The sequence below is a fragment of the Felis catus genome, chromosome A1, assembly GCF_018350175.1.
Source record: "Felis catus isolate Fca126 chromosome A1, F.catus_Fca126_mat1.0, whole genome shotgun sequence".
Classification (NCBI taxonomy): domain Eukaryota; kingdom Metazoa; phylum Chordata; class Mammalia; order Carnivora; family Felidae; genus Felis; species Felis catus.
The window spans coordinates 225,757,647-225,990,342 of record NC_058368.1 but is presented as its reverse complement, the minus strand read 5'-3'; the positions used below and the strand labels follow the sequence as shown (position 1 = coordinate 225,990,342).

The 232,696-nt window shown below is 44.2% G+C and overlaps 2 protein-coding genes and 1 long non-coding RNA gene across 6 annotated transcripts; all 3 read right to left on the bottom strand.

Annotated features, from left to right (window-relative positions):
- Nucleotides 1-82,620: 82,620 nt before the first annotated feature.
- Nucleotides 82,621-95,924, bottom strand: ZNF622 (zinc finger protein 622). The gene is made up of 6 exons (XM_006928099.5): nt 95,155-95,924; nt 94,167-94,427; nt 93,775-93,937; nt 90,900-91,012; nt 84,345-84,488; nt 82,621-82,903 (listed from the first exon to the last, which is right to left on the bottom strand). Exons 1-6 carry the CDS (start codon nt 95,777-95,779, stop codon nt 82,770-82,772), a joined length of 1,440 nt encoding a protein of 479 aa, XP_006928161.2. The 5' UTR covers nt 95,780-95,924; the 3' UTR covers nt 82,621-82,769.
- A 4,878-nt stretch (nt 95,925-100,802) lies between these two features.
- Nucleotides 100,803-232,490, bottom strand: RETREG1 (reticulophagy regulator 1). Of its 3 annotated transcripts, XM_023239424.2 has the most exons (9): nt 232,056-232,490; nt 198,879-198,985; nt 191,567-191,597; nt 113,112-113,238; nt 110,388-110,472; nt 108,563-108,700; nt 107,698-107,762; nt 107,324-107,450; nt 100,803-104,587 (listed from the first exon to the last, which is right to left on the bottom strand). In XM_023239424.2, the coding sequence occupies exons 1-9, from the start codon at nt 232,346-232,348 to the stop codon at nt 104,088-104,090; spliced, it is 1,473 nt and encodes a 490-aa protein (XP_023095192.2). In that variant the 5' UTR covers nt 232,349-232,490; the 3' UTR covers nt 100,803-104,087. The 3 variants fall into 3 exon arrangements, with proteins under 3 accessions (XP_023095192.2, XP_044894576.1, XP_006928160.2); XM_045038641.1 differs by lacking the exons at nt 191,567-191,597; nt 198,879-198,985; nt 232,056-232,490 and adding an exon at nt 161,647-161,696; XM_006928098.5 differs by lacking the exons at nt 191,567-191,597; nt 198,879-198,985; nt 232,056-232,490 and adding an exon at nt 139,722-140,485.
- Nucleotides 144,101-150,812, bottom strand: LOC109492196. 2 transcript variants are annotated; one of them, XR_006586253.1, is made up of 3 exons: nt 149,533-150,812; nt 144,808-144,931; nt 144,101-144,487 (listed from the first exon to the last, which is right to left on the bottom strand). It is a non-coding gene; the product is annotated as an uncharacterized LOC109492196 (long non-coding RNA). The 2 variants fall into 2 exon arrangements; XR_002146000.2 differs by lacking the exon at nt 149,533-150,812 and having other exon boundaries at nt 144,808-146,942.
- Nucleotides 232,491-232,696: the final 206 nt, after the last annotated feature.

Below are 232,696 nucleotides of genomic sequence, written 5' to 3'. Positions count from 1 at the left end.
TCTCTCTCTCTCTCTCTCTCTCTCTCTCTCTCTCTCTCTAAAATAAATAAACCTTAAATTTTTTTTAAAAGCAACAATACGTCAAAATATGTATGTACAGATTTCTGTTCCAGCTTTGATTATACATAGAAAAACTGGAAACAGTCTTTAACAAGAGAAAAACTGGAACAGTCTTTAACAAGAGAAGCATTCTTATTGTGCCTCTCAGCTTATTAGACAGTTCTACAAAAAGCGTACATCTGCAATTACTGTAGTGGAAAGATGCTGTGACCCATCGCCCAGTGACAAATCAGAATAATGATAATATTTTTTAAGAGTCATGAGCGACTACTATCTGTTAGCTGCTGTGCTTACATTAAAACTCAGCCTCTGGGATGGTACGTGTTATTGCTACTTAATTTCATGAGGAAACTGAGCTTAAAAGTGGTTATGTAGTTTGTTTAAGTACTTTCTTACTTAAATGCTTGGGTTAAATTACTTGCTAAAGTTTAATTTTTTTTTTAATGTTTATTTATTTTGAGAGACAGAGACAGAGACAGAGACAGAGCATGAGCAGGGGAGGGGCAAAGAGAGAAGGAGACACAGTATCCAAAGCTGGGTCCAGGCTCCAAGCTGTCAGTGCAGAGCCCTAGGGGGTAGCTCGAACCCACAAACGGTGAGATCATGACCTGAGCCAAAGTCAGACGTTTAACCAACTGGGCCACCAAGGTGCCCCTACTTGTGAAGTTTAGTACTTGGGTTAAGAACTTACAGAGCCAGTAAGTAGAAAAGCTGTGGTTTGAGCACAGGGTTGTCTGACTCTAAAATTCATGCCCTAGGGTTGCCTGGGTGGCTATGTCGGTTGAACGTCAGACTCTTGATTTCAGCTCAGGTCATGATTTCACAGTTCATGGGATTGAGTTCCGCACTGGGCTCCAGAGCCTGCTTGGGATTCTCTCTCTCTCTCTGCCTTTCCCTACTCACGCTCTCTCTCTCTCAAAATAAATAAATAAACTTTTAAAAAAAATCATGCCCTGAACCACTGTATAAAAAAAAAACATATAGGGGCGCCTGGGTGGCGCAGTCGGTTAAGCGTCCGACTTCAACCAGGTCACGATCTCGCGGTCCGTGAGTTCGAGCCCCGCGTCGGGCTCTGGGCTGATGGCTCGGAGCCTGGAGCCTGTTTCCGATTCTGTGTCTCCCTCTCTCTCTGCCCCTCCCCCGTTCATGCTCTGTCTCTCTCTGTCCCAAAAAAATAAATAAACGTTGAAAAAAAAAGTAAAAAAAAAAATTTAAAAAAAAAAAAAAAAAACATATAGAATATGATCTCATTTTAAAGAAAAAAATCACAAATATATATTGGAAATAAACCATTTTATCTATTCTGTGATGCACTCTTCTTTTAAGCCTGGTTGCACCTGAAAATCAATTGTGTCCTACAATTGCTGACAGAATTCTTCCAGAGAGAATTTGGAATTGCTTCTGCCAGTTTTTAAATTAAATTAAATTCTCTTCTTTAGGAGTTTTAAACCACATGGGAGTTTTGACTTCAAACCACAAGCCTGCATATATGTAACAACTCGTCATTCAAATGATCAAGGAAGAATTTTTTTCTTTCCTCCCCCAGCACTAAGTTAAGAATTAAAGTGTTTTTCTGTTCCTTTCTGTACAGTGTTCTGTGACTTTTGTGTCCCAGATTTATTTGGGAGCTGAGGGGTGGGGTCCCTATTATCTTATTAAGTTCCTCATCTTGTTTTTTTAATCTTTCTTAATCTCATAATCAATGACTTTTTAAATTATATGAAATGTATACATCCAAATGTCAACAATGATTTTATAATTTTTTTTCTTATTTTGTTTTCAAAGTTTTCTGCAAAAAAAAAAAACATAAATCCAGAGGCGCCTGGGTGGCTCAGTCGGTTGAGTGTCTGACTTCAGCTCAAGTCATGATCTCACGGATTGTGAGTTCAAGCCCCACATCAGGCTCTGTGCTGACAGCTTGGAGCCTGGAGCCTGCTTTGGATTCTGTGTCTCCTCCTCTCTTTGCCCCTCCCATGCTCATGCTCTGTCTCTCAATAATAAATAAATGTTAAAATTTTTTTTAAAAAAACCATGAATCTGTATTTTTAAAAAGGAACATTAAAAACTTCACCAGTTACTGTAATTTGTAAACAACCTGCTGATGTAGCCAGATCACAGACATACCAATACCTACAGTGTCTGTCATATATATATATATATATATATATATATATATATATATACACACACACATACACACACTCATAAAAAGAGAAGTTATATATTATGTACATAAATATTATGAATCATATAAATATGCTGTATCTTACATATAGATATAACTTGCATATTAGAAACATATAAATATATACATATTATAAACTTTACAAAATCTTTTAATGATTATTTATTTCTGAGAGAGAAAGACAGAGAGATATCACACACAAGTGGGGAGGAGCAGAGAGAGAGGGAGACACAGAATCCCAAGCAGGCTCCAGGCTCTGAGCTGTCAGCACAGAGCCCGATGCGGGGCTTGAACTTATGAACCTTGAGATCATGACCTGAGCCAAAGTTAGACCCCAACCGAATGAGCCACCCAGGTGCCCCCATATGATAAACTTTTTAATGCTTATTTATTTTTGAGAGAGAAAGAGAGTGTGAGCAGGGTGGGGAGCAGAGAGAGTGGGTGACAGAGGACCCAAAACGAGCTCTGTGCTGACAGCAGAGAGCCTGATGCAGGGCTCTAACTCACGAACCGTGAGATTGTGATCTGAGCTAAAGTCGGCCGCTCAACTGACTAAGCCCCCCAGGCACCCCTCAACAGATGATAAATTTTGTGATATATAAATATAACACACATGTATGTAATGCAGTGTTTCATGTCTATGTGTATATACACACACACGTACACACATACAAATGTACAAACATACACATATATATCCTGGCAGTTTTGCTAGTTTGGAGGTGGCTAAAAAGGTGATGGATGTGAAGACGGAGAGAAAGCCACAGTCTCGGAGAGGTGCTGGCACACAGAGGGAAGAAGAGAGCATCGCCTGAGTTCGTGAGTCTTTGCAAGCTCCTGAGTATCAAGGCTGACTGATTTGAGAATCTCAACAACATTCCAAAGTGGCCGAGCCGGGCAGCTCCAGAACCCTACGCCATCGCTTGTTTACAGCTAATCACAAAAAGACAGGCTTTTGGTAAATTATCATTATTAAGTTTACTTCTTAAGTATGTTCCAGTAAGTCCTGGATCCCAGAAGATGTCACAATGTGCTTCTGAGGGACTCTTGATGTTTGGCAGACGGTGAGCAGAGAGATACCAACCGGAACAGGACAGATCATCATCACAGCAGGTGCACGAGTACGGAAAACAGAGCAGCTCATAAGCTCACGTCCACGAGTTCAGGTAGGTGACAATATCTGGATGGGTAAGCTCCCGCCAGTGGTTGCAGTATGGAAATTTTTGCCCAGTTTTATCAGAGTCTCCCAGTCTTTAAGAGAATTTGTAAGAAAAATTTCCTGGCTATAAGATATTAAGGGGACATGGGGACACAAGCAATAACCTTGGCAAAGGGTTTCGGGAGGAGGAGGTTAGAGCGTGCCCCGGAACCTTCTGTGGAATGGATGGGAATGTAGAAAGTGGTTTGCAAGCGGAACATTTTTTCATGAAGGCTGGCCTCAAAAGAAAGCAAAGAGGCAGGATAGTAACTTGAAATCAAAAAACACATTTTTTCAAAGGACAGCAGTTTTGCATTTTATAAGCAGCAGAGAAGAGAGTATTGCAGATGGAGGGGACATGGTCTGGCATATGTGTCACGGTGTGAATCAAGCACCCCAGGAGAGAGGTTGGCATTTCACACAACCCTGGATCTCTGTTCCTCTGAGACAGGAATCACTTCTTTAAGAAAAAAAAAAAGTTTATTTATTTTGAGGGAGACAGAGATAGCACGAGCAGGGGAGGGGCAGAGAGAGGGACAGAGGATCCAAATTAGGCTCTACACTGTCAGCACAGAGCCCAGCGTGGGCCTTGAACTCACCAACCGAACCACAAGATCGTGACCTGAGCCGAAACCAACAATCAGATGCCTAACCCAGAGTCCCCAAACACCCCGACAGGAGTCACTTCTAATGCTAAGCAGAAGGGAAAGGAGGTGAAAGCTATTTGTCAAATACCCGATCTTCTTTTCGATAGGAGGTCACATCATCGGCGGAGGGGTCCATAGTGGTGGAGTAGGAGTTTGAAGATGGTGAGAGTTGGGGGAGGGAATTAGCTAGAGACAAAAAAAAAAAGAAAAAGGATATAGAGTGATATTGATAGCCTCATATGTTACATTTAATCCAGTACACCACGAACCTGGCGGAACAGTTCATTGCTTGACTTTCATACTTCTCCTTCATTCTGCAGAATATTTCACCCTGCCCCTGCCCATCTTCTAACTGTCTTTGTTCTGTTCCACACACGCGAAACTCTCAAAATGGCTAACGTGTATTCATGGGGCTCTAAGCGGGGAATCCCGTTATAACTACCACATGCTGTGTGTCTCTTACATTTAGGCTTAATGATCAACTCTCTTCCTCAAAGACACTGTGCCCACAAAATCAATTTTGTTGAAGTTGTTTTATTTTTGAATGCTATACATAGCTTTCCTCTTGCTCCAGAAGAATTAAACTATCCCTGTGCCATTAGATTAGAAACTGGAATTGTGGTATCTTACAAGATAAGAGAATGGACCAAAGTTTGCAATAAACAAAAAGTTTAATGCAGCTATGTTCAAACGCTTCACATTTGTTTGTTTGAGACCGGCGGCTGGAAGAGTGACTATCTTTTCCAATTACGGCAAAAATGTGAGCACTTAATGATATGGGAAAAGTTTATTACATGAGACACGAGAGTTTAAGACCTATTTCTAAATACACCTGGGTTGTAGATTTTTCTACAGCTACAAAGTGTGTCCAAAAAAATTGGAAGTGGTAAATGATTTTCAGAAATAGATTCTCCAGCCTTTCCACAAACATAGTGTGTGAGAGAGGTATGAATAAGCCCCTTTATATCTCTGGTTCAAGGTCCCTCCTTTGGCCTGGGATCTGTGGCCTCCGTAAAGAAAACGCCTCCTCCCATAGCTGGACCAGAGCTGCCCTTGACTGGTGACCCCATCTGCAGAGAATGGGAGGGACTTCAGGTCTGACGAAGGAGGACGATATGATCACAAGGTGGCAGTAGCACACATGAGCTTCATTCGGGGGCCGCTTTGAGCAGTTTCCGGGTCAGGGACGCCCCTCACAGCAGGAGATTGTCCATAGGCTCTAACGTTGTGGCCACCATCCAGAAGAGGAGAAGAAGGGCAAGGGAACTGCCAGGGGAGAGGGGGATGAGAAGAGCCTCACATGTCTAAGGGACACCACTGGGCAGGCCAGCAAGTGTCAGGGAGCTCCCCACGTGCCCCAGCGGTAACTTGGGGTCTTTATAAGCCCAAGTCTCATCTGATACATGGCTGGGAGATGTCGGTTATTTTCACGAGGTGTGCAAACAAGCCAGGTCCTAAATGGCAAAAGATTCTGCTTACTTGGAGAATGTTTAAAACAATGGGACATGGGAGGACTTGAGTCTGGGGCTGACGAGCCATTGAGCTAACAGGCGTCAGCCTGCTGTGAAGAAGTGAGCGATCTGGGCCACGTAAGGAGTGATCTGTAAGATGCCCTCTCTCGCTTGCACATCCTCTCTCTCTGCTGGGGCCGCTGTTCCTGTGTGACCACACCGCATCTCGGCTGACTCCCAGCTTCCGGCCACCTCCATGCAGCTGTGACTGCCCGTCGCCCTCAAGTCCTGTCACTCCTTGGCTCCCCAGGGGCCTCCAGACAGGGGTGTGATGCTCAGACTTTGATATCATCTCTGCTGGCATGTTCTCCCTTAGCTCTGCCCCTGTCCCTGTCTTTTCTTTGGTACCTGGATGGCTTCCTGATCCCTGGCTTCCTTCCACTTCATTTCTTTGTTGTTGCCTTAACAGTGTGCATCTGAATCTGCAACTAATTCACCTTTAATCTGCTCACTTTTTATTTTTTTAATTTATTAATTTATTTTTGAGAGAGAGAGAGTGAAAGACAGCAAGGGGCAGAGAGAGAGAGGGAGACAGAGAAAATCCCACAAGGTGCAAAGAGATTGGGAGAGAAAGAGGGGGAGACAGAGTGCAGAGCCAAAGCAGGGCTCAAGTTCACCGACTCGAGTCTTGAACTCACGAACTGAGAGATCATGACCTAAGTCGAAGTTGGACGCTCAACCAACTGAGCCACTCGGGAGCCCTAAGTTTGTTTACTTTTGAAATTATATGTTGCCTCCTCTTTCCCCCACTAGATTGTGAGCCACCGGAGAACAAAGACTTCTCGGCTCTTTTCACTCCTGGATTACCGATATTTGAAATAATGCCTGGCACAGAATAGGTGCAAAGTTGCTGAATGAATGAATGATATACTTCACGGCCATGTAATCCAAACCTTCTCTGAGAAATGAAATATACACTTTTTCAAAGCCATTTATTTAAAGTGATAATACTCACATACAAGTTCCAGAAACTTTGTTTTAAAACACAAATTGATTACTAAGGTCTTTTTCCCCCCACTTTTAAATACTGAGTCCTCTTTCAGGGATCAGCTTATAATGATTAGCTTAGATAGGGGACAAAAGGAGTTGCCTATATCAGTGAGTACTGTCCATGATGAGTCATTAGATCATAAATAGTTGTGAATCATGTATTTCTTGATACATGTCTTTAAAGATTGGAAAACATGTTCTTATATTTTGTTCCTTTGACAAATATTTATTACACACCTATCATGTGTCACATACCAAGGTAAGCCTCAAACATAAAATGGTAAAGCGAAACAGACAGAATGTAAATTGTGGTATTCTCTATCCCAGAAAGTGTTCTGAGCAGCATAATGCAAAGATAGTTTGTTTGAGAAAGTTAAAGTCTTCTGTATTATATAGGTTTGGGAAACACTGATGAAAAGACTTTATGAAGGTCATCATCTACATAATGAGAATAGAAGAGACTTTGAGAAGTCCTGCCATTTAAAGTGATCTTAATCCAGAACTTTTGAAATTTATATTTGATTATGGAAGTCCTGGTAACATACCACAAAAAAAATGCTCTTTGGCAAAATATTTCTTGGAAAATGCTTTTCTGGCTAGCTCAGTTGTGAACAAACTTATACTGGATGGAGCCCAGAGCAAGGGGTCACGTGAAAAGCTTGAGTTCCTCTGGTTGTAATCCAGGGAACAGTAAGTAGTAAGGACTGTGAGGATCTTCAAAGTCAGTAGAACAATCTTTTACAGCATTCATGTTTATCCACATTTGCATTTGGGCTTTTCAGTAATGTTGGCAATTCACTTTTAATATTTAATCATCTCCACTAGCTTCTTATCGGAAGCAGTCCTCACTGCATTAATCCCAATAAGGGAATTGTGTTGCAATTGTTTTATTATTATAGAACACAAGAGTAGGCAAGGTATATGGTTTACTAGGTCTTACTTGAAACTCCAACAGTTTAAGAGATTGAAAAACCTGCCATTTCAGCCGTATTTATAATACATCATGTTTGAGTTTTTATTTCGTGCTAACCTCTTTGCCTACATTACTGCTTTTAATCCTAAAAGCATCCCCATGAAGCAGGTACTAACATTACTTCCAGCTGACTTGGAATGAGAAAACAGCTAATAGGTATACATGTGTGTATGTGGACGGGGGAGTGACAGAAGTCCAGATCCAAGCAATCTGACCCAGAGCTTACTTAATCATGACACTAATCAGAGAATGTTCCCTCTCGACTTGTGCTGCCCCACGCAGGAGCCACTAACCCCATTAGCTATCGAACTCTTACACAAATTGAGATGAGCCTGAAGGAAGTTCAATATTTGAAGATGGGACATGAAAAAACTTAAAAAGGAGCCTAAAAAGTAGGAAACCAGGCAAATGGAGTGTCCCGAAAGCCAAGTGAAAAGTGTTTCAGGAGGAGAGATAAAGTAACTGTATCAAATGCTGACAAGTCAAGGAAAGATCTGGCAATGTTGAGGTCGGGGATAAGCTTGGTAGGAGTAATTCTGATGCCTGCATAAGGATGCAAACCTGGCTGAAGTCCATTCAACTGGAGGAGAAAAACGAGATGGAGCATATGGACCACACATCCAAGAAGATGTTCTGTAAAGGACAGGAGAGAAATAGAACACTAGCTGGAAGATGAAATAGGTTCAAGAGATTATTTTTTTCATTTTTATGGCAATGGAGAAATTGGGAGCAGGCCTGTGTGTTGATGGTGATGACCCAGTAGACTGGGGGAAGTTGCTGATGTATTCGAGAGGGTTTTACATATCTGGAGCAATGTCCACAAGTAGCCACCGATGGATGAGATATTCACAGAGAGATGGGTCCTCCATAAGAGGAGAGGAGAAATGAGGTCACGTGGGCACACACACGGGGGGATGGGAGGGTGTGGTGATGAGAAGTATGGTGGTTCCCCTTCGATTACTTCAGTCTTTTCAGGGAAATCTAGGAAGGCCATCGGCTGAGATGTGGAGGTCTGAAAAGAGAGGAGAAAGGTGGAGATTGTCATCTCGAGAGCAGGAGCGTGGATGATATGGGGAAACAGCCTGATTGCCAGCGAGCATACACGGACTGCTACATGTCAGCAAATGAGACTTTAGAGTGCCACCAACTCCCAGCACTCCACCCATGTTCAGGGAGGCAAGGAAGTGCTGTTATTCTAGAGAGGGAGACAAGGGAGCTGAAGATTTAGGCAAGGGATGATTTCAACGATTGATCTTGGAAGTGAAGGAGTAAAGTTAGGACATGAGGAAAGTAAGGAATTGGGACAAGATGATAGGAGCTTGGGGTTAGCAGAGTTGTTGGGTCGTGGGGTTCGGGGTACTAGAGGGAGAGAGTTACAAAGGTAGGATGTGGGAAAGATGCAGCATTTAAAACTGAAACACAAGGACATGGGGGGGGGGATAAGATAGAGCAGGATGACGTCATTAGCATGTGAAAGTCAACAAATGGGAGATTCCACAGGCTCTGAAATCCCCAAGGACAGAGACTGGAGTTGTCACATGGAGAGAGTGAGTCAGGAGCTAAGTTATTTAGGGAAGGGCAAGAAGTGACAGTCGTGATGGGGAAAGGGACAGAGGTAACTGACCCAAAAGAACTATGGTTGGATTGGTTCAAGGGTTGTACCTGTAGCCAGAGTAGGTAGGATCTGACAAACCCAACTGCTTGATTTGATCACATCACTTCCAGCTGCTGCCCTATCGTATGGACTTGGTCTCAAGGATAGAAACAATCTGAATCTATCAAGCGTTTTTCCCTGTGGCATATGTCCATAGAGAGCCACTAAAATTCTGTAAAATTCTGACTGCCTTCTGTTTAGTTCACAAACACACAGAAATCCATGGAGTACAATGAACAAGTAGCTCACTTATTATTGGAGAGGCCAGCAGAGGGGAGGGCAGGGAGAGAACCGTCTTTCCCCAAACCCAGTGAAGTCAGATCTTTAAATGCTCAAGAGTGATTGGAAGAAAGTGTTATTTAATTATTTTCATAGGAAACATTTTCAAAAATCTTCTGCAGTCATTGTCACAGATCCTTTAATTATTCATCTCTTTGTTTCAGTCACCAGCCCTGCCAGGGCAAGTCCATGCCAATGTTCTTTCTCTAAATCCAGAATATCTGTTTCTCACATCATACAACAGCCTTGTTTCCTGAAATTAATGGCCAGCGGAACAGGCATTCTATTCAAAATCAAGGAGCAACTAAATTCCACAAGGCCAAGAATTCATAGAGCTCTTTTTCTTTTCTTTTCTTTTTTTAATTTGAGAGCAAGTGTATACATGCATGAGCAGGGGAGGGGCAGAAGGAGAGAAAGAGAGAATCTCAAGCAACACAGAGCCCGAAATGGGACTTGATCTCACAACCCTGGGATCATGACCTGAGCTGAAATCAAGAGTCGGACATTCAACTGATTGAGCCTCCCAGGTGCCCCCCCCCCACCATAGAGTTATTCTTAAAAGAAGATGCTCTCAAGAAGTAAAGAGGAAATCATGTACATTTTATGTAAAAATGCCCATTATGCTCTCTCTTCGAGATCTCTGCACCTGTTGTCTGCCTCGAGCCTTCTCCCCTCAGACATCTGCTTGGCTCATTTCGTACTTCATTCTGGTCTCTGTTCAAATGTTACACCCCCAGGGAAGCGTGCCCTGACAGCTCTAAAATGGCACTTACCCAATGCCTTGCTTACCTGTTGAATTACTCTTTTTTATTTTTCTTTGTCATTACCTAGGACCATGGTTGTTTGGCTTACTAGTGAACACCTAGTGTCTGGGACACGGGGTCTGGCACAAGGCAGACACTCAAATATTTATTGAAGGAATGAACAGATGAACTTATGAATAAACCAGTTAATGCAAGAAATGCCATACGGGGAGAGAAAAGTTTTACAAATATTTTAGGTTCAAAATAAGAAAGCGATGGTTGGAAATATGCTTTCTGCAAGTTTAAACCATTAAAATATAGTCATGTTGCAGAAGGGAATATAATAAAACTTTCTGTTGAAGAAAGAATTCCACTTAACCAAGAAAAAGCAAAGAAGACATATCAATCTAGAGGATAATTTTACTTGAAAGGTATGTGCTTGAAAAAAAAAGTCTTAACAATGGAAGTGTTTCATCAAGCCCATTGCATACTTGACAAAGCACTTTCATTAGTGTAATTTATGCCGTGGCTGGTTTGAGCAAGTCAAGATACACACATATTAAACGTAGCAACTACACAAAAACATACACGGAACGGTTTCTTGTCTAGTTTTGAGAAATAGGTAAGTCATACTTCGGTTGATAATCACATTGGTATTTATGGGAATTGCTGTGTTAAGTTACATGAGCTACTCCTTGCCAAAGGATCAATTTAATGTTCTGCCCTAAAGAGCATCAATCGTCTGAATAATTTCCTCCTTATAGATTCAGGCAATGTGAGACGGCATTTTCAGATATTCCTGGCCGAATTCCAACTCAGTATTCGCAAATTCATTGATTTGGTTGGAGGAGGAGGCTGGGGGACGATGGGGGGATGGGTAGACACAGAGGCCAAAGCAAACTCACTGCCTTACTACTTTCATTTGTTGTGCCTACCTACAAATAAGATATAATTACAGTCTAGTTTCAGAAATTGCACTACCGCCCTTCTGCTTAGTTTCCATTTTAACAAAAGAAACTCTGCTAGCTTAATGATATTATTATATATAGACATTTGTCTGTCTATTCATTTCTAAATATATATTAGGTATATGTAATTCACTCAACCCCAAGATTTTGTTCCATTCTTTTATTCCAGAACCTTGGGCATCTACTTAAGCAGAAATCTACAAACACCATCCTGTAATTCTTTTCATTAGTTTGGCCAAACTGAAAAGTAAATCTCATAAAAGCCAGAACCAAAAAAAAAAAAAAAAAAAGACACATCATGATTTTAGATATCATGCCTGCCTGACCAGCTACCCATGTTTAATTGATTTTCATTCTTTTATAAAAACTTCTGTTGCTTAAAAGACTTAGACCTTGTTTTTGAGATCATAAGCCACGTTTCTAACACATAGCCCTGTGGTCAATTCCCAACCTCAGCCACGTAGTAGAGGAGTCACATACACAAGTTTAATCAGACAGAACTCGAGATAACAGGTCTTAGTCTCGAATATAGTCCACAACCTTTGATGCCTAAGGACCTTAGAACGAAAAGATGAAACATATGGCTGGCACTTCAGGTGATTTTACTTTATGTGCTGGGAAATTTATCTTCTGTTCCCTGGAAGTGGTCACCAGCTTCTACTCATTAACATTCGCTCCTTCGCTCACTCTTTGTTCATCAATCCTTTTTGTTAAGTATCTACTAATGAGAGGGGAGTGTATGAGGTGCTGAATCAGTACAGGTCACCAGTCATGATTTTCTATCTTGTTTTCACTAATGTCCCTGTCACCCTGGGAGGCACACAGCCTCTTGCTTTTGCAACATGCAGACACCCAGTGTGTCATGTTCACCTGGCAGACCCCCCAGAGAGACCGTCAACTAATTTCAAGAAGCAGACATTTCTTCAGGCTTGCTATGCAAAAGGATGTATAACTGTCCCTCGAGGCAGATGTTGTCTTTATTTTCCAGGGTGGTTCAGGATGTCTGTGGAAGAGGCTCACTGAACATATCCAAAGACCCTTGATGGGCTAATTTCATTGCACTACGGCTGGACCAAGGGAATGGTTCTTCCCCAAAGGGTCAGATCAGATGTACTATGGCATCCGATGTTTTCTCTACCTTCTTCAGCCATGAATAATTGATCAAAAAGCATTCTCAAATTCGAACAACACAAATACAGAATAAATTATTAACACGAGCTTCCCCAACCCAATCATCTTCTCTTCCTCTTTGACTTTATACTCTTCACCGCTCTTATCATGACTCAGTAAAACAGTCTCTATTCCGAGCTCTTCTGTCAAACAGCTGTGTACTCAAAATGTCTGTGTCTCATTTCTTTCTCTGCAAAGGGAAGGATTGAATTAAATGATTTTATGGCCTGTCAGCTCTAATAGTTTGTCGTTTTTATATCAAGAGTTAGGAGTAGGAGTGATTCTTTTTCCCCCGATGCAATCCAGCTGCTTCTTTAAATGAAGGTCTGAGAAATCTCCTTCTAGTGTTAGGTGAAAATCAGTGCTTACAGTAGAAGGATAAGGTTGCACTGGTTACTAGCATAATAATGTACTCAAGTCATTGGTCCACTTGTTCAAGATTGGAGGAAGATGAGAAGAAATTCAAGCGGAATATAAAAGCGATGGTTTAACTGCTCATCACAGAATTCCCCCCAAAAAACATTCTTCCAGGTGCTCCCTTGTTCTTTTGCTGCAGATCCTGGCAGACTTCAGGCCTTTCCCGTGGTGTCAAAAAGTTTTAACCTAGTGGATAGGCTTTGCCTTTATTTCTTTCTTTCCACTTTTCCTCTGCACCCCACTCTCTCCCCACACCCCCATCCCACACATCTCTCCTTTTTCTCTAGTGCTACACACGAATTGCTATTTTCCCCCTGATCTGAAATGGAGCTGGAAGACAGTGGAGAAAGAGGGAGGGAGGGAGAGGGAGAGGGAGAGGGAGAGAGGGAGAGAGAGAGAGAGATAAAACAGAGGTGAGCGCTGTCTGGTGGAAACAGAGAAATGCAATTAAGAGCAGGGAGTGATCGTCATGCATTTACTTCCTCTGCTTCCCCTTATTCCCGGTCTAAGAACTTTTCATTGAGATGATGTGCACCATGGGTCTCGTGGGCATAAGATAAAACTTGGTGTTGACGGTGGATGTCTAGACTCAGCACATCCTGTAATGAGTGTGCAGTCTAGCAGGATGTGGTGCCCTCAGGGAGCCAGGAGTCTGGGACTCCATGGTGGCAGCTGTGAAGTCAGCAATCTATCAAAGCAAGTCAGGGAGGAGGGGCAGGAGAATATATCTGGTGGAGAATATAAGGGAGGAAAGTTGAGAGGAAGAAGGAAGGAGGTGTGCCTTTGGCTCCTAATTATTTGCATCTGGCTCCGTACAACTCACCCAAGAACACTTGGCTTGGTCAGCGGGTAGATGACATCAAAGATTTTTTTTTCTTCAACACCTTCAAAAAGATAAAAGACTGCATCCACAAAAATTATGTTGACAGTCTAATGGCATATTGTGAAATGAAAGATGTATTATAGACCATTGGAAAACAGTGCATCTAATATATTTAAGCAAGTTCTCACAGATGGTTTCTGAGAGGGTTATAAAGTTTATAATGAACCTTGTTCATTGTTCAAATGTTCAGCATTTATTGTGAATGTATCATGCACCAGACCCTGGCACAACAAAGGATGAAGACACGGTCCATACCCTTGAGAAGTAGATAATCCTAGTAGGGTAAAATATTGATTAGTCCTCTTGGTTGCCAGTGACAGAAACCATTCTGGCTATTTTTAATAAAAAATATATTTGTAAAGTTACTGAGTGGCTGAAAGAATCACCAGGATAGCTGGACACTCACAATGGAACCAAGAGAGGCTACCATTGCCAAAAGCATGTTGAAAAACACGCTGGTTGAGTCACTAGTTGTGACAGCCTGCCCTGGAACACTGCTGAGGGGGTCACTACCATTGCCACCACACCTGGATGGTGAAAAAACTGAAATCTCACTGACTTCTTGATAGTCTCCCAAGATTAAAATTTTCAAGTCCAACCTAGTAAGTATCTGCTCCTGGGGCTTCATCAGACTTACACGATGGGGGATTCTCCCTAATTGGAGAAGGCGTATAGATGCTTCCAGGCAAAAAAAAAAAAAAAAAAAAAGGGTATTTTTAAGGAATAATTATGCACTATCTGGATGTAGACACAGATATAGACCCATTCGGTACAAACTAGACAATGCTACAATAGCAAAGGAGAGACCTGGCCAAGGAAATCAGGGAAGGCTTCCAAGGGGAAGATGCATTGAAATGAAGTCGGAAGTAACATAAGCAAAGACATGGAACAAGACGGTAAATTTGAGAATCTACAAGTCTTTAATGTTGCTAGACCAGAGGTTTTTGATCTTGGCTTCTCATTGGACGTTGCTCAGGGAATGTTGCTGAGGGGTTGCTCAGTGAAGTCCCCAGACCAGTTACACCAGAATCTCTGGTGGTGGGGCTCATGTACCAGGTGCTTCGGATGTGCAGCCATGTTTGAGATGCACACAGATGAGACCAAAAGTTCCTCTCTTTCGCAATTAGGGATGAATGTCCCTCACTTCCTACTTAAGTATTTTTGCTCCTGGCACCACCACCATCCAGGATATTGTTTTTTCCTTTGATTTTTCCAACAGGAAAGTCAAGTCAGAAACTGCTGAAAGTCTAATTCGACAAGTGAGCAAAAGGAAGAGAAGAAATAATTGACTGTAAATACATTCAGGTTTGGAATTGAAAAGGATTCCTAGATGCAAAGAGCAATTATTAGGAGAACTTTCTAATTGACATACTTTAGGACCCAGTAAAAAAAAGTGAAAGCAATCTCATCTAGTGAAAAGAATTCTACGTAATAGTAGTTTCAAAGTTGGATTGTCCATCAATGAGTTTTAACAATGAACAGAGAATATTTTATTAAATCTCACAGGGAAGGGCACCTGGGTGGCTCAGTCAGCATCCGACTCTTGATTTCAGCTCAGGTCATGATCTCAAGGTCATGCGATCAAGCTCCATTAAGCATGGAGCCTGCTTAAGATTCTCCACTCTGCTCCTTCTGCCCCTCCCCCGCTCATGCTCCAGCTCTCTCAAAATAAATAAATAAAACCTTTTTTTATTTTTTTAAAAAACTCACATGGAAACACAGGAAACAAATGACATACTTAAACTGATGTGATGGAAGCATTTAGCAAGGAGATTTGCAAAGATGTGGGTGGAGTTTATGGAAATCAACAAGGAACAGGGTTGTTTCATTCTAAGACTTAATTGGGCCAGGGAAGAAGCAGTTACAAGATTCCTGACAGGAAGTGACAAGGACCACCTGCTAGGCTGATAGCCTTCAGTAGAGGGACACAGCAAACCTGTAGTGATTTCGCAGGGAGAGATCTGAAGGGGTAAATGCCTGGACTTCCCACCCTCCAGTCCCCTAGCAATGCCCCCACTCCCATTGGTCAAAGTCACCTAGAAGCCAAAGTACGAGGGACTCATTGATGCAGTCCACTCAGATCACTTATCAGGGCCCAGAGCAAGGTGGAGGAGGGTAAACTGAATCCAGAAGAAAACATCCATGTAGTTACTTTTATCCCCATAGATAATAGGTGTCTCCATAGATTATCACTACTTGTGGGCATGCTGGAGGTTTGCACTTCCCCTACTCCTGACATACAAGAAGAAATCTGGGAGTTAATCTAGGCCAATCTCTTTAATTAAAATATAAGCGCAAGGAGGGCAGGGATTTCCAGTTTTGTTCACTGCTCTATATTCCTTCTCCCCATGTTAATGCCTGGCACATAACAGGTGCTCAGTAATTGTTCTTCAAATGAATGAATGGTTAAGATCCCACCACCAGAGAGTATCAACTGTGAGATCCAGATTTCCCAAATCTCAATCCTGCATTTCTTCCTTTATTCCCTTTGTGAACGTAGCAGAGGTTTTGAGCAGCTTCCTCACACCGGTGAAGGATTTGTGGAGACCCATTCATACTGTTTGTCCTAATTTCCTTTGAGACAATGATAGGCTTTTTTTTTTTTTAGTTCTTATTTACTCTCCCTAAATGTTCTCGTCCAATCTCATGACTTCAATTCTCACCCCTGTGCAACTGGCTCCCAGATATTTCTCTCTAGACTTTAAATTTCTTGGGAGCATCGGTGCCTAGGACTTTTTCCAAGAAGAGGTTTCCAGCCCTGACAGCACATTGGACTCACCTGCAAATTTTTACAAAATACTGGTAAGCTGTCTCCACCCTGGAGAGTCTCATTTAGTGGTCTGGCTGGAACCCACGAACTCAATTTTTTTAACAACTCAGGGGATTGCAATGTGCCCCCAGAGGTAAGAAACACTGCCTAGTCCCTTAAACTCTACATGTCCAATATCTTTCCCCCAAAATCCTTTTTTTTGTGCATGATTTCCTTATTTCTATTATAGATTCACTATTTCCCAACTGTCCACAACCCAAACCTTGGCATTCTCCTGGATTTCTCCCATCCTTTTTTGGGCAGGTGTTTGCCAAATCATGAAGCTTCAACCTCACGCATTTTCTCCAATCCTTTCCCTGCTTGCCATCTCTTCTGTTGCCCCTGAATTCGGGCCATTGTTTCTTCTACCAATAGCAACACAGAGCAGGTGTTCTCTAAGCTTCTAGAAGTAAGGCTGCCACCACCTATAATCCCAGCAATGCCCTTGGTCAGCTCTGTGACCTCCAGTGAATTACTTAACCTATCCTCAAGGACAAGGTCACATGCCCCTGGCAAAGGAATCTGGCACAGAGTAGATGCCCCACAAAGTGTTAGTTTTCACACTCATGAGTGGATTCTAAACAGCTATTCCTGGTTCTTGTGTCTCCCTACACTAGTCCATGCCAGACATTCATTTCTGCTCCATGGTTTTTTTCCTGGAGTCATCTGCATTAGGCTAAGTCGCTCCTCTCAAAAAACAACCATGCGGCCACTAAATTAGGTTCAAACCCCACCTTTCTCTCCAGCAGGACCCCCAGGATTTCCTCCCTTCGTCTCATCCACTGCCCAGTCTCCCAGACCCCCGCAGTCTCCTGAGAGGTTCCACACCTTCCCTTTGGGACTGCCAGTCCCTTCACCAGGAACGGGCTTCCATCTCCTTCTTCCATCTGTAGAAATCCTATTCTTATCTTTAGAACCCATCCTGCTCCCTGAAGCCTACCTTGACCATGTGATCACATCATCATGTGAGGCTTATCCTCATCATGTGATCATCGGATCACACGATCGCATACTCTTGGTTCCCCCACAGCCCTCTGTCTGCACTTGCCTTTTGTCGCTTAACTCACCTACTCTTGAGGGAACACTTAATCGTCCTGACAAATTAGGCATCAATCTAATTAAATGCCCATCCCTGCCCTATAAGGGAGCTCAGCTAGTCCGCAATAAATATTTGTTGCTGTGAATTGTCCCTCATGGTCAATGAGTACCTTGCAGTGGCATTGGCTTCTGTTTAATTTAAAACATAAGAGGCAGAACATGGATAGAAGAATACTGGCTTCCATTTTACTGGGCGTATTTTGTGGACCAGGCACATATTGTGGGGGTCACCTCTCCCCCTGAATCGGACTCCCCAGGTCTCAAGCAAATAAGCTTCACAGGCACACCATTGCCTTGCAAAGTCAGCTCCCCACACCCCAGGATTCCAGCGAGTTTCCAGGGGAGTGGATCCATTCAAGGCAGACCTCCCTCAGGTCTGCAGAGATGGCCTCCAAGTCACATGTGGAGCTCCAAGTCATATGGACACCACACCTCAGAGTCTGACTCTGCTTCTCAGGTCTCTGTTCTGAGCAGCTCCCGCTGGTGTCCAGCAATCCCTCTCTCAGTGTTATCTGGTGGATGTGACCTCACACAAGCGAGTAAGGAGCTAGTGGTCGGGTTATACTCACAACCCCGGTTTCCTCCTCCATAAAACGGAGATTCCCGATTTTCTTTTATTTTATGATGACTTTTTTCCCCTTTGGTGGCTTGTTCTCCCTCCCAGCAACCTGGCTGCTGGAGTGGGACCTTCCTCATCTGCCAAACACACCTATTTATTCCTGAATCCCACTGTGGACCTTGCTCGTCTTTCCACACGAGGGTCACCAGCCTCTGTCGATGTAGATTCTGAGAAGGGCATTGGTGCCAGGACCACCCCCACCCCCCTGTGCCTTCATAGTCAAACGATATTTGTCCCATTACCAGCAACCTTGCCAGGAGATATTATGACCCCATTTTATTTAAAAGTTTCCAGTATAAAATGTGGTAAAATCAAGACTGCTATTTTGCTCAGGTGACAGAATCATGGGTCATTTTCCTTTTCTTTTTTCCCTTATTGATGTTAAATTATTGTGCACACACACATGCGCGTGCGCACACACACACACACACACACACACACAAAGAACAGGCACAGTGGGAAACTCAGGAACTTATCACAGAATAATAAACCAAATATTAAATGTAGAGAGGAGCAATTTTTAATTACATTCCCAAGGCTCTAAACACAAAACCCCACAACTGTTGTCGAAAATCACCTTGAGGCAGTCATCTTTGCCAAGCAAGTGATCAGCTTATTGAGGTCAGGAGGTCTTTCCCCATAGTTGTCTTTACAGTGACTTCCAGGGCCCTATGGGACCCATCTCCGCCACCCCCTGTGCCGTCACATGCCCGTTGGCTCACCGCAGCCACATTGGCCTCTGGCTGGTTTTCTTTTTAATAATCCTGATTCCTGAGGAATAAGGACCTTTTGTCCTGGCAGCTTCCTCCACCTGGCAAACTCCTCCCGGGGTGGCCTCCCACTTCCTTCCCTCACCTCCTTAGGTCTTTGCTCTAATATCCCCTGTCACTGAGACCTTCCCTGAGGGCCCAGTGTGAAATTTAACCCACCCTCCCCTCCCTGTCCCTTCCAGATCCATTCTGTCTTGAATACTCACCGTCATCCAACGTAGACACTGTAATAGCAAACCCTTTTAAAGGGCTCACTGTATGTGACCTTGTTCTAAGAGTTTTACAAACACCATCTTATTTAACCCTCCCAGCAACAATGCAAGGTGGGTCCCCCAGTGATTCCAATTCACCAATGAGAGAACAGAGATGTCAAGAAATTAAGTGGCTTGCCCAACATCACACAATTAAGTGCTGGAGCTGGGGTGTGAGCTCCCTGAAGTTGGCTGGAGAGTCCGGTCTCACCCCACCCCCCCACGCTCCTGTTACTTGACCTATTTCTTTTGTTTATTTCAAGACTCCTCCCACTATGGTATAAGCTCCATGAGAACAAGAATTTTGACCTTTTTTTAAATTGCTGTATGCTCAGTACTCAGCACAGTGCCTGGCCCACAGTAGGTGTTTAATAGATACTTGTCTAATTAATTATTCAGTGAATTAATATACGTCTCTAATATCTATTTCAGCCACCAATCTACTCTTGCATGTGTGTTAAGCGCCCAGTAAATATTTTTTAATGTGAAGTGAATCCCTAAGGCACATTTCCCTGACCATATTCCCCCATTGCCCTGCGCAGGGAGGAAACACATAACCCAATGTTAGAACGAAACTCTATCTGACTTTTGGCGGAGGCCCCGGAGACCAAGAACACAACGAGGGCCCCCACATTCCAAAGCAGTGATTCAGGGCAAGCGAAGGAGGTTTGAGACTCTTTTTCCAAAGCCAGCTGAGCAAGGGAAGGTCACGGAGAGAGGCTGGGTTCTACTCTGAGTCTGGTACAACTCTCCTCGGCGACAGAAACCAAACCTGACAGCAACGGCTGGATCTGAGAAAGGCACATCAGTTTTCATCTCCTCTGCACCTGGACTGCGATACACAAAAGAGCCCCCCCCCCCCGTCCCCACAGCACTCAGCCCCGAAAACTTGCACCTCCCGTCCGCCTGCGCTCCCCAATTCTCTCCCCGTCAGCACCTGCACAGGGTGATGCGGCTGTTCAATCTCCGTTATCCACCAGGACACGGGACCTGTGCTGAAATATGCTTTAATTCACATTCACCCTATTCATTCATGCCCAGCACCCCTCCCCCACCCACCACCCGTCCCAGATCAGGCCCCCCCATCCCCGAGGACAAAGAGAATCATGATGAAGAGCAGAATCATTTCATTGCAGCCTACCACTTCTTGGAATCAAGCAAGGTCGAAGCGCTGAATCGGAATGCCTCCAACCTCTTTATTCACACGTTTAGTTAGTGACAAGGTACTTTAGCTGAGCCTCCTCCAACCTCCGCAGAGGGGCTCAGATCGAATTACGGTTTAGTTCACTGAAGCCGGGCAGCCTGCCCTTTCCCAGTGCAACTCTCCAGAAACAAGTCTCCATCTCTGGGCAGCTGCTGGCCCGCCTCGCCATCTGTCAGGCTGGCCCTCTGCCCACAGGGGAAAATGAGCCAGTGGTGCTGCGTCTGGCGAAGGCACCCGGGAAGATGAGGATTTGCAGGATCAGCCGCACTGCACGTTCACGTTCCACGCTTCCCGCTGGAAGCCCTTCCTGATTGCACCTGTTGACAACCGTGCTAGTGGAAGGATCTGTGCATCCCGTAGCACAAGGAGCTCCCACCACCGAGCAGAGCAGGCCCGGCAGTCAGTCCTGACAGCAGCCCCTACAGTTCTCCCTCTGCCCGATGCCTTGTGAAAGGAAGGTCTCCTCAAGCTAGGCTCCGTTTAGGGGGACGGGGGGTGTCTGACCCTTCCATTACCTTACCCCAAGTCACCTGGGAAGAACTCGCCAATAGGGGAAGAATTGGATCAAACGGACTTGGCTGTCTCCTTAGGAACTCTGGTTGCATGTCTGCATAACAGAAATAACTAGAACACGATGTCATCTACAGGATTGTGTGGTTACTTTAATTGCCAATTGGCCTCACAGTCTAATTTCTCAAGTGAATGAAAATCAGTATATAGAAATGATGCTGTCCCAGACACCCAATTAGCCAAATTCCTATCAACTTGTTTTCTGTCCTAGGGCAGAATGTTTGTCATGTGACAGAGGTAGATGGGGAAATAGGGATAAAGAGAGATTAATTAAGTAAACAGACCAATTTGTAATCGAATCAGGGTTACGATGAACATGTTTTTAACGCGCCCTTTAATAAAAGAGAAAGTTGTGCATTTTCTAGTATCCTTTGAACTTCAATAGGACACCCATGGAGGTTGCTACAACCCCATGAAGCTAATTAGGTCACGTTTAGAACAGCAAACAGAAACTTACTGTCCCCCACAGTGTGAGAGAAAGGGTCTTAAGCAGCTTCAGGGCCATCCTCACAGAAACACACAGGGCCAATTTGGAGGTGCCGGGAATGGAGCTGAGTGATGGAATCACTCCCAGGCCCAGGCTCCTTTGGGGGAACAAAATGCAATGAATCTGGTTCAGCTGACTTATGAGCCCACCCAAGAATCTATTGGGAGTAGACTCTTGAGAAGGTCAGTGAGGCCAATAGCACAAGACGAGTCGTCAAGCGAGCCCTTGGCCTTGCTCTGCTCTGAGGCTGAAGGAGGAAATCTACACCCCAAACAATTCTCTGTAATTTGCCTTTTCATGGCAAAAGGGAATTCTAGAAAAGAGTGGCAGAAATAGCTCCCAATTCTCTGCTTCTCAAATGCCAGCGGGTCTGCGGAATTCATGTCTGTGTGTGGAGCTCATATTATTTTTAGGGGCTCACCTGGGCAGGGGAAGCTCTGATTCAACATTTGCATTATCCGAACCACTGCACTTTAGAGCACTCTTTTGACCCTATAGCTATTCTCTATTTCCTTTTCGTGTTATGTACTTTCAAGATGCTAATTTATTTATTCATGCTTCGGTGAGACTTAAGTTTACGATGGTCCATAAACTGACATGGCTGTTAAATGGTGCAGGCTCTCTGCTCAGGAGCCTGCCACACTGGGGAGGGAGAGGCTCCTCCCGCTGTGCTGGGGTTCTCTCTTCATGCCAAGGACGCCTCTCCAGCCCCTGGCTCCTCCGCTCGCGGAGCTGAGACCGTGCCATTTACTTTCCTTCAGACAAGAAACCTGACTAAAGCCAAGATGTTGGAGGCCATTAACTATATTTCCACCCATTAAGTAGGCCAGGAAATTACTCCTTCCTTCCACTGAACTTCTCTACATGAACGGAAACACTCACAAAGTAGACATAATTGTAGATTACAAAATAAAACTCATTTTCCAACTTCAGCGTACCTACTTGAAAACATGTTCGTGCTCAAACATAAATGATGTATCATTGGAACATCATGTCACGGTCTCTTTCTAACCATAAGAGAAATGGGTTCTGCATCCTCGGCAGACTTTCTAAACGGACTTAACATTTGCAGTTAAACTATGATCTTATATCTTGGATATAAAAAGGAATATCCTGACAGGAAGGACATGGCCACCCAGCTCTAGGGAATGGCTTGTTCCTAAACCCCACGCTTCCTTTTACCCTCTGATGCCCCTGTGGATTCTTCAACGCAACTCGTGTATTTCCCTAGGGGCAAATCTCTCGGAAAGTGTCTGCTCCAATAAGCCTTCTTTATTCTGATCACACTAACTGCTTTACTTTCTTGTGCTGAGATCTTAAATAACCTTGTTTCCAAACATTGCTCCCATTCTCCTGGCTCTCATTTTTATCAATCACCCTTCAAGCTTCTAGGAAAGCATCTCAGATGAGTGCTCCCAGATTTGTCCCTCCTGCGTCCTCTGCCCAAACCAAGTCCGTATGCTGCACACCGTGTATGGCAGGCGCATACTTTGGGTTTCTCTTGTGTCTGTACTGTGTGCACATGCACGTGTATGTGATGTTTCTCCGTCCGGGTGCACAGATTCAGCAATCCCATTGTTCGCATTGATGTCTATGCTCTCCCAGGGCCTTTAAGGCCCTGTGCTTGCTCATCAAATGAGCTGAATGACGGAGACTCTCATGAAATCCTAAAACTCAACTCCAGAGCCATCCTGAAATTCTCCACTCACCAAGCTCCTGTTAGAATTCAATTTCATTTCATTTGGGTCCTCAGAGCACTTGATTTCTCCTTTATTGTAGCACTTATCACACACTCGGCTTGTAATATATCTAGTTGTGCATATTTCTCTGCCCTCTGCACCAAATGCCTGTACTGGCTTTACACATATTATCTCTAATTCATGTAACGATCATCCCATATAGATATTACTGTCTTCATTTTTAAAACCAGAAAACTGGGGTACTTGGGTTGGCCCAGTCAGTTAAGCATCTAAATCTTGATGTCGGCCCAGGTCATGATCTCGAGGTTCGTGGGTTCGAGCCCCACGTTGGTCTCTGCACTGACAGCGTGGAGTCTGCTTGGGATTCTCTCTCTCCCGCTCTCTCTTTCTGCTCCTCTCTTGTGTACACGTGTGTGCACTCTCTCCCTCTCAAAATAAATAAATCAGCCTAAAAAAAGAAAACTGTAGCTTATAGAAATTAAAGTAATAACAACAGTCAGTAAGAAGTAGAGCCAAGATGTTTGCAAGGTAATACTTTCAACCCTTTGCTGGTGTTTTCTATCAACAGAAGGGAACCCCATTAGTGAAACACTCCAGGCTTCTCTGTCCCTGACTTCCCCTCTCAGGGGAAATGGAGCATCTCAACATGATGGTTTAGTGTGGAAGGAGAATCTGGACATGATCTTCTCTTCTCTCCCCATCCTTTCCCTTCCATTCTTCCTGTGCTGAACACGCTGATCTCCTCTGCTCCTACACCCCATAAATCTTTTGGAAGCAATCCCTGCTCCTGTGGCCAAAGGCATGAGGGCTTGTAGCTGGGGAGCTATAACCTCAAATGTAACAATATCTGACACAATAAGTCAATTGTCTTAGGAAAAAGATAAAAAGTGGGATTTGGGAGGAGTAAAATGTAAAATGATGGAGCCCAAGAAATGTCTTTGAACCTCAGATTGTAGCTCACAAGCAGGTGTTTTGACCTCAGAAGTTTGTAGAGGCTTCTACACAATGATTAACACAATTGTGCATTTGGGTTTTTAAGTACTGCAGGCTGAGCAATCTTTATGCCTCTGGCTACATAATATTTGACCTTGGTACATGACCACAGTTTATGCCAACTTTGTCCATAGGCTGTTGACGGGGGGGGGGGGGGGGGGGGGGGGTGCTTGCACAGGGCCGGAAGTTGATAAGGCCCACAGGCCTTGGCAAGGGAAATCACAGGGGACCACAGCCACCAAGAAAGCACGAGACCTCCAATGGTGATGGCAAGGGTCCCTCAGCCAAACCTGATTCACACAGATGCCTGCATGGGAACTCTGCAAGCCAATGGTGGCCCTGCAGGCCTCAGCAAAGGTGTGGGCCATTAGCAGGTGAGGGGGCCTCCAAGCACACACAGCTTGTCCTTGACCCATACAGGTACAGGCTCACCTAAGCAGGCATGGCCAAGGCAATGATCCCACCATAGTGAAAAGAGCGTCCTACAATTAGAATGCAGAACCTATTTGCTGTTTTTAAATCACAGTGCTAGAGAATTCCATCTGCGCGGCAGAGCACTGAGTGAAGTTCTAGATTTAAATTGTTAGTGCCAGGCACCCGCAGGCAAGGCAAACGGGAAATGCAGATCGGGAGGTTAGGGATCGAGGGGACGGTGAGAGCAGGAGAGTCAGCTCCTGGTGCTGGGGTGTAGTCATTGCAAATCTCTAAACTTTGCAAGGAAGCAGCAGTGGCTCAGATACCACTCTTACGAGAGTGCGGATGCACCTGTGTGGATTTTGTTTCTAGACGTGGTAAACGCCCTTGCTGGCAGGATTTTTCCCCCATCAAATTTAAGTTCAACTCTCATGGATTTTAAACAACTAGCATGGTCCAAGGGAGACGGAAGCCAGATAACCTTCTCCCAAATTCATCTGGCTCTGCTATTTCCTGTGGCAAACTACTTTTCTGGGTTCTAGAAACATGGTTTTGCCAGGAAGCGCTGCCCTCGGAGTCAAGGATCGGCCTCTTTTCTCAGTTCGGTGGGTGTGGGGTCAGGGCTGTGATACCTGTGCATGTCCTATGAACCCTTTAAACATTTTCAGAAGAAAGGCACTGGGGGATTTTCACAGAACTAATGCCATGTCTGAAGCTTAAAAACAACGATGCCCATTTCAGACAGGTGGAGCCCAAGCATCTCCCCAGAGCACAAGGGATGGTCCACAGCCCATCTAGGGCATCTGCCAGGTCAACATGATCCTCATTTCTATTTTTTTCTCGAAACTATTTTCTTATTGGTGCAAAAGTAAGTGTGCCCCTTAGCAGGCATGGCACCCGGCTTTACTAGTAGTCTGCAACTCTTCACTACCCCACACTCACTAAAGCTTTACATCCACTTTCCCTTAACAATGCCGATGGCAAGGGGCGCGTGGGTGGCTCAGTCAGTTAAGTATCCGACTTTGGCTCAGATCATCATCTCACGGTTCACGAGTTCGAGTCCCACATCGGGCTCTTGCTGACAGCTCAGAGCCTGGAGCCTGCTTCAGATTCTGTCTCTCTCTCTCTGCCCCTCGCCAGCTCACTCCCTCTCTCTCTATGTCTCTCAAAAATAAGTGAACATTAAAGATTTTTTTTTTAAATGTTCTTGTTAAGGGACGCCTGTGTGGTTTAGTCAGTTAAGCATCCAACACTTGGTTTCAGCTCAGGTCACAATCTCATGGTTCGTGAGTTCGAACCCTGCGTCAGGCTCTGCATTGACAGTGCAGAGCCTGCTTGGGATTCTCTCTCTCCTCTCTCTCTCTACCCCTCCCCTGCTTGTGTGCTTGTGTGCTATGTGTCTCAAAATAAATAAATAAACTTAAAAAAAAAGTCCTTGGCAAAACTGTAAAAATTTATTAAATCCCATCCCTCGAGTACACATCCTTTTAATATTCTATGTGACAAATGGAAAAGCCACATAGAATTCTTTTGCTGTGTACCAAAATACGAGGGTTGTCTTGAGGACAGGAATGTATGTGATTGTTTGGATTCAAAAGTGAACTAGCCTTTTTTTTTTTTTTTTTTTTTTTTTTTTGACGAACATCTTTTGTGTTGAAAGGAACTACCCTGGTTATTCAGTCTTGGATATTTGGCAACTATTGGCTCAAAACTGAGCAAAAATGAGCAAAGAGGCAATTCAATGGAAACAGCTGATAATAATTGTCACCAATGATAAAAATTAAGCTACCCACAAAAATAAGAATTTTTAAAAATGTGGATCCACCACCATGAGCTTGACAGCTTCCTAAAACTTAGTGATCTCTCTGATGAGATGGTGGTAATATTAACAAATGTGGATTTTTAAAAGTCTATTTATTTATTTATTTTAAGTCACCTCTGCACCCAACATGGGGCTTCAACTCTCAACCTGGCGATCAAGAGTCTCATGCTCCTTTGACTGAGCCAGCCAGGCACCCCACAAATATAATTTTTCGATACTGAATAATGAAACATGTCAACATTCAGGAGATCTGGCGAATTCAATGAACCAATATTTTCCAAATGACCAAAATATGATTTTAACAAAATGACACAAGGGTAAAAAGATCCTTTCAAAATTCAGGATACTCCAGTGGATTTTAATGTAACAAAGTCTGAAAAGTGCAATGACAGAGTTTCAGATTCCACACTGAAACTAACCTTTAAGAAATTAGCACTTACCAAGTATTAGGGTAATACCAAAGAAGGAAGTCCACAATTATCTGAAACAGGTGTGAAAAATACACCTCTCTTTTCCAACTGTGTTATCTGTATCAGTCTGGAGCTTCCCCAGATTTTTCAACCAAAAGAACATATTGCAACAGATTGAATGCAGAAGTGGATGTAAGAATCCAGATGTCTCCTATTAAACCAAACATTAAAAAAATCGGCAAACATGTAAAAAAAAAAATGCCACTCTTTTTTACTATACGTTTTGTTTTGGAAAATAGAGTTCTTTTTAATAAATATATGTTAGCTATGTCAAATTGGAATGGGCTTAATTTGTTACATTTAAATAAATTCATAGGTATTTTAAAATGGCTCAGTTTTGCTTTCTAATATAATAAACTTTGATGAGCACTTTGGTGTTCTCAACAATTGTTAAAGGGACATGGAGATGAAAACTTTGAAAACCACTGATGGAGGCAGTAAGAACCCTCTGGCTTAAACAGCCAGAATAAGAAATTGACAGATGAGGGGACTGTAATATCTTCCATTTTTAACTCACACAGAAAACAGAAGTGACTTTCAGATGTTAATTCCTGTGTGTTTGAACTTCGGCCTGCAGGGGAATTTAATCTTTGGGCTCAAATTTCCTGCAAGGAAGTTTATAACAGGAGAAGGTTTGGAGTCAGAATCGGGGTTTCTGTGTAGTTGTACTGTATTATCGTACTGTGTTAGTAATATTGCCCTTGAACGTCACTTCAGAATGTCTGAGGTGGGAGACACCAGAATGAGCTGAATGGGACAACATGGCTGATGATACTTTGGGATGGAAATGCAAGGATTGCATTTTCAGCCTGGGGTTCAGAGTAGCCTTGCCTTTGAGTTTATTAATGCATCTTTCTAACTGCTTCCAGAGGGTTCTGGGAGCAAAATCTGCACTGCAGAGGAAATCCCAGAGGGCGCCCAAAAGGCAGTGGTTGGTATTGGGAGAGTAGTAGCAGGAGAGTGGGAGGACGTCTCTCTAATCTCCTTCCAAATGGGGAATGACGACACCTTGAATGGACTCAAGGCCGAATCCTTCTCGTTCACTCCTAAAGTTTCCTTTCATGTAGATGGAATACGTTTAGCACGTGGTCTGCCTTTCATCACCCTGGCATTCACTGTGCCTCAGGGCAGGTGGTGCGACATATCTTGGTGGCTTTGGAGGAAGGCATTTTTTTCTGCTCCTTCCTCTACTCCTCTCGGGAGTGCTCCAAGAGTATGGGTTCTCTTCTCTCCTAGCCCCATTGAGTGGTGTTAAAATCTGCCTTGTTTTGAAGTTCTGAATTAAGAGGTCAACTTGCTCACAGACTAAAGCCACATTCTCCAAAACCATCTCATCAGTAAAGTGGTGACAGAATGGCTCCCATGTGTCTTCTTACTTTGTCTTTTCTCTCAGGTAGTTCCAAAGCCAAACTGGGAGGCGGGAGTGAAATAACGCGTCGCCTCAACCACCACAAGAGACTGAACCTTTCCTTTGGTATCAAATTCCCTGATTGTCCTTTTTCACCATTGTCTCAGGTAGAGAGGAGCCCTCAATACCTCCTCTGAGGGTAGTGTCCCTGCCTTCCAGTTATTGTATTTTTCTTATCAGGAAGTTCTATTTGTTTTTTTTTTTTCAAATCCCCCTGGTAAATTTTGATCTTTTGTTTCTTCATTATATTCTCAGTACTTTCTTGTATTAAAACATCAAATATACTGGCTTCACGTTCTGTCTCTGATCATTTTCATATCTACTGGCTTTGCAAATCTAGTTCTGTGCTTTGTTTTTTACTGCTGACTTTTGATTATAATGGATGGGTCTTGCTTAGTTGTTTTTTTTTTAATTATGAATTCATGTTCTTGGAAGTCTATCTCTGGGAATTTTTTGAGGCTGTAGCTGAAATGGTTTCTCTAGAGAGTATTTGCATTTGTATCTGCCAGCTTCCTGGGGGCACCATCAACCAAGACTCTATATTCTCTAACACCAACCAGGCAGCAGGAATTTGCTCCCTTGTGATAGCAGGCTTGTGGTTAGAAATTATATGTGGAGGGGCACCTGGGTGGCTCAATCGGTTGAGCGTCTGACTTCAGCTCAGGTCATGATCTCACGGCTCATGAGCTCGAGTCCTGAGTCGGGCTCTGTGCTGACAGCTCGGAGCCTGGAGCCTGCTTCGGATTCTGTGTCTCCCTCGCTCTCTGCCCCTCCCCAACTCATGCTCTGTTTCTGTCTCAAAAATAAACATTAAAAAAAAGAAATTATAAGTGGAAATTTTCTCCAATTCATTGACACCAAGCTGGAGACAAGATGTATCTCCAGTATTGTCTGTAGCATCTTCATCAGCCGGGAAAATTTCTTCTACTTTAGATTTATGCAAGAACTCTGACTTGACGTCCTTTCCCTGTTTAGGGCTTAGGCTTTGTCTCCTGTCCCTATACATGGGTCCCATTAAAACTCAGGAAATAGGCACAAAGTTTTATCACATACCCCCAGGGCAAACACTGGCTCCAACCCTACCTTTCTCTTTTGGATTTGTACTTTCACGAGGTTTCTAGAAAGACCCTGAGAAATTCTTTTACTTCTCCTGGCTTAACCATATTATAAAAGATGTGAGAGTTTGAGTTCTGATACAGCATTTTTAAGTGTGCTGGGCTGGGAGAGGCCTCTCTGAACCTCTAAACTGCCACTGTGTGGAAATTGGAAGTTAGTGCTCTGGTCCTGTGTAATGCCCCAAGGAAGATAAATCACTGACTTGTGCCTTATGCTTGAGACGATCAATCGAGAAAGAAGACCATTGGGGCGCCTGGGTGGCTCAATCGGTTAAGCGTCTGACTTTGGCTCAGGTCACGACTCACCATTCGTGAGTTCAAGCCCCATGTCAGGCTCTGTGCCAACAGCTCAGAGCCTAGAGCCTGCTTCAGATTCTGTGTCTCCCTCTCTCTCTCTCTCTCTGCCCCTTCCCCGCTCATGCTCTGTCTCTCTGTTTCTCAAAAATAAAATAAAAACATAAAAAAAAATGCTAAGAAAGAAGACCATTGGAATAAAGGAGTTAAGAAGTTCAAGTTGTCATTTGTTCCACATGGTCTACTACAACGGGACATAAAGGAGAACCTGATGGCCTTGAGACAAGTCAATAATTTAGTGTTACTATAACGGAAGCAATAAAGTGTCAAATTTTAAATAAACAAACAACACCACCAAACCACAGAACTGAATTTATTACTTCCTTAAATAAGGGAGAGTAGGCACGGTGTCTGAGAAACATAGGTAAGTGATCTGATGTAGAATGTTCGAGAAGCACGGACTTTAGGGATTAGGGGGCTGTCAGAGGCAAGAGCTGTGTGAGAGACATAGTTGCAGAGGGGAGACTTGGTGATGGGTTCACTTTCAGAGGCCTGGTCACTGGAGCAACCCCAATAGATCCAAAGTGAAGGGCTGTGGCTGATGAGCTGGCTTTCAGAAGCACATCCACTGGGTCAGTTGTTGGTTGATTAAATAGATTTAGAATGCTCTCTCTCATTCATGAAGCAGCTTAAATTTTGGTGGCCCCTTGTCACTATTGCTACAGGCTGGGCATTCCCGGAGAATATGCGAATTTTTTGTTGGCAAAAGAAAATGTCATCGAGAGAAATAAGCAACATGACGTAAAACCAAATGTCAACAAATCTCTGTATTTTTAGATAGTACAAAAGTCCTCAAATTGCAGTTAACCTACCATCAGTTTCAAGTAACCACATATGTGTATATATGTACACATTCATTTTATGAGAAAGAGGCAATGAGAAGGAAGTGTTATGTCCTGGGTTGACTCCGTCTCTCACATCTTCTGCATCAACAGTGCTGCACGATTCAAAGTAATATTCAGAAAACCCATCTTGTTCACAAATCATAAAACAAAGTCCTCCATCACAAAATAAGCTTTCAGTCATTGGCACAAAGTCTGTGTAGCACAGGAAGAGAGAAGATGTGCATCCCAGAAGATTTTGAAATAAAGTGTGAAGTAAAAAACATTATGCTTAATACTTAGTAAACTCAAAAACTAATGTATCTGACTTACAAACACAAAGAACAAATTAGTGGTTGCAAAAGGAATGGGGAGTGAGGGTGCCAGAGGGGGAGACGCAAATAGGGGAAGGGGATTAAGAGGCACAAACTTCCAGTTATAAAAAAAATAAGCCACAGGCATAAAAAGTTCAACATAGGGAATACAGTCAATAATAATAACTTTGTACGGTGACAGACGGTGACCACGCTCATTATGGTGAGTATTTTGTAACGTATATAAATGGCAAATCACTATGTGGTGGTATTAATTAATATAATATTGTATGTCAATTATATTTCAATTTAAAAATAATTAAAACAATTTTATAACATTAAAATTAATATTAGCAAAAAATTAAAATAATTTAAATTACTTTAAATGTAAAATAATTTTTAAACTTCTACAAAACTAAAATATCTGATAAATGGGATGATATTGAATCCTTATCATAGCATAGTTTGAAGATAAAATTAATCAATAAATGCAAAATAATTATAGTGACTGACATTTCCTGACCACTTACTACATTCTCTGGCACTAAGATCAAAGTATGGTTGCTACTGAGTCAATGAATATATTGTGTATTTCTATTATTGAAAAATTAAGCTTTGGAGCACCTGGGCTCAGTCTGTTGAGCGTCAGACTTTGGCTCAGGTCACGATCTCACGGTTGTGAGTTCGAGCCCCACATGGGGCTCTGCGCTGACAGTCCGGAGCCTGCAAGGGATTCTTTCTCTTTTCGCGTCTTTCTTCCCTCCTCTGCTCTCTCTCTCTCAGTCTCTCTCAAAATAAATAAATAAACTTAAAAACAAACATGCGTCTGTATAAAAAAAATTAAGTTTTATTCAGTGAGAACACAATGTTATTCTGACCATAATTTTGGATTTGATTCTAGATATTAACTATGGATAGTTCGCTTTGCCTCCAAACTGGGTGAAAAGTGCCATCCTCTGTTTGAATGACAGCGATGTGGTTTCTGGTCAACACATGGATAAAGTGTAGTTTGAAGAATTAAAAGAATGCATTTTGCCTCATCCAGTCCACCAGACCAGGTAAGAGCGGAGGAATTCATACTATTTTATGTGTCGGGCAATAATTCACTGAATTAATTGGGATGATCAGTTCTGACCCAGACTTCCTCTCTTTAGATGCCCTAACCTCTTTACTTGGAGTGGTAGGGTTGGATATAAATTTTTAAGGGCTGTCAGAAAAGACTATTTCAATAGGAGGTAGAGAGCTAGAGTAGGAGTTAGAATAGAAGTTCAAAAAGAGGCAGAGCAGAGTCAAGGAGAGTGGCTAATAAATTTGCCTAGATGGAGCAGGCAGTAAAGACAAGATAGATGCCCTGAGTGCCTGGCGATGACTTGAGAAATTTAATGCAGGTTATGAAACAATGATAAATAAGCATGTTGGGTGGAGTGCCTTCAGCATTAATATGTGGGAATGACTGAGAAGCAGATGGTCTAAGGTAATCCTGGAAAACCAAGAAATTTCTTACAATGACAGTGAAGGGGTCACTGGGCAACTGATCTTGAAATAATCCCTCCTCTGGTCCTGAAGCCAGACGAAGTGCCCTGGAGCCCAAACTCCATGGAAGTCAACCTAAAACACCTGTTCTGAGCTCCGTTCCACTCCAATCCTGGACTAAATTAGAATTAATAATACACATGGATGGGGAGAAAGGCAAGTTTGGATTTCGAAGACTTCAGACATCCTATTTCTGTGTTTCAGGGACAGTGGAAGTCCAGGTGACTTTGCTTTAATGACTATTTAAGAATCACATATAATTAGGACATATGAAGTATTTATTTATAATGAATGATTTAAAATGGGGTGCCTGGGTGGCTCAGTCGGTTAAGCGTCCAACTCTTGATTTCACTTCAGGTCATGATCTCACAGTTGTGAGATGTAGCCCCATGTGGAGCTCTGAGTGGAGTACGGAGCCTGCTTAAGATTCTCTCTCTTGGGGCACCTGGATGGCTCAGTCGGTTAAGCGTCTGACTTCAGCTCAGGTCACAATCTCATGGTTTGTGGGTTCAAGCCCCCACATCAGGCTCTGTGCTGACAGCTCAGAGCCTGGATCCTGCTTCGGATTCTGTGTGTGTCTCTCTCTCCCCCTCCCCCATTCTCTCTCTCTCTCTCAAAAATAAACATTAACAAATTAAAAAAATTTTTTTTCTCTCTCTTTCCCTCTGCCCCTCCCCTGCTCACAGGCACACATGCTCTCTCTCTCTCTCAAAAGTAAAATAAAATGTTTAATTTTAACAACTTAAACAGTGTTGTGTTGTTTCCTGTCTTAGTCAAACACTTTGTGGTTAATATATGAAGATAAACCTCAGCCCTGCTTCTTAACCAAATGATCACAAATTCTATATTGATTTTATCAGGTAATTGAATTCTTGGACATTTTTGGTCTCATTGTCTGTCCTTGCTCATACCCACCATCATCCCCAAGAGGACTGCCCCCAGAAATTTACAATAAATCATCTTCCAGGAACTGAACCAACTCCTTGGTCTGTGAATTATTTTCTGTATGTTCTTAAAGTATAACTTAGTTCGACTCAATATGTTAATTCATTAGGTATGTGCCAGACTTTGTTGACTTTTTCCCACAAAGGCCCAAACTCCACAAAATTCAGAGACAAAAATAAAGACAAAAACCTTCTCTCCCCACCCCCCACAAGTTAGCTAATGTGATATTAAATTGCCCCAAATAACATTTCCTGCTATGAGGTTTTTCAAGTATGTTTAGAGTCTAAAAATATTTTTTCAATAGCCTTGCCTTCATCCTGTATCATGGAGTCATGGCGGGAGGGAGGTGGGGCTGAGGGCTGCAGTTTAACCTTTAACTAGGAATATTCTGGATAGTACAGTTTAGTTTTATATATATGCAATTACTGCCTGAGTGCTGACTGCAGATTTATGAATAGAACAACTGAGAAGACAGGATTTCATTTGCCAAGTTGTTAATTGAGTTTACAATTGTCAAAGTAAGTGTCGTTTTGATTTGTACACAACACCAAAATGATAAAGACATCACTGAAAAAAAATTCTTGAGTTCGTGGTTACATAAAGAATAAGCTTGGTGATTTGCAGACTCAGTTGATTAGATCCGCTGATGCCAATTTTAAAATTCATCAAACCAGTTGTTTTACTGAATTGACTGCTAATTCATTTTAGAAAGTGAACAGGGTAGGGGCGCCTGGATGGCTCAGCCAGTTGAGCGTCCGACTCTTGGTTTCCGCTAAGGTCATGATCTCATGGTTCGTGAGTTCGAGCCCCATGTTGGCATTCACTCTCATTCCCTCTCTCTCTCTCTCTCTGTCCCTCCCCACCCCCCCCCCAAATGACTAAATAAACTTAAAAAAAGAAAGAAAGAAAATGAATACTTTAACCCTGTCTGTAGGACTTAAATTGCTACTCTGTACCCTATCTATGCCTTCCAAGATGGGTAGCTATAGGCGTACCATTTGTTACAATTACAATTTCTATTTGTCTCCTGATCCACCTCTGACGACGCCAGGTAAACCACATTTAATCCACAGGGAATCATTATGCTGTAATCAGTAGTAATGTCACAAACTGCTCTGAGACACTGCCACCAACCATCTCAGGATCAGAACCGAAATGGAAATCAGGGAAATAAAAGTGTCAGTTTCCAGATGGGTGAGAGACGCTCCCCTATTGTTTCCGCCCAATGATGCAAACTGGTATTACTCAGATGAATATGAAAAGCAGTAGGAGAGGGGACTTACATCACTACAAATTAATGCATGCAGTCACTGGGAATGTTAATGTGTTATCAATGGAACGGCATGAAAGTTATCAACATAATTTCCTCTGACAAGTGATTCATCCTGGAGGGAAACAAAACAACACTATGAAGCCTTGTGGTTACTTATCAGGCATCTGCAAACTGTTTTTTCCTTCTCCCACCCAATCTGCAGGTATTCTAGGGCTGGCTTGATAACGCTAATGGTATGCAGGGGGGAAGGCTGTGATTTACTAAGACATATCCCCCTGTATAAACACTGCAAGGTTCATTATCACTTATAGAAAGTGTCTCCAATGGGGTGACAACTTATGTTATAAATAGTGTTTCCCGCGATCCAGAAACGAAATGAGCTGGGCTTGGCATTTGAAAACACACTGCAGACAAGCCCGGGTGAATCAGTATGCGCCATGGAGTTATCTCAGCCTCTTAATGGTGCTAACATTTATTTTTTATTTAATTGAATGACATCTGGGAGAGAGGAAGACAATAAGTATAAAAGAATGAAATTTGCCCGATAGAGAGAATTCAACATCCTGACCAATTTCAGCCTCTCCTGGGAGACCTTTGTGTTAGCACTTAAGGAGGGAAAGGGGAGGGTACCATCTTCCTTCTGTTCTTTTGTTGATGTCTTGACTCGCTGTTTGGGCCCAAGACTAAACCATGAGTCATTCTGCGTAAAGGGAGGTTTTGGTGGGGAGAGAAGCGGAAATGGAAGCTGTCCTCCCTTATCTATTTGCAAGAGCTTTATTTGAAAAAAGGCTAAATATAATTGAAGCTAATATTATTAGTGTGCATCAACTCTCAGATTATTTTAAAGATCCATTTGTTTGATACATTCATTTTCATAAAAGCTTTTGCAAGAGTTTGATGCTTTTAACTTCACTGAAAGTGGTCAGGAAGAAAATGAATATTCTAGAACAGCCACGGGTTCTTGTTTGAAGATCACTACCGGATCTGTGATGTATATCCCCAGAGTCACATTGTGTTTTAGGGCTGTGCTTTGATACTGGCTAGACAGGACTGAACTTCATTCTTGGAATGGCGCCCCTCCCTGCAATGTCTTACGTTCAGAAATGCAGAGGAAATGGCTTGACAATTTTAAAAGTTTTTGTTCCCAATATACCAACAGTTATAAGTTTGTCTTAATGCTTCTGGAAACTTCTTTTATTATTATTTTTCTTCCCCCCCATTCCTCCTGCATGTGTGCCACTGAATTATGAAAATATACAGAAATGCATAGCATAGTGCCCGGTACATAGAAAGGCTCAAATATTGCTAGCTCTTCTTCTTAAATGATCATAGTCTATGTCTCCCTAACTTGGCCGAATTGCATGACTGAGGACTGACTTGCTTGGAGATCAGACCCGGAACTAGGCCAGATGAATGAGGAAACAGTTGATTTAGCACCAGCATGAGGAAGAATGAACAGAGTCTGTGGATTCAGAGACTAAACTCGAATACCAGTTTGGGCGCTTAATAGCAACATGACTTTGGGCAAGTTATTGCAACTCTCTGCTCTCTGAGCTTCTGTTTCATTCTCTGTCAAACAAGGTAAATAATACATTGCGGGATATTTTTGAAGGTTATATATATATGTGTGGTGTGTGTGTGTGTGTGTATGTATGTGTATATATATGTATATACATATATATACATACATATGTATATACATATATATACATGTATATGTATGTATATATGTATACATATACATATGTATATGTATATATGTATATACATACATATATATGTATATGTATATGTATATATGTATATATATGTATATATATGTATATATGTATATACATACATATGTATGTATACATACATATATATGTATATATGTATATATATATGTATGTATATATATGTATATACATATATATATGTACATATATATATACACATACATACACACACACACACCACACATATATCAAGGGACATCCGGGGTGGCGGTTGAGCTTCTGACTTCGGCTCAGGTTATGATCTCACGGTTCGTGGGTTCAATCAAGCCCCATATTGGGCTCTCTGCTGTCAGTGCGGGGCCGCTCCAGATCTTCTGTACTGGCCCACTCTACCCCTCCCCTCCTTGTGCTCTCTCTGTCTCTTTCTTTCTCTCTCAAAAATAAATAAGAATTTTAAATATATATATATTTTTATATTATATATTTATATGTATATATATCTCAAAACTGAAATTAAAATATATAAAACCCCTACTATAGCATCTGGCACATAGTAAGAACTCAATAAATATTTTAATCGTTTCTTTAAGAAAACACATGCTATGGTAATAAAATCACTAAAAAAGAACAACAGTGATGTTTCAGCGCACATGCCATAGAAACTTCTTTTCCTGAAGGCAGCAGGTGGTATGGCCCATCAGAAGAGCACCTGGATTTCACCAAAAATCAATGTGTCCTGCCAATTTCGCTATTTGAAAAGAGAGGAAAATGGCCGTTCATTCAAGAAAGGAGGAAAGGAAAGGATCTGTAAGTGTTGAAATGTGTTCTCAAGTAAGCCAAGTGCTTACAACAGGTCAAATAAACTTAGCCTTGGATATTGTGATTGATAAGAGATATATATTTGGTCTTCTCTACAGTTCTTGACTCATGGCTCCCAAAACCTTTGGAATTTCCTAAGTGTTCAGAGTAATAAAAGTGCCTTATGTTACCAAGGGGACTTTTGGGCCCCACCTAAGCATAGAGGCTGGTTAACAGGGGGACCAACCATGTGATTAGAGGATTGGAACTCTCCAGGGAGGGGAGAGGGTCTGGGGGTGGAATCAATCACCAATGGTCAATGCCTTAGTCAGTCATGACTCTACAATGAAGCCTCCATAAAAACCCAAAAGGATGGGTTTGGAGAGCTTTCAGGTTGGTGAACACATGGAGATCTGGGGACAGTGGTGCCCTGCAGAGAGCAAGGAAGTTCCTGTCCTTTCCCCATCTCTCTCCCTATGCATCCCTTCATCTGGCTTTGACTCACATCCTTTACTATATCCTTTAATAAACTGGTCAATGTAGATAAGTGTTTCCTTGAGTCCTGTGAGTCACTCTAACAAATTAATTAAACATAGGGAGGAGGTCATTGGAACCTCCAGTCTGTAACAGATTGGTCAGAAGCACAAGTTACAGTTGGGTTTGTGACGGCATCTGAAGGAGGGGTAAATGGGGGGAATATTTTTTTAATGTTTATTTATTTATTTTTGAGAGCAAGACAGAGACAAAGTGCTAACAGAGGAGGGGCAGAGAGAGAGGGAATCACAGAATCTGAAGCAGGCTCCAGGCTCCAGCTGTCAGCACAGAGTCCGATGTGGGGCTCCAACCCATAAACCATCAGATCATGACCTGAGCTGAAGTCAGATGCTCAACCAACTGAGCCACTCAGGCACCCCAAATGGGGGGAATCTTTGAAGGACTGAGCCCTTAACCTGCAGAATCCAATGCTATCTGTAGGTAGGTATTATCAGAATTGAGATGAATTCTTGGCCAAGAATTGCTTGGTGTTGTGCATAGGGAGACCCTCACCTCACATTGGAAATTGGGTCCAGGATCCTAAAATGAAGCTATTTACAACTATCCCTTTCTGAGGCACAGTGTAGATCTTTAGGAATAAAATCATGCTCTCTACACTTCTTAAGTTATTCCTTACTTGACTACAGATATAAGTAAAAACAAGTTAACGGGAACTTGAAGTCCAAAAGCCTCCTGGATCATAAACATATTTTCCAAATATCTGGAAAATCTTCAATATTTCTAACGCTGTTTCACATCAGAATTACATCACCGCCAGACTGATTCAAGGACATGTGACCTATCCTGCAATCTAATGTGTGTAATGTAATACCAATTTAGTCGCTGGGCCCCTTTACAAAGGAAACAGATGTCCCTTTCCTAATTCAGCAACAGAACTCAAAAACATTTTGAGTATCTGACTTAAATGAATAAAAACAATGAACCTAGAAGTCCAAGTTCATATTTGGGATCAGGGAACTGTTAAAATGAAACCCATACCTGGTATTTGTCAAACATTTGCACTCTGGCTGATTTCTAAGTTTGTCTATTAGCTACAAAAGCCTAAGAAAGGAAGGAGGGGTCTGTGCGCACTGAGAAACTTACGGGCACAGGAGTATGGAGAACAGCAGAGGATTTCGAGAAGAAAACATTGCGTGAATACAGAGAGGAGAAGAGAAAAAGGCTCCATGCTTCTGGGTCTTTCAGAAGAAGGTCACTGTCCTTTCCGCAGGCATGACTGGCCCCAGAGAGCTGTGAGGGAAGGAAGTGGCTCTTGCTGGTGTCAACAGTAGGGAAACAAGAAAGCAAGGAGAGGGTGCACAGGACGGAGGGGACACCATGTCCCCAGGGAACATGGGCCTATGGGGACATCTTACCAATGCCTAGGCACTTCCGTAATTTCCAACAGGTGCATCGCGCATCCTCTTGCCCCTTCGTCCCTCCCTTCAATAAGTACCATTAAGCACCAGCTGTGTGCCAGGCAATGCTAGGCGCTCCCAGCGATCACAGTGAATAAAGAAACGCTTTGGTCTGTGCTAAAATTTAATTCTAGAAACCACACCCCGCATACATTCGGATGCTATTACATCCTAAGAAAACCCCACTTTACCAAGCAGAGCCCAGACGCTTAGTGACAAGAATTCTGTCACTAGGTGTTGAGCTCCTCAAAGACAATGACTATTTTCCAAATAAGCAGCCCTGTGCCTCTTACACAACAGGTGCTCACAATATATTGTGCATAAAAAAATTAATTAATGTGTGAGTGGGTATTTCAGTGTAAGATCTTAAAATATTTTAGAAATACAAAATATATCACAAATGTACATATAATAAATACTATCATTTGTATTTATTATATTTATTATTTAACTAATAATACTATCATAAACAGTCAAAATGCAGCCAAATAGAATATTTCTAAGTATTTGAAGACTTCTACCTGCATTTCCTAAATTGTCTCCCAATCTCTCACTCCCACACCATAATAACTGATATCATTGTTTAAAATGTTGGTTTTATAACAGACTCCTACTCCATTTGTTCCCAAGTCCTATTGGCAACCCAACCTTGCCTTGGTGGTGGAAATGTATCACCTTCCTCTGACAGATATTTCCCTGGCTTGACTTCCCTTCCCGATTATCTCTTCCAGATTATTGTTATTCTCCCTCTTCACCAGCTAAGTTTTTCTTCTTTACATTTTGTTAATTAAATGACTCCTTACTGTGGTTTTATTTGGTAAAAGAACAGCCTGAACAGCAAGATAACTTTTACGTTCTTTGAATTGCATTTCCGGGGTGTTGACACACACAATGAAACCGTGACAATAGACCTCACATTTCTTTTCGTTATTTTGTACAACTTAAAGCTGCTGGTGGTACGTCAACCGTTATTATTGATCGTCTTCTTGTACAGGGCACTGGGTGAGGAGCTGAGGGGCATATAAAGATCTGTAAACAAGAACCCTGTAGTCTAGGGTCTACACAATCAATTCATTCCATTGGTTGCAATCATGCCTATTTGAAATCTTTCTTACATTTATGGAGACCAACAGCCAGTACTGTGAATCCTCTCTTGTCTCTCTAGCCTTTAGCCCTTTAATTAGCCGTACCCACTAAAGTACTACACATACTCACTTCATAAATCTTAGCCACAAATATAGTCATTTTTGCATCCTAGTTCAAAAATTATTTTGTTTCATCCCATCCCTTACCTTAAGGATAACAGAGTGAGAGCAACTGCCATTGTCCTTGACGACTACCCTAAATGCTTCCCCAACCTCCTTAAGTCTATCACACATTTTCAGGGACCCTGATTTTACCAACAATTGAAGGAAAACTTTGACATGTTGCCCTCAAAAGGTGTTGTGACACCATACACAAACAAAACGGGAAGCACCTCAGTTTTCCGTACCGGAAAATATATCGTGTTTTCCGTGAGGCTGGAATAAAACACTGTGGGATGCTGAAAGGGGGTTGCTAATTTGGTTCTGTTGCATTACCAGGCAACTGGGTGAGATTATTAATGTTTTGGGAAACATCCTGGGGAGGGAATGAATTATGCAAATGTGCCTGGAACACAGCACTGGAGCTGGCCACCTGGAAGGAGGACCTGGCTTGTCTGATTTCTCAGAGTGTGCGAGAACTCACGGTTATGTCACTTGAGAAAAACATAGTCCTTTCTACTTCTTATTATATAGCCACAGAAAAAAGCAAGTCTCATTAATGCTTTGTCAACTAGAAAAAAAAAAAGTAAGGGAAAATGAGAGCCCAGGACTAATTTGAGCAGTAAAAATGTTGGCGCGCCATCATGCGTCCCGAAGGCCAGCAGCTACTGTGTCTTTCACGAAGACCTCTTTAAGGGACTGCCTGCCTCGTCAGTTTCTTTCCACATTCAGTGGGGCGACCGCGAAAGAACAAATATTGTTGACTTGGAGACTCATTATTTCAGACTGATTTGTAATGAAAAGGAAGGGGTTTTGAAAGCATGGTGTACTACAGAGGGTTGTAAACTTATGAAGTCTCAGTTTGCATGAGACTCTCCAGTTGCCAGCACTCCAAGTGCCATATTCCAGAAAACCCCAGTCTCAGGGAAACCCAGACAGTTGTCACAATAGGAGGTATAAATCAGATTTTAGGAACTCGGGGGTGAACTGGTAGTTTTTCTTCTTGAAGTGAAAACAAAGGGCATTTTTACAAAAGGTTGAAAACTGGATTCATTAAATTAACCTCAGTGTTTGTTCACTGGCTTTCTTAGTAGATCATCTAGAACAACTTCTCTCAAACATGTAATCCAAGGCAAAGCTGTGATGAAGATGTGCTATGAAAGTTTGACAAGTTCATCATGATGGAGGTGATAAGACTTTTGTGACTTAGTTCACATACATAAATTGAACATTCCAGCATTGGTGAGGAATAGCATTGTCGGTCATTTTTCCTCTCTGAAAAAAATTCTTTGATGACTATTCTCTTGATGGCCAATCAGTCAGTTACCCTTTCAGCCCACCACATGACCTGTATGAGTCAGGGTTCTCCAGAGAAATAAAACCCATAGAATGTGTGTATGTGTGTGTATTGGTAGGCGGAGGGAGGGAGGGAGGGAGGGAGAGAGAGAGAGAGAGAGAGAGATTCATTTTTAAGGAATTCGCTGGCTCAGTTGTGGAGGTTGGCATGTCCCAACTCTGTGGGGTAGGCAGGAGGCTGGAGACCCAGGGGAGAGTTGCAGTTTGCATCTGAAGGTAGTAGAATTCTCTCTTCCACCATCATGGAGTTGCATCATGGAGTCTATGCATTTAAACATTAATCTCTTTAAAAAAAAAAAAAAAGACTTCCCAGAAACATCTAGAATAATGTTTGAAGAAATATCTGGGAGGGGCACCTGGGTGGCTCAGTTGGTGAGCATCTGACTCCTAATTTGGGCTCAGGTCACGATCCCAGGTTTGTGGGATTGAGCCCCACAATAGACCCCATGCTGAATGTGGAACCTCTTAAGATTCTCTCTCTCTCCCCCTCTCTCCCTCTCCCCCACTCGAACACATTCTCTCTCTCCCTAAAATAAAAATTAAAAAAATCTGGGTACCACAGTCTAAGTAAGTTAACATTAAAAAATTAACCATAATATGACACAAATGACTTAACCTCTCTGTAAGGGACACTCACCAAGGTTGGATAAACTATGGCGGACAGTGTGGCATCATGCCAGCTGTGGGGCTGCATTCTGGGCATCTGTCGTTGGTCATTACCCAGATGTAGCTTGGCAAGCAGAAGATGCAGTCGTCATTTTTATGTGAGTCTATGTTTTCAAACTAACTGTGAACCAAGTCAGAGCAGAACATTAAGTGGGTTCTGAATCTGATATTCAACGTCAGCTCTTTTCAACTCAGACTACTTTTCCAGAAATTATACTCAATTCAATATTAACCAAATATGCTCAGGAAGTTTCTGCTTTGCTTACTCTGTTTTATTTTATTATAGCAAATGGGTCCATTATGGTTTACAATGCAAACTTGCATGCATTTTTAAGATAAAACAAGAGAACTCAAGGAAATGTTTTTTCTTTCCGTAAGTCCCACTAGGCTATGTGTCCCAGAGACAATTCTTCCTGAACTTATGTTTCTTTGCCATGAGATGTAAAAATTTAAGAATTGTTGTGGGAGCATCAGCTTGGTCATTTTAGAGCTCTTGGCCACTCTGACATTTTCTACGAGCCGTCTCGATGAAGCTGAAACATAGGTCAACTATTTGGTATTGCTAGGAACAGTGTCAAACTCCTTCAGCAAGGACAACAGGGATACATTTGGGCTCAGTCATTCTTCTTTTTTTTTTTTAATGTTTATTTATTTTTTAGAGAGAGAGAGAGAGAGAGAGAGAGAACATGCGAGTGGGGTGAAGGGGATCGGGGGCGGGGCAGAGACAGAGATGGGGACAGAGGATCCAAAGGGGGTTCCATGCTGACAGCAGAGAGCCCGATGTGGGGCTAGAACCCATGGACCATGAGACCACGACCCAAACCAAAGTCGGACACTCAACCAACTGAGCCCCCCAAGTGCCCCTGGGCTCATTCATTCTTAACCCAAGTAGGCAAGGGAGTCGGCCATGTGTGCCGAGCACAGAGACCTGAGTCCAAGTTCACCTCGGCACTTTGCCCTCTTCCTGGCCACTGGAAGAGAGACACATGAAGTAGGAATCCTGCGGGGTAATCCATCACTGATCAACAAGCTCACGACAAGTGTACTTAGCAGGGCAAATCTTTGACTTTAGTGTTTCCAATAAAACGACAGCATATGACATTCATTCATCCAGCAAACATTTATGGAGCACTTCCTATATACTACTTCCGCTCTACTCGGCACCTTGGTTAGGGTATGGGTCTTGCTCTCAAGACGTTTGTTGGAATTCAGACATAAAAGCATGAGGGAGAAGCATCAGCAGTGGGCTCCATCCTAAGTGTGTTTGTTACATAATTGAATTTGATCGTCCATTTTAAGGCTTATTGAAAAACCAACTGTAGAAAGCCTTTAATTTAAAATGGAAAAACTCAGTGATTTCCTCCTACTGGAAACTTAGAGGGGAAAAACCCTATTATCTAATAAATTATCTGCATTAAAAATGCATTAGTAATCAATCTTCATAACATCTGGTGACAGCTACATTGCTTATTAAAAAGCAACATAGCCTCCTCTCTGTGAGCTCGCCTCTTAACAGTTCTTCTGAAAGACGCTCGTTAAACTCAACATAGAAGAACGTAAACTACTTTACAATAAGTTAGTATGTTATAAGTAAAGGAATGCTTTGCATAATATTTTAATTGCTATTTTAACTTAAGGCCTAACACACTGCTACCCCAAATATCTACTGCAGAAACCAAGGGAATATAGTTCTTGCCGTTGACTGGTAAACTCTGGAAAGAACACCAGCCACAGCGTTTATGTTTCCTCCTCTTCTAACCAAACAACCGAGGCTTCTCAAGGGCCCTCTGAACTATCCACAGCAAGTGGTCTGTTCCTCCTTCCTTGAAGCCACCCTGCCACGGTTAGTGGCAGACAAGAGAAACCTGGGCCCTCTTCCCAGTCCCACCTCCTCCTGGAGTTGGGACCTCGGGCAGATCCCCCTGTACCTTACGTCTTCTCAGGTGCAAAGACACCAGCACACACACCTCATACCACCGGTCCGGGTGCTCTCTCCAGGCTGGCTGCTGGCCCGCCCCCTGTTGTGTCATTCTGTAATCTCCCGAGGAGAGAGTTTCTATCCTTGACCCGACCCCTGAGGCCAGACTGCCTGCTCACCCTCCGTACCTCCACCCCCTGCTCCAAACCCCCCAGGGTCCACGGTGTTACTGCTAATTTCTGAAGTTCTGAGACCTGTCTGATCATTAGAATCACCTGAAAATCTCTCAAAATATAAATTCTAGGGACCCATTCATCGGAATCTCTGAAATACCTGAATCCAAATGCTGGGTGGAAATGTGTGGGATTCAGGATGCATTTTTAAAATTTTTTAAATGTTTACTTATATTTGAGAGAGAGTGTGAGCAGGGGAGGGGCAGAGAGAGAGGGAGACACAGAATCCGAAGCAGGTTCCAGGCTCTGAGCTGTCAGCACAGAGCCGGACACAGGGCTCGAACTCACAAACGCGAGATCATGACCTGAGCTGAAGTCAGACGCTTACCCAACTGAGCCACGCAGGCGCCCCTGATTTTTATTTTGATAAAAGCCATCTCTCTGGTAATTCCCATTTGTCTCCAGCCTTGGGTCCCATTCAAGTGCTCCTTCCCTGTGAGGAGCCCAGACCAAAGACTGCTCTCTGTGACTATGCTTTTCCGTAATGAGTAATGTTCCAGAAACCCTCCTGTGTGGCTCTCCTCCCCCTGCAATGGACTGAGTCCTTCTCCTCCCCACTGCCTGGCTTCACGCCTACCCCCGGCCCTGCCCTTCTCAGACCATCCCATCCTCTACACTAACTCTTCCAAGCTCCACTTTTCCAGAAGCCAAGACAACCTTAGCCTCTCACGGGTTCTTTCCCCCGGACCTTGCAGATCTGCCTTCCTAATGCCGGGGTTCATAGCTGACAATGTCTAGCGGTCCCAGGCTTGGCTCTCGCTCGGATCGCATGGCTCCTGTCTCCCAAGGCACCATCCTTCGCAGCTTCGCCCTGCATGAAACAATCTATCTAGTTGGCCACGTAAATCCAGGGCAGCGCTTCCCCTTTCCTGACCCCCTCTAAATGCCTCCCGTCCCTTGCTCGGAGCCCATTATTGGGGCATCAGTAGCCCTGAAGAGCAAATCCAGCCTGCTGGATTGTCCTGCTAGTGCTGAGTCAATGGAATACAAACGTCTCCTTGACGGGAGCGTCAGGAAAGGCAGGAGCGATCCCTGAATAGAGGTGACCCGCCACCGCCCACATAGCTGAGGACCATCTCATTCATTACCCAGACCAGCTATGACTCAGAGCCAGTCGTCACTGTCACTATACATCTGTATACTTCCTTCCTTTCAGCAGTAGTCCCTGGGCACTTAAAATACATCACACACACACACACACACACACACACTCTGGACTGACAGGGTGTGAATCAAGGCCTCATAAGTGTGTGTGTGTGTGTGTGTGTGTGTGTGTGTGTGTGTGTGTACACATGCAGCTTTTAAACCTGGTGCTAAAAGAAATGAGCCTGAAAATGAGGTCATGTTTGTGAAGAAGGAGCTGCCTTAGTCACAGCTCCGGGGAGAATGAATGTGTAAGGGAAGTAAGGGGCAAGAGTGTGGTGGGATGTTTTCAGCTGCAGGTCCTAAGTATTCAATTAAAAGTAGCTCAAACAATAAGAACACTTATCCTGTAAAGCAAGGAGACCAGAGAAAGGACGATTCCCAGTTTGGCGTGACACTTCAAAGATGGCATCCGAGGCTCTCCCATTCTTTCACTCAGCACCTCACAATGTTGCAATATTTACCCTCAGGGTCCCAAGATGGCTGCCAAAGATCCAGGCATCGTATACTATCATAACAGCATCCAGTAAAAACATGGGTGCTTCTTTCGGTGAATCTCTTATCACGGGATAGCAACCCTTTCTTTCATATAGTACCCTTTTCTCTTAGGTCTCTTTAGCCAGGACTAGCTTCGAGAGAATCTTCAGGAGAATCTAGTCACATATCTGGCATGTGTATACCACAGTGGGAAGCTGGATCTCCCAGGAAATGAAAAGCCTTGGTGCAGAGGTAGGGGTAGAATGCTTTTGTATAAACAGTCCATGTTCTCCGTTCCAGGGGCTCAGGACTGGATGAGGAGGATGGAAGGATTTTTCCTGCCTGAACTTTGGAGGATCCCTCCTGGTACTACTTTGGAAATGACTGTCTTCACCTATTTAGACATACCTCTGAGGCAAAGGTCCAGATACTCAAATACCACCATGTTGGGTCACTATTTAAGGACATCGAAAGGCATTTTGCATCTTTCAAGGTACCAGGAGAAACCCGAAAAGGCATTACATTCTTAAGTGCATCTACCACACAGAACCACAAATTCCACAAAGTTATGCCTCATTCAGCTAGGGCTGCTGTTCCAAAAATACCATAGACTGCTGGCTTAAGCAACATAAATTTATTTCTCACACTTGTGGAGGCTGGGAAGCCTGAGATCAGGGTGCCCATATGGTCCGGTTCTGGTGAGAAGTCTCTTCCACCTTTACAGATAGCCATCTTCTTGCTGTGTCTTCACGGGGCAGAGGAGAGAGAGAGAGAGAGAGGAAGCAAGCTCTCTTGTGTCTCTTCCTATAAGAGCATTAGTCCTGGGGCACCCTGGTGGCTCAGCCAGTTGAGTGTCCGACTCTTGATTTTTGCTCAGGTCATGATCTCACAGGTTCATGAGTTCAAGCCCCAGATCAGGCTGACAGTGTGAAGCCTGCTTAGGATTCTCTCTCTCTCTCTCTCTCTCTCTCTCTCTCTCTCTCTCTCTCTCTCTCTCAAAATAAATAAACTTAAAAAAAAAGCACTATCCTATTCAGGAAGACTACCCCCTCATGACCTAATCACCTCCCAAAGGCCCTATCTAGTACCATCACATTAGGGCTTCGGATTTCAACAGACGAATTTGGGAGGGACACAAACATTCAGTCCATAGCAAGACCAGTGTGAAAACAGGAGAAATGGGCATGTGCCGAGACTCACAGCTCAGCTTCTGATTCACTGCACGGAGACTACAGAGCACACCAAGTGATCTCTGAGGATCACCTGGCTTTCCACAGTGGGCAGTTGAACCAAAAAAAAAAAAAAAAAAAAAAGAGAGAGAGAGAGAGAGAGAGAGAGAGAAGGCATCACTACTACAGAAATTAATTTCACTGTGGAGCTTGTGAAGCCTGCAAATTTGTGGATAAAGAGAATTAACAAGGAACGTCAGCTAGTAATGGCTGAAGCAGAGGCTTAGAAGTCAGAATCTGGGCTTGAGTCCAAATCCCGGCTGTGGATCATGGCGCGACCTTGGACAAGGCCCTCTGGACTGCGTGGGCAGGGCCCAAATGTCGTTTAACAACATGGGGCATGTTCTGTGTCAGCCATGAGAGGAAACGGGGATTATTCACAAACAGGGCACTGCAAATTCAGACGCCACAGAAATTAGAAACCATAACACTCATGGACACCACTGAACATTAAGCAAGATGCTGCAGCGTTTGGGGATTCTACCAACTTCCATTTTGATGCTACTTCCTTGGAGAGAAGGAAGGGGCCCTGTGCACCCGTCGCACGCTCCTCACATGCTCCACTTAGTCCTGCCCCATCCTTGCTCAGCTCTCCTGCACCTGTTTCATGGGGTTGGGGTATGCCCGTGCTTGCCCCCTGCACCCCTTATGTTCTTCCCCTTCTTGGGACTGTACACTGTTACCCCGATTCTTCTCTAACCTTTGAACTTCATCAAAACGTACCCCTACAGGGGCGCCTGGGTGGCGCAGTCGGTTAAGCGTCCGACTTCAGCCAGGTCACAATCTCGCGGTCCGTGAGTTCGAGCCCCGCGTCGGGCTCTGGGCTGATGGCTCGGAGCCTGGAGCCTGTTTCCGATTCTATGTCTCCCTCTCTCTCTGCCACTCCCCCGTTCATGCTCTGTCTCTCTCTGTCCCAAAAAAATAAATAAACGTTGAAAAAAGAATTAAAAAAAAAAACAAAACAAAAAACGTACCCCTACATACCAGGATTTCTGGGTCTGAAAGCTCACCTAACTACTGTCAAGCTAAGGTGCAACTAATTGATTCAAGGTCAAGAAGTGCCCCCACCCCATCCTTTATTCCTGCCTCTCAGTGGGTGCTTTCACTTTACAGCTGTCGGTATACTGTCTCTGAAATTATTACTCTATTCTGTCCGTAGCCCAGGCAAGATTTCTCTTGAGAAAATATCCTTTCTCTTCACAGGCAATATAACAAGAGTGGATAAAAGTGCAGGCTCTGGGGTTAGGGCACTGGGTTCAAATCCTGATTGCATAAATAACTGTGTGAACTGGGACAGGTTATTTAACATCTCTGTGCCCACATTTTCACATAAGAAACAGAAAAAGAGACAGAGAAAGGGGGAAAAGGGTTACAGTAAATACCTTATATCTCCTAACACAAATTCATGTGTTGAAGCCCCAACCCCCAGTGTGATGGTTTTCAGAAGGTGGGGGTCTTTATTTAGGTGGTGATCAGGTTTAGATGAGGTCATGAGGGTGAGACCCCAACGATGGAGTTAGTGTCCTTGTAAGAAGAGGAAGAAAGACCAGAGTTCCTGATCTCTCTCCCCTCTTTCTCCTCCACCCCTTCTCTCTCTCTCTCTCTCTCTCTCTCTCTCTCTCTCTCTCTCTCTGCCTTGTGAAAACACACCAAGATGGCAGCCACCTGCAAGCCAAGAAGAGAGCCCTCCCAACCATACGGGCACCTTGATCTTGGACTTCTAGCCTCCAGACCTGTGAGAAATAAATGTCCGCCATTCAAGGTTACCTAGTCTATAGTACTTTGTTATGGCAGCCCAGGCTGACTAAGATGACGAGTTAAAGAATGGTAACAGACTCGAATGAAGGCATTGATTATTCAGAGCACTTACAGGCATCAGTTAGATGCTAAAGCTTCATTGGCAACAATAGGAAGGATAGAGTCTGCTGATTGATTTTTTTTAAATATTACATACGAACATTACTGACCTTGATTACCGAGCTTGTTGATGCCCCTCAAGTTTTGTGAACCAGGTGAGTGCTTTACTCATCTCACCTAGTCCAGCTCTGAGTACTAGTCCTTGATACTTAGTAAACGCTCAGTGACAGTTGTTATTTATGGAGCTTAAAGGTGACAACACAGTCATTAACGATATTTTTACAACACACTTTGTTGGGGGTTATTTCCTAATTGGTCGAGTGAGAAAATCTATTTACAGATCCCTTTCCTGGTGTTTCTGGGTCATTTGCTTCTCACTGCAAATGACAAACAGGTCAGAACGTGATGAAAATAGCATAAGTTGCGCCACAACCTGACCTGAAAAGATGTATGACTTGTCGTAATGAGACCAGACTAAATTCAGATGGAACGTTTGGCCAGATCATCAATCTCCATCCAAATCCTCCTGGTAAATACAGAACAAGTTCATTATGGTCCTTTATTCCCTCGGAGTCACCTGCCTCATTAGGGCTGACTTCTTGCCCTGTCTTCTGACCTGGGACCTACAGAAAAGATTCTCACGTCATTCTACTCCCAGCTTCCCACAATAGACATCACGGCGGAAGATGACAGGCATGGTGACATCACCAAAACTATTTCTCCATATGATCCCCCTGAATTTATGCGGCCTTTTCTTCCAGTGTGTTAAATCACTTTCCAGAACCCACCTATATTTACAACATCCCCACGCATTGGCCAAGAAGAGACATTTCTTCTACTTCATAAGTGGAAACGCTGCATAAAGCAAGCTTATACCTCAACTAATCGATGCATAATGGGGCAGTCCAAGCTATTCATGAAGGCCATGATTCTTGCCTTCTCTAATCTCCCAAGTCCACCTTCGTATCCTCACTGGTGCTCTCGCCTCCAGGATTTGTGTTATGTCTCCTTATAGTTCAAGCCAATTATAATAATACCTCTCAATAGAATGATACTCAGCCTTCAATTATCTCTAGGAATAGTTTTAAAATTCTTTCTAATGTTTATTTATTTTTTTGAGAGAGAGAGAGAGTGCGAGCAGGGGAGGGACAGAGAGAGAGGGAGACACAGAATCTGAAGCAGGTCCCAGGCTCTGAGCTGTCAGCACAGAGCCCGAAGCAGGGCTCGAACTCACGAACCGTGAGATCGTGACCTGAGCTGAAGTCGGACACTTAACTGACTGGGCCACCCAGGCTCCCCGGAATAGTTTTTAAAGATGTGGGAAGATGCTTACATAATATTAACTAAAATACATATCAAAATTATAATATTATCTCAAGTAAGTGAAATATATATCCCATAAAAGATTGGATTCATTACTAGATAAGGCTCATGGTTACGATTAAAGGGCATACAACATCGTGGTTAAGAGGGCAGTTTCTGGGGGAGAAGGCAAGATGGCAGAACAGCATGGCAGTTTGCTGTGTGTCTCGCGTCCATGAAAGACAACCAGACCAACACTCGACCATCCTGCACACCTAGAAAACTGATCTGAGGATTAACACAACAATCTGCACAACCTGAACCACAGGACTCAGCAGGTGCGCGGCGCCGAGAGGTGAACTGGGGGAGAGGGAAGCCGCGGAGGGCAGGAAGCTGCTTTTGCGTGCGGTGTGGAGAGAGGACAGAGATGGGGAGGGGAGAGAATACGGGAAAAGCACCCCCCCCCCAAAAGCAGCTGGAGAGAAAGTGGGAAAGTGGAAACAGCCGCAGGGACCGAACTAAAAAGGGAGAAGGGAGAAAGGACAGGGTTTACATTCCATTAAGACCATCAACGGGGAGCGCAGAGTCTGAAACCGCGCAGCTCCATACCTGGCGGTGTTCTGGTGAGAAGGACGAATCCCCAGGAGCAGAGTGGAGTCCAGGGGTCTTCAGGCCACACGGGGAGAGGCGGTGCCCCTTCTGGGAAGACACCAGGTAGAGGCTGTGTGGGTCCCCAAAGGCAAGGCCCCCGTGGACCCGGGAGAACAACCACATTCGCTGGCGCTGGATCAAGGTCGTTAAGGGGGAAGCCTGGCGCCAGGTGTGCGTTGTGATTTTCCAGAATCCCGGAGGCGCCGCTGCTACCCTGTCTCGCGAACTTCGTCCTGGGGCGGGCTGGCACCCGGCCGCAGTCTCTGGGCCTCGGCAGCAGCACGGACCCGCAAACGTTCCTGGGTGCAGCCGGCACCGGCCATCGCTCGGTGAGACCCTCCTGCAGAAGGTCTGGGCGGGACAAAACCGCAGTCTCTCAAAAGTAAGGGATCGGGAAACACAGCCGCATGTGAGACAAAACTCAGGAGGGAGGTGCTGCCTGGGGCTGGTTCACAGACTGTGTAAAAGCGGCGAGTGGATGGAAGTCAAGGACATAGGACAGGTGCGCAATTACTGACCAGGGAGAACAGAATTCCGGTACTAGAGGCTGGCTGGGTGGCTGACGCCATTTTCACCGCTGCCGCGCATGCGCGTACGCGCACCAACAAGCGCCTCAAAATGCACCCCAGTAAGCTAAGCAGCGCCATCTAGTGGAGAACGGAGCCATTACACTAAGCCCCGCCCAACAGGGCCAACCTCGCTCTTCAGGAACACAAGTCTCTCTGCCTGCTTAGTTTATGGACCATTAAGTGCTTCATAGTTGGACTTCTAGGGGAAACAAAGTAATTTCAGTGGTATTTCAGTCTGTTCGCCAGTCCATCTCTTCAATTTTCTTTCTTTCTTCTTTTTGTCTTTTTTCTTTTTTTTTCGTTTCTTTTCTTTCTCTTGAATACAGAAAGAAAAAATTCATTTTTGTTTTTAATTTTTATTAAAATATTTTCTTTAAATTTTTTCTACTATATTTTTTACTTCTGTGTAATTTTTTTCAAAGTCTATTTTACTTCCATCATTTCATTTTAGTCTACTTCAGTGTATTCATTTTTTCAAATTTTCAAACGATTTCCTTTTTCTTTTTTCTTTCCCCTTTTTTCTCTAATCTATCAAGCCTCTTTCAACACCCAGACCAAAACACACCTAGGATCTAGCATCATTTACTCGATTTTGTTTGTGTGTGTTTGTTTTTAATTTTAATATTTTAAAATTTTAATTTTTTAAATTTTAATTTTTTTTACCTCATTAATTCTTTTTCTCCCTTCAAAATGATGAAATGAAGGAATTCATCCCCAAAGAAAGAGCAGGAAGAAACGACAGCCAGGGACTTAACCAACCCAGATACAAACAAGATGTCTGAACCAGAGTTTAGAATCACGATAATACAAATACTAGCTGAAGTCGAAAATAGATTAGAATCCCTTTCTGCAGAGATAAAAGAAAGAAAAGCTAGTCAGGATGAAATAAAAAATGCTATAATTGAGCTGCAGTCTTGAATGGAAGCCAGGGCAGCAAGGATGGATGAGGCAGAACAGAAAATCAGTGATATAGAGGACAAACTTATGGAGAATAATGAAGCAGAAAAAAAGAGGGAGATTAAGGCAAAAGAGCACAATTTAAGAATTAGAGAAATCAGTGAATCATTAAAAAGGAACAACATTAGAATCATAGGAGTCCCAGAAGAGCAGTAGAGAGAAAAGGGGTAGAAGTGTTATGTGAGCAAGTCATAGAGGAAAACTTTCCTAACCTAGGGAAAGACACAGACATCAAAATTCAGGAAGCACAGAGAACTCCCACTAGATTCAACAAAAACCAACCATCAACAAGGCATATCACAGTCAAATTCACAAAATACTCAGGCAAGGAGAGAATCATGAAAGCAGCAAGGGAAAAAAAAGTCCTTAACCTACAAGGGAAGACAGATCAGGTTTGCAACAGACCTATCCACAAAAAATTGACAGGCCAGAAAGGAGTAGCAGGATATATTCAATGTACTGAATCAGAATAATATGCAGCCAAAAATTCTTTATCCAGCAAGGCTATCATTCAAAATAGAAGGAGAGAAAAAAAATTTCCAGACAAACAAAAACTAAAGGAGTTTGTGACCACTAAACCAGCCCTGCAAGAAATTTTAAGCGGGACTCTCTGAGGGGAGAAAAGGTAAAAAGGAAGGAAGGAAGGAAGGAAGGAAGGAAGGAAGGAAGGAAGGCAGGCTAAAAACAACAAAGACTAGAAAGGACCAGAGAACACTACCAGAAACTCCAACTCTACAAGCAACATTATGGCAAAAAATTCATATCCTTCAGTACTCACTCTAAATGTCAATGGACTCATTGCTCCAATCAAAAGACATAGGGTAACAGAATGGATAAGAAAACAAGATCCACCTATATGCTGTTTACAAGAGACCCACTTTAGACCTAAAGACAAGTTCAGATTGAAAATAAGGGGATGGAGAACCATCTATCATGCTAATGGTCAACAAAAGAAAGCCAGAGTAGCCATACTTATATCAGACAATCTAGACTTTAAAATAAAGACTGTATCAAGAGATGAAGCAGGGCAATATATCATAATTAAGGGGTCTATCCACCAAAAAGACCTAACAACTGTAAATATTTATGTGCCAAATGTGAAAGCACCCAAATATATAAATCAATTCATCACAAACGTAAAGAAACTCATTGATAGTAATACACAACAGTAGGAGACTTCAACACACCACTCACAACAATGGACAGATCATCTAATCAAAAAATCAACAAGGAAACAATGGCTTTGAATGACATACTGGACCACATGGACTTAACAGATATAGTCAGAACATTTCATCCTAAAGCAGCAGAATATACATTCTTCTCCAGTGCACATGGAACGTTCTCTAGAATAGACCACATACTGGGACACAAATCATCCTTCACCAAGCACAAAAAGATCGAGTCATACCGTGCATCTTTTCAGACTACAACCCTATGAAACTTGAAATCAGCCACAAGAAAAAATTTGGAAAGTTAACAAATACTTGGAGACTAAAGAACATCCTACTAAAGAATGAATGGGCCAACCAAGCAGTTAAAGAGGAGATTAAAAAGTATATGGAAGTCAATGACAATGATAACACCACAACCCAAAACCTCTGGGACGCAGCAAAGATGATCATAAAAGGAAAGTACATAGCAATCTGGGCCTTCCTAAAGAAGGAAGAAAGATCTCAGATACACAACCTAACCTTATGCCTTAAAGTGCTGGATAAAGAACAAAACAGGAAACCCCAAAACAGCACAAAACAGGAAATAATAAAGATTAGAGCAGAAATTAATGCTATCGACCCAAACAAAACAAATAAACAAACAAACAAAAACAGTAGAACAGATCGATGAAACCAGAAGATGGTTCTTTGAAAGTATTAACAAAATTGATAAACCACTAGCCAGTTTGATCAAAAAGAAGAAGGAAAGGACCCAAATAAATAAAATCAAGAATGAGAGAGGAGAGATCACAACCATCTCAGCAGAAATAAAAACAATAATAAGAATATTATGAGCAATTATATGCTAATAAAATGGGCAACCTGGAAGAAATGGACAAATTCCTAGAAACATATACACTACAAAAACTGAAACAGGAAGAAATAGAAAATTTGAACAGACCCATAACCAGTAAAGAAATCGATTAGTAATCAAAACTCTCCCAAAAAAACAAGAGTCCAGGGCCAGATGGCTTTCCAGGGGAATTCTACCAAACATTTAAGGAAGAGTTAACACCTATTCTCTTGAAGATTTTCCAAAAAAATAGAAATGGAAGGAAAACTTCCAAATTCTTTCTATGAAGCCAGCATTACTTTGATTCCAAAACCAGACAGAGACCCCACTAAAAAGGAGAACTATACACCAATTTCCCTGATGAACATGGATGCAAAAATTCTCAACAAGATATTAGCCAACCAGATCCAACAATACATTAAAAAAATTATTCACCACAACCAAGTGGGATTTACACCTGGGATGCAGGGCTAGTTCAATATCCGCAAAACAATCAATGTGATTCATCACATCAATAAAAGAAAGGACAAGAACCATATGATCCTCTCAATAGATGCAAAGAAAGCATTTGACAAAATACAACATTCTTTCTTGATAAAAGCCCTCAAGAAAGTAGGGATAGAGGGATCATACCTCAAGATCATAAAAACCATATACGAAAGACCCAACGCTAATATCATCCTCAATGGGAAAAAAATGAGAGCTTTCCCCCTAAGGTCAGGAACAAGACAGGGATATCCACTCTCACCACTATTATTCAACATAGTATTGGAAGTCTTAGCCTCTGCAATCAAACAACACAAAGAAATAAAAGGCATCTAAATCAGCCAGGAGGAGATCAAACTTTCACTCTTCACAGATATCCATGATACTCTACATGGAAAACCCAAAAGATTCCACCAAAAAACTGCTAGAACTGATTCATGAATTCAGCAAAGTTGCAGGATATAAAATCAATGCACAGAAATTGATTGCATTCCTATACACCAAAAATGAAGCAACAGAAAGAGAAATCAAGTAATCGATCCCATTTACAATTGCACCAAAAACCATAAAATACCTAGGAAGAACTCTAACCAAAGAGGTGAAAAATCTCTACACTGAAAACTATAGAAATCTTATGAAAGAAATTGAAGAAGACACAAAAAAATGGAAAAATATTCCATGCTCCTGGATAGAAAGAACAAATATTGTTAAAATGTTAATACTACCTAAAGCATTCTACATATTCAATGCAATCCCTATCAAAATAACACCAGCATTCTTCACTGAACTAGAACAAAAGATCCTAAAATTTGTATGGAACCAGAAAAGACCCGAATAGCCAAAGCGATCTTGAAAAAGAAAACCAAAGCAGGTGGCATCACAATCCCGGACTTTAAGCTATACTACAAAGCTGTAATCATCAAGACAGTATGGTACTGGCACAAAAACAGACACTCAGATCAATGGAACAGAATAGAGAACCCAGAAGTGGACCCACAAACGTATGGCCAACTAATCTTTGACAAAGCAGGGAAGAATATCCAATGGAATAAAGACAGTCTCTTCAGCAAGTGATGCTGGGAAAACTGGACAGAGACATGCACAAGAATGAATGTGGACCACTTTCTTACACCATACACAAAAATAAACTCAAAATGGATGAAAGACCTCAATGTAGGACAGGAAGCCATCAAAATCCTCGAGGAGAAAGTGGGCAAAAACCTCTTTGATCTTGCCCACAGCAACTTCTTACTCAACACATCTCTGGAGGCAAGGAATACAAAAACAAAAATGAACTACTGGGACCTTATGAAAATAAAAGCTTCTGCACAGCAAAGGAAACAATCAGCAAAACTAAAAGGCAACCAACAGAATGGGAGAAGATATTTGCAAACTACATATCAGATAAAGGGTTAGTATCCAAAATCTATAAAGAACTTCTCAAACTCAATATCTAAAAAACAATCCAGTGAAGAAATGGGCAGAAGACATGAATAGACACTTCTCCAAAGAAGACATCCAGATGGCCAACCGACACATGAAAAAATGCTCCACGTCATTCATCATCAGGAAAATACAAATCAAAACCACAATGAGATATCACCTCACACCTGTCAGAGTGGCTAACATTAACAACTCAGGCAACAATAGATGTTGGAGAGGATGCAGAAAAAGGATCTCTTTTGCATTCCTGGTGGGAATGAAAGCTGGTGCAGCCACTCTGGAAAACAGTATGGAGGTTTCTCAAATAGTTAAAAAAAGAACTACCTTGTGACCCAGGAACTGCACTACTAGGCATTCATCCAAGGGATACAGGTGTGCTGTTTCAAAGGGACACCTGCACCCCAATGTTTATAGCAACTCTACAACAATAGCCAAAGTATGGAAAGAGCCCAAATATCCATCAACTGATGAATGGGTAAAGAAGACGTGGTACATATATACAATGGAGTATTACTCAGCAATCAAAAAGAATGAAATCTTGCCATTTGCGACTACGTGTATGGAACTGGAGGGTGTTATGCTAAGCGAAATCAGTCAGTCAGAGAAAGACAAATATCATATGACTTCACTCATATGAGGACTTTAAGACACAGATGAACATAAGGGAAGGGAAGCAAAAATAATATAAAAACAGGGAGGGGGACGAAACATAAGAGACTCTTAAATATGGAAAACAAACAGTGGGTTACTGGAGGGGTTGTGGGAGGGGGGATGGGCTAAATGGGTGAGGGGCACTAAGGAATCTACTCCTGAAATCGTTGTTGCACTAGATGCTAATTTGGATATAAATTCAAAAAATAAAATTAAAATTAAAAAAAAAAAGGACAGTTTCTAGATGGAGTTGGAGCCTCAGCTTGGCCACATACTAGCTGTGACCTTGGGCAAATTACCTTCATTTTCTAATCTCTTAGATGGCAATGATGATGGTTCCTATCTTATAGGTTGTAAGAAGTAACTAAGTTGATGGATTCAAAACTCCTACAACCATAGATTGATTTATTTAAACCACCTATAATAATGCTGCCACATACTGAGTGCTTAATAAATGTTGGCTACCACCATTCACAGTATCGAACATACAATAAATACCAAATACTGGATGCCTGACAATTGACGGTTTATGTGGAATATACTTATAATGTTCCAATGGGCTGTTGCCACTCTGTTGTATTTTATTCTTGTAACAACACAATGAGATAAGAAGGCATCAAATAATAATGTTCACTAGGTGACCTTGATAATCTGCTGGCGGCCCCGAGTCACCTGCCTCGGTCTCCTGACTTTGACTCTGCCAAGACCCTTTTCTACGAGCAATAAACGTCACTGTGTGGCTGGCTGGCTGCTAGCCACTGCCCATCATGCCCAAACATTATTTTTAATCCCTCTGCACTGGTAGATAATGATTCCAAATTCCAGGACTGGAGCGATAAAGCCTCCCCGTGCTGAGAGCTCGGGAGCCAGACGCCATCCAGTGCGCCTGGGGCTGCCGATAACACAGAGCCCTCTACCGCGCCTGCTAAATTTCATTTGTCCAGCCTGGGTTTGCCTGTCTGGACACCTCCAGAAGGATGGGGCCCTGATAGCCCATCTTGATTCTGATGTGCGTTGTCTGCACCTCATGATTTGCATTCTATTTGTATGCAGATGAGCACTTGCCTCTATTGGATTAATCATCACTATAAATTGGAGCTCTTGGGAATCTGAGGGTGGGGGGAGTGGGTAGGGTTGTGGGATAGAAGGAAGTGACCTTAGAGAAGAAGTCGAATTTTTTCATTTTAAAGATGAGGAAACTAGGGTTCAGGGTGACCAAGTGGACTCTGCAGGGACCCTTCCAAATGCTTTTATCTCTACTCTATAACCCCAGTTCAGGAGGAATAAAAACAGTTCCAGATTAACATCAATTCATCAATGTGTGTGTGTGTGTGAGAGAGAGAGAGAGAGAGAGAGGAGAGAGAGAGAGGGAGAGAGGGAGAGAGAGACAAAGAGAGATAGAGACTGACACACAAGTAGGGAGGGGGTGAGGGGTTTCATCCCCAAATCATGGTTCCCAAGCTCTGGGACTTAGCCCCTTTAACTGCAGATTGTGCTCAGTTAATAGTAAGTGTCGCCCATCAATGAACTTCTTTAAAAAGGAGTCTTTTCGCTTTTTACAGAAATGTAGATGGTTAAATTATTGACCATTTGTATTTGGTGAACAGCCTCATTCAGTTGATACCGTTAAATTAATTAAACAAGGAGGCTGTTCCACTGATGTAGCTCTAACGCTGCGCTGGTTGCTGGAAGCAAACCAAAGAAGTCAGCCCGGAAGGGCCTCAGGGTTAAGAAATCCAAACCCAAGAACAACCAATCACAGCCAGCGACCCTTAATCTATGGCCAATCAGTAATGTCCTGACTCCGCTTCCCCCTTTTCTCCATAAAAGTCTCTCCCCAGCTCCTGTGGGTGAAGCGCTTCTGACTTCCATTTGGGGGGCTGCCTGATTCAAATAGATTTTTGCTCAAAAAATCTCACCATTTTTTAATACAGCTCGCTTTGTTGTTTCTAACAGTACTCCAAGGACGAATATTAGCAAATGAATGCTCAATAAATACTTCCATGTAAAAGGAGAGGGAACCTCATAATAAAAAAAGTAAGTTTTCCTACAGTATACAAGAGGTGTGTGTTGGGGGAGGGGGCATACAGAAAATTCTGGGAGGTGTTGGCTGCGTCTACCATCCTGATTGTGCTGATGGTACCGAGGGTGTTTGTATGTGTCCAAACTCATCAAATTATCTTCATTAAATGTGTGTGGTTCTTTATCAGTTATACCTCAATAAAGCTGTTTTACAAAAGGCTAAGAGAGGGGCACCTGGCCAGCTCAGTTTGTAGAGCGTGGGATTCTTGATCTCAGGATCATGAGTTCTAGCCCCACACTCAGTGTGGAATCTACTTTAAAAAAGTGAAACTGGGGGACCTTGGGGGCTCAGTCAGTTAAGCACCCAACTCTTGGTCTCAGCTCAGGTCATGATCTCACAGTTTCGTGAGTTCAAACCCCGTGTTGGAGTTTGCGCTGACAACAGGGAGCCTGCTTGGGATCCTTTTTCTCTCCCTTCTCTCTGCCTCTCCCCCACTCGGGCTGTCTCTGTGTCTCTCAAAATACATAAATAAAGTTAAAAAGAAAAATTTTTAAAGGCTAAGGGAAGTAATTATAAATCAGAAGGGAAAGATGAAAGAGGGGTCAAGAGAGTCATTTGGAGATGAAATGGAAGGGAATAGGAATCACAATTGCTGAATAAAAAGGTAAATCATAGGGGCGCCTGGGTGGCGCAGTCGGTTAAGCGTCCGACTTCAGCCAGGTCACGATCTCGCGGTCCGTGAGTTCGAGCCCCGCGTCAGGCTCTGGGCTGATGGCTCAGAGCCTGGAGCCTGTTTCCGATTCTGTGTCTCCCTCTCTCTCTGCCCCTCCCCCGTTCATGCTCTGTCTCTCTCTGTCCCAAAAAAAAATAAATAAAAACGTTGAAAAAAAAAAAAAAAGGTAAATCATTATAATTGACATCACGCAAAAATAATTATAATGGCAAACAAATCACGCCCATCGTCCCCACGGACTCCAGCAGGACTGGGACATGCCCGGGGAGGGGGCAAAGGCCAAGCGGTGAGGCCCAGCCAAGAGCTCAGAGAGAACACACTTTCCCACAGTGCTCTCCGACAGGAGGGAGATTGGGAAGGACGTCCTGTCCTTGAAAGGGTGGCTCCACCACTCAACCCGGAGGAGAATGCCTCGCCTCTGGTGCGCAGTCCTTCTGGAAGGGAAAGCCTTGGGGAGGCATAGCCAATAAATGTCAGGCTCGCTGGACAATGTCTGGCATAAAACTACTTTGGGGATAGGAATGTCCGTAAAGGCCCGTCTTTACCCAAAGCTCGAGCCATGGTATCTCATGGCAAATGACAGGCACTAAGTGGGCTTTAGCTGAGAAGATAGGTGAGCAAGCCCAGAAGGGCCCTCAGAGTGCGTGCAACAGGCCTACGGAGGCCACCCCAAAGAGTCCACAGGGGCCTCGCAAAGGCCAGACTGGATTTACACATGCAATTTGCAGACAGTGACCCCTGTGGCCCCCCAGGTCTGATGTTGACATACTTGGGAGCTTTCACATTTCTTTTTTTTTTTTTAATTTTTTTTAACGTTTTTTTTTTTATTTTTATTTTTGAGACAGAGAGAGACAGAGCATGAACGGGGGAGGGGCAGAGAGCGAGGGAGACACAGAATCAGAAACAGGCTCCAGGCTCCGAGCCATCAGCCCAGAGCCCGACGCGGGGCTCGAACTCACGGACCGCGAGATCGTGACCTGAGCTGAAGTCGGACGCTCAACCGACTGCGCCACCCAGGCGCCCCTGGGAGCCTTCACATTTCTTAGTACCAGCATGAGGAGAGAAAAACTGGCTGTGCAAAAACAAGAGATAAAGGGCAGCATGGCGGTGCCCTCCCACATCCCGCCTACCCCGCTGCCATCCCAGCCAGACTAGGTTTGAGCCCCAAGAGAGGGGTCAAAGCAAAGAGTAGCTCTGCTCAGGGACTGGAGTGCTCCTTTTACAGAAGACGCCATTCGGATGAACTTACACGATCTCATCTAACTTTCACAACGATACTACTCCTATCCATATATTACAGATATGGAAGCCAGGTCACAGAGACGGTAAGTAGTTTGCCCAAAGACACACAGTAAGAGGTGGAACCAAGATGCTAACAGAGGGGCACCCGGGGGGCTCAGTCGGTTAAGCGTCCGCCTTCAGCTCAGGTCATGATCTCACGGTCTGTGAGTTTGAGCCCCACCTTGAGCTCCATGCTGACAGCCTGGAGCCTGCTTCGGATTCTGGGGCTTCCTCTCTGCCCCTCCCCCACTCGCACTCGCCGTCTCTCTGTCTCTCGCACTCTCAAAAATAAACATTAAAAAAAAAATTCTAATAGAGACAATCAAACTCTCAACCACAGACAAACGGCGCTCCAGCTACACGGGCAAGGATGCTTTTGAGGCCTAGAGGTGACATAAGACAAAGGGCCCCGTCCTGCCAGAAACCCAGAGAACTGAAGCAGAACAGGACCCCTCAGACGCCTTAGAACGGGGACGGCAATGGCCCCTTGGCCAGAATTACAGAGCAGACAGGGTGAGTCAAGAAGGTGTCCCATGCCCAGGCACACCTGCTCCACACACCCAGAGTCAAGCAGGTGCCTGGGTTTGCTCTGGAGACACGGGTGTTGGGTCAGTGCTACTCGCTCAGGCTCCCAGCTCTTGCAGGAAGTGGTCAAAAAGAGGACAGAGAAGCCCCCTTATACCTTTTTTAAAAATTTTTTTACATGTTTATTTATTTTTGAGACAGAGAGAGACAGAGCATGAGTGGAGGAGGGGAGAGAGAGAGAGGAGACTCAGAATCCGAAGCAGGCTCCGGGCTCTGAGCTGTCAGCACACAGAGCCCGACGCGAGGCTCGCACTCACGAGCTGTGAGATCATGACCTGAGCCAAAGTCGGAGGCTTAACCGACTGAGTCACCCAGGCGCCCCTCCTTTACTCTTTCTCCATGCCACCAAAGGACAAAACTAAAACAACTTAGTAATGAGTCTGAGTCATTTCCCTTTAGTCAAGGGAAAACACATTGCAGATGGAGAGTAGGTGCCTTATGAGCAGGGGAGCACTGTTCCTGGGGATTTGGGGCAAGAGCGAGTGTATAGAGCTTTAGAAGAGGCACTCGGAAACTGAGTGTGATTGGCTAGGAGGTCAGGGATTTTCTTACAAGGCCGGCAGGTCCTGTTTCCCAGGGGAAGGTGAGTCAGCTCAAGCAGGGTTGGAGGACGGACTGGTGTGTGTTAGGTTCCTTGTCCCGTAAGCGCAGGCTCACTCAGGTTTGAACTTGTGATATGGGCTGGGCCACTGGGGCAGCCTCCGCTTTGTGGGCCCCTACATACAAATTCACTTCATCAGTGCCTAGACCTTACCTAGTCTTGCCCTTCATAGACTAATGCCAGTGTCTTCAATGCCTCAAATCTCGGACACAAAATGAAGGGGCTTATGCTGTTGTTATAAGCCAACGCTGTTATAACTACAGCGTCTCAGAAACACATGCACTAAAACCTTGGCTTGGAAGCCCAACTTGTTCTGGAAACATGCTTGTAATCCAAAGCACTCGTATATCAAAGCAAATTTCCAGAACCACTGGCCCTGTTGCGATCATGTCATGTTCGGCATCACGTACCCCTCGTATGGCAAAACATCGCTCGTTTATCAAGTTAAAATTTATTAGCAATGTCTGCTTGTCTTGCAGAACACTCGCAGGACAAGTTACTCGCAATCCAAGGTTTTACTGTATTCAGAATAACCGCCAGCTTCACTGAGCCCCAGTGACTTAGAAATACTCTCTGGGCTCCCAAACTGGAGTAGGGAAACCAGGCCTTTGGTGGAATGGGAGATGTAAAATGTGAAATAGGAGGTTGCGTTTACTTTAAAGAGAAGCCAGATCCCTGTTGCTTCCCCTGGAGTCTGGATGTCCCACCGAGTGTGGCAAATGTGCCTAAACGCAGCCATCAACAGGTGACACGGAGCTCCGATCCCCACCCCAGAGCTCCCCCGCTGCTGCCTCTTTTGTGCCCGCAAAGAAAACCAGCACATTATCATTCCCCAGTCATCCTACAAGTTGCTGAGCCTTGAAACCTCCAATGGGGGCAGCTGCTGGGACATCGCTGCAGGGGCAGCGCCACACTTAATTGCTTCACCCGCGGATGCCAGTTTATGGGGCCTTCGCTCTGTATTTAACACTGAGCCAGCGATGGACGTTCACTGTTGGAAAGCGTGCGGTCCTCTGCACACTGTTTTGTAACTGATGGGGGAAGATGCCCTCTCATTTGGCAAATTGTATCTGGCCTTTCCAGCCCAGCGGTAATTAGTGTTTGTTCTCATTCAATGGGCAGATTCAAAGAAATACAGCTCTCATTAGCTCTTTCTCAATTAAGAAAAATGCTCATCTGCCCCCATGACTCCAATGTGGCTACCAAGCTGGAACTTGCTTGAATTACTTGGCTGGAGGGACCGGGGAGGTCATGCATGCCAGCCAGCTGTCTCTGGTACTTCACCTCCAGTCCCAGTGACTTCCGTGTCCTCATAGTCCCTCCGGCTCCCCCCACCCACCCGTGCCACACCCCCGAGAGAGAACAGGAATGCCCATAACAAGTACTTGTTTGTTGAGTGCTTACTAGGTACCAGGCGCTGCCCTAAACAATGCACAAGAGCCAGCTCGTCAACGATGTAGCCAAATTAGCTCATTTAGACATGGTCACAAATCTCTGGCCCTAAGGGTCACAAGAAGTCAAGAGTTGAACAAGAACTTGAATGAGACTTTTAAGTGGTACTTCTGACACCTACGAACCGTGTGACCTTGGGCAAGTCACCAAGAGGAGACCGACCCTGTCGTACTTGATCAGAGCCCAGTGCCAATAGGCGAAGCTCTGGGGTGGCTGTATCCATGGGTGGGTTCTCTCCACTTTGCCCCCGTTCTTCAGACTACACCCAGGCAACTGACTTCCAAATGCTGGTGATGATGGGCCACGGGGATCTGAGGGAAAAGGAGAGAATGGGCCAGCCAATGGAATACCTCGGGATCATGTGTGAGATATGAAAATACCTCCTGCAAAATCGTGTTTGTACATTTGTAAGTGTTAACTGGCACATCCTTTATGGAGGATAATTTGCCAACATGTCAAAGTTTCAAGTACACATACGCTTTGGCCCAGCAATTCTATCTCTAGGAACTTATCTTAAAGAAAGGCAGGGTAAATGTGTGTACAAGGATATCTGTGACCAGATTGTCTTTACTACATAAGACTGGAAACAATCTAGATCAGGGACTAAGTAAGTTATGATCTATTTGCACACCAGACTATTCTGTGACCATACAAAAATAAGGCAGCTTTAACTTCATTCAACTTCATTCAAATCTCCAAGATATTTTGTTAACCGAAAAGAAGCAATGTGTTATTACTGGTATACTTTAAAAAGTGTCTACACTCATTTGCTCATAGATGCATGAACCATCTCTACAAGGAAATCCACAATCTGGTGATAGTTCCTGCTTCTGGGGAAGAACTCAAGGTGGCTTGAGGTCCAGAATGAGAGGGATACTTACTTTCACTGTCTACCCTTTAGAATCTTGAGTTTTTTGCCATGGGAATGAATCAAGTGGCCCTCATTCCATCAGTTGGAGGCCTTACGAGAAAAAGATTGAGATCCCCCAAGGAAGAGGGAATTCTGCCTCAGAACTACCTTCAGACTTTAGAGACTGCAACATCAATCCTTCCATAGGTCTCCAGCCCATTCTATAGATTTCAGACTTCTCAGCTTCCCACAACTGCGTAAGCCAATTCCTTAAAATAATGAGAGAGAGATGCTATTAGTTCTGTTTCCCTGGAAACAGAGAATCCTATGAGAATCCTAATCCTAATCGGTAGGGATGGCACACATTGGCATGTCCTCTGCTCATGTCTTATTTGCTAGCGTATGTATATACAGCCCGGCTAGCTAGGCTTTGAAGGCCCTCGTGAGCATACTGTCTTCATCACCAATGTATGTCTAACATTCAACAGCGAATCTGCTCCAGGAACAAGTGCTCACTAAAGATGTGCTGGGAATGAAGCGGCACTTTTGCAGACAATAGTCCTGATGCTAAATGCTTGGGTTTGGCTCATCTGTACATCAGCATCCACATCAGCTCATCGATGAGGAGAAAGAAGAAAAGAGAAAAAAGCCAACTCCTCCCAGTTGTTTGCAACTACCAGGACGCTTTCTTCCATGTATTTCTTTTTACACAGCCACCTGAAGATTTATCAGAGGCAACTCGTTGTTTCGCATCGATTAGGCAGGCGGTGGCTGTCAAGCTTTCACAATGCAGGCCTTAGCCTACCCTGCTTCAAAATTAAAATAAAGAACTCTCTTTTGAAATAAGAGATGTTTAAATGGGGGGGCAGAATATGAAGAAAAATGTCATCTGTGATTACCACCTTCCCTTTGACCCCACATGTCTATAGAATTTCACTGCACCGTTTAAAAGAGGAAATTACGACCCCTGCCTCCAACATCAAAATACCGTTCCTGAAAATCGGATGGAATCCTATATTAGAAACCTCTGCGGATGTCTTCCACAGAAGTTTTTATTATTTGCCATAGTTTTGAAGGATTACAGATGGATTCATGTTTTACAAGTCAGCCTGAATCAATCTGAATCCTTAGGTGAGTAAAAAACCAATTGGTTTAGGTTTCTGGTCAGTAAGATTCTCTTCAATGAGCACCGACAGCAACAATTCCGTTCCTTATAAATCAATAAGATTGATTTATAAGCATGTCAAATGGAGACCTTATTATACTTCCTATTTTTACTGCTCTGCCTTCAGCTGTCAATCCAGAAATTAGAGGCTCCCCGCTGGGAGCAAGGAAGCAACAGGGTATGAGGCCTTCAGAGGTCATCCTTGAAAGCAGGAAACACTCAGCTTTGACCCGGTCTGCTGAAATCAGTGCGACATGGCACAGGGAAAGGAAGCAGATGGCAGAGTATAGTTATAGCAATATTTTTCTTTATTATACGATTTGCATTAAATTCTGTTAAAGGAAAAGTAGATGAAATCGACCATGAGGGATACAGAAAGAGGATGCAATGAATCGCATTCCAGATGAATTTTAACCAACACTATAGGGTTTGTGGTAGAGGCTTATTGTTCTTTTAATAAAATTATCTTATTTCCTTCCATTCTAGGTTATATGGAAGAGTTTAGTATGAGACATGAAGAAGAGACCCCTGACCTGTAGTCCCACCATCAAAACATACCACTATTAACATATTAAGCATATTTGAACACAGTAGTTGCCCTATGCATTTTTTTTTTTGAGAAGGAGGGAGGGAGGGAGGTAAGGGGGAGAGAGAGGCAGAGAAAGAGAGAGAAAGAGAGAGAGAGAGAGAATGCATGAATGGGGAAGAGGGGCAGAGAGAGACAGACAGAGAATCTTAAGGAGGCTCCCCACTCAGTGCAGAACCCATTGAGGGGCTCGATCACATGACCCTGGAGTCATGACCTGAGCTGAAATCAAGGGTGGGATGTTCCACTGACCGAACCATGGAGGCGCCACTCTGTGCATTCTATATAAAAGGGTGAATCCTGCTTTTTCCACTTAACATTATGATAAAAGAATGTTCTATGTTATTGTAACTTCCTCTTCCTTGTAGAGGCTCTTCTTATCCTCATTCGGAGAGGTAAATCCTTTTTAAGAGTCCAGAACTAGTAAGCAATGGAGCTAGGAGTCTAACCCTGATTTACCCACCTCCGAAACCCATACTCTTTCCAATATGCCAAAACACCTTAAAAATAGTTAACTCCTTTCGACCCAGTAAATCACCTTTTGGAATCCATATGGAATCTGAAATGTACAAGATAAGCCTGGAACATCTTGAAATGCAGAGAAGCAAGAAACTATCAAAGACCAAGTAGATCGTTTCAAAAGAAAGCTAACTTGAAAGGCATCCCATTAGCCAAAATGGCACAGTATGACTATTGATTAATATATTAAATATATAGAAATTCATTCAATTAAAATATTAAATACATAGAAATTCTTGAGTTCAAAATGACACTTTCTAAAAAAACCTACTAGTTGCCATTGGAGGTTATAAGGACATAAGTCATTACTCTGAAAATTGATAAACAGAGAGAATCAAGAATTTGTCTGGCCTTTCCCATACGCACTGTATTTCAAGGTGGCAAAATTATTGATGAGGATAAATTCTTCCGTATCGAAGAATTGTGGCTCACTAATGCAGAAGGAATGATGGGAAGAAAATTGCCCTTTCAGGCCTTAAAGAAACACTGGCCATGGCGTCCAGTAAACGCTAAGCCATCAGTGAAATGTTTTCCAAGCTTGTGGAGGACGGGGCAAGCTGACGTCACTGGGACTGATCACTGGCATCACTGAATGTGAGGCAACTGGGCATCCATGAGTTCACGCTATGATTCCACAGGACGTTTACAGCATAAGGAATAGTGCAGCCTAAAAAAAATTAAACTTAAGTCAAGTCTCAGGTCCAACTACTGGTTTATAGAAAGTACAGAGACAGAGGAACGAGTTAACATCACAGAGAAATCATCCTCCAACTGTAGAATATGGAACATAGAGGATAAATAACTTGATTTCTCTAACAAACGCAAGGGCACAAGAGGGGAGAGGGATTATGTAGACAAACTCCTTAAGACAGATAGTGACTGGGCAGTTTATGGACTTTATTGTGTCTTAGTATTTGAATAGGCCAGCTGTTTGAGACAGTTGGGGAAGTTTGAATATGGATTGTGTATTAGAATATTCAGGATATTGTTATATTGGAGTCTGATAATACCCAGATGGTTATTTTTTTTTCAAGTCTTACTATTAAATGCACATAAAGTACTTTATAAGGAAAATGACACAATGTCTGGTATGTCTTCAAATATTCCAGGAAGACATTGTGTGTGTGTGTGTGTGTGTGCGCGCGCGCGCGCGCGCGCGCACGCTTTTGTGTTGTTGGAAGGGGTAGAAGGTAGAGATAGGTAAATGAAACAAGCTTTGTGACATGTTGATAATTTGAACCTGAGCATTGGATAAATGACGGTCATTAAACTATTCTCTGTTCCTTTGTGTGTTTGGAAATGTTTATATGAAAAACTTTTAACACTAAAAAGTAATGTTTAGGGGGTGCCTGGGTGACTCAGTATGTTAAGTGTCTGACTCTTGATTTTGGCAGCTCAGGTCATGATCTCACAGTTTGTAGGATTGAGCCCTGAGTCGGGCTCTGCACTGACAGTACAGAGCCTGCTTGGGTCTCTCTCTCTCTCTCTCTCTCTCTCTGCCCCTCCTGTGCTCACATTCACTCTCTCTCTCTCTCAAAATAAATAAACTTTAAAAAAAAAGTGATGTTTCAGAGGACACTGAAACACGTAGAAATGAAAAGATTAATCACATTCTATGTTGTTCTGGCATCTAACACTACCACTAAAATAAATAAAAAGAACATCAAAACTATCAGCTTGAGAAAGAAATTGAGTGAGGGGTGCCTGGGTGGCTTGGTCGGTTGGGCAACCCACTCTTGATTTCGGCTCAGGTAATGATCTCACAGTTCTGGGTTCAAGGCCCATGTCAGGCTCTGTGATGACGGCAAGGAACCTGCTTGGGATCCTCTCTCTCCCTCTCTCTGCCCCTACTGTGCTCATGCCCCCTCTCTCAAAATAAATATGTAAACATTTAAAAAAAAAAGACAAAAATTCAGTGAATTAAGAATTCTCTGATATACTCAGAGAACGTGTCTTTTTTTTTTAATTTTTTTTTTAACATTTATTTATTTTTGAGACAGAGAAAGACACAGCATGAACGGGGGAGGGGCAGAGAGAGAGGGAAACACAGAATCGGAAGCAGGCTCCAGGCTCTGAGCCATCAGCCCAGAGCCCGACGCGGGGCTCGAACTCGCAGACCGCGAGATCGTGACCTGAGCCGAAGTCGGACGCTTAACCGACTGAGCCACCCAGGCGCCCCACAAACGTGTCTTTCTTGATGCTAAGAAGTAATTTGGAGATGGGAAGAGAACTTACGTTCTGCAGATTGCTTGTCTGTGATCCTCTTTAAAGAGGATAAAGTGATGATTTGTTTGTTACAAAATCTGAAGCAGTGGATCACAAAGTGGAGCAAATGAATTGTGAGGAGGGGGAGGAGGAGGAGAAGAACACTCATAATGGCCCCTCTTTCCCTGGGATACTGTTAAGCAAGCCAGTAGCATTCAGGGGTTAAAAATAAGTCCATTCACCATCTGCCTACACACATTCCGTATAATGACAGATGGAGATCTAATTTTAAAACATAATACATTTAAAAAATACTTCAGAAACATCTATCCAAACAATGGATTAGAACTTGATTAAAAAATAAATAATTGAAACCCCAAACGCTCATTGAAAAAAAGGTGCTAGGTAGAGACGCCTTCTCCCGGAAACAAAGCCCTTTGCGTTCAGTGTTTGCCACTGAATGAAACGGCGAAATATTTTAATTTTCAATTTGTAAGGGAAAAGTTATTTACTCTTAATCACTAGTTTGGTTTGATTTTTTTAAATATATTTTATTAATGGCGTATTTTGGCAAATTGTTATGTGTGACCATTCCACTTCAGTGTACCTTGATTAGAAGGAAAACTGGCTAGCAGTTTTTTGGTTTTTAAATTTTTTTTAACTTTTATTTATTATTTTTTTATTTTTTTAAAGTATTTTTTTTTCGTTTTATTATTTATTTTTGGGACAGAGAAAGACAGAGCATGAACGGGGGAGGGGCAGAGAGAGAGGGAGACACAGAATCGGAAACAGGCTCCAGGCTCTGAGCCATCAGCCCAGAGCCCGACGCGGGGCTCGAACTCACGGACCGCGAGATCGTGACCTGGCTGAAGTCGGACGCTTAACCGACTGCGCCACCCAGGCGCCCCTAACTTTTATTTATTATTGAGAGACAGAGTGACACAGAGCATGAGCAGGGGAGGGGCCGAGAGATGGAGAGACACAGAATCCAAAGCAGGCTCCAGGCTCTGAGCTGCCAGCACAGAGCCCATTGCGGGGCTCAAATCCATGGACTGTGAGATCACCCAGGCTGAGCCACCCCGGCGCCCCATGGTTAGCAGTTTTTTAAAATTGAAGATAATTAACATACAGTGTTACATTAGTTTCAGGTGTACAACATAATAATTCAACAACTCCATTACTCTATGCTCACCACAATATGGGTAGTCATCATCTGTCACCAAACAATGTTATTTCAATCTTATTGACTCTATTCCTATGGTACCCTTTTCAACTCTGTGACTAATTTATCTTGTAACTGGAATTTTACAGTTTTACAAGAGTTTACTTGTAACTCTTAATCCCCTTTGTCTGTTTCACCTTTTCCCTTTGCCCAGACTCTGGCTACCACCAGTTTATTCTCTGTATTTAAGTCTGGTTTTTTGTTGTTGTCTGTCTCTTTCTTCCTTTGTTTCTTTATCCCTTTTGTTTTTTTAGATTCCATATATGAGTGAAATCATATGGTATTTGTCTTTTTATGTCTGACTTATTTCACCAACTTTATACCCACTGGGTCCATCCATGTTGTTGCAAATGACAAGATCTCATTCTTTTCATGGCTGAGTAATATTCCATTGTATATATCTTCTTTGCCCGTTCATCTACTGATGAACACTTGGATTGCTTCCATAGCTCGGCTGTTGTAATTAATGCTGCAATAAACATAGGGGTGCATATATATTTTTGAGTTAGTGTCTTTGTTTTCTTTGGGTAAATACTCAGTAGTGGAATTAATGGATTATAAGGTATTTCTATTTTTAATTTTTTGAGAAACCTCCATACTGTTTTCCACAGTGGCTGCACCAACTTGCATTTCCACTAACAGTGCACGAGGGTTCCTTTTTCACCAATAATTTTTATTTCTTGCCTTTTTGATTCTAGCCATTGTGACAGGGGTACAGAGATATTTTATTGTGTTTTTGGTTTGCATTTCCCTTATGATGAGTGATGTTGAGCATCTTTCCATGTCTCTGTTGGCCATCTGTAGGTCTTCTTTGGAAAATATCTATTCAGGTCATCTGCCCATTTTTTAATTAAACAAAACAGTATGGTACTGGCACAAAATAGACACATATATCAGCAGAACAGGATAGATTGCCCAGAAATAAACCCATGCTTGTATGGTCATTTAATCTATGACAAAGGGGGCAAGAATATACAATAGGAAAAACACCATCTCCTTCACAAATGGTGCTGAACAGCTACATGGAAAAGAATGAAACTTGACCACGTTCTTATACCATAGGCAAAAATAAACTCAAAATTGATTACAGACCTAAATGTAAGACTTGAGGCCATAAAACTCCAAGAAGAAAACAGGCAGTAATTTCTTTGACATCAGCCATATAAACATTTCTTTGACATCAGCCATATAAACATTTTTCTAGCTACATCTTCTCAGGCAAGCAAAACAAAAGCAAAAATAAACTATTGGTACTACACTACAATAAAAAGCTTTTGCACAGTAAACCATCAACAGAAGGACAAGGAAGCCTACTGAATGGGAGCAGATATTTGCAAATGATATATCCAGCAAGGGATATTTAATATATAAAGAACTTCTACAACTCAACAACAACAACAAACAAATAAACTGATTAATCACTAGTTTGTTTTAAACCCCAGAATTACAACAACTGGGTGGTTTGTATGTGATAACACCAGTGGATCCATGATCATGGGTGCATTGTAGCTCTTCTTTTGCTATAAAATGGGATCCTTGGTCCAGGGTCATATTATGCGGGATTTCGTGTCAGTTTATCAAGTAATATATAAGTTCATATAGATGGTGATCCTGGTGAAGCCCCTATGAGCAAGAAAGGAAAAGCCATTTCTTGAATGTGTGCCAATTCCAGTCAGGGTATATCATTGTCACTTCCAGATTGAAAAGGATCCCATGAATCAAGCTGCTAACAAGGAACTAGTTGGTGTCCTCAGAAGAAGGTGTTGTATTGGAGCCTCCATGTTGGTTTCTACTGCTACAAGGTTGGATGTTCAGTAGTGGCAATAGGTGATTAGGTAATCAGTGGATTTTATGGTGGTCCACTCACAATAACCAAGATCCCTGGTTTTTAACAGGGAAGAATGATGAGTTGAATGAGGGCGCGATGGGACCACTACTCTTGCAGTCTTGAAGATGGCAGATATCTCTGCCATTCTCCCTGGATGTGACATTGTTTTTCATCTACTCTGTTGTTCATAGTGGGAAAGTTTCCAAGGCTTCCATGTGGCTTCTTCTTTATAGTATCTTGCTATGTAAACCAAGGAGCTAATAAGGAGATTATGCCAACTAATAAGAACAGTCATTCCAATTATACATTCAGATATTGAACAAATGATCACCGAGAGGATCTGAAGCCAAAGAAGCCACTGTGAACTAGACGGGACTTAGATTTCTTATTACCTACCTCCCAGAAGTCCCCACTTTAGCAAAGGGTCATGATGAAACAAAAAATCCTTGAATATCCATGGAGATTGCCATGCCCAAGAATCCTTGAACTATCTGGGCTTGCCTTTTGTCCCCCTATTAGTTACCCAAGGAAATGGCCACAGATCCCTCTGAGTACGAGTTAGGGAAAGTATTGCCATATGCAATTGCCATGGTATAGCAGAGTCCTTCCTCAGACAAGGCTTTCCTTCAGGCAACAGGCTGTGGGTCAAAGGACAAGCTCAGGTCTGAAGATTGGCCTTTACTTTTCAGTGAGGTGTTTGTTAACATTACCCTTGTTAGCTACCCCTCTGTCTTGCCCCTAAGAGCACCACATTCTATCAATCATCTTCAAAGCTCTCCATGGGCAGGAGCCCCTTGCTACTCATTACAATGCTTCCTCCTTGCTTCTGATGTTCAAGTTCTGCCACCTGGGCTCTGTCAATCTGAGATCTTATCAACCCATTGCTTTCAGGGAGGCTAGTTGTTCAATGTCATCTTCTATAATGTCAGCCCTGCCCCACGGAGGACAGTCCCCATTGAGTTTCTCTGTGTTGCTTACCCCTCTCATCAGCTCATTCCCTACAGCTTTGGTAAGTGGTGTGCCCTCTGGATGACTCTATGAAACACAGTGAACTGATATAGTTTCCAGTTTTACAGAGTAGATCCGCTCTGACATGCCCATTCCTTCGAGCCTTTTGATCTTTTTCTCCACTGGCTGCCAAAGCATTGCTTGCTTATCTCCTCCACTTTAGTGTGGCACTGCCTCCCTAAGTTTCTAAGAGCCAACCAAGAGAGTGTTAAGTCCTGGATCTCAGAGGAGAATGCTCTCACATGGGTAAACTGCCCATTATCTAACTATACATTCCATCCCCCTTAATCCTTAAATCCTTCAGAATTCAATCACATAAATACTCTTCCATTCTTGTTAGTACTTGTTGGCTAGGTCTTACATCTTCTTTGGTGCATATTCCTTTTCTTCCCTTATCAGGACCAGCACTTTCCATGCTAGATTTTATCATGATTTGACTCCAGTTCAGAGCTCAGCAGCCTTTTCGTGTAAAGAGTAATGGTAAATATTTTAGGTTTTGTGAGCCATATAGACTCTGTTGCGACTATCCAACTCTCCCACTGAAGCATGAAAGCAGTCATAGATGATATGTAATTGAATGGGTGTGTTGTGTTTCAATAAAACTTTACTTAAAAAGCAGACTGTGGGCTAGATTTGGCCTGTAGGTTGTAGTTGCTGTTCCTTATGCTCGTTACTGGTCTAATGTCCAGGGTTGGTACATCCCGAGTTGGGAGCATGCTGTCCTGCAAGGCATAGGCTTCTGCGTCATCTTCAAGCAAGGGGGTAGCACTGGACTTCATAGGGGGGGTGTGGGCTCAGAGGGTTCAGGGGCATTTGGCGATTCAGGATTTTGAGTGCATGGGCACAAATGTCTGCATGCATCCCAAGTCTCTGCGTCTCACTCCCGCCCAATGAAGGCCTTGACCTTGACAACGCAGATGTGCTGGGGTTTGAGAATGCCACCTTCTCCGGAGCTGCGCTGGCCTTGTAGTTAAGTCCTAGGCTTGATCCTGGCTTTTTTTCTGCCTCTGGCCGCAGGAGATGAGAGAGTCTTTACAAAATACAAAAGGCCCTTTGGCTTTCACACGTAGCCTTATATTGGTGATTAATCATGCCAGCCTCTCTTTGCCTTTCTCTAATTCACTTCAAAGTGTGAGCAGCAACCACCCCATTCCATTGGACTTACGATTGCCACCTCCCTTAAACATCTCAAATGCCCAGATCCTGTACCCGCCAATGCACGGCCTCTTGGCAGTCTGGGAAAAATTTTAATTGTCACAGTGAAAGTTGTAATTTCAGGGCTACCGCATGTCTGGAGCCATCAGCACTCCCTCCCTTCCCCCCGCGTCTAGAGATGGTATTCTCACTGATAGCAGGCCAGCTGGTGACCCATTTAAGAATCTTCTTCCTTGGACCATTCCTGGCACCAATCAATAGTTTTAGCTATGCTTCTCCAAAAGACGAACTCTGAGATAGAGCCTTACGTGGGACTTTTACTGGGGCTGTTCTCGTGATCTCTACCTATAAGGAAGGAAGAGAAAAAGGAGTCCGTCGAGGGAGCAGCTGACCTATGATGCAGTTGGGATAAAGGCCTCAGGCAATCCCATGGAGAGTTCTGGAGCTGGGGAACATCAGCATCGTCCTCATCAAGGCCACAGGGTGAGCCCCTGGATGCAGAGGGGGTTTGGCTGTGGTCAGGGGGGCTTCCTTCCCCATGGGCCATTCTCAGAGAGGGACTCCTGGCAAGACACCAAAGGTCAGCAGTCCGAGCAGCGGGGGTAATGAGTGCCTCAGTCCTGAAGCAAGAATCCTGGCTGCACGGCTCCACACCCACTACCAGTGTGTGTTGAGTTCCTGTGTCCCTAGTAGGCACCCATGAGCTCGGCTTTTACCATCACACCCTAGTTACTAGGGATCTTGGGAAAGTCCTGGGTTCAGTTAATTGTCGCGATTGTGATTGTTTTTCCTAAAGGAGTTCTAGATAATGAAAGCGAAAAAGGAGCAGTGATTTACTGTCTACAGAAACATTAAAACCCACTTTTGACAGGTAAAATAACATGAAGGGAAGGAAAGGGAAGGGGAGGGGAGGGGAGGGGAAAATAACATTTGTTGGTGCTGTTCTGTTCATTTTCAAACACACACACAGTCACACACACATATAATTCACTCATATATAATTGTGAATTATAATTATAACCCCCTCTTACCACCCAAACATAACAAACTTTGCATTTTAAGTTGCAGGCAACAGCCATAGACAGTGAGAGGCCACTGCTCTGATCCTGGGATCCTCTAAAGCTGGTTGAATGGCAACAAGTAGCAAAGATGTTTCTGGATCCTAGGATGTCTGCTTCTTGCTCATGGAATTGGGAGAATGAAATGACATCGCACGGGCACGGTCACCGACGCATTCGGTAAGGCCCACAGTCCCTTCCCTGCAATCCAAACATCCCAGAGCTAGGAACACTGCAAAGTGTTTTTGTAAATCGTTTGGCATTAAGACTTGGCCTGCACAGACTGAGGCTATTTCCAGACCTTGGTGTGAGTAGATGATGTTTCTCTCTTAAAACAGTGATGTGTTCAGTCATCACATGGTCCTTCTAGGTTCCCTGGAGGTCTGACATTATATACAATATATGCACTGTATTAGCATTCTAGAACCCCAAATTTGTGAATCCCTAAACACATCCAGCTTTCAATATGTATCTGGGTCTCAGATAAGAATTTGTGCATCTGCCCTCGTTGGCTCTCTTTTCCTTCCCCTTTTGCTGTGTGTGACCCCTCTTCTTCCTTCCCTGGACATCACGGGCCAACTTGGAATACAGGCTACCCTTGATCAGGCATCCTCTGTGTTTCAGCACCTGCTGTGCACCTTGTCACATATTGTTTGGAATGCCTACGATGTCCCTGCAAGGGATTTGTAACTAGCCCTATTGTAGTTGAGGAATCTGAGACGGAGAGTAAGGAAGTCCCTTAGCCAAGGTCAAGAACTACCGAGGCAGAACGAGAATTGCACTTTAGTCTCCCCACAGCCGCTGCTCTGCTGCACCCCAGCCTGGGATTTAATTAAGGAAACACTATCTCTTAAGGGGTACTTAGTACTCGTCCACACACTCCCCCTATGTCCTGAGAGGCAGTGAAATGGAGCGCAGTGGTTCTCAAAGTACGATCCATAGACCCCTGGGTAGCCCTGAGAATTTTTCAGGGGGGTTGCAAAGCCAAAGTTATTTTTATAATAATATTAAGATAGTACCTGTCTTTTCTACTCTTGTGCTTTCATTGGGTTTCAGGAGAGTTTCCAATGTCCACATGGTGTGTGTTCTACAACAGACAAAATGCAGAAGCAGGTGTAACAATCCAGTTGTCGACTGTTAAGCTGGATGTAGAAGATATTTGCCAAAGTGGAAAATAAATCCACTCTTTTCACTATGGTTCTTTTAAGGAAGTACAGTTACTGTTCATAAAAACACAGTAATGTTACCATGTAATAGCTTTATTATTTTGAAATTAATTAACATTTCAAAGTTTCTTGATCTTAATTTCCAGCACAGTATGTATCCATAGATGTAACCACCGAAAACCAAAACTCCACAGGGTCCTTGATACTTTTAAAAAGGGTAAATGGGTTCGGAGACCAAAAGATTTAAGAATGGCTAGTGTAGTGGTTACAGGCACAGACTCTGGAACCTTACCAGCTAGATGAAATACCCCAGCTCTGCCACGTAGTAGCTAGGGGAGCCTTCTTTGTACCTCAGTTTCCCACCTAGAAAATGGGGATATTTCCTATCTCAGAGACTCGATTGTGAGGACTGAGCTGACACATTTTAAAGTGCATACAACAATATTTGGCATTTAGTAAGCTCTTTGTTTTAGCTTTTATTCCTACTTAATTTTTACATATTTTTGTGTTTATTTCCAGGAAAAATTCCCCCAAGTTTTAAGGCGAATAAAAAGACTACATTACCAAATTATCCAGGTAAGCTTCATGCACTTGAATTAGAAATAGGAAAAATATTCTGCAAGGAGAGTCATGTTTCGAGCATAAGTGTTTCAATAGTTTCTATTTACCGTCAATTTAATATTCTCATTCCTCGGGCACTAAGCATTATAAAAATCTCTTCAGAAAAACTCAAATCCCTTACTCTATTTAGAGTCTATTTTCTGCATTTGCAGATGCTAGGTTTAGAAAATGAGTAATCTCGGGCAGGGCAGCATGTCTGAGATGCATTACCCCAGGTGAAAATGGTAGTTGGAGATAGAATACCAAATGTGGTGATTAATAATAAAACATGAGGAGGCAATATAAAATACCTTGAATCTAGGACTTAGAGGTCTTATTCAGTGAAACAAAAATGGTAGCTTTCTTTAAGAAACAGATTTGATGTTTTGGGTAGTTTTAATGCTTTTATTTTTATTTTTTTATTTTTTTTTTAACATTTATTTATTTTTGAGACAGAAAAAGACAGAGCATGAACGGAGGGAGGGCCAGAGAGAGAGGGAGACACAGAATCCGAAGCAGGCTCCAGGCTCTGAGCTGTCAGCACAGAGCTGGACGCAGGGCTCGAACTCATGGACCGTGAGATCATGACCCGGGCCGAAGTCGGACGCTCAACCGACTGAGCCACCCAGGCGCCCCTTAATGCTTTTAATACAGTTTTAGGCATACACTAAACACGCATTCTCTTCCTCTAAAAAATGAATCATGTTGGGGCGCCTGGGTGGTTCAGTCGGTTATGCGTCCAGCTTCGGCTCAGGTCATGATCTTACAGTTTGTGAGTTCGAGCCCCGTGTCGGGCTCTGTGCTGACATCTCGGAGCCTGGAGTTTGCTTCCGATTCTGTGTCTCCCTCTCTCTCTGCCCCTCCCCAGCTCACACTCTGTGTCTCTCTCAAAAATAAATAAACATTAAAAAAAATGCATCATGTTTACTCTGCAAATAGTTTACATTAGAAGTTCTTATATTTTTTAGATTTTTTTGAAGGAGCTGTAAAAGTTTGACTTTGCCGAGCATAGGGACCAGCACGCACGAGGTGGAGGGTTTCCCTTGCTCTGTCCATTACGATGTGCACCACAGCTGAGTCCCAATATAACACCCTGGGCATCCAGCTTCCTGCACGTAAGAGCGAGGGGAGAGGTGGGATGGTGGGGATCGATTTAAGTCAGTTCAATGTGTCACCAAAGTGTAAAATTCTGTGACTCAAGCAGGCTTGCGTTTTTCAGCATAGACAATAGAAAGTGATCACGAGCAGCGTGACCTTGGGCTCTTCTGCCTGAGATTGCTCAGCTGGAGAATGGCAATAATTATATTTACTTCTTACGGGTGTTGTAAAGATTAAATAAGGTAAAACAATGTACATGACGTCCTTGCCCTTAAAGACATATTGACAGGAAAACTCCACCATGAGGTGGTTAAGTGGAAATCAAAAGAGTCAACCAAGCAAAACGTGTGCCAGTGTCACAGGGAGGCGTTCCGGTTACCACTGCTGCGTCAACTGAGTGGTGTCAAACAATCATTTTCTTACGTTCATGGCTTCTGTGGGGGAGGAATTTTGGAAGGTCTCACCTGGGCAGGTGCCGCTGGGGATCTGCCGTACGGTTCCGACCAGACGTCAGTGGGTAGCACCGTCTCCTGAGACTCGATCGGGCTGCACATACAAGATGGGGACCTCAGATGCCGGCAGGTGGTGCTGGCAGCTGACTGGGACCGTCAACCAGAGCACCTACAGTGACTTCTCCACGTGGCGTGGGTTTTTCTATAGCGTGACGTCCTGGGGAAGTCAGAGTTCTTCGATGGTCAAGTGTCCAAGGAAGCAAAGTGGGGGCTGCACTGCATTTTACTCTCCTGCGAAGTCAGCCGTGTCACTCTTGCTGCAATTTATGGGTTATGAGCGAGTCATTGAGGCCAACCAGGCTTCAAGGGAAGGGAAGAGACGCTCCCTCTGCATGGCAGGACCGTCAAATGATTAGGAGACATGGCGTCAAGTTGCCAACTAAAGCGTTACTTTTCGGTCTGTACTGTCTCCAAAAGAATATGAAAGAGACAATATTGAAAGTATCAACTTAACAAAATTCCAAATGATCACGAGGCACCCTTTCCCTGTCTCCGTACCCAACCCCGCAGGAGAGAATTTAGCTCACCTCACTTTGAGAACAGGGACAAGAGGGAAGAAAAGAAACAGCAATTGCTAATCACATCTTAAACAAATTTGCCTTATGCCATGTCACACTAGCATGGTCATGGGGTCCTACACTATTATAAACAAGGCTCCTGTAAGAGAAACTCACATTCCAGGATAGAAAAGGTAGATTTTCTTTCATGGGGGTAACATTTATGCATGTATATACTATGTGTAACATTAAATTCTATGTATTTCTAGGTTTAGAACAAGATTCTTTTCACGGCTGGCTGGAAATTTAATGGGCTTGTGTAAACATTTATAGCCCGACAGAGGCTGCTCCTTAAGACACGACGTTGTGAAGATTCTGTTCGAGTGTTGCAACATTAAGAATGCTGTACCAGAAATCACCATCTCTGGTTTCCTTTGGTGTCTCCCTAAACAAGTGACTGAACTTCCCTGAATCTATTTTCTCATCTGTAAAATAGCGACACTACCTACACCTCACAGCCAAGAAACAAAATGGCGCACGAAAGCATTTTATACTCCATAAAACACACACTCACACTCTGCAAAACAGAAAGAATATACTGAGCCTGTGGCTAGTCTGTAGATAGGCAGTGCGATGAGCAAAGCCGCCAGGGGCTTTGGTTACACAAATGAGGAAAGAACAAGGTTATGCTCTCTCCCTTTTGATCCCAGCCTTGATGTCTGAAGCTAAAGACAGACGAATCAACTTGCCAAGGCCATCTGGCCATGGGGTAACTCCCAGGAGGAGAGCCCACACAAGTCATGGTCAGCCAACCACCACAGCCAGCGCTACCTTGGTACAGATGAGGAGCCTTTAATGTGATTTTCCTGGTATCCACTTTACCTTTAGACAACAGACTTAAGGATAAGGGGCACTGAGGAGAAGTATCTATCCAAATTTGGATTTCATAAAGATTTGGGGCACTTGGGCAGCTCAGTTGGTTATGCAGCTGATTTCAGCTTAGGCCATGATCTCACAGTTTGTGGAATCGAGCCCTGCGTTGGGCTCTGTGCTGACAGCTCAGAACCTGGAGCCTGCTTCGGATTCTGTCTCCTTCTCTCTCTGCTCCTCCCCCACTCACACGCTGTCTCTCTCTCTCTCTCTCTCTCTCTCTCTCTCTCAAAAGTAAATAAACATTAAAAAAACAATTTAATAAAGATTTACTTTTTGGTTAATTTGGATGAATTCTGAAGTTAGTCAAAGGAAATGCATGGGTGAAGGGGGTCAAAGGTGTAAACTTCCAGTTATAACTCACGGGATGTGATATGCAGCATGGTGAATATAGCTAATAATACTATACTGCATATTTTTTTTTTTTTAATTTTTTTTCAACATTTATTTATTTTTGGGACAGAGAGAGACAGAGCATGAACGGGGGAGGGGCAGAGAGAGAGGGAGACACAGAATCGGAAACAGGCTCCAGGCTCTGAGCCATCAGCCCAGAGCCCGACACGGGGCTCGAACTCACGGACCGTGAGATTGTGACCTGGCTGAAGTCGGATGCTTAACTGACTGCGCCACCCAGGCGCCCCATATACTGCATATTTTAAAGTTGCTAAGAAAGTAATCTCAAAAGTTCTCATCGCAAGAAAAAAGGTTTTATGACTATGTATGGGTGATGTTTAAATTTTTTCTTTGCCCTCCCTCCCAAAGGCAAATAAACTGTCTTATAAAATTATGATGTGGACAGAAGTGGGAGTTTTATAAAATTCTGATGTAGATAGAAGTGGGAGAGAGCTGCTCCACAAACCCCAAATCAGAGCTAAGAAGGGATCTCTTGAAGCCTGGAAGCAGATAAGTAAATGGGGGCAGTATTTTATGGGTCAGCAAACATACTGTCCTGTTTGCTCCCCACAGGGAAAACACCCCGATGTTCAAGGGCAGGGATGCAAAGAAGGTACACGGACCGTGCCAGGCTGGTGTGGCAACGGGGCTGCAGACAGCGAGCGCCGGCAGCAATGATCTCAGCTTATGCTGAGTGACAAAGTGTGGACTGAGGAACAAAACTGACACAAGTTACAGCCCAGGAGCATGTGCATTCGCTCAAGCAGAAATTAAAAACATACCACCCGTGAAGCACGACTTCTCTTGCCTAGGATATCGATTTCAAGATGTGTCAAACACAAGAGAGTGGGTACCGGGGCGAGAATGTTAGAAAACAGGATGAGGGAGCAAAATTAAAGACCAGGGAGTCCTCCACTGTCAGTGAACCTGTGTACTGAGGAAGTAGAACGAATGCAGCTCTGCGTCCAGAGTTTACAGAAAAAGGCCTGCATCTGGCAAACGAGGCCCAGCGAGTACATGGTGGGCAAGCTCATTCTCCTGGCGTCCTGAACTCACCACAGGAAGACTACGGCTCCAGCAGATCGCCGGCCTGCCTCAGTGCAGCAGGCCTGCTAAGGGAGAACTTGAACACGGACTCGGCAGATTTATTCACCGCCCCCCCCCCCCAACCTGTGACGTACAAACAGCTCATTTTACAGGTTTACCCAAGTCGCTTTTCCCAAGTTACGAGGTAGCTCGATGGGTTTGAATTTCGTGTTTCACTTCATTTCAGATACACGACTGCCTTCCCCTGAGCCGCCTGAACGGAGACTCTCTTCGTATTAAACCCCGAGGTCAGTTTTTGTCTCTAAAACAAGATCTAAACATTTTACATTTCCTTTCTTCCTCATCTAACTACTCAAATAAAGGCAGCCCTGGATACGGAGTCTGAGTGCACAGCACCGTCATTCTCTGTCTTCTCACTTAGAAAGAAAGAACCTTTACAGCCAGCCAATGACATGTCTAACTTCGTCTGGACACAATGAAAGCGACCTCCTCCACACCACGAGCCACGACACTTTCAAACCAGTGACATTCAACTTAGCTGCTCCAGGGTCTTCCAAGCCCTTACGGAAGTCCCAGTGCCAGGACGTGGTAAGCTACCCCGCAGCCAATTAAGCCAAGTGTGGAGCGGACGAGTCACCCACGAGTTTCCCATGTGAATCCGACAGGCAGAGTCAGGTAAAAGCGGAGGCAGTGAGACCATTACTAGCCAGTAGTTTGGGTCCCAGAGCCCAGCAGAGACACCACTCACTTTGTGAAAACATAACCTGTGAACCCTGTCCAAAAATGACATTTAAACGCCAATGAGATTCTGACTTTTATTACCAGGTCAGAATGGATCAAGTACAGGGAGAAGTAGCAGCAAACAGGGGCTGTCACACAATCCGGTTCCCCTGGCCCTCGGGCAAGGACACCTGTGCAAGGGACAGACCACCCAGTCCTTGGGCAGACACTCAGAACCTCACTTGGGGCCTGAAGTGCATCTGCTTGGTGGCATTGTTCTTCATTCCTGTCTTCAGCATCCACTTTGACTTCATCCTTTGGACATACTGCATGTCTCGCTCACGCATCAGAGCAGCTTCTGTGGCTGGAAAGAGGACACGTGGCAAAGGCTGGTTATTTGTGATCAGAAAAAAAGACAATCTTGGGGTGCCTGGGTGGCTCAGTCAGTTAAGTATCTGACCGCGGCTCAGGTCAAGATCTCATGGTTCCTGAGTTCGAGCCCTGTGTCGGGCTCTGTGCTGACAGCTCCGAGCCTGGAGCGTGCTTCGGATTCTGTGTCTCCCTCTCTCTCTGCCCCTCCTCTGCTAGGGCTCACTCTTCCTCCCTCTCTCTCTCTCAAAAATAAATAAACATTAAAAAAAAAAAAAAAAAACAGCCTTTACAGAGAAGCTCAAAGCTAGTTTGGGTGAAACTTGGTTCTTATATTTAAAGAAGAGCTGCTAACCTGAGGTCTCCATGCAACAGGCGTGAGGGGTTATGCGCACCCAGAACTGCACAGAACCTGCACATGTACCCATTTCTCTGGAATAAGCCTCTCTAGTTTTCGTCACCTGGAAGGATCTATAAGCCCCAGGTAAATCCCGCTGACCAAAGGTGATAGAGAAAGACAGAGACTCTAAAGTGAGGCAGACAATAGTTCCTGACAAAAATAAGATACAGTCAGTGTCTGCTGGATTTCAGCGGCCTCGCGGCTCACAGGCAGCCACAGTGAAGGAAACCACGCGTATATGAACACCGTGGCATTTAACACGGACTTTATCTGCCCAGGGCTTCCCACGCCCTCCCAAGGGAGCTCTCCTTTGTCCTCTCCACAGTCCTTTAGTGGACCCGTGTTCTCCCTGCAGATCTAAGGATAGGCCTCCATGTTAGCAGACACATCAGAACAGATTTACAGAATTTCATACCGATGAGGTTTCAAAGCTTAACAATTCCGGTGGCCTGCTTTATTCCGCTCTTGTTACCTTTTCTATGGGAAAACTACAAAAAGGAGTGACTGCCGGCCTTTATGACGTCCACGTACTACATCATACACGTGTTATGACAGTCAACCCACACAACGCTACCAGGTGGGTCCCCTTATGATCATCTCAGTTTTATAAATGAGGCAATAGAAGCTTCAGTTACTTAAATTACTCCTGCTCATCATTTAAGAACCTCTAAGTATATCAGGTAAGTCATGTTTGAATCCATGGCTTAAGCAATTTGCCCTCAAGGATACTAGTTAATTCCTTTGTATAACCTCCAGGATAATTTCAATCTTTGCTCATTACTAAGTACTCATGTCTATAACTATTATCTGTATTCTGTTTTGGAAAGTTACTGTGCCAGGAATATGAAGTTTTTAACGAATGGAGCTTTGGGCTTCTTGCCATAAACATATCAAGTAATAATGGAAGCCCCCTGAGCCAAGAAGTTAAGTTTCCTCTAGAGAGGATCCACAAGGACAACATAAATGGGAAAGACTTCACCCAAGCCCGTTCTTGTGATCCGAGTTCCCAGGCTGGTCCACGGTCGTATCAACACACCTGTGCTGCCGGTCCACCCCAGGGCTCTGTACTGCTGGAGTATCCGGCCCACGGCCTTCTGATTCTTAGCAACAGCCACGGTTCTTGACAAGCCAAATCGCTGTTTGTAGTATCTCATCAAGGAGCGATGACCCACTCTGGCACCTGTTTTTCAAAAAAAACAATATTGAAATGCTGAGTTAGATAGTTTTTCAAGGTAGAGCTACAGAGCAAGGACTTTCCAAATCAGACTTCTAAGGGTATCTAGCTGGAAAATGGAGAAGCCAGAAGAAAAAGTGCTCTATCTGCTAAAGAAAGATGAAGTAGCATATTAAAAAATGAAGTAAAGACAGAAAATAAAAAAGTAGAGGGATTTTTTTAAAAAAGAGAATGGCAAGTCACTGTCACGTGAAATCTCAGCATCCTGTACTTATATACTTATATACGATATGCCTCTCCAGAAATTCACATGGCAATTCTTACTGATATGGATAATAGGGTCCTAGGAAAGAGGTAAAGGACTTTAACTTGTTTTTTGTTTTTTAATATAAAGATAAAGCACACAATAATGATGTTTAAGTTTAAAAGCCACGGTCTAGGTCTAGAACAAGAATCAATCCACCTTTCTTTTGCTTAAATTCTCCATGGTGGTGGTTCTCAAACAAAGATGATTTTACCTCCAGGGACATTTGGCAGTGACTAGAGACATTTTTGGTTGTTATAGCTGGAGGGGGACTACTAGCATCTACTGGATAGAGGTCAAGGATATTAGAGGACATCCTCCAATGCACAGGGCAGTCCTCCACAGCAAAGATTTACTTGGCCTAAAAGGTCACTACATTGAGAAACCCTGCCCTGTTATTTTCTAAATGATGGAACTCACCTGGTGAGCTACAATTTTAAAGGATGAGTCAGCTGAATTCCCTCTCCAGGTTGGGCTTATCCAGAAGGATCTGGTAAAACTATGCAAGTCAATCACGCTTTCAGAGGTGAATGACTACGGACTACGGAGCCTTTTATAGGAAAAGTGTGCTGACCCTTAGGCTCACAGCAAGTGAAACGGAAGGGGACGGGCTTCAGTGAGGGCTAACTCCAGGCTCCGTCAGCGCAGTGGCTCTCAAAAGGTGATCCTGGGACAGTGGTGTCAGCCTTACCTGAGAGCTTGCTAAATACAACACTAAATACAATTCCCTCACAAGAATATTAATCAGGCGCCTTCCCAGACAGACATATACATGTAGAAATTCGACAAGAGCATATACACAAGGCATGAAACAGCTATTACCACTGAAAATGAATAGAGGAAATATGGCTCGGGAGAACCACGTGTACAGCTGCTAGGAAAGTTTTACATTGTTCCAGACCGTTCATTTACATGAAAAATTCGGTCCGGTTATTCTAAGTCCCTACCCGTAGGGCAAGCTACCTGGAAAACAGTTTGCTTGCTACACAGATACGGAAAAGTAGTTACTGTCATGACTGTTTTTGTGGTAAGAGAAAGAAATGCAAAGAAACCTTTCAATTCAAAGATGGCTTGGTTTTTGGTTACCAGTATGGATGAACACATGTTTCCTTGAACCTGGCTCTTCTGGTGGCCTCAGAGTTAACAAAGCTCCTAAACCACAAGAAATAAGACGCAGCCAATGAATAAAGACTCAAGCTTAAACGAAGAGCTGCTATGGCAGGAAAACCTATTATTATAATTTTCTACTTATAAGAACAGGTCAGGATGCTCCAGGTCTGCAATGCTCAAAATCATCACATGACAGTGCCAGTCATTAGTACAAAATCAACCGACGTATTTATAGTGATAAGCAGCATTTAGACAAATATGTATTATTGAAGAACATCCTTGAAAAGGTTTCATAACTCAATACCAAGGTTTCTGACAGCCAGCGGGGGAACTGAAAACACACAGATTAGAGCTACCCCTGCCCTGTGTCAATGACAGTGAGTACCTGACATTAAGCCCCAAGAATGTGCCAAGAGCAGCTCGACTTGAAGGCCCTATCAAGGAAAACTATTTTTAGAACACAGTGTGACTGCCCAGTAAATAACAGATGGGTTCCGTCTTAGTTATGGTAAAGCCACAATCTGTCCATCTACCTTTCATCGTGGCAATAACCACTTATAAAACTGTCCAATCCTACAACTGAAGACATTAGACAGTGGAAAGAAAATATCTCCAATGGTAATTTTCCTAAGATTCATTATGTATTCCCGTGGATCCACCAACAGTTTCATCTGGCTACTCAGCAGCTAACTGGATGTGTCTTTGACACCAACTTACTCCACGGGAGCTGAAGAACACTAAAGCAAACTCAAGGAACAGAGCCAGACCACCGCCTTTGCAGTAAATGCTCACAGTGCCCTCTACCGGATGCTCTTTGTCACTGGCTCTGGGATCATCTCCTTGATCTGAAATAACTAGATTGAAGACATCACCACTACTGCTTTTGAAACCAGTTCAAAGCAGACTCTACCGAGTGTGGTTGATGAAGTATCACCAAGCTCTCCACACTAGAATCCTTCCCGACTTAGCTTCATGCTAACATCTTACGCTAACAGTCAAGTAACCGAGCATAACTGAAAAGGTTTCTGAATGCTAAATTTGCTCAAAGACATAAACAGGTGATTGAATATACTGCTGTAATACTGCTACATGTTTACAGTGCTTATTCAGAGATCTCCCATTCCCTTGGCTCATTACAAAACATCCCAAACCAGTACTAAGACAGGAGGGCAAACCAGTGGAATATAAACCATCGTGTCTCACTGTAATGAGGATCAACTGAAGGAGGACTAATTTTTAATATAAGATGATGGAAGTATGGGTGACATGAAAAGCAAGATATCAGTATAGCTGGAAGAAATTTCAGAAGAATACTAGCAGTTTCTGATTCACTAAGAAAGCTATGTTTTGCTATTATTTAAGCAAATTGCATAATAAGGTCTTAGCAATCAGCCACTAAGGAAGATCCATGAAGGTACAGAGTAACATATATTTAGATATTTTTATTAGTGGCTCTTAATCCTCTCCGGGTCACAAGTGCTTTTAAAAACTATAGCCATGGGGCGCCTGGGTGGCGCAGTCGGTTAAGCGTCCGACTTCAGCCAGGTCACGATCTTGCGGTCCGTGAGTTCGAGCCCCGCGTCGGGCTCTGGGCTGATGGCTCGGAGCCTGGAGCCTGTTTCCAATTCTGTGTCTCCCTCTCTCTCTGCCCCTCCTCCGTTCATGCTCTGTCTCTCTCTGTCCCAAAAATAAATAAAAAACGTTGAAAAAAAAAATTAAAAAAAAAAAAAAAACAAAACTATAGCCTTCGGGCACCTGGGTGGCTCAACAGGTTAAGTGTCTGACTTTGATTTCACAGCTTTGAGATCGAGCCCTGCATTGTGCCCCATGTCAGACTCCGCACTGCATGTGGAGCCTGCTTGGGATTCTCTCTCCCTCTTCCTCTCCTGTCTGCTCCCGCATGCTTTTGAATGGAAGGAAGGAAGGAAGGAAGGAAGGAAGGAAGGAAGGAAGGAAGGAAGGAAGGAAGGAAGGAAGGAAGGAAATAAAGGAATAAAAAACTACAGCCTTTACCCTGAAAAATTGTACTTAGCTGTTCAATTTAAAAAGGCATTCATGGCCACACAGGTGACTCTAAGACTCTGCACAGCCTTTACCCAGGAGAGTACACACACTCACAGAAAAAAAATGTGTACGGCCTGGTTAAGAACCTGTGGGGTAAGGTTATCTGGCTGTTGGGTTAGGTCTTTCCTGAGTGTGGCTAAAAGTACAGTATTTCACACTAACACCAAACCAGTTACTGTAATTTACTACTTCCAAGTCTGATATAAAAAAGTTGTCCTGGGGTTTATTATCCAGTACTTTAAAATAATGTGACTCAGTAGGTGGACCAGTAGCACTGAGCAAGGAAACCCTGGCTCTAAAGACCAGGGAAGTTGGACCTTCAAATTAATCTCAAGCCACTTCCTTCTTTGAGACACCTGGGCGGCTCAGTCAGTTCAACATCCGACTTGACTTCAACTCAGGTCATAATCTTGTGGTTCATGAGTTCAAGCTCCGCGTTGGGCTCTCTGCTGTCAGCAGAGCCTGCTTAGGATCCTCTGTCCCTCTCTCTGTCCCTCCCGTGCCCACGCTCTCACTTTCTCCTTGGACTGCACGATGATGTAGAGACAAAGCAAGCCACTGCACAGTCCTGCAGACCAATGATTCCAAGCCACCGGGGCCCCCTCTTCACCCACAACGGCTCCCTCTGCCCTGTTTCTCCTACACTATGGCAGGCCCAAGGGAATCAACCTTGCTTTCCTTTTAAAGTCGCCTCCAACCTCTCAGTCACTGAGTCAACAAACATCATCTGGCTCATGTGTGCCTGAGACCCTGTGGTGAGATGGAAGAAGCAATCTTTTTTTCAAAAGTAATGGGGGAAGGCAGGCAAGCAAGCCAGCACTTACAAAGCAGTGAGAGAAATGTTACAACAGATTGGCAAGTGCCCCAGGAGCAGAGGAGACTCTCCATACTCAGGGCAGGAGCTGAGTTCCAAAGGGCTTATGGAGGGGTGGACCCGAGTCTTAAAGGACAAGTAGCAGTAAGTCAGAGGCATCACCCATGCAAAGACTCAGAGGAGGGAAACTGCAAGTGGGTAGGTAAAGGAATAGATACCTGGAGCGGGGGGGGGGGGGGGGGGGGGGAGGGCAGCAGCTAGAGAACCTAACTTACCTGAAAAACAATGGCCCCCCCTGGAAGAATTCCAGAGGGAAAAGAAAACAGACTGGTTGTCTTAAGAAGAATGTGCTAAGTGGTTGAACAGAAATCAGATTGCAGATGGCCATTTAGGAAGCGGTAATGGTGACATAGACAAATGTTAAACAGGAAACAAAGAAGAAAAATATGAAAGGGTTGTTTAGGAATTGTACTTCGTAATCGCTCCAGTGTGGGAGACGACCAAAGAGAGTATCCTAAGATGATGCCTATTTTTGGCTTTGGTTAATCTTGGAAAACGCAATCATCCTAGGAAAATGTGTTTTCTAGATTAAAAAATAAAAAAAGAATCCCTAGTTAAGTTTCAAAATTCTAGGTTTAGACGAAAATTTCTCTCAAATAGACTCTATTTCTTAAATAGGCTATGCTCACTGTTGTGCATATTTTGGTAGGTACCAGGCTACAGTTGATGCAAACCGAAGCCACCATTCACAGTGACATGCCAGACATTGCTTGACAAGGGATCACCTTATTCAACTCACTCAAAGAGTGTTGTAATCTCACTCTACAGTCAAGGAAGTGGATGCTAATGAGATAAGGAGCGAAAAAAGATGGTCATAGTCTTAGAAATGAAGTTAGGAAGCTCATTTCTGATGTAATGTACTGGCATTTTCACCAGAGGAAGACTAGAAGAGGTTCTCTGTGATATATCTAGGCTGGTTTTGCTACTGTTTATTGCACAGGCCACGACATTGTGCATTCCACACCTTTCTTATCACTGTAAGGAGACCTGTATCTTCAAGACAGGCTCCGCATGCCCTTTTCTTCTACTGTCATACTCTAAAGCTGTCCTTAGCCTTAAAAGGTTATTATTCTGAATTAAAGAGGGCTGTCTGTACCTAAGCAGTGATACTCCTTGTGAAAAGCAGTAACATAAGATGGCTTCTTCCCCCCAGTCGTGTCCATGAGCAGGACAGCTGCTCCTACGCAGCATCACTGCAAATCTCCCAAGGCAGGGTGGGGGGAGTGGAGAAGGCTTCGCTGACTGGTCTATGATCTTGGGTCAGTTACTCCACCTATCTAAGCTTCGGCTGGCTCACAGGTCGAATAAGGATAACAGAATCCAACTCACTGGCTCCTAAAGATAAAATAATGTATCCACCTACCATGCTAAGTGCTCAGTAAATACCACGTATTATTAGGATCTTGTCAGCTCTTCTGTTCCATTCCCTTTCCTTCCCACGGGTCTTCTGTAGCTTCTCCCGTTCTTATCAGCTAATCATAACATTGTAAACAACAGCAGATGCTTCTCATATTCATGGCTTTTTCTCCCCCCACCTTTTCATACCTGGGATAAATCCCCACCTGGGATAAATCCCCACCATATCAGTCAAATCCTGTTCCCTAAAGTAGAAGGCAGAACTCAAACTCCGAGCCTCCCTGCCACAATTAGGAAATAAACAGGCAACTGGGCCAGGCGCTGTCAGCCCGATACACCCGTGCCAGACTACCTGGGAGTCTGAGCAACGTGAGGAAACAGGAATCAGTTCAAAGAATAAGAGTACGGCCAACATTAACAAGAGAAACCTAAATGAGGCAATAATAACAAGAAAGAACCAAAGAGAAAACGTCTATGTATCTGAAAGGAGATGACTGATGAAAGCATTCAAAATCATAACAGAAGTGAGCAAAAACACTGATCTAATTTAAACAAAACAGCCAACACAGAGCTAAGTGGAGACCTTCATTACTATGTACCTGAGAACATAAAACTGTAACGACTTCCTCCAGTACGGAAGAGAACTGATGGGAACATGCCTCTCTAATCATCTCACCCGCGTTATGCCATCTTTGCCAAACATACTTACCAGAAGGCAGAATCAGCTCCATGGTTTCATCATCATATTCTAATGTCTTTTCGGAGGGTAAGTCCTCAGTCCCATCAGGCTGCCCCCCTTCCGTGTAATCTGGGTAGCTACTCCTGTAACAGCGGCATTAATAATGGCATTAATAAAAAGACTAATACCTCAAATTTGACTAAAAGACAAATTGTGTTTGCAAACCGGCAAACCCACTGGCTACCTAAGCGCAGGGAACCAACCGCTGCAGGCACGGCAAGCTGAAACTTTTAGGAGGAAAGTCAACTTGGTCGCATCCTCTGTAAGACAGAGTGTACAAGTGACCCATAAACTCAATATGGATCACAGACCTAAACGTAAAACACGAAACTATAAGAACAACTACAATATAACATGGGAGACAATCTAGATGACTTAGGGTTCAGTGAGGACTTTTTATGTGCATCACGAAAGGCATGATCCATGAAAGGAATAATTGGTAAGATGGACTTCACTAAAATGAAAAACTTCTCTGGGAAAGACAGTGTCAAGAGAATTACAATACAAGCCACAGACTGGGAGAAAATGTTGGCAGAAGACACATCCGATAAAGGACCGTTATTCAAAACATGTAAAGAACTCTTAGAACTGAGTGATAAGAATATAAACCAGACTTGAAAATGGGGCAGGGACCTCACCGGGCACCTCACTAAGATATACAGGCTGCAAACAAGCGTGTAAAAAGGTGCTCCACATCATGTCATGAGGGAAATGCAAAATAAAAAGAGATAACACTACACACGCTTATTAAAACAGCCAAAATCCAGAACACTGACAACATCAAATGCCGGCAAGAATGTGAAGCAATGGGCATCCTCACTCATCGCTCGCGGGAACACAAAATGGTGCAGCCGTTTTCCGAGACAGCTTGGGGGTTTCTTGCAAAGCCAAACATACTCTTCCCGCAGGATCCACAATCGTGCTATTTCGTATTTATCCAAAGGAGCTGAAAACATGTCAACAACACAAAATCTGCACACTGATGGTTATAGAAGCTTTATTCATAATTGCCCCAACGTGGGAGCAACAAAAGCGCCCTTCAGTAGCTGGGTGGATAAATACACTTGTGGTACATCCAGAAAACAGAACCGTATTCAGTACTAAAAAGAAATGAACTATGAAGCCACGAAAAGAAACGGAGAAAACTTAAATGCACGTTACTAAGTGAAAGAAGCCAGTCTGAAGAGACAAGGAGGGAAGAACAGGCGGAATCCACAGGATTTTCAGGGCAGTGAAACTACTCTGTATGATACAATAACGGTAGACACGGGTCATTATACATTCGTCCAAACAGAAGATGTACGACACCAAGAGTGAACCCTAGCATAAACTACGGACTTGGCGATGATGAGATACGAATGTAAGGTCATCACTCAGGAATGTACCACTAGTGTGGGATGTCCACAACGAGGGAGGCTATGTATGTGTCAGGGGGCAAGGGTTATATGGGAAATCTCTGTACCTTCTGCTCAAATTCGCTGTAAATATAAAATTTTCTTTATAAAAAAAAAAAAAACACAAATGACTGAGCAAATGGCCTCCAACTGAATTCTTTCACCTATTTGTTTCTCCATAGGAGGAAGGAGAAGGTAGTGCTAGAGATGCTGCTCTCCCGAATTTAGCCATTCTAAGACAACTTCTAGGAGAGTGCCGTCTGAAAAGATTCTGTGACCACAGAAACTTTCTGTGCCTGTGTGTCCAATAAAGTAGCTACTGGTCACATGTGCTTTTAGGCACTGAGTTTTGAAATGTAGGTAGTACAACTAAACAACTGAATTTTTACATTTTTAACTTGATTTTTAATTAACTTAAATAGTCCTATGAATGCACCTAGTAATTACCATTATTGGACAGTGCAATTCCAGAAGATTCTTTATGTTCGTAGACATGTTCTCAAATACACATAGAAAATAAATTGGAGAATTACACATTAAAATGTTAGTAATAAGACAGATCACCCAATCCCAATAAAGAACCAGACAAAAGACTTGATCAGGCACTTCACAAGAGTATCCAAGTGACCAATTAATACAAAAAGGTTTTCAACTACATTAGGTAACATCAGGGAAACGAAAATTAAAACCACAGTGGGATACCACTACATAGCCACCGACACGGCTGAATGAAAAACTTCTCCTCGATGACAAGAGTGAGAAATCAGGAGAAAGATGCAAAAGGATAATTTAAAAGGCTAGGACTTTTCTGAACACATGTATCTGGAGACGGTGGATATTTGGCACGGTAATTACACACATCTGCTTGCTTAGCACACCTGTGCTAGGTCCTAAGTATCATGACACTACAGCTGTTCAAAAGTGCCTGCCACAGATTCCTGGCATCATGCGTGAATTATCCGACTTTCTAGTTAAGGGTGAGCCACCTATGGGATAATCTCACCATTGAATGCCTGGGACTGGCCTCATTCAGCAACCAACTCAATTCCCTTAGGAGACAGCCTGTGATTCAAGGACTCTCAGGGAAACCAAAACATGAAATCTCACTTCAGTCCCTCTGTTCACAAGGGGGCCGGCAAAAGTGACCTGCTAATCATTTAAACCACCGATAAAGAAAAAGAAATTCTCAAGTCAGACAAACTTCAGTTTGGACTTGAGATCTTCTCTTTATCAGATCTCTTTTATTAGATGTGTGGGCTCAACTCTTAGTTTCTTATCGACAAAATGACACGGAACAGTCCCCCACACGGAAGTGTTAAAAGAGCCGTAATGCATATACGGCACATGCATCAGGCACAGGCGGCACATGCATCAGGCACAGGCACACCGCTATCAATTAGGTTCAAGTGTGATGACCCCACCTGGCTTCACATTGCACACGACAGACTTACCTAAAATCATAGAAGTCTGCAAATTCCAAAGCAGCATCACCGTCCGTGAAGAGCTTACAGTGGCTTTTGTCATTCATGTGTGCCTGTACAGCTTCCGTGGAGTAGAAGGATTTCCCTTTCTCATTGCACCACAAGCAAATCTTCCCAACGCCAACTTTCTCTCCTGGAAAAATAAGTGGAGGACAAAACACAAGGGCAGCTTTCTGCGGCCAGCTCAGAGCTCACAATGTATCTCCGCAATTCAAAAAACATGCATCAAATTTTTGATCTTTACAAAATAAACAGATAACTAAATCAAACATCGATGAGAAACAAAAAACGCAATGTTCTCCTAAAACTTGACCCCCAATAACGTGGCATTTGCTCATTAAAAGGAAAACTACTGTACTTACCCAAGTATTTAATCAGTCCCTTAAGATCAGAAAGATATTCTATGTCGGGAATAAAGAAGCTGTGGACTTTGGTCATATGAGCCACATTCTTCATGAGGGAGCTTGAATGATGGGGGCAAAATAAGCAGTCTGTTATGGGGATAGCACCGCCGAGGGGGCCTCCCCCAGCCTCCCCCTCCAACGCATCCGGCTCCTCCGCCTCGTCCATTGGTTCAGCATCCTCACATTCCGACTCCTCATCAGAATCGATATCTTCCCAATCTTCACGCCAGAGAGTTGAAAAACAAAGTTAGTTTAACAAGGTGGTTGGTAACTGCCGGCGAAGAAACCACAAAGACTCCCAAGCATGAGGCAGAGCAGCCTTCCGTTCGGGCCTGGAGAATGCCACTTGCAGGACAAACCCTCTTTCACGATCTCGACGTTAGCTAAAGTTACACGGACAAATCTGTGGCGCTAAAACGTTCCCTAAGCTTTCTTTTCCAGCATGCAGGAATCTCCTTGTACTTCCTTCCCAGGCCTCTACGTACACAATCAGTAGTAACAGGACGTGCCACGAGGGCAGGGAGGAATAAACAGCTCGTAAAACGGAGGAGGCTCCAGCTCCACATTTCAGGTTAACCCCCGCATTTTGAACCCCTCATTTTGCTGTCTTAACTGAATTAAGTGCGAAGCCATCATAACTAGAAACCGAGCAGAATCACACACCCTGCCGCAGTTGGTGTGCGCGGTAACACGCCCCCCCCACCCCATGCGTGTGTTCGACGCCTTCTCCTTCAAAACGGAAGTCATCAATTCATTCTACTATTTATTAAATAACTATTTATTAAATAACGCCCCCGATAAGCTTCCAGGCCCTGAATCTACCACAGTTAACGAAATAGACAAAATTCCCTGCGGGCCTGATGCTCCGACAAGTCACTTGGGAAAGGATCTCAACCACCCTCACTCGTCAGTTTCACCTCCCCGCCCCCCGCAACAGAGCCACTACCTTCTTCGTCGAGGTCCTCCTCCTCCTCACTCTCCTCCTCCTCCTGCTGCTTTGCCAACTTCTTGGCCTGCTGTTCAAACCACTGGAGCCGGGGAGGTTTCTCGGCCGGGTCCCGGTCGTGAGGCGCACGTCCTCCATCAGCCACCGCCACGGGACTACTGGGCTCCTCCTCCGGCGCTGCGGGCGCCTTCTTGGGAGACAAGGACGGCTGAGCCTTGATGGCCTGCTGGATGGCCGCGTTCATGGCATCCTTGTCCACGCTGTCCACGCCCAGGCCTTTCTCTAGGTTCTTTTCGTTCATCATCTCCACTTTGCGGTTCACGGCCCGCACGGCCTTCTTCTCCAGCTCCACGTGCCGCCGGGACTTGAGGTGGTTCTCGTAGGCGTTGAAAGAGGCAAACTTCTTACTGCAGACGGTGCAGTAGGTGGCCGTGCCCTTGCTCTCCTGCTCCGCCACGGCCCGCTGCGCCCGCACCCGCTCCTGGAAACCCTCGGCGGTGACCGGGGCCATGTCGGCCACTTTGCGCTTCAGGTTGTAGCGGTGCCAGTCCGTCTTGTAGTGGGCCCGTTGCACCTCCGCGTCGTCGAACGCCACCCGGCAGGTAATGCAGGTGTACGTCGCCATCTCCAGGGCCGAGATTAGAGGCGACCAAGGCAGAAGTCTAGCGACGACAGCTTGAACGCCACCAGACGCTCAAACCTCTACTCGCCTCAGAGCTCACAAGAAACCAGAGCGCCCGCTGGCTTCCAGCCTCGATCTGTGAGTTCCGGCACACTAGGGAAGTTATGCTCCGCTGGGCAGGAAGTCCCGCCTTTCGATCTGTAGCTACGCCCCCGCCGCGCTTCCCGGAAGACGAGGGAAGGCCTGTGACAAGCCAGGCCCCGCCCAGTCGGCCTGAAGCGGGTACTGATTGCGTCATTCTGAAGTGGGTGTTGATCAGAGCGGCAGGAGCTGGATGTTGATTGGGCCAGCCAGAGGGGGGTGTTGACTGAGCCAGCCTGAAGTGGGTGTTGATTGGACAAGTCAGAGGAGGGTGTTGACTGGGCCGACCTGAGGTGGGTGTCGATTGGGCCAGCCAGAGGTGAGTGTTGGGTCCACGGAGGTGAGTATTGATCAAAAGGCGCTGCGCACCCCCGGTGACTTTCCCTGGTGGTTGTGCGGTGTGAAGTGACGCGATGAAGGCGACGGCTGCGCGGCAGGGGGAGGCACGCGAGGGGGGGGGGCGGTCCGGTAGCCACGCGAAGGGCGGGGCCTCTCTGAAAACCGCGCGCTGCGCTCTGATAGCTCAGAAAGCTTCCGGGAGGGGCGGACCGCCCGAGCGCTCGCCGGACCAGCCGGAGTCCCGGGAAACCGGAGACTGGAGCCGGAGGCTGCGGGAATTCGCAGGAAAACCAGAGGCCGGGCCAGAGCCTCGGCTTTTGCGAGGCGGCCCCTTCCAGCCGAGGGCGCAGGCGAAACGCTCGAATGCAAAGTTTGCCAGCTGGGAGCGCAGCCAAGCCGCAGGCCTTGGAAATGTAATCGGAGCCACCCGCAGAGGTTATCGTCAGTCCAATAGCAACCACGTTTTTAAAATGCAAAAAGAAAGGGTTGTAAGATCTAACGCAACATATACACAATTTTGTCATTTTGGGCTTGTACTCAGCCCAAAGGATTTAATGAGAAATTTTACATTTCGTCTGTTGGTACTAGATCTTGGGACTTTGGTGTGTATTATTACACAACAGCACATCGCAGGGGCCAGCCTTCTCTGATGTGCTCAATTAACTGTGGCCTCGTGTGCAACAGCGCGGGTCTAGGAAACGTGAATGTTGAAGGCTTCGGGCTCCTTGCTGAAGATGGCTCATTGACATGTGATAGCAAGAGGCTTTGGTTCCTCACCTAGTGGCCTTTTCCAGTTGATCGTCCTCATAACATGGCAGTTGGCTTCTCCAGAAGGAGCAAAGTGGAAGCCACTGTGTCTTTTATGACCTAGCCTTGGAAGTCACACACCGTCATTTCCACGGTGTGTTATTACTTATGAAGGCCAGCCGTATGTAATGTGGGAGGAGACTACATAGGGGCATGAAGGGGGTGATCGAGGACCATTATGGGAGATTGGCTACCACTAGCGTTTGTTGTTTGTCACCGATTTCCCAGTTTTAACATTTGAAGTCCTGTGTCCCAGGAAACCCAACCATCCTGGGCAAACCAGACTTCTGCCATTGCTCTGTACCCAGTGTTGGGACAGTGCTGGCACGTAGATGGCTCGGTATTTGTTAAATGAATTTTTTACTGCAGTGTTGTCTGGTGGTGATTTTTATTCCAGAAAACTTGCTTTTCAGCCTATCAAAATCTTTTAAAATAGCCTCTGGACAAGATACCCACTTGAAGAAATGTACCTAGTACTAGTCATCAGTGGGGATAAGCAAAAACACTATATTTCCAAGCTTCTCTAAAAAATAAAGCAAAAGATGGCTACATAAAGAACTTGTGGTTTTACTGTTTCTTATTCTTCTGTGGTTCTCTGGCATCTGTTCATTCTTCATGTGTTATTTCTTCCCTGCCTCCTTCAATCCATTTTCATGACCAGAACCCATTTCAGCATCTTTGAACAGGATAGTCAAGGATGCAGATGAAAAGCCAGATGAAGAGCTACATAGGGTGAGGTCCAGAAGGGTCCCAAACATAGGAGCTTCTTTTTTTTTTTTTAATTTTTTTTTAACGTTTATTTTTGAGACAGAGAGAGACAGAGCATGAATAGGGGAGGGGCAGAGAGAGAGGGAGACACAGAATCTGAAACAGGCTCCAGGCTCTGAGCTGTCAGCACAGAGCCCGACGCGGGGCTCGAACTCACGGACCGTGAGATCATGACCTGAGCTGAAGTCAGATGCTTAACCGACCAAGCCACCCAGGTGCCCCAAGAGCTTCTGTCTCCATAGAGTTTGGGATGCACCGCCCATCTGGCACATGGATTTGTTCTGGTTCAACAACCTAAGAGCTCTCTTGAGCCCCATCCTTTTGGGGTTTTATAAAGCTTTCATTACATAGGCATGATTGATTAAATCTTAAGTGATTGAACTCAACATCCCGCTCCTTTCTCCACTCCAGAGGTGTGAGGGGGTGGGCCTGAAAATTTCCACCCTCTCATCACGTGGTTGGCTCCCCAGGCAACCCGCTCTCATCCTTAAGTTACCTGAGGGCTTTCCAAAAATCACCTCATTAACATAACCGAAAACACTGTTATCCTGTTAACACTTGGGTTTGGGTGAGCTCTATGCCCCAAATGGACAAAGACCAAATGTATATTTATTAAAAATCACACTCTATCCTTTAAAATATTCTACTAGTGTCTAAATTAAGACATCCCTACTCTCCAGGAGTTTCTTATAATTTGATAGGGATGGTAAGAAATACACAATGAACACATTAAAGACTGGATCACGTACAACAAAATATTAAGAGGCAATGGGTATTTAGAGAACTCTCATCCAATTAGAAAAGTTTTTGTTAAGGAGCTGACATTTCAGATGGGTCTTGAAGGAGAGGAAAGATTGAGGACTTCATCTGCGAATGGAGAAGGGAGGCGGAGGGTAGAAGAAATACTGTGGAGAGAGGAAAATAAGAGACATATTTAGGAAGCATATGTCTAGTTTGGGTGAAGCATAGGATACAGGTAATTAAGAGAAAATAAGACTAGAGAGGATTAAGGTATTAGGTAAAGTGGCGAATTCTATCTTCATCCGGTAAACAGTAGTGTTTCAGTTTATATGGGCATTGGGAATAGAAGTGGGCCTTGAGATCCAGCAGCAGTATCTGGAATTGTTGGAAAAAAATACTAGAAAGGAGCAGGTCTATAGCCAATAGCTCCTTGGTAAATGCAAGATGACTGACCAAGAGACCTTGCATTAAACTTCAGTACATTCAGAGAATTATGTTAATGTGTCTGATCTCTGCTGACAATGCTATAAAAAATGTTTCTTACCAAATTAATCATTTTGCTGAAGAATTTAAACTGAGACTGCCCACGTGAAAGATTTAGATTTGAAAAATATTAACAATTAGAATTCTTTCTGGATACTGTGACATAGCTCTTAAGGTACGAGCTTCACTTAGTTGCCGAACTACTGAAGTTATGTTTTACAGTGTAAAGGGACAGTGTCCATGAAGATGTGCTTCTTTTTCAATGCTGGAAAATGTTGGGATGTTGATTTTTGATAACTGCAAAATTTAAAGTAAGAGATAATAGGTTCATCTTCAAGTCAATTGAGATACTGGTGTTGATAGGCAGTATTATCTTGTGACAGGCTTACTACTTTTCATATACCCATATTGCAATAGCTACTTGGTTTTTAAAAGGAAAACTAAAGGGGATTGGGCTGTTTGCGATTAGTTTTTGGGTATAACAAAGAATATAAAAACATTTATTAAATGGTTTACAATTTCTATGAATTTTGCATTTATAAAAATGTTAAGTAAAAAATTATGATTTTCAGTAAACAATTTTAAAACATTTTACTACCTCTTGTTTTTTGGGTATCTAGATATGCTGTTCTTAGATTAACAAAGAATTGAGATATTCTTAAAGAATTGAGAAAACTTGGGTTATCAGAGCATTTAAAATAGTATAGATCAGCTGGTTTCTAGATTCTTTGGAAAGAGAAAAAAATAATCTCAATAAAATAAAAGCAGTCTTTAGTATTTAGTAAAGTTCTGCTAAGCTATTTAAAATTATGATCTTTGGGGCGCCTGGGTGGCGCAGTCGGTTAAGCGTCTGACTTCAGCCAAGTCACGATCTCGCGGTCTGTGAGTTCGAGCCCCGCGTCAGGCTCTGGGCTGATGGTTCAGAGCCTGGAGCCTGTTTCCGATTCTGTGTCTCCCTCTCTCTCTGCCCCTCCCCCGTTCATGCTCTGTCTCTCTCTGTCCCAAAAATAAATAAACGTTGAAAAAATAAATAAAATTATGATCTTTCTTAATGTATTAAAAAACAAAAAATATTAGATAATGTGACATATTGGAAAGAGAATAGGCTTTGCGGTCAAACTGGCTTTCCCCCTTACTAGCTATGTGGCTGGATAATTTATCTAACCTTGTCCTTCTGAAAAATGCTCTTCCTACTACTTAAGTGTAGAGTCATGAGGATTACACATGATTCTAACTATAACTGAGTGTTTTCTATGTATTAGGCCAAAGTTTGGCAAACCATTCCTATAAAGGGCAAGATAGTAAATATTTTAGGCTTTGTAGGCCTAAAACTATTATCTGCCACAACTGTACAACTTTTCTCTTTAGCATAAAAATAGCCATAGACAGTACATAAGTGAACGTTGCTGTGTTCTAACAAAACTGTATTTATTGACACTAAATTTTGAATTTTGCATTTTTATACATCATGAATTATTCTTCGGATTTCAAATTTTTTTTAAAAAAGCATTCTTAGTTGCTATTCCATAGAAAAACAGTGGCAGGTCAGATTTGGCCGATAGACCATAGTTGGCCAAACCCCGTCTTAGACAATTATACACTATGAGGCCCAGGTGCTAATTTCATAGACGAAAGAAACAGGTGCAAATGTTATGTGACTTAGTTGGAGTCTCCCAGGGTAAGATCCATTAAAAATGACTAGTGTAGAACCTCACACATGGTCCAGAGTCAACTGAAAAAATAGACATTTTTGCAACACTTTTCATCTTTTTATTCCATAGCATTTATTGGATTACGAGGCCAATATAGTGCCAGTCCCACTGAAATAACTTTAGAGTTTTCTTATAAGCAGATACTTATTGATTGACTTTGTTTTAATGTTTGAAAAGATGGCGTAGTTGAAACACAGGCAGGAAAAAACTTCACTGTCTTGGTTTTATATAGCCTTTTTCTCCCCTGAAAATGCTTCAGACGTTTTTCCATTTATTCTAAAAACATCCCTGTATGACAGAATAGTTCGCTTCCTAATTTTATTAATGACCTCTCATCCCACCTTAAATGCTGCAATGGAAATGGAGGAATAATACACAAAAATATAGTTCTGAGACCTTCTAGCTTCATCATGACACAAATGACCTATGAAAACAGTAAGTGTTTTCAGAATAATTTCCTATCTTGTAACGAATATAGCTGGAGTGATGTAAAGAACTACATCAACCAAAATTATAAACAGAAAAGGAAAACGTTTAAGTCACTTTTTTTTCTTGACTGTAGATTTGCTTCTTGCCTAAAATCGCTAGTACACTGGCATTTGCCATTTTTTTTAAAAGGACAAAAGTTGCACTTACTTCAAATATATGAGTGATATGCCTAAATATGTTGAGGATGTTTGCTAATTGCAAAGCCTTATAAATGTTTCTTTTCCTAATATTCTGCCACACTAGAAGGGGGACAGTTTTTAAAAATCACATTTGAAGATTTTTAGGGTAGGAAAAAGCAACGATGATCCAGAATGAGAATATAAACACTGTTTTAGGCCTGGATTGACCTTCCAAAGCAAGCTTGAACTTCTGAGCCCTGCTTTATCGTTTTAGGTCCAAATGCATGATCGGTGTGTGTTATTCCCATTGTCTGGTTTTGCCCATCATTTTCTATAGGAAGAGAGCAAAGCATTTTTCTACAATTCCTTTACAATAATAATTTAAAAAATCCACGTTTCACCTTTTAATGAATGCAGAGGGATAAATAGTTCCCAGGGTACTGGATCAGTCACCAGGGTTTATTGTTACTATATCTTGAAATCAGCAATATATCCCCCAACACACACACACACACACACACACACACACACACACACACACACGCACACACAGCTTCAGCATTCCTGTTTGTCTGAATTAAGAGTACCATTATCAAAGAGTATCAATTGTGTGAATCTGTAATCCCTTATGTTCTTGAATAAATAATATTGAAGTACACATATGGTTATAATGCTACTCTCCATAGAGAGCTAGTATGTCTTCTCGAAAGTGTTACACATTTTTCTACCCTACCAACCTTGCCATCCCAAATCCCTTTTAATTTATAGTTTATAATATATGATCCTATCTTTATGGCTTATACCACCAACTCTTGAGTTTATCTTCTTGCAAGCTTGTCCAGTGACTTTTAACACGTTTTAATTACTTGGATCAATCTTCTTGTGTTCCCCTCAGTGAAGAAACTGAAATGACCTGTACACTTTTTGACTTAATGGCCACAGATGCTTTTTAAATGCAGAAACATGCGCATTAAAAATTTAAAAAAGAAGAATCCTGGTGACAACTATTTTATAAATATGTGACTGTATTTTCCTTTGTGTCCAGAAACTTGGATTGACTAGAATTCAGGTCTATTCCTCCCTAACCCACACAGTTCATTGATCTAACACCAGGTTTTCATTTGTACCAAAATGGGCAAGATAATGAAGGCACAGGCTCACTTTGTATCAATAAAGGACATCAAACACAGTCATGAGGCACTGATGACATATAAGCATAGTCAATCACAAAAAGCAAGTGTTCAAAGTCCTCAGTAACTTTTCTCCCTTTAACATTTGGCAAAATTCAGTCTAGATATTTTAATACCTCAGAAAGAAAAAATAAATATGAGATGCTACATTAAAACATAAGATTACCTACAGTCTTTAGAAATAGAAGGAAAGGGTAAAACGAAGGGAAGAGACCACAGATTTCCTATATTCTTGGATCATCCTTCCTTTCTGAGGGTCTCAGATGTCTGCATGCGTCTGTAGTTGGCTGACATGGTCCCTCGACACTATTAAAAGTTTGTATCACAAAAACAAAATTAGCTTGATTTCTGCTAAGTGTTTTGTTAAAAACCTAAGTCAAATTTGGTTATTTAAAGGTGATCTAAAAAAGTTTAAAATAAAGGAAGAATATATTCTAGCTTCCCAATGAGAAACAGGTTACATATTTAGACTTCAACAGCAAATAAATACACCTTAAAGCCAAGCAAATTTCTCTCCTTTAGGAGACTCTAAGACAGACTACGAAAACAGTTCTTGTCTCTCTACCGCTGATGACAACGCCACTCATAGAACGTATCAGGAACTAATTTCACAATTTTAAGAGACTTTTCCTATGACATAATATGAAAGATGAGGGTTTAACTTAGGTCTGAGCAGGCAGAACATACCTGCACTTCATAACATCTCTATTACAAATATATGACAGTTGAACAACAAAACACAGCCCAACCTCTGTTTACATCAAAACCACTGTCTATGTGATATACAATTACTTGCTTTCGATGGGTTAATACCACCCATTTGCAAGACCAGAGCTGGTAGTCCATGGAGCATGCCATTTACAGGTAAGCCTAAGTCTATAACTGCAGAAATAACATGGAAATGTATCAGCCTATCCAAAGTAGTTAAATATATTTTTAAAATTTTTTCCTCAGAAATCAATTTTGCTAATATTTCCCAAGTCCTCCACCTGAAGATACCTTGATAATTTTTGGTTTTTCACATCAGAATCTACCAAATTTTTTTTAACTGTTTCCAAGTATCAGTAACAAAGGAGCTGATACCGCATGTATTCACCAACGAATTGTTAATATTTCAGTGAGTTACAATAAAGTTTTTGCATGCCTGAAAAATTAATTGTAAAGGAAAAATAAGGAATACTTGTAGGAGGATCTCAACAAGTTGGTGTTTTGCTTTAAAAACAACCTCTAATATTCATCTCTGATAACACAGCATGTATATATACGTATACAAAGTTCATTTCCATGCTTATTACATAAAAATAACTATAGGAAATATCAGTCTATCAGTATCAGCTGATATAGATCCAATTAATTCACTGCCGAAGGGAAAATAAGAAAAACAATCTGAAGTAATCAGTAAAGCCCACAGTTCAAAAAAAATTTTTTTTCCTTTTCTTTTTTATCTCTCTTTTTTTTTTTGCATTGTTTATAATTTTTTGGTAGTTTTATCTGTGCTGTGTTGAACAAGTTGATTCCCAGACTAATGGCCTCCTCCGAGTAGATTTGAAAGGAAGCCCGAAGCCTTCTTACTTTGCTGTGCTTCTGCTTCTTGGTCTTGTGCAAGTCCCAATTCACTCTCAATTTGATCAAGCTCTGACTGGTCAAGTAGTTCAAAGTCATCACCTTCTTCAGTGTCTGTGTCGTCTCCTGGGCTGGGGGCAGCCTGAGAGAGTGCTTGCTTCGCGGCGCCCTCTAACTGCTCTTTGATGGCAGCCGTCACTGCGGCTGTGATGGCGTCCCCGGCCAGGTTGCGCATCAAGTGAAAGGTTTGGTCACTGCTCAGCGGAAGGGTGGGGCCAGCGGCGGACTGCCTCTCTTTGCTTGCTCTGGGACCGCTGTCCAGCTGCTCCTTTTTTCTCCTGAGCTCAGTGGGCAAGCCAAGGCTGAATTCATCTTCATCGTTTGTTCCCATGCCATTTTCTACAGATGGAAAATCGGAAAGGTCTCGAGAGAAAACTTCTTCGCTAGGCCGGTCGAGATCTGTGGAATGTGTAACAGAAGTTCATGCTTAAGCACCGTGATGAATCTGAAATGAAAGAACTGTCTAAAAGATAATCTGCCGTCCAGCCCGCACTCTAGGCAAACCTGACCATCTCTCTACAAGTGCACAAATTCCACATGCCCCCCCCTACGTCCTTAGTTTTCCTCTTAAGCACAAAACAGTGTATGTAATGACTTGATGTTAGTTTTTATTTAAATTCCAACGAAGTAACATACAGTGTATTAGTTTCAGGTGTGCAATATAGCGATTCAACACTTACATATAACACCCAGTGCTCATCACAAGTGCCCTCCTTAATCCCCATCACCTATTTAACCCATGCCCCTACCCACCTTCCTCTGGTAACCATAAGTTTGTTCTCTATTTTTTCATTTGAGAGAAAGAAAGAGAGAGGGAGAGGGAGAGGGAGAGGGAGAGGGACAGGGAGAGAGAGAGAGAGAGAGAGAGAGAGAGAGAGAGAGAGAGAAGAGAGGGAGGGAGGGAGGGAGGGAGGGAGGGGGAGGGAGAGAGAGAGAGAGAGAGAGAGAGATAACCCAAGCAGTCTCCTTGCTCAACCTGGAGTTGGATGCAGGGCTTGATCCCATGACCCTAGCTAGGATCGTGACCCTAGCCAAAATCAAGAGTTGGATGCTCAACCAACTGAACCACCCAGCGCCCCTGTTCTGTATTTTCAGAGTCTGTTTTTTGGCTCCCTCTTCTTTCCCCCCTTTGCTCATTTGTTTCTTAAATTCCACATATGTGTGAAATCATATGGTATTTGTCTTTCTCTTATTTTGCTTAGCATAATACTCTCCAGCTCCATGCACGTTGTTGCAAATGGCAAGATTTCATGCTTTCTAATGGCTGGGTAATATTCCATTGTATACATGTACTGAAGTTATAAATGTTCATCATGAACAAAAATTTCATCCTGCCCCAGGGAGGGTATTAGCTTTAAGCTAATGTGGATATGTATGCTGTATGATCACAAAGTAAAAACAATATATTTCAACTGGAGGTTTTCATGGATTCTGGTACAGCAGATGGTGAGTATTATCCTGGCCCAGCATTTTCATCCGTGAAGATCTATCTCAGCATCTGTAACCGATGTTTGTTTAAAGCAATGAATCAAAAGAAAGTATCGCTCCTTCTATTCCATGTTCAACCTAAGAGCTTATGGAAACGTTTCGCTTTCCATAAATATAGCTGAAAGTGACCATATCCTGTCTACCAAACTCGTGTCCTGAATATATATCAGATCACTTAAGATTTGGGACATTTGAAAGCAATGTCATATTAGTAGGCAGACAGTGATTTTATTGTTTTTCACTTTCCATAGAAAATCTTTCAGTGTAACAGTTAACTCTTTACAATAGTAACTTGAAGTCTTCAATTTAATTAAAGCCTTCTTTGTGGGGGGCATGACTGCTGCCCCTTTTGTTGTGTAAGTCTGAGACAGAATGCTTAAGAACAACGGGTTTGTTATCCTCATCTTGATATGTAGGGCTTGTACAGCGTGAGTGTTCCTTTTCCTTTTTTTTTTTTTTCAGTAGACCCTAAACCCAAAGTGGCCTTAAACTCATGACCACGAGTCGCATGCTCTACCAACTAAGCCAGCCAGGCACCCCGTGAGTGTTCTGATACACTTGAAAGTTGAGGAAATTGAGGTCCACAGAAATCATATCACCTGTTCAAGGTCACACAGTTAGTTAATGACCAAGGCAAGACTACGCTTGGGTGTCCCAATCTCCAAGCCTGTCTTTTCTCAAACACTGTATGGCCTCCCTCCTCCTCTAGAAAAATAAAGTATGTTCTTGCCTATAAAAACACATATAGAACAATTCATAATCTTCCAGTGTAATCTCATATATTCAATATATGGTTAAAATGACCTGAAATAATCCAAGGAGACTAGCAAAAATTAACTTACTGTACAAGACTGTCTCTCTGTTTTAAACTTATTTATCCTAATTAAAAAAAAAAAAAAAAGAACTAACTTTGAAGAAAACCATGAGAAACCATGGAGTCAGCTTCGGATTTGGGGAACTTGTCCTCCATACTTTAATCCTCTTTGATGGGGACCAGCCCTGAATACACAGGATGAAAGTGTCTCTTCCCCTCCTTCCACTCTCGCCATACACAATGCCACCAGACACTTCACAAGTTCATTGTTTTCACTGTCGGTTGTTTATTTGTTTTGAAAATAAAGGCAGATTTGGATACTGACTGGCTTGGGTTTTTTTCTCCATACTTTTAAAAAAGGAATAGCTTTTGAGGTACGATTCACAGATCATAAAGTGTACACATTTCAAGCGTACAATTCAGTGGTTTTTAATATATTCACAAAGTGGGGCAACCATCCCCACTATCTAATGCCAGAACATTTACTTCATGACGAAAAACCCACACTAATTACCAGTCACCTTTCCTCCTTCCCCCAGCCCCGGCAGCCACTAATCTACTTTCTGTCCACATGGATTTGTCCATCCTGGACATTTCCTATAGATGGACTGGCACAATACGTGGACTTTGTGCGTCTGGCTTCTTTCACTTAGCATAATGTTTTCAAAGCCCATCCATCTTGTGGCATGTGTCACTGCTTTGTTTTTATAGCCAAGTGACACTCCATCGTGTAGATATGCCGGATTTTGTTTATCCACTCAGCAGTTGACAGAGGTAAATATTTTTGCATGTGCTAATAATAACAATAAGGGCACACAGAAATGTGAGCATACCATCAGAAGTGTCTGTCTGTGGAGTGTATCCTTCTGAAAGGTTGAAGGTCCCATTGTCAGTCCAGGAGACCTCAGATACGTCCGTGTCAGACACAGACAACTCTTTAGCAGCAACCGTGAGGCTAATCTGTGTTAAGATAAATAGCAGTGGCACATTTTAAACTGCGGACAGAAATCTTTTTCAAAACTCCATATGAACACCAAAAAATGTCAGAATAATAAAAACCAGATGAGTAATTTTCCTTTTGAAACTGTTCAGTCATCTTAGAGGAATGAGAGGAGTCTATTAGGAAAATCATTCAGCTTGAGGCCATGTAAGTAAACTTAACAGTCAAACCACCCAGGAACAAACTGAAAACTAAACAAAAAAATACCTTAGGACAAAGAGCTGAAAGGTCTAATTCACTGTCTTCTTTGTGACTTTTTTCTTTATCTGCTTCTGTTGAGAGAAAATTTAGAGGCTTTCAGTTTCCTAGACAGTACATTTCATTCATTATACAGTGGTATCCTGACCCTGCATTCCTCACGGTCTCCAATGCTCCCATATAATCAAATGTGTGCACACGACGTATTTGCAAAAGTCTGATTTCCAAGGGAAATGGTCCATAGAGTGGTTCTCGTAGTATGGTCCCTGAACCAGCAGCATCAGCATCGCTGATCTGATGGAACTTTTTAGAAATGCATATTCTCAGGCCCCGCCCTACACCAACTGAATCTGAAACTCTGGGGTGGGGCCCAGAAATCCAAGCTTTAATAATCCCTCCAGGTGATTCTGATGCTTGCTAGAGTTTGAGAATCTATAAAGTCATAGGCCAAGTTCAGTAGTGAATAATGATTACATTCATTTTTCCTCTGTTTTCTTTTCCTCCCCTTGTTCTCTCAATCCCCTTACACTGCTCCCACGCTCTCAGCCCTAGTGTTGTTTTTTTTTATTTGCAATAGTCCATACCAAAATAAAATAACTTACACGAAAGAAATCATAAATAGCAAATACAGAATTATTGAATCCTTTTCTCCTTCCCCTGACAATTTGGATCAAAAAGTCAATTTCTTGTATGTTCGAGAAAAAAATAAAAGCCTAAATAGGCAAAAGCTGTATTACTGTGGGGGATTAGCTTCTGTAATAATATGCAATAAAAGGCTAAAAGCGCCTTGAAATGTATTAAAATTGATTTCATAATAAATAGCCAGCTGATGTCTGATTCCATGCACGGTATCTAAAATTCAAATTTTACCTACCAGATCTCTTACGTTTCTTCTGATTAATATATTCTCCAATTCCAAAATCTAGTTTCAGCAGAACTGACTTGATTTTGCTGTATATTTTTTGTCCAATATCATTACACTTAAACAGTGGACACAAAAATGCACACAATACTGAAACATAAGAGGGAAGAGAACGTAGGTAAGATGGCCTTCCTTTCAAAAGGCTACATCTTAGTATTTCACAAAAATATTTCAGTTTCCTTACTGACAAATGCAAGTGTTTTACTTCGAGAAATGCTTCTGTGAAGTAAGCTCATCATTTGTATTCTTCCTCCCACAATGAAAACATTTTCTCCTGTGCGCGTGTGCACGTGCGTGCATACCCACACTATGCTTAAGGTCATTGTTTTCAAAGACTTGCTATCGTATCAACTTCCTCCTTTCAATTCTTTCAGCCTCAACAATTACACAAAGCTTACATGCTTTCTTGACAACAGTCCTGGATTAAAATCTCCATTCTACTTATTTGTTAAATAAGCCATTTCACTACAGGAAAGTTATTATCTATCAGCCTCTCATCAGTAATATTGGGATAGTAACATCTGTTAGGGCTTTGTGAGAATAAATGAGGCCAATGCGAACCATCTGAATAATGCCTTGCCCATATCAGACTCTCCTTCCCCGGCTCTTTGTTCCTTTACTTCCTAAACAAGGCAGATCAAGGGCTGATATGTACATGAGTTCCACGTGGGAGAATGGATGTAAGCTTGGATCAGCTGCCGTGGGTGTTATGCACCAGGAATACAAAAAGAAACGAAGATGGACACAGTGAATGTATTGTATTCCCTGGTGTTTATTTCTTTGTTGTTGTTAGAAAATGTGCCCATTTACCTTTTAAATAGGAGTTGCAAACTCCAATATCACTAGAAGCCAAGGAAGTATATGTACATTTTAAAAGCCGGTGTAAGAAAAATAGGGAAATATGAGGGTTAGTTAAAGGGAGAGTGCCTGTCCCATCTCAAGGTGGCAGCACCAGATCATATTTTCCAAGCCAAGCTGGAAATCTATACTTTTTTACAGCATTTTGGAGTTGTATTTGACATACAATAAATTGTCCATATTTAAAGTATACAGTCGGACACATTTTGCCATACGCATACAACTAAGAAACCATCACCACAATGAAGATAGTGAACATATCCATCACCCCCTGAAGTTTCCTCATCTTCCTATTCATTTATCCTTCCCCTGCCTTTCCCTCCCTCCTCCTCCCTGGGCAACCCTCTGTGTGCTTTGCCGCTGAAGATTAGTTTGAGTTATGCATAAATGGAATCATACAGTAAATGTTCTTTTTTACCTGACTTTTTCCCACTCGATCTAATTATTTTGAGATTTAGCCAGACTGTGGCATACATCAACGTATTAGTGCTGAGTGGTCACTGAATGGCTATGCCACAGGTTGTTTACCCATGCCTCTATGGGTGGACGTAAGGACTGTGTTCTGTTTTTGGCTACTACAAATACGGGTGCTGTGAACATGTGCATACGAGTCTTTGCGTAAATATATACTTTCATTTCTCCTGGGTAATTACCTGGCTGTGGAATAGCTGGATCACGTACAGTTTTTAAGAAATTGCCAGACTGTTACCCAAACTGGCTGTGCCATTGTACCTACCCCCCTACCAGTACAGGTCTCTAGGAAAAGGAAAAACCTTTTACAGCAGGAACTTAAAGAAGGACCCATGTGCTTTATAATTAAAAACTCATCCCTCCTCTTCCAAACTATGGAAGGTCCTGCTGGCCATTAAATGATACCATATGCATCACATAAATCAGCCGAATGTTCTACTATACTTACACAGTAGATAGCTGAGTATAACCCCAGGAATGTAACTTCCCAAGACCGTAAAAAATGTGCACACACTGCAGACCAGGAGACAAAACTAGAAATGATAGAAACAACATGTGACAGTTATACAGAACTCCCAGACCTTTTAGAGGACAGGATACACACCCAATTAGTTATCTATATGCGATCTGTCCCATTACGGCAAACGTTGTTCAAACCGTGTTCTTTTGTACTCGGGTCTGACAAATGACTGCTGTGTTCAACCAGCCTCAGTCCACTTTAACACTTAGTAACCATCATTTTGAGGTTCTAGAAGCTCGTTTCTGGCACCGAGAACATCTCCCATTAATCATCCCTGTGGCTCTCTTCCTGCCAGATGCAAGAGAACTGAAGAGTAGTATGTCCCCAGAAACTTTTTTTTACTCGGGATCAGTCACTGAAAATAATGCAGACTGGCAAATAAACTTGCAAGTTCAAACTACTTCTATAAGCTCATCAAAATTCATAAACACAGCAAAATATTACAGAAATTAGAGGCACTTACATAAATATAATTTGCACAGCTGATAAGCAGCTGGGATGAATCCACTGGCCATTACTATCCTCCTTCCTAACCATATCCATCCCGCAGATTGACCCCATTTCTAGGTTACTTAGAAACCAGCTGGGAATGAAATGAAATTCCCTAAGTGAAATGTGCTTCATTTCCTTCTCTCTGTCAGTTAGGACCAACAAAATCTTGGTTGTTTTAACAAATTTAAACATCATGATAAAAATGCTCCTATAAAGCCCTTCACAGGTTTTCCTCATCCTACTCTTAAAAATAAACTATCTTTCTTCCTTTGATTCATCTTTAAGTTACAGCATTAAACTGGGAAGCAAAATTAAGGGAATTTCAAAAAGCCATATAAGGAAAGGATACATAACTCCGATCAGTAACTGATTGACACTGAGGGGGTCTAAAATTCAGATTAACTTTGATTTTCCATTCTTTGGCATTGGGTTAATAAATTCACTAGTCAAAAGAACAGAGGCGCTTACGCAACAAAATTAGGAGCTGTTTCTGAAGCAGCAAGGCCGTTGAAGAATACGGAATTCTCATAGCAAAATGGAAGAGGAAAGACCATAAAAGTTGAAAGAATAAGTCTATGAAAGCATGACCGTATCGAGAATTCAGTTTCAGAAAGAGATTTCATACTATCCACTAGATTTGTAACATCATCATGTTAAGCCAACTGACTTAAGAGCACATTAGGACAATCCAACCCACAAATTTTACGTTCAGAATCTTCTAAAAATGTGTTTAATCATGTCAGTGATTTTGATGATTTGATGATCAATAATCATCAAAAATGCAACTCTCCCTCGCCACCACATGAGTATCTATTCTAAGAATTACCTTCAGTGATTAAAAAAAAAATCCATGCATATACAATATTGCCATTTTAATATGCTCAAAATATGTCTAAACATAATTCTATTACTCAATACTACTGAAGTTAAGAGACTGCCCATACATGGTACAACCAGAGGGATTTTATGGCTGTACCAACATTCCTAGGCTCTTCCTTCCAACTACAGGCGGAGGTTCAAGGAACTCGAACACAGACATAGAAGCGAAAGGTTCTGTTGATGGTTCTGCCCTTAAACCCATGCTCTCACCATCACAGCTGAAGCCACCTCGACACATCCAAGTACTCCAAAGGTGTGCACCACATAATCCCTTCCAAACCACTTTCGAACCTTCTCCCCAGGGGTTTGCATCGTAATTGGAAAAACACTCATTCCATTTACATCATCCCTATGAGTGTCTTTGCCAGAGGTTTTCTTTCTTAAATAAGTCTTAAATAAACCAAGAATCGCTACTTTTTAGACTAAAAGGGAGACTCAGTTATCTCCAAAAGCATCCTCAAAGGACTATCTGTTCACTTCATCTCCTTCTGACTTCAGCACTGGCCTACATAATATAAACTGACATTTTTTATTGAATTATAACTGACATGCAATATTATATGAGTTTCAGGTGTACAACACAGTGGTGAGTTTCATCACTGGAAGCTGGTACTTCTTAATCCCGTTCACCTATTTTGCCCATCGCCCTGCCCTCTTCTCTGGCAACCACCAATTTGTTCTCTGTAATTGTATGTATTTTTTTTTTAATTTTTTTTTCAACGTTTTTATTTATTTTTGGGACAGAGAGAGACAGAGCATGAACGGGGGAGGGGCAGAGAGAGAGGGAGACACAGAATCGGAAACAGGCTCCAGGCTCTGAGCCATCAGCCCAGAGCCCGACGCGGGGTTCGAACTCACGGACCGTGAGATCGTGACCTGGCTGAAGTCGGACGCTTAACCGACTACGCCACCCAGGCGCCCCTGTATGTATTTTTTTTTTAATGTGTCTGCTTTTAAACTGAAATTCCTCATAAGATATTTTTTTCTCCTCAGTCTGGCCCATAAGACCAATCATCATTCATTTTTGTTAATGAGTTAGATAAATATGCATAAAATAGAAAACTAACACAATTTCAATATATAAAGTTGAGGATTTTCTAGGGCTAACACACTAACATTTCTGAACCTTGCTAATGTCAGCTTCATGGCATGTGTTCCTAGCATATTATATCCAGGATTGGAGAACCCTTACAAGCTGGTACATTAGGTTAATTCATTCGTTTCCAATTTATTGCACATTTTAAAGCACACACAGTCATTCTCCTGTACTGAAAGACTTGCCTTGCCGGGGCTCTGCTGTTTAAAAAGAGACATTTCTTGAAGAAATAAGCTGAAATTCATCCATGATTCTGCAATACAGTGGCTGAGCCTCGGTCTTTCATCCGGGTTGGAATTGATAACTTCCCAGCTAAAGAGAGAAAAAGAAAACGAGTTTTAGCCGAACTTCTGGTGATCCATTCAGTATTGCTTGTTTCAGCAAATATTTCTGGAGCACCTACTATTGGGCACGCTCTCTGGAAACGACCTGCAAATTCAGAGGTGAACCAGCCAGATACCTGTCGGATGAAGCTGACGCCCTGAGAGAAGAGATACAGGCTGAACAACTAACTACACAATTATCCCATTACAATGAAGTGATCGCTGAGGGAGAGGTATAGGGTGGGGGCTTTGGGACATCTCTGAAGTCACTTCTGTGCTAACATCTGGATTAGTAGTAGTTTATGCCGAGGGCTCGGAAGAGTTCCAAACAGCACAGTGTACGACATACGAAGAGACCTGGAGCCAGAAGGAGATAGTGACACCATCCCATAGGGCCCCGTGTGTGGCCCCGCAGAGTCGGCCAGAAGAATAACGCTGCCCGAAGCTGGGAAGGTGAGATAGGACCTCATCATACTGGGCCTTGAGGGACCTGTTATGAATGTTTTGAACCTTAAGGATAGGGAAGCCACAGTGCTTTTAGAGACACTTTGGCATCCATCTTCTGACCATCATCATCGTCATCAACAATGCCTTTTCGATATATATTCTAGTTGGTCAATTCAACAGAGTCTCAAAGTACCTTGTCTTTTTCTACTGTAACTTCTCCCAATCGTCATGGTAGAATGTGTTGGCTGTGACGCCTGTGTCAGGCATGTGCTGTGTGTCCCTGCCCTCGTTTTCCGGCAGGGACCTCAATAAGCTAACACCAGTAACAATCTCCCCAGGAGGAAGGCATGCAGACACAGGGCATTCCCTCAAATACAATGACATCGAGTTCAAATCCCACTCTTGCAATACTAACTCGTCACGAAAATATACCAGTTCAAACAATCTATCGAGGAACCCCAAATTCATTCATTTAATGGATAATCACTAATACCTACCCTGTGGAATCTGCTGCCATAGAGCTAAGGATATGGCAATAAATGAATGTTTCTTGTTAGTGAACTATCATCCGAGCTATGACTGCAGGGGAGTCAGGGTGAGAGGATCTCTGGATTCAAATCCAGTAGTCCTAAGACAAATCAAAACTACCCTGGCCCTTAGATGCTCAACTCCCCAGAGACTGTGTACATGTAGGTTCTATTTCTTTTTAATATACCTTGAACACTAAGACAATTTGTAGATTAATTAAATTTCCTTTTTTAATACAAATTTTAAGTTATAAAGAAATGCATTAAAAAAGAAAAAAAAATTCCTTTTCCTTCCTCTTTATTCCATCAGAGTCAACTAATGCTCTTCCAGAGAGTCACTGAGCTATCACCAGTTCTCCAGGCAGACACTATTCCATGAGGCAGACACTTGCCAAATGATTTCCTGCCTATCATTAGAAACGAACTTTCGAGGACGTTTAGCTGTTAGGGAGAGAGTGGTTTATGTATTCGTGAACTCTACCCTTCTCTTGAACCACCATTGAGCAAGTCTGTTTTCATTGGTGACCAAATCTAGCACTAGGCTTGCCTACCTCATGAATGATTCCAGACCTATGAAAGGAAACACTAAGTGCACGGAAGCCACTATCTGTAACAGAATTTTGCCAATACGCCCGTTTAATGGGAAAAGATTTTATACAGGAGTGCAAAAACCTGCAAGTGGCAAAGGAAATAAGATTATTAAGGGGCGCCTGGGTGGCTCAGTCGGTTGAGCATCCGACTTCAGCTCGGGTCACGATCTCACGGTTCGTGAGTTCGAGCCCCGCGTCAGGCTCTGGGCTGATGGCTCAGAGCCTGGAGCCTGCTTCCAATTCTGTGTCTCCCTCTCTCTCTGCCCCTCCCCCGTTCATGCTCTGTCTCTCTCTGTCTCAAAAATAAATAAACATTAAAAAAAATTTAAAAAAAAAGATTATTAAACTGTGGCCTCCTTTCTGAGAACAATCTATTGCAAATTGGCTAGGCTAGGCCACGCTCTGTTTTGCTGGGGCCATACAGTTGACAGAAATAAAGACTTTCATTTCTGTTCCCCACGCATATTTAGTATTTAAAGATTTGGTTGAGCAGTTTGGCAAATATAATTCTAACAAAAATGAATGAAAAACTTACAACGAAACGGTTTATCATTCTCTTAATGATTCAAATGGAATGAATGAACATTTCATATTTTGAATCAAACTTAAAATATATTTTTGTATTTATATAGGATAATGAACAGATAAAGTGAGTTGTGCTCAAGCAATGAAAGGTGAAATAGCACTGGAAATGAATGAACTCTGTTTATATATGAACCTCAGCATCATAATGTTGAGAAGACAATCGCAGAATAACATACGATATTATTTCATTTATATAAAGCTCAAAATCGTTCTAGCTAAAACATTATTTAGGCAAGGAAATGATTTAAAAAAAAAAAAAGATTCAGGAAAGTGGTTACCTAAGGCATGGGATGTGTGGGGTAGGTAGGGATTGTGACCAGCAGGACACATGGGAGCTTCTTGGGTATTGGTCACGTTCTATTTCTTAACTTAGATGAAGGTTACATGCAAACTTGACTTACTACTGTCCTTTAAGCTATACACACACACACACACACACACACACACACACACACACACACACAGATGTATACATACATGGCCTTTACTTGAAAATTTGTTGATACTTAAATGTATAATCATGCTTTTTATTTAATGAATAACATTCTAATGAGTATATCTCACTTCACATTCCATAGTCAAAATAAAAATGTTACTTAAGTTTTTGCCTGAGTTTATTTGTGAAGCAATATTTCTGCTAGCAAAAGCCATAAAAAATAGTTTTTGAGTAAGTTGTACTTTATAGATGCTGAAACCCTGTTCTAATACTGCCTTTAGGATTCATATCTCAGAAGTGACATAACATTTCTGTACAGTTTTCGCTATTCTAGTAAGTAAATATCCTAAAATTGGAAAGGAGCCTAGTCTAATACTAAATTAACTAAAATTACCTAAATTATCTCTATAGAAATAATGTTATGGTGAAGTCTTCATACAGTTTAAGGTGCTTAATACATATCACAATGACTTAACTGAAAATTTTGTCTTACATGTAAGGATCTTACCTATTTTCCTAGTGGGATTCAGGTGGATATGAATAAAACTCAGTATCCGTTCATCCACTACCTTATTCATTTCTTCAATTAAAAGTTATCAAATTCCCCCTTGGTCTTACATTATACTCAGTGTGTTTGCTATTCTAAACCAACACAAACTGAGTACCCGTAGCCCTGTCCCTCTCTGTGTCTACTTGGTGAGGAGAAAAAAAAAAAAAGAATATTCAACTTGCAAATATTTTCCATAGCCATACAAGGACACTTTTATTAAACTGCCTCCCCTTTGGAAAAAAGGCTTATGTGACAATATTTTAGGGCAATAAATTCCATGGTTATTTATATTTGTATTAACATAATAACCTTAAATAATTCCAATTGATATTTGTGAATTATTGTTACAATCACAAACAGAAATGAGAAATCTATTGTGTAAAACATGAAAATATTATCTAACCAAATAGGTTGTGAAAAGAATAAATGAGGAAAAAATGTATAGGTTATGCTGACTAAAATTTGGTGGAAATATGTATGATTTTAAAAATATCCAAACCAAAAGCTAAGAAGAGATACCACTCCACTCTTCTTTAAATGAAACATGCACCCAGAAGAGTTACTCTCTTGGAATTTCATAATAGTTTGAAAATGTCTAGCGAGTACTCCTGAGTACCACTGGAACATACATTTCTACTGTCTTCCATTATATATAGTCTACCATTAATGGATGTCATGTCACCAAATTTCAGTTTAGGTAACACAGCTACATAATGTATAACTGAATATCTAATATAGTAATAAAATTTAGAATGAAACGGGGCACTTAATGTCAGCTTTTCAAAGTCTTATTGTGCAGATGAGGAAAGTGAAACCCAAGTCTTCTCAGCTAGTTTGGGGCAGAGTCATGACCTGTGGCCAAGACTCCTGATTTCTAGTAGTTCTTGTTCCTTTAAAACATGTGCCCTCTTCAAAGACTGGGTAAATCCAGTGACCTCCCTTGAAGAGACGACATGTAATTTAGAACAAGGAGGAACATTCTATGTTCCCCCTCACTCTTTTCCAGAGTAGAGAGGAATGAGGTGTGACTGACCAATATCAACACGGCATCGTGAGGACCCACCCTTTCCAGGAAAAAAGAACACTTCCTGTGCAGAATCCAAATACTTAGCAGAGACTAAGATTCATGCTTAGCGGTTGGCTGATGTTTGAACACAGATGATGTACACGTACACACAGAGTTGCTACATAATGAAACTCTAGGTTTTCCTGGAGAGCCTCATCTGGAAAACACATGGCCAGAGAAAGGATCTCCTGTGAATATTGGATGATGCTGGGGAAACAGATCTTTTACATGGTGTGTGGCTGTCTTCCCACCATCCTTGGCGCTGATCAGCACGCAATGTAAGGCCCAACTAACAAAAACAGAGGTTTAAAAACAATTTGAGGCTTTACTGAATTCTTAACCCAAGAGTGTAAGTCTTCTAAGACTGAAGCTCATCCAAGGGAGAAAATTAATTACCAATGGCTTCAGTATAAGATTCCAGGGTTTATCTCTTTCCCCTTTAGTTTGAGAGAGAACATGCATTTTCCAGTAAGGTTCCTTGGTCCTTCCTCCCCAGCCCCCACCTGACTCCCAGCTGTCTTCCAGCTTTCTCTGTCACTCATGCCCCCCTTAAGGAGTGAAACTGCTGCATGTTCCAGCCACAAGATAAGGATCAGTTAAGAGTCCCTCCCTCATGACCGTTCTCCCCAGCTTCCCATCCTCTTGGTGGATCCAGTTCAAGTGGCTTCCCTGTCCCCTCATGGCTTTCAAATGGGCTTTGCCCAAGGATCTGCAGACGTGCAGTGCTTTCAAGAAAAGGTACCCAAGCTAAGGCCCTGGCAGATTCCATTTAGTTACCATCTCCTTCCAAATAACAAAAACTAAAGGGCGGATTTTTAACAAAGGACATTCTGCATGGGCAAGGTAAGCAATTATTTGCCAAAGAACCCTAAGCCAGGTGTGAAGTGCTTTTTCAGCAGCTGAAGAATTTATGGTTTTACCTGCCTGCGAAAGTCTAAGGAGAATAAAAATGAGGAAGATGGCTCCTTAGACAAGCAGCCTCACTTTGTCACAGAAGGGAGCTGAAGCTTCCTAGTAGAATTTAAAGCCAATATCCTTCTTTCTGCCATTCTTTCGGCCTTCATATCCTTATTAGAAATCGATTAAGATCTGGCCAAATTAATCCCTTTAGACAGTTCCCACACTGAGTGTGTGTGAACCCGTAGGGCACTGTATAAATAGCAGGCCTGGGGTAAAAAGCTCAGAAATCTACATTTTTAGTAAGTGTCCCAAGTGGTTCAGAGGCAGCTATTTCTAACCCAAAGCACCACTGCAAGAAATACCCCCATGAGAAAGTTACATAGAAATCCTGGTTCAAAAACAGAGACAAGAGGAGAATTTGCTTTAGGCAAGATGAAATATTGGGGATCCAAGACCAAAGAGGCTGGAGATGGCAGGAGAGAGTGTGGGGGAGTCCAGCCTGCAGAAAGAATGTTGGCCATGTACGGGGGTCCTGGTCTTCAGCTGAGGGCTATGGTACACGTGCATGAGGAGGAACACGCCATCAGAAGGGATGAGGGGGAGCAGGCTCCTGGGTCCTGGACCGGGAATCACGCCTGGTCTCACTAACCAGAGTGGAAAACCTCAGAAGTCACAGACGTCGGGTAGAATACTCAGAAGGGTCTTGCATCAGTGGCAGAATAATTAGTCTTCTCTAAAGGCTGCTCTGACCATAAAAGCCTTAAACGCAAGCTCCAAAAGGATCAAACTGATTTTAAAGTAATCTCACTGTGTCATGTGTAGAAATATAAAGTGGTGAATTTTTGTTAAGAGCTGAACAACTCACGTGGTCAATATATATCTCAATAAAAAATAATGTCGACATTTTGTATTAAAAGTCAAATTTGTCTCTGTAGAGGTTAATGGCCACAGACATGAAATCTGAAGGCACCTGAATTTTAGAATGCAGCACACAGGCTCCTCCATTAGGGGGTTCTAGAAGACAGAGATGTGACACTCCTATGCTCTTTAAAAATAGATCGCAATTCAGTAAGAGCATGTGCTAGCAGCTGGTTTCATCTCTTCTGCCCAAAGAGTCTCTGAGCACTAGAATATATAACGCTGAACAAATGGATCTTTGGCAGAGTGCACATAACCTCTCTCTGCACCATTTCCTTTCCGTTCATTTCCCTAAACACGCACGGAGTACAGGGCATGTTGTTAGATGCTGTTCCCAGCTCCGGGGTTTTAGTGATGCCTAAGGCACAGCCCCAACCAGTAAGTGAAAGTTTACATGGGACCTCAAAATAATCACACACACACACACACACACACACACACGACACAGAAAACTCACCTTTATAAAATGATATTTACTTGCATCTAGGGCCATTGGGGAGAAAAACAGAACTTAAAACACAGTTGGGGATTGGATGAGCGAGGAGAATCTAAGACCGCCTTTCCATTAGTGTATACTTTACAGGACAATGGATCTTTCTAGCATATTCCAGGGAGCTTAAGTCAAAATATTTTTTATAACTGGAAGTTATTTTTCTAAAGCAAAAAAAAATAGATTTCTTAATATCTCAAACTTGAAATTCCTTCACATATTTCGGGAGTTCCTTCACATATTTAGAGTTGAGGAGGTCGCTAGCAACGAGACACAGGCAAGGCAACCCAACCCAGGGTGGGTGGAGAGACAGAGAAGGGACAGGGGGCCAGGGTGGGGGCATGCTTGCTTGCGTGAATGCTTCCCAATGGTCTGGTTTTGGTTCTTGATTCTGTCAGGCCCAAGAGAAAGGCCCGAGGCAAAGCCTTCCATGGACATCCCTCTGTGGAAGCCAAGGCCCTTCTGCCTTAGGCTGACTTCAGTTTGGTTTCTGGCATTTCCAACACAACATAAAGTGCCATATATTTCAGTAGGAGCAGTGGAGAAGTAGACTATATTTTAAATTATAAGGCAGAAGCAACAATCTCAAAAGAGTGACGGAATGAGATTACGGAGTTCTGTCTCACAGCAGAGGACACTGAGGCCTAGACACATTAACTCCCTTGCTCAAGGTCACAGAACTAATCCCCAATGGAAGAGGCCCCCACTGCATGAAACTGAGAATGCTCCTAATGTGCAGTGAGATGCAGGACGAACACTCTGGACTGGAAGACGGGGGTCATTGCAAAGATGAGGAGGAAACAACAGTAGAGGAGTAACAAGCGAAAGATCTGGAACCCCTAAATGCCAAGCCGCCGAAATAAAACTTCTGAAACGCAGCTCTGGTTCCCAGGTGAAACTGAGGACCCAGGGGTTCAGATGCCTGTCTTCCGTCTCCACCACGTCAGCTGTTTCTAGTTCAGGTCCCACAGAGTGATTCCACAGCGTGTGGCAATGGTGACCATGTCCGCAGTTACCACGCGCTGAGCATTCCTGGGCCAGACTCTCAGGTGTTAAGCACTCTGTGCATTTCCCACTGGGTCCTCTCCACCTGAGCCCCAGCCCGGCCGCCATCAGTACCACACCTGCAAGGTAGGGACTGGAGGGCCTCCAACATCTAGTTTACCCAAGAGACAGCAGGGGGAAAAGGGGTAGCAACCTGCCAGAGCCCCTGCTGCGGACAGCGATGGCATCTTCTCACATGAGAAGGGTCTTTGGCAGCAATTTTCAATTGTAATTTATGTTTGTCAGGTTGGCTTCCCCATTAGACTTTCAATTCCATAAAGGAATTCACAGGCACGGCTCTGTCTTCGGCAGCTAACAGAACTTGACATCTATGAGGCGATAAAACATTGAATGAATGGGTGTACGCAATAAATGCAAATTAAGATGAAAAAAAGAGTATCAAATGTAGTCAGCGGTGGTTATTTAGCGACACCGTGCATGCTTTTTATGGACTTATCTTAATGCTTCTATACCTGACAGCAGCAACAATTAGCATGTATTCCCTTAGACACATAAAAATATACAAAATAATCGACAAAAAGCCCTAAAAATTTGGAAACCAACTTTCATTTATATGGAATAGTTTTCGATTCTTTTTCTTGCAAATGGAGAAGTTCATTGTTCATGCGATGGACAGTTCTTGCAAACTGTCTTCAAAATTAGGCAATTAGGGGAAGTATGTCTCCTTTATTCCAAGAAGCATTCTAAACTGGAAATCAGTGGTTTGTGTAGAATTCCTCCTGGCAAAACGCGGGTCCTAATATTTGACTTCTCCATGGGGATCCCTGAATCCACGAGCGCCTCCTGCAGACATGACCCTCACAGGACTCGAGAGCATTTGTAACACCCACAGGGTATAGGACTGGGACCCTGTCAACTTGAGTGGGCCAGAATGTCAAGATCAACAAATATCCAACCTTCACATGGGACAGAGGAAAAGGAGTCCCTTTTTTGTTTTTGTTGGGCAACCTCAAGTCACTAGAGAACATTTTCAGATATTGTTATTTCCTCTCTCTCTCTCTCTCTCTCTCTCTCTCTCTCTCTCTCTCTCTCTCACACACACACACACACACACACACACACACACACACACACGTCTAATCACTTTTTAGATTTTCCACATCTCCAGGAACTCATACTGCAATACTCACCTCCAAAGATGGATAGAAGGATTCTGTCGCACTACCTCTGGAGAATATACCTTATTTCACACTCTTTGATTTTATTTTTATTCATAGGAGTTACAAATGGAAGCCAAACAATATTTTTCGGGAAGTTGACTACGTCAGTATCCCTTATCGGCAAACTTTTTAAAAAGGATCAGTTAGAGCCTAAATTGTCCCCTACCAACCATGACATACGGCCGCTTCTACCATCACACCTATAAATACGCCTTGGCCGCGAGCCCGACGTAGCTTTTCATTCTCGGCTAGTGACTAACGGTCTCATGCTCTCTGCGGTAGAGAACATCTGTTGATGTTAATTCCTGTCAAATTTTTCTTAGAAAGGTCAGTCAATATCCAGTTACAGATTTTAACATTTCTTAGTGCAACGTGTTAGAATTTTTCTGAATCCCGTGGATACATAATATGTTCCTCCGCGTGCATGCGTGTTCGCGTGAGTGTGTGTAGGCAGAGAAACAAAATAGAAACAGAGATCTGTTTCTCTGCACAAACACTCACAGAATTAGAGCCGTGACAAAGCAAATAAGATGTGTCAACCTGAGGATTAAGTAAGCAAACACGAGATTAAGAAATTACATAGCACTCAACTTGAAACCTGCACTTTCTCAGACCAATTAGCCACGTGAGCAACTCCTCGCGAGGCCAGGGACCAGGAGGCGCCACCGGAGTGCCGGCTTCTTGTGGCCCGAGACGCTGAGCCTCACCTTCCTTGGGGCAACATAGTGTTCTGTTTGGGGCTCTCTTTTTATACCAAGTTTCAAACGAGTCAGAGATGAGTCACTTTGTGAAAATGTCCCTTTCCCCTTCCAGATCAATCTTTTTTGTTGTTGTTGTTTATTTATTTTTGAGAGAGAGAGAGAGAGAGGCAGAGAGAGAGAATCCCAAGCAGGCTCCACACCGTCAGCACAGAGCCTGACGCGGGGCTCGAACTCACGAATCGTGAGAGCATGACCTGCGTCACCCAGGCATCCGCCCACCCCCATCAGTGATAATCTGGAAGGCTGGCACTCAACCGCCATCACTCAACTTCTTGTGTTATTCTGGTTTCTATGAACAAATGCCAGTCCGACATTATTTTTCAGGGTTTTCAATTTTGTTAACTTTTCAACAAGTAGACTTTCAGCAGGCCGGGCGAGAACAATTTAAATTCCATTACTAGCTCCGAACAAGCGCCCACTTGACACAGGCACGAGATTAAACACCCTTTCATTCGTGAATGCCAAGATTTGCTTCAATCACGGGCCCTGGGGGAAGAAAAGGTTCTACTTTAACCCCAAAGGGCGAATAATAGCTGGGACTCAAGAAACATTCCTCAAGGAAAACAGAAACTGTGATGGAGAGGTGAGTTTGCTAATTCAGATAAACGCCTTTCTTTGCATTCTACTCATGACTCACAATTTCCAGCGAAGTATAATCCAGAATCTGCCGCTGGAGTCAAAAGTTAACATCCCTCCTGTTTCTTTCGCTTTTGGCAGAGTTATAGGAAACCAAAATTTCTGTGACAATACAAAAGAACACATTTCTTACAGTGCAAAGACTGTCATTAACAACAGAGCTCCGAGTTTTGTTTTCCAGAGACCTTACCCGCTGCACTGGGCCTGAATATGCAGGTACGAGCCAAATAGACTGAATGATCAAGTTCCGCCCAAGTGCTTTTGTGATGAAGGCCAATTAAAATTAATTTTGCTTGCATAATTCGTTGTCAGTCCTTGTGAAAGAGGGGCCTACCCTGGAATGTGGCGAACCTGGAGTGACCATCAGTCACTGAGATACTTGTTCAAAGTGTTGGGCTGTTAAATTATGGGCCACATTCCCACCTCAGTCCTTTTATTTTTTTTTTAATGTTTATTTATTTTTGAGAGAGAGAGAGAGTAGGGGAGGAGCAGAGAGAAAGGGGGACAGAGGATCTGAAGCAGGCTCTGTGCTGACGGCAGACAGCCTGATGCGGAGCTCGAACCCATGAACCACGAGATCACAACCTGAGCGGAAATTGGATGTTTAACCGATGGAGGCACCCAGGCACGACCTCCCCGCCCCCACCTCAGTCCTTTAAAAGAATACATCTTTCACTTACCTTCATTTTTAAGCCGGCCACTGGATGACATCAGTGGCTTTTAAAGGAACACCCCTTTACCAAGAGGATCATTCTTATCAGTCACAGAAAAAATAAGAATCTCATTATGATTTTTTTTAAAACTTACTTATTTAAGTAATCTCTACACCTCATGTGGGGCTTGAATTCATGACCCCGAGATCAAGAGTCACATGCTCTACCAACTGAGCCAGCCAGGCACCCCAAGAATCTCCTTATGATCTTTCTTTTAAATGTTTGTTTATTTTGAGAGGGAGGGGGGTAGGGGCAGAGAGAGAGGGAGAGAGAGAGAATCCCAAGCAGGCTCCATGCTGTCAGTGCAGAGCCAGACCCTGGGCTCAGACTCATGAACCATGAGATCATGACCTGAGTCGAAATTGAGTTGGACGCCCAACCGACTGAGCCACCCGGGTGCCCCTCATTAGGCCGTCTTAATGCTTGCTAAACCTTCAATCTTCTTCCCTGGAGAGCAGATTTTGAGAACAAGCTATTGTGTGACTACTGTGCGCGTTCATGGTAAAATAGTAGAACGCCGTACTCAACGATAGCACGCAAGGAAGACGGGTACGTGTTTGGGGGCGTGGAAGGCACAGACCAGAAAGAGGATGGTGGAGGTTACCTTCCTGACATGCTGTTGGATCTGGAAAGAACATCTGTGAGGCAGAGGGATGTGTTAGAGAAAAGGCAGAAGTGGATAATGGCACACGAAATGTGTTATTCTGGAGGCGTCTTTGCCCCCGGGAGGCTGTGCAGTGGCTGACGGTATGGAGTGGGGACAGACCTCAAAGAAGTTATTGCTCCAACTGACAGGCTCCCTGGGAAAACAAAATGGTAACAACGAATGAATCCAACCTGTATGATTTAGAGAGCGTTTCTGTGGGAATGCATTTCCCCTACTTTCTCCTACACATGAGCTCGCAATAGGAATTCAGCAAATGATGAACTGAAAAGGAGTTGCCCTGTGATGTATCTCTGAATGAACGGCCATCAGATGATCGTCTTTGTGTCTTTTATGTATAAAAACTTAAAGAGGTCCCCCAAATAGCTACTGAAAGAGTTCCTCCAATACTTCGTTTTCACTCACATTATTAATTTGCTCAGGAAACCTTAGCTTTAAAAATTACCCTTCTCTCGTGAGATGTAATTAAGTGCAAATAAATGAGATTCGAATGATGTGGGCTGAACCTCATGATGCCAGCGAGCTGTCCACCCGTCTGCTCTTCATTTTTACCTACTACAGACATTTATCTCCGCCTCCAGAGTTCAAGTTTCTGTCTGGTGTTCAGGAGAAGCTGATGGTGGCTATGTGTGTCTTATGTGTGGGTTGACTGCCCAGCCAGAAGGCTGGAGACCATCTGCTTGCCCAGTATTCTTGCCATTTCTAGGACGTCACCTTCACAACATCAGATGTCACAGCAAAGTGACAAGTGTGTGTTCACACCTAGCACAGACCCCTCTGACACCAGGTTATATCCATGCCCCTTACTCCTCTCACTCCAGGTCATTGTTCCCTGGATTTGCTGGTCAGCAAAAGGTATGGCATAGTTGGCTATTATTCCATTTTCTTCTTCTTCTTCTTCTTCTTCTTCTTCTTCTTCTTCTTCTTCTTCCATTTTCTGCTTGTCCTTTATAATTTAAGTATGTGAAGTAGACTTGATAAGATCCTTGAGCAAGATGAAACAGCTCTTTGATCAACCTCCATCATTTACTTTTCCTATGGGACAACTGTCTAGAACACAAGGACAAAACTGCTGGGAAGCAGCATGTAACTGGGCCTGGACGTTCCAAGGGCGTCTCCACCCAGCTAAGTAGATTAATTAAGTGGTGCTAAACATTTCATGCTGGCCTACTCGAGAGCTCATAACCTTAAGCCATAGCCATAAAGGTAATGAGTCCTCAGGGAACTCACCACAGCCAAGGTGGCACCGAAGGAGCCAGATGGCCAAAGAAAATCACCTGTGACTCTGAACACCACAAAGACTATTTTCAACAAACAACATGCAATGAAAGACACAGACATAGATAGGTGCTTTAATCACTGCCTTAAAAGATATTCTGTGAAAGATATTCTATATTTTCATCAGAACTGAATCAATCATGCACATTCTTGTCGTTATATTCTAGCTCATGTGACCATAATGCATTTTCAAGAAATGTGAAAAAACGGCTCATCAAAATGCTGGGTTCTATAGACACGAATTGTTTTTAAAGAAAAATATGTGCCATTGCTCCTCGTGTTATAAACAAAAAAGGGCCCTGTCCCTTCTGATTTATGTCACCTTTAACAAAACTACCCAGATCCAACATGGTCTGGGTGACCTCTCTACATATCATAGCCAGCAAACACCTCAGATGCCAAGTATGTGATTAGGTTAAGGTAAAAATTAAGTTTGCCCTGAATATATAGCCGGAAAGGCCAAGAATGAATCAACTCTGCCAATTCTGTCATGTATCAACTCTTCAGAATCACAAGAGCAAAGGAAATTGGCATTCCTTTAACACACCGTGCTAAAGAATGCAGGGATGTAACAACACGCAGATCAGTGACAGGGCGACCACAGAGGCCCCTGGGAGGCCCGACTCCTCGACGGAAGAACTCGGGTTTCTTGGGATTTCTTTTGGGATCATGCCCAGCTCTGAAACACCTCTGGAAATCAGACGGTCCGTGGACACTAGTTGGAGTACTGGTGGATGGGATAATCAACGCCTTCTGTTCAAGGATTTGAAACTCCAGAAGGTATCTATCTGTTCATTCACAAAAACTCTGAATAAGTCCTCTACTGCTATTAAACAAACATTTACGTTCTCACATGAGGAGTATACTCAGAAATTTGTATTAACTTGAGAGAGGACTATTTGAGGCTGGCACTATCCCTTAAAATGTCCCTAGTGATACCGATGAGAAAAGGAACCTTCTAGACAGACAGTGGCTATCAGTGACACTCCAAGTACTAATGTCTAAGTGCCAGATCAGGCCAAAAAGGCTTCCCAGCAAACATGCCTCCTAATAAGCTGAGAAAGGCCTAGTCTAGTTCCATTTTCTGAGGCTGTGAGGATATGTTAAATGCTTATGGTCTTGCAATGGGGAAACTGAAAGCCATATGAGGAATTCTGTCCTTCCTTTACAAGGGCTCGCTGATTTCCAGGCGCTCAGATGCCCTGCTGGCCTGCCTTCTGCAGACTCAGTCAGCTTGATCTGTGAGGGTGGCTTACACGCTGCAGACTTCAATTTCTTTTGCGGAGTCAGTAAAACATACAACTAGAAATTCTGTGTTTGGTCCAAGCAGGAAACTATGATTTCCTTGGAAACATGTTGCTGGAGATTCCAGAGATGGGGTTAGAATGTAAAGGCAGGGGCACCTGGGTAGCTCAGTCAGTTGACTCAGGTCATGGTCTCGTGGTTCCTGAGTTGGAGCCCCGCGTTGGGCTGTGTGCTATAGCTCAGCGTATGGAATCTGCTTCAGATTCTGTGTCTCGCTCTCTCTTTCTGTCTCTCCCCTACTCGCACTCTGTCTCTCTTTCTCAAAAATGAATAAATGTTAAAAAGAAGAAGAGGAGGAGGAGGAGGAGGAGGAAGAATGTAAAGGCAAATTGACCAAACCCAGTGGGTGCTGTAAACCTCAGGCCCTAATTACCTGGGAGTGCTTAAATATTCCTTTCTCAGCTTTGCATCATGAGATTTACAAAGGCTATCACATCCCATCCTTATGTGTTGCAAACAGTGGTCACTTTCAAGCCGGTCTTTCAGGGTTAGGTAACGTCTTCCTTCCCTTCTCTAGGATGGTATAAGTTATATATTAATTCTAAACCATATTAACAAGAAGTTCATATGACTATTCTTAGACTCAGGGTACAGCTTGGATGCTCGCTGGGGACTGACACCCAAGCAGTATACTCTTGGGGATTCAACTCAGTCCAATAAATATTAGCTCGCCTATATGTGCTGGGGGGCGGGGGGAGGTTACAAAATTACCAAATGAGTTAGGGCTTGGAACAAAGATCGGTGTTCTTGCATAAAACACATCCCCATGAATGAACCATGATTTCTCGTTTCATTTATTTAAAGAGGCCCAAACACTTAATGACAAATCGAACAACTCACATAAAGGATCATTCCACATTTCTATGCCCATCCCCCACCAACCTTTTTAGTTGTTTGTCCGCTTTTTTAAAAAGGCTGGATTAGCAACTTCTCTTCCTCTCTCAAATGCATTCACCTTAGTTTTCATAGAGGTAAACAGTCATATGGATGAGGATGTAAGTTCACCTATCCTATCAAATGTCAAAATGACAATGGTTTCAACGGGAGCAATGCCATTTCTCCCTCATATACTGCAGGGCATAGTGGTCCGGGGCTGATGTGGGATCTCCATGATGTTCACGACCCAAGCTATTGGCATCTTTTTGCTCAGATACTCTCAACATCGCATGGTCCAAGGCCATTAACTGCAGCGCCTGCCACGTCATCCACGTTGTAGCCACCAGGAAGGGGAAAGGGAAGCGGAGAGCACTCCTTTCCTAAAGGTCATGCCTACAAGAGGCATGTGAAGCTTCCGCTCACCTCCTGCTGGCTGGAACACAGCTACATGGCCATACGTAGCTGCAAGAGAGCCCAGGAAATGTAATTCAATGACTGGTGGTATCACTCGACTAAAACCTGGGATGCTATTTCCAGAGAAAGGGAAACTGGGTATTTGGGAACACCCGGCAGAATCTCCTACAATACTCCTTTGATTTTTATTTCATCAACTTACCTAACTTGTAATTGAGAAATTGTGCAATTACAATAGCATTAAGAGACTGGAGAATAAACACACTGCGTTGCTAAGAACACAACTCAAACGGTGGAAGCAAGTGCACAGTAGACAAACATTTTCTGTAAAGGGCCAGAGAGCAACTCTGTCATTACAGCACGGGGAAAGCCAAAGACAACATGCAAATGACAGAGCGTGGTTGTGTTCTGCCAACACGTGACCTACAAAAACAGGCTGCAGTGTGGACGTGACCCGTGAGCTGCGCCAGTCTGCCAGGCTCAGGGCGTCAGGGGCCTGAGCCGTGCAGCTACGCGGCAGTGATGGAAGCCGTTGATGAACTCAGCCAGCTAACTGGGAACTGTGCAGAGAACTTGGGCTACAAGAACAGCTCCCATGTATCGTGCATGCACCAAGTGCTAGGAAGTGCAATAAGGAGTTTCATTACGTTCTCTCTAATCCTCACTTCAATCTGATAAGGGGGGCAGGATACCCCCATTTTCCAGAAAGCTGACACGGCCAAGAACCTGCAGCACCAGGATCAAAACCCAGGTCTTGCTGGCTCCAACCCGCCCGCCTTGCAAGTCACCGGACAGCAGTGAGATGCAAGATAGCCCTCCTGTTAATAATAAATGAAATAGAAGCACACGATTTCTTGTATCACTGGTGAAGCTATTACATATGCCAGATTGGACTGGAAATATTACGGTGAGAAAAATTTCCTTCTGATCTTAAAATAGACCTTGTTCTAGAAGTTTATCCAGGTTTTAGCAAAGAGACATCTCACCCTCAGGTTCTTCCCAGGTAAAGCTGCTAAGGTCTCAAACTTTAGAACGTTGTTAACTAACGGGAAGGAAAAAGTCAAAGTGCCATCAACAGTCTTGAAAGCTTTTAGAGTCTTTCAAAATTTATCTAAATTAACACAGACCATTGTTACAGCCATACTCCCCATCCACACCCTGACCCCCTGTGCTTCACTCACACAACTGCTCTGCCCTCCCCGAAGCATGACGGACCACACTGATCTGGCATAACACTCTTTCCAGAACTTTCCTGACCAGGACTCCCAATCCTTATCAAAACTCCAGGCACCCTTTCCAGTTCACAGGAGCTGGCATGAGACAATAAAGACTTGTGCCATCAAATCTTCAACACTTGCCTCAACAGCTCCCCACTTTCCCCTCTGCTGTTCCCAAAAAGGGATTATCAGTTACTTCTCTTCTCGTCAGTGCCAATGTTGGCTGTGTTTTACTTTACTGAGCACATCTCTTCTTGTTTGAGCAAGCCAGTAGATTCATTCTAGGTTTATAACTTATCTACATGCGTGTTCCTTTTATAACAGAACCTACATCTCGAAATCTTCCTTAGCACAAACAAATATGCTTCTAAAAGGAAGTGTCCAAAATATCTCTGAATGGAGAAACTACGACTATTTACAATTCACGTTTGGTCCAATGACTTTGGAAGGAAATTTATCTGCCACTTATGCTACAAGCTCCTCCAGAAACATTCTGTTAACGTCTGACGAAAAGGGAGCCACGTTGACACATACATATGTCACATAATTTGTGATTCCTGCCTACAGGAATAGATACGCTCTAAGCAGTAGACACTAGTAATTTCCAGAAAAATAGAAACTCGCTTACAATCTCCTCCCCTTATCTGAAAATGGAGTTTATAGGTATAATTTTTATAGAATATGAAGATGCTCCACTGATAGATGGGTTTGTTTTCTTTTCCAGAAAGAAAGGCATTTGCCTGCATTTCAACTAAAACACCACCATGAGAGGTCCCTGCCTGAGTCACAGAGCACTATTTGTGCACAGCTTCCTGTTCTGTTTACAGCTGTCAAGGAGGCCACGTTCACCCTGGGATGATTATGTGACGCTCCCTGGGCACTGCCACACGTGTGTGGGTACCCAACTCCGGAGCACCAGTCTCCACCCTTGAGAAGCAGCAACCCTACATAAGTCAGTTACCAGGGAGAGGGGACATTTGGGGGGTTCGAGTCTTTCCCTAACCTCTTCCACGTCAGACGCTCAAAATGGCAGTCCTCTCTTCTAAGGCAAAGAATTCAGAGTGTGGCCATTCCTCCCCCAATACTGCTAAAGCCACAGAGCAACATCCTTAATAGAACTTGGTGGACTTTACCCAGTGGGTGACAATCATACCCAGGGCAGGCCAACCCCACGCAAATTTGGCTGAAGTAGGGAAGAGAGCTTGGCCTGGCTCGGAAGGCTCATGGGAGCCTCCTTCCAAGACCGTTACTTCATCTGTATCCCTAATGAGGGGATTAGCTCGTCCCTATGAAGCACGGTCACACACCTGTCCTCTTGACCACCACCTCACTTGCGCTTTCTTCCAGGGACGTCCGGGACACTCTCTACCCCCACTGTTTCCCAACTTCTGCACCAGAACACTTTGTGACCTAGACGTCGTGCCATGTGTTGCTATGTACAGGTTTTGCCAACGTGGGACTCAGGAGATGGCAGGCTGTGCGGGCGAGAGAAGGCAGCTCCCTGTGTGAAGGTCCAAGGGGAGCATGGGGGTTCGAGAGACAGTGGAGGAGCGAGGGGAGGAGGGAAAATGAGGAAAAGCACAGGCAAGGGCAGATCGGGGGTAGAGCCGTCGTGCCAGACTTCCTCTCACTCACAGAAGACACTGAATAAAGGAACATTACTCTGGCCAACGAGCCAGAAGCCAAGAGGTCCCCAGGAGGCCATTTTTATTTTCCCATTCAGGGTTTACCGGTGGTTTCACAAGAACCGCTGGGAAGAAGAAGAGAAACAGTTTTAACTCACTTCTGCCTGGAGGTCTCTCCTCTGGAGCTTAGGACGCCTCCTATTAGCCATTCTTACTGGGTTGCCAAGCGGCCCAACAGCCCCAGACACAAGCTGAAATCCCTGAATTTTAGTTGAAAGAGAAGTCTGCTGAAGAAAATGACTGATTTTCAAAGCGACCTTTCTTTCAGCACTGCCAGCTGATGCCCTATTTTCTCAAACACAAAGCTGAGGCATCGTGTTCCTGTCTCCCTGTCTCCATCCCTTGACGAGCCTCTTCTAGAACTGAATAGCTTTTTGTCTCCTGGTCCAAGTTAAGAACGAGGCAGATGGAACTCTTAATTTCCGGTTTCTTCATATATGTGTGTATCATTAATTTGTGTCTGGCAGAGGCCACCCTCTTGGTAACTACTGTGCCTCGCCCCCGCTCACGAAAGATTTGGGGTTACTGATAGAAGTACACAGAAAACAAGAGATGCCCTTGGACAATATGATGCACCTTCATCCAGGAGATGCGACCCCACACAGCCTGGGGTCAGAGACAAAGACGGCCTCCGGGCTCGCTCGGCCGGATGCCTTAGTGCACAGCCTATGTGGCCATGGGGCAGGAGGGGGTGGGCTATGAGACCTGATGGGAAAGAAAATCAGAAATCCCAGGGGGAGGGGACATGTGTTCCAGAGGGTTCCGATAACTTGTTAGAGAAGAGCTGTAATTTTACCTCCAAATGGCTAAATCAGAGATGGAAATACGATCGTTTGCAAGATCACAGGTGCTCACAAGCTTAAAAACAAACCACCTGGACAAAAGACACGTGCATGTCCTGAACCTGAACTTCCTCTTGTGGATACTCAGCTCAGTGAAAGATGTGTTGGGCAGACCTCCTCGCTTCCCCCAAAAGAGGTAAATACTCTCACTCGGCACATGCTCACTTGGGTTAAAGCAATCCTGGGAAGGGTCAAAACACTGCGAATCAAACACACAACCCTCACGGCCCTATTCCAAACAGAAAGAACACGCAGACCATCTAGACCTGACCAGCTAGGATTGCAGTGGGCAATTCTGCAACCATCCCTGGCCAAGCCACCACCTAGACAGAGCGGATGGCCTGCACATGTTGTGAATCCTCCATATAGGTCATGACGGGTGATCGGGATATTCACAAGGATGGGACCACAGATAGCTAAAGTGTTTTCAGTAGAGAGTGACCTATTTTATACTGCTCAAGGCAGTATGTATTACTGCTATTAACTACTTTCTGAGGACTTACAAAGGAGCCATTCGCTAAACTAAATATTTAGTGTGAGTTACATATTTGATCCATAAAACAAACCTGTAAAGTAAGCATTATTATCCCCACTTTACTGATAAAGTAAGAGGTTAAGAAACTTGCCCAAGGTCACCAAGCTAGTAAATGGTGAGCCTGGGACCAGTAGCCAGGATTGAAAAAAGTTTTGCATAATTCCAAGACCATGCCTATAGGCACTCTACAGACTGGTTAAAATAGTTGAGTGCTTATGCCTAAAGATATGAGCTTCAGCTGATTGGAAAGCTATTCTATACAAGTAAGTATATTCATCAAGAAACAAGACCACTGGACTCCTCTGTGAGGAAGAAATGTCACTGGTTTGTGATTCTGTTAAGGGGCCAGATAAACAGCTTCACCACAGATATCTTCTCAAATGAGAAATGATACATATTTCATAAATAGTAAGTAAACATTTTTTTCTTTTTACAAGTTTTAAAATAAAACCCCCAAATTCTTTGACGTTCTTCCCAAGAAGTGAGGTCCACTTCCTGTCTCTTGAACTCTAGATCCCTTGGTTGCTTGACCAACAGGGCATGGTGGAAATGTTTCTGGGTCCAGTCCTCAGGAAACTGGCAGCTCGTATTTCACACACTTTGATCAAACAATCCCGAAATTAGAAAAAAATTAAGTGGTATACATCACTCACGTTTTCATGACAAAATAACGTTCAATAGTATAGTTATAATAGGTATGGAAAAATCCAAAGATGAGAATATTTTGCAGGCATTAAAAAATGTTTCCCAAGTGTTTATATGCCACTGGGGAAATGCCCATGGGGGGGGGGGGGAAACAGTATACAAAATTGCACATTATCTTATACGATTACCATAACTATGCCAAGAAAATCCGTCCAAAGTGCTACAAAATAAAACCTAATAGGATTTTTTAGAGTCATAAGGCTACAGACGATCCTTTCATCTTTTTATTCATTTTTCCCCATGCTATTTTTATTTCCCCACACGAAAAGTTATAACATTTGCACCCAACACACTTCCTTGGGACCCAGACGTACACAGTGAAGAGACGCAGGAAGACAACTGAATGGCTCTTGCCACAGATCTGCTCATGAGGGGACAGAAGGCTGGGAGTAAGCAAAGCTGACACAGTGGGCTCCTCCTCTGTCAGGAGAGCCCTGGGACACCTCTCTCCACACCCCACCGCGCAGCAGCTGGGCCAGCATCTGAATCCAGGGACCTTGATCACATTTGGGGGATGGCAAAGAATGTCCCCCTGTGTTTGTAAAATAGAAATCAGCTTTCACAGGAGCTTGATTAGCAGAAGCTTTGGTGGTCGCGGGGGGGGGGGTGCTTCAAAGTTTGGAGAAGGGTGCTGCCCGTTAACGGGCGATCAAGAGATCTCATACACAACCAACCCACGTTGCAACAAGGACAGACTGCGTTGTTCCCCCATGTTCTTAATCAATTTCAAATATTAGCCCAGCTGGGTCAAAGCAGGATTTCACAAGTGGTAAACATTTTCTATGCCTGGGAGAGATTTTCCATGACTGTATTGGAGGACGGAAGAGAACTGAATCACTAATTCCTTCAACAAACCTTTACTGAACACCTCATATTCCCCGGGGAATATAAACGAGGGGGAAATAGCATAGTTAGAAGTCAACACTAACTCTTACATCAGCCCCCAATCACTTTGTGTGCTGGTGTCGACCCGCTCCAGCTTGCAAGAACCAATGTTGGGCATCTTTTCCCAATTCCACTTTTGGTGACCTCAGGTGGGTGGCCTCGCAAGGGATCAACAAATGCTTAAAGATCAGAGCTCCCCCTCCCCCATCCCTCCCCCCCCCACCAAGAGTCGGATGTTAAACATCAACCAGCACGGCATTCCCAGCAAGGCTCAATGAGGGGCTCTTTCCATACTTCTCTCACTCACTTCCCACTACTCTCTCCTTCGTCCTTGTGTGCCAACCATACTGCCCTTCCTGAACATCAAGCCCACCCAGTGCGTCACCACCATCTAAATATCTGTGTCTAACTTCACAGGCTCAGTCCGCTGCTTGCCTTCAAACAGCAACGCCTTCGCTTCACTGCTGTGTGAACCAGTCCAGCACAAGGCAGCATGATCTGGGAGCAATCGAAATTGCTATTACACAGTTACGGTTTTAGAGGCTCAGTGGCCTTCTTCAATCAAATTTTTAAGGCTTTCTTATGTCATATGACGAGTCAAATAACAATGCTTCAGAGAGTCCCCTGTGAGCAGCCAGTATTTTGTTTCCTAATCACTAAAAATGCACATTGTCCTTTTGATGACATTCCACTTACTGGATAAGGATTAGGTCTGGGTAAGACATAAGCAGATGCTTCTGGACAATCTAAAAACAACTGCTACCTGGGATCTTCAAGGGGCCGTCCTATCAGTGAGCTTTCCTTGTCCCATGGTTAGCAAGATACTAGTCACCCTTCTTTACCGTGGATTTACGAGCTACTTGTGCAAATAAAATGACGCTGGAGCCTGTCACACACTCAGAGCCCACCCCACTGGGTCAGACTCTGTCTGAAGTTGCTCTCTTCTGGGGCGCCTGGGTGGCTCAGTCGGTTACGCATCCAAGTTTGGCTTAGGTCATGATTTCACGGTTCGGAGTCTGAACCCCGCCATCAGGCTCTCTCTCCTGTCCGTGTAAGCCCGCTTCGGATCGTTGTCCCCCTCACCCCCCTCTGCCCCTGCCCCACTCGTGTGCGCACACTCTCTTTCTCAAAAATAAACATACATACATACATACATACATAAAGTTGCCCTCTTTCTGTGGAAGGTAGAGCCCCTAAGTCCCAGCACCTGGGACAGGGCTCTAGCATCACGCAGGGGACCCGAGGGTGACCACAAACTACCTTCATAAATAGTGCTGTCTTTAACCTCCAATAGATCAACCTGTATCCTTGGATTTTCTTGATGTCTGATTTATACTGATTTCTGAAATACCGATATGGCTAATTCCCAACTTATGAAGCTGTGATGTTCCAAACATTAGCATTTTTTACATGTCAGAATCCATGCTTCATGAGAAGTTACACATGGCTCGGAGGCTCTCAGGCCAATTCACAAAAGCATATTACCTGATAACGTCGCTGAAGAACACAGATGGCCCCGTATCCCAATCCCCTTGCTCCAAACCCCTTAATGAATCCTCACCTCTCTAAATAACATCCAGCCTCCTGCCTGACCCAGCCTCAGCCTCTTTCCTATGCACTGGCCCCCATCCCTGTGCCCTCCTGTTCCTAGCAGGCATCACTGTGCTCCCCTCTCGGGGTCAGTGCTTGTGCTGGGTCTGCCTCCCGGACTGCGCTCTCCCCACACCCCACATGACTGGCTCCTTCAAATCTCAGCTCAAGGACACCCCCTTGGAGAGGCTTTCATAAGTGCTCTTTTCCTATCACACACACCAAGCATTCCCCCACATTACTGCTAAGACAATTTTTAGCCCTTAGTATCTAAGATACTCTTTCCTGGGGTGCCTGGGGGGCTCAGTCGGTTAAGTGTCCGACTCTCGATTTCGGCTCAGGTCACGATCTCATGGTTTCGTGGGTTTGAGCCCTGCATCGGGCTCCGCCTCACAGAGCCTGCTTGGGATTCTCTGTCTCCCTCTTTCTCTGCCCCTCCTCCCCTGCTCATGCTCTGTCTCTCTCAAAATAAATAAATTTTAAATATATATATATATATATATATATATATATATATATATATATTCTTTCCTTATTTGTTTTAACTTGTTTAGTGTCTGTCTTCCCCATTCAGACAGTATGTCCTGTGAAAGCGGGGGCCTAACTCATCACCCTGTCACCTGGCACAGGAAGTGGCCTCGATGCAGCACTTAGACACATACAGAGTGACCCAGGGATCTCCTGGGGAAGTGCTCCTATGATAAGGCACGTTGAATGCTCAGTCTTGGTAGCCTAGGGTCCATCCCCCTTCCTGGCAGCTGGAATAGGACACGTGTCACCTACCTAAGCCTCCCCCCTCCCCATTGCTAAAGACACCTGAGGGGCTATGCTGCTGCCTCCACGATGGAGACCAAAATGAGGTGGGGCAGGAAACCGTGGAGGGCCGGGCCTCTGGCCAGACTGTAATTTTCCTCACATTTCTTGATCCTGTCTGTTTCCCTGGTTACCGCCCCCACGCTTTTTCCTTCTCCTCTGGCACCAAGTGCTTCCTGCCTGGGTGTCTGCCTTCCTTACCCTGCTTCGGGATGGCACCTTTCACACCCTCTCCCCTCATCTCCTGACCTTGACACTGGCATGGAGGGTCTGTGGAAGCTCTCACCAAGAGCGTCTATTTCAGGGAACGAGATAAACAGCAAGGAGGAGGAGGGTCTCTCCTCTGCCCCTTCCCCTCCCAGGCACGTGTGCTCACGTTCGTCCGTTTGGTGAAACAAGATCGTACCCTGGAGCCCGTGGACCCTCCGTGCAGACGGCGGTCGGGCCCGGTGTGCCTGGAGCTCCGCAGCGTTTGGTTTCCGCCGATTTCCAAGACTAAATGCAGATTTAGCTCACTGCCTGTTACAAACACTGCCTGTTACAATTCGGGTCGCCAAATTGCAAAATGGGACGAAAGTAACACGAAAAGAGCCTGACTGTGAAATTCAACCAGAACCGGCTGAACGTGAACGCTGAGAACACGTTTTGTCAGCAGCCACAAGCTGTAATAGTTCTTTCTCCTTCAGACGTGGCACCAGAGGGAGTGAGCCAACGGCATCCAATCTCAAATGCAGCGAGAGTAAAATTCCCCCTCAAGCGCAATATTTTATTTCTGGCCTGGCTCTAAAATTTCCCCTGGCCTGGGCGCCCTTTCTCACTTTCTGCACAGATAGAGGGAAAAAAGAATGTATGAGGCAAAACAAAGTATTTTGTATAGAAAACCATTAACTGTTAAGAGCTGACATTTACCTTATCAAAATAAAAAAATTGGGTAGGGGTCCAGCACTTCAAAGGAGTGAGAAGGAGTTTCCCATTTTCAGAAAATATATTATTAGTCCTTGGTAACAGTCCTAAGAACCATTAATAGATACTTGTATGTTGTATATACTTAAGAGTCGTCTTCTCGCCTGTTTACCCTTTGTAAAAACCAAAAGATCTTATGTTTGTTTATGTCTAAAACAGTTCATTCCAAATATGTATAATTACCAATAATTATTTACTACTTAATTTAATTGTGATAATGTTACATTTCATTAGAGGCACCTTTCCTACATTTCTGCCGAATCTCTCCCTTTAGTTTCTGAGATGATCAGGCTGCCTAAATATTTGCTGCAGGTGTTAAAATGCTTTATAAATACATTTCATCCAACAAATATTTATTAAAAACGCCTCTCCTGTGCAAAATTCTATGCAGGGAGCTGGGAGGAATGCCATGATGCAAAGAGAAAAAGACAAAGTTCTGATTTCACAAGTGTTGAAATGACATGGCGGGGGACACAGTATCAACAGATCAACCCATCATCTCAAACCTAAATTGGCATTCACACTTCTCTGAAAATGTTTTCTTAACTAGTTAGTCCATGGGCTGAATCTAGGCACTTTCATAAATGTCATCTTTAGGTACTCGATTTAACGTCTCATTTTATGTGGAAAGTTGTTTCATTATTAAATTAAATGTCAACTGAATGTCCCCTTTAATGTACTGGAAAAGAATGTGGAAGAAAATAAAGACTAGAAAACTAAACAGAAGCTTTTAAGGACAGGACTACACCTACACACACACACACACACACACACACACACACACACACACACACACACACCCCTTATAGCCATGGCTGAAAAGGGATGGGTATTTTGTTTTCTTTTGGCGGGGGGGGGGGGGGGGGGAGGGGGGGGGAGTATAGATGACACACAATGTCACATTAGTTTCAGGTGTACAACACAGTGATGGGACAAGTGTGCACATTATGCTGCAACCCCCACAAGTGTAGCCACCACCTGTCTCCACACAGCACTGTTACAATACCACTGACTATTCCCTATGCTGTGCCTTTAAGGGATGCTTGTCTTTAGTAGGAGGACAAAAACATATTTTGGCATTCCTGTTCCTAAAGAGTTAGCAGTTTCCACTTTTTCTGACAATAATAAGACTGTCATTTAACTCCTTTCTGTTTTTAACAGTTTTCTTTCTCCTTCCTATCTGAATCTCAATGGCCCTACTTAGCATTCCAGTGAAACCGATCCATACAAAGTTTATGAACACAGCCACGGGGCTAGAAATGGAGACTTTCACTGTGGGCACACGTCAGGCCCATATTAGCAGGAATAACTGCCTGCTTCTCTTCCTGGCTCTCCCCCTTCTTAGAGCTCAATGTTAATAAAAACACCGATACAATTAATGTACTGCATGGGGGGGGGGGCGGGGGGACTGATCACATTTCCAAAGATAAGAACTATAGCAAAAAAAGGAAGTATCACCATGTCATAATTGGTATATTGGTCTAATTTTTAACCTTTAGAAGTGTTCAAACATTTTACAAAATATTCGCTAGCTTAGATTTCCAACAACCATTATCTAAAGTTAAAGAACATCAAAAAATTCAAGTGGATTCTACACGGTGTAGGGGGAAACATTTTGTAAACTTTCAGGCCATGCCTTCCTCATTTAAGAAAAACACTTATTCACCTATGTTTCTAGTGTATGTTCGGTTAATTTTAGGTCTCTCTCTTCAGTTTCCTGGAATTGAGGGGTGGCACTCCTCATCTTTTTTTTTTGTTTGTTTTAAACTACTTTGAAATGAGTGATAATGCCTTTTAAAAAAGATAACTAGCAAATAAAAGAGACTCAAGAAAAAGTAAATATATATCGCAATTACCTTTGGCCTGGTCCAAAGTCGTCACCTTCAGGCATTTCTGCCCTCTATAAAAATAATGGCCGAGTGGACACGGCTGTAGCACTCGTGTGCTACAATGGCTTCTTCTCCACTCAACAGCAAGTGTCCCGGGGGAAGATCCCCAGCCTTCAAGTTCTTTCCCTTTTGAAAAAAAAAAAAAAAAAGCGCTCCTCCCTTCTTCAGAAAGTAGGTGTTTACAAACGTCCAAAGCACCTGCCTGCCTTGAATGAAGCTAGGAGCCGGGTTATTATGACTGTCCCCTTCTAAAAATAAATAGGTCACCTCTTACTCCCAGTACCGTGACAGGCAGCTGGGAGCAAGCATTTTCTCTCCAGTGGTGTGAGAAGGTGTCACCGCCCAGCTATTAACCTTTATTGGGATGACTTCACCTAGACCTGCCCACCCTTTTTCTTTCCCATTTCTTGTTTTCTTTTCCTGGCATGACGAGGCACCCACTGAAGGGTGGCATGGCCATGGGGAGCCTAAAACTTCAGCCTGGGCCATCATATCTCCGACTCAGAGGAGGAGGCTGGGGGCGGAGAGTGAGATGGGCTGGACGTGCCAGAGCTGAGAGCCGTGTTTGTTCTGAGAACGCTCAGCCACTGAGCAAGAGGTCGTTTACTCCAAAGGGGAAAAAAAAGAGAGAGAGAGAGAAACACACACCAAGAACAATTGTGTTTTGAGGGACACTGTTTTGCAAGAAAATCTTCCTTTGGGTCATCTCGATTTCTCAACCCAGAATGGGTATGGACACAAATGAGCCCGTGTGTTCTTTTGGGCAACAGGGCTCCTCCCACAGACTCCCCTCTGTCATCAGAGAGCAAGCAGCCTGACATTGGCACACGGCTGGGCCGCGTGCCCAAGATATTTTTATAGCTTGGCTCATCGTTACATACGTGTAATCAATCACCAAGTACCCTCATTTGCTGCAGCTTCTATGAGCAGGACAAAAATCACTTCAATTTTTCCTGCTTCTAAAGAGGCTAGAAGGTTGCACCTAGGTGGTCGAAAGGTACAAACTTCCCGTTATAAAATAAGGAAGTCCTGGGGGGTGTAATGTACAGCATGGTGATGACAGAGTATAACACTGTATCGTGTATTTGAAAGGTGCTGAGAAAATGGATCTTAAAAGTGCTCATCACAAGAAAAAAAAATTGTTAACTGTGTGTGTGGATGTTAACTCGACATCATGTTGATCACTTCTCAGTACATATGAATATCAAATCACTATGTTGTGCACCTGAAATGCACGTTATATGTCAAATATATCTCAATTTAAAAAAGAAAGTATAGCTCCTTCTTCATTTAAAAAAAAAAAGGCTAAGAAAAATACTACCGAGGTTCTTTTAGGAATATACCCTAAAAGCTTTGCATAAAAAGTTGAGATCATTTTTTTTTCCTGATTAGGAACATTAGGTAAAGTAGTAAGCAGGATCTAATTATTAAGAGACATACTTTTCGGGTGCCAGGGTGGCTTGGTTGGTTAAGCGTCTGACACTTGATTTCAGCTTAAGTCACGATCTCATGATTTTTGAGATCGAGCCCCATGTCAAGCTCTGCACTGAACATGGAGGCTGCTTAAGATTCTCTTCTCTCTCTCTCTCTCTCTCTCTTTCTCTCTCTTGTGTGCTCTCTCTCTCCCTCCCTCTCCGCCACCACCCCCCCCCACGTGCTCTCTCTCTCTCTCTCAAAACAAATAGAAACAGGGAAGCCTGGGTGGCTCAGTCGGTTAAGCGTCTGACTTCAGCTCAGGTCATGGTCTCACAGTTCGTGGGTTCGAGCCCCACGTCAGGCTCTGTGCTGACAGCTCAGAGCCTGGAGCCTGCTTCGGATTCTGTGTCTCCCTCTCTCTCTGCCCCTCCCCTGCTTGTTCTCTCTCTTTCAAAAAATAAATGGAAGGAAGGAAGGAAGGAAGGAAGGAAGGAAGGAAGGAAGGAAGGAAGGAAGGAAGGAAGAAAGTTTTACTTTTAAAAACGTGTGTGTTCCACGGGGCACCTGAGCGGCTCAGTGGTTAAGTGTCCACCTTCGGCTCAGGTCATGATCTCAGGTTCGTGAGTTCAAGCCCCATGTCCGGCTCTGTGCTGACAGCCTGGAGCCTGCTTCAGATTCTGTGTCTGCCTCTCTTTCTGCTCTTCCCCCACTCATGCTGTCTCTCTCTCTCAAAAAATAAACAAACATTAAAAAAAATTTTAGATGTGTATGTCCCATTGTTACTACATAGCAATTTATCTACATTTAATGTATATTTGACATTTACGTGTGTCAAAGTGATTTCTAGAGCATTAAAGAACGGAAGAGTTGAAGCAGATAACATATTAATCTGCTTTCTTTGGGATAGTGTCAGCTGTTTTGTGACACACGCATGTCACAATTCTGACAATTTCTTTAATACCTCACACAAGATTGAAAGCTCCAGACTTCAAAGTCTGAGGTTAAGTCAGTGCAGATACTCAAACACATAACTCAAACACTTTTGACCTTGAAAGAAAACAGTCATAGCAGAGTTCTGAAAATCAGGTTTTGCAAATGCCTCTCAGACCCAAAGCAGGGTGCTGTATTGTTAGAAAAGTTGCAACACTGCAAACATTATCAGTGAGAATATTTCAGCACCTTTTTTAAAGTTTGTTTATTTATTTTGAGAGAGAGCACACGCAGCATGGGTGTATGTACATGAGCGGGGAGGGGGTAAGGGGCAGAGAAACAGGGAGAGAGAGAATCCCAAGAAGGCTCTGTACTGTCAGCATGGAGCCCAACATGGGCCCCAACCTCGCCATCTTCAAGATCATGACCTGAGCCAAAACCAGTGTCAGAGGCTTAACCAACTGAGCCACCCAGGTTCCCACTCAGCACTTCACACTTATCAACGCCAAAAAGCTAATTCTACGATCTAACTCTCAATTTTAACAATTCTACCCCATTAGTTTTAACTCTTGTTCCCCTAAACTCCCAGTTTACTATTTTTTGAATATCTGAGCGCATGGGCACCTGGGTTGCTCAGTCAGTTGAGCTTATGACTTCAGCTCACGTCGTGATCTCACAGTTTGTAAGTTCGAGCCCCGCATCTCAAGCCCTGCATCGGGCTCGCTGCAGCCAACACAGAGCCTGCTTCAGATCCTCTGTCTCCCTCTTTCTCTGCTCCTCCCGTTTGCTCATGTGGGCTCTCGCTCTCTCTCTCTCAAAAATAAAATAGGGGCGCCTGGGTGGCTCAGTCGGTTAAGCGTCCGACTTCAGGTCAGGTCACGATCTCGCGGTCCGTGAGTTCGGGCCCCGCATCGGGCTCTGGGCTGATGGCTCAGAGCCTGGAGCCTGCTTCCGATTCTGTGTCTGCCTCTCTCTCTGCCCCTCCCCCATTCATGCTCTGTCTCTCTCTGTCTCAAAAATAAATAAACGTTAAAAAAAATTAAAAAAATAAAATAAATAAACATTTGAACTTTTGAGTATAGCTGTCGTCAAACTTAGTTGGTTAGTTACTACAGAACTAAATAGATTCCTGAAATGTGCTTCTCAGTTCAAAGGACAACTGATTAGTGTCCCAACAGATGACTTACTACTAATATGAAATATTTATTAAAATACTTCCTTTAAGTACTCCTTCATGCATTTTTTTTTCAACTTTTTATTTTTTTTTTATTTTTTTTATTTTTGGGACAGAGAGAGACAGAGCATGAACGGGGGAGGGGCAGAGAGAGAGGGAGACACAGAATCGGAAACAGGCTCCAGGCTCCGAGCCGTCAGCCCAGAGCCCGACGCGGGGCTCGAACTCAGGGACCGCGAGATCGTGACCTGAGCTGAAGTCGGACGCTTAACCGACTGCGCCACTCAGGCGCCCCTCCTTCATGCATTTTTAAATTACTTGCTCCAACAATGGATCCTCCTTTAGGTATAAATGTGTGAGCTTCTGAAATTCACAAGGATGAGGGGGGGAACAGGGACAACACCGTAACAGAAACCAGAGTGTAGCTACATCGCTGACACAGCGGGTGGCTTCCTAACGTCAGTGCCACCTTCAGCCCTGTGGGGGGCTGGGGTTGCAAGGGTTTCCTCGGCACTGCTGACCTGCAATTCACTGGGCATCCTGGACGAAAGGACTCACAGCATACAGACGTGGGAGAAACCCTGAGGGCCCCAGAAGCCATCCAACATTTTGGGTGCTGAAGAAAAGGGGCCCGGCAAAGTCAGGAGACCCACCGTTGACCAATTAGGAGAGACCCGAGTGCAGAGCATTCTTTTCACTTCTCCAGCTGAACAGACAGCAGAAGCCACACATTCTGGCGAAAGCTCGTGTGCCACACACTTCCACAGTTCAAGTTGTCTTGTATTCATACTCCCCCAAAATCTGTATACATTCGGTTTCAGTAGTATATGTTAAACAAGCATTTTTATTTCCTTTGCAGTTCAGTCGTATAGGATGACCTAAGGAAGTCGCTGCCATATCAAAGCTAATTGTCCACTTTTCTTGATGTTGCTTTTTCTCTTCACATAATCATTGGTCTGACTTTTTTCTTCCCACTCTTCTTTGGCAGCATTCACTAAGGCTCTGGAACTTTCTATCAGAGACAATAGGAGGGATCCTCCCTCTCTTGAGGGTTACAGGGCAATATTATCATGAATGGCCAAGTGCTGGGTACCGGTGCAGGAGGGGGGAGTCACTGGTGCACAGAAAATTACTAAGATAGGGAGGGTGATTCTTTGCCAAGCTGACCTGATGGCATTCTTGCTGAAGGGAGGCCAAGGTGGTCAGATATTACCTGGGGAGTTGGGAGATGAGGAATTTGGTCAGAGACTGAGGATGATCAGATGTCAAGGGTGAGGGGTTCCCGCTAAACGGACCTGACAGGACTCCTGCTAAAACTGGGTTCTTGAGGGGGTGCCTAGCTAGCTCAGTTGGAGGAGGAAGCAACACTTGATCTTGGGGTCGTGAGTTTCAGCCCCTTGTTGGGTGTAGAGATTACTTAAATAAATAAAAACTTAAAAACAAGCAAGCAAACTGGGTTCTTGAGAACATACCCAAGGATATAGCCTAGATGCAAAAGAGCTCAGAGGAGGCTGACCAAAGAGTCTTTGTTACCTCCTAAGAACAGGCACATTTTTATTTCTTCTATCAGCGTTCAGTGCTACAGAACCGTATGGACTCTAGAGATGCACCGTCCAATATGGCAGCCACCCAGCACAGGAACTGTGGCTAGTGCAGGCTTTCAAGACACAGAAAAAAAAAAGAATGTAAAACATCTCATTACTAATTTTCATATTGACTACATGTTCTGATGAGATTTGGGGTGTATCAATCAAGTAAAATATATTATTAAAATTACTTTCACTGTTTTTTTTTTATTTTTTGCTGCGGCTACTAGAAATTTTAAATGTTATACGTCGCTTGTATTGCATTTCTAGTGATCTGTACAGCTTTAGAACTTTAATTCTCTACTTCTCTTGCCAAAATTGGTTTAAGTTAGAAATAAAACAAAAGTTCCCGTGAGAGCAGACTGGCTAACACAATCTTACCAACTGCTTCAGGAACATTTCCAGAATCACTTTTCATCAAAAGGGATAAGGGTAGAGATTTACAGAAGATCTATCAATAGGACAGTACTAAGAAGAGTCCATGGAGTATTTACTCCATCTGCCAGAATCTTCTCCATCCCTCCTTCCCTCCAGCCTCTGAAGACAAGGATAAGATCCCACAGGTAACTTCTTCAAGGCCAGGGTGCATCCCAAGGTCTTGATTCCCTCCCTTCTACTCTTCTCCAATTTGTGCCAAAATTATCCCACCTCCTTCTTGCCTTCAGGACCTTTCCAAATTCTACTGGCTCTTTCTCTCAGCCACAAATCTATCCAGGCCTCTTCCAGAAACCTTATCACTGAGCACACATCTCCCAGTTACTAACCTTTGTCTTCTGTTCTTCAAGCCAAAGGTCCTAACCAATGGCCCGTGATCAAGTCACTCCTCACCAATTACAACCTACCTCCTGCCCCCACCATGACTCCGGTACCGCTCTTCAAATGCAGCTGATACTGTTCATCCCATCTGACTTGACCTCCTGGGGGCCCTTCACTGCAGCCCACTTCCCTCTGTCCTGGCACTGTCCCCATGCTTGGCTCAAAGACTCCACTTCCTGTGCTCAGCTCCAGCTTCTCTCAACATTCCTTCTTGGTCTCTCTAGGTGCCCTTCTTCTAACTGGTTCTTCAACGCTGGTGATCACGAGGACAGGGCTTCCCCACCCTCGGCCACTCTAACTCCGCAGGCCAGGGATGTGCCATGAACCTGCTCCCAGATGCTGCTGATGCTGCTGATGGGGGACCCACACTTGGAGAGCACAGTCCCAGTGTTCTAACACCGGCCAAGTCCCCTCTCATGCTATATGATCTCCTTAGGAAATCTCTCTCTTCCCAGCCTTTAACCCCCCACTTGTAGGCCCAAATCTATATTCCCCGTCAAACATGCCCCAGAATTCCAAGCCCATATGTCCTACCACCCACCAGCTGTGGTCTGACTGGCTCATGGAAACTGTTCCTATCTCTTCCCTCTCGCGTCCAGTGGTATAAAATAGGTAGTTGGGGCCAGCAGTGGTGGGAGCCTTTGCACCATGGAAATTGGCAAATGCTACAAATCGGCTGCCTGATCCCTACCCGTTGTGAGTCAGTTGCTCAAAATTTACCCACACGCCACTGATTACTCACCATCTTCACCTGTGCCGCATTAATTAAACAAGGAGGCCGTTAGATCGAAATGGTTCTCATGCTTTAGCAGCACACTTTAACAAACCCAAATGTGAGCCTACAAATGCCTCAAGGGTAATCTAAGGAGGACCGATCTCAAGCAGCCAGTAGGCTTTCCAAAAGAAGGGAGTCGCTTGAGCTCCATATAACCAATCAGATCATTGCCTTGCTTGGCTCCTACAGAATCTCTAGCAAAGTCTTTCCCTGGGTCCCGTCAGGGGAGTGCTCCAGCCACTTCCAGCTTGGTGCCACTTGATTCAAACTGACTTTTGTGCAGATAATCTCTTCAAATTTATAGTGTGCCTCGATTTATCTTTTTAACTCCCGAAGTCCCACCAGTATCTCCAAATACCACATCCAAAGAGGATGCAGCATCTCTGCCCCCTGCCCTTCCCTTAAGCTTTTCTATTTCTTGCCTTTTTTAGAAAGGAATCCCTTGGGGTGCCTGGGTGGCTCAGTTGTTTAAGCGTCTGACTTCAGCTCAGGTCACGATCTCCCTGTGGGTTCGAGCCCTGCATCTGGCTCTGAGCTGTCAGCACAGCTGAAGCAAGCTGCAGCCTGCCTCGGGGGGGGGGGGGTCTCTCCCCCTCCCCCACTTGTGCTCTCTTTCAAAAATAAACATTAAAAATTTTTTAAAAAAGTAATCCCTCATATCATTCTCAGTCCCATGATTCTGATGCATTTTCTCCATAAAATTTAGCAATATGTCATCTTACTATCTGTTTACACATCAGCTGTTTACACACCGGCTGTCCGAATCTCTCCCTCTCAGAGCAGGCAATGACCCTTCCTGTCCATTACTGTATCTCAGCAATGGTTGAGCTAGATCCTGAAACAGAACTAGTATTTTTTTTAGTAATTTATTTTGAGAAAGAGAGAGAGTGAGCATGAGTGGGGAAGAGGCAGAGAGAGAGAAAGAGGGAGAGAGAGAGAATCCGCACTTTCGGCACAGAGCCCAATGTGGGGCTCAGACCCACAAACCGCGAGATCATGGCCTGAGCCAAACGTCAGACCTGAGCCAAGATCATGGCCTGAGCCAAGAGTCAGACGATTAACCAACTGAGCCACCCAGGTGCTCCATGAACAAACTGATATTTTTAGGTGATGTTAGTAATGAATATTAATTATGTGAGTAAAGAAATGTTCCAAATGGCTAACAGGGTCAGAAAAATGGAAGCTGTATGCTCTCTTTGCTCTTCTTCACCCACAGAGAAGGTTCTGACCATCAGCTCTAATGCACTGATCTATGTTTGTAGCCCACCCTGAAACTCTGTGCTCACTGTAATTTTTGTCCTAGTTCGGTCTGGTTTCCTCTGCCGCCTAGCCTAAGGGCGGCCAAATGCTTGTGATCAAATACCCTGAGCAGTACATGCCCTGTAAATATACTGTGCAATGCTAAGCTATAAGCACATATATATGTTCAATGTCATGTTATTTGTAATATCTTACATACTTCATAAATCATACGAAAACCTTTTGAATGTAGAGATAAATATAGGCACCTATAACTGCAAAACAAAACGAAACAAAAACAAACAACACCCCAAACAACGTAGAGGCCTGTCAATACGGGATTAACTAAATTTCGGTGCAGTGAAATCCTGTGCTGCTGCTAAAAAGGATGAGATTGTTATAAAAATCTCTCCATGGTACAGTTAGCTAAAAAAAAGAGAGAGGAAAGAAAAGGTGTATAGTACCATTCATATAAAAATATACATTTATATCCTGGTGAAAATATCTGGAAAGATACGTATGAAGATACAGAAAGGCAGATCTTCTTAGTTAAGAAGACAAGGAAGGGAGGGAGAGGAAGAAGAAAGGAAAAGCATTTTGAAGGATCTATACTTAGGTGTTAATCGTGGTTTTCTCCCCTGGCTGAAGTAAATAAGGAATATTTTCCATTTTATTCTTTTTGCCTGTCTGGGTTCTCCATTTTTCTGTAACAGATATATACAAATTGCTCTTGTAAGAAAAGAAATTGTTTTTATTTTTTATTTATTAATTAAAAAAAATTTTCTTTAACGTTTATTTATTTTTGAGACAGAGAAAGACAGAGCATGAACGGGGGAGGGTCAGAGAGAGGGAGACACAGAATCCGAAACAGGCTCCAGGCTCTGAGCTGTCAGCACAGAGCCTGACGCGGGGCTCGAACCCACGGACCGCGAGATCATGACCTGAGCCGAAGTCGGCCGCTTAACTGACTGAGCCACCCAGGCGCCCCAAGAAATTGTTTTTAAAATACAAAAAAGAAAGATGACTTTTAAATGGAAGGGGAATTCTTCTGTAGCTTGCTATCATTAATGAAAAATATTCTTTAAAAAATGTTTTTTAAGAAAAAAAAAAATCCCTGCTCTTTCACTTGGGAAATAGGGCCTTCAGAAGCACATCCCCAGCAGAAATCTCAGGCTTCAGGATTCTCACTTAAGCCAGGCCAGTCACAGTCTCCCTCTTCGAGGAGCTGACTGTTTGGTGCAGACATATATGGGTTGAAAGAATGAGGGAAAGAGAACCCAAGTGAGCGAGACTGCCCTGCACCCAGTGACTCAGAAGTGTAAGAATTGCAAGGGCACCGGGGTGGCGCTAGTCGGTTGAACGTCTGGCTTTGGCTCGGGTCATGATCTGGGGGTTTGTGGGCTCGAGCCGCGCATCGGGCTCTGTGCTGTCCCTGTAGAGCCTGCTTCGGACCCTCTGTCTCCCTCCTTCTGGGCCCTTCCCCCACTTGGCTCTCTCTCCCTCTCTCAAAAATAAATATTTACCTAAATCAAAAAAAAAAAAAAAAAAAGGGTCAGAAGTCCCTTTGTCCGTCTTCCTCATCTCCCACCGAAGGCTCCCCGTGTTGCCAAGAGAGATTGTTTCCCAGGACAATTCAGAGTATGTATTATGTGCTTTGCAGAAGTGGAATAGAGGTATGGGACTAGGATCAAAGCCAGTATATTTTTGGAATAAAGTAAAAGAGGAACATTTCCTTTAGATAAAACAAAAACAAAAACAAAAAACCAAGGGATCAGATGACCCTATATGTATGTGGTGTTAGTCACAGCACTCAGTAATCTGATGAATAATCACAACACTCACCCTAACGAGAGGGTCGGTACCATCTCTCTTGCTCTCTGGCTGGCGGAGTCACACGGAGACCTGTCCTTGGTGCCTTTCACAGCAACGGAAACTTTGTTTCCCCAAATGCTATGTTATGACAAACTTTAGTACAGAAAAGATACAACAACCAAAAAGAGTTACCCAGGTTTAAATGGGAGCCAGGGCACTGAAACATGGCCTCAATCCCACCCCCACGCCCCCCAGACACAGCCCCTGAATCCAGTCCTTGGAAATCCAGAGTTCCTCCAGGTACTCCAGTGGAAAACCTACGACCTAGATCATCTGGATAGCCTGGAAGAGAAAGTGGAAACTTTTTTCCTTGGTCTCTTTTCAAAATAATGAGAACAGAATCAACCCAGTTACCCATTTTATCTTTTTCCTTTTTTTTAAGCTTAGCACATGGAGTGTTTTCTTCAAATTTCTTTTCATCCAAAAATAGCTGGTACTCTAAAACCATAGCACCCCTGAAGACATGGCACCCCTGAAGTCCCTGCCCTCCAGTTTTCTGGTTGACCTTCCTTCTTTTTCTGGAGGTATCGCTGTAGTCACCCTATTTCCCAGCCTAGGACAGTCCCCAGCTGCACCTCATGACCTGGTATGATCAATAATGGACCCCTTCATGCTCATCAGTTTAGGCCACCAACTTGCAGGACCCAATATAGCACCATTTTCTTACCCCTATTGCTTGGAACTTCCATTGTATTAGGTTGTGCTAGAATGTCACATAATTTGTTATGGTCTCAGTAGGGACCCCAACGGGACCCAACGTCGCCACAAACCCTCAGGCTGGCCAGCGGGTGACTCTCACACCCTTCCTGTCTGGTCCATGCTACACCTGCCATCTGACCCTGTCATGGGTTGAACTGTGCCCCACCCCCAAAGTGGTGTGATGAAATAAAGCTTCATGAAGGATGGCATGTGATGAAGGATTACAACAGGGGAGAAGAGTCAGCAAATGGCCAGAGGGAAAGAGGGTCAAGGAATGGAAAGAAGACGGGGGTAGAAAGGCTACTAGGGAACAGACTCAAGAGCCTCCAAGAATCATGTCCTGTGCTAGCTGTGTCTCTGTCACGTTGATCTCTGTGAGGGAACACTAATGTCCTAAATTTCTGACCAAATATGTTTCTTCTCAATAAAAGTTCATTATGCAGTTGACCCTTGAACAACATGGGTCCACTTATATATGAATTTTTTTCCAATCCATATAGTACAGGACTGTAAATGTATTTTCTCTTATGATTTCCTTAATAACATTTTCTTTTCTCTAGCACTTTATTGGTTTTTTTTGTTTTTTTTTCAATATATGAAATTTATTGTCAAATTGGTTTCCATACAACACCCAGTGCTCATCCCAAAAGGTGCCCTCCTCAATACCCATCACCCACCCTCCCCTCCCTCCCACCCCCCATCAACCCTCAGTTTGTTCTCAGTTTTGTTTTTTTTTTTAATTTTTTTTCAACGTTTATTTATTTTTGGGACAGAGAGAAACAGAGCATGAACGGGGGAGGGGCAGAGAGAGAGGGAGACACAGAATCGGAAACAGGCTCCAGGCTCTGAGCCATCAGCCCAGAGCCCGACGCGGGGCTCGAACTCCCGGACCGCGAGATCGTGACCTGGCTGAAGTCGGACGCTTAACCGACTGCGCCACCCAGGCGCCCCTGTTCTCAGTTTTTAACAGTCTCTTATGCTTTGGCTCTCTCCCACTCTAACCTCTTTTTTTTTTTTTCCTTCCCCTCCCCCATGGGTTTCTGTTAAGTTTCTCAGGATCCACATAAGAGTGAAACCATATGGTATCTGTCTTTCTCTGTACGGCTTATTTCACTTAGCATCACACTCTCCAGTTCCATCCACATTGCTACAAAAGGCCATATTTCATTCTTTCTCATTGCCACGTAGTATTCCATTGTGTATATAAACCACAACTTCTTTATCCATTCATCAGTTGATGGACATTTAGGCTCTTTCCATAATTTGGCTATTGTTAAGACTGCTGCTATAAACATTGGGGTACAAGTGCCCCTATGCATCAGTACTCCTGTATCCCTTGGATAAATTGCTAGCAGTGCTATTGCTGGGTCATAGGGTAGGTCTATTTTTAATTTTCTGAGGAACCTCCACACTGCTTTCCAGAGCAGCTGCACCAATTTGCATTCCCACCAGCAGATCTCTAGCACTTTATTGTAAGAATACAGCATACAACACATATCCAAAATGTGTGTTAATCACCCCTTTATGGGCTCAGTAAGGCTTCTGGCCAACAGTATGCTACTAGTAAAGTTTTTGAGGAGTTAAAAGTTATATGTGGATTTTTTCAACTGTGTAGGGAGCTGGCACCCCTAACACTCTCATTGTTCTAGAGCCGACTGTTTCTTGGTAAGTTGGGATATACAGGAGTTGTCAACCACTGGGATCCACGAAGCGAAGCGTGAACATGGCAAGTAACCCTTTTGAGTAGTCAGTGGGATCACAACAGGAAGGGTCGGGGGTAAGGGATGATGGGGGAGAAGAGCAGGAAGTTGAAATGAACAGAGAGTAGGAGCGTAGCCTCAGGAAAAACACTGACAGAAGGAAGAAGCAGCAATCTGGCAATGGCTTAAGGAAGACCAGGGAAAAAGACCGTGTGAAACAGGGAGGGTGCTGGGACCTCACGCGTCACATCACCCTATGGCACTGGCTCGTTTTTTGTTGCGTCCTGCGTTTCTTGAGACCCACTTTGTGGCACTAAACGTGGCCGCTACAAACTCTGGTTTGTGATCTCCTCTCAGAGGGCCTGTTGGTCACCTGTGACTGGTTTCTTTCCTACTTACTTCCTCACCCCTTCTCTCCTTAAAACAGTTGACATGACTCTGGATCAAGCTAATTTCTTTCTCTCTTCCTCCCATCCATCCCCAAACTACCCTCCCCCCCCCCCCAGAAAAAAGAGAAAGAAAAACTTATAAAACTCCAGGAGGAATATACCTACTGACAAAAATCAAAGTCGAATGTTATCATTGGTTCAAACGTCCCTCCGCAGAAGACACCTGTCCTGCGATGTCTTGCTCACTTGCTTCTTTAAAGCTCTCTTCTAAGTCTGCACGTGTATTTCGGGGGGTGAAGGTCCTCGACAGAGAATCTCTGGTTCCAAGAAACTTAGAACAAATAGCCACAGGAGAGAAAGAACTCTGGCAGGCCCCACTGCTCTTAGCAAACATCAGGAAATGGAAAATTTCTGGCCACAAATTGCAGACACGGAGGTCTGTGCGGACGGTAAGGATCGGGGTGACTCTACAAGAGTGACACACAGCTCAAAACAAACTTCACCTCTTGAACTTTTTAAAAACATAACCAAAGACGGCCATCGTAACTTTCTGTTTAACTATGGATCGCGTAAGACGTTTGTTACATGTTGATCGTCCTTATCATATTTTGCTTATGTCAGTGTCAACAATTATTTTTCGTTCCTTAAATAGCCCCTGATAAGATGCTTCCTGGCGATACATTCCCCCAGTATTTTGTGGAGAAGCCAAACAAAAATGAAGACTTTTCAGTTCGACAGTCCTACGATAGTTAATCATTATTTCCATATTACTTTTGGGGTTACAGGCTGGGTGACCAGGAAGTTTCCTAGTCCCTTTCCACGGTGTGCCATGTGGCCCTGTTGTGGCCTTGGCTGGGGGAGCTCCCCCTGCTGAGGCAGCCTGAGGATGAGAGATCTCCTCAGACACGGAGAGAACCTCTCCTCCAGGCAAGGGGGTATTTTTGAAGAGGAACCAACCCCTTTAGAAGCATTTGCAACAAGAAAAGTTGAACATCTCGTGGTCTTGGTAAGTGGGAAAGAGGAGGGCCTTAAGAGACCTCACAATTTCTTCTTGAAGGAAAGGACAAGTCCCTCCGGTAGCCTAATGGGATGGCGTCTCCCTATTGCCTCAACCACTGTCTGATAATAAACCTGATCTCTCGGAAACGTGGTTTGCCTCCTTTAGGCCGCTCAGGCTTCCAAATGATATGCTAATAGCAACTTTACGGTGTCCCATTAGTGACATCATGTCTATCAGGGTGTGAGTAAAACCCCTTCAGTGACTAGCAAAACAATGACCTTTAAAAAAAGAGAGAAATAAACCCAAATGTGAACCTTAAAGAGCCTTGGAAGGGAAACCGGATCCAGTGAGCCTCTCATGGTGTTAATCCCTGACTTCCTGTCTCCAGGAATTCCTATGAGAGGTTTCCTCCAGCATCCACAGCTTCTCTCCCATAAGCATACGCAAATTTGTTTTAATACATGTTAAATTTCGGAATAATTTTAGACTCATAGAAGAGCGGCAAAGGTAGTACACAGAGCTCCAACACACCCCCCACCTAGTTTCCCTGGGTTAACATCTTTTATTAATACGGTACACTTGTCAAAAACGAAACCCAACACTGGTATATCACCATGACCTGAACCCCAGACTCATTTGTATTTCACCAGTTCCCACCCACACTCACTCTTTTTCTCTTCCAGGAGCCCGTCTGAGGCGCCATATTGTGTTTGGTCACCATAGCGTCTCAGTCTCCTCTGGTCGGAGACTTGCTCAGTCTTGCCTTGGTTTTATGACCTTCATGGCTTTGAGGAGTATCTTGTAGACATCAGGTATTCTGGAGAATGCCCCTCAATTTAGATTTGTCTGATGTTTTTCTCATGATTAGATGGAGATTGTGGCTTTTGGGGAAAAAGATCACGGAGATGAAGGGCCCTTCTCCTGACATCATGTCAGGGGTCCATGATGCCCACATGACTTCTCCCTGCTGATGTTAACTTGCTCACTTGGATAAAGCCGTGTTTGCCAGGCTTCTCCACTGGAAGGTTATTGCTTTTCCCTTTCTATGCTACAGTCTTCGGGAAGCAAGACTGAGTGCAACTCACATTCAAGGGGCAGGGAGGGCTGCACAAAGACACAGCTCTGCCTCCTGAATGGGGCAGTGGTGACTATACACACTATTTGAAATTCCTCTGCAAAGTAGATTTGTCTCCCTCCCTCATTCACTTATTTATTCAATCATTTGTATCAGTGAAGACTCAGCTGGACTCAGAGCTTATCGTTCGGGTTATAATCCAGTGCCATGTTACTGATGGCGGTGCTCCAATCGTGCCAGCCACAAACTGGTTTCTGCCCACCTGCCCTTTCCGAGGACTCCTCGCCTCTTCAGAGACCTGGAGAGGCCACCTCGCTGCCCTCTTAGCACTGCTCCCCTCGACCTACCCAACCGTGGCCCGCACTCTCTGGCTGAGCCCGGTGCTAACCACATTGCACCCCGTGTTCCCCAAGAGCCCCCATGATTATCTTGCTTCCCTCCCACCCGGTGTCAGCACCAGCCAAGAGACAATGCCAGGACTGGACCCAGCAGTCAGAGGTGGGCTGGCCCAGGGCAACAGACGCCTGTGCACCCATCTCCTTGGACATATGCAAGACAGGGCACCGGGCATGCTCCTTGGGGGAAGCAGTGTCCTTGGAGGTGAGCTGTGAGCATGTGTGAGCTACTCCCAAGGTGTTCTCAGGAAAGCCGTAACAACCTGCCGTTTTTTCCCTTACTCTGAAAAAACTTCCAGGATTGAAACCAAGTTCAGGTTTCCTTTCCACGTGTGCCATTTGTCCTTACCTTTCATGTTTCTTTCCTATTTTGAGTATTAGAGGAAGTTCATGGTTTAAAAATGGAAACGAGACTTGGCTTCTTACCTGCACCTACTTTTAGCATCGAACCATGGCAACGCCACACACACAGTTCATCATAAATTTCCATAGTGGATTCTCACTGCCAGATGCTGCTTTCAATCCAACGTGAATTGTTTATATCAAACTTGACTTAATGAGACAATGAAATCACAAGTCATATCGAAAACTGTGGAGGGCATGACTCACTTAAGACTCCTGATCTGGCTTCTGTGGCCATCACAAGCAGTTAAAATCTAAAACTACCTCGAGTCCAAAATAGAAGCACAGAGCAAGGGACACACCATGTCAGAAGCTGTAACAGAGGCCAGGAAGCACCAGCTGTGGATGGATGTGCAAGAGGGGACACTATGTGTACCTAGTCTCAGGATGATGAGTCCCCTTCCCTCCCCATGAAAGCGCAACTGTCCTCAAGTGAGATGGACTGGGAGTCTCACCAAAATGAGAAACAGTTGTTCCCAGGCTCTTCGCCATTTACAAACCCTGAGGGCAAAAGCGAGGCTCCTCCTGGGAGGGGTATTAACCAGGGTTCATTCCCAAGGGGGGACCTCAGAGTCCACCATGGGGTAACCGTCATCCCTTTAAAACATGCTTTGCTTTGTTTCACTTGAAACTAACCCTCAAAAAGAGGATGTGGCCACATGCTTGTGCTCCAACTCAATCTGTCATGTACGAGGGCTGCAACTTGAATTTCTTTACTGTGAGTAGAAAAGAGCTCGGGGAAGAAGAATGGCAGAAATGACATCCATCAATGGGAAGCTTTTAGATGTCATAGGGGTTACTCAATAGAATTGGTAAAATGAAATGAAATGAAATAAAATAAAATAAATAAAATGAAATAAAATAAAATAAAATAAATAAAATAAACAAGTAACAACATAACTAAAGAGAAAGAAAAGGGCACTTATCAGATTTCATAATTATTTGTGGGGGGTGTGGCATCACAATTGAAGGGGCTAAGTGTTAATGCAAATACGTCTCTCAGAAACTGATCCAAAAAGGGGTGGGGCAAATGGGTGAGGAGGGAATTAAGGAGAGCCCTTGCTGAATCACTATATTGTACACCTGCAACTAATAGAGCACTGTATGTTAACTGTGCTGGAGTTAAATAAAATAAAATAAAATAAAATAAAATAAAATAAAATAAAATAAAATAAAATAAAATAAAATAAAATAAAATAAAATAAAATAAAATAAAATAAAATAAAATAAAATAATTTACTGAAAGAGTAATATAGCAAGCGGTCGCATGATAAAGACTGATGGGCAGATTGGTGGCTGCCAGAGGCAGGGGTTGGCGAGATTGGGTGAAAGTGGACAAGAGGCCCAAACGTCCAGTTATAGGGTAAATAAGTTCTGGGGACACAACACACAGCCTGATGACTATAGTTAATAACATCATACGTTTGCTAAGAGAGAAGGTCTTAGTAGATAAGAGAGTTCTCGTCCCACGGAAGAAAAATTTGTAACTGTATGAGGTGAAGAGTGTTCATTAAACTTATTGTGGTGATCATTTTGCAAAATTCCATACATCTACCCATTATGTTGTACCTTTTAAACTTACACAGTGTCGTGTCAGTTATATCTCGATAAAACGGGGGGAAAAAGATAAAACAGAGACCGATCAAAACAGTTGTTTACCGCTTGGTACAATTTCCAGTGACTGATTTTTTTTTTTTTAAAGAGCTCCATCGCAACTAGGAGTGACGACAACCTGGAAAATGTGTTACTCTCAAAAAGTGGCCCCGGTTTCAACAGAATGGACGTGGAGGGAGACCCGGAAAAGGAGCGTTTTCAAGCTGACACATGACGTAAACAAGACGTGAGTTTATGTTATCAACGTAACGAAATTAGCCAACAGTGATTTTAGAGTGACTGTAACCAGTATGAGTAGAAAACTGGGCCCTTTAAATTGATATGCCTGGAAGCCCATACATTCCAGGTGGCCAAAAGCTTTTCTTGGATCCTGGCAGCTAGGAGGGCATTGCATCCGAGGTCCCTCGGTGTTGGCGCATGCCATGTTCCAAGTGGAATGGAAAATCATCGAAATAGTTAGGTCTGGCTAGGTGTGGAGACCAGGACCAGCTCATCATGATCGAGGAAGGAGAGGAGGCCGGTAGGGATGAGAGCCGGCACAGGTTCAAGGGGATGATGGGGCGGGGGGGGGGGGCTGTCTAGCACATATCCTGGAGGCAAACAGGTTTACTGATTGAATGCAGAGAATAAGGGACACAGTGAAAACAAGCAGAACTTCAATCTACTCACTTGTACACACAATTTTTTTTTTTTAATTTGGAGAGAGAGAGAATGAGTGAATGGGGAAGAGGGGCAGAGGGAGAGAGAGAGAATCCCAAGCAGGCTCCATGCTCAGCACAGAGCCCGACATGGGGCTTGATCCCATGACCCTGGGATGATGAAATCAAGAGTTGGATGCTCAACCGACTGAGCCACCGGGGACCCCATGAACGCGTAATTTTGAAGAACATCTAATGGCAGTGGGATCCGTAACATATTAAAACAGGTTGGAAAACTTTTCTGTCCACAGCCACATAGTAAATATTCAAAGGTTTGCTGGCCATATGGTCTCTTCACAACTACTCAACTCCGCTACTGTAAATAGACCATATGTAAGAATAAAGTGCGAGCCAGTGTGCCAACCCCTGTATTTCACACACATGCACAGCCCTACAAATTATTTTTAAAAATGCGTCAGGGTCCCTGGGGGGCTCACCAGCTTACAGCGTCTGGTTTCGGCTCGAGTCACGATCTCGCGGTGTGTGAGTTCGCGCCCCGCGTCGGGCTCTCTGCTGTCAGTGCAGCACCCACTCCGGATCTTCCGTCCCCCTCACTCTCTGAGCCTTCCCCGCTTGTGTCCTCTCTCTCTCTCTCTCTCTCAAAAATAAAACATTAAATAAAAAGAATGTGTCTATTTGTAACCGATTAAAGAAAACCATGTCAAAGGAACTATCACCCCAATATTATTAGTGATGATCTCTAGGATTCTTATTTTGTGCGCATTAAGTATTTTCAAAACTTTTCCCACACATGTATTCCTTTTGCGATCATATAAAATCTCCACATCAAAAGAAAGTAAGCCTGAAATTCTACTCTTAAAATCCACAAAGGATTTAATCTCTTCTGGGATTCTGTGTTTTGGTGCCCTGTCACTGATCAGACTTTTTATAATGGTGATTACTTAATATAAAATGCTTCTTAAAAAGGTCATCAGCAAATAAGTTTTTACAACGGTAGCTAATCAGAAAATAACCTGTGGTTGTATTTCCGAGAACCAGAGGGTGTCTGTGTAAGGAAGGGGGAAAGTTGTTTTTACTGCATTGGCCGAGTCCCTGGAAAAGATTGCATCTTGAATTAGCAGCTTGACTGTCTGCTGTCCAGATAAATATTGTGTTGCTATGACTGAACAGTGTCCTGCCACGTGGGTCATCCTGCCGTATAATTAGCCTCTTATCATATCAGGTGCAAATCAAACCGGCAGCCCTCGCTGGCAGTGTGGTAATTTAACAAACCAGAAACACTCTTTTCATGTATCAACATCTGATTGAATAACATCACCAGCCCGCTGAGGACACCTGAGGGCTGTTTTTGCAGCCCTGCTCAACAGTCAGCTGAACTTGAGAACACAAACGTTGGGTTCCCAGCGATTGCAGCTACTTTCCTGAATTCTTCTTCAGGCCTTTAACTGCATCATTGCACATTCCGTCAGTCCATCCAGTCCTCCAGTCCATCCAGTCCATCCAGTCCTCTACCATCACAAGGTAGAGGGGGAAACTGAACCTTAAGTGTCTTTCGGATGCGCAGACAGTATCCTCAGCACCGCCACCCACACCCCGCCCCGCAATTCGTGTTTATCCCGCATGGTGGTCAGGTGCATCTTCAACCTCTGTTTCCATCACCATCGATCAAGTCTAAGCAAAGCCTAACGTGGCTCACCCTGCGTCTAGAAGGCTGCGCGCTATACTCCCACTCCCGCTCCCACGCCCCAAACCTGCCATCGTTTGAGACAGCTCTTCCTGCCCCAGAAGGCCAGACTGCCTGGAAAGGTCTGCCTGCCCTCTGCCCACTCCTCCTTGTCCTCGTCCTCCCTTCTACCTCCGGGAAACCCACCCTGACTACAGTCCTCTCCTCTGTTTCTCAAGTTTGACTTCACAAGGGCATTGTAACTCTTTGCCCGAGTAGTAAACCACTAAAGAGCAGAGTCTCTGGCATCTGACCCCCTCACCGTGCCGGGCAAAGTGCATGTGCTCCGAGGGGCAATTCTGGCACAGGAACCTGGGGCCAGCCTGCCTGGGTTCGGATGCTGGCTCTACGACCTACTGGCTGTGTGATCTCAGGCAAGTTACCTAACCTCTCTGTGCTTGTTTCCTCCTCGGGAAAGTGGGGTAATAGTAGCATTTCACACAGTTGTGAAGACTTAATGCGTATGTAATTGTTAAGTAGCCTGGATTCAGGATAGCAGGGTGTATGAGAATATAATCACATGCAAAACGCTGGGAAGACTGCAGGCATTCTGTCTCACGTAAGTGTTTCCTTTAAAAAAAAAAAAACACCCAAGGGGAAAAAAATTAAAAATTAAATTAAAAAACACCCAAGAGATGAACAGTTTCCATCTCACCTACTCTACCTTGCTCTCTCCAAGCACAATGATCTTTCCTTTCTCTGACTTTCATCAGCATATCAACACAAGGAAGGAAGGAAGGTTTAGATCTCCTGTTTCTTCATTTTTGGTCCCTCATTACCGCTGGCCAGCTCACTCCCTCTCCCCATGACAGATGATAATAACAGCAGCCAAGGAGTGTTTACTATGTACCAAGGACTTTATGTTAATTGTTTCATATAATCCTTAAAATGTCTTGAGGAAGGGGGTGTCTGGGTGACTGAGTCAGCTGAGTATCCGACTCTTGATTTTGGCTCGGGTCATGATCTCATGGTTTGTGAGATTGAGCCCTGCACTCAATCAGGCTCTGCACTCACAGGGTGAAGCCTGCTTGGGATTCTCTCTCTCTCCCTCTATCTCTCTGTTCCTCCCCTGCTCGTTCATGCTCTCTCTCTCTCTCTTTCAAAATCAATGAATAAACTTAAAAAAAAAAAAAGGTCTTGAAGAATGGTACACAGATACAAAGACTGTGCCCACACAGAGCTTGTCAGTGGCTGAGCCAGGGCTGTTTTCCTGCTCTTGGACCACCCATTGGCTCACGCCACAGTTCCAGACTCATCGTAGATCTTATTAATTACACAGTTTGGTTAAATGATTCATTGATTGATGCCACTGGCTGGCCACGCGGTAGGAGGGCAAAGAGGAGAAATGGTCCCTATCATCCCCAAGTGGAATTCAGGCAAATGAACAAGAGATTACAGAGCAATGTGATCGGTGCCGTGGTGACCGGAAGGCACAGAGTGACGTGGAGTCACAAGGCGAGCGTGAGACAGGCCTGGGGGGTGTGGCGAGCAGAGGGGCTTCCCTGGGAAATGAGGTCTCAGGGACAGTGAAGCAAGGGTTGGGGTCAGGGGCGAGAGGAGGAATTCGAGGCAGAAACAAGACACTCAGGCACATGGGACAGCCTCAAAGGAACTAAAGGGGTTGTGAAAAGGTTTACTCCCCAAGCGTTAAACAAGGTTGCTTTTAACGAATTAGGTGCTGGACTGCTCTGAGTTGGGCTTCTCTTTCCCAGCACACGCAGCGAGCAGAATGATTAGGAAGACTTCCCAGGCTCCTTTACACCCAAGGAAATGGCACTGGTTACGTATGAGACAATCAGGGGACGTGTCGGACCCTTTCCTGTACAGGGACTGCTGGGAGGGAGGGAATGGACCTACGACCTCCTCGGCCTTGGAAATCTCCCTTAAAAGATGGACACAGGAAGCCAGACACGGAGATCAGACAAGGTGCCCCTGACACCCAACAGAAACCCAATGACAATGAATGTTACTAAGTCTGTTACTGGAGTCTTTGGGTGTCGAGGTGGTAACACAGTTTCTAGAACATCAGAGGCTTTATCTCAGTTCAAAAGTTTTTTTTTTTTTTTTCCTTTTGTTTCCTTATTCTGGGTCTCCATGCAGCCAATAGATAATTGCTAAAGCAATTACCTAGATGCCATTTAAAAATTTTTTGCAGGGCCACCTGGGTGGCTCAGTCCGTTGAACAGCTGACTTCAGCTCAGGTCATGATCTCACAGTTCAGGAGTTCGGGCCCCGTGCTGGGCTCTGTGTGGACAGCTCAGAGCCCAGAGCCTGCTTCGGATTCTGTGTCTCCTTCTCTCTCTGCCCCTCCCTCACTCATGCTTTCTCTCTCAATAAATGAATAAACATTAAAAATTTTTTTTTAAATTTATTTTGCAAAGAGTACCTGTATGATCTTCATATTTTTCAAGACACTTTTGCAAATTACCTGAACATGAAGATAACTGCATGAATCCTCTGCATGAAGAGATGGCTGGAGTGACCACAGTCTAAGTCAGCCTTGAGAAAGCAAGAGGGGTTCCTTCAGTGTTTGTCAGTATCTTTGTTTTGTAACCTCTTCTAGCTCATATAACAGAGCTCGTGTAGAAAATACTGTGGTGAAATTTAAAACAATGACAACTTTGAATATAGATAATTTAGAATTATTTCACCCCACAAAATAAATAGCAAATCCCAACAGAAACTCAAACAGGAATTCATACAATATGCTACCTGAATTCATTGCATGTGGCACTTTGGAAAGATCTATAAAAGGTGAAAAACTTTTAGGAGGATGCGTTCATCCTGGATTCTAGACTTTAGAGTTGAAGGGAATTTGCAAAGGACTGAAATGCATACTCCAGCAGTTGTCAAGACAAACCCAGAAGTCAAAGATTCTCTTAACCGTTTAACCCAAGAGTTTGATCACTACCCCATTCTTCCCCACCTCCCAGGACAAATGGAAAATTTCGAGTGGGGAGGAAGTAAGTCAAAGGCAGACCAACCTAGATGTCTCCAGGTCTAAGCATTTCTTGACTGGTGCTCAGGATATGATAACCACCAGAAGTCCAACAGAGAGCCCAAAGTGGTTATGGTGCTATTTCACAGCCACGTGGGTTTAGAACTTGAATGGCCAATATTATCAGCTGAGGTTTCTAGTGGCAAGACTGACTTATTCTGGCTGGTCTGAACAGAAAAGGAATTCGCGAAAGGGTAGCTCAGGGAGTACCAGAAGGGCCAGAAAACCAGGTCACAAACACTGCTGAAATCTCACCACAGAACTGTTTCATCAGAAATACCAGTGGAAGCACCCGGGCAGCCCACAGAATGCTGGGCACTCTAGAACCTTCACCACTGCAACCTTGGCGAATGCATATAATGACTGCCGTCCTCACCAGAATGGATTCCTTTAAGCCTGTTTTCTTCATTACCAGCTTCTAACTCAAAATGGCGTCCACAGGGTGCCTGGGTGGCTCAGTCAGTTAAACGTCTGACTGTTGATCCCATCTCAGGTCTTGATCTCAGGGTCGTGATTTCAAGCCCTGCCTTGGCCTCCACACTGGGTGGGGAGCCTCCTTTAAACAAATAAAATAACAAAATGGTGTCCAGGTATGTGGTGAAGCTGGGTTGCATGGGTACCCCTTAGCTTCAACGAAGCCTGGGAAAATGAGCTCCGGCTTCTGTGTGAAACGTCACCATCTCCCAGGACAGAAAATTCCCCGTCATGGGTCTTCAGAAGGTCTATGCAGCCAGAAAGAATGACGTTATGTTCCCTACACCCACTGATTTACAATAGGGAACATTTTAACACCAACAAAAAATGGGCATCACAGTATGTTCAGAGCGGCTGAGACTTGAATTATGTGTGAGGACTACACTGTCTACACATACTCTGAGAGCCGAGAGAGCCACTGGCTTGAAGCCGTGTGGAGGGATACCCCCCCCCCCCGCCCCAAGGTTATCATCTGAAGTGCATAGCACTCCATGCTGACCCAGCCCTGCTGGAGAGCGATGATGTAGAGAGTGGGCGGAGAGGAGACATTACCCTGCTCATTCCAGCCACCCTTATCAAGGCCAAGGCAATCATGTGATAATGTGTGAATGAATCAGAAGGGGTAGCCCGGGCATTTCTGTACTCAGAGCAACATTCAGACTTCAATTCCAGTCAGCTCCCATTCTCCTCTTTTGGGTTTTTACTAGTCACTTTCCATGTGAGACTCAGAAACCCCATCTTACTAACTTGCTGAGAGGAGAACCCCCCGCTCAGAACCGTGCCCTGGACCAGGGACTGCTACACCGGTAAAATAGCCCTGCCAGGCTTCCGAAAGGCAAGGTCTCCTGGTACCATTTTTCTTCCTCTGGAAATGATGGTCTCTTTATGGGAGTCGGATCACTCATTCATTCATCAAGCATTTTTACTGAGCGTTTATTAAGGGCCCGGGGTACACAGGAGTGGATAAGGAGGCATGGTCTCTGCTTCATGGAGCTTCCTCGGTGTCAGAGAAGCTGGATATTCAACAAGTGAAGACACGGGCATATGAAGACCCATTTTGTTAGGGGCTGTGAGACGGTGGGTCCTAAGGAGGTAGCATGTAAACCAGAACACCTGCATTGCTTTTCCTTCCCCTCTCCCTCGAATATACACAAATGTATTTACAGTCAGCATCAGTCCTTGCAAGATCCGAGTGCTTTTCCTGATCTCAGTGATGCCAAGGGCAGAGAGTGCGCCCGCCACAAGACGGGGGGCGTGGTTGCTGAATGCACGCCGCGCTGGAGTGGACAGGAGTGCTAGCTGCCGTGAGTTAACTGATTTCAGATTGCCCAGGAGCCCGCAAGCGTTTGACAAATCCTTCTCTCTCCTTTGGGCCCCACCTCTCCACCCCGCCCCCCCCCCCCAACCCATTTCACTCCTCTTGCTCGAAATGGACCATCCACACGCTGGGACGGAGGGGCGTTTTCAGGCCAGCTTTCAAGAAGGAAGACACCCCTCTTCCCAGAGGCGGCCTTGAAATCAGTGAGTCACCGGCTCTTTCCCTGAGAGAAGCTCTCACAAAATGCCCTGAAGCTGGACAGTGTTGACAGGACCCAAACTCACTTCTCCCATCTTCAAAGGTGAAGAATCTGATTACTCACAGTGGCAACAAGGAGGATATGGGTTATTAGCGCGAGAGAGATCCCCTCGCAAAACACGAAATCACAAACCTGGTTCTGCCCTGGGACCTGGACACAGTTCACTGCTCCCAAGGTGCCACCGGGACGCCCAGGTCTCAGGACACATGCGTCCCACTGCACGTCCTCAGTGTCCAACATTAACTCCCTCATCCCAGTGGGACACACGCACTCCACACACAGGTCAGGATACGCTGCATGGAACACATTGGGATCGTCGCGGGGGTGCTCCCGCTGTTTGCCAGGAGACCAGAGAGCTGGGCACAGCGCTGAAGGCCCCAAACGAAAGGATGCCTGAAATGGTGTTTTATACAAATCAGAGTGGGAATGTTTTGTAACTACGGGCGACTGAAGTCATCTCCGCCTCTTGTTTCGGGAGAGCATTTTGGCAGACTAAAAGGATGTTTTGTATTTTATCGTTTCAATTTTTTTTCAATGTTTGTTTATTTTTGAGACTGGGAGAAGCAGAGCACAAGCGGGGGAGGGGCAGAGAGAGAGGGGCACACAATCCGAAGCAGGCTCCAGGCTCTGAGCTGTCAGCACAGAGCCCGACGTGGGGCTCGAACCCACGAACCGTGAGATCATGACCTGAGCCGAGGTTGGACACTCAACCGACTGAGCCACCCAGGTGCCCCTTAAAGGATGTTTTATAAATGTGGATTTGCCTGGGGGGCACCCGACATGCACCCTCAGACCGGGGAGAGCATACTCGTGGTTGGAAAAAGGGCTCTCCTTTGCACCTCAAGCCACCACGGTCCAAAACGGCAAAAGGCCTGATCTCAACTGACAGCCCTTCCAGATTCTTCCCTAAGCTTCCTCTGGCCAGCCCCGTGCCAATCCCACTCTGCCTGTCTGGGACGAGCGGGTACAGCCTGAACGGGACTGACCAGCCGGCCTCACACAGCCGCACAAACTAAACACCCATTCTTACTCTCCGAGGCCTCACCAAGGGGCCAGGCACTTGCAGGTTTCCATGTGCTTTAATCCTCACCACGACCCCCAAACGAAGTAGCACTTCCCACCTATTACCAGCGAAAGAATGAAGTTTTGAGGTTTCGTAAGTCGCCCGGGACCAGGTACCTGTTAAGGGGGCTGGTTGAAGCCGCAGGCCCTGAGCCTCGGAGCCGATTTGGTCAATGCCTCCTCTGTCTGCAGGAAGCTGCCGGGCTGGGGTGCCCCCAACATCTAGCAGCAGCTACCCCGCAGGGCTTGGGAGCGAGTTGTGCCTGGTGGGTGGTTGGGACCACGGATCAAACAAAGGCTGCATTTCTTTAAAGAGACAGGACGGTGTGAGGCAGGGATGTGGGGGGCGGGGAGGAGGAGAGGGGCTGCAGCCTTCAGCTCCTTGCATTCACACTAAGGCCAAGGAGAGCGGGACGCCCCTGCCGGGGACTGCTCTCTGGGACTACAGGCAGGGGCCACTGCTTCTGGAGCAAGTGTCGGGCCCATAAAGCACAGGAGTCCTCAGCTGTCAAGGATGTTCGCAGACTATACAGGAGTTCAGCTCTCAAGTACATTCAAGGATGTTCTCGGGGGGAGAGCACAGGATCCGCTCTGCCCCCTTCTTCTTAACCTGAGGCTGCAAGGTCAGACACAGAGTCGGAGCAGGGCCCCAAATCGGAACAAGATGCCGGAGCTGGCGGCCTCTGGCCTTGGAGAGGATTCGGAAAGTTAAGTGCCACGCCACCCGCCTTCCCCCAAACCGGAGCAGATGGCCTCTGGCTCCGACTCTGAGGACCGAGCCGCCAGCCCCGGGGAGTCTGCGAGCTGACTGCTCTCAGCAGCTGGGGGATTAGTGAGCCTCCTGGTCCCCGGGGGAGTCTTGCTCTGAACATGCAAATGGCTGCAAATCGGGGCTCTTCCACTTCTCAGGGCAGAGCAGCGTGACAGGAACACTAACGATGACAGCTCAGATGAACAGAAGGCCTGCCGTTCTGTGTTAAATGCTATACGTGCGGGATCCTTCGAGCCTCCCCCAAAACTCTGGGAAGCGGTTTCTGTGATTACACCCATTTTAAAGGTGAGCACAGGGATGTGAGCTAGAGACTGTCCTACCTCTCGCTGCAACCTCTGACCTCCTTTGACATCCTGCACACTGGCCAGTGGGGGGGGGGGGGGCGGGCCACAGACCTCGCCCCAGAACCCAGAAGGAATGGACGCACCCTTGTTCAAAGCAAAACTGAGGACTATTTTGTAAGAATCTGTTACGGCCTCGGGTCGCGTTCCAAGATTTCTCAGACATGACTGCAATCATCTCTTCAGACATCAAGCTTGAAATTTCACCATGGGAGCCTCAAAGAATTCTGCTGAAAGACCATTTTTCTGGGGAAGGCCCAAGCATTTCACATCCACAGGGCCAGGGACACCCATAAAGGGGGACACTGAAGGAAGGGGGCGGTCCTGCCTTCAGGGTCTGTCACAAGGAGCCTGGGGGAAATAAACAATTCTCTTTGCTCCTGCACTCACATGCTGTGACCCTCAGCCAGCAGGGTGAGTCCTTAGCATTCAGTGACTAATCAGATGATGGGCCGAGAAGCACACCCCTGAATGTCATCAGAGGCCAGGCATTTGCACCAGGAATCCAGAAATAAGCTGTCACCAAAGGGATGTGTGCCCTCTGGAAATAATTTCCAGAACATGTTTCGTAATCTAAGGCTGGGGCTTAGTGAGCCAGACAGGAAAGGTCAAAAGGCAGTCCCCTGTCCTGCAGCATCCAGCCTCAATCTCCCCCCACCCACCCCCCCCCCCCGCTCATCGGGTCCCCACACAAACCGCCCCCTGCTTGCTACCCCATCCCTGGGCCCCCAGGTCCCTTCCCAACCACCACCAAGAAAGCCAACTGACACAGCCAACCTGTGTCCTGTCGTGTCCCTTCACTATCACTGAAGGCAGGTCCCAGCACTTCCTTGACTTTGACATGTTTTGAGTAACTGTCAAAATTTAATGAGTATTTTATTCACCAGATATTTAGATGTCGACTAATTACGAGTACCAGACTCTCCACTTATCAAATATGCCTGAATTGAATGACATGTTTTAAAATAACTATTCTTTTTAAAGTAACGTTCACTCAGAGTAGAAAATGTGCATGACACTTTTATTTAAAACAATTTTTTTAATGTTTATTTACTCTTGAGAGAGAGAGAGAGACAGAGCACGAGCTGGGGAGGGGCAGAGAGGGAGGGAGACACAGAATCCGAAGCAGGCTCCAGGCTCTGAACTGTCAGCACAGACCCCAAGGTGGGGCTCAAACTCACAAACCATGAGATCATGACCTGAGCCGAAGTCTAATGCTTAACCGACTGAGCCACCCAAGGTGCCCCTGTGTATGACTTCTAAATGAACAGATAAGAATTCTGCCCAAAGGAAGTACACATTCAAATAAAATTTTAAGATGTAAAATGTATTATAATTTATATTCATGACTGCTTTTATAGGTTAGGGCAGAGATTCAGGGAGTAAGTTTACAAAAATTGGTTCTTTGGGGTTCTTTGGGGTTCTTTTTAATGGGGATCATGGGAGCCAAAGTGATCAGCTTTCTCAGTCTGGCCTGGATCCCCCAACGAAATTAAATTACCAACACAGTAAGTTTTATTTCCTAGGGCAGTGATCGCTATCCTATTGGTGCATTTTAAGCACCTGTAAATTTCTTAAGAGCAAGCCAATTAGTTTGTTTATTGAGCAGAGTCATCTGTGGAGTCAATAATTGATCAAGCTTGAGAGGACAAAGTGTACCTGTCTAACAGGGCAGAACTGATGGGGCTTGACTCTGAGCTCAGGATTAATGTTTCTGTCACACGGAGGGCTTCTGCAGATGCAGGCCAGGACTAAATAATGCATTCACTTCTACTGTGAACTCAATTCAATTAGTCCAAAAAGGATCTTAATAACCGAGAAGCTGAAACCCTTTGATTCCGCTCCCTTCAGGAAATTCACGCACCTACAGGTGAATGAATGAGTCACTCTTTCGCTGCAGGAAGATCAAATCTGGGAAAGATTTGGGCTTCTAGTGAATAATCTGGAACCAGCTGATGATTATATGCAAGGGATAAGAAGAAGAGGGACTACAGTATGCCTGGTCTAGACAAGCTTGGGTGCTGGGTACCCCGCATCTATGAGCTCACCTACATTCCAAGGAACCAGAGACAACTTTTCTGAGCACAGAGAGAAGGGATGCTAATGGACTGTGAAGACATCTTTCCCAGCTGGCTAATATATCCTGTGTGCTGTTTGGGGGATCAGGGAGTAGAGAGGTTGTCTAATGGGGGTGATTTGGAACTAAAAAGGGGGGAAAGCGTCAATTCAGTCAAGTGACAAGTAAACAAGTATTTATTATACGGCATCACTGTGCTTGAGACATTCCAGGATGAACACCACCTTGGCCCCTGTCCTGCCCCAGGGCTATCACGTTTGACAGACTAGTAATCATACTTTGTTTTACAGCTCACTAGCTAAAACAAACTGCCTCCATTCCACCTTGACTTTGCCCTTACAAACACAGATGTAAAGAAACAGTACCCAAGTTTAACAATAAAAACCAATCTATAGGCGATGGTTGAAATAGCAGCTACAAAGTTTTATTTCTTCCTGAGAAGAAATTACTCAGGGAGGCAATGATATGATTATTTTATGAAGACATGACCAGGATGTGTGTGTGTGTGCAGGGCCACGATTTTCTACAGCTGAGAGCTGAAGGCAGAAAAAGGTATGCAGTTTCTAAAATAACAACCTTATTGAGTAGTTTATAGAGAATAAACTACACATTAAAAAAAAAACACATAAAATCTGGTGAGTTTTAACAGATGTCTACTCCCTTGAAACCACCAACGGAAGCAAGATACAGAATGTTTCCAACACCCACCTGGAAAACACCACCTACCCACCTACCTGGTCACCTCCTTTAAAATCCAGGCAACCACCCCTGCTGTCACTACAGATGAGTAGAAGGTACTAGGAAGAACACAAAACCAAACCCCCTACCTGACTCCTACCTGAAGGCTTTTCAGGTGTTAAAACACATGTGTGTTTCATGCTGCTCCTCTATATACGGCAGCAGCAGGTGACAGGGCTTTTGAAAGACGGAAGACAGGCCTGGGGGCGGGGGGCTCATCTTAGAGTCAGTGGAACTTGTCCTCCGAGCACCCAGGCCTCTTTGGTTTCTGTTTTTAGGACATGCAGACAAGAGGGCCAAAAACCATCCCGTGAGCAAACACAGCTCGTAAGTCAGGTCCACACTTGCCTGTCTTTGTACTGTGCCTCCATACAGCATTTTTTAAAAAGGAGAAATACATCATTCCCAAAAGTCAAAGGACCTTTTAATTATTTCAGCTAAAAGAAACACACGCTGCACGGCACACAGCAATATGGAAGGGAGTCAAACAAGTTCTGGCACTCTGTAGAAAACAATAAAAATTCCTGCCGGCTTCTAAACAGAACAGACCCTACTTCTGTTGGCGTTCGCATTCAGGTTTCAGTGTGACTGTTGTACCCACTTTATTCTAAATAGCTTTATTGATGTGTAAGTGGCTTCCAATAAACTGTGCATATTCAAAGTGCATTATTTGATAACTTTTGACACATTTATGCACCCGTGAAACCATCACTAAAATCAATACAACGCACAATGCCACCACCCTTCCCAAGGTTCCTGGTGCCCTTTTGAATCCTTCCTTCCTGCCCTTCCCTGTACCACCTGCTCCCTTCCAAGGTAAGGAACGATTTGCTTTCTGTAACAATAGACAAGTGTGCATTTAAAAATTTTTAGACAGGGGCACCTGGGTGGTTCAGTTGGTTGAGCAGCCAACTTCAGCTCAGGTCATGATATCGCGGTCCGTGAGTTCGAGCCCCGCATCGGGCTCTGTGCTGACCGCTCGGAGCCTGGAGCCTGTTTCAGATTCTGTGTCTCCCTCTCTCTCTGACCCTCCCCCGTTCATGCTCTGTCTCTGTCTCAAAAATAAATAAACGTTAAAAAAAAAATTAAAAAAAAATTTTTAGACAAATGGAATCATCCAGCCTGACTCTTTTTGTATTGCTTCTTAATTTTTTTTTTAATTTTTTTTTCAACGTTTATTTATTTTTGGGACAGAGAGAGAGACAGAGCATGAACGGGGGAGGGGCAGAGAGAGAGGGAGACACAGAATCGGAAACAGGCTCCAGGCTCTGAGCCATCAGCCCAGAGCCTGACACGGGGCTCGAACTCACAGACCGCGAGATCGTGACCTGGCTGAAGTCGGACGCTTAACCAACTGCGCCACCCAGGCGCCCCTGTATTGCTTCTTTAATTCAGACTAGTTACTTCGAGATTCATCCTGGTTGTTTCATTTACTAGTGTATCAATAATTCATGCCTTTTTATTGTAGAGCAGTATCCCACCATATGGATATACCACAGTTTACTTATCTATCCACCTTCTGATGGACAGTTTTCAGCTATGACCAATAAAGCTCCTATGAACACTCTTGTACAAGACTTTGTATGGATGGACATGTGCTTTCACTTCTCTTGGGTAAATACCTAGGACGGGAATGGCTGAATCCCATGGTAGGTATATGTTTACCTTTTCAAGAACCTGCCCCAGTGTTGTAGTCAATGGCTGTGACCATGTAACATGCATCCCCAGAGGCAGAATATGAGCCTTCCAATTGCTTCCCACCCTCACAACACTCAGTAGGGTCTTTTTGCATTCTGGCCATTCAAGTAAGTGTAGTGCTATCTCATTGTGACTGTACTAATTTGAGCTTCTAATAACCAATGATCGTGGGCATCCTTTTTATGCATTTATCTTTGTTAAAGATGTTCAAATCATTTGGATTTTTTTTAACTGGGTTGTTTTCTTATTAAGTTATAGAAGTTCTTTATCTGTTCTGGATGCAGACCTTTTCAGATGTATGGTTTATGAGTATTTTCTCCCAATCTGTGCCTGGACTTTTCTTCCCTCAATACTGTCTGTTAAAGAGAAAAGATATTTTTTTCATCTCGATGAAGTCCAAAGTGTTAAATTTTTCTTTGACGGATGATGCCTATCGTATTGCATCCGAGAAATCGTTCCTTCACTTGGGGTTATGAAGACTTTCTGTTCACATCTAGAAGTTTTACAGATTTAACTTTATATTTAGGCCTGTTTCAATGCCCTTGGAGTTAATTCGTATATATGATGCCAGGTATCTGGAAATTTTTGCACATGGAAATTCAACATTTCTGTGCTACTTGTTAAAAAGCCATCTTCTCTTTGCTGAATTGCCTCTGAACCTTTGCTGAAAATTAGGTGTCACATATATGTGAGTCTACTTCTGGACTCTACTCTGTTCCACTGACTTATCACCATACTGTCTTGATTACCACAGCCTTAGAATAAGCCTACACACTTTGTTTAGCCAGTAAGGAAACTGAGGCCCAGGAGTTGAACTGGTTTGCTCCAAGCCCAGCATTTCTTCAATTTGGGCCACATCACTTTCTAAGATTTAATTTCTACAGATGCGGAAGACTATATGCCAAGAAAAAAATATGATATGACAGACATGAGCATATTTTTACTAAAAAATGCAGCCTTGTGCTTGTGATGAAAACAAGCGTTAACAATATTAGAGGTAAACTTTTAGCAAGAGGAAAGAAACACGTTTCGGTCACAAAAAGCATAACTTGTCTCTCCAACATTTAGAGACACCCCCCCCCCCACACTGAGTCAGGGCTCGCTGCTTCCCAGCTAGGGCCCCCACGGGCTCTGACCATCTCGTATCCAGGCACCTTGGTGACACCAAAGTTCAGTTTGCTTTCTTATTATTGGCACGTGATGAAACATTTTTTTAAATTTATTTATTTTTGAGAGAGACAGAGTGAGCAAGTGAGTGAGTGAGTGACCAGGGCAGGGACAGAGAGAGAGAGAATCCGAAGCAGGTTCCACACTGTCAGTACAGAGTGCCATGACAGGGTTCGATCTCACGAACTGGGAGATCATGACCTGAGCCAAAATCAAGAGTCAGACACTTAACTGATTGAGCCACCCAGGCACCCTGAAACATTTTAAATTCTTGTTTTAAATCCAAATGATACCTTTTGTTTTTTGAAAGCATCTTTCTTTCATTCATTCATTCATTCATTCATTCGTTTTTAATTTAAATTTTAGTTAACATACAGTGCAATATTGGTTTCAGGAGCAGAATCCAGTGATGGATCAACTTACATACAACACCCGGTGCTCATCACAAGTGCCCTCCAGGGGGGCACCTGGGTGACTCAGTAGGTTAAGTGTCTGACTTTGGCTTAGGTCATGATCTCAAGGTTTGTGAGTTCAAGTCCCTCATTGGGCTCTGCACTGTCTGCAGAGCCTGCTTGGGATTCATTCGCTCCCCCCCCACCTCAAAATAAATAAATAAATAAACTTAAAAAAAAAGTTCGCTCCTTTAATACCCATCAGCCATCTAGCCCAACTCCCACCCACCTCCCTCCATCAACCCATAGTTTATTCTCTATCATTAAGAGTCTCTTGTGTTTTGTTTCCCTTCTTCTCTCCCCCACCCATATGTTCAGCTCTTTTGCTTCTTAAATTCCACCTATGAATAAAATCATATGGTATCTGTCTTTCTCTGACTTATTTTGCTTAGCATAATACATTCTCGCTCCATCCACGTTGCAAATGGCAAGATTTCATTCTTTTAATGGCTAATATTCCATTGTATATATGCCGCATCTTCTTTATCCATTCATCAGTTGATGGACATTTGTGCTCTCCCCATCACTTAGCTATTCTAACTATAGCTTTCTTTGCCTATGTACTGTTTAAGAGGTCATGTTCTAGACAGAAATGGAAGCTGGTTGATAGCAGAGGCGGTAGGATGTGGAGATCAGCCTGCTGTCTCTGGGGAGGGATGGGCATGGTTGAAATCTTCCCTCCATCCCTTTGGTCAAGTTATTTACCCAAGTGTTGGTGTGCTTGTCTTTTAAATGGGACTAAGACTTCCTGCCTCGTGAACTGTCATGAAGAAAAATTGGGTGATGCTGAAAACATTCAGCACAGTGCCAGGCAATATTAAGCACCAACAGATGACAGTTATTGACAGCTCATCAGCACCATCAGCACCATCCAGGGTCGTCCCATTTTCTCAACTGCTCTTTACTGTACTCCAAGCTCCCCATCAGCTTCCTCTGATTCCTGGGGAGCCCTTGAAAGCTGCTTCAGATCCTGGTAACTTTCTAGCCTCTGGCTCCTGGCATTTCTCAGGTCCAGCTTCCATGTGTGATTACTCTGGGTCCAAATAATAATTCTTTCCTGGTTAATGCTAGGTTGAGGGTTTCTGTTGTGACCACAGAAACTTCCTTGAAAAGACGGGTAAATTAGAGACTCGTGGTTCTCCCTGTCCACAATGCTGCTCTGGGTCATTTGGACTCGGTCACTCCAGGGGGCCGGGGAAGTGGTCCTGGACACGATGCACTGCTGGGCTGGGACAAAATGTATCACAAACTTGCATCCTCTGAGAGAATCTAAACAAGTCCAGTGTTCATGGGTCATGAAAAATAAAGTTACGCGGTTCAATGACCAAAATCCTAAGGTCAAAAAACAAAACAAACACTAAAAATTTCCTTTGGTACCTCTGCTTTTTCATTGCACAAATCTTGAAATTTCATATTCTTGATAAAGAAACATGCAACCTTTGAAAAGAGGCACGTTGTTAGCTGCAACATGTTACCGCAAAGATGCTTTTATCGTTTAAATGTGAGATACAGTTATTACGGCTGATTGGAAAACAGGCACAAAAGAGGATGCTGATATACATGGAAATACCAGACTCCAATTTTGAAACTTTAATCAATGGGTACGCCATAAATCTGGCGGCCTTCAAATATCCCGCCCCTTTCCTGTTTCTTACATTGTCTTAATATTAACGTTTCAATGAACAAAGCAGAATGGATCTAAATACAACCATGGACTTCCTCCTCTCATGGCGTGAGGTACCAATGAAAACTTTTTCTGATGATCTAATACTTTACAGCTCTTTTTATTCTGGGGCCCGCGGGCTCTCTCTCTTTATGTAGAGCAAACAGCAACGGAATCTCTTTAGAATCGTTTGAAAAGTGAATCGACACGGCTTTGACAAATGCCTGCCAATGTACAAGTCTCTTGTTATTTCTACCACCTCTCTGACATTTGAGACCTTCTCCCTTGTTCTGACATCAAGGGAGATACAATCAAATCCTGGCATAATATGCGGTCCTCTGATAGATGTCCAGCAGAGTGCCTTACACACAGCAGGCGCTTACTAAATCTTGGAAGAATGGAGCCATTGACTCACATTTGAGCCACTGACAGGGAAAGTGGCCCTAGAGTTGAAGCAGGGATCCAAAAGAGCGATGAGCTATTAGGGCCCTCTCTACAGGGTGACTATGGCAACGGCCACCACCTCCCTTTCTCGATCCACAACCAAAAAACGGACATTGGTCAAGTGTCTCATTCCTTTACAAATGTCACAAGAAGTTCCAGTGAAGCATTTCTGAGTCGGGCCAGGGATAAAAGGTATTTTATCACAGGAAAAGCAGAGCTGCCTAATGAGCTCCTGAACAGGTACCGCGAGAATTTGGTTTCTTCAGAATAAATGAACATTTAAAAAAAAAAATTTTTTTTTTTAGTATTTTTTTTTCCAACGTTTTTATTTATTTTTGGGACAGAGAGAGACAGAGCATGAACGGGGGAGGGGCAGAGAGAGAGGGAGACACAGAATCGGAAACAGGCTCCAGGCTCCGAGCCATCAGCCCAGAGCCTGACGCGGGGCTCGAACTCACGGACCGCGAGATCGTGACCTGGCTGAAGTCGGACGCTTAACCGACTGCGCCACCCAGGCGCCCCCAAAATTTTTTTTTTAACGTTTATTTATTTTTAAGAGAGAAAGAGAGACAGAGTGTGAGCTGGGGAGGGGCAGAGAGAGAGAGACAGAGAGAGAGAGGGAGACACAGAATCTGAAGCAGGCTCCAGGCTCCACACTGTCAGCACAAGAGGCCGATGCGGGGCTCGAACTCACGAACCGTGAGATCATGACCTGTGCCAAAGTCGGATGTTCAACCGACTGAGCCACCCACGCGCCCCAGAATAAATGAGCATTTTAATATGTTCCACCTTCACTTCTGTCCTCTCACAGAGCCTAGCACACAGTTCTCTTGTTAACTTTGCTGAGTAACCATGAGTGCGTTACCAACAATGGGAATTTACGGTCTTACCCAAACAGTAACTCGTGTTTAGCAACATTGATTTAGGATACAGATAGGTGGATGGTTTTGCCCAAGAAAACACCTGGTTCTTCTAGGTTCCCCTTTCAATATGCACAGTGAGACCCTTCTGTAAAGGTAAAGATGTACAATATGTTCAGGCCTAGAACAGTAGCTTTTAGAAAGCCCTTTAGCTCTGAATCTAAGAATACACACAGATGTACCATCATAATGTCAAATTTGCTAATAATTTCAAATACTCGTTATTAGTGTGTAAAACTGTTCTGGTTTTGAAAGACAGAAGAATAATAAGGTAAACTTCTTAAAATTAGTGCTGGGAAAAACTAATAATTATGGCCCCAAATCTACAAAGCACCTATAAATGCTAAGGGTTAAGAGAAGGTGGTTAAAGTAATTATCTTCAGAAGTAAATAGGGAGACTAGACGTAGAAGCTTTTTATCCCATGAATGAAAAACAAACACATACAACACATCAGAAAATATTCTGAACATAGGTTAGGATAGTTTTCACATAGCTGCATTGGTTTTTATTCTAACAATAAAAAACCCTAATGCCAGATCAAATTAGGAGTCCCGATTCTTCACTCCCTGTAACAATAGTATTACAGGTCCACACCCTTGCCACAGCCTATAGTGACCAGATATATTTTCCTCTTTTTGGCTTTGAAGTTGGTCATGTGACTTCCTTTGGCCAACTGGATATTAGTAGACAGAGGCTTGAAATGTGCATGAATGACTGGGTTTGCCCTTTGGGGTTCCTACAGTCTTTGCAAGAGCAATTCACCTGGGATAGCCTCTGGTCCAGCAAGGCTACAAGCCTGAGGAGCAGGCCTAGGTACACCCAACGCTTGGAGCCATGACCAGCCGTGTCCAACCCAAAGCAGCCACGTCCAACCCAAACCAGGTGAAGCGCAACTGGTCTACAGCTACATGAGCAAGGAATAAATGCTGACTGTAGGCCACTGAGATTTGTATGCTTGCTACACAGCAGTGCCTCCTTGTTGACAAGTCCTTACTCGATAAAGAGAAAAGTACGGCAAATCAGGGAACCATGACGTATTTATTATCGAGCCTGTTTTTGTTTAGCTTCACGTGAACTAATATATAAAAAATTTTAAAGATCCCGAGAACGCTGTGTTATAGCCTTCTTGACCAAAAATATTTTATATAGATCCACTTTCACACTTTGTCTGGATTCTCTCCTCCTATACAACATGGATAAGGAGCCAGGATTTATCAGACTCAAAGGTTGGAGAGGGGAGGGGGATCAGGGTCGGCTAATGACTCTGCTCTTGATACTATCTTGATGTTAGGTGACCCTGCCATATGACCCCCACTTCTTCTCAGACCTTACCACAGTGTCAGACCCGTAGCAGTAGCTGTCAAGCTATCTTTCAAAAGTGTCAGAATATAAACGAGTGAAGGCAGTATGTGACTGAACATGAAAGGGGACATTTCTTCTCTGTATCTAAAAAGGAGGAGGATCACGAGATGATCCTCAGTTAACTATTTAACTGAAAGGGACTAGCAAATAATCCGTTCTCTGGGCCCCTGAGTGCTGGACAGGTTGTCTTTATGATTTTGTTTCATTAAGATCTTTTCCAGGCTTGGTTTCCCAGCAGCTTCATCCTCCTCTCTAATTCTGCATTCCTAGGCATCAGATCAAGCAATCAGTTCCCTCTATTCCCCACCCCCCCCCCCCGTGATTAAATCCAAAAGGGAGAAATGGGGGAAATGGGCAGAGAGAGGATCTCAGGCCAAGAGTTCACACAAAGTCTAGGTGGTGAGCTCAGCCAACATTAACGGATGCAGTATCGGAGTCTTGACTCCAATAAAAGCAGCTGTATCAACTTTTCACTGCCTCCCTCTACGTCTTGAAATCACTTGCTTAGCAGAGAATAAATAGCTTTTCTCCTAGTCCAGAAATAAGCCGGCGGTACCATAGAGACAAAGTTTTCTCTAGGATTTTAGCCAACTACCTTCTTGCTATTAATTAAATGATCAATCCCAGAGTCTAACCAGCATGAGAAAATTCCTTACCAGCCATGTTTTCTTTCACTGCTGGGAGACTTTTGCACCTTGACCAAGGAACAAAAGCAAACTTACAAACTGATCCCTAACTTTCCATATGCTGTACACAAAGAGCACACATTCCTCAAACCCGGATTCCTTCTCCCCTTTCATTAGGCAAGTAGACATGGTCCGATCGGATGCTCATATGTAAGCAAGACTGTGGAGGACCGTCTTTTTCTACTCCAGTTTAATCAAGACCTAGATTAGAATACTCCTGTTTTGACCTCAAATCAGTTGTAGATCAATTTCTCTCCTTAGAAATATGTTTCTTTTCTTTCAATTACCGAGGCCTCATTTAAAAATTTTCTCAATTACTGAGTCTTCATTACATATTTCAAGCATGGTGCATCCATGAAAAGCCCTTTAAAGCAAGATGATTTCATTTCAACTTAGCCTCAGGGGGGAAAAAATATTTAAATGTGCAATTTATTCAAAATAAACATCCATTTCTGAGTTGAGGATGTTTAGCTTGATAAGCTTTGGAATTCAGTTTTCTTTCCATAGCAGATGACTCTTGAGTCATGACTGAAAATATATCATCACTCGTTTTAATAAAGATAATGACAACTCACCAAAAAAAATTCAGACAAACACCAAGAAACAGATCTGGAAAAAAAAAAAAGTGTTTCAGTGGAAGTAAAAATACTATTCAAAATCTAAAATTGGCAGATCAGGAGAAATGAATAGTGAAAGCACTTCTTGTGTTTTAAATGACATGAGATGGCTCTGAAAGTTAGCGTTTAAAAATACTCTCTAAGAATACAAGCCAAATGACTACAGGATTATAAGTTCTCTCTCCCAGTTGTTCAGGTTTTAAAAACAGGCACAAGTAAGAATAGCCTTCAAAAGAACTAACAAATAGCACAGGGGCAATGCAATCTGCCCAATAAGGGTACCGTATCATGCACGTTTTTCCTCCTTTTACCAGATACCTCTAAATAATAGCATTGCCCCCCCCCCGCCTTTCCCTCCTTCTAGCATATTCTCTCCCCTTTAAAAAATAAATAAGAAGCATGACTAAAATGACGAGTGAAGGCACACTCTTGGGTTCTTCCTTCAGAACCAACCCTCTCACTGCTGGAGGCACGGGCACTGCCTAGAACTCAGCTTCTACTCTGGCATCGGGCACTGGCCCAGTTACCTGACGCTACCATCCATCCTCCCATAGGATGTGTGGATGATAAATTTTTTTTTTCAACGTTTATTTATTTTTTGGGACAGAGAGAGACAGAGCATGAACGGGGGAGGGGCAGAGAGAGAGGGAGACACAGAATCGGAAACAGGCTCCAGGCTCCGAGCCATCAGCCCAGAGCCTGACGCAGGGCTCGAACTCCCGGACCGCGAGATCGTGACCTGGCTGAAGTCGGATGCTTAACCGACTGCGCCACTCAGGCGCCCCTGATGTGTGGATGATAAACGAAGCCAACCGCTAGCCCAGGTCCCCTTTCCCCCCAGACAGAACCCTGCCCCCTAGAGACAGTGCAGACTCCCCCCTGCAGCTGGACGGCAGGAACGACAGACAGACGTGCTGTCTGCCGGACCAAAGCAGTCCTGCCGGGCCACACACCCTCCTTCACCCACAGGGTCACAGTTCCCCGCTCGGAAAACAAAACCAAACAAGATAGAACCAAGCTGCTCCCCGTTCACAACAGCCCAAAGGCAGAAACAACCATAACGTCCACCAACTGATGACTACGCAAGCGACATGTGGTATATCCAAATAACAGAGTAGTTTTCAGCCATACAAAAGAATTAAGTACTGACATGCGCCACGAGAGGGATGAACCTTAAGAACATTATGCTAAGCGAAAGAAGCCAGACAAAACAAGGCCCCATTATCGTATGGTTTATTTACATGAAACATCTAGACTGAGATGTTCAAACCCACAGAGACAGAAAGCGGATTCGTGGTTGGCAGGAGCTAGAGGGAAGAGGGATGGGGAGTGACGGCTCAAAGGTTATGGGTTTCCTTTGAGGGTGATGAGATATTCTGGAACCAGACGGTGGCGATGGTTGCATGACACGGTGAACGTACTGTCACTCATGGTAAATTATGGATCTTTTACCACGATAAAAAAAAAAAAATTAACCAAAAACAAACTGCTGCTTTCTCTTCACACACCCACTGCCAATATTTTCAAATGTGTGGTTCACACTACCCACCTCCATTTTCTCAACCCTCATCTTATCTGTAAGCTCCTTAATTTGGTTTCCCTCTCCAAAAAGTCTCTGCCTCTTCCACACATATAAACAAAAGGCATGGGGAACTATTTATACAGTTCTCCATAGGGGTGCCTGGGTGGCTCAGTCGGTTAAGGGCCGTCTTTGGGTCAGGTCACGAGCTCACAGTTTGTGAGTTCAGACTCGGCATCGGGCTCTGTGCTGACAGCTCAGAGCCTGGAGCCTGCTTCGGATTCTGTGTCTCCCTCTCTCTGCCCCTCCCCCCCTTACCTCTCAAAAATAGACAAACATTAAGAAAAATTCTTTATACAGTTCTCCACAAACTTTTTTATATAACCCAGTGGTCCTCTGGGGCCAGAACTCTCAGAACACCATTTACAGCCTCCTCCTCGAAACTCTCTTTGCTGCTGGCCTCCAAGCGTGGCGTCTCCAAGACCCTTCTTGACCACATGTTTCCCTTTCCGAGCCCTCTTATTCCTACCTGTCCATTGGGAGCATTCTTCCAGGCCCATTTTGGGCTCCCTGTCTGGTGCTTCTTCAACTGGACCGCTCTGGCTGGTGCTCCAGCCTCCTTGTTTCAGGGGGCAGTTCTCCCACAAACTGGGGTCAAAGTGCATTTCTTCAGTGGACGGAGATGTGAGTTGGCAAATGCACCCTCAACATTGTCTAACAGGGCTGGTTCTTTCACGGGATAAGGAACACTGTTTCCCACTGCTGCTGTAATGAATTACCAAGTTTGGTGGCTGAAAACCACACACTGATCATCCCTCAGTTCTGGTGATGAGAATCTAAAGTGTGTCTCCTGGGCCGCATTCTTTCTAGAGGCTCTGGGGGAGAGTCTGTTTCCTGGTCTCCTGCACTTCACAGAGGCGGCCTGCATTCCTGGCCCCGAGGCCCCGTGGCCCCGTGTTCCATCTACTCAGCCGACAGCATAGCATCTCTCCCCTCTCTGACCACCTGCCTCCCTCTTATAAAGACCCTTGTGGGGGCGCCTGGTGGCTCACGTCAGTAAAGCGTCTGATTCTTGATTTGGTCTCAGATCATGATCTGGTGGTTTGGGGGTTCGAGCCCTGCACTGGGCTCCAGGCTGATGGTGCAGAGCCTGCTTGGGATTCTCTCTCTCCCCCTCTCTTTCTGCCCCTCCCCTGCTCATGTTTTCTCTCTCTCACAACAGATAAGCTTTAAAAAAGACCCTTGTGAATACACTGGCCTACCTGGATAATCCAGGATCCTCTTCCCATCTTAAAGACCCTTAACTCAATCTCATCTGCAAAGACCCTTTTGTCGTATAAGGAACACAGTCACACACAGGCGCTGGGTGTTGGGAGGTGGAAACTTTGATGGTGGTGCTGGAAGAGGGAGGTGTGCATTCTACCACAAATACTCCCAGGTCCTGAGGAAAACCTTTGACGGCCGTTTCTTTTGCATGCTTTTATGACAAGCAGGGGCCTTTGCCCTCAATAGTTGACAGGTCAATTCGTGCCCAGGGGCCAACAGCTCACCAAGAAGTCTTCTCTTCACACAAGAGCAAATGAAGCCATTTTCTAAGGTTCCCTATTCAAGGTTACGTAGAGCTCTGGGGGTGGGGGGGGTAGGAATCTGTGCATTTCATTTCCAAGAGAGGAGAAAGTTCTACGTCAGGGACAGGTGAGGGAAGAGGAGACTCTGGAGAGCACCTAATGAAGAACACACAGAAGACTCCCCGAGACATTAGACAGAAATAAGCAGGAAAAGGATGAACTCAAAGTACCACTGAGTTCTCCGCGGCCTCGCACATCACCAGCTTGTTTCTAAACTAAGCAGCATAGTCATTTGTCACTGGTTTGGGCCATTTGTATGTCAATGTCCTCCTCAGCCGGTCTGTCCTATCCCCACAGATGTGACCTTGTCACTACTTTTTGTCCTTGTTCATTCCTCCTATATTCAAATATATGTGCATCCTACCCATGCGTGCACATGTACACATACAGACATAACCTATCATTGGATTTTCTTCTTGTAACTGCAGCGACACAAATATTTTTGCTCTGAAATGTGCAAGTCCTGAAAACTTGCCAGGCAGCCAAGTTTCAACAGCAGCCAGGGCATTTCTAGCTTCTAGAATAGGCTGATGTCCCCTCCCTCACACGCCCTCTAGTGGCGGCCTACACCGGTGTGAACAGTGCCATGTAACAAGAAGAGAGTAATTCTTCAATAGGTTGGTACAGATATCACACACGCTTTCAAATATACAGTATTCTGGCTTAAGAAACTATTTACTTCATGTGTTAGGCATTTACCTTTCTTCTTTTTGCGATTTTTTTCATACTGCCAGAGTAAACTCAGAAACTCAAAGAAGCAGTAAACAGTCTGGTGAAAGAAAATGCCCAACGTCCAATGAAAAGAAAACACGTAAATAAACTGTGGTATGGTCACATGGTGGGATCTTCTACAGCAGCAACCTAGAACGAACCACAGCTATACACAGCAACGTGGATTAATCTTTTTGAAAAATGTTTAGTGTTACGACATTAGTTCTAGAAGGCTACATAAATACGGTACCATTTTTATAGACCGCAAAAAAAAAAAAAATTGGGAACACATGTATATGTAATTTCAATGTATGTATATTTACATATACAGAACTTGGCTGGGATGGGTCGTTCACGAGAGAACATAACGTCTTCTCAGATTCATTCTTGCTTAAATTGCCCAAAGATTATCGTCGGGAGCACAAAGATAGAGATACAAATCCTAGTCTGGATGATACAAAGAGTTTCCAAATCTTGCTGAAGTAAAAGCTCTCTCGGAGCATGCCTCAATCATGAGACTACGCGGTTAGACCCCTCACCTATGCCTGGAGGCTCAACCTCGGGCCTGTGGCAAAGTCTCAGAAAGAAAGAATTCAAGAACTTTTACTCCACCCCTCGGACACCGCCTGATCTTGGAAGTCAATCGCTTCGGTTTATTACTTCACAACACGTGACCACTTCTTCTTCACCCCAATCCCTTGAGACTTGGCGTGAAGTGGCACCTGGCCTGAGCAGGGCCCCCCTGTAATGCCTCTGATTTCTGAGGCTCCATCCTTCCTTTGAGCCCAGCTGTGTCTCTGGACTTCGGCCCTGACCTTTGTTTCCAATGACTGGGCCGTGCCAGTCCCTCTCCTGGTAACCAGAGCCCTGTCTCTGGACGGCAGCTCTGGAGCCGGAGCCATTAGGCACTTGGGCAAACTGACTGCCTGCAGCCTTCTGTTGAGTCGCCTCCAACATGCACAGTCACAGACCTCATCCTGCGTGATGGGACCCCCCCCCCGACTGTCTCTCTTCATGATAAAAGCTACCATGTTCACTACAGAAAGAGAAACGTAGTAAGGATAAGCCAAATCAAGAAAATAAAAATCACCTGTATTCCCCTCACACAGAGACACCACGTATGTGACAGCAAATAATTATGAGGCACCGTACGTTATACCTTCCCGTACTTATTTAAACCTATAGTTTTTTGGGTTTCTTTTTTACACAATTAGCAACAAAGGGGAAATTTTCACATCAGTAAATCCTCTTCTATAACATGATCTTAATTAACTGCATAATATCCCATTTATTCCAGTTACTATGGCTGCTTAAAAAAAAAAAAAAAAAACTTACGGTATAAAATAAAAAAAAATCACCCTCATCTATAGCTCCTGCCTCAGGGCCTTTGCACTGAGTGTTCCCAGAGCCTAGAAGCTCTTTATTCAGACAGGACTCACAACTCACTTTCTAGTCTATGCTCAAAAATCCTCAGTGAAGTCTTTCTCGAGCACTTGATTATAATTTGTCCCTCCCTGCCCACCCTCACACACCCTAATCCCTTCATCTGGGTTTAGTTTCCTTAAACGTGGTTCACCATGTAACATTATGTAGTGTAGCAATTTATCTTCTGGCTCAGTCACTAGAATATGAACTCTAGGAGGAACGAGTTTGTTGGTTTTTTTTCTTCCACAGATGCCTAGAAGTACCAGCAATTAAGGCACTCAATAAAAGTCTGTTTGAAAGGATGAATGAACAAACCCACACATATAATTTCATGAAAAGACTGGAAGAAAACAAACAAAATTGGAAGTGAGTTTAATTTCTGGGTGGTGGATTTCTACAGGATTTAGGTTTTCTTCTTTACAGGTTTCCTATATTTTTAGTGTTCTATATTAGTGGGTACTACTTTTAAAATCAGGGGGAAAATATATTTTAAATGCTATTAGGCAAGCAGGATTATAAATAGACATGTTTGGGAACAGTAAAGAAAGAGACAAAGAGAAAAAAAAAATAGGAAAAAAACCCCCAGATTTCCTTTCTCCCAGGAATGACCTAAAAAGAAAAAAAGAAAAAGAAAAAAAAAAAGAGAGAGAGAGACAAAGAGAAAAAAAAAATACCAAGAAACAGAGAGGAACAAAAGAGAGGCAGAGAGAGACCAAGAGAAAGAGACAGAGAGGCATGAAAAAAGAAAAAAAAAAATCAAAGAGACCGAGAGGCAGATAGAAACTTCCAACTGTCTGTGAAGTCTTAATTTATATTCAAATAACCGCAACATAGGCCAGGGTAAGTTAAGAGAAGTGTTAACCACTAATCATTCTTCTTTCTCCAGTTATTAAAATCTAATGAAGCAAGAATGCTAGAAGGCAGCATTAATTAGTCTAGCTTAATTTTTAAAATATATTTATAAATGAATTATATTTTCAAACCCTCAATAACTCAGGATCTACTACCTAATCAAATCCAATAAGCATGGAGTTAAGAGAAACTGAAACATGGATTAAAATGATCGGAGTTGAAATTTTCATCTGCTTTCAAGTGTTCGTACAGACTCAAGGTGCTGACATGGGAAATGGCAGCGTACTCACACTTTTAAGTATGCAAATATGAAGCAGCTCTAAAATAATTCTAAAAACGGGGGTGACTGAACTCAGGTTATAAACCAATTACGGAGTGACATTAAAGAAACTATCATACACAAAAATTGTAAATTATAAGAAAACATAATATTGAGTGTCTTTCACTTAAGAAGCCCTGAGTTTTAAGTCACTTAGGGCTCCCCTGATGGCTGCTATCCCAGACTCAGGAAGCCCTGACCCCTGGTTTTCTGTCCAGGTTTTGACGTGATAAATCTGCCTGGATACAAGGAGACTATGGTACTCATGAAAGGAATACGCGACCAGAAACAGGTCTAACAATTTACTGCCCTTGTCAGTGAAGCCAGTGGGCTGTGAAATGCACTTCCTGTTTGGTTTTATTTTTAATGCTTCAAGAAATGTATCGGCTGCCGTCAGGAGGGTCCATGTCAATTTCAGGGAGTGCTTTTCTCTGGAACTCACATTCAACCCATGTGCCCTACTTTAGTTTGACGGACTCCTGAGAGACAAGAACGGCCCCTAAATGTCTGGCAGGAGCCATTTTCAAAAATTTGTAAATAGTTTTGTATGTATATATATATACACCATTGACGGTGAAGAGAGAAGAGGCAGAATTCTCCGTATCGTGTCCTTCCTCCAAACTAGCTTTAAAAACTGCTTAGAGTCCTTTGTTCCATACTGGTCTTCAAACTGGTCTAATTTTCAAAGCACAATTTTAAAAAATGAATCCAACGGATCGGAATCCGGATGAAGAACTCGAGAAACTTTCCAGACCAAGTCTCAGCAGCTCTGGCTGAGAGCTCGCTATCTATCAGTCACTGAATGGGGCTGTTCTTTCCCGACAGAGAGGAAGAAAAGGGCTTTGACTCTCCATCGTACAATGCATGACTACAGAATAGTGCTCAATTATTATTTTGGGGGGAAAAAAGGGAATAAAAGCCTATTTGGATTTTTATTTTGGCAGGACAGAGACCTGAATAGTAGTGTTTCATTCCCAGGCCAGTCCAGACATCTTCAGCCGAAGACTTACCCACACTCAGATACACTTATCTGAATTTAAGTGTATATTTTTTCTAAACTAAATCATTTAATTCAATCAAATGTATCCTTCACAGCAAAATTCTTTATTTTTTTATGTCTATTTTTGAGAGAGACAGAGTGTGAGCAGGGGAGGGACAGAGAGAGGGGGAGACACAGAATCTGAAGCAGGCTCCAGGCTCTGGCTGTCAGCACAGAGCCCGACACGGGGCTCGAACTCATGAACAGTGAGATCATGATCTGAGCTGAATTCGTAGGCTTAACCAACTGGGCCACCCAGGCGCCCCGGCAAAGCTGTCTTTCAAAGCTCATGGAGATGTGGCTCCCTGTCTACACTTCTGGCTGAAATTAAATTGAAAAAATACAGATTTCAATATTATGCCTTATTACAAAGGTACAGGGACAAGGTTACAAAACACAAGTTATAAGGTCACTTTTAGGCACACTCAAAAATGCCCAAACTGTAAAATCGACTAGTTTCAATGTATGAGTCGATACTGTTTCTGTGTCTAACGGCAAAGAAAGGACACCAAATAAGATACCATGTTCAATGCTTTCTACTTAGTAGTTTACCTTCTCTATGCAATTTTGATAAGGATGATTCATAAATAACCAAAAATGCGGTTTTCACACTAAATTCTATTCCTCAGAAGAGACAATTTAGCAAATGGTAGATGACTTTTCACTTTTAACAGACACAGAATGTCGTGCTCAAGGATTTAATTAATTAGACATCCCTTCCTTAAACACTCCAATTAGTTCTGGGCATATGAGCCGGGGCAAGCTCAGGACTTGGGTTTTGCAACCAAAGATTCTTGGCTCCTTTTCGCTGGGGGCAAAATAATAATAATAATAATAATAATAATAATAATAATAGTAGTAATAGAACCAGCTAGAATGTTCTGACTGGCAGTTATCAGGAAGCTGACAAGGCAGAAGGGCATTTCATCCCTCGCAGTGGGGCCACACAACTATTTCTCCTGACGGCAGGGGAGTCAGAACCTCAACCATGTGACCAAGATCCAGGCAAAAAGCTCACAACTCTTGCTAATCCCTGCTGGCTCTAGAAACCCTGACTGTTAATTCTCTGCTATGCCCCTGCACAGTCAGCTCCAGGTAAGGCAGAGTAGACCTGATGTCCTCATGAGTCACTGGAAAGCCACTCCCCAATTCCTGTGAAGGACACATTGCTACAGATATCGGGATTTCAAGGATGTCTGGTAGGAAATCCCAGCGCTCTCAGCCATAATTTTCAAACTCTTTAGTTGCCATGGAAGAAAAAAAAAAAAGATATTTTCTGTAAATTGGAACCGAACAATAAAAGAAGTTTTCTGATGCGAATAGCTCCTTAATCTGGTTATAACGTACAAAACTATTAAAGAACTCTGTAAAGAAATTTTGAATGATCTCTCTATATAGGCAAGTCATTTCTCTCAAACTTACACTTCGAAAAACCTGGCCAAAATAAAAACAATTTTAGGTTTTTAAAAGGCAATGTGGACAACATGTCCTTTGTTAACAGATGATTTTATTCAGTCAGCTGCGACAGTCACGTGCAGAAATAAAAAGCCCTTATGACGCTACGGGTCAGGTTGCATTTCAATACTAGGAATGAGCCCTAAGATGTGAATTGGGTTCAGTTGACAGATGGCTCTGGAAACACCCTGTCCAGGTTGTAGAGTCAGTGTTAACTGTTCATTAAGGAAATAGGTCAAGCACGAGCCCTTCTCAGAACTGAAACACTATGAACCACATTTTCACCAAATCAACTTTCCAGGTACAAAAGCCGTTCTGTGAGTAGCATCTGATTAAAATTATCCAGCTTTCATTACTGATGACCACGTCAGACTAGATGCTGGCTTTACCGTCGTGTACAAGTAACACCCACGTGAACACTAGGAACAGCCTTTGTCAAATGTCCAGAGAAACTACACACATATGTAAGTATACACACACGTCACCATCTTCACGCGAAATTTTGGGAGAAATACTTTCGGCTTCACTGACAGAAGCACATTTTCCCCAGGAGGAAGTGACAAGTCGGTGAAAGAAGAAGCCATTAGACTACAGGGAAGGAAGGAGGTCCCTTTTCTTCGGCTTTATTGAGAATACAGTTGACATGTAACATCGCAGAGGTTTACTGTGTACGATATGATGGCTTGATACACACATAAATTGTGAAGGGATTACCACACAGGTGGTTAACGCACCCCTCGCCTCACACAACTGTCATTTTGTTGTGGTGGTGGTGAGAACATAGAAGGTCTACTCTCGGTAACTTTGGAGTCTACTATATGGCTCTGTTAACCAGGGTAGCGATGTTTCACATTAGATCCCCAGGACTCCCGGGGCTTACACCTGCAAGTGTATGCCCTTAGGCCACACCTCCTCGTTTCCCTCCCCTCCCAGCCCCTGGCAATTCCCAATCTCCTCTCCATTTTTATCAGCAGATTTTTTAGAGGCCACATATAAGTGAGATCATAAGGTATTTCATTTAGACTTATTTCACACAAATAGCAGAATCTCCTTCTGCTTTTATGGCTAAATAATATTCCATTGGATATATGTACCTGTTTATCCATTTGTCCACCAATGGGAGGCTTAGGCTGTTTCCACGTCTTGGCTGTTGTGCATGATGCTGCAATAACCATGCTGGTCCAGGCACGTCTTTGCAAGAGTGAGCCCATTTCCTTCAGGCATATACCCAGAAGCGGGATGCTGGATCATATGGTAATTCACACATATGGTAATTCTCTTTTTAATTTTGTAGGAACCTCCATCCTGTCTTCCATAGTGGCTGCAACCAATTTACGTCCCCACCAATAGTACACAAAGGTTCCATTTTCAAGGGGCTCCTTTTCCATTTAAAAGCATTACGATGGCATTACGAAGACAGAATGTCCATTACTTGATTTACCTTTTTACAGTGAACTTAATGATCTTTCAACGAAAAGGTTAAAGCCTCACAGAGAGAAGGCCTGGCCCATTGTGAGACTGAGCACAAACCACTAGCAATATGCGACACAGGACAAAGTTACCAGGAAGTGCAAAGAGCCTAACCCCCCACGGCGCACATGAGCAAAATGGCGCCTCTCTGCCCCCAAAGATCCTCTTACACAGCACTGCTTTCTGTCCTTCAAAGAAAGCGGTTTTGAATTTTTCGATGTTAAAAACACAAGCACTACCCAGCACCAGACACCAGGAATCACTGCAAGCAACATATCAAATCAAAGAAATTAGAGGAATAAATATTTTAATTCCACATCTCCATGATGAAAAGAGAACAGAATACAATGACACAATAGAAACTGCAGTGAAAAAATATCAGGAAGTATCCCTTCTGCGGTGGATTAAATCACTGTGAAAGTGTCCCTGGCCAAACAAAAACGTAATAACAATAAGAAAGAAACGGAATGATTCTTTGCTCCCACTTCTGATCACCAACTATAATTCTAGTACCAATTCTGACCTGGGGGGTGGGGGGTGGGGGGTGGGGGGTGGGGTGGAGCGCAGGAGGGGGATGTTGACCGCACCACCTAGAGACTCCAGGTCACCAGCTGAGTGTTCTACAAGTCAACTTGATTTTGACATTATCTACCTGGGGGTAGCGTCAGACCCCACAGGTCAAGGGCTCAGTCCGACAAAATTCCTGCCCTCTTCCCCCACTTAGGTGCCATTCACAAGCCCAGGTAGTCACCCACACCTCTGACCAACTGGCTACAGACTGGAGGTTCCAACGACCCCCTCCCTGCCTTGGTTCCATGAATTTGCTAGAGGGGCTCCCAGAACTCAGAAGCATTTTATTTACGAGATTACGGTTTTGTTACAAAAGATGTGACTCGGGAACATCCAGATGGAAGAGAAGCACGGGGCAAGGTGCGGGGAAACAGTGCTGCTCCCCACAAATCTCTGGGTGTTCACCAACCTGGGAGCTCTCCAAACACTGTCCCCTGGGGTTTTATGGAGACTTCATTACACAGGCACGACTGATCAAATCATTGGCCATGGATGGTTGATTCAACCTCCAGCCCCCTCCCCGCTCCCCAGAGAAAGGGGGAGGGACTGAAAGTTCCAAACCTCAAATCACAAGGTTAATTCCCCAGCCAACCAACCCTTCCCCCTCCTCCCACCTTCCCTCCTCCCCGCCGGTCCTTAGGTGTGGTGGAAAAGCCACTTCATTAACATGGACAAAAGACACCTTTGTCTCAACAATTAGGCAACTGCAGAGGTTTTAGGACTCTGTCCTTGAAACTTGGGGACAAAGACCAAATCTATATTCTTATTATAAATCACAACATCTCAAATACAACAAACCCCTCAAATTGTATTACAGACTCTTTACGGCTGGGAGGGATATTTGAAACTATTGTCTCTCTTACCTCCTCAGTCAGCAGATGAGAAACTGAGGCCCAGAGAGAACTTGGCAAGATCATCAGCTGGCGGGGGGCGGGGGGGGGGGGGGCGCGGGGATGGAGGTGAATTGAATATGTATCTGGGCAATTCTGAAGTGAATGAGACCTTTCCTTGAAAAGGTTATTTCCATGATCACGCCTTCCCTGGGGGCACACGGGCACTTTCCCCAAGTAGTGAAATATTACAAATCTACACAAAAGGCATGTTATAAGGTGCTACTCACTCCCTGACCAAAGCCAGTGCGCTGGCAAAGGGGGTCCCTGGGTCCTGCTGTGCTCACTGATACTTTTTTCCAAATCATGATCAGACACTCCAATAGCTTCTAAACAGGCAACGTGTTCTAGGCTATGCTAGAAGGGCTTGGACGGCAAGGCCTCTAGAAAAGCAGGCACGCGATACCTTCACGGGTCAAAATAAGCACCAGTAAATCTGAAAGGCTACTCGCCAGAGAGCACAAAGTGCTTTTTAAGATTCCTATGGAATCACACTAGCCCGCTGGGTGGAATCTTCCCCCTGCCCCAAATTAGGGAGCCGGGTCACTCTCTGCACGTGCACAGAAGGCCAGGACATGCCCAAGGAGCTCCAGCGTGCCTGCAACAAACAGGACTGGGACCTGGGACCTGTACTGCCAGGCCAGGGGTGGGGTCACGCCTAGAGTGGCCTGCAAGCCACAAGGGCACGTCACCACCCTTTCAGATCACTCTCTGGTCCTGTTCTCATCAATAGCCTTCTGGTCTTCATTTGATTTCCCAAACAGACACCCATAACCAACTTGGAAAAACCTGACAAGCACCACTTTGGCCAGGTGGTCAAGGTTAGCATCGTGAGTGATACATCACGTCAATGGGAGGAAGTACCCTTGACACGGAGTGATGGAAATGGCACTTCACCCCTGTTGGCTTCTCCCCAAAACCCATAACCCCAGAGTAAAGGGGGGTTCTATAATATACTTGACTAGGACTCCTCAAAACTATCAAGGTCGACAAAAACAAGAAAAGTCTGAGAAACTGTCACAGCCAAGAGGAGTGGAAGGAGACACGACTATGAAACACATTGAGGAATCCTGGACAGGATTCTAGAACAAAAAAAAAAGAACATTGGGCAAAAACTAGGGAAATCTGCACACAGTGTGGACATTTAGTTAATAAGAATATATTGACTATTGTTTCATTAATCATCACAAATACATCATGGTAATGTAATAATGTTAACAGAAGAAAGGTGGGGGTGTACTATCTATATATGGGAACCTTGTACTATCTTTTCAATTTGTCTGTACATCTCAACTGTTCTAAAAAATAAAGTCCATTTTAAAGAAGGAGAGAACCAACTATGTGTTTGAACCCACTGGACACCTTGGAGGTGCAGTCACCTGCCCTCCGTTAGCCATGACATTGAAAACCAAGTTCCCTACCTTTCACTGAGGCTTCTCCACAACTGTGCACCTGAAACAAGGAGAGGCAAAGAATGAAACATTAATGGAGGCGTTTTTCTCTCGAAGCATTTCTCAACGTAGAAATCTTCTGAGCTATTAAAAATGCTTAGATGTGGGGACGCCTGGGTGGCTCAGTCAGTTAAGCGTCCAACTTCGGCTCAGGTCATGATCTCATAGCTCGTGAGTTCCAGCCCCGCGTCGGGCTCTGTGCTGACAGCTCAGAGCCTGGAGCCTGTTTCAGGTTCTCTGTTTCCCTCTCTCTCTGTCCCTCTCCTGCCTGTGCTCTGTCTCTCTCTCCCAAAAACAAACATTAAATTTTTATTTAAAATTAAAAAAATAAAATAAAATAAAATAGAATGCTTAGATCTTTCAACTCTAGAAATTATCAAACCATTCAGTATACACCTCTGGTACCAGAATTAATTCAGGCAATGTGTCCACGAGTATTTCAGAGCCTGCTATTTGTAAAACACTTGGATAGGTGCCTTGGGAGATGGAGCCCTGTATCACACATGGTCCTGCCTCGGAGACTTGAGTGTTCAGTGGGGCAGACCTAGCATGCACTGAGGCGGTGTATGGAGGGAGAGAGAGAGTATGGCTGCTCGAGACAGTCCCAATAACAGAGGTGCCATTTACGGTGGGCTTTGAAATGGTACCGACAAAAGGAGAACTGAGACAACAGTGATTTGAGAAAGGAGGTTTTTATCTATTCATCCTTTAGGTATTTTGAGCTTATGTTGAGGCTCAAGTGAAATCAACAGAAAAAAAACGCATACTTGGATCTCATTTGCTTTTTAAAAAAAAATTTTAATGTTTATTTATTTTTGAGAGAGACAGACACAGAGTGCGAGTGGGGGAGGAACAGAGACAGAAGGAGACAGGGAATCCGAAGCAGGCTCCAGGCTCAGAGCTGTCAGCACAGAGCCTGACATGGGACTCAAACTTGTGAACCGTGAGATGATAACCTGAGCCAAAGCCGGATGCTCAACCGACTGAGCCACCCAGGAGCCCCTCTCATTTGCTTTCTTGACGGGCTTACTTTCTTCATTGCACTGCATCTTAATATTATACACCCAGCTACCAGTTTTAATGGATATTAGAAATGGCCATGAGGCGGTTTCTGCATTTTTCCATCTTTCCAAAGATGTTGTCCCTTTTGTTCTTCAGTATCCCCTATCAAAGATCTATTAGGGGTGCCTGGGTGGCTAAGAGTTGGTTAAGAGCAGGTGACTCTTGATCTCAGCTCAGGTCTTGATTTCAGGGCTGTGAGTTCAAGTCCCACATTGGGCTCCATGCTGGGCATGGAGCCTACTTTGGATGGATGGATGGATGGATGGATGGATGGATGGATGGAAGGAAGGAAGGAAGGAAGGAAGGAAGGAAGGAGGGAGGGAGGGAGGGGGAAGGGGGGAAGGGAGGAAAGGAGGAAGGGAGGAAGAGAAGGAGGGAGGGAGGAAGAAGAAAAGAAGAAAGAAAGAAAGAAAGAAAGAAAGAAAGAAAGAAAGAAAGAAAGAAAGAAAGAAAGAAAGAGAGGGAGGGAGGGAGGGAGGGAGGGAGGGAGGGAGGGAGGGAGGGAGGGAGATCTGTGTGATAAATTCTTAAAATTTAGTCCCAGGAAAAAAAAAAGTTTCTTGAAATTGCTTGCATTCTTTCATCAGACTATTAGAATTATTCAGTGGATCTAGGTTCCCTTTTTACCTTGGCTGCCAGTAAGCACAGGGATCAATCTGTTGCTCAATATTGGTCACCATATTAGAATCTATTCCTCTACTTACACCTTTTAAAAATAGCCTTGTTTTTTATGTTCCTCACAAGCTGCCTCAAATACTTTGGGGTTAGATGGCACAGCAAACAAAGCAAAGAAACAATTCCAAAGAATCCAAGGGCTTACGAACACTAGTGATGCCTCAGCTGAAGTTGGAAAGTAGGAGAGACTAAATTCTGGCACTAACACTCACCTTGTCATACGACCCTTCTCTGATAGCACCAGCCCCAAGAGTGGAGGAAGTGGGTGACATCATGGGGTGCTTGCTTGCTTATTAAAGTGGGGAAAATGAGCATGGTTGCTGGGCTGTGGGGACAAGGACATTCAGAATGGCAAGGACAGCAGACCTGCAGCCACTGAGCACCGAGCAGGTGGGGGCTGTGCAGGGCAGAGGGGCGGGTAAGAGGCAGAGCAGGACGGCACTTACCCTGAGGGCAGAGCCGGTTCAGCAGGAGTGAGGGGCTGGGGGCTGGCCAGAGGGTATCCTGAGGGGTGACTCTCAGCCTCTGTAGGGGTTGCAGACACAGTGCTTCTGGTGGCTCAGGTCAAAGATGAGGCCACGCAAGTGGGTGACCAAATCCAGGTTACAGGACGCAGGGACAGGGAACTGAGGCACACGAGTCCACCCGCCACAATCCCTGATGGCCCATGCTCAACTGTGACCAGAAAATGGAGTAAACGGACAGTGCAGATTTCGCAGGAGGAAAGGTACGAAGGGACAGAGGTTGAAAACGAGCGGCCGCGTGGGGACCTGCTGAGCCCCCCTCCCGCCGCACAGGGCGGTGCTGGAAGAGGATGTGAAAGGGAGCCGGTGGCAGAAGGACAGGCTCTTCTGCGAGGAGAGGGAGGCAGGGGACGGTCGAGCAACAGCCTATGGCTGCAGAGGGATTTTCCACGCTGCAGGAGGGTCCCCCAGGGCCTGGACGAAGGGGCTCACACAGGGAAGTGTGCACTCAAGGTACACAACAGGAGTGAGCGCGAACCACCCCCCACAGCTGCAGGCTGCTCCTGCTGCCGACTTGTAACAGAGACGTGGATTCCAGCAGGTTCCACAAAGATGATTTCACGTGAAAGATCTCCACACTGTTGCCCATGTCCTTCATACTAAGCATCTGAGATGGTATTAAAAATAGCAATGGGGGGGAGGGGGGGAGAGGAGGAATAAAACGAAATTCATAACAGCAGAAGCATCAGCTCTTTAGCCAAAACCGTCGTGGGAAGCGGGGACGCTGAGACGGGAGGGGAGAGAATGGCCCCGGGAGCCCGACGGCTCGCTCTTGCTTTGCCAGTTGCTGTCCTAAAGCCAACGTGAGCAGCGACAGCGGCTGGCGGTTCTGGCTAAAGCCATGGCGTCTCCGTAACAGCATCTGGCTCGAGATGGGAGCTTCCCGGAGACCCACTCGTCTCAGCCGGGCCTGGGCTGCAAAGTCTGCAGAGTCAGGCCCCTGCCCACTATCCGCAGGGCTCAAATGGGTCTTTGTCTCCAAAGCCTCCACTAACGGAGGCCGAGGCCGGCACTTGTGCTCCTTCATCGCGGGCCGAGGGGCGCTGGGAGAGAGCAGAGTTAATCCCGACCTTCTGCCTTTGTGCAGTAGAAATGCTGTATTCGGAGCAGTGCCGCTGGGCTCATACCCTCAGAGAAAGCCTGGCCTGGGGCAAGCGCCTGGCGTGCAGGATGGGGTCTGAGAGCTCACCTGGGGCGCCGGGGCCGGGGTGGGCCTGGATGCCCCTGGCAGCCCAGGGCCGCCAGCAGGCCCTGAACAGAAAGGCGCTCAGCACAGGTCGCCCGAGTGAACACACCCCATGATGTTCAGATGACGCGGCAGAGCGGACCGGGCCGCACGGAAGCTACTGGGCCCAGGGCACTCCTGTTCCACGGTCTCAGTCCACCCTACCCGGCCGAGTGGCCTGGGTTGGTCTCGGCCGTGTCACGGGATGAAGAAGCCCAGGCCGTGCAGCTGGCGGGATGACGGCCCCCAGAGACGCCAGGTCTCCCATCCCCGAAACCTGCAAAATGCCACTTTCTACGGAAGCGGGATGCACTGTGTGTGATTGAGTCAAGGGCCAGGAGATGGGGAGACTGTCCGGGGCTGTCCAGGTGGGCCCCAAGTACAACCACGAGGGTCCCTGTAGGAGGGAAGTTTGACGAGGACGAAGAGGAGGGGGTGAGCACAAGGGCAGAGAGTGGAGGGACGTGGCCACAAGACACGCACGACAAGCCACCACCCGAAGCCACCCGAAGGAAGAGGCAGGGGATGCTTCCCTAGAGCCTCCGGAGGGGGCACAGCCCTGCAAGAACCTCGACGTTGGCCCAGTGGCACTGATTTTGGGCTGGTGGCCTCCAGAACAGTGAGGGGAGAGATTTCTGTCGCTTTGAGCCACCACGTTTACGATGGCTTGTTACCCCAGCCCCAGGAAACTAACCCAGTATCTGGTGGGTCCCCGCCACACTGGGAAGTGAAGCGAACAAGCCCGGACTAGACCCTTCAGGCTCCTACTCTTCCAAGGCCACAGCTTCCGTTCGCCGAGGGCCGAATCCTTGCAAGCGGGGCGGCCTGCACTCTGTGAACGCGGAGGTCCCGTATTCACAGGACGGTCAAGCCTGATAACAACCTCTGTGCGAGTGGCCGAGAGTGAGAAAAGAGCAGTCGCGAAGCCTTCAAGCCCTGTACTTGCCTGCCACGCTTGTCTGCTCCTACAACTTGTGCCCAAATGGGGACCTGATTTGACTCGAAACGGAAACGATCGAGATGCTCGGCTAAAATGGCTGCTGATAAAAATGTGTAAGTGGTTATTTCTTCTAAGATTCCCCTGAGGAAGGTCCTAGAGGGTGAAAATGTTACAAAGTCTACTGGAGAAAAAGGGTCTCTCCTCTGTCCGTTAGGATCAGGGCAGAGGGGTGCCCGGGTGGCTCAGTCAGTTAAGCGCCCACTCTTGATTTCAGCTCAGGTTATGATCTCATGGTTCATGAGATTGAGCCCAGTGTCAGGCTCTGCACTGAGTGTGGACTCTGCTTGGGATATTCTCATTCATTCTCTCTCTCTCTCTCTCTCTCTCTCTCTCTCTCTCTCTCTCTCTCCCCCCCCCCCCTGCTCCTCTACCCAACCTGCGCTCTCTAAAAAAAAGAAAATGCGGGGCGCCTGGGTGGCTCAGTCAGTTAAGCGGCCGACTTCGGCTCAGGTCATGATTTCGCGGTCCGTGAGTTCGAGCCCCACGTCAGGCTCTGTGCTGACAGCTCAGAGCCTGGAGCCTGTTTCAGATTCTGTGTCTCCCTCTCTCTGACCCTCCCCCGTTCATGCTCTGTCTCTCTCTGTCTAAAAATAAATGTTAAAAAAAAAAAAAAATGAAATGAAAAGTTTGAATCAGGGCAGAAACAGGGCATCACCGCGGGTGCATCTGACAGACCCTGTGCAAAATCCACAATGTGAGACCAATGCTCGGCTTCCAACTGGCCTTAATACATCTGTGGTGAACAGAGTACTGGGGCAGGTGTCTGACAGGGTTAACAGGGAGTTGGGTGTCTATTCTCTGAAACAGAAAAGGGTGGGGTGAAGAGGGAGGGGAACGAGGGGAGAACCCATACACAAATGCAATCTTAATCCACAGATTCATGAAAAGAAGTAATTGGGGGCCACTGGGTGACTCAGGCAGTTGAGAGTCCGATTCTTAGCTTCGGCTCAGGTCATGGTCTCACGGCTTGCGAGTCTGAGCTCCACATTGGTCTCACGGCTGTCAGCGCAGAGCCCGCTTTGGATCCCCCGTCCCTCTCTCTCTGCTCCGCCCCCACTTGCGCTCTCTCAAAATAGATTTTAAAATATATTTTAAAAAAAAGAAAAGAAGGAACTAGACATAAGTGAATTTGTGGGAGGTCTCCTAACCGAATTTCCAGTTTGGCACTTCCCAATTCCAGTAGATTTATTCCTCACGTAAATTCCTACGGTTAACAACATTGGGTTTTTTTCACCTTCTCAGATTCACCAGAATGAAGGAATTACCTTCAAACCTTCTAATGCAGCAATGTAACACAGTCTTTCTACACATAATTTACTTAAAGAAGACTCAGAATATAAACTGGAGCTCAAGCCCACTGTGGAACATGATGATGGTAAACCCGTAACAGCTGAGATCCCTGGTCTCAGAGTTGGCTTTAGGGAGAACAAGGGTGCTTCCTACAAGGCAGGCCTTGGTACCCTGCCAGGGCGGGAACTCTGGGAAGGTCTTATGCGCATCAATCCATATGGACCCCAGCCAATATTATCCTTCCATGTGGGTGTTGCACTGAGGGAAATCAGATGTCTCACTGGAACCTCCTTCTCTTGGCTATTTTTTTTTTTTAATTTACTTATTTGAGAGAGAGGAGAGCGAGCGAGTGTGCAAGCGGGGGAGGGGCAAAGAAAGAAGGAGAGAATCCCAAGCAGGCTCCGCACCGTCAGCGTGGAGCCTGACATGGGGCTCGATCTCACCAACCCATGAGATCAGGACCCGAGTCGAAAGCAAGAGAGTCGGACGCCTAACCGACTGAGTCATCCTGGTTTTTGATCCCATCAATCTTACCACATTTAAAGTTCCCAGGGCCCAATTACTCCAAGGAGGGACTTTTGCTCATTCACAAAATCTAGCTCAGGCTCTGGTCGGAGGGCCTCTCCAAGTACAGAAAAGCTGGACTCAGATTTATAACACAGACAAATTACTCAGAAAACACCTTGAGCAAATTTCAAAATTAACTCAAAGTCTCATTTTTAAACAATCAGTTCACTTTTCATTATCATGAACTCATTTGTTAAAATTTACTTAACTACTACTTTTTTTTTTTTAAGTAATCTCTACCCCCAACATGGGGCTTGAACTCAAAACCCCAACATCAACAGTCACGTGTTTTACTGACTGAGCCAACCAGGTACCCCAACTGTTATTTGTTTTTAAGCCCAGAATTGTTTTTCTTCATGGAGGCAGAGAAAGTTTTCATATAAACGAGCCCATTTTCCAGTGGCCCAAGCTTCATCTTGGGGGACGTTATAAATATTTCACTGTCATCCTCACTGCAACCTGCTTACATATCAAAATGGTCTTTAAGTAGCACTTAGAGCCAAAGAGCAACCAGCATGCACACACAAACCTTTCGCTCAGGACCAGCGGCTCTGACTAGGGACATCAGTTAAGTACGTAATAAATATTTGCCAAATAAATAAATATTCAACAAACATTAATAATAGCAAAGTCAATGCCTACATGACGTTATTTTGTTCCCTTCTATAATGTTTTTAAGTTTATTTTAATAGAGAAAGAGAGGGACGGAGGGGCAAAAAGAGAGGGGGAGAGAGAGAATCCCAAGTAGGCTCTGCTCTTGGACCCACAAACTGTGAGATCGTGACCTGAGCTGAAATCTAGAGTCAGATGCTTAACTGACTGAGCCACCAGGGCGCCCGTTCCCTTTTAAAACTACTTGGTTAATGTGCCTACACAAAGATCAGATATTTGGGGTCTAGCAAATTACATACCATAAAAATGAATTCTCAGTTTTCTTACCTCTAGCTCTGGACAAAACCATATCCTTTATTATTTGCATAATAACACGCCCGAGTATCATGACAGAAATCAGGTGATACACTCTCCATGGAGTCAGTGCAAGGAACCTGTAACAGCAAAAACAGACAAATCACGATTTCAGTTTGACGATTTTCATCTTTTTTTTAAGTTAGGTTTAGTTCCTAGCATAGAAACGAAGACACAAATTTCAGTTTTCAGAATCACCCCAACGAGACCACATCAAAGTTACCCAATAGGCATCAAAGTCAGCAAAATAAAAGCGCTTGGGCCACATATGCATTGGTGCTAGACTTTCCGCTGTAACCTCTAATTTGGGCAGAGGATTCTCTATGCTGGGTGTGGCCCAAATATCACCCTGCTAACAGACAGAGAGTGGAATTGACCTGAAACCAAATCATGAGGCACGTGAAAGGCAGAAGGGTAGGTTTTCCACTATGTGGAGGGGCTACTGCCCTCCCTGTTCTACTTCTATCTACATTTATCCACCGGCCCCTCCCTCCGATCTCTTGGAAACAGCAGTGATTAAGGATCCAAGGCACTAGCCCCTTCTCTTTAAGATCACATCCTGTGGTCTATCCAGCCAGGTCCTCTCCAAGGGGAAACCAAGAATTCTTTATCACGAACAGCACACAAACAGTGCAGTACTTTTTTCTTTTTTAATGTTTATTTATCTTTGGGGGGGTGGGTCAGAGAGAGGGAGACACAGAACCTGAAGCAGGCTCCAGACTCTGAGCTGTCAGCACAGAGCCTGACGTGGGGCTCAAACTCACCAACCGTGAGATCGTGACCTGAGCTGAAGTCAAACATTAACTGGGCCACCCAGGCACCCTTGCAGTACGTTTTTTTATGATTGGGCTTATAAAGGAACGGAATAAGCCTTCATACAGAGGTTGAAGCCTGCTTACAGACTAAATGCTCAAACTTCCAGTTAGTATTAATTTTGGTGTAATCATAATCCTAAAAAAATTAACATATATGCCGTTTAAAACTAGTTGCAAGGCACTGTAGGCTTTATGGAGAAGGTCACACACTGTAAAGAAAGAATCCTGTCTTCCGGGAACTTACTTCCTCATCTGAGACAAACACGGGCCAAGCCAACCTAACAAAATCCAAAGCAAGGAGTCTGAGGTACTCAAGTAAAACATGAGCAAAGAACAAAGAGAAGCAAAAGAAGGAATGATTAACTCAATAATAAGGGAAGATTTTATGGAAGTGGCCCTTGAACTTGGTCTGGCAGGACGGATGAAATTGAGAGGAAAACAGAGGTTGTTCCAGTATTCCAGAATATTCCAGGATACAACATGTACAGAAGATCATAGTCGGGGACGGGGAGGTGTGCCTGGGGCACACTGAGTGTCCTGGGGTGCCCCAGCAAGACATGGATAAAGGAGATATGTGGGAGATGGGCAGATAGAGAAGATATTGAGGGGACAGGCTGTCGGCACACTGTGGCAGGCCCTGAATTATCTGCTAGGGCATTTGGTCTTAATAATACCAGCAATAAAGAGAAAGCCAAAGGTATAGACAGGTATCAGGTAGGAAAGTGGAATGATGGGAGATTTCAGAAGATGCCTGAGAGAATGAGGTAGGAGAGTGAAGAAGCATGGAGTCCGGGACATCTGCTAGAAGGTTGTATAACGTGTTTGGTGAGAAGCAGCCGACGTGAGATGCTGGTGACGTCATGGGTAAAGCCCTCCGGTGCAAGGTGGGCAACCCAGGTGCCAGCTCTGGTTCTCCTAGTGAGTGTCACCTGGGCCAGTAAAATAAGTGGGTAGAACAGGTAAGTGCTTCGTAAATACCGGTCGCCACCGCCACCAGGCTGCTGCCTGGAAAGCTTGTTAAAATACGGACTCCCAGACCCCACGTTCCTCCCCCAGGTCCCCTGAAACAGGTGGTCTAATTACCAGTGTTTACACTCAGTGAGTACTTACTTGGAGAGTGTCTACACTGGGCCAGCCACTGTGCTACCAGAAGGAACTAAATACTGAGCAAGAGGCACAGAGGGAAAGAGCAGACCTACAGGATAACCCGTAACACCAACGTCTCTGTTTTTAGTAGCAACGATTTCATTTGCTAATCTGGGACTGCTGCTGGCTCTCTTTTTTGAGCTCGTATGTTTCTATTAAGTGAGGCTGTTTTCTGGTCTCTGTTTTCTTGTTGGCTTACCTCCTCCTTTCAGTTTATGATCCCTGCTTGCTGTGGCCCACATGCCAGGCTCTCTCTGATCTCCCCACCTGACATCAAAGTGGCAAGTTTTCAAAAGTTCTCATGGTGACCCACAGTGAGAAATTCACTTACATCTAAATACGTACAAATGAAACCAAAGTTTCAAAAAGTAATATTTATCCTTATAATGTGTAATGCCTTCTGATACCTTCCATTCAATTCTATTATATTTTTTAATGCTGACTGCAATTCTAAGGTGATTCAGGGCTCCTGCATGGGTTGTATGTAACTCACAGTTTCATTCGCTGCATCAGAAAAAATCTATAAATGTTAAATTAGTATGTTTCATTAGATCACCTGCTATGCAAAGTCAAGCAGAGCCCTAGGAAAGCTCCCTCAAGTTTAAAGGTCTTCAGACTCAGCCAGGAAACCAGTTCCATGTCTTTGAAGAAATAAAGAAATGCAAAAACAACCCAGGCAGTGAAGGTCTTAGTGGAAGTTATAATCTTCCAGGAATACAAAAATTAGGTAATGGCAGGAGTGTAACCCTCAGCCCTGGCTTCTGGAAGACTTCACTCGGAGGGCGTTGCCATGGCAACTCCAGTTGGGGGTCCAGTGGACATTTTGGCCAAGGGTCTCAATGGTCATTAAGAATCCTCAATCATAAAGGATAGACTATTTCATAAATGATGCTGTGATCATTTGCAATCCATCTGAAAGAAAGGAAAATTGTATATCTATCGCCAAATTAAGGCGAATGAGAAAGGAATAATATTTTGCAACAAGGTCAGCCCATGTTCCCTAAAGGACAGATGGAACATATTTTCAGCTTCGTGGGTCTTCTGGTCTCTGTCACAACTGTCAGCTCTGTCACTGTATGAAAGCAGCACAGATATCATATGAAAGAATGGGTCATGTTGCAATAAACCTCATTTATCAACACACACACACACACACACACACACACACACACACACACACCCGCGAATCCTCAGTCAAAACAAAGGCAATCCATACAACTGCTCAGGAAGGGAATGCTAAAATTGTATGGGATTCCATAATCGTCTCCTAGGCAGGCTAGCATCCTTGGCCCCAAGAAGTAAGTACAGAAATGCTTGTGAAACTAATCCCTAATATTAATCATTCATATTTAGAAAAACCTATGCATATTTGGTTTTTTAATTATTTATACTGTTTTAGATGATTCATCTCATGGTTCCAATTTAAAATATGTAGCTGTAAAATTAAATAAACAAACAAACAAATAAAACGCATAGCTGTATAGACTTGTGACTTGAAATAAAAATCTTAGGAACACAGGAGTTTAATTTCTTCATTTTGCAGGAACTGCCTAATGTTCAGGAAAGCCTGGTTTTTGTTTTTTTTTTCCAACTTCTACTTTGGTTAATTTCAAACACACATAAAAAGAGAGACCAACTTATAATAAAAAAGAGTCAACAGTTTTGTATCCATGGCCAGTCTTGTTTCTTCTATGTTCCCACCAAGCTCTCCCCCCACCCATCCCCACCACCCAGGATTACTTGAAGCAAATCCTAACCGTCATATAATTGAATTTACAAATATTGCCACCTATCTTCCCAAAAAGGAAATTTTAACCTAACAATAAAAACACTGTCTCATCTTAAAAAAATGTTTTAATCCCTTAATGTCATCAGATATCCCAACAGGATGCACATTTACCCAATCACCTTCTGTACACACATGTGCACATACACACAAAGACTGAAACAAGATTGGAAAAAAAATCATACATTGAAATTGATGATGTGAGTTTTGAGTTTCCTGTAATTTATAGGTTTACTGCCTTCTCTTTCTCTCTCTCTCTCTGTCTCTCTCTCTGCTTGAAATTCTTTGTGGAAGAAACAGACTCATTTGTTCAGTAAAATCTTCCAGAGTCTGAGAATCAGTCATTGAATCCTGTGGTTTAGTTCAACATTTTCCTCAATGCCTTGGGCGGACTATAAAAACAGGCAGTTCAATCTAGAGACTCGGCCAGATTTAGGTTCAAAATTTAAACTACATCATAGGTGTTGGTGTGTGTTTCCATCAGGAGGCAGATACTGTCTGGGTGTCTGGGGTCTCTATTCCTGTGATATTAGCAGCCACTGATGAGGTCTACCTATCTTCCTTAGGAGACACAGGACAGTGAGAGCTCTTCACTCTTGCTTCAGCCACCAGCTGGATCAGATCTATGAAGAGAAACGTCCCCTATGGATGTCTGATTGCCCTGAGACACAGATCTCACAGGAGAGGCAGGATTAATTCTTGAGTCTTTCTCTTTATTCAGCAGCTGTCAAGATAATGAGACAGTTCCTCAGTAGCCTCTAACGAAAACCAAGTTGGTTTTCTTCTTTCCTTTCTGTAGTGTTGTTATGGTCATACTCGATATGCTTCAGTCCACTGCGGTATTATTCCTTCTGACCCTCAAAAGTGTCCCATCTTGGCTGGTGGGAGCTTATTCGGGCTGGTTCTTGAGTCCTTTGGTACAACTTTAATAATCTTTGATAATTAAGTACTTTAAAGCGATAGAGAAAATACAAAATTTACAAACGTGGGTTAAAATGTTTAAAGGGATATAGAACTAAACTTTTAAACAAAACATGGGGCACCTGGGTGACTCAGTCGGTTGAGCATCCAGCTTCGGCTCAGGTCATGATCTCACGGTCTGTGAGTTCGAGCCCCTGTGCTGACAGCTCAGAGCCTGGAGCCTGTTTCGGATTCTGTGTCTCCCTCTCTCTCTGCTCCTCCACTGCTCATGCTCTCTGTCTCTGTCTCTCTCTCTCTCTCTCTCTCTCTCTCTCAAATAAACAAACATTAAACTTTTAAACAAAACCAATCATTCACCAGAGGCTATCTTAAAAATGGCTATTAAAATTTGCTAGATTGATAAACAAAATGTGTTACATTTTGTTACATACAGTTGCCCCTAGTATTGACATCTTATTTCAGTGTGGCACACTTGTTATAACCAAGGCACCAATATGGATACATTGTTAACTCCTTGGTTCACATTAAGGTTCACTCTTGGTGTTGCACCTTCTATGGGTTTTGACAAATGCATAATGTCATGTATCCACCATAACAGCATCACATTGAGTATTTTCACTGCTCTAAAAATCCCGTATGCCACATATTCAGTCCTTTCTCGCTCCCCAGAAACCAAGTGACCACTGGTCTTTTAACTGTCTCCACTGGTTTGCTTTTTCCAGAATGACACGCAGTTTTTACTATCCTCTGTGTCTTTTAATGGTTTGATAGCTCATTTCTTTCTATGACTGAATACTATTCTATTGTATGATACACTACTGTTTATTCATTCACCTACTGAAGGACATCTTGGTTGCTTCCGATTTGGGGCAATTAAGAATAAAATTGCTACTCTGTGTCAGATTTTGTGTGGTTACAAGTTTTTCATTCTTTGGGAACAGCCTTTTTTTAAAAAAAAAAAAAACAGGTTCATCAGCATGCCAGCTTATTTTGGATTTATGGGCAGTTAAAACCTCCAAGGATTCTACTTTTTGGATGCAACTTTTGAATCTAAGTATGTCCTATTAACTTTGTTCTTGTCTGACACAGCCCGTCATCCAAACCTACAGACCTTAATGGTGTCCCCAACCCCATTCATTCTCTCGTCCAGCTTCTTAACACCTACACATTTGCAGGTCGTTTGTCCTCTTCCACACTATTGATCAAAGGTGCTGATCAGCACTGACGCCCTGTCACTTCCCATTAACAGCTGCTCTCAGAGTGACCTAGATTAATCAGCACTTTATGAAGATGACAGACCATCTAATCTGCCAGTCCATTCTTGTCCCCATCACTCCACCTTATCCACAAAGACATAACAAGAGATTTTCTTAAACACCTTGCTGGAGCCTAATACATCCCTAAGGTCTATGTGTTTCTAAGTGTCGATCTGCTTGACTGATGCTGAGAATTACTTTGAGGTATGAAACAGTTCTCAGCTGCAGAACTAAATAAACACCATTAGAAACTGCCAAAGGGTGTCCTGGGGCACAGCCTGTTCTGAACCCTGGGGTGACCTTGCTGATGTGCCCATTCACAGAATTCACACGTGGCCACCACATCACCCATGGCGGAATTCTAAGGCAAAGATGGCCACACACAGGTGATCAGAGGATTCCTGAAGGCTGTGGAGTAATTATTAAGAGATGAATTGTGGTCAAAACGCAGAAGGCCCAAGAAATCATGAGAAGCAGAGTGATAAAGTACAGACTTTGAAGAGGGAGGTCTGTGGATACACATCACCCTCACTCATAGTTTTCCAGGTCCAGTGCAAGGTGACAATGCAGAGACCTCACAGGGGGGTGGAGAAGTCAATACCCCATTTCCACCAGTCTGTAGCCCCAACACATAACAAATGGGTCCCCAAGATATTTCAACCTCCCCTCCAGGGCATGTTTGGGATCCGGATTCAGGGTGGGTGTAATGCCCCTGACCAGTCACTCCTGAATGCACCGTGGCATTGCCAGCTGGGACAAGGACAGCAAGCACCTTATCTCGAGGCTGCAAAGCACATGCCTGATGAGGACCCTTCTCACTTGTGCTCAGGCCCCCCATGAGGGGCAGATGGCCACGGTGGAACACAAGCCTCCCCCACCCTGGGGGATGCAACCTGCCCGCAGTCCTGGGCAGACGACCTTGGGCAGTCACGCAGAGCAGCTGGGTGGGGAGGGGAGCCGGAGCAGGACCGCTGGCAGGTGGCAGAGGGGAAGGGAAGCTACCGGGAGTGGAAGCTCCACCCCCCTCCCCGTGCCCATTCCACTGGCCCGTCACGCTGCACTTACAAAAAAAAAAAAAAAAAAAAAAAAAAAAACAAATTCAAACATCAAAGAATAAAGAATTGCCAGACAGCAACTGCAGAGCATTACTCCCCAAGGGTGGGGCCCTCTGAACACCAGACTCTGTGCGACTGGACAGGCCACTCACCCACTTAGCCAGCTCTCCCCTCATGATAGCTTGGAGGGCAGGTCCCCAACACTGACCAACAAAGGCTTTTTTCCTCCTCAAAATAGTTCTTAACTTAAAAAAGGCCAACAACCCTTAACCAAATTACCCTAGGGACCTGTGATCACATTAGTGGATCCTAGAATGGACAAAGCACCACTAATCCCTAAGTCTCCAGCTATCACAAACATCTTTCTATAGATGGATAGGCTTTTTAAAAAATTTTAATGTGTATTTATTTTTGAGAGAGAGAGACAGAGTGCAAGCAGGGGAGGGACAGAAAGACAGAATCTGAAGCAGGCTCCAGGCTCTCAACCGTCAGCACAGAGCCCGATGTGGGGCTCGAACCTATGAAATGTGAGATCATGACCTGAGCCGAAGTCAGACACTTAATCGACTGAGCTACCCAGGCATGGATGTGGTTGTTTAAATACCCAATTAATAGGGGGAAAAAACCTACTACCTCTTTTTAAAATTAAAATATCACTGTCTGATACATGTATTTCTTTTAGCTGATGCTGGATATAATTTCTGTCTGATAAAGGATATTCCAATTTTGGAAACCAAGGCAAGTAAACATTATATGTGACAACTATAATATCCACAGACACACCATGACAAACAGTGCAAATGATAATTCAATGTTTTATATATATATACATATATACATATATATACATATATGCGCATATATATACGTATATATACATATATACGCATATATATATACATACACATGTACATATATATGTACGTATATACACATATATATGTACATATATGTACGTACAGGTATACTTATATATGATTGCATATACGTAAAAACACCCCATTTATTTTATAAAGACATACTATATGGATGAGCTGCTTTGGAAAGGTAAAGTACCAAATCACTACGTGCACTTTCCTTTAGCAAGCTGTGTCCAATTTCTACATCTCAATGAGATGACTATTTTTAAAAATACCACATTGCCCAGGTGACTCATGTTTAGCTTGTGATGATTAGAGCCCATGGACGGCTGCTAGCCATGCTCATATAGCATCATGTCGGATTCACTTTTAGACTGGCTGAATCTGTTTGCTTTCTTCTTACTGTTTTCTTATTTCTCCTCTACTTTCTGCTCTTTCATTCTCTGATTCAGCAGCATTCAATTTTAATCTGGTTTTCAACCAACCTACTGCCATAGTCCACTTGGCTTAGTTGGGATGGTTTACTAGTCATCCTCGTAGGACTGAGTCTCTACTCTGCTCTTTGGGTCAGCTAAGAAATAAGACTCCATCCAGGGGTGAAGGAGAGTGTAAGGAAAACAGGTAGAGACCCAGAGAAAGCCTAGAAGATTCTAAGGATCTAATGGTGAAAGAAAGAAGGAAAGAAAGAGAAAAATGGAAGAGGAGGAAGAAAGAAAGAAGAAAAAGAAAGAAAAAAGGAGAAAGAAAGAGGAGGAAGGAAGGAAGGAAGGAAGGAAGGAAGGAAGGAAGGAAGGAAGGAAGGAAGGAAGGAAGGAAGGAAGGAAAGAAGAAACACAGAAAGTAGAAGAGGCTGCAGGACCCCCTAAATTATGTCCATGACTTTAAGTAAAAAGTTTCCTATCAAATTATGGGCTTTGACTACTGTCAAGTTAGTCTGCAGTCACTGCTCATTGCCAGGTGACAGTCGGACGCTCTATGAAGATGCCCAAAAAGGGAAACATCAGGCTGGGAGCTAAATTATCTCAGGTAACCCATCATTGTAGCTTGCTGTGCGTGGCTCATTCAGGGCCACCACTGTTCCCTGTCCTTTATGGATTGTCAAGCATTCCACATGCATGTGGGGCCCTGGAGGTGCCTACTCAGCCTGGGCAACGGGAGGGAGCCACAGCACAGTGGCCAGGGCGGCCAGAGCGCCGGGACAGGCACTGGGCTCTGTGGCCGACGTGATGGAGAAGGACGTGAAGATACCAGAGCTACCTTCTGTGGGCTCTACTCAGCGGCTAATTACAAATCTCTTTTAAAAATTTCTTTCCTAGCTGTGTATCCATTTGACAAGGAAAGCCTAACCATGCCATTTCTTCATGGCCAAATAAAATGGCTCAACAGGCTAAATTTGTCATAAAGCAAATAAAAAAAGAACTCACAAAGCAAACAAAAAGCTTCTGTGGTTATGAATGAAAAGGATACTATTTAGTGTGTTCCATGTGTAAAACTCTAACCCTCACTTCTGGGCACAGAATAACCCACTTTGTCTCATGAAGCAAATGATGTCAATAGCAAAAATACAAAGTGTTTGTCTTCAAGGAAAGGGAGTCTATGTACAAAAACACTGGAAACCTCCATAGTTATAAGGTGGGTTTTAATCGGTAGTATTTGCTTTATAAGATAGAGATAGAGATCTGTTTCCCTTTGCTGAAATATATATAACTCCAGACTTTGCCTAGACAGAGTCCTCTATGATGTTGGCTTTATGTGATACTATGGTGGCTCAAATCATAAAAGGGCCTAAGACATAATGATTTATCCAACATTATTCCAAGTCCAGATCATCACATTTTGCTGACACGTAGTTCTGTCATCTTCTCGAGACTTAGGCGTATGGGTAGCCATCTTCCTTAATATCACAAAATTCTGAATCTCAACTAAAGTTGGCTTTCATTTTTCCTGGCCTTTTATACTGATCGTGCAAAAACAGTGTCTGAAAATGCTTTGTGAAATTAAATTATGCCCAATTAAGGGGGGAGAACTGCCAAACAACCATGACTCACTGAATTATAAGATGAAAATACATCCCAATTTCAGACCTGTTTAAACATGCATGTATGCTGGGGAGAGGGAAATACACATCTTAAAAGTCAACAAAATATATAGTTTCAAATAATTTGGAAAGAAAGAGGGTAATCATGAAGTGAAGTGAGATAAAGTAATGACTATTAATTATAAATCGAAGACTCAATAAAACTCAGAATACTTTGTTTCTAGAAAAGTACTTTAGCTATGAGCAAAAAAAAAGTGAATTAGAAGCAAGAGAGAAGAGAAAAATGAAGGAAAAAAAATAAAGGAACGAGCCGCTTTCTGCAGGGAGATGGGACATTTTGGAAGACACCCACAGGCAGAGAAACATTGGGTCGTAGCCGTCAGAAAGGGTATGCTGCAGGGGAGGAGGGAACTAGGCGGTCTCTAGCAGAAAACCGTGGTGATAATCCAGTGAATTCAAGGAATGTGCCAGGTCAGCAAGGCACTGGTGATGAAATACAAGGACAGTGGTGGGCAGCAGCATGGAGCTTGCGTTCTTGAGCCCAGAGAATGGGAGAAGCCAAGGGCATAGCTGGAGTGGCACCAAATCCATGTGAGGTCAAGGCAATGTGAAATCAGGTCTGCTCCACTCCTGCTTTGGAACTAGGAGAAAAGCCATGAGCAAGTCAAACAAGGAGAACCCGGGGCGCGCGGTGGGGGGGTGGGGGAGGGGGAGGGGGTGGTCAATGGGTTCTTTACCTCCACCTAGTGGATGGTATCGGCCAATTCATACTGCCTAGTTACTGCAGCTCAGAAGCAGCGGACTCTCAAGCAGGGTGGGTGACTCAGTCTATGCAGCGCACTCCAGCTGGGTCACCAGCATGCTAAATACTACCAGGTTCAGCCACAGAAAGGAACCAAAAGAAGAAAAGAGAGACCCGATCAAAGTCATGCATTGCCACGGAGCACAGGAGTATTAAGAGGGAAGAAGGGAAGATCTCTCAAGGTGTTTCTCATTCAAACCTTCTCTGAATCCATGAACTCTAAACATAATTGATCCAAATATCAAGCTGAAATTTGGGGCTTCTTCCTTCATAAATAAATGCATATATTGGGTGCAAGGCATAGGGCAGGTGCTCTAAAGGTTTCTAAGAAGAATAGCTCTTAAGTGAGGCCAGACACACACTAATGAATTCAGTGAACCTTTATGGGCACACCCAAGAAAGAAATGAACTGATGTGTAATGAGAACCTACCATATACTAAATATCTTCACATTGCTATCTCATTTAATGCTCTTAAACAACCCGACAAAATAAGATGTATGGCGATATATTCATAGAGTAGGCTGGAGCAGTGTGCCCCAAACCACGCAGCCTGTAAGTCTTATTGACTTACTGAGTCCATTTACACATTCTATTGACATGCCATTTATAGAGCCCTTTGGCACCTCACTTTAATCAACTGATCTAAAACACCAGAATGTTCTAGAGAGCAGAGTTGAAAGAACAATTGTCATATGAGCTCCTGCCTTTCAAATGACCATTCAGGAGTGCCTGGCTGGCTCAGTCAAAAGAACATGTGACTCTTCATCTTGGGGTCATGAGTTTGAGCCCCACATTGGGTATAGAGATTACTTAAAAATAAATAAACTTTAAGAAATAACAAATGCCCATTCAGTTGTGGTCAACCACGCATCAGCTCATGTCCACATTCAAGAGCCCACCCCCAACGTACCTGAACCTTTCTAGGGCCCCAAAAAGAATCCAGCCACTGTGCAGTTCCAAGACTGAGGGCACTGTCACAGCTGCAAATGACCCTCTTCTTTCTCCATCTCCTTTACTCCGAAAACTCAAGGGTGCAAATAGCTGGACCTCAGTCCCACGCCTCCATGTGGCACCCACCCTGCCTTGGTTCCGTTCTGTCCGTCAGCCTGGTTCTCCAGCCCATCGCTACCCTGCTTCTTCTCCTCTCCTTCCTCACAGGAAGCCCTGCCTGGGCTCTGCCTCCCTAGTTCCAGCCAATCCCTTCTCTGGTGAATGAATCTTCATCATACCCTAACAGCCTAGTGTAGACCTTAATACTTCATCATTCACCCTTTTCACCCCAGTAGGAGAAGTAGACTAAAACAGCGAACCTTTCCATATCTTCTTAATGTGGAATTAATAAAACACAGCAGGTGGATAAGTGAATACACAAACGTCAGAGACGACCGACCGCCCCAAGCTCACTTCAAGAGCTCAAGTGCCACAATAATGAACTGAAACGGCCCAACCTGTTAAAAGTGAATTTCTGGACGTGCTTGTTTTTAATGCTTTTCACCTTTTGCCAAAGGGAGCCCTAACATGGGAAGAATGAGAGACCCAGTGGATGAGTCTGTAACACTTTACAGAAGCCACCCCCTCCAACACATTCAGTTTAACACTTCACATGGGGATGGGGCGCCTGGGTGGCTCAGTCAGTTAAGCGTGTGACTTCAGCTCAGGTCATGATCTCCAGGTTCGTGAGTTCAAGCCCAAATGGGGCTCTCTGCTGTCAGCACAGAGCCTGCTTCAGATCCTCTGTCCCCCTCTCTCTCAAAAAAAAAAACAAAAAACAAAAACCAACCCAAAAACCTCACATGGGTGACCCAGAAGGTGCTGTCTTTACAGCTTTGTCCATTCCCTGTCCCCTCTCTGTGCCCACAAGGGCAGTACACAGTGGTAGATACAACCCTAACAACTTTCTCTAATTAAACAAGGGAGACAACAAAAAGTTGTCCCTTAGCACAGCCCTCACCAAACTCCAATGGAAAACACAGGTGTCTCCTGATAATTTCACCTGAGATGCCCAAGGCCATATTAACTCTCCAAACAAGACAGACAATACCCATGAAAAACAATGCAAGGAAGAAGAATAAAAAATCTAATAAGGAAGATGGCAGTTTCTCATTAAGCTCCCCAAATGTGTCTGTGTTTATAACATTTGATGTTAAACATGACCAATAAAACACCTCTCTTCATCCACAAACATAGTGGGTAAGCACTGTGAGCCCGGAGTAGAATATGATCTACATTTCAATCATGAGCTTGCATTTCAATCAGATGACCCTTGAGTGGGAGGTAAGCTAAGCCTACAAACGATAGAGATGCCTCTGATAGTCAATAACCCATCTTTTAAAAACCACCCAGCCATGCAGTCAGCGACATCAGAACTTCGAAGTTGCCATACCCAAAAGGAATTGGCTATTCTGATCCAGGAGAATGTAAGTTCTTTAGCAAAAGGTGTTTGTTTTCAGAAGCCTGGCAAAGGCCCAAGAATAAATCAAGATACCACCCTGTGAGGGGGCTCACCCTTGGTCAACATGGCACTGAAAACCAGTCTCCTTGGCAGCCTGCGACCACATTAGTCCACCCCGTGGCCTCCGAGGGTAGTCTTTTCCTCTCATAGCACTCATCCTGATTTCTACTTGTGTATCAATTTGCCTGTTCATTTATTTCCCAAACTACAAGTTATAGGAGGGAAGGGGCCATGCTCTCCTGCTGGCCGGTGCCACTCCAGCACTAGGTCATGAGCCAGCTGACAGCAGCTGCTCAACTAATACATCGTTGCATTGTTGTTCACTCGATATTTGTTTCATGAACGAGTCAGCTACAATAATTAAGTAATCACGGATGTATTAATGTAATCATTTACCATGAATTCCCTAAAGCACACTATCGTAACACTAACAGCTTGCCAAAATGGAAAAAAAAAAATATATGGGAAGCATCAAAATTTCTGTACAATTTGGAAGACCTTTTGGGGAGCAATGGATAGCATGGATGGCCCTTGGACCTCTACTTAGATCAATTTTTATTTCTTTAAGGAAAGATCTGGCTTCTCATAACCTATTGGAAGTCAGTCTGGCAGTCCTAATACGCCACTGTGCCAATGCCCTGCTGCAATGATGTGGTTGCTGAGGTCAAAGAGGACGATGCCCTGGCCAATTGATGCATCCTCACTCCAGAGGAGTGGTCACAGATGTACCTCCCTCAAGCCTAAGCAGACATGCTCACGATGAAAGCCACACCAATGCCCACCATAGGTCTGGGCTTCTTTCTGGGCACTTGGGAATTCTAACTAGAAGCCAAAGATCAGCACTGACATCCTGGGGACTTTAACCCAAGAATGTTTCTTTTGCTAACAGCCATGATCTCGAATGCCCTACGCACATGGCAATCATGGGCTCGTAAGCCTTAAGACACCCACCTGACTGTATCAGGTAATCCCCCAACACAGCAGAGATTCCGGGGCAGCTGAGAGCTGGCAAATAGACAGAATCCAATGTTGCAGTCATACGTGGCATTAATACACAAATTCAGCTATATTTAGTGATGTTATTTAAAGCAAAAAATTTTCATGGAAATGATTGTTGTCCATTTTGATAAAGGAAAGCTAGTGTTCACTAGTACTAGTGAATTTTTAAAAAGCAATTTTTATATCATATTTTCCATTCCCATTGGATTTTATTTTAAAATCTATCCAGGGGGGCACCTGGGTGGCTCAGTCGGTGAAGCGCCGGACTTCAGCTCAGGTCATGATCTCATGGTTTGTAGGTTGAAACCCTGCATTGGGCTCTGTGCTGACAGCTCAGAGCCTGGAGCCTGCTTCAGATTCTGTGTCTCCCTCTCTCTGCCCCTCCCGCGCTCACCCTCTCTCTCTCTCAAAACTAAATAAACATTAAAAAAATTTAATTGATCCTAACAAACAGAATCTGAGCTGAAAATGAAACGTCATTGTTGAATATCTTTAAATATTTAGAGATCATTTTTAACAAAAAGTTGAAAGTTTAGTATACCATTTTCTCATAAACTACAATAATAAGTAAAGTCTCTCACCAGAAGTTTTTGATGTTATACATGATATCAATGTAGCTGTTGTCCTGATTTTACTGAGACGGTATTTGGAAGTTAAAGTCAAAAGGTGCCCCAAGAAAATACATATTCCTAGAAAGATGTAGAGCTCCACGGTCAATACCCTGTGACACGCCCATTCAGGGTACAGGAACTCAACTGCAGAGAGAATTTCATATAATGTCCTTCCTCCAGCTTCTGAGCCATTTCCTTCTCATAGAAAGGTGGATTTGGGTTTTATGCACTTGTGAGCACCTGTGCCCCAGATGAGCGACTGACCACCTTCTGACTCATGGTGGAATCCTCTCAGACTCCCTAAATCATGCTGCTCAGAAGGACAACTTTGGTCTTTATTTTTCTATTTTGTTTTCATTTCCCATGAAACCTTCAGTTTTTTCACGAACGGAGTGCATGCATGTTTTTTGTTTGTGAACAAGCAGGAGAGCCTGGTGAGAAAAGGTCAGCAGCTCTTTTGAAGACCTTTTAGTCATAACAACAACAAAAGCCCTTAAGTTATGTTTGATAACTAATGTATGTATTAAAGTGACTCTACGTTCACAGGTCTTGTTAGTGTTGTAGCAAACGCAAATATCAATCTGTAATTCAGGAACATATAAAAACACGTTCCCTTTGGGGACGCCTGGGTAGCTCAGTCGGTTAAGCATGTGACTCTTGATTTTGGCTCAGGTCATGATCTCATGGCTCGTGGGATCAAGCCCCACATCGGGATTCTCTCTCTCCCTCTCTCTTTGATCCTCCCCGGTGCATGCTCTCTCTCTCTCAAAATAAATAAACCTTAAAAAAAAAATTTTAAATGTTTCCTTTGAATAGTAGATGCATTTTCAACTGACAAGAATTCTTCCTACAAAAGGTTTTCTAGGATGAACTTACCCTCATCATTTGAAAGAAGGCTCTTTTCCCATTAGCTGGATACTAAACACCTTGTTTCAGGGAGACCTAGTCAAATGCAAGCCGTTACTACTGAGAGAGGAAGTTCTCTTTTGTCAAAAGCAACTTTTGACAAACTCTAGCTCATTTGGTGGTGTGTAAAGACAGAAGCATGAAGTCTAAAGCAAATGTCTGAAGCTCACTGCCGGGAGCTTCTGAGGGTCCTGGCAAATCGCGGGGAGGCCGGTCAACACACTCACTCCAGATTCCCAAGCCCCCAAAGACGCGGTTGGATCAACACAGCAAAATCTCCACACCGACCTGCAAACTGCCACCGGTGATCCTGGCACTTGGGAGCGTTATTACTTTGCCTTCCCAGGTTTCCTCACGCTCCCGGTTTCAACACGTAGTGGCCTACAGCTTTGAGAAAAAGGGGTCAGCAGGCTGTGACATGGGTCACGCTGTCACCGGCTCACGGTGGAGCCCTGGGACTCAGTTTCTTCATCTGTGCAATGAGGTGGTTAAACTGGAGCAAAGATCCTCTCCCTTTGATTTTATTACACAGGTGCCTGCATTTGAAAGGCTCTAGCTGCTAACAAAATAAATAGCGTGGCTTACTGGGTCAAAGCTACTCCCACTTGACCACAGACATGAGCACCTTCTTTGTAACACCGAAAACAGGTTGGTACCTTCAGAGAACTAGGGGGCTCAGGGTCCCAGAGGATTCCAATAGATTCATTCCATCCACCTTTGGCTGAAATCTGCTACTCTGGACACATGTTTCTTGCAGTGCCCCACGGCCGAGCAAAACACGGGCAAAAGTGCCACGGTGCCGTTTGGAAGCTGACAAGCGGGAACTGGCACCTATGGAGCGTTAAGCTCCAGCCCAAATCTAAAATGTAAACGGCACCGACACTCTCTCAACTCGGTGCCTCCGGTCTGTGCTGGGTTGGGATATTTGTTTTGAGCGCTGTGCTAACGAGATCAAGGCATGAATTCTCTCCACCTTTTGGTTCTCTTAGGCTCAGCCTCTTCTAGGATCTCATGTGTTCACACAAAGCCAGGCCGCTTGCCAGGCCTGACACCCAGCCCTCCCCCCCCCCAACCCCCGGGGGACGACTGACTCAGCAAAGCTTACAGCATCCAGCCAGGGAAGCCTCCCGGCACCACTCCGGGGAGAGCGGGGGCCCACTCGTGCTGTTTTCGGAGTGAATACCCACTGGACGCACACAGAAGCCCTGTGTGCAACTCCATCCACCTAGAGAAAGGACTGCAAAAGTCATCCGCAGCTTTTACGAGGCAAACAAACGCTGAGTTCTGAAAGTATGAAAGCCGAAAAGAAATGCTTTAGGCTTTCCCCAAGACCTGAAGCGCAGGCAATTACTACACAGCAGGCCGGCCGGCCGCCCGCTCGCCTAAACACCACAAACCATAAATCAGCAGCCAGGCCAGCCACAGATCGCCTATGAGAGACCAGGCGTTGGAAAGACATTCGTCTGCTCAAAAGCAACACTGGGATGGAGCAAGAAGACAGGGAAGCTGAGGCTTCAAAACTGGAAGGGGAAATTGTTCCCAACCCAGAACTCTAATCCAAGCCAAACTAGCAACCAGCTGAAAGGGTGGGGCGAAGATGCTCTCTGCACACACGTTTGCAAAACATGTGCTTCCTTCGTGATCTAAGCTGGGGAATGTGTTCTCTCGCAACAGAAGAGTTCACCAAGAAAGCATCTAGTAAGAGAAAAAAAAAACAAAAAAAAAAAAAAACAAAAGCAAATGAAGAACTCACAATTAACATGAGAAAATCTTAAACTACCTTGAATGTCCTCAAGAAGAAATGGGACCTCCCCGTTCAGGCTGCTAACTTTCCCCTGACCCCATTTGTAGCATGGATCCAGTAACAAGAGGCTTTACCCCAGGAGAGAAGGAACAGGTGACATGCAGAAGTCCTACGGGGACAGCAGGCCCAGGGCACAGTGACACTAGCCTGGAACGGGAGGGTGGGGGCTCCAGCAGGGATGGCTCCTGCTGGAGAGAGAACTGAAATGTCAGCCTGATACGTCTGCCCTTTATCAGAAGGAGTTTTCTAGAAATGTTGGAGAGTTAAAAAGACCAAACAGAGAGTAACAGCATAATAAAGTTATTCCAGAAAGGAGCTATAAATGTGGCATTCCCCTTCACTCGTGGATGAACAATGCTTGCACAGTCATAGTGACTGAACCCCAAATTGTGGCATCCTGATAGTGGATGGAGGAAGGAAAGGTGTATATGTGGGTTGGGGTGGGAGCAAAAAATGTCTTGGATAGCTAAGTCAAGAAATGGCATTTAAAAAAAAAAATCTGTGGGGCACCTGGGAGGCTCAGTTGGTTGAGCATCCGACTCTTGGTTTCAGATCAGGTCCTGATGCATGCGTCGTGGGATTGAGCTCCACGCCAGGCTCTGTGCTGACCATGGAGATGCTTAAGATCTCTCCCTGTCTCTCTCAAATTAAAATAAAAAAAAAATGTAACTTTGGTGACTGATGTTAACCAGGCTCACTGTGGTAATCATTTTGTAATATATACAAATATCAAATCGTTATGTTGATTACCTAAACCTAATATGTTCTATGTCAATTACACTTCAGAAATTTTAAGGTATTGTTTATAATTGTAAAGGGAAAAAAAAGGAATGGCATTTAAAGGATCTTATTTAGAAAAGCCTAAACAGAACTAAAAAGCAGAAAACTAACAATAGCTGCCTTGAGAAACAGGACTGGGAACTGGGGAGAGGCAGGGCGAGAGACTGCTGTTTTTTATTAAAAGTCTGTTGGCGTTAATCAGAGAAAGAAAGCGTGTTGGTGTGTATACAAAAAAAAAAAAAAAAAAAAAAAAGGCCGCTCCCTGATTTTCATGTGCATGATTCTCATCATTACTACATATTCTTTAATTATAGGGTTTTTTCTTTGACCTGGAGGGTATTCAACAAAGTTTTAATAAGTTTCTAAGAATTAGAACAAACACACAGAAAAATAAAATACCTACAGGTTGTGCAGATGCCATGGAAAATACAGGCAGATCCGCAACTGAAATTAACAGAAGACCCAGCGGGACGACTCACGGAGGAGTTAAATACAAGCCTGAGAAGGGGTGGCCCTGGGGCCCAGAAGAGCTGCAGACCATCAGGCTGTGCACGTGAGCCAGAGAAGCAGGACACATTGGGCTCTCCTGACCTCATCTCGTGCTCCTCCATTGAAGACACCACCATCGGGGCGCCTGGGTGGCTCAGTGGGTTGAGCGTCTGACTTCTGCTCAGGTCATGATCTCAGGGTCTGTGAGTTCGAGCCCTGCATCGGACTCTGTGCTGATGGCTCAGAGCCTGGAGCCTGTTTCAGATTCTGTGTCTCCCTCTTTCTCTGCCCCTCCCCTGCTCATGCTGTCTCAAAAATAAATAAAAACATTTTTAAAAAATAAATAAAGACACCACCGTCTGGAACGCCCAGGTGGCTCAGTCAGTTAAGTGTCGACTCCTGATTTTGGCTGAGGTCATGATCTCACAGTTCAACAGTGCAGAGCCTACTTGGGATTCTGTCTCTCTCTCTCTCCCCCTCTCAAAATAAATAAATAAACATAGACAACAACAAAAAAAGACATCACCATCAATGTCAGCCCAACCCCACCCAGGGCATGGCAGAATGCTACTTAAAGACGCCTGGGTGGCTCATTTGGTTGAGCATCTGACTTCGGCTCAGGTCATGATTTCGAGGTCCATGAGTTCCCGCCCCACGTTGGGCTCTCTGCTGACAGCTCAGAGCCTGGATCCTGCTTCAGATTCTGTGTCTCTCTCTCTCTCTGCCCCACTCCGGCTCTCTCTCTTTCTCTCTCTCTCTCTCAAAAATAAATAAACATTAAAAAAATAAACAAAAAATAAAGACAAGGTATCATTTCCCAAACACTAAGCAAGATGTACATTCTAAAGTACATGTTTTAGGTACAGTATTGGTGGTGTGGCCATCTGAGAATTTGCAAGAGTCCACTTGACATTTTACCTAGAGAAAGAGCCTCCCTGAGTCAAGAGGGCACACACAGGAGGGAAATGAAATATGATAAAAACTGGACCATCTGACATCTCAGAGAAATGTACAACCTGTTTTGGTAATTCATGCCTCAAATGGAATACAAAGGTGGCCGAGTGGAGCTGTGGATGAGGCCATGGTTGGTACTGAAACGTTACTGGGAAAAATAAATTAACTTCTTTCCCTAAAGCAGGCATTTCTGGCTATGTGGGAGGCAGCTGATGTTTTAATTTGAGAAGTAAATTAACTCTGTCCTGGAGACAGAGGGGATAAGTCATATAAAATCATGTCTCATTTTATATTTCAATCTCCCCTTGTGGTAGACTCTAGTTTATTGAGGGAAGAACATACAAGAAGCCCAGTTAAAATACCAGGGCTGGTGCCACCTATGGTCACATTGGGGGCAAGCAACTTAAAAGCCCTGAGCCTCAATATCCCTCCTGTAAAATGGGGCAATGATCCTTTGCTGGGTGGTGTGAGAATTCAGTAAGATACAAACCACATCAAGTGCCCAGCAGAGTCCAGTAAATGGTCACTGTTAAAATCAATGACCACTGCAGGCATCACAAAGTGAGATCACGCAAGGCTACAATACCGTGCACCAGAATTTGTCAAATGAAACCTGCCTTGTTCCCCAGTAGCCGGATCGGTTTATCTAGAAACCCAGTGAGCCTGGGTGGCCACAGCAGGAGTGAACTCTCTGCTCCACCTGAGGTGATCTTTCCCATGAAAGGTTCGGCCAGCTGGCTGCCCGTAGGCCGGTGGCTCCTGCTCCTTCCCCAGTTCCAAGGCTCCATCTGGACCGTGCAAGTGGCCATACCTGGCCCAATGTGTTTCACCTGGGTATTGCCACCTTTGTTCCCGAGACAAAAAGATTTCCTTCCCCAATAAACAGAAATCTGTAGAGAAAAAAAAGCACTAGAGAGAATATTTCAGAAAAATCTTTGAAAATAGTTAAGCATTTTATGCTTCTAAAGGCATGCCTGGGGGCACCTGGGTGGTTCAGTTGGTTGAGCATCGCCTCTTGATTTCAGTTGTCATGATCCCAGGGTGGTGGAATCGAGCCTTGCGTCAGGCTCCATGCTGAGCATGAAGCCTGCATGGGATTCTCTCTCTCCCTCTCCTTCTCCCTCTCCCCCACCCCCCACCCCTCTCCCCTGTTCAAGTATGCTCCCTCTAAAAATAAAATTAAAAAAATAAAAAACAAAAGCATGTCTTCAATGATATAAGGATACCATGATCTCACGTCTTTAAGCAAATGGAAAATATCCCTCAAAATACTTACTGTTAAACTAATACACATTACTAATTACACATTAGTAATGTGGGGTGACCATATTGCTAAATTTGGTACTATTTCATTTTTAAAAATGCACCCTAGGGGGTACCTGGGTGGCTCAGTTGGTTAAGCATCCAACTCCAGTACAGGTCATGATCTCAGGGTCTGTGAGTTCGAGTCCCGCATCAGGCTCTGTGCTGACAGCTCAGAGCCTGGAGGCTGCTTGGGATTCTGTGTCTCCCTCTCTCTCTGCCCCTCCCCTGCTCGCACTCTGTCTCTCCCTCTCCTTCAAAAATAAATCAACATTAAAAAATTAAATTAATTAATACTGCACCTTGAAAAAAGGGGCAAAGATGAAAACACAGGAATCTGATAAAAATAAATTCACCAAAGAAATGCCAAACATAAATAAAGCCAGGAAAACAATGCAATTGAGCATCTATCTCCCCCAAACACAATCATTTGTGATTTCCTGATATCCTTCCCCACGAAAGCTCTAGCCAGCCTCACACTCCATCAATGTCTTCAATAGTTCCTCCTCCTCCTTCAAAGGGAAATTGGCCCCCACTGCACACTGCCCCTGGCCATCTCCAGTCCAGGCCTGTCCACCTTGCCCATTGTCCTCAGGCATCACAGGAAGAGGTGTCCTTCCAAGCCCAGCCCCCTGGGGCTTCCCCAGAGCCCCCTGTGTCACTTTTCCTGCCCCATGTCATCAACCTTCCTTCCTACTGCCTCCAGCCCCACAAATCCCAGTGTCCTTGGGAGAACCCGCCCAGGCATTTCATGGAGGGGACAGGGGTAGGACTCTACAAGAGTGCAAATAGAAACAGCTAACATGCAGCTTCTGACATTCACACAGGTTATCTCCACAGGCACGAAAGCCCGACATTCGAGAGTGGGAATTTCTGGAACTGCTCAAACTCTTGGCCAAGTCGGGAGCCAGCCAAGTTGCAAAGTGGCCAGGAAGGCACGGCCAGGAGGACGGAAGAGAGAATCAGTCCCTTCTGCTGTGACTTGAAGGCCAGGCTCCTGCAGACACGGGTCCCACCGGGGCCAAGAGGGAACACCTGCACACGGAATGACCTGGACAGTTATCTGCCCGGCACCTCCCTCTGGGCCCCGCCGTGTCCCAACGCTCCTGCGAAAGGGGCTCCTTTTGGGCACCCACCTTGCCAATGACAGTTTCCTCAACACTGTCCTCCAGGCCCTCCTCTCGTTATCCAGCAAGTGCTCCCCCTGGGAATTCCCAGCTACCCAAGCCTGCACCCCCACACACCCAAATCTGTACTGCGACCTTCTGTCCCCCGAGCATCAGCCCATGGAGCGAACCCCACAGGGACTTACTTGGACTTCATTTGGTGGCCCAAAGGCACATCCAATCTAACATCCCAAAACTGAGGTCACCCTCTTCCCCCATGGCCCCAACCCGCTGAACCTCAGGGTCCCTCATACTGGTTCATGCCAGCCCCTCCTCACCTACCCTCGCAGGCCCGCCGGTCCTCTACCACTTTCTTCCCACCCCCAGACCACTCAATCCCCCGGATTATACCTCCAGAGTCCCCCGAAGCCATCTTCTCCCCCCCACCCCCACCGCCTCTCCTCACCACCACGTGCTTCGGTGAAACTCCTCACTAGCCTCGGGCCCCAGGCTCTCGCTCCCCTCCTTCGTCCAGGAGGGCTCAGGAAAAGCCAAAATGCAGAGTCGGGCACGGCTGCAGCACCGAGTTCACGCCAAACCAGTGGTGTCTCCCCCCTGCTCACCCAGCTCCCACCGCACGGGGCTCCTTGCTTTTCTGCTAACACCTCAAGTCCACCTCCCTCAGGGCCTTGGCACACACCATTTCCTCTGTCTGGAACATTCCACCAGAAAGGGAGCTAGCTGCCTGGATCATTCCCGGACTCGTTCTTCAGGTGTCTGTTCGAGGTCATTCCTCTGAGATGCCCGCACTGACCGCTTCAGCCAAGTAGCACCTCCTTGTCACTCCTTGTCCCTGCTTCAGTTTTCTCCATAGTGTCCAGCTTCTTCTAGCATTTTGAGTATTTGTTGCCTTTCTTCTTCTATTCCCACCACTGGAGTACAAGCTCCGTGAAAAAGGGAGCCCTATATGTACATATTTTGTGTCCACTCTTACATCTCCAGCACCTAAAACAGTGGCGGTAGACAAAGATTTGTTGAAATTTTGCAGGGAGGTTTTGGAAGAAAGGGTCCAACATGACGGTATTTACATTAGAGTAATAGACGGAAACTGCTTGTTAGATATGGTCCAAATTCCTCCGCACAGTCCAAGAGTAACCCCTTCACAAACCGGCCCCAACGTTTCTCTTTCCTACCTCACCTCTGGATATTCCCCAGAGCACATAAAACAACTCTTCCCTCCCCTCTGGTCTCATCCTGTCCCCTCTTCCTTTTCTTTCTGTCTCTTCAACTATAACAGTGAGCAGTGATGAGTGCCACTGTGTGCCCCGTTCAAGCTCCCATGAATTAACCTAGTACCTAGTACCTAAGAGCTCTTTGATAGGTATTAGTTCTCTTTGACTTTTTAGGTACTGACCATCCTGCCTCCTGCCCCGGGCCCAGACCCCCTCATTCAGGATCCAAGGAAGTTCTTTCTATTGCTTCTTCCTGGCCCATGTGTGCTACCTCAGTGTGCACAGCGTAACCTTGCATTAGAATTGTTTCCTTACTGGGGCCGACTTTGGCTCAGGTCAGGATCTCGCAGTTTGTGAGTTCGAGCCCCGCGTCGGGCTCTGTGCTGACCGCTCAGAGCCTGGAGCCTGTTTCAGATTCTGTGTCTCCCTCTCTCTGACCCTCCCCTGTTCATGCTCTGTCTCTCCCTGTCTCAAAAATAAATAAAATGTTAAAAAAAATTAAAAAAAAAAAAAGAATTGTTTCCTTACTAATCTGTTTCTCGCACCAGGGGTCAAAATGCGTCTTAATCATCACTGCATTCCCAGCGGCTAGTAATAATGATACACCTCATTTATTTGTGCTCATTTGGATCAATCCAGCAATTTAAAAACAGTCGTGCACAACAGGATAAAAGGGAAAAAGGAGAGAAGCAGAAAGAACCTGAGGTAAAGTTATCGCTCAAATAGCATAAGCATAAAATTGTGCAAAATGACTAAAGACGAGGTGTGTAGTTATTAAAGAGGAAACCCTGATGGGCTTTCTAGGAGGAGTATCAATCTGGTTAAACCAGCCCCATTTCTTAAGTCCTCAACCCCAAGTTCCCAGTGCTAGTGTACTAAAGTCTGAGAAAACAGCCTCACACGGGATCTCACGAGGGGCCGCTGGGTCTAATAATAAGCACATGAGACCACCACTCAAGAAATGTTTGCTAAATGCCGAATACAAAAAAGTCCATGACTATTTTCAGGGAACTGAAGCCTCTTCTATTTTGCAAGACCTCTCTTAAACTAGCCCCACCCTATCTAAGCTAGTTCAGCTCAGTTCACCACACCTTTTGAACATCTAACAACGTTTCCGATCCCACGCTGGTTCCAGGCATCAAGAATAATAATTTTTATTCGTGTTCCCCAGGATGGACCCTCAGCGTGAGGCAGGTGAGTCTCCCCAGGCTGAGAGCATCAGGTACTTAGGCCCCATTTATTCCTGGGTTTGTCCTACATGGAAAACCCTGATTGTTATTCTTGCTCGTACCATTATAGCTCTCTTTTTAGGTCTATACGATAATTCGCGCAGAGCTTTCATTAACTATCCCAACCCTCCTGATCTCCGCTATTCCTAAACTGTAAGGCTCTGGAGACGGTGGCATACAATTCAGAACTGTGGTGTAGCGTTTCAATCAGTTCACTGAAGCAGCCATGCCTCCTAAACCAGAGTGTAAACTCTCAGAGACAAACAGAGACCTGGGGCTTCTCGTACATCCACTGGGCCCACACCACGTAGGCCTGGAGCAGACACTCATCTGTAGCTGCTGACTGTCCAGGTGGAACAGAGATAAGGTGGGGAACATGAACTAGACCAGCTAAGACTAAACAAAATCCCTCCTAAAAGCAACATTCTTCCAACACAGTTATTTTTGCCCTATGGTGAAATCATTAAGTCTGTAATATTATAAAATGGAAGCCTTAATTGTTGGCTCCCACAATCTTCTATTACTCTCTAGAGTAACACAGTAAAACAAAACAAAACACAAACCAAAACAATACTAAATTGGCAGAGAGAGAGCATGGCTTCATGACTATGGTCTAGGATTATGCTATTCAATATGGTAGCCACTAACCATACGTGGCTATTTAAATTTAAGTGAAATAAAATTACAGTTCTTGAGTCAAACTAGCCACATTTCATATGTTCAACCATCACAAGAGGCTACCACACCAGGCAGCACAAATGCAGAATGTTTCCATCACTGCAAACATTCTATTGAATCGCACAGGTCAAAGTCATCCTTGATAATTCAGTTAAACTCCTATGAGCCTGTTTCCTCCTGTGTAAAAAGAGAACAGTATCTCCCTCGTCGAGTTGCTCTAAGATTTAAATAAAGTGCTAAATGTGAATGTCCTTAATTTTGGTAGTTATAGTTTGACAAACTGTAACTGTATAGTCATATATACATGTATAGGTGTGTGCGTGTGTGTATACATATATATATATACACATATATATATGAGAATCTAACAATTGTCAATAATAGTTGCTGTCAAAGGGGGTTACTATCAATTAGAATAAAGAAATTCTTGTCTCAGGCTATGTGAATAGAAGGAGGCTGTCGGGGGGGGGGTACACACTGCTCAGACCATCTCAGGAATGCTGCATTCAGGAGGAATACAGATAAACTGAAGCATGGCCCGAAGAGTCTGGAAAAGAGTGAGGGAAGGAGCCCAGAATTTCTCAGTTGGGAGAAAAAAGACTCGGTAGGAGTAAGAAGAGAATGCGGCTTGCAACAAAGGATTACTCTAGAAAGGGGGGTGTGGATCTTGGGCATCTGCAGAAGTAATCAAAAGGTAGGTTGACTCAACTCATTATAAGGAAAATATTCACTTAGAGTTGCCGCCAATGGAAACGCTGCCTCATGGACAAGACGGCTTGTGATCCGGGAAAGGGCTCAAATGCAGTGATTCTCAAACGTGAGTGTGTACAGAGTCATTTGAGGAGCTGGAGAAAATTCAGATGCTTTGGTCCCACCTCCAGGGATTCTGGTTCAGTAGGTGTGGGGTCGAGCCCATAATCTCTGTCTCTAACAAGTGCCCAGGTGACGCCCTTGATGATGCCAGTCAGAGACAACTCTCTGAGAGGGCACGACCCCGATGCAAGCTGGAAGAACCCATCAGCGACGGGACAGGGGGGCTCTTGAAAGCAAGTGGGAGTTGGACTTTGCAACCTTCCAAACCAACTCTTGAGGACAGTGCTGCCAGGGCTCTCAGTGGGTCCCGGGCATTCTACACAGCACAGACGCGTGGCCTGAGAAAACCCAAAAGGCAGAGTCCCGTGTGCCTCTTGCCAGGTACACCCTAGCGTAGTCCCCTCAGGCAAATCCCTTTCTCGAAGTTTTACTATTTACAGAAATGGAAGGGAATGTCACCACGCGACGCCAGAGGCCCTGAGGAAAACGGCCTGTGCAGGGACTGTTCTGTATGTCATGGGCTCCAACCGTGGGTTCAAAATGAAATCACATCAGGGTGGCTTTCTAGGCTGCAGAGGTAGAATGTGCCTCAAGAGGATGGCCGCATTGTAAGGCATTCAATTTCAGCACTTCCAGCAAGGAAGTGAAGAAGATGGGCTTTTGGTCCCATTGTGTAACTATCCAAGGCAACACAGCCACGCAAGACACGGGTCAGACCTTGCCCCTGTTCTCACCGAAAACAGACATTTCACACAAAGATCTGGACCCGAATTTTTTACCAGTTTTTTAAAAAAATTTTTATGCTTATTATTGAGAGACAGAGCATGAGCATGGAAGGGGAAGAGAGAGGGGGAATCTGAAGCAGGCTACAGGCTGAGCTGTCAACACAGAGCCTGATGTGGGGCTTGAACTCACAAACCAGGAGATCATGACCTGAGCCGAAGTCAGACGCTTTACTGACTGAGCCACCCAGGCACCCCTCCAGTTTTATTCATAACAGCCAACCCTGAAAAGAACCCAAATGAACATCAACTAGCTAATGCTCAAATTGTGGCAAATACCTTAAGTGGATACCGGGCAACAACAAAAAGGAAAAAACAAAAACACAACAGGGATGGATCTCAAAACTTTACACCAAATAAACAAAGCCAAACAAAGACATCATATTATATTGTATCACTTACATGAAACTTTATGGAAGATAACTCTAATCTATGGTGACATAAACCAGATCAATCCCCAGAGGTAGGTACTGACAGGAAAGGGAATCAGAGAAATCTTTTGGATTGATGGAGTGTTCTAGATATTTTTTTAAAAAATATTTATTTGGGGGCGAATGGAAGCAGGGGAGGGGCAAAGAAAGGGGGGCAGAGGATCCAAAGTGGGCCCTCCGCTGACAGCAAAGAACCTGATGTGGGGCTCGAACTCACAAACCGCAAGATCATGACCTGAGCCGAAGCTGGACGCTCAACCGACGGAGCCACCCAGGTGCCGCGGAATGTTCTAGATCTTGATTGCTGTATGTGCATACACAAGCATATGCATCTGGCTGTACACTGGAAGCGTGTGCATTTTATTGATGACAGTATACTGCAAAAAAGTTAATTTTTAAAAACAAAAAATGGGTATTTTCTGCTTTATTGTGTTCATTCTATTTTATGTTGTGCTTAAAAGTGGTGTCCTTTAGCAGCATGCAGAAGAATGAAACTAGACCACTTTCTTACACCATACACAAAAATAAACTCAAAATGGATGAAAGACCTAAATGTGAGACAGGAAACCATCAAAACCCTAGGGGAGAAAACAGGCAACAACCTCTCTGACCTCAGCTACAGCAATTTCTTGCTGGACACATCTCCAAAGACAAGGGAATTAAAAGCAAAAATGAACTACTGGGACCTCATCAAGATAAAAAGTTTCTGCGCTGCAAAGGAAATAATCAACAAAACTAAAAGGCAACTGACAGACTGGGAAAAGATAATTGCAAATGGCATATCAGATAAAGTATCCAAAATCTATAAAGAACTTACCAACCTCGACACCCAAGAAACAAATAATCCAGTGAAGAAATGGGAAGACATGAATAGACACTTTTCCAAAGAAGATGTTCAGATGGCCAACAGACATATGAAAAGATGTTCAATGTCACTCATCATCAGGGAAATACAAATCAAAACCACACTGAGATACCACCTCACGCTGGTCAGAGTGGCTAAAATGAACAAATCAGGGGACTATAGATGCTGGCGAGGATGTGGAGAAACGGGAACCCTCTTGCACTGTTGGTGGGAATGCAAACTGGTGCAGCCGCTCTGGAAAACAGTGTGGAGGTGCCTCAAAAAGTTAAAAATAGATCTACCCTATGATCCAGCAATAGCACTGCTGGGAATTTACCCAAAGGATACAGGAGTGCTGATGCATAGGGACACATGTACCCCCAATGTTTATAGCAGCCCTTTCAACAATAGCCAAATTATGGAAAGAACCTAAATGTCCATCAACTGATGAATGGATAAAGAAAATGTGGTTTCTATATACAATGGAATACTACTTGGCAACGAGAAAAATGAAATCCTGCCATTTGCAGCAACATGGATGGAACTGGAAGGTAATTTATGCTGAGTGAAATAAGTCAGAGAAGGTCAGATGTCATATGTTTTCACTCATATGTGGATCTTGAGAAACTTAACAGAAAACCATTGGGGAAGAGAAGGGGGAAAAAAAGGTTACAGAGAGAAAGGGAGGGAAACCATAAGAGACTGTTAAATACAGAGAACTGAGGGTTGATGGGGGGGTGGTGGGTAAGGGAGAAGGGAAAATGGGTGGTGTGCATTGAGAAGGACACTTGTTGGGATGAGCACTGGGTGTTGTATGGAAGCGAGAAATCGTGGGAATCTACCCCAAAACCCAAGAGCGCACTGCATACCGCATATTAGCCAATTTGACAATAAATTATATTTAAAAGAAAAGTGGTGTCCTTGATTGCCTCTGCAAGGAAACTGGGTAGCCAGGGATAGGCGTGGGAAAGAGATCTCCAGGCTGTTTAGCCTTTTGTACTTTTAAACTTTTGAACTGTGCAGCGGTATTAGCGTTTTCTTAAAATAAATAAAATTTAAAATTAAGAGAGACAATTTTAAAAACATGTCCTCTGTTGGTAAAATGAGGAAGACCCAGCCCTGAGACTACTGGGCTGGTGCCCAATCTATTTCAGGTTGTGGAAATCCTGCTTCTCGAGACAGGCACTATATGGGGTCTACATTTTATCAAGCTCCTCTGAGCCGTGAGAGCATACCATTTCTTAAGCATTATTTAGCATTCTAGCATTTTTCATAAAATACATCATAGATAAGAACACACGCACAGGTTTAAAATAATTAGAATTTTAATGCCATGTAACTACCACCTGAGTCAAAAAATAAAACACTGCCTGTGCCCCAGAACTTTCTATGTGTCCCTCTGCGGTCATACCTTCTCACTCTTCCCAGGCATAAACATTTTGTTGATTTTAGGGATAAGAGTGTCTTTCTAATCTCCTATGTGCATGGCCCTAATCAATACTGTGTAGTTTTGCACATTCTAAAACTTTCAAGAAACTGGATCGTCCTACATGTATTGTGTGATTCTTCTGACCAAAGTGACGTTTGTAAAATTCATCTATATTGTTGCCTATAGCTGTAGTTTATGTTCATTGTGATATAGTCTTTTATGATAGGAAAACATGTACCAAAATTTACTTACCCGTTAACATATTCATGGATACTTTGACTTTTTGGGGGGGGTCCCCATTGTCTATAGAAAAAACAAGTTCAAACACATGGTCTGACATTCGAGGTGACCACCGCCCCCAAACATGTGTCCCGAACAACTAGCCAGTCTCATCTCCTTATTTTCTCTACCAACCACTGTGTGACTGCATGAAAACACGAAGTACAAGTTCTTAAGGTTGAAATGCTTTTGACCATATGTTAGATCTACCCCAATCATTCATTCCTGTCCGTCGGGGTCTCGTTCAAGCATGATTGCCTTATGAAGAGCCACAAGCTCTTCCATCCACTTTGCCGTCACTCCCCCCAAACTGCATCAAATGAACTATCCTCTTTCTGATTCTTCTCTTACGCTTGCTTCATGCAACTTTCTGTTATACCCATTGGTTACAGGCATCTCTCAGACTTTGTGCTTCTGGTTCACAGCACGAAAATCTTGCAGATTTTACACATGCAGGTAAAAAAATGTTAGAGCTTTTGAGCCCAAACTCAGAATCATGAAAGGTACAGCTCACATCAAGTACTAAACCATTCAAAAAAAAAATATTTTTAAAACGTGAACTTCCACAAAAATGAAATAACACCAATTAAAGAGAAAACATCATCACCATCGCTTAAGATTAGGGTTCCTTACTTTGAACGCTGATCTGTTTTTCTCATGAAAGATACCAAATCTGAGAGTCCCCAGGACACAGAATGTTAGAGCATCACATAATTTAAGATCACTTGATAAGCACACTATTTAAAGAATACGGTGACTGTGAAAATTGTTTTAACCCCAAAAGCAACAGAGGGGGATAAAACACCAACAGTTTAATGAAATTAATAAATGGGTCAGAAGTTGCAATTAGTAAGTATTTAAGAACTTAAAAAGCAGGACAATTATCTTTCTGTCAAAGAAAACATGCACAGAACGTAGATAATGCAAACAGGAGAAGAAATAAAACAGAGAAGCAGAAAGCTGTAATTGGACTGAATGCCTGGCCACTGTTTACCTGTCCATCAGACTCATAAAAATAGATGGGGGTGCCTGACTGGCTTGGTAGGTAAAGCATGCAACTCTTCATCTCAGGGTCATGAGTTCAAGCCCCACGCTGGGCACAGAGCTTACTTAACTATTGCTTTTAATGGATGGAAGACATCACTCCAAAATAACACCAAATATGCCTTTCAATTACTTTATGCAAAAAACATTCTCTTCAATGGCTGTTATTAAAAATATATCAGAAAAAAATGTTTACAACTTACACTTATTAGGCTAAAGTTGTTAATATAAAGAGTTCCTACAAAAAATAGGGAAAAGCCCAACAGCACAACTAAATATATGGACAAAATATATATATATATATATATATATATATATATATATATATATATATACAAAATATATATATATTTATATTTATAAATATATAAATAGATAATGCAAAGAAAAGATAATTATAATGGATCTTGAACATGAGAAAAACTGCTCAATCCCAGAGAAATGCAACTTAATGCCAAATTGGGACATGCCGTTTCACCTACCTGCTTTTTAAGATCAAAAAGTTTGGTATAACACTTTGCAAAATTAGAGAGGAACAGGCAGTCACCCATATTGCTGGCTGGAGTTTAAATTAATAGAATTCCAAGGACATTCTACAATGATATCCATCAAAATTACACATGCACATTCTCTTGGACCCAAAAATTAAACTTCTGGGACTCTTTCCTACAGAAATGCTTTCACATATGCAGAATAATGTGTGTCAAAGGCCATTAGCTAGAACACTAAAATAGCAGAAGTTTGGAAATTATCTTGGTCCGTTAGGAGACAGGTTAAATAATGTGTAGCATCCTAATGATAGAATCCTATGCAGTTGAAAAAGAATAAGTGATTGCCAAGACACAGAAGAGGAATAGTCCAAATAGTATCTCACAATTTGTGTAGAATATTGCCTATTTGCTAAAACATGCACAATCTGGAAAGCTACAGAGGAAACCGTATCATTGGTTGCCTCTGAGAGAAAACTGGGTAGCCAGAGACAGGCATAGCAAAGACAACCTCGAAATGTGTATCATTTTGTACCTTTAAACGTCTGAACTACGAGGCTATTAACTTATTTTTTAATAATAAATAAGTACAATTTGAAAAATGAGGGAAACACAGCCCTGAGATTATTTGACTGTGGCTCCATGTAGCATAATACAATATATCCTCCTTTTTTGAGGCCTTACAAAACTTTATAACAGGATAAAGAAATTTGGAATAAACAGTAGAAACGCACACAGCTAGGATACCCAAAGTAAATTCACATTCAAGGACCCTGGTAAGAGGAATCCAGGACTGGTACAGATCAGTAGAGAAATCTTCAAGTTGCTCTGGTTAACAAAGAAAATGGCAGACTGTGTATGTTTCGGTTACTTTATATCCTAACTTTAAGGTTAAGAAATCTATGTCCTGTAACAAGGTATCTCCTGCCAAACCCCTGCTTATCCTGCACTGGTGTGGATCATGCTTGTTATGAGGACACAGTTGCAAACAAAGAACGCTTTTCTCCACCCCCCAGCAGACTGGTAACAGAGGAACGGCACGTCCTTCGGTGAAGGAGTGAGACACTTTCCCTGTCCTTACTGGTGAAGGGCTCTTTTTGGAGAGACAAACCTGTTGATCAGGGGCTTTTCAGAGAACATTCCTGTGTGTTCTATCTGTACTTCACCTGAAAATACGACTGTTTTCCACACTGTGCGCACCTGGGTGGCGGGGGGAGGGGGTGATGTACCTAATCCACCTGTTTGCCTCCTGTTTTCTCATCAGGGAGTTAAGAGAGTAAACCCAACCCTCCAGGGAATGGAAAAACAAATCATTCAGTGCCTATCTCAGGTGGCTGATGAAGGCGGCGCAGTCTTGAGCGTGTACCTAAGCTGGTCCAGACGCCTGCTCGGGGTGCGAGAGCGAATACAAGTTCAAGCACGTTTGCACTGGCATGGTTTTGGCAAGCAGGTGAAAACCCGTGAGTTTTCGAAAGCAAAGGCCCAAGTTTCCGGGCACGCTCGGCACACCTGTAGGTACAGGTGCTTGCGGGCCAGCCGACCGCCTCCCATGCCAGGGTGGATACACACACGGAGGGTGACAACTGTGTTTGTAGCGAAGCGCTTCTGCAGGAAAGTTGAAGTGTGTGTCTACCTGTTCGAGAAAGGTGGCCCCGAAAGTGGGGCAGGGCGGACACTTCCGTCGCAGGGTTCAGCGCGCACAACCCCCCCCCCCACACACACACACACACCGCGCCCGGGGCGCCCCCTCTGCCCGCTCCCGGGCGCCCCAAGGTCACCTGCCCTCCTGGGCGTCCCCACCCAGCCCGAGCTCTCACCAGAACAGCAGGTTGGCCGCGACGAAGCCGAGCAGGCTGCGCAGCGGCCTCTTCCAGCTCAGGAGCTCGTCCGCGCGGCAGCCCAGCCACAGCACCGGCTCCCCCAGCAGCCAGGTCACGGCGGCGGCCACCCCGCCGGCGGCCTCCTCCACCTGTCGCCCCGCGACGACCGCCACCGCCCCTTCCTCCCGCGCCTCCTCTCCCTGCTCCTCGGGGGGAGCCCGGGGCGGCTCCGCGGCAGCCGGGGCCGGGCATCCCTCCGCGGCGTGCTCCGGAGGCGCCGGGCTCGCCATCTTCGGCCGCGCTTGCGGGCGGGGACGGGCGCGCGCGCGGCGCGTCCGGGTGTCGGCGCGGCGAGGGCGGCGGGTCCCCGCGCGGGGCGCGTACCGCGGGGCGCCGGCGGCTGGGTGCCTCGTGACGTCAGCCCCGGCGGCGGCGGCGGCGGCAGGGGCGCCTCCCGGGGGAAGTGGGTGCGGCCAAGCTCGCGCGGGGGCGGGGCGCTGGGCGGCGTCCCGGGGAGCGCGCGCGCCCCCCTCGAAGGCCTCGCCCGGGACCCGGCGGAATCAAAGGGGCATCTTCACTTCCGCCGGCCGGGGCCGCCGCTCGCCCCTCCGCCGGCCTTGGAGGGCGTTACGGGGCGC

Excerpts from the sequence above, each read along its gene's own strand:
- RETREG1 (XM_023239424.2), bottom strand. The coding sequence starts at position 232,348 with ATGGCGAGCCCGGCGCCTCCGGAGCACGCCGCGGAGGGATGCCCGGCC. Across the intron at positions 108,701-110,387 it reads TATACTCAGCTATCTACTGT|TATTGTGTGCATTTTTGTGT; the intron begins GTAAGTATAGTA and ends CTTATGTTTCAG. Across the intron at positions 104,588-107,323 it reads ACAGACAGACACTTCTGATG|ATCTCGACCGGCCTAGCGAA; the intron begins GTATGCTCACAT and ends CACATTCCACAG.
- ZNF622 (XM_006928099.5), bottom strand. The coding sequence starts at position 95,779 with ATGGCGACGTACACCTGCATTACCTGCCGGGTGGCGTTCGACGACGCG. Across the intron at positions 94,428-95,154 it reads GGAGGACCTCGACGAAGAAG|ATTGGGAAGATATCGATTCT; the intron begins GTAGTGGCTCTG and ends TCTGGCGTGAAG. Across the intron at positions 91,013-93,774 it reads GCAGACTTCTATGATTTTAG|GAGTAGCTACCCAGATTACA; the intron begins GTAAGTCTGTCG and ends CCGCTGTTACAG.